General features: G+C 42.4%; 4 protein-coding genes and 1 pseudogene across 9 annotated transcripts; 2 read left to right on the top strand and 3 right to left on the bottom strand.

Annotated features, from left to right (window-relative positions):
- Window positions 1-3,908: 3,908 nt before the first annotated feature.
- On the bottom strand, window positions 3,909-16,044 carry GRXCR2 (glutaredoxin and cysteine rich domain containing 2; the record flags this gene model as incomplete). The annotated part of the gene is made up of 3 exons (XM_080803651.1): window positions 3,909-4,091; window positions 9,584-9,811; window positions 15,709-16,044. The coding sequence occupies 3 exons, from the start codon at window positions 16,042-16,044 to the stop codon at window positions 3,909-3,911; spliced, it is 747 nt and encodes a 248-aa protein (XP_080659777.1).
- Window positions 16,045-64,968: 48,924 nt separating this feature from the next.
- SH3RF2 (SH3 domain containing ring finger 2) lies at window positions 64,969-191,585 on the top strand. Of its 5 annotated transcripts, none has more exons than XM_080803648.1 (11): window positions 65,075-65,227; window positions 66,462-66,945; window positions 118,003-118,272; window positions 122,226-122,321; window positions 128,207-128,530; window positions 159,648-159,739; window positions 161,008-161,178; window positions 167,958-168,106; window positions 171,335-171,693; window positions 173,970-174,278; window positions 191,324-191,585. In XM_080803648.1, exons 2-10 carry the CDS (start codon window positions 66,568-66,570, stop codon window positions 174,243-174,245), a joined length of 2,115 nt encoding a protein of 704 aa, XP_080659774.1. In that variant the 5' UTR covers window positions 65,075-65,227; window positions 66,462-66,567; the 3' UTR covers window positions 174,246-174,278; window positions 191,324-191,585. The 5 variants fall into 5 exon arrangements, with proteins under 5 accessions (XP_080659772.1, XP_080659774.1, XP_080659773.1 ...); XM_080803647.1 differs by lacking the exon at window positions 191,324-191,585 and adding an exon at window positions 187,995-190,930 and having other exon boundaries at window positions 167,871-168,106; XM_080803646.1 differs by lacking the exon at window positions 191,324-191,585 and having other exon boundaries at window positions 64,969-65,227; window positions 167,871-168,106; window positions 173,970-175,579.
- Window positions 113,358-117,558, top strand: LOC308342608 (ATP synthase F(0) complex subunit C2, mitochondrial-like; annotated as a pseudogene). The gene is made up of 2 exons: window positions 113,358-113,412; window positions 117,068-117,558. The product of its transcript is annotated as an ATP synthase F(0) complex subunit C2, mitochondrial-like (transcript).
- Window positions 191,586-193,531: 1,946 nt separating the features above from the next.
- On the bottom strand, window positions 193,532-211,294 carry PLAC8L1 (PLAC8 like 1; the record flags this gene model as incomplete). Its single annotated transcript, XM_080804973.1, has 4 exons — window positions 193,532-193,672; window positions 194,790-194,926; window positions 206,827-206,963; window positions 211,173-211,294. 4 exons carry the CDS (start codon window positions 211,292-211,294, stop codon window positions 193,532-193,534), a joined length of 537 nt encoding a protein of 178 aa, XP_080661099.1.
- Window positions 211,295-220,233: 8,939 nt separating this feature from the next.
- Window positions 220,234-287,415, bottom strand: LARS1 (leucyl-tRNA synthetase 1). The gene is made up of 32 exons (XM_080804494.1): window positions 287,234-287,415; window positions 278,096-278,214; window positions 275,934-276,021; window positions 275,489-275,569; window positions 273,584-273,721; window positions 272,604-272,765; window positions 271,958-272,070; window positions 270,881-270,944; window positions 268,880-268,947; window positions 268,558-268,783; window positions 265,669-265,756; window positions 265,510-265,586; window positions 262,396-262,449; window positions 261,503-261,643; window positions 259,614-259,691; window positions 255,649-255,734; window positions 255,484-255,549; window positions 255,299-255,381; window positions 254,749-254,887; window positions 254,196-254,408; window positions 252,028-252,085; window positions 249,839-249,902; window positions 240,454-240,637; window positions 239,319-239,409; window positions 237,801-237,941; window positions 236,650-236,790; window positions 236,289-236,399; window positions 233,771-233,881; window positions 230,549-230,653; window positions 228,723-228,818; window positions 225,329-225,461; window positions 220,234-220,621 (listed from the first exon to the last, which is right to left on the bottom strand). The coding sequence occupies exons 1-32, from the start codon at window positions 287,237-287,239 to the stop codon at window positions 220,416-220,418; spliced, it is 3,531 nt and encodes a 1,176-aa protein (XP_080660620.1). The 5' UTR covers window positions 287,240-287,415; the 3' UTR covers window positions 220,234-220,415.
- Window positions 287,416-288,358: the final 943 nt, after the last annotated feature.

Below are 288,358 nucleotides of genomic sequence, written 5' to 3'. Positions count from 1 at the left end.
TTCAATCCAGATGATCTAGTATAAATACTTGGAACATAGCAGAAATCCAGTGAGAAATTCCTCAACAAAGAAGTAGATGGATAGATATTTTGTCTTCCTAAAACCTGTATATTAATTAAAAAAAATTAAATTGGAGTCTGGATGACAAAATTAAATATTGGGGAGCATTTAAATTATTTTAATTTATAGCATTGCTAGGATTATTTTTTTTAAAGATTTTACTTATTTTGGTGCTCCTGGGTGGCTCAGTCACTTTAAGTGTCTGCCTTCGGCTCAGATCATGATCCCAGGGCCCTGGGATTGAGTGCTGCATAGGGCTCCCTGCTTCTCGGCGGGGAGCCTGCTTCTCCCTCTGCCCCTCCCGCCTGCTCATGCACACTCTCTGTCTCTCTCTCTCACAAAAAAAAAATCTTTAAAAAAATTGTTTTTTAATTTAGAGAGAGTGTGTGCACTTGAGCAGGGGGAGTGGGGGGGAAGGGCAGAGGAAGAAGAGAGAATCTCAAGCAGAGTCCTTGCTGAGCATGGACCCCTATGCAGGGTTCAATCTCACAACCCTCAGATCATGACTTGAGCCAAAATCAAGAGTCGGACATTTAACTGACACCTAAGTCGGACTCTATCCTCGCATGACTAGGATATTTTTTAACCATCATAATTGTCTCTTGTTCCAAAGGAATTCTCATAGTCTTAGGAGTATCCATTGGCCTTGCTCATGACAGTAAACTCACCCATGGCTCTGCCCAAACCAGCCGCAATGTTTATCGCCAATCTAAAAGTGGATATTTTAATGCAAACTTATCTTCACAGATAGGGTTTGCATACGGTAGGTCATAAGCAATAGTTCTGGGTACAAAGGACAGCAGACAGACTCTATGGTTCTACCTTCAAGATAAATCCACAATCCAACCACTTATACCATTTCCACTAGCAGCACACTGGCCCAGGCCACTGTTGACTGTCATCAGAATTATTGCCATGGTTTCCTGAGTTCCCAGTTCCACTTCAGCCCCGTAGTATCTTTTCTCAATACAGCAGCCAGAGAAGCTTGTTAAAATACAATCACACTGTGACCCTCCTCTGCTTAAAATATCTGTATTAGTTGGCATTCCATCGGGAAAGCCAGAAACCACTCTTCTGGGGTATTTCAAAGAGTGGGACTATGTATCAGAGGGAACTGATTACAAAGATTAGTAACTACAGCAATCCACCACCACCGCTAGGCTGGAGGAACGTTCCACCGAACCTCCAGGCAGAGCCGCTGATGTGACTACAGCGGGAAGTGGGCTTCCCGAGCTAGCATTCCCATATGACAGCTGCTCGTGGGAACGGCTGTCAGGACCCCACTCAGAAAGAGAGGGGAGGCGCTTCCTTCCTACCGCCTTCCAGCTCTGCTGGTACCACCTGTTGGCAGAACTTAACAGGAAGCCAGCAGGCGAGATTTCTGGGAAGTGGAGTTTGCAGGTCTCTTGCCCCAGCAGTAAGGGCAGGGTATGGAAGGAGAGGGTATGCTGTTGACAGAAAACAGACCCCATCCAGGGCAGCACATGTCTCAGTAAAACCCAAGTTCTTACAAAGGCTCTGAAGGAAACCGCCCTCGCATGCCAACACAGCCACGCCTTCCTTCCTGACCTCATTTCCTGACACTTGTCATGTTGTTCACTGCGCTCCAGCCACCCTGGTTTCTTTGCTGCTCTCCAAACACGTGAGGCTCTCCTTCCTATGAGGCTAGCACTTGCTCTTTCTGCTGTCTGGAATAATCTTACCCCGCATGCTTTCACAACTCACTCCTCATCTCCTTTAGGCCTTTATTTAAAGGAAACCTCTCAGTGATGCTTCCCTGAAAACTTATCTAAGATTGCAGCCCTCCCAACTCTCTATCCCCCTTATTATTTTTCATGAAAGCCTTTATCTTCTTCTAACACTCCAAACATCTATACATTATATATGTGTATACAATTACATATTTTAATTCTCTGTTGCATACTTTCCAGTTGTCTCTGAATATATACATCATATATTAAATACATGTTTTCAGTTGTCAGCATCTCCCCACCAAAATGGAAGCTCTATGGGGGTGAGGATTTTGTCTGTTTTGTCTACTGATACATCCCCCGGGCTCAATAAATACCTGTTGTCTGAACAAACAGATGTAATTATTAGTGGTTGTATTTATTATGGGATGAAAAGGATTAAAGGTTCCAAAAAGCATGAAAGAAGGAAAAGAAGCCAACATTGCTTACACTTCTTCCTCTGGGAAGCCCCTCAAACCCCACTCAAGCTATATGAGATGTCTCTTCTCTGTGCTTTAAACGCTCCTTGTAATTCCCCTGTCCCAGAACGTGTCACACGACACTGTAATTATCCGTTCGTAGATCTGTCTCCTCCACTGAAACTGTAAGCCCCATGCCCTACCAAAGGGATGGTGCCCATATGGGCAACAGTGCACATGCAGCAGGCGGGGCTCAAATTATTTATCATTGAATGTTCCTGTCAAAAAAGAGAAGAATATACTTCGAGGTTTCCTGTCATCGTTCCTTCCTCTGGTACTCCGGAAGAAGAAAAGTGCCCAACGCTGCAAGAAAACATACACCAAGTCAGAGAACAGTTAAGTGTCGAAGCAAAGAAAGCTGGTTCTATCATTCTGCCTAAGAGAGAACAGGCAACATTTATCACGGCTTCCAAAAATATTTTAATCTTTTTATTAGAAGTGTTCATATTTCCTGAAAAGCATTCTACTGTTGAATTATTTTAACAGCTATTAGAGGATAACAAACAAATCTTGAAAAAAATTAAGTTATGAAAACCAAAATTATCATAGAAAAGCCATGTGTCTCAATAGATAACAGATTTTACAGTGTTACTCTCAAGGGATAAGGACAGTGGGTGTTAGAGCTACAAAAGTTCGTTAACAAAAGAATTTCTCTAATTTTATAACCAATCTTAAGAGGAAAGAATTACCTTTAGCACGTGTATTCACAGGCGGCAGAAAGACACTTCTTAAAAATCTGCCTTGGTAATAGTTTTTCTTTTAGTCGGTTCAAACAGAGAACTACAAAATAGCCAAGCTTTTATGAAGAGATTGTGGCTTTATCTTAGATTTAATATACATTTATTTATTTACTAAGAATTCAGGGGCTGGAAGAAGTCATATCATACACACATACTTAAGCACCAAATTTATCATAAATAGCTTTGACTTGGCTTATAACCCCAGGAGTTTAGAGGCACGCAGAAATGTCTTATCTCATCTAGTCTTAAGAAGTAACATTGCTCATTGCCTGCATGAACACTACCCAAGCACTTCACACAGGAGATAGTCAGGACATTGAAAGAAAGGCCTTCTCAGCTTGCCTATCTTCAGCATAAAGCACATACATGTTGTTTTGTTTTCAGTGGCCTGCTCATACATTCCACATAGGGGCATCCCTTTTCTCTTCTGCTTAATTAAAAACTCAATCTGATCAACAATGATTTGAAATGCACTATAAGCTACAGGAATTCAGTTCATCAGAAACCTGCCTTTTTTATTCCTTTCTCACTGCATAATTTTGCAAAATAACTCCCAACCAGAAAATGACTTCAACCTGCTGCCTGAAATGTACATTTATTTCCTCACTAGTGCAAGGGAAAAGCTGAGCTAAGTCAAGTAAGATGCACACACACATTCCTGGAAGGATAATTTTAGAGGCAAAGCAGACTCTAATTCGAAATTGCCTCTGCCACTTAGAACCACACGGAGATGCTCCTAGCCTTATGAAATGTTATCAAGCGACTGAGTTTTGCCAGTGGTGGAAGTGGTCGCAAGCCACTGTGGCTTCCTTGCTGGGCGAGGGAAGAGAAGGAGGGGGCAGTTTATTAGAAATAGCTTCAGGAAGGATGCGATCACGGCGGACATACAAAGCCACGGGCTATTGATTGCAAATCTGGCAAGGCTGCAGGCCGTTCTCATTGCAGGCAGGGCAGCGCAGGGCCCGATAGGACTCCTTAAATCTGTTGGCCAGCATGGAGAACTTGCTGCCGTGGCACAGAGAGCAGGTGGCACTGCCCGACCCTCGGCAGTGAAAACAGTTGTCCTCAGGAAGCTCCCCTTCCTGCAAGAGACAGGTCAGGGTTTAGTGACAGCAGTTCCAGACCATGGTTCCGAAACAGGGCGAAGCAGCACAGGGCTGCCCAACAGGCAGAGTACAAAATGCTTCCCAAAAATGCCAGTGCGGAAACTGGCCAGAGGCACAGAATACTCATTGGAATTTTATCAGAGAGGATTTCCCGGATGGAATCTCTAAGGCAGCAGCCCCTGCCTTGCCTTTTGTACCTTTCCCTTCCTCGTCACCCTTATCACCATCTGATCTGTGATTTCCATATGCTCTACCAGGATGAGGGCTTATTCTTCCTTGTTGCCAAATACTAACAGCGAACACTTGTAGCATGCTTAGTAGGGGCCAGGTATGGTTCTAAGAGCTTTCTCTACATCCACCTATCTAATCCATATGATATCCTGGCAAGACAGTGCAAGTATTAGCATCCTTCCTGCAGATAGGAAAATGAGAGACTGAGAAGTTCAGTTATCTGGCTGTGGTCACACAGCCTGGAAGAGAGGAGGCAGGTTTTGATCCCAGGTGATGGAGCACCAGAGTTCCTGCTCCTCGGGATTATGCACACAGCCCCTCCCTGTAGCTGTCCCAACAGCCAGCATTCTTGTGTGACTGACTGAGGGACTGAGGTCAAGAACTGTGAGAGACTCGAGGTTACAATCCTCTAAAGTTTAGCTCTGAATTCTTGCAGTACTTTCTTTCTTTTCTTTGAGAACTGTGATAAAGCCTGGGACAGCAATTAGGCACCTTGGACAGTTCCCTTGACCGCTATGAATCTTTGTTTTTCTGCAAAATGGGACTGGTAATGCTCACCACTCAGAGTAGCTGCAATATGAAATGACAGAGTATATGAAAAGACCACAATATATTATCTGCCATATTACAGATTCTCCATAAAAGTCAGTTCAATTCTAAGCCTTGCCAGTAAGTCTGGACTTACTAGTCCTTGACTCGCATCTTACAGAAAATGCCCCGTCTACTGCCATTCTCCTTCCCTAAGACATCTCAAGGAAACCGGCAGACTTTATACTCTGCAAAGACTGTGCATAGACCACGAACCTTCCAAGAAATAAGGGGTGGTACCAGATCGATAACAGGTGAATCCAGCCCCAAGGCCCGTCTATTTTACCTGCTAAACATCTCTCAAATCCACCCAGGTTTCTCCATCCCCGACCAAAATCCTAGTCCAGACATCCACCAATTCTGGCATGGATCCAGGGTGGAGCCCTGCCTCTCTTCTTGTGGGCTGTTCTCCCCAACCCAGTTGACTCCTATTTGGTTTTAGATGTCAGCTTAGCAGTACCTACACCCCTGGCCCAGGAGGCCTGACCTGTCTGTACCGCCCCAAGCATGCCAGGTCTCATAATCTACTGGAAGCTTCTGCTGACCACATGGGAAGCTCTCTGTGCTAGTCCCTGTCACCATCACACCCAAGCCTTAAACTGCAGTGCCTGGCACAGTATCTGTCATTCACATGTTTGCTGAATGAATGAACAAAAAGACAGTATCTACAGAACCCTTCCAATTCTTAAATTCTAGGAACTCACAAGATGGCTGGAGTCCACTGGGTGGCTTCACCCAGCCAATACAGCTCTCTTTTATAACTTAAGAATAAAAATAATCTTGAAAAGGGTGGCATAAATTCTGAAAGTGGTTCCATTGTGCTACAAAGTACCTAAGAAGGCATTAAATTTCATTTATTCTAGATTTAAGGAACAGAAGTGATTACCCAACTGACAAAAACCTAAATGATGTCTATGCATCCTTTCGTTAATATTTTATTGATTGTGGCCATATTTTGATATATTAACAATGGGGAAAGTTGTTTTCTTCCCTTAAAATGTTCAAAAGAGATGTATTTGCCAAAATATTCTTTGAGCAAATTGTCACGGTCCATTTTTTTCTGCCATATCCACATGTTTTTGTTTTGTACTGGATCCCAGTGAGATTTTAATGTTGCCAAAGGAAGTATAGTAAAATCCTACCATAATGCCATCCATGTCAACCAAAAATTAATTTGCATAGAATGACAGGTTCAGATATTAAAAGATTAAGGAAACAACCTGGTGACCCTGCTGCAGGGAAAAAAACAAATCATCGATCAAGTTTTCTCTACTGTCATGTGGTTATACAATGAAGTATTAGAGGTATCACTGGAGTTTCTACTCTTACCCTGGGATACCACCCTCCTTCCAACACTTGCCCTCGGCCTGCTGATTGGATCTTTTAATGAGTCATTAAATCAAGTGTTACTGAGCCTCTACTCTGTCCATGGCATGCGAGACGTAAGCTTCTGTCTTCCATTCCCGGGTTTTTAAATTCTTCTCAGAAAATAGTAAGAGGACTTAGAACATCACTGTACTGCACATCTTAGGTTCCAGAACTGACAGACCTAACCCAAACCACCTCTTACTAGCTCCACGAGCAAGGAAAGGGGTTCAGCTTCCATGGCAGACTCAAAGGCTTGGGTAAGCCTGAAGGAGCTAAGAAGCACCAATCTGGAGGCTGCTCTGCGGGCAGGTTAAGACGATATGATTGGTAGTCAGGTGGACTGGGCTTTGACCCCTGGCTCTGATGACCTCTGGCAAGTTACTTAACTTCTTTGTGCCTTGATTTCCCTAGTTACAGAAGAAGACTGCTAACAACACCTCCCTCAGAGAGTCCTCGTGAGAATGGAAGAGCCTAACGCATGGAAAGCACTGGGCATGGTGCCCAGTGGTAAGAGGCCCTCAATAAATGGCAGCTCTTATTATTATTACTTCAAAGGCAAGATCTTTATAAAGCATAAAAAAGCCCAGATGACTTACGGTCTTGGATCCACAGAACTCACAGCCAGATTTTCCCCCTTCCGTATTTCGCTGTGGCTCAATTCAATCATTCCTCTCCTTTTCTTTTACAGTTAATACAGAGGGTCAGCATGGTCTGGCTTTTAGCCTTGGCCCGCTCTTTCATCAAGGTTCTCACTGCTTCCTGTTCCATCATCTAACACAACAAAGAGTCTCCTGGTCGGAAGGGGCTCCTTGATGTTCTCCGACCCTCTTTTATACAATAAAACCTGTCTGGGCATTTATTGCACGAGGGATTTGGCAAACAAATAGCAATTTAAAACAGAGTTTAAAAGACAGGCAAGTACAGTATAACCTTTCACAGCAACTTTCTGCTGCACACTTCTGTCCTAGTTTATAGTAGTAGAGCGAAAACACATGGATCTCTCCAAACTGAATTTAAAGATAATTGTCAAAAAAAAAAAAAAAGATAATTGTCATGTCAGGCCGGTTGCTGCTTTTTTATTCAGGCCCACAGCATGACCTGCATTTTATCGTGCCTGGCTCTCTTCTGAAAATATACACTCCAACAAATTACAGAATGGTGTGAAAAAGAGTAGAATTAATGAATTTTAAAGTGGGAAGGTAATGCTTTGGATCACAATGTTTAGTAGTCTGCCTGCTGCTCTGCTAGGTTCTGAACAGCAAGAGAAGGTAGAAGCACAATACTTCCTACCAGCTGGCTCTCTGGTTCCGAATTCTAATAGTCTTTCCACAAACATTTAACTAATATTTACTGCACACCTACTCTATGCCAGGCTCTATTTTTATTTTTTTTTTTTTTTTGACATGGGAATTCCTATGCCACACCCAACATAAATACGGCACCTGCCCTCGTGGAGAAAAATTCTAGTGGGTGAAAGTTAACATTAACCAAAGATTTACACAGGGAAATCTATGACTGCAACTGAAAAGGGGGGTGAGGTGCTCTGAGGGGTCCAGTCTTGGATATTTCATCCTCCTAGAAGTGAGGGGAGGCCCCTCTAAAGAAGTGATGTCTCCACTGAGATTTCAGGTGCTAAGGGCAAAGCAGTGGGGAATATGGAGAACATTCTAGGCACAGGGAAGTTGCCTCTGGCAGGAAAGGGCAAAGACCATATGAGTGGTAGCTAGAAGGGCAGTACGTCTGACAGAATGAGAAGAGATGTTTAAGAGAAGGCTAAAGAAGTGAACAGGTTATCTACTGTTTTTCTGTTTGCTTGCTTGTTTTTTTAAAGATTTTATTTATTTATTTGACAGAGATCATAAGTAGGCAGAGAAGCAGGCAGAGAGAGAGAGGGAAGCAGGCTCCCCGCTGACCAGAGAGCCCGATGCGGGGCTCGATCCCAGGACCCTGAGATCATGACCTGAGCCGAAGGCCTAGGCTTAACCCACTGAGCCACCCAGGCGCCCGGCTATCTACTGTTTTATTCCAAGAAGTGAGAGGTCACTGAAGTTTGCAGTGGGGAAAAAGAGTGATGAAGGGGAGACGTGATCGTATTTGCATTTCAGAAATATCAAGTGTGAGATCAGGTTGCAAAGAGATATGAGTCCTTGTGAGCAGAACTTTAATAAGAATCTTCTGCTGGAGTCTGGTCATGACCTTCTGGTTTCTGCCCTCTAAACCCTACCAGGTAGAGACATCACTCACTATGAGGAAGTCCCTTGCCCATTCTGTCACACCAACCCTGAGGAGGTGAGAGTGAGTCCCACAGTAAAGCTGAAACTCCCAAGGGATAGAAACCAAAGAGAGAGAAAATCCATTTCTGCTGCTATCCAAGCTTTTACCCTCTTAGCTTAAATCCATCAAAATTGCTTTTCCCACTGCCAATCCCACACGGTGAACTAATGAATATCATCACTCTACCTCCTCATCTGAGCATGTCTGAGCAACGGTTTCCAAGGTGAGGAGTCAGCACCTCTGAGAGGTGTGGGCAGAAAATCATTCTAAGTATTTCTATTTACTTTTTATCTTAAAAAGGCAAGAAATTAAACTTCAATCATACTTTCAAAAGAAACTGGTATGCTAATTTTTAATAAATTAGTTGCTACTGGCCTCTTCAATGGGTCAGGCAGTCCGCAGACAAATATAGGACCCAAGGAGCCCTGGAGCAAGCATGATGGAAACTGACCTCATAGCACGTAAAGTGCCAGTGGTGTCCCGGCTCATTCATTCACTTCAAGCATACTGCAGCATAAAGAAGTTCCACTGTCCCTGGTCCAGTGGATGTACAGAGGATAGTGCTTAGTTTTAAGTAAACTAATCTCTACAAAATCCAGACACATGGCTTGATAAGATTCATTAAGGAAACTGGATTGAGGATAACCCCAATAACAGAAGCACAAGCAAACCCGTAAGAAAAAGAACAGAGCTGATTTTTCCCATCTCTGGAAGCTGTTCTATGCCACACTATATGCAGAGTGAAAACAGTAAATACCTAATCAGCTCTCAGAAGAAGTCACCAAAAACAACTAAAATCATGCATATTTGAAATATAGATGTAACTATTATTGCTAATCACATACCATTAAAATGTAATAAACTTAAAATTCCTTGACATTTTTAACAGTTAGACACCTAAAGTATTTATATTGACGTTTTCACTTAAGTAGTGCACAGTCAAAACCATGTGGAGACCACTGCTGTAGGGCCAATTCCAAGGAGGAGAGTGAACCACAATGACACACCTGTGGGTACTGGCTATGGGGGAAAGTGCTTTCCGCGTCTGGCAAATGCCCGTCGTTCTGGTCACGGTCTCCATAGATTTCTTCTTTGCTCACCAAAGACTCTTCCTCAGCCTCTTCTTCCTTCTGGAGAATTTTCCTCATGAAATCTCTCTTGTCCATTGGGGTTCGGATGATTTTCAAGTTATTCGTATAGATGATGATCTTTCCAAAATCTATAATAGGTGGGGACTAGAGAAATGGAGAATGAGCATGGCGACTTACCAGCAATCATGACATACAGGGCTGCAGAACCTGTTCAACATCCCGGGAAACAGGTGACAAAGAACTTGTCTAGCACTTAGAATTCCAAAAGACCCTAAAGCTACAACTCGCGCCCGGGTTTGCTGGCTCTCTCTAAAAGCCCTGAAAACCAGCTTCCTTCTCCCTGTTGATGGTAACCAACCATCGCTGAACGAATCCTATGACTGGGCTGTAAGACTCCGCAGGGCCGAAGCCGAAGCTTCTATTCCCATTACATATCACAGTAGCTGAGGCAGAGCTGGGCACAGCGGGTGTTTTATAAACACAGAAGAGTGCTTAAAAAGAAAACAGCTCTCCAAAATGTTTATATATAAATGATAATATTGGATAAAATTTACTGAATTATTATTTTACTCTAGTGGATAGCATTTTTTTGTGTGTCAGACATCATGCTAAGCGTTTTACAAACATTACCTCACTTTCCCCTCAAACATCCCTTGAGGTGGATGTTATGATTTCTACATTTTACAGATAAGGAGACTGAGTCACAGTGGGGTTAAGAGCCTCCCAAGGTTATCAGTGGCTGGGATTCGAACCCCAGTCTAACTCTAAAGCCCATATTCTTAACACCTACACTGCACTATTCACAAGCATTTCCCCTCAAAAAACCTGTAAGATCATTATGTATATAATGATCATATATATATATATACACATATATATATACAGAGAGAGAGAGAAGAGAGAGAAGTGATCTTACATATATGTAATGATCTTATATATGTAATGTTTTTATTATCTGTATAATACATTAATCTTTTTAGGTCAATAATTATATTTCTGCAGCATCATTACTAATAGCTTATGTTCCTTTACGTGGATTTTTTATGTATGACTTGGTAATTTGCTGAGGAATAATTTAGGCAATACTACAATGCAGCAGAGAAGCATGGAGGAGTAAATGTTTGGGGATTACTTAACTAAGAACCCAGAGATAAGAAAGCTTGGCAACAAACAAGACCAATCTTAATACTGCTGTTCACCAATTGTAAAATACAGGAGAGTCATCTGGCCTCTTAGAACCTCACTTTCCTCATTCCAAATGGGGTGACATCTAACTGGCAGACATCACCACAGACAAAATCATTATGAAACCAGGAATGCCTTGGGGCACCTAGGAGGCTCAGTTGGTTGAGCGTTCAAACTGCAGAGCCCTGTTCAGGTCGTGATCTCAGGGTTGAAAGATCGAACCCTGAGTCGGACTCTGTGTCCAAACTGGAGCCTGCTTAAGATCCTCTCTCCCTTTCCCTCTGCCCCTCGCCTCCTTCACGCACGTGCGCAAACTATCAGGAAAACAAAACAAAAAACAGGAATACTTGGATACTGGGTGGTAAGCAGGTGCTGTCCTGCGACTTCCGTGTGCCCTCCTGTCGCCCACAGCTCTCTTTAGGGAGCCTCTACTGTCCCCAAACCCAGTAATGTAGCCATTAACGCTTAGGAGCCCAGGTCACAGGACCCCGTCCCAAAGCTCTGCTGGCTTCTGTGCTGACAGGGCAATGTTCCTGGGGTGCAAGATTTTGATGCTCATCCCTGAGGCCAATTATATCGATCTCTAGGGGTGGAAGTGCAATGACGAATATATAAAACAGGGTTTTCAAAGCTAAAGATACTATGCAGGGTTGTTGCTATTGCTGTTGCTGGCACTTAAAACTGTTCATTAGTACTGCGTGCACAATCATGCTACACAGCTAAATACATCAGCGCCAAATACTCCGCCTGCATTTACAGAAGTGTGGAAACCAAATTCATTGGGATGCCACAATCAAGCAGTCTCCTATATAGAGCCATAACACATTCAGTCGCAACCTGGCTGAAACAGGACTTCAGTACTGGGATCCCCTTCCTTAGAACACTCAGAGAGTTTTCTATCACATTATTTATGAAGCCATGAGCTTCCTACTTGGCCCTGTCTTCTCTCCCTCTCTTCAAGGGATCGTGTGGCAGCTTCCCTTTCCTATTGTTTGATGCACACTGGGTTCCTGTTTCACACTCTGGACTATCAGTTTCTGAACATCAGAAGATAAAGATGGTGGCACTTTTAGAAGGTTCCATTTCCACTTCCACTAATAGCCAAAGAGGTTTAGTTACTAGGGAGTTTTTTTTTTTTTTTCACATGTAGAACTGGTTTTTTTCAAGGTGAAACTCTTAACCTACTGAAAAAAAAATTGTGGTCATCTGGTCCAACCTCCTGCCTCTAAGTTGGTCTGTATCTGAGACACCGAAGATAATACACTTATTTTTAATGTACTTGAAAGAAGGAGGGTCCCAAATCACCTGTAAGGTGTGTTTATGTTTCAGTCACCCCGACAGCCAAGTTCTTCCTTGTGTCTAAGGAAACCCTCAAGGTGTAACTAAAGTTCACATTATCTGGTGACATCCAGTTGCCTGTGAGGAACACACATTCTTGCATTACAGAGGGCCAGGAGGAAGCCAAGAATTTTTGTGTTTCCTTCCATAGCGCCCAGAATGGCAACTTGGGTGAGCTTCATAAGTGCTCTGACGTCCCTGGCCACGTGCCTGGAGACTCCTATTCAGGCACCATGAAACCTTTCCGCTTAAAATAACAGGGACACCTTTCTGAGTTCTAGAAATGCAAAGGGCTATGGAGGCAGGCAGGCCTGAGGTCAATTTTTCTGTGCAAGATTTGCAAGTTACCAAACCCCATGTGTTATTTTTCCAATTTGTAAAATTCTCAAAGAATTGCCTTGAAAATGCAATGACATATATACAAAAGACGTGTTCAGTAAATGCCATGTCCCTTCCTTCCCTTCCATTTTTTTTAAATGAAACTTATAAACTTCAAATGGTTTCAATTCTTTAAAATATTTATTTGTTTATAACCACTTTCTCTATCATATAAAAAAATTTTTTTAAAGACTCAGTATTTCTTTGATGAGAACCTGGTCATTATCACAAAGGTAGGGATTACTTGCTAAGCACATCCAGTGTTCCAGGCACAATGCTGAATGTTTCTTACATATAATCTTTTTTTAATCACGACAACAATCTTCATAAGTAGATACTTTTATTTACTCTCATCTCATAGAAAATGACATTGAAGCACGGCAAGATTAAGTGGTCTGTCAAGCTCCCACAGTAAGTAGGCAAGGGGACAGCAAGCCTGGATTTAAAAGACATCAGAGCCCCTGCTCTTTTTTTTTTTTTTTTAAGACTTTACTTATTTATCTGAGAAAGACCGAGAGAGAGAGAAAGAGAGAGCACAGAAAGGCAGAGGGAGCAGGAGAAGCAGGCTCCCTGCCAAGCAGGGTCCCCAAAGCAGGGCTCGATCCCAGAACCCTGAGATCGAGACCTGACCCGAAGGCAGACGCTTAACTGACTAAGCCACCCAGCTGCCCACGCCTGCTTTTTTTAAATGATTATTTTTACTGTGGTAAAATACATAGTACATGAAATTTACCACTTTAACCACTTCTCAGTGGCATTATTATGTTCACACTATTGTGTAGCCCTTACCACCAGTCACCCCCAGAACTTCTTCATCTTCTCAAACTGAAACTGTATCCCCATTAAGCTCCCACTTCTCCCTTCCCCCAGCCCCTGGCAACCACTGCTCTATTTTCTGTCTCTATAAATCTGACTATTCTAGGCACTTCACATAGATGGAATCATATAATTATCTTTTTATGACTGGTTTATTTCACTTAGCATAATGTCTTCAAGTTTCATCTGTGCTGTAGCATGTGTCAGCATAGCCTTCCTTTTTAAGGCTGAGTAATATTCAACTGTGTGTATATACATTTTATTTGTCCGTTCGTTCATCTACCGATGGACATTTGGGTTGCTTCCACTCGTGAGCAACTGTGAATAAAGCTGCTATGAACACTGATGTACAAACACCTCTTCAAATTCAGAGCCTTTACTTATAATTGTTGTGCTTAACTGCTACCCAGTGTTGCTTCATAACCAATATTTACTAGGGTTTATTTTATGGTTGAATTCGCTACTGAAAACTCATGGCTTTCCAGCTCTCATTTCCTTATGTTTCATAAATACCACGGTGACAACCGGAGCTGCAAGAATCCATCCTGAGACTCTTATCCGGAGACTGGCTAAGATTGGGTGGTAGCATTTGGATCAGGCAGCAAAGAAAACAAGGATAACTGGATCAAACAGGAAACCTGATCAAGCAGGAATCAAACTCTGAACACGGTCTCCAGAGTACTGTGTTTAAACAATGTTGTGGTGCTGCTATGAAGACTCAGTTGTCTGGTTTTATAAGTCCTTACCAAATCATACATATACATAAGTGCCAAGTTGGACACAGGACTTGTAAAGGTCAGGTGGCCAAATTATCTACCATAGCCTGCACAAGGTCTGTATAAACCACAGCTTTGTAAAGTCTAAACATACAGGTAAGATTTAGTTTAAAAGAGATACTGTAAGTACAAGATATAGCCAAGAACCTAGGATATAATAAGCAGTTGGTAAATGGTAACTATTACTATTAACATCACCATTAATATTAATGGTGAGAATAGAATTGGAATAAAAAGAATAATTTTAGAGAATAAAAAGGAACATCCCACACAACCAAAAGCATGAGGAACCAGAAGATCTGGGTCCTTATTCTGACTTTGCACCTAATGACTCTCTAATACTGAGTGGATCCCGTAATAACTTGGCACTCGGTTTTCCTCATCTGCAAAATGGGAATGACCGTAGTTTGCCTTTCTCCTCCAGGCTGCGGTAAAGACCCAAGGACAAACTATGTGAAACTGCTTTGTAATGCGTAAGTCGCTCCACTAACATGGGGGTTGTTCACTCCAGCCCCTTTTATTATCAAAAAGAAACCTGGTATTATCTCTGATCAATGTGGATTCCCATAATTACACTTTTACCAATGTCAGAAAGGCCAGTGCATTTGTCTGTATAGACGAATTATCTGTTCTCTTAGGAAACTAACAATAAAAATGATTAGAGAGTAATTATCTGAATTTCACACTTTAAAGATGAGAGCATATCTTGGTGTACTATTCATTAATAACCTGGCACATTATATAACTGTATTTAATATAAAAGAAAAAAAGGCATTCATGGTCCCAATGGCAGCCATATACACATCTCCTTTTCATTTTTAGAAATCAGTGACTATTTTCCAAGTTCTTCTAGCTTCAAAGAAAATCATGTAGGGGCTTTTCATTACCCATGGTACTGGGGAAGAGAACTGAAATTAAGAGATAAAATACACATTTCAATTGAACTATTAGCTCAAACTTCTTCCCCAAGTAACATTTCCTCTGTTTGACATGCTTTTCGCCATTTCTTCCCAGGATTCCAACCACTCAGTGTTCACACTAATGAGCAATGGAAAGGCAAAATAAACAAAGAAACAAACATTTTTTAAAAGCAGGCAGCAGGAGGGGGATAGGAAATAAAGTAAGACATAGATAAACCACAAGCTGAATAACTGGCGGGAGTGAAATGAGCACCTTCGAACACTCAGCTCTTTCAGGAAACAAAACAACCAGTTGTCACATGATTTTCTAAAACTCAGTACGGCAAGCTGAAAACCACTGCATCTCTATTTAATTTACTTACCAAGATAACTCAGCCAATGGCCCAATTACAATTTACTACCCTGGATGGAACTGAATACTGTACATGCTCATTGCACTTTCCAATAAGGAGGCAACAAGCATGCTATTCTTGTCCCAGAAATATCATTCCAATAGCGGCTTCCCAATTGGAGCACCTACAGCTCTGGTTGGTACTGGAGCATGAGCAAGATAGAAATTTGAATCAGTTAGGTGTTTTCCTATATACGTTTTAGTCCTTAAAGTTCATACACCATGCACAATACCAACCTTATGGTCATTCGCCTTGTAATCATTGAAGAAAGGCTGGCTGCCCGCCAAACTGTAGGCATTGCCCTCTCTAAACACGCTGATCCTTTGAGCAGTCAGCTTAGGGGAGTATGGTTGGGGCTTGGGGGCTTCCCCAGACCCATAAACACCATCCACTGGTTCAAGGGACTCTTGGAGAAAACTGTGAGGGTATTCCTCCTTTGGCGACTCTAATTCCTGCCCATCCTCAAAGACCTGCTTCAACACTCTGCCACTGTAGGAGGAAGAGATTTTAAATCGTACTTTCCGTGGTTTGCCATCACTCTTCTGGTTCAGCTTCTTCTCAGGGTCCTCCATCAGTAGAAATTTCACCCTGTGGTTTGCAGGCTTCAGTGTAGCCAGTAAAATTTGGGGCTCTGAGGAAAAGGCATTTTATTTTCTCTCCTCTTGCATATAATTAATTCAAGTTGGTGCTGGGGTGTGCTCAGTTTACAGCAACTGACACCCACACATTAAATATTGATAGACCCTCATGCCAACGTAGGCAATTGTGGGTTTACGGAGCGGACGGAGCACAGTGTAAGACAAGATTGGGTCCCCTTTGAATCCTAAACTCCCCCATAACTTCACCCCCAACCCTGGCTTTTCCTAACTTGAGCAGGAGTAGATTTATTTAGACTGAACAAGTATCAACTAAATAAGGCTCAGTTACTCCATCAGCTAGCAAATGTCTTATTTTTATTCTTACAACAATGACCTAGTGAGCACTTAATAGGTGCCACAGATTTTTGCATGCATCGCCTTACTTGGTCCTCACAATAAGCCTACATTGGAAGTGTACTGAGCCCTGCTTTATGGGGGGAGAGTGAGGCTCAGAGCAGTTGCTCCATTTGTCTATTTTGTTGCAGCTAGGGTAAGAAACAGAGCAGGAGTTAGAACTCAGTTCTAACCCCCAAACCCACAGCCAGTTCATTAAGCCAAAAGTTTTCAAACCGTGTTTCCCAGAGCCCTAGACAGGAGGGAACCACAGATCCTGGATTCCAGGCCTCCACCTCTGTATGAATCAGAGAGGCTACATTTCCTCTATACTTTATAGATAAGATTTTATTTGCAAGCGCAGCACTAGGCCCCGCTGCCTATTGTAGACAATACTGAGTAAAGATCTGACAGTGTGCACTAGCTGCTGGGATGAGTATCACTAAAGTATGAGATGTGGGGCTTGTCAATGACAGTCCTGCAGTCTGGTTCAGGAAACACACCTAACACATACGAAATAACAGCCTCCTGCTTGCAGCAAACTGTCCACTGCTGACTCCCAGAATATGTATTCTGGGGAGAGAATGGTCCCTAAGGGAACAAGGATGCAAAAAGTCTTGTAAAGGAATGGGCACATGAGTAAAGTCTAAAAGGAGAGATTGGATTTGAAGAGCTGAAATGGTGGGGTTGAGTCTTTCTCCCTGTTTTTGTTAATGATTTCATCATTCACTCCACTGCCCAGACTGACTTGTCTTGTACTCTTGTCACCATTGCTATGGATTCTATGACCACTGCATTCTTTCATCCACCCCCACCAACTTGACCCCAGGTCAAGCCCTCATCACTTCTGTTTTCAAGATTGCAACTATCTTCTCATGACCTCCCCATCCAACCATTCTCCACAGTGAAGCCAGAGCCATGTTTTAAAAAACTGCAGATGTCAATCTCCTTCATAAAAAGTCCTAGCCTTTCTGTGCAGCAGGCAAAGTTCCCCAAAACTAACCGTACCGTCATTTCCACCCTCATCCTCTGTCACTCTTCTAGGTGCTGCCTGAAACTGGTATTCCAGGCACAGTAACAAGCTCACCTGTTTCTTACAATCACAGGTTTCTGTCTCTTATCCAATGCTGTGTTTCCTGACAGAAATGTCAAGCCTTCACTCCTCCTCCAAGCTACACCTCAAATGTCACTGCTTCTGGGAAGTCTTCCCACTTGCCCCAAGTCAAAGGCCATAGAACTTTGGACCAACGACCATTAAGCGCTTCTTGCTTTCTCTGACCATTCCTGGGTTTCCCTCCACTAAACTTTAAACACTTTAGACTCAGAAACTGCCTTTACCATTTCTCTATCCCCATTGCTTATCAAAGTACCTGCATAAAATAACTCAGTTAATAATTGCTGAGTGAATGACTCCGGGTAAGAAAAATCAAATAAATCAAACTTTTGAAATAGGGTTGAGCATATTTTATGGAGAACAGGTAGGATCAGAAAGTGGTCAAGAAAAACATTCGTATTTCCACTAAGGAAGGGTCTCACAATTGCAAGTTCCTACATAATCAACATAAGAAATAGGTTACACACACACACACACACACACACACACACACACACATTGCATTTTTTGAAAAGAAAGACGAGCTCATCATAACATCAGAATATACATTCTTCTAGGCTTCCTAGGGTGCAGAGCTGGCCCTGATGTACCTTGAATGCATTACAGGAGGCTGACACATGGCTTCTTCTGCCCTCAGGACAACCAGGTAGGGCCCAAGCTTCCAGGTGGCCATCCCCGACTACATTAGCCTATTTCATTTACTCCAGTGTACAGAACAAATATCATTATCTTATAATATTTGAGTAAAAAATTGATTTGAATCAAGCAGCACCAAATCAGAAGTGTTCAGGAGTACTCCACCAACAGGAGCACAGGGAGAGAGACTTTTATAGAGAAAAGGCAGAAACAAAGTCAGGAAACTATTGATTGGTTATTAGTGACCGGCTGCCCTGAGTGTTTTGACTTCATAAACATGAGGTGCGTATGGGCCTAGATTTTGGGTTATACGGATTATACAGGCTGCCACAGCATTAGAGACGCATCAGTTTAAAGGCCTCCTTGTTTCATTAATTTAACAGTTCCCCCATTTTGGCCATCCTCTGATACTCAAAAGATTGACCAAACGCCTGGTATTAGTGTGATTCTCAGTCACCATCAATACTAAGTCGCTCTTGTCTCGTTATGGAACTCATAGGGAATGACATCAGATCCATGGAAGAATTGTCTGTGTGTTCCTCTCATTGTTCATCTTGTTTGTTTCTCCAAGGGCAGTGAGACCATACAAGGGAGACTATTATTAGGAGGGTAACACTAAGAAACTTAAATATACTCATTAGCCAGTTCACCCATGAACCATGCCAGCTGGTATCAAACAAATTTTAAAAATGCACCTAAAGGGCATCAACCTATTTTCCCAGGCAGCATACTTAGTTGTTTCTTATATTTGCTACAATACCAGAAGTATTGATTCAGGTACAGCGGGAGTTATTTGCTATGGCACGGACTCTTCTTTGTTCAGCCAGTAAGTAATCTAAAGCAATTCTATTATCTAAAACCACCTTCGTAGGAAAGTCAAGGGACTTTTACTGTGCAGCTATGGCCTTACTGGTACATTCAGTGAGAGTTGCCAGAATTAAGAAGCACTACCCTCCTGTACATTAACAGAAAAAACAAATAGCAAAAAAGCAAAAAGATGCTGGAGATGAAGATCTTCATCTGTGAACTTGGAAGAGCTGTCCACTCGAGATGCCATCTGCTTCTGAGGAGTAACCTCCCTAGTCAGTTTTAATTTTAGATCTCTAGCAGATGTGCAATTCCAAGAGTCTTAAGTCTCTTTAACTGGGAGATATGGATCCAAGATTCAAATTCCTGAAGTTTGACTTATGTATGGTAGCGAGGAGGACCTGGTATAGTCTCTTCCAAGAAAGGGTTAAGGCAGTCTTTCTTCTCAGTGATTCCAAATCAGAGGGATGAGAGAAAATTGGAAACTTCAGTATGGACAGTTGTAGGCACTAGAATTCAAGATCCATTTCAGCTTATAGGTATATAACAAAACCCTCAAGACAATAAACAGGATTAGAATCTGATGTCTACACGTTTGTGTACAATATCCTAAAAACAATTTTTTTCCTCCACGATCACCCTCATCTCTATCAAAGATCATCACAGTAAGACTAATTTGTTTGCAAAATAAGTCTAGTCTCATTAGATTTGGCCTGATTATTCACATAAGTGCAGCAAGCATAGTGATCAACCAGATAGGCTCTTTTTAAATCTTCTTTGCTGAACCTTTTCATAAGGACTCTTAGACTGGACTGTGAAAAGCCTCTCCAGACTAAGAAACCAAGCCAAGAACTCACCATCAGACTTCACCTGACATACCTACAGATCTGCATGAATTCTCCCTTTTGAAGGTATCCTGAGGGTTTCTGAGGAGCTGCCAGGAAGCCTCCATTACCCACTTGGTAAGTTTACAGGGAACCCTGAAGCAAGGTATCAGGCTAGTTTATCCAAGGGGCTTTTATTGGTTGCATGAAGTCAACCTTAGCTCCTTCAAACTGTCTGGTCATATTTGTTTTTCTTTTTTCTTTTTTTTTTTAAGATTTTATTTATTTATTTGAAAGGAGAGAGAGAGAGCACAAGTTGGGGGAGGGAGGGGCAGAGGGAGAGAGAGAGGGACAAGCAGATTCCCTGCTGAGCATGGAGCCCGTGTCTAGTTTTATTTGACTATATACATATTCTCAAACATGATATTCCAGTCAAAGCTTTGGTAATATGACCAATGTTTACAACTGTGTCCTGCTATAAGGAGAACAGATTCTATTGAATTTATGCAATTAACTATATTGCCATGAAAATGAGAATACTCGAAAAATTTCTGAATTCAGGAGGGATCAGATAGGAAGAAAAAGTAAATGTTTCATTTCTGTTTACAAAGGTATACTTTACAAAATTACTGTAAGTCATAGATAGCTTAAGAGAAAAGAGAAAAAGCTTTCCTTAAGTCTGGAAGAAAACAAAACTAAGGAAGTAGCAGTGTTTCAAAGAAACAGTTGTAAAAAAAATTATAATCATCTTCATCAATTCATCCAATTCCATGTTATTAATTTTCATTCCACTTGAATCCAGTTTTTCCTTTAGTTCTGGAAATTCTTTCCCAGTTCAGTTTTATGATCTTAAAGTGATCAGAAACCTATATTCAAGAGTACTTATCAAAGTCCTTTCTATGAATCTTTCTGAAGATGAAGCACCTTTACAAAAACATCAGAGTAAAGTAGTAATTGTCTGGAAATGATAAAAAGACTTAACCAAGCAGCCATGGTAATAGATCTGACGAGAGTTCATCTGATAAGGAAATGTAGTTATTTCTGTTGCACACAATAATTTAGGCTAATAGTTGGACAATATGAGAATACTGACAAATTTCTAACAACTTTAAACAATTTCTGGAATACAGATATTAGTAGCAGACATTCATATACATATAACCTAAGAAGCTTTATCATCACTTATTTGACAGTGCTTCCCACATAATTTAACAGACCAGATAACCCTAATTAGTTTAACATCTCTCTTTAACAAGATGAGAGAGCTTCTAACAATCCTCTGGGACATCTCAAAGTTACTCTAAGGTCAAAAAGGCTGCATTTGCAATTTGATTTGGGGAAACTGTCAAAATGTCAAAAGGTGTGAACATCTGACTAAACAGGATCTCAAATAGTTATGAAACACTAAATTGTCGATTTAACCACAGAAGAGTTTAAATACCAATACAGAAGGTTACATAGCTGTGAACAAAACTTAGCTTTTTAATATTGAGAAAAATGGACTTTCTTTTCTTTTTTCTTTTATTTTATTTTATTTTATTTTATTTTATTTTATTTTATTTTATTTTATTGAGAGAGAGAGAGAGTGACCTAGAGAGAGAGCACAGGAGCAGGGGCAGAAGGAGAGGGAGAAGCAGACTCCCCTGCTGCCCAGGGAGCCCAACATGGGGCTGGATCCCAGGACCCTGGTATCATGACCTGAGCTCAATCATGACTGAGCCACCCAGGCACCCCAAGAACACTGGGTTTTCTTATGTAATCGACGATCTGATAAAAACAAGTGAAGAGGGGCACCTGGGTGGCTCAGTCAGTTAACCATCTGCCTTCAGCTCAGGTCATGATCCCGGGGTCCCAGGACTGGGCTCCCTGCTCAGCAGGGAGCCTGTTTCTCCCTTACCTCCATGCTCATGCTCTCTTTTGCGATCTCTCTCTCTCAAAAAAAAAACAAACAAAAAACAAAACAAAACAACTTTAAAGAAAAGGTGACAAAACATTACATTGTTTTGATAAAACACAAATTCTTTGCTTTTCAGGTTGATTACCCAAAAGGAAAAAAAAAATGTGTGTGTATATATATATATAGCACTATACTTTTGATACAGAAACTCATTATTTAAAAACTTAAAGAAAGGGGTGCCAGGGGGGCTCAGTGATTTAAAGCCTCTGCCTTCGGCTCGAGTCATGGTCCCAGGGTCCTGGGATCGAGCCCCGCATTGGGCTCTCTGCTCAGCAGAAAGCCTGCTTCCCTTCCTCTCTCTCTCTGCCTGCCGCTCTGCCTACTTGTGATCTCTGTCAAATAAATAAATAAAATCTTAAAACAACAACAACAACAACAACAAAAAAAAAAAACTTAAAGAAATCTATTCCCATTTTAATCAGCTTAAGCACATACAAAATTCTTGTCCAAGATTCCTTTCCACAAACCTTCTAAAGAAAACTCTTTTTATATTCATTTAGGTTTTGGCCTATGTTTTTCTCTTTCTCATTCTGGAATCACTGGTCATTCTATTTCCCTACCTACTTTTCATACACAGCTGTTTCCTTTTACCCTAAAATTTCTAAGTGGTTTTAATTATATTAATTAATTAATTAATTAAATTGCATTAATTAATTAATTTAATTACATTTAAATTACATTTAATTACATTATTTAATTATAATTCTTAAACTTTAGAATCCTTTATTCCTAGTGAAAAGGAAGAAATGAGTAATTGTGGATTGTCTGTCATGCTACTACTCTGTGCATCTGCAAATTTAAAATCCTCATAATTTCTAGAAGTATATGTTTCCTCAGGCAAATTTTCAGTGCGGCACAAAACATTTTTACCAAAAGACCTAAATATCTTTAAAAGGAAGCCAAAGTGGATAACCCTATGTTCAATAATTAATGCTTCAGTCCTTTATCTTATTTGGGGATGATCTAGATATTCAATGAATAGTCATCATTTAATTTATCTCACTATATCTTTAATGTTTTAAGTTACCAAAAAGATTCTGGAAACTATTTTTAAGTGGACATACCATAAAGCATAATTGTTGTTGAAGAGTTAATAAACTTTTATCTTACTTAGACCTATTTAATTTACTTGTTCTTAACAATTATGTTTACTCAAGAAAATTTCATGAGACATTCAACAGCTAACTATCACTTTAAGTTATCTTTCTTACTGACAGATTCTATAACAAAGTTAATGTAAGTTTAGTTGACTTTTAGTAAACCTAAGTAGAATAAAATAGATTATAATTGATGCTGCTAATTCTAAAGACATTTGTTTTAATTAAACCAACCAGCTTAAACTTTTATATACCAAAGATTATCCTATACCACATGAACTTGAAAAAAAATCTGTGTTAGTTTCTAACTAATTTATATTGATTAATATAAATGTCTGTCTTTAAGCTATTTAAATAGAGTTCTTTACAAATTAGAGCAATACCATCCAGAGGTACAAAAATATCACACATCTGTAACATACATACATAAACATACACAAGCATACAGACAGATGCAGAGATCTTACAGCTTTCATTTTAAAACATTAGCCATAAGACAAATATGATCATGCAAAATTCACTAGTTTATAAAAGAACAGCTGGGTCCAAATTGTGTCTCTAGCAGATAGAATAAGTAAAGGTTTTATCTCTTGGGTGGCTAAAACTTTACTAATATTTGTGGAAAAGACTTTTAAGATTTTTTATTCACCTAATTTCCAAATTACTGTCTTTTTTTCTCCTCCTGATCAGATTTACCTCCCTGAAGTTCGCATTTCAGGAGAGGACTCTGAGTTCCTAGAGGAGACAAGTAGAACATTTACAACCCAAAGGCAAAGAAAAGGATGTAAGTTTCTTCAAGAACGGTGGGGTTTTTTCCTCCTAAATCCGTATCTTCTACAATATCTGCAAGACTTTTGAGATAAATAGGGGAGGTTCTGGTGTTAATAAAAAGGATAGGTGGGCTTTGCCTTGTTTCTAGAGCCAAATTTCTGTTCTTGTAATGACTCAATTTGTAAGATAAATACAGTTGTTCTTGACTCCTCGAAGAATTGGGTTGCAACCTGCATCACTTCAAGAAGCTGACCCAGCCTTCTGACTACCTTATCCTCAATTTGCTGCTTTTTATCAGGCAGATCTTCAACTAGGATAGAAATCAAAAGATTTCCCTGTTCTAGACTTAGAGCTGTGTTTCTTTAGAATGTTTTAGTAACTCCTTCCATAACTGCTTCAGAATGTTGTGCTTTCTCCTGGATACACAGTTTCATTTTAGCTTATGGGAGAAGGTGTTTTAAAAAGTTCCTATCAGGGGCACCTGGGTGGCTCAGTGGGTTAAAGCCTCTGCCTTCAGCTCAGGTCATGATCCCAGGGTCCGGGATCGAGCCCCATATTGGGCTCTCTACTCAGCGGGGAGCCTGCTTCCCCTCTCTCTCTCTCTCTATCTGCTTCTCTGCCTACTTGTGATCTCTGTCTATCAAATAAATAAAATCTCTAAAAAAAAAAAAAAGTTCCTATCAGGCTCTGAGTATCAGCTTCCGATTTGGCCAACCTCTGAAATTCTGACCATAGAGCTACTTAAAAACAACAAAAACAATGACAACAACAAAACATCTTTCAAATATCTTGTCAGGTTTTAGGCAAGACAAAGAGTAAAATATTCCCTGCAGTATTTAACAATTCCATTGACACAAAAGGGGTCCTTCCCCAAAAAGTGTGCAAAAGAAACTACCCTCCCGAAAAGCCAGAGCCAGTGGCAAAGATAACCAAAAGAGAGACTGAGACAGTTTCCCGGAGAGCTGGAAAAAGTCAGTAGGACTCTAGCTCTAAAAAGAGTACAACCATACTTCTGTTGACCACACCAACCATATTTCTGGGAGCTACAACCTGACAGTTGCCAAGCCAAGTTCTCAGGACACAAAATGAGAAAAACAAGAGGCAAAAGCTATCCCAGGAAGAGAAAAAAATTAATAACTTTTTTTTCTTTCCACCAATCCAAATTTGGAAAGAAAGAACAATGTGAAATTTACCTCCCTCTCTCAACCAGGCACAAAAGAGAGAGACCTGGGAGAGCGGACTTTGGTTAGGGCTCTTAAAATGCAGACGACTTTATGCAAACAGCTGGAGAAAACTAAATCTTCAACCTTCTGCCATTTTCCCTCTAGTTGAATTCAAACAATATAGAAAATCTTTTTAATAAAAAGTGTATTTCCATAACATATTAATATAAAAAGGAGTGACTTGAAGTCCAATTTAAGGTAGAATCATTTACTCAGGATTGTGCCCATTTGGCAGAAAATTTTGATTGGTTATTGAAAGGAGACATGACTTACATAATAAAATCAATCAATTTACAATCTTATAATGGGGATCATTACTTCTTAAAAGCTAAGTGATGGAGACCTAACCAAGTGATTAGACTTGGTGTCCCTACTGGCAGGGCAGACTGATATTCTGTGCCTCATAATGTGATGCTTCATTTGCCGATGAGGCATCCAAACCAGGACATTCTTGATGGTGGAAGGCACTATTTAGGATTACAATGGTACAGAAGGAAAATGGGAATAAATAATCACCCCACTGATCAGGTATAGTTAAAAGTTTACTAATCCTGGATTTCAACCTAGCTTTTAGTTTCCAAGAAGCACAGGAAATAGAAGAATGAGCTAAATGACCCCAAGAGATAACAAAGCCATGTATGTGGGACATCCTACAAGATTACTAGTCTCACCACAAAATAAATACACTGGGAAAAAATGTTGGGATGAGAGTATTCTAGATTTAAGGAGATATAACCAAATGTAATATATGAACCATGATTGTTCCTGAAGAAATCTGACTCTAGAGTTGATATCACATGGAACTAGAGAATTGTTGGCAGAATAATGCCATGTGATTATGTGAGAAAATGTCCTTTTTGTAAGAGACATATGTTAAAGTATTTAAGGACAGGTGTCACAATGTCTACAGTTTATTGTGAACAAGTTTATCCCCCAGTATATATTTATATTTAAATATACAATGCATGTATGTGAAGTAAAACAAAATTGAAAAAATGTCTACAATTCTTGGTGGTTGCTTATTGTACTACTCTAACACTGATTTAAAATAAAATTAGGGGGCAATAATGCTCTTACAAAAATATTCAAAAATATCTAGGTCTACTTCTATCCATTCTGATTTAGATCCCAGTGTATTCTGAGTCTTCCTAGGAGTATAATTTTTATCCTCTCCTGTCTGATGTCATTTACCGGACTTTATTTTTATGTGTACTTTGGGATTTGGTAGATTACATTAGATATGTGTCTTGATGAAAGACATGTGTAATTATTGCAAATTGAGTATGAGCATTATCCTTTAGCAATCTTTCCACATCTATCATTTCTAATCAGAGTAGCACTTATAAATTAAACATATCCTTTTAATCTGTTCCTACATAACTACTCAGAATGTGTGTGTGTGTTTGCGCGCGCGCGCGCGCGTGTGTGTATTTAAACCCCAGTCTGGCATTTTGAAACTCTTCTGAAATACTGTTATGGCAGAAGATTATGATAGCTATTGGTCATTTGCAGAGAACTGTGAGTGTTCATGGGACTTTATATCTAGCTTATAGTTCCCTCTGCTCCACCACCAACCAAAATAGAAATTTTCAAGGCAATGCTTCAAGCGACTATATTTCACATCACCATTTTTTCCCCCTAAGGTGGTCTAAGCTCCCTCAGGGATGGGTTTTTTCATTATGGACATAGGTGACATGGGATAGAGTCTGATGGCTTGTCCCATTTGTCCCACCCAACCCCCCATGTCGCAGGACCATCTGACAAAGATTGCATCCACATCCTGCATCCAAAGTGCAGGATCAAGAAGTTCTGATGAAGTCAGACATTTTCTCTTACACCATTATTTCCCAAAGTATGCTTCACAGAACTAATAGTTATTCCTTGGAGGGGAACAAAAAACCTAATAAAATAAGTTTAGGAGAGGCTGGGTTCAGCCAAGTTAAACTGATTGTTTTACTGCAGGACCTCTCAGAATGTTAACTATGCTAATGTACTTTATCAGTCTCCACTGAGAGATATACCATTTCCAAAATGTAGTGGCCACAAAACTCTTTCTTGTTGAAATTCTACTTCATGGGACCAGTGTTCTGAGAAATATAGTCTCGGAGATGCTGTCCTAAGATGCTTTTCTGCCTAAAAATTCTCATCTTCCACTCTCACTTCTTTATAGTGAACAACAGTTACTGCCTACTGAGTGTTTGCTATATATGAAAGAGGTATTTCAGATAGGAAAACTGGAAACTGAAGCTCAGAGAGGTTAGGTTATCTGTCCACAGTTCCACAGCCATGAAATCTGACAGTTGTTATTCTCAGCTCAGTCTGACCCTGAAGCGCAAGCTTCCCAGCATTTTGGCTTCTCTCACCTCACCAAACTGACCACTGGAGGGGAAAGAAATCAGTTCCTTAAAAGTGGAACAGAAAATTATTTTATCTAGTGTAGTCGTAATTTAAAACGCTTAACAGACTTCTGCATGTATGATAAGCGAGGTCTCCCTGTGGCTGGAATGGAATGGAGCTGCCCGTGTGGTGGCTTCTCTAGGTTTGCCTCAGAGGAGACCCCACAGTGTGCTTTGAAATTTAACCACCTGTATTATCTGTAAATCCCTGGAAGGTAGCGATAGGCCATCTTCGGTGTACTTTGAAATGCTTTTTCCTCATTGCCTCTGAGTAGAGCTGGCACCAGGCTTTGCATAGTGGGCCAAAACCCCCACGTCAGAATGTCAAGGGAAGGTTCCCAGAGGACCAAATGGAGGGTGCGTGTAGTGGAACAACATCAACCCTGCCAGAAACCACAAGCCAAAATCTGGGGCTTCATTAAAAAATAATAATCACTTGGGGTTATCCTACCACTGCAAAGACCCTGTCTCTGCAGCCCCTGGTTTGCCAGCTAGAGAATAAGGTACTAGTATTTCTAACTCCTCTCTCACTTCTGATTCATAATGCATTGCTACCGGACAAAAAGCAAGAAGGGATCTCAGAGGCAGCAAAATGGCCCTGACTTTTCTCTATCCCAACACTTTCCAACAGAAATTTAATGTGATCCTCATATGTAGTTCTAAGTTTTCCAGCAGCAACATTAAGAGTAAAAAGAAACAAACGAAATTCATTTTAATAACCTCAAATTCAAGAAATCTAAACTTCTATCATTCACACACATAATCTAATCTAAGAATGGCTGTTCATAACACAGTCTATATTCTTTTGGCTTACTAAATCTTCAGATCCTTCTAATATTTTACACTCAGAGCATCCCAATTACTCCTGTAACTTTCTATTAGAAATATTTTATCTGTATTCAGATTTCAGGAAATTTACAGTAGACAAGTAGATTCCCATACCCAACCAAGCTAGTCCAATCATACTTAAGAAGTTTCCCAGTAACTGAATCGAACATTAGTTTTAAACTGCGTAAATTAAATTAAATTAAAAGCTTCGTTCCTTAGTCGCACTAGCCCCATTTCAGGACTGAGTAGAAACGTGTGACTCGCAGCTACCCTATTAGGTAGCACAGCTAGTGCCGCAGTTTAAGGGGACCAGGAGTGCCCCCTTAGGGGCATTCTGGAAATGGATGGAAACATTTATTTCCTAGTACTGCACTCACAATGAATAAACACCACAGATATTTAGTGGGTGGGAGGCTGGGGATTCAGAACATTCTGCAATATGAAGGGCAGTCCTGGCCAAAAGAAAACTGTCCCACACCCCAGTAGCTCACATGGGTAAAACACCTGTTGATAATCATCTGAATCTAGAACCGTTTGTGTGTTTGTTGGTGTGAGCGGGGAGCTCGGCTTTAATACACAATACATTTTGGGGGATCAAAAATTCATATAAACTAAGGGAAGTTTGTACTTTATTTTAATTAGAGCTCTGCCAAGCATAGTCTACCATTTTAGAAAATCACTTCACAGACTGAAAGGCTGGTCCTCCTTCAGACAACATGCGGAGCTGTCGCATTCCCAGGGGTCCTAGGCAGAGGCAGAGTATCAGACACTTCATCACATCTCCTAGGGAAATCACACCCAAGCATTCGCTATGACAATACATAGTATTTCCTTATCAATTACTTCCCCATTCTTCCTATTTATACTCCAGGTTTTCCAAGAACAAGGGTGTTGTGTTGGTTTTTCGAAATTCTATTTCTAGGTGGATTACTTAATCGACTTGTTTCATTCCAGAACAGTAAAGGGCTGTCAGGAAACAAGTGTTAGTGAAAGCACGGGGCCTGACAGTCACTCCTCCAGAAAGCGTGGCTAGTTCCAGCCGACGAGGACTGCCACCTGCAGGAAGGGAAGCGAACTGAGGCTGCACCCGTGAACCCAGGAGGAAAGAATGTGGGTCAGGAAAGCGCTGCTTCAATTGAAGAAATAGGTATTTTGCACCGCCAAGATTGAAAGTCCTGCGCTTCTAGGAGATAAGGCTATGGAAGTGACCAAACAACCATGGCTCTGCTCCCAAGCCGTTCGCCGTCTTTATGGGAAAGTACTGGATGTGGGTCTTGGGGGTAAAAATCAGGTCAAGTGGACAAGAATGAGTGGCTGGTCAGAGACACTCCCCACCGGCTTCGGACCTCTCTGCTGATAACTTGTTCTGGTTTAGTTGTTCTAGGAAGATGTAACAAGAGTGCCATATTTTCTGCATATTTATATATTTTTTCAAAATTTACAACAACTTAGAAAATCTATATAAAAACTTAACACAGGGGATGCATGAAAACAGCCTCTTGTAGGATAAAATTTAAAAATTAGTGAGGTATAAATAATAAAACAAAGGGTCTGCTTTGCTCTTCCAAAATAAGTAACTATCACTGTTAAGTCTAGAATATGGCCTTCCCAACATTTTATGCATTTATATACATATGTGCTCAAATACAAATAGATGGCTTTGGTGTGTTTTTATTTTTTCTTTTTTAAGATTTTATTCATTATTTGACACAGAGAGAGAGAGAGAGAGTACAAGCAGGGGGAGCTGCGGGAAGAGGGAGAAGCACGCTCCCGCTGAGCAGGGAGCCCAACGCGGGGCTGGACCTCTGGACCCTCGGATGAGCTGAGTCAAAGGCAGAAGCTTAACCAAGTGAGCCACCCAGATGCCCTGCTTTGGTGTTCTTTAAACAAAATGAAATTATTATACATACAGGCACATACATACAAACACATATGTGTATATGACTCCATTTATATTAAAATATTCCTTGGAGAGACTGGATGTTCCCCCGTGATCACACAGTAAGTGATGGAACTTAGATTTTACCTGAATTGTCTGACCCTGGAGCCCACATCCTCAAGGAGCTATACTATGCATCATTTAAATATAAATAAGCTCCTATATTATTCCTGTGATTTTTTTTCCTAGCACAAGCAATTCCCTTTACAATAAAGATTATGCCTAGCCCTCAAAAAGGCAGTGCAGGATAATGCAAATGACACAGGCTTTAGAGTTAACTCCATCTCGTTATGTGATCTTGGGCAAATTGCTTAACCTCTCTGAATCTCAGACAAGTGGGTCAGGACCCTGAGAAAATGAGACATGGCCTGGCTAATTTTCTAGAGGGACTTATGAATATAAAAACCTCTTACAGATTAAACATAATACTGTATATTAAATATACTTCAATTTTTTAAAAAAGAGAAAGCAGGGGTGCCTGGGTGGCTCAGTGGTTTAAGCCTCTGCCTTCAGCTCAGGTCATGATCCCAGGGTCCTGGGATCAAGCCCCACATCAGGCTCTCTGCTCGGCAGGGAGCCTGCTTCCTCCTCTCTCTCTGCCTGCCTCTCTGCCTACTTGTGATCTCTGTCTGTCAAATAAATTTTTTAAAATCTTTTAAAAAAATAAAAATAAAAATAAAAAAGAGAAAGCAAGCTCTTAAGGATTTTAGATCCAGGTATTGTTTGTGACTAAAGACTGGCAGTAGAGTCCAGAGTCTCTACTGGTGAAATCTAGAGCCCTCTGGTCACTCCTTGAGGTCCCATCATTATAAATCAGTTTCCTTTGACATTCAGCACCCTCCCTATCTCCCTTCCTCAAAACCTCCTCTCTACCCCGTGTTAGAGCTATCCTTGAAGGCAATGAAAGATTTCAGGGCCACAGGAGGTTTGCCTTAGAGTCAAAAGATGAGAACTCTTATCCCAACTCAATCCATGGAATTACTGTGTGACTGGTACAAGCCCTTAGCACCCTCTGGTTTCCATTTCCTCATTTCTAAAAATGTCAGTTGCCTAAATAAACTCTAAATTCTCTTTCAGAATGAACATCCTACAACTCTCTCTCTAGCAGTGATGACAAGATGGGAAGGAAGAAAATGGTGGATATAGCGAACATGAAGAATCTGGTTTCCTACCCATATTTATTGATTTGTCAGAGGCTACAGTTGATTGCCTCTCTCTGGAGTAGATACGCGACTGTTGTTCATGCAGCAAAAGCCATTTTTTGCCTGAGGAAACAAAATGTCCTGGGAAATTTCACAAAAATTGCTCTTAAATTGTCTAAAGAGCTACAAATTCTCATCAAGCAGGGCATTACATGAAGCCCAAGATCTCAGATGTTGCCTGTAAGTATTCTTCCCCAATGAAAATTTCTACAACACTTCAGAGATGTGTCCTGGGCTGCTTGGTTTAACAATCAATTGTGTCAAAGGCCAAAGAGCACGTGTGGCTGGAGCTGAGTTAGGTCTGACTAACTCCAAATCCAGGGAGCTGATTTGTATGTGAACATGGGTCTCTACCCAGAGGCGTGTTAGGTGCTGAAAACAGAACTCTGGGAGGATTACATCAATCCCCCCACCCCCACCCAGCCCAAGGCCCCTCTATCCCACGCAGGTCAAACTCCCAGAAACAAACACACACACACACACACACACACACACACACACACACACACAAACCCCACAATCACCCCACTCCAAGAACCATCACTGCTGAGCAAACAGGGTAAAAGAAGGAGACCTAGAGTAGGAGCCAGGACATTGTGGGTTCTGGCCTGACAACTGATGGATCTTGACCCTGGAAATGGTCTTTGGGCCTTAACTGCACTATTTGTAAAATGAAATGGCAGGACTTGAACTTGTTAACTCTGACAATCTCTGATTCTTGCCTGACCCCCTGGGGAGCTATGTTGGCTTTTCCCAGGCTCTACCTGGTTCTGGTAGCTACAATTTTTGTCTGTTCTGCACAGTTTCCCAATGGTGGAAGGATTTTTGAGCATCTCCTCCCCCTGCTCCATGTGGTCCTTGAGGGAGGCACAAGACCCCACCACTCTGGCCACAGTGATTTGTTCAAGGTTGAGCAGGTGAACTCAAAGATACTCAAGTCATTCTGTTACCTACTGCTGAAGACCAAAATGCCCTGAAACTTAATACCTTTAAATGACAACCACTTTATTCTCTGTCATGGTTCTGTAAGTATGGCTTTCAGTCATGGGGAGGCTGGACTGAGCTGGAGCATCCAGGATCACACCTGACATGCTCACTCATGCTGGTTGCTGGTGCTGGGTCGAAGCTGAAGGCACCCCTGTGACTGCTGCCTGAGCATCTCACCCCTTCCCCATGGTCTCTCCATGTGGCCTGGGCTTCTTAGGGCATGCCAGCTGTGTTCCAAAAGGGAGCATTCCAAGCAGACAAGTTCCAACCTGCCAGCAACTAATCAAGCTTCTGTTTACATCACGCTTGCTAAAGTACCACCACACATCCAAGCCCGGTCACGGAGGGATGGCATAATACAACAACATGAATACCAAAACACATAGTTCTTTGGGGGGGCCACCAATTAACCAATAAATTTCCTATTGTAGTAACACTGGTTCGAGTTACTGCCACTTGTTGCCAAAAGACTCACGAGTCTTTCGTGATTAATACGGAGTTAAAAGATCTGAATTCATGAAAAGTGCAGCATAGGGAATATAGTCAATAATATTATAATAAACTTGTATGGTGACTGCACTTGCATTTAGCATTTCATAATGTATATAAATGTCAAATCACTATGTTGTACCCCTGAAACTAATGTCAACCATCCTTCAATTAAAAATAAACAAATCTTAGCACAATTTAAAAATTTTTTATTTAAATTCAATTTAGTTAACATATAGTATATTATTAAGTTTCAAGGGTAGAATTTAGTAATTCGTCAGTTGCATATAACACCCAGTGCTCATCACATCACATGTCCTCCTTAATGCCCATTGCCCAGCTATCCCATCCCTTAAATCCTTCCCCTCCAGCCACCCTCACTTTGCTTCCTGTGGTTAAGAGCCTCTATGGTTTGCCTACGTCTCTGTTTTTATCTTACTTTATTTTTCCTTCCCTTTATATATATATATATATATATATATATATGTGTGTGTGTGTGTGTGTGTGTGTGTATACACATATACATATATATGTGTATATATATGTGTATGTGTGTATATATATGTGTGTATATATGTATATACATACATACACATATACACACACCACATTTTCTCTACCTGTTCATCTGCCATTGGACATCTAGGTTCTTTCCATAGTTTGGCTATTGTGGACATTGCTGCTATAAACATTGGGGCGCATGTGCCCCTTCGAATCACTATTTTTGTATCCTTTGGATAAATACCTAGTAGTGCAATTGCTGGGCCATAGGGTAGCTCTATTTTTAACTTTTGGAGGAACCTCCATACTGTTTTCCAGAGTGGCTGCACCAGCTTGCATTTCCACCAGCAATTACAACAATTTTTTTAAAGCCCTACATTGAATTCTTGTCCTTACCACTGCATGACCAAAAAGTTCCCTGCCTGAGATTCACCATCTTTATTCTTAAAACAGAGATAATAACCACTTCAGAATACCATTATGAAAAGTAAGTAAGATGAAAGGCCTCAGAATATTTTATAAATCCAAACATACTCTACAAATAGATGTGCTATTCAAATAAACATATCATGGTGATGATGAAAAATGACAAACTGAAAGTTTAATTTAATTCAGTTTGTTGTTCATTCATTTCACAAACAGTTCTTAGATACTTCTTAGGTGTAGAGTACTACTATAACTGGCTAGCTGTGTAGGGGGAAAAACATGTCCAAGCTCTCAAAGATTTTAGAGTCCAATAGGGAATATAGGTATGTACAACATAACATCCACCCAAGGCAAAAAAAAAAAAAAAAATGCTGCCTCAAGAGAAGAATAAATAAAGTACTATGGAGAAGGATGAAAGGAATAAATCATTTTGAGCTACATGGGGATTAGAGAGAAAAATGAGGACATTTTAGAAAATATGGTACTTAACCTGGGCCATTAAGAATGTGTTGGCTTTTATATGCACAGAGAAGGTAGAAGGCATTCAGGAGAGTGGTCACTAAATGAACAAAGGCTGGGACATACCAAAGTATTATGTATGTGTATGTATGGATGAATGCGGGATGAACCTGACAATGATAACTGTACTTCTTTTACAGAAGAGCCCTCCCTCTCTCTCAATCTACAGAGTACTGGTGGGCCTGATACCCCTACTCTCATGTTCTACACGAGAGGTGGTTAGATGAATCAGCTTGGCCAATGGAAGCATTTCATCACCCTGGATCACAGTGACCAGTTCAGAAAGAGGCATCTGATTCAACCTGGGCCAATGAGATTGTCTCCTGGACTTGTCCCCACTGGGATTATTAATGTAGTATTATGTAGCTGAAGTTTATGTGACCAAGAAAGCCTGCCTGAGAATGAAACTAAAAGGGAAGAAAAAGAGACAATGGACAAAGGGAGTCAATGACCAATGGCTTCATTTGAGTTCCTGCATAGAGCTACCTTAAAAGTAATGCATCCCTGAACTTCCAATCACATTAGAAGTGATCCAACCACATTCAATTTGAATTGATTTTCTGTTTGTAATGAAATGATTCCTGACTTAATAGAATTGGGCACTACAGTCATCTCTTAACAGTCATTCATTCATTCATTTGAAAAATATGCTCAAGTGCCTACTTTGTGCCAGGTACTATTGTTGGCACCAGAAATAGAGTGAAAAATCAGACAAATATTCCTCCCTCATAGAACTTACATTCTGGAATGGATGAGGGGGTAGATTAGACGAGATTATAATTATAATGGGGATAGGCAGGATCCTGGAGGACTTCATAGGCCATTTTAAGGATTTAACTTTTGTTCCTTTTTTTTCTTCTTTTAAAGATTTCATTTATTTATTTGAGAGAGAGTGAATGTGAGAGAGATCTCAGAAGGAGAGGGAGAAGCAGACTCCTGGCTCAGTGGAGAGCCCAAAACAGGGCTGGATCCCAGGACCCTAGGATCATGATCTGAGTTGAAGGTAGATGCTTAACCAACTGAGCCAACCAGGAGACCATTAACTTTCCAGGAAGCCATTGGAGTGTTTCGAGCAAAGGTGGGGCATACACCAACACAGATTTAAAAGGATCCCTGTGGCTATCACACCAAGTATGAAGAAGGAGGGCATGAGTGAAATCAAAAGGCCAGTTAAGAGACCACAGAAATCAGGAAAGAGGACGGTAGCTTGGTCCCTGGTGGCAGCTGTGAAGGTAGTGAAACATGGTCAGCTTCTGAATCTATTTTGAAGGTGAAGGCCAACAGGTGTTGCTGATGAATTGGACACAGGGTCATATAAGAGAAGGAAAAATGGAGAAGACGCCAACACTTTTACTTGAGCACAGATTTGCTATTAATAGATACGGAGATACTGAGAGAAGAGCAAGTCTGGGGATGAAAGTCAGGAGTCTGTCTTCATCACATTAAATCTGAGTTGCCTGTTTGACTTCTAAGTGTAGACATGGAGAAGACGTCTCAAGTCCAAAGACAACATCTGATTTGGAGGTATATACATCAGCACCAATCTCAAAGATAGATCAGAAGAAGCTTTAGCCTCATGGATAACAAGGGGAGAGACACCCCTTCTGCCTTACTTTTCCTCTGTCATGTCCTCTTTCCATTTATAACTGTAATTGCCTGGCAAGGCAGAGAGCTCAGATGTGTTTTCTTCAAGCCTCAGAGGTAGATTCTATATTCCAACAATCCTATCCAAGAATATTTTTTTGAAGAAAATATTTCAAGTTTAAAATTCCAGTCTAAAAATCCAAGAGAATATGAATGACCACATGCCAAAAACGAGAAACAAACTTACTTACCAGGAACAAACTTTCCCAGCAGAGAAGTCCTAGGGAAACCTGAAATTCCTGGGACCGTACACAAGGAGGAGCAAGACAGGCACAGAGAGTAGTGCCTGGGCAACAGGTGGCAGAGTAGGTGTCGGTTCAGAAACCTGGTGGGTTTTATCAGCTGATGAATACTGAAATGCTCTGATGATTTTTCAGCTTAAAATAGGAACAATGAATATGGAGGGATCTTTTAAATGTTAATAGAAGCAGTATTAAAGAAGAAAATTGAACCTATTGTTTTGCAAACAGCTGGATCTACTAAAGCAAATCCAGTGTGTATTTCTGAGGGTTCCTTTCAAAATAGGCTTAATTATAATAAGCAAAAACTCCGGGGAGATACACTACAGAGAAAAGACCTAGGGATTAGGAATCAGAAGATCTGGCTTCCAGCTCCAGCTCTATGGGAAATCCCTGACTTCTGAAGGGCACGTTCTAAAATGCAGGGTCTAAAATCAATCATTCTGTTGTAAAATGGAAGAAAGACAATGTGCATAGTAACAATGGAACTAGAAGCACTGAGAGCTACCACTTGCAAACACTGGGCTAGGCACCGGATGGACACTGTTGTAAGGCTTCCACATCCGGAAGATATCCAGGGTAAGGCTGAGAGATTTGGAAGAAAAGAGCATTGGGGGCACCTGGGTGGCTCAGCGGGTTAAAGCCTCTGCCTTCTGCTCAGGTCATGATCCCAGAGTCCTGGGATCAAGCCCCACATCGGGCTCTCTGCTCAGCAGGGAGCCTGCTTCCTCCTCTCTCTCTGCCTGCTTGTCTGCCTACTTGTGATCGGTCAAATAAATAAATAAAATCTTAAAAAAAAAAAAAAAAAAAAGCATGGGTTCAAATCCCAACTCTGAATGACCGCAAGCAAACTACTCACCATTTCTGCACTCAGTTTCCTCATCTGCAAAACAGAGATTATAGCGCTTCTTATTTTATTAAGAAAGTCATCCAGAAGAGTAAATGCTATATTATAGGTGAAGCACTTAGCACAGTGCCCAGCACACAATAAGAGCTCAATAGTTACTAGCCTTTATTGCTACCATGTATGAATGTAAGAAGGCCATGCAGGTGTACAGACTTTATGACTGTCATGTAATAGCTGTCAGATTAGAGTGAATGAATAATGTGTCCAGGATTACGTTGCTATTAAGTAATAAACATCACTAATAAGTAGTTAAGAATGGGGAAGTGTAATTATTTGTATTTTAGCATTTGGAAAGGATTGTGGGGTTTTTTTCTCCCTAATGCTGAACTCATTTCAGGCACAAGGCTTCCTCCTATTCTGTTCCTTAGCAGGCATGCTATTAACTTCCATCTCTGCAGCTGCTTCCATCCAAAAATCCATTTTTCATTCCCATGTCACATTTCCAGAGAATTTTTCCCTATTAACCTAAAAGTTCCCACTACTCCCATCTGAGAGTCCTATTGACATCACCCTGATTTATTTTCTTTACAGAAGTTATGAATTAACTTTCTCATTCGGTTGTTGTCTATCTCTTCCTACCAGAATGTAAGCTCCTTGGGGGCAAGGATTTTGAATGGCTTCTTAAGGTTTCCATGCGTAGTGCCTGAAATAGTGCCAAGCACATATTAGATGCTCAGTAAATGAAAGATGAATGAATAACTGATAACAATTCTCTCCAGCTATCTGAGTCTTCTCACTACAATTTCATTTTATGTACAAATCCCTTTCAGTTAGTCTTCTGTCTTAGATTCATGAGCAAATGACCAAAGAGTTGGGAAAAATATTCCTGCTCCTTTTATTGCCCTTTCCTGTGAATTTACAAGGCTAACAGGACACTACAATCAGACAAGATTTTCTCCTCTCCTGGAGGCTGGTGCTAAATTGTGAGGATTAATGAGATTCCCACTGCTCTCACTCATTCTAAGTGTCATACCAAGGCTGAACCAATATTGAGACTCATATTGTACATAGGAGTTCATTTCATTCCTACGCTGCTGTACCTGCAAGCAGAGTCTCTGTCAAGTTTGTTTTAATAACAGGGTTCCAGAGGGAAAATGCCAACTGAATTCATTACTAAAATAAATCGAAACTACACAAGCAGACTGGAGGGCAAGAAACATCCAAGAAACTTTATCTTCTCAAACTCGGGGGCTGATGATAAATTGACAGCCACTGAAACACATGCACTCATTGGAAGGTAAGATCCTCTTGGTCAGCACCCCCAGACCACGGCTTGACCTTTGTGAATCTAGTCTCTCCATTAACCAAGCAAAGAGGATCTTGTTGCCCAGAGATGTGTATTTTCCTTCTTGGCAATAATTTCTCCACTGCCCATACAAAACAGTGGATTAATAATGACATAATAATTTGCCATCTCTATTCTAACCTCTGTTGCAAAGCCTTGCGTACAGTGCTGACGATAACTATACTTCTTATCTATACCCTAATGGGGGAAATAACCCAAAATACATATAAATCAATTCATTATAAATTTTAAGAAGTGCCATGGCTGAGACCAAGGCATCTACTTTAGAGAAAGCAGATAAGATTTAAGCTAATATTGAAAGGACAAGAAGGTAGGCCATGTGATACGTATGTGGCATGGGGGGCAGGGGGGGTTATGCATGTACACACATGTGTCCATCAACAGCCATATTCCCATTCTGTGGATGAGGAAACCAAGGCTCTGGGAGATTAAACTTCCTGCCCTAAATCACTCACTTATTACAAAATGGCTTATTTTTGTTGCTTTTTTTTAATTGAAGTATAATTAACATACAGTGTTATATTAGTTTCACATGTACAATATAATGATTCAAAATTCCAGACATTTCTGAGTGCTCATCAAGATAAGTATATGCTTACTCCCCTTTATCTGTTTCGCCTATCTGCCCACCCACCTCCCCACTGGTAATTATCACTGTGTTCTCTGTATTTAAGAGTTTGTTTTCTTCTATCCTTTTTTTTTTCTTTTTGGTTCATTTGTTTCTTAAATTCCATATATGAATGAAATCATCTGGTATTTGTCTTGTTCTGACTTACTCACTTAGCATTATATACTCTGGGTCTACCCATGCAAGTTGTTGCAAATGGCAAGATTTCGTTCTTTTTATGGCCAAATAACATTCCAGTGTGTGTGTATGTGTGTGTGTAATGTGTTTCTTATCCATCATCTGTCAGTGGACACTTAAGCTGCTATAATTTGGCTACTGTAAATAATAATGCAATAAACATAGGGGTGCAACTATCTTTTTGAATTAGTGTTTTTTGTTTTCTTTGGGTAAATACCCAGTAGTGGAATTACTGGATCACACAATAATTCCACTTGCAATTTTTTTTTAAAGGAAACTCTATACTGTTTTCCACAGTGGTTGCACCAGATTGCATTCCCACCAACAGGGCATGAGGGCTCCTTTTTCTCCACATCTTTGCCAACATCTGTTATTTCTTGTGTTTTGACTGTAGCCATTTGACAAATGTAAGATGACATCTTACTATGGTTTTGATTTGCATTTCCCTGATGATAAGCGATGTTCAGCATCTTTTCATCCATCTATTAGCCACCTATATGTCTAAGAAAGGGTTTCGAGCGCCATTCAGTCTAGCTCCAAGTTATACATTTTTTCCAAGGTTCTCTGGCATTTCTTGCTCAAATCAGAGAAAGATGAAAGGCTGACACTTCATCAGGGGAAGAGGTTGTTTCTTTCCATGGGTGTCCCCTGCACATTGTGGTGATCGCTGAGTGAGGTTGCTAGGGAAGCCAAAGTAGCCACTGTGGGTTTACAGTTTGGAAAAGACCTGGCTTAGCAACAGAAAGGAGGTAGGAGGAAAGGGAGACGGAAATGAGATGAAGACATTATGGTCAAGAAAAACTCTACCTGGAGAAAATGTGACTGACAAGAGACATAAGGAAATAGATAAGAGATAACACATAGGAAGACAGAACGAATGTTGAGACAGCCGATTCACTCCCCCCTTGAGAGTACACTCTGGGCAGTACTTAGATATTGACTAAATTTCAAAGTCCATTTCTGAACTCCCCCTCCAATCTCATAACCAGCCTATTTTGTCCCATTCTCTCCTTTATTTATTTAAAATGCATAGACTGTTATTCCAATGCAAGGTCCTGATAACACAAAGATAAATGAAGTGATCGGTGACTGGTCTTGTCTAAAAGGGTTCACTTCTGGAGTGCCTGGTTGGCTCAGTCAGTTAAGCATTTGACTCTTGATTTTAGCTCAGGTGGTGAACTCAGGGTTGTGAGATCAAGCCCCACATCAGGCTCCGTGCTGAGTGTGGAGCCTGCTCAAAATTATCTCTCTCCCAAAAATAAATAAATACATAAATCAGTAATAAAATAGGGTTCACTTCTGACTCCCAAAGTTAGCCAGCAAGTGTCCGAGCCAGGGGCCCTAATGAGTTTTACCACTGCTGGGTGTCAGTGTTGTCTCAGGTATTATGACCTCTCTAAAAGTAAGAAAGTGAGTAACATCATTCTACCCACCAGAGCTCAGGGCCTAGTAAAGGAGACAAATAGGTCAGTGGACAGTTACAACCCAGTGGGGCAAGAGCTACGGGGAAGAGAAGTGCCAGAAGCCATGGAAGCTGAACCGAGGGTTCTTACCCCTGACCAGGAGTCAGGAAGGCTTCATAGATGAAATGCCCCTTCATTTGCTCATTCGGCAAGTAATTCCAGAACTTCTGTTATGTGCCAGACATTGCTCTAGGTGACAAGATATAGTGATGAACAATAAACCTCTGCTATCCCAGGGGGAGGAGAATACAGTAAACAAATAAGCAGCAAATAAATCATTTAAATAATTTGACAGACGGTGTTAAGTGTTGTGAAGTACACAGAGCAGAGTGAAATGAAGGAGAGGATAGGCAGGGAAGCTACTTTATAGTGGGTGGGCAGCAAAGGCACCCAACTATCAAGACAAGCCAGCCATGTGAAGACCTTGAGGAAGAGCATTCAAGACAGAAGCCAGGGCAAAGGCCTAAAGCGGGGACAAGCATGGCCTCATCAAGAAACTGGAGGAAGGCCAGCATGAGTAGAATAAAGTGGTCAAAGAGTAGACAGAGAGGAGACGAGGGAGGAGAAATAAGCAGGGCCAAGTCCCAAGGACCTGGTACAGACTTGGGATTTTATCCATAGAGCAATGGGAAGCCACTGACAGAGTTTAAGACAGATACTGTTGTGCTCTGATTTACATTTTTAAAAGGTAACTCTGGTCAACTGAATAGTTCACCACCCAAGATTGTGAGCATGTCTCTCTCTCTCTCTTTTTTTTTTTAAATAAACCTGTTATTTTGGAATAATTTTAAATTCTTAGAAAAGTTACAAAAATAGTACAAAGACTTCTTATACTCTTCACCCAGTTTCTCCTGTTAACATCTTACATAACCGTGGTACAGCCAGCACAATGAAGACATTTATACTGGCGGACTGCCATCAACTAAACTACAAACTTTGTTCGAATTTTTTTTAAACATTCTTTTTTAAAGATTTTATTTATTTATTTGTCAGAGATCACAAGTAGGCAGAGAGGCAGGCATAGAGAGAGAGGGAGAAGCAGGCTCCCCACTAAGCAGAGAGCCCGACGTGGGGCTCGATCCCAGGACCCTGAGACCATGACCTGAGCTGAAAGCAGAGGCTTTACCCACTGAACCACTGAGGCGCCCCACTTTGTTCGAATTTTAACAGTTTTTCGACCAGTGCTCTTTTTCTGTTCCAGGATCCAACTGAGGAGAGTACACTGCATTTAGACCCATCATCTTTTAAATATTCTTTCTGTGTTTGAGGAAATACCTCAAGCTAGCAAAAGCCAGAATCAGCTTCCCTGGTTTGTCATGATAGATAAGGGGGAAGAGCAGGCTCAGGCAGGCTGCTTCTGGAGTTACCTGGAGTCACTTAGGCAAGTCATCTAGGCAAGGGATGTAGGAGCCTCCTCAAAAGAACTGGGTGGGAGTCAGTTTACTCAATATAGTCACATCTCTTACTGTCACCTCACAAAATAACGGTAATTTTAATACCTCCAAATTAGGAAGAACACAGGCTCAGAATAGGCATTATTTCTACACTGAATAAATTTAGCTTTATGACAAAACTAAAACAATACTTCAAATTTTCTCATTTTTATCTGAGAAGAATGTCACTTTATGTGGACATATACCTATCCAGCCCCACAGAGTCTCATCTAGGGACAGTGGCCTCAAAAAAAAAAAAACCCAAAAAACCAAAAACCTATGTGGGAATGCAAACTGGTGCAGCCACTCTGTAAAACGGTATGGAGGTTCCTCAAAAGTTAAAAATAGAACTACTCTACAATCCAGCAATTGCACTACTAGGTATTTACCCACAGGATATAAAAATACAGATTTGAAGGGGTACACGCTCCCTGATGTTTATACCACCATTACCTACAATAGCCAAACCACGGAAAGAGGCCAAATGTCCATCAACTGAGGAATGGAAAATGAAGATATGGGGTGTGTACACACACACACACACACACACACACACAGGAATATTATTCAGTTATCAAAAAGAATGAAATCTAGCTATTTGCACTGACGTGGGTGGAGCTAGAGTGTACTATGTTAAGTGAATTAAGTCAGAGAAAGAAATAAAACAGATGAACTTATGAGAAAGGGGGGGAAAAGAGAGAGGGAAGAAAACAAACCGTAAGAGACTCAACAATAAGAGAACAAACTGAAGGGTGACACAGGGAGGTGGGTGGGGGATGGGGTAGATGGTTATTAAGGAGGGCACTTGTGCTGTTGACCATTGGGTGTTATATATAAATAATGAATCACTGAATTCTAGTCCTAAATCCAACATTACATTGTAATGTTAACTAACTAGAATTTAAAAAAAATTTTTTTTGAAGGAAAAAGCATAGAAGAATAACAACCAAACCTGTGGATTTATAAAATTATAATCACTTAATCAACAAACATTCACTGAACACCCTGTGTATTTCAGGCACTATGCTAGCCTCTCGAGAGAGATATCTCCTAACCTGCTCGAGCCTATAGTCCTATGTGGACATCAGAAGAGTCCTGGTTTTAGAAGCATGCTAGGGACTGAGAAAAGCCACATAATGAATTGCAGAACCTGTTCAGAGATTTATTGCTAACCCGATGGAGATGGTGATTACAGGCAACGAGACACTGATGTGTCGGGTGCAAAATGAGCACAACAGTTGGGAGTGCCTGGCAGGAGATCATATCTGGGATGGGAAGGGTGGCCACTCCTCTTCTTGGGAAAAAAAGCCTCCTGTGAGAGGTGAGGTTTCCAGCATAATTTAATCAAAGGAAATGGGTTTTGAGGCAACTTCAGTTGTGTCCACATCTAAACAAGCAGCCGTCTTTCTTGAGTGCAGTATCTCTTCCCTACTCTTTCTTGATCATTTCAGTAGGTCTAAATGGGGATTCAAAGGTTAGAAAGGCTCCTGGTAGGAGATCTCAGACCAGAAGATAAAAATCTTGATTCCAGTCAAGATTAAAAAAATAACAACAAATACTACTGAGCTCCTGCAATAAGCACAGCAGATCAGACGAAGAGCTACTCAGCTGCCTCCTCCCCAGCAGCAGAGGTAAAGGCCAAGGGCAACAACAACCAAGTGGTGCTGGGGTCACGACGAGATGAGTTCCGCTCACAGCCATCCATGAGAGTGTGCTCAAGGCAAAGCTAGGCCGCTGAAAACTAGGCTTCTTGCTTCCTTTTCCTAATGCTGTAATCTGAGAAGCAGTGGTTACTTTAAATAGCGGCTTGGAAGCTTCTTGCATTAGGATATTCTGAGGTGCTTAAGTTAAGAATGAAAAACGGTGAGTCCCTGTCTCAGGCCTCTTGAATCAGAATGTCCAGAATCCGCACTTTAGAGAAGCTCTCCGAGTGACACCGACCTATCTGAAACTCTGAGAACTGATGTCCTGAGGGCCCACTACCAATCTCTGGATGGCCACAATGGGAGAGAAGTGAAGGGACAATGCAGATGACTAGGAGAAGGTCTTGTAGGTTGGGACAGGTAGAGGCAAGAAAGAGCAGGGGCATTTCCCACTACCATTCCTGTGCCCCGCTTTGTGTCCTTTTTCGGTAATCTCATATGGTCTGTGGCTGTTCTGTAAACCCTATAGTTTTTGTTATTGCGTACCTTGACCCTTCCAAGGTTATTGTCCACCTTGATTCTCCAGAGTCCTTTGGGCTAAAAACTTCAAAAGCCAGGTATTACTCTCAACACTGTCCAACTTTCACATAGAAGTTTCCAGACAACCTCAAGCCAATCCACTGGTTAAGAGAGGCTCTAGAACCTAGACACTTGGAGGGCTTTGTCTTTGGACATCTTGTCCCTCAGCTTCCTCCTCTGTACAGTGGGTTCACTACCAGAATGCTGTGAGCAGCAAATGAGGTCATCTGTTCAAACTCTCAGAGTGTGTCTAGAACACAGCTCACGTGTGATAAATGTTACTTCAAACATACAACCAGTCAAAAATACTGTCCCCCGCCATGGGGAAGTGCCCATAGCACACCCATAGCACACTCTGACAGAAGAGTCACTGTGGGGAGGAGGGGGAAATGAGCTTATTTACAGAGAACTGATGATGCTGTGTGGAGAATTCAAGGACCTGTGCATGGCTGGGTGGGAGTGACGGAGTAGAGGAAATGGGGGGACACTGCTCAGAGCCCCTGCTTGCACTGGGGGGAATCATGCATGATGCAAAAGGTAAAGGAGGAAAGTGAGAAATTCATTGTCTGTGCGTCTGTCATCCTGGATGCGCAATAGAGATCATAAGAATTCTCAAGACCAGGCTGCATCATTAGATGAAGAATAAAAAGGCTTATTATTAGGGGAAATTGATGCTTTGTGAAAGCAGAACTTTTAGAACAAAGAGAACCAGACTGACATTTTGTGTAGCTGGGAAAGCGCATTTCAATCATGATCCATTAGAAGCCTTGGGGTCTTTTGTTTTATTGTTCTCTTGTCCCATTTTCTCCCCCAGGCTCCAGGCTGAACCCTGGGGTAGTGAGGAGTGTATGAAAAAACTCTTGAAGGGAGGGACTGGGGAGGGGGGAGGATTTCTGGTCCAGGAAATACACACAATCTGTATTTTGAAGGGTTTCATTTGAACTGCTTGGAAAATACGTCAGAGGCGACCTTCCACTTTTTGAAGGAGGCTGTTCAGGAGAAGGGCGTGGCTGTTAGCTATCAGGATTTAAACATGGTTCAAATGAAGGTGACTGACTGCGTTACCTTGGGGTAATTACTTAACCCCTTGAACCTCAGTTTCCTCAGCTGTAAAATGGGGTGGAGGTTATAACCGACCTTATAGGGTTGTTGTGAAAAATGAGTCAAAGTAAGCATGGGGAGGTACAGAACAAGGTCTAACAGAAAGAGCACTCTCCTCATCCATGTCATTGTTGTTACCACTCCTAACAGGTTATGGGAGCAACAAAGGAGCCTGGCAAATAATTAAGCTGTTTCCTGGCTTAGAATCACTGAAGCCCTGAGAAAACACACAGATCACCCATTTCAACCCTAATAACAAGGGGAGCCATCACCAGATTTATTTTGTAAGTTCCTTGTCTTTTTTGAGAAAGCAATTATTATTCCCAGGGCTGGAAAAGTTCACATCTCTCTCTTTTGTGTGTGTGTGTGGTGTGTTATGTTAGTTACCTTTAAGTCAAGGAGCTGTACTGTTGTGTCAAGACAGACTGATTCTGCACAGATTTTGCCTGTTGCCCCCAACCCATCCCATCACCAGCAACTAATTCCTGAGTCTCCTTTCTTCCCCAAAGTTGGTCCCCAAGGCCCAAACAGCTCAGGAAGGAATAATTCATATTGTTCCTTCTCAGGTGTTCCTGGTTTTTTTAGCCCCAAGTATCGCTGTTTCCATGTTCCAGTTTGTGGACTGCTTTGAAGGTATTTTAGGAAAAGAAGAGGTGTGAGAATGAGAGTAAATGTGCAGAAAATAGTCAAGGACCATGATCCAAAAAAAAAGAAAACACATCCTCTCACTCACATACACATCAAATAATTCTGTGAACCCTCATGGAATCCCCACTGTATGGCAGGCCCCGTGCTAAGAGCCTAGAAGTTCCCAGCCTGGAAGTTAGGTAGCAATAAACAATGATAGCAGTAGAGAGGGAGGGGCACCTGTCGAGTCCTCAGGTTTGGCCCAGTGATGCCTTCTGGTAAGATTATGGGACTTGTGTCCTGTGAACCGGCCTCAGGAGTAGGTAGTGAACACCCAGGGATATCCCAAAGTGCCTCTGTGTCCCTCACCTGGCTCCATGCCTCAACTCCCTCATTAGTCTTCATGTTGGAATAAAAGACCATCCCCCTGCTGAATGCCAGTAGGTCTAGATGACTTCATCATCAGCCACACCAAAACCATTTCCTTAATTCCCTTAACAGAACTTAACAGTTCACAAAACACTTCTATGTTTATTATCTGTTGGTAAGATAGGCAGTTTTGTCCCCATTTTACAAATGAGAAAAAGTTAAATAATTAGCCTGTGACCTCACATTTCTTTTTATTAGTGTGTCAAGTTTTTATTTAAATTCTACTTACTTAACATGTAGTGTAGTATTGGATTCAGGAGTAGAATTCAGTGACTCATCACTTACATCTGAGCCCCAGTGCTCATCATCGCAACCGCCCTCCCTAAAGGCCATCCCTCATCTAGCCCATCCCCTGTCCACCTCCCTCCATCAACCCCCAGTTTATTCTCTATCATTAAGAGTCTCTTATGGCTTGTTTCCCTCCCTCTCTCTCTCTCTTTCTCTCTCTATTTCCCCTTTCCCCTATGGCCTCACATCTCAAAGGTAACTGAGCTGGGACTTGAACCCAGGTCTTCTGATTCCAATCTAGTGCTCCTCAAAGCCATCCAGGATCATCGTACTTCCTGGCACATAAGGTGAAGGTACTCTTTCCTCTCAAAAGTAGATACATCATATGAGTGCTGTGAAATGTGTAAACCAGACGATTCACAGACCTGTACCCCTGGGGATAAAAATACATTATATGTTTATTAAAAAAAAAAAAAAAAAAAAAAAAAAGTAGATACATCATACATGTGATGGAGAAAATAAACTTGAAATAGAGTTAACATCCCACACTGCATTCTTCAAAAAGCTCCAAGGAAGGAGGGGCTGAGAGCTCTCCTAACCTCTGATGCTCACAGCAGAGACTGCCCAGTCCCTTGGGCACCAGGAAGAGGTCAGATTATCGGGGAACAACTAATAATAGTGACCGGTTCCTGGAAGCTTACCATGAGGCCAGCACTGGGCAGCATGTTTCAGCTGTATCACTCCAAGTCCCCTGCCTCACCTGCTGCCACCTGTACAACCATAGTTCCTGCCACTGCCATTATTTAGGGACTTCTCCTCAAGAGGGAAAACCCCAGGAACAATCCCCTCATGTACATTACTATCTACTACCCACCCACCCTTGTCATCCCATGAACACTGTGGCCTGTATTAAAATACTGCTGTGCAGCCCAGGATGCAGCCTCTTGGGAAGGCTAACAGACCTGGGGTCCCTTAGATCCTCACTGTACCCCCTGACCCAAGCCTACATTCTGTCACCTTGGCCTCTGAGCCACTGAGTGTCCCACATCACCAGGTGAGAAGAGATCCTTCGGCTCATGGCTCTAACCCCTGCCCAAAGCTATATAAAGAAATTGGGAAAAGCTGAGAATCTAGGCCCCACAAATCAAACGAAACTTGTTGGAGAATTCTGTAAAAGAGACAGTTTGGGGAGGTCATGTAGGAGTGGTGCCAGCCCAGAACTCTTAAAAGCAAACCCCCCACCACCACAGAAACAATAGCTGTCATTCCCTGAGTCCTCACTTGCTTACCTAATTATCCCTCATAAACACCCTTTGAAATGAGTACTATTACTGCCTCCAACTTAGATAAGAAAATGGAGTTCAGATGGTCACTTGATGAGGTCATACTCCAAGCTACAAAATCAGGAGATGCGCCCCATCCACCTGACTGCAGAACCTAGACTCTGAACCCTAATTCAACACTCAGCCCCAGGCCCGGCTGTTTGTAAAGGTTTTCGGATCCAGGTAGCACTTCAAGTGCTCTGAGAAGCAATGACAAAGGAGAGTTTAAGTATTGGGTGGGTGGGTGGGAGGGAGGAGGAGAAGATGTTAATTTTAGATCTGTAATTCAGACTGCTCATTAGGTGGCAGAGGTGTCACCGTGCCCCTTATCTTTGCCATCCACCTTCTAAAATAAAAGAGTCAGGGCCTATGATTTCCTCAGTGGGAAGATCCTTCCTTGACATACTTAAAAACCCTGGGGATGATGAGACTTTCTATAAAAAAAATCTCTTTGGAGATTCTGGCATGTGGAAGTCTCCTGTCATTTTCCCCAAACATGTCCTCAACACCTAGTAGAAAGCAATAGGAGAATATCTCAGAAATTTGTTTTTTGAGCCTGTCATGCCTCAAGGGGACCAGACTGATAAAACTGCCAGTGGGATCTGGTCCGTCTGGGCCCCTCATTCCTGTGGTCTAGGTCATATAGAGGCCCTTAGCAGAAATGACTTGTAAACTCTTACCCCCTAAAACACTAAATTCCTCCTCCTCTCTACTTTTTTTTTTTTTAAGATTTTATTCATTTATTTATTGGGGGAGGAGAAGGTAGAGGGAAAGGGACAAGCAGATTCCATGCTGAGTGCCGAGCACAACACAGGGCTGATCTCACTACTCTGACCTGAGCCCAGATCAAGAGTCCCATGTTTAACCGACTGAGCCACCCAGGAGCTGCCCTCCTCGCTACTTTTAGCAGTTCTACATAAATTGAAAATTAAGTAATTATTTCACATAGTCAAAATAAGGACCCTAAAATTAGAATTCTAGCCAGCTTGCTGTGTCTATCATATTGCCCCTGCCCCACAAGACAACGGATGATAGTAGCTCACATCCATCTGGTGTTCAATGTGTGCCAGGCACTGTTCTCCAAGTGTGGCCTGGGAATTGGTTTGAAATGCAAATTTTCAGGCCCCACCCCAGACTTACTGAATCAGAACCCCTGAGGATGACAGAGGCCTGCAATCTGTTTTAACAAGTTTTAAACGAGTGATTCTGGCGCATTCTAAAGTTTGAGAACCCTGCCTTACTTTACAGAGTCCTCGCAAACACTGTAGAAGGTATGGGAATATTGAGTATTACTGTTCCCATTTTATAAAGAAGGAATCTAAGTCTCAAAAGTACTGTGCCACCTGCCCAAAGTAAGTAGTAACACAAGGACTGGAATGCAGGTCATTCTGCTACCCTAAATATGCTTCCCTACCAGTGAAAAGGAAGCATGATAGGGAGTCAAGGAGACAAATGGCTAGTCCCCTGGAAAACAATTAAAGGAAGCTTCAGTCCAGGGTTGGGAAAAAAAATTAACATCTATGGAACAGCAGTTATGTGCCAGTCACGATACAAAAATATCTCATCTCATTTAATTCTCACAAAAGCCCATGCCAGGTGAGCATCCTGAAATCAGATCAGGTCAGGTAAGCAACTGCGCCAGGCTCTCACAAAGCAAGGTGCAGAGCAGAATGTGAATCCCGCTTAGTCTGTCTCTAAAATCCTCCCAGCCTTCCGGGAGCACACATACACATTCAGCATATTCACACGTGTCCTCATGGCTAGGAGACCAGAAAACCAAGGCTGAATGCATATGCAGCAGCAAATGAGATCACCCTGCTCCAGGGGTGAAAAACCACCTTGGCAGCAATTGTGTGACTTTCACAGCGTCATCAATCATCCCGGCTGCTCCTCCCCTCCCTTCTTCTGCTCACAAAACCACAGACTTTTTCCTTTCACCTTCTGAGACAGGGAAGTCAGGTTCTCACCAAACTGAACATGTTTCTGCTCTTCCTATTAATTGCACATTCACCTACCTTTCCAGGGAAGCAAGGCCCTTCATGGGCAAGGACTCCAAGAATGAGATGAAATACCAGTTGAAACCCTAGCGATATTCAGGGAGGATTATCATAATGTTATGGATGTTTTTAACCAGCTCCCCATACAGAATACATACACACCCTCGAAACTGGCGTGGAATCTACCAGCAACCTTCTAAGCTGATGGCTTAATTAACTTGCAGGCTCTGTATGCCATGTCATGAAATGTCTCTAAAATCTAAGAGCACAGGAATGTATAAAATTTAGAAACTACAGTTTCTCAGCCATCATTCCGTAGAGGTTTGTTTGTTTGTTTGTTTTTAAGTTCATTTATCTTTAAGTAATCTCTGCACCCAACTGTGGGGCTGGAACTCACCACCCAGAGATCAAGAGTCACATGCTCTCCTAACTAAATCAGCTAGGTACCCTTAGAGGCTTTTTGTTTTTAAGAAACAGAAAGTTACTTTCCCTTTTCACTTAAATACACAGTATTTCCCCCTTGGTTCATAAAATCGAGGAAACATAAAACGAAAACTCTGGGTGAAAATATTTGACATAAATATATAAAACAGTTCCAAAATCTCCATAGCCGAAAACCTGTACATGGCTCTCAGCTGCTTTCAGGATGGAGCCCAGGCACCCCAGACTGCTTCATCAAGCCCTTGTGATCAGGGTGCTGTCCACACTCCAGCCCTGAAGCCTGACGTGCCTTGCCCCAAACACAGTGCTCAGGCTCTAGAGAATACAGATTGTTCCCGGAAGGTCCCAGGTTCTCTCCTGCCTTCAGGCCCTCACACCTGTGGGTCTCTCAGCCTGGAATTTCCCACGCAGGCCAGGTGCCACCTCTTCAGAGAAGTGTTCCCAATTTCCAGGGCCGTCTCCCACAGCTCCATGGGCTGACCCTCATCACACTACTTCTCACCCTATTTTGTGATCATCTATTTACTTTGGTATCACCTTCCAAGTCGCAAGCTCCAGTGAAGGTTCCTGTGGCCCAATACCAAGCAGGCACATAGTAAACACTCCAAACATCTTTGTTGAATGAACAAGTGAATGAGTAAATTAATGAATGATGATCCCTTACACATTTTCCCACAAGCTCCAGATACACCAGGAGAGATATGATTATTCTCTCCCTATATCTTTAAGATTATATTTCCACTCCCAGAGACTCATCTAGTCCAACATGGTCAGAAATATCTCAAGGCCCTAGTCCAAAACATCATCTAGATAAGTCCATTATCATGATCTAGATGTATCTAGATGAGCCCAGGGGTATCCACCAAATTCAAGATTCTTGAGATAGGTGACAAAACCAAAGGCAGACAACTCCTGGAACTGGTTCTTGTCTGAACTAATCTGGAAACTCACTTTGGTTCAGAACTTCTTAGCATTAACACCAGCATAAATGCGTGTTCAGTCTTTGTACCCGGGGCTGGGGGGGTGAGGGGGCTGCCCCCCACCCCACCCTGACGCCCCCGTGCGGGAAGGCCTGGGATCCTACCTGGCCTGGGAGTGGGACCAGGGCCGCACGCACTCCTCATCCTCAGGTCTTGGGCACACCGCCGGCCGCAGGGTCCCCTGCAAAAGGGCAACCCCTCCAGACCTAGGCCAAGACCGGCCCGAGACAGACGGTGCCGGCACTCTGACCCGCTGACCCGGAAGGGGAATTTCTGGTCCGCCCACCGGAAGTGAGTGTAGCGTTTAGCGGAGGACCCACCAAGGATCCCCGCGACCTGTGTGCAGCATCTACAGATTTGTCACCTTAGGAGTTGAGGACTTTCTGAGCTGAATACCTTTCCCGACAACAAAGGCAGAGCCGTACCTGATACCCGGAGCACATTCTGGAGGAGTTACTGAGTGACATGGTCTTGGCCCCATTCCCAGGTCGGGGGTCCTCAAGCCTCGCTGTGGTCCCTGAGCATCCCTCTCAGTTCTTTCTGAGCCCCTGCTTGGGCATCTCTGCTGTCTGCTCAAACTCGGAACCCGCTGAAAACCCGCTGAGGTGGCTGTTGGTGCCAGAGGAAGGTGAATGCCAGCGGGAGGCTGGGAGGGGCTAGGACCAGGGCTATGGACCCCCATACACTTCTCAGTCTCTCCCTCCAGGTCGCTGGTGCAACTGCTCAGAGTGGAAGTTCAAGGTGCCACCTTTCACCACCTTTTCCCAGGACTGCCAGGTCTTCCAGCTGATTGTCTTCTGCTTTAGGGACCCATGGCGGGTGGGGTCAGAAGCAGGGGATAGGACGTGGCCAGGGCAGCTAATAAGACTGCTAGACTAGGAGTGCCCTTGACAAAGCCATGACTAGCTACTTGAGGCTTGTAGTGAGCTGCCTGAAGGCAGGCTGGGTGGGGAGGAGAAGCTAGTTCTCTAGAGGGTAGATCAGTTCTCTAGGCCCAAAGGTTGGGGCAGTGCCAGATCTACTGGGCTGTGAGCTAGAAGCTACTTCCTGGCAGTGGTCACCTGCCAATGGCGAGGTCTCCAGTATCAGGAAAGGAGGCATGTTTGACCAGGGCCCTTTCCTGGCATATCTGGTGGTCTTTGCTGAAGGAAGTAGACATTCCCCAAGCTACAACCTCTGTTTCTTGGTGGGGGAGTCATGATCCCAGGACCATCTGTGGATCAAGAGGCTTATGATGCTCAAGGTTGTTCCCACGTGGCTCAAGGGCTCTGTTAGATACAGCCCTATTAGGGGATGCCTGCTTACTGGAGATCACTGTCGACCTGCATGTTTCCAACAGCCACCCACTCTCCCTTCCCTCCACCAGTACAAGGCCTACCTACAGAACCTGGTGGAGAAATGAATGTCCAAGTCACTGGGGAGGCCTGAGCCCTCACTCCTCATTGTATAGATCCCTTGCCCCTCACCTGGACCAATAAACTGGTTCTTGCCATGGGCAAACAAAGAAAAACACCCTCAAATATAAAGCAATGTATAGATAGTACAGGGAAGACCATACTGTGATATTGTCCCAAAATATGATTCGCCAAAGATAACCGTTGTAAGAATATTTTAGAGGTTGATAGGCAGTGAGACTGCAAGACAAATCCAGTTCACAGATGACCACTTACAATATATATATTTTTTAATATTTCTAGTGGTTGCCCCAAAGTGAAAATCAGGAGGTTCACGTAACTGAAATATTTTCATGGCGCTTTTAAGGTGGCAGAGAAGTAAATAGAGTGTCACAAAGTAGCATGAAAAGTACTGCGATTTATAGCTTATCAGGCAAAATCCAAAGATCTGCCAACTCATTAGCAAAGATTAGCTGAAGCTGATCAGTTGCTTTCATGTAGGGTGTGTTCTCAAGGTTGTCACAGTCCCTACCTGACCCATTTCTAAAACCAGTCTGGCTCCCTTATGCATCTGAGTTTGCAGTCATTGATGTCAGTCCTTACAAAGCCCTTCTGTAACATTATGAGTGTTATGAACACTGCCTTCAGTCTTCTTTTCCATTATGTCCATGTCAGTGTATACAACTCTACCTATTTATTCCACTGTGTGACTATATTATGATACATATAACCAGTCCTATCCTGCTGGATATTTCAGTTAGCTCCATTTATCTTCAGTTACAAGCAACAGAACAGTAAATACCCTTGTTTATATCTTTGCATATTTTGTGGGCATTTCTCTTGAATAAAATTCTAAGTGGGAAGTTATTAAGTAAAAGGAACACATATTTAAAATTTCTATAGATAATGCCAGAATGGGGCAGTAGGTTTAGAATCTAAGCCTTTTTTTTAGTCCCAAGCAAGGGACAAGGAGTGGTTGAACTTGGGAGACTAGCATCAAGAGATGAACTGTCTACCATACTCCATACTCCGGTACTCCTATCCCTAGCTAATGGCTACAAAGATGATATTGCAAATGGACCTAGCAGGATAAATATATTTAGAATTCTAGCTGAAAAGTTAATTCAGTCATAAACTGGGCATGAAAAACAAAATGAAGTAACAAGTTTGGTTATATTTATGACATTCTTCAATTCTTATTAAGAACCAAAGGATTTAATTACAGACCAATATCCTTGATGAACACAGATGCGAAAATTCTCACCAAAATACTGGCCAATAGGATCCAACAGTACATTAAAAGGATTATTCACCACGACCAAGTGGGATTTATTCCAGGGCTGCAAGGTTGGTTCAACATCCGCAAATCCATCAATGTGATACAATACATTAATAAAAGAAAGAGTAAGAACCATATGATACTCTCAATAGATGCTGAAAAAGCGTTTGACAAAGTGCAGCATCCCTTCCTGATTAAAACTCTTCAAAGTGTAGGGATAGAAGGCACATACCTCAATATTATCAAAGCCATCTATGAAAAACCCACCACAAATATCATTCTCAATGGAGAAAAACTGAAAGCTTTTCCGCTAAGGTCAGGAACACGGCAGGGATGTCCGTTATCACCACTGCTGTTCAACATAGTACTAGAAGTCCTAGCCTCAGCAATCAGACAACAAAAAGAAATTAAAGGCATCCAAATCGGCAAAGAAGAAGTCAAACTATCACTCTTTGCAGATGATATGATACTATATGTGGAAAACCCAAAAGGCTCCACTCCAAAACTGCTAGAACTTATACAGGAATTCAGTAAAGTGTCAGGATATAAAGTCAATGCACAGAAATCAGTCGCATTTCTTTACACTAACAACAAGACAGAAGAAAGAGAAATTGAGGAGTCAGTCCCATTTACAATCGTACCCAAAACCATAAGATACCTAGGAATAAATCTAACCAAAGAGGCAAAGAATCTATACTCAGAAAACTATAAAGTACTCATGAAAGAAATTGAGGAAGACACAAAGAAATGGAAAAATATTCCATGCTCATGGATTGGAAGAACAAATATTGTGAAAATGTCTATTCTACCTAAAGCAATCTACACATTTAATGCAATCCCTATCAAAATCCCACCCATTTTTTTTAAAGAAATAGAACAAATAATCCTAAAATTTATATGGAACCAGAAAAGACCTCGAATAGCCAAAGGAATATTGAAAAAGAAAGCCAAAGTCGGTGGCATCACAATTCCAGACTTCAAGCTCTATTACAAAGCTGTCATCATCAAGACAGTATGGTACTGGCACAAAAACAGACATATAGATCAATGGAACAGAATAGAGAGCCCAGAAATAGACCCTCAACTCTATGGTCAACTAATCTTCGACAAAGCAGGAAAGAATATCCAATGGAAAAAAGACAGCCTCTTCAACAAATGGTGCTGGGAAAATTGGACAGCCACATGCAGAAAAATGAAATTGGACTATTTCCTTACACCACACACGAAAATAGACTCAAAGTGGATGAAGGACCTCAATGTGCGAAAGGAATCTATCAAAATCCTTGAGGACAATGCAGGCAGCAACCTCTTTGACCTCAACCGCAGCAACTTCTTCCTAGGAACATCGCCAAAGGCAACAGAAGCAAGGGCAAAAATGAACTATTGGGATTTCATCAAGATCAAAAGCTTTTGCACAGCAAAGGAAACAGTAAACAAAACCAAAAGACAACTGACAGAATGGGAGAAGATATTTGCAAACGACATATCAGATAAAGGGCTCGTATCCAAAATCTATAAAGAGCTTATCAAACTCAATACCCAAAGAACAAATAATCCAGTCAAGAAATGGGCAGAGGACATGAACAGACATTTCTGCAAGGAAGACATCCAGATGGCCAACAGACACATGAAAAAATGCTCCACATCACTCGGCATCAGGGAAATACAAATCAAAACCACAATGAGATACCACCTCACACCAGTCAGAATGGCTAAAATTAACAAGTCAAGAAATGACAGATGCTGGCGAGGATGCGGAGAGAGGGGAACCCTCCTACACTGTTGGTGGGAATGCAAGCTGGTGCAACCACTCTGGAAAACAGTGTGGAGGTTCCTCAAAAAACTGAAAATAGAGCTACCCTACGACCCAGCAATTGCACTCCTGGGTATATATCCTAAAGATACAAACGTGGTGCTCCGAAGGGGCACGTGCACCCGAATGTTTATAGCAGCAATGTCCACAATAGCCAAACTGTGGAAAGCGCCTAGATGTCCATCAACAGATGAATGGATAAAGAAGATGTGGTATATATACACAATGGAATACTATGCAGCCATCAAAAGACATGAAATCTTGCCATTTGCGACGACGTGGATGGAACTAGAGGGTATCATGCTTAGCGAAATAAGTCAATCGGAGAAATATAACTATCATATGATCTCTTTGATATGAGGAAGTGGAGATGCAAGGTGGGGGGGTTTGGGGGGAGGTAGGAAAAGAAAAAATGAAAAGATGGGATTGGGAGGGAGACAAACCATAAAAGACTCAATCTCAAGAAACAGACTGAGGGTTGCGTGGGGGAAGGGGGACGGGAGAGGGTGGTGGGGAAATGGACATTGGGGAGGGTATGTGCTATGATGAGTGCTGTGAAATGTGTAAACCAGACGATTCACAGACCTGTACCCCTGGGGATAAAAATACATTATATGTTTATTAAAATAAAAAAAAAAAAAAAAAAAAGAACCAAAGGATTTTTTTTATCCAGATGTGTTAATGAGTTTTTAGTTTTTTGGCATTTTTATTGTCAAAAAAGGAACTGCCACCTATATTCCCTCCTTTTGTGTCTCAGGTTTATTTCCTTTTCTGTTTCTAATAGATTAACCTGATGTTACTCTGTGAAGGCTGCTTATGTTTCCAAGGCTTGGGCTCTCCTGTGTGGAAATAAAGATAAAAATTTCCAATCAAAAGTGCAATGAAGTATTGATTAAAGTAGCCTCTTTTTTTAATGATAAATGCAGCAAATGGGATGACTTGATGGTTAACAGTGCAGACTCCCTGGGCATAAGGCCTGACTTCCCCAAACACTGGCTGTGGCAAAGCATAACCACTGTCTACACCTCTGTCTCCTCATCTATTAAGATGAGAGTGATAATAGGGTTATAGTTCCTTGCACAGAATCTGGCACAAAATAATGTTAATTGTTATTATTTATTCCAACATAATAGCCAACCCCACCCCCTCTTAAAGTTCTCCAGGGTGCTGCAGTGCCCACGACCAAATAAGCCTCTGGGCAGCTGCTCTGTGAGTTGACAGTCATGTCATGGCCAAGTCGGAATGAATAATTCCTTCAGGGAAATACACCAGCAGTTGGGCTCAGTTTTAAACTATACTAGCAACATGCTAGATAATAAGAGGCCTGGTAAGAGACTAATAGCTGACCTTTACTGAGCACTTATTCTCTGTCACACTCTTTGAAGCATTTTATGAGCATTTTCTCACTCTATGCTCACAATAATCCTATGCAGCCAGTGGTGTTACGACCATCGCTGTTTTCCAGATGAGAAAATCAAGTATAGAGTGTTTAATCAACTTGCTGAAGGTCACACTCTTATTTAATAAGATGGCACAGACCTTCTGACTCCAGAATGTATGCTCTTAACCATTAGAATAAGTTAGAAACAATTGCAGAAAGAGATAAATCACAGGTAGAACAAAAAAGAGGAATTCAGATGCTGTGGACTGGTATCTTTCAAGCAACTTGTATGCAGCAGACACTATTCTAAGTGCTACCAACATATATTAGGAAGTTTATTCCTTGCAGCAAACCTGGGAAGTACATATTACTGATAGCACTTTATGGATAGGCTTAAGCTGTTGAGTACCCAGGGTCACAGAACTGTTAGTGATAGAGGTGAGTTCCAAAGCATTCCCAAGCTTTCTCCCTAGGAATGCATTAAGAATTCCAAACACAAGTGAGTCATCCTTCTCACTCAGCAAATATTTATTAAGCACTTACTGGTGTCAGGCACAAATGAACAATACAGGAATGGTTCCTGCACCAGGGAACAGAGATTATGTGGAAGATATAATTTATAAGGCCAAATGAGTAAATAACATAATATTATGTAATTAATGTATAATTAGCACCATTACAGGGCCCAAGAAATGTCTAATTGATTTGACAAATGTTTATAGTAAGTTATAGGAAAATAATTCTAATTCTTTAAAAAAAACGGGTGGGGGGAGACATTTGCTTCTGGTGTATTTCATACCCTAGAAGACCTACCCATTAAGAGACAGCTAGGACTAATCAGGGTATTTAGGGAGTTACTGAGTTTTGCAACTTTCCCACCTGTGATCAAAAGTATAAGATTGTGGTTACGCAACAGCCTAGGCAAACCGTCAGCTTTTGCAGAGACTTGCCCTGAGTTTAATAAGAATTAAGGTTGCATCCTGCTCATGGTTTTGAATCAAAACATTTACTGATTTCATCAGAAAGGAAACAGTAAAGGAAGAGAAGGAAGACTGGTTAGGAGTGAAGTGATCACAGCCTTTTTCTTTTGTAAGGCACAGTATCTGGTGTGGATTAACATCTATGTACAGCAGTTTCGGAGCTTTGTAATTTGTTTTTCTTCTTAAATGGCTGTCTTATCAATGGTAATGTATAGAGTCTTAGTGTTACAGGATTTAACTCCCCCATTGTAAACGTTTTAGTAAATCTATAGTGATTTAAGCCATCTTCTTTATCTTTGAAAATTTTATACCAGTAACAATTAGAAAAACACATGAGCAAAGTGAAAAAAATGAAATAAAATCAACCGAATAAGTCCAGAGGCCAGTAATTAACTGTTGCTGACATTTTGGCACATACTCTTCTAGTCTCAATAGTATTAAATACTTTGTATTATTATTAAATAACTTGGGCTCATACGCCTTGTAAGTTTCTGTATTCGGTTAATTGTGAATGTCCTTCATGTCATTAAATATACATCTCCACTATCATTTTTGATAGTTGTATAGTGTGTATGTGTGTGTGTGTGTGTGTATATGCATATATATATATATATATATAATATATCTCACTGTTTATTTACCCACTCTGTTGTTGTTGAACATTAAGAATTTTTTAACATTTTACTATTATAAGTAATTATATGACGAACATGGTCGGATATATATCTATTACATTAGTATAAATTTCTGGAAGTAATATTTCAGGGCCAGGGGGTAGGGATATATTTGCAAGGTTTTGAATATATAGTTTTTACTGGTTTTCTTTTCTGCCTTTCTTTTTTTTAACTTTTTATTTTGAAATAATTATAAACACAAGCAGTTGCAAAAATGGTACAGAGAAGTCTCTTACATCCTATAACCAGCTTCCCCCAGCATCTTGTATATATTACAGTATAAACACTAGGAAATTGGCATTGGCACAATACAATAAGTTACTACAGACTTTACTTGGATTTGACCAGCTGAATTATTTTTTAAGCTGAATTGTGTTTTTAATATTAATAGAATGGTAAGAAGCATTCTTACTTCCTACTTTCTCTTCTTGCACAACTGCCTTTAGAATTTCTTTCTAATCCTGTAAAGAATAAAACTATGTTTAGTAGATTATTGTCTTCTGTTGAAAATGAAGAGGAGGAAATCCAAGTAAGAGCCCCTCACACAGATGCACAGGTGGTGAACCACCATTTATGGCACAGGCAACGGTAGGGTTCTGCCCTTCTTTAGGTTCCTCACAGTCATTTTAATTCCTTTATGATAAACTAGAACAGGGTTTCCCAAAACCTGGGGTACCCCCAATACAAAATGGTTATCACAGACTTGTACAGTAAGAAAGTTACCACTTTTTCCTTCAGTCCTCTGATTACTTCAAGGAGAAAGCCTCCGTACATGTCTATGGCAAGTAGCATGAAGATAGGATGCAAATGACTAAAGTCAGGGATATATTGCATTAAAGCATCTTGGTCCATAAAGAACCGACCAATCATATGGTCTACTATGTTCTTCTTTGGCTTTAGTTTGGATTAGAGAAGATAGCTCTTGGTTCTCTTATGGGATCTGCTTGCAAGAAAGAAGAAACATAAGAAGAATCCTGCATCTATTAAGCATTTATTATATGCATCATTTCATTGACTCCTCAGAACAAATCAAAGGTCCTATTAGTAACCTCATTTTATACATAAGGAATTTGCCCAAGTTTTCCATCCTCTGGCAGAGCTGAGATTCAAATCAGGCCTACTGGAGTTTGAAACCATGCACTTGAGTACTGGTTTCTCATTAAACTTAAGGACCATAAGTCATTTCTAGAAAATGCGGGGTGGAGTTATCCTTGCCAGGAGTTTGGGTCACTTTACTGTGGGTCTAGTGATTGCATACCAGTACCCTAAAGTACACTCTTCACCTACAGACATCTTCCCGATTGGAGAGGAAATTTCACAGTCAACTTCATTCCGGACCTGCATCTTTCAAAGAAGGAAAGAATGTCTCGTAGCCAATCAACCCCTGCCATTCCACTTTCCTTCATTTTTCCACTATTGGAAAGTTTCCCACTTTCCTCCAATCATTCCTCTCCTTGAATATTCCAAAGGTTTTCCAGTATCATTAGAAAACCAAATCAGAGAAGCAAATTTAGCATCAGGGAAACATTAAAGTGAAGTTTCACTTAAGTATTTAAAACATTTCCAAATTTATGCTAGGTACTGAGGAAAGAGAGCAAAGGAGTATAAAACTTGGCTTCTGCCAACAAGAGTACAGTAACGGTCAAGAAAGTCTTCATGTTACAATGCTTTAGATTTCCAATTACTTTTACCCCTTTGGTGGATTTATGGATTACTTTACAAATGATCAGCTTTAGGGCAAAGATCCTGAGACCATCAAAGTGTTAAGAGCCAGTCAAAACAAATAGCACAATTCTAAAATTATAATTCCAAGATACAGGTAAATTTGATTGACAAAAGTTGCACACTTGTTTTGTGACCCAATTTTAAATTTGAAAGAAACTATGTGAGCCTGAAACAAAGGCTTGCTTGCTTGCTTGAAGGTAATTTATGTGCGAGCAAGGGTGAAGGACGGAGGAATGATTCAGAGAATAAGGAAGAAACAATACGAGGATACATTACTGCATTAGCCACTCAATAGCTAAATAGTACTCATCCCACAGAACCTTATGAAGAACCTTATGAAATCTCAGGACTGCCTACTCCAAAAGATGAAAGGAGGAAGTATATTTCCATAGATTTCCCATTAGTCAAGAATCCACAGTTGTGGGTCAGGCTCATATGACTGTGAAGCAAGCTCCCACTATTATCCCGTATTGCAACATTAGAGAAGCTATAGGGCAGGGGGCAAGAGATACATGGCAGGGTCCCGAAGAAAGATACCACCACGTAGTGTACACCTGAATCTGGCAAAGTTTCTAAGAAATTTAGCCTAGGAGATGAGGCTAAGAACATTTGAAGTAGCACCCAAGAGGTGTCCAAGGTAAAAACATTATCAACAGTTTGTTGCCCCGGGGGTGGGAGGGGTTGGGGGGGCGGGGACCTGGCTGGCTCAGTTCACAGAGCATGGGACTCTTGATCTCAGGGTTGTGAGTTCAGGTCCCACACTGGGCACGGGGTCTACTCAAAAAAACAAAAAACAGTTTGGTGTACTTATGCCCAGACACAGTTTTTTAAGAATATCATTCATTCATTAGTAAACCATTCAAAAGCATTTATTAAACATCAACCACATGCCAGTCACTGGGTTAGGTTTAAGGGAAAGAGCAGTGACAAGACACGTAAGTGCCTTGCTTTTCTTGGAGCTTGTCTGTTTGGGGAATCAGGCATTAAATCATTATAACATAATTACTGAATTATGGTTGTGATAACTGCTATGAAGGATAAGTTTAGGATGATAAACTTTTTATTCATAAGAGTCAAGGAAGGCTTCCCTGAGGAAGTGGCATTTAAATTAAAACTTGCGGGGGTGGGGGGTAAAAAAAAAAAAAAAGAAAGCAAAGGGTGGGGGAGAGTAACTAGGAAGAGAGGAGGAAAAATATAACTGGAAAATGTTGCAGGCAGAAAGAAGAGCATGAACAAATACATTCTGGTAGAAAAACAAGCTGTCCTGAGTCAAGAGAGAAAGCCAGTGGAACTGGTGTGGGTGGGTGAAGGGGTGATGTGCAGTGAGTTGAGGCAGGAGAGGTAGGTAGGAGCCAGATTATGTTGGGCCTGGTAAGTCAGAAAAGGGATTTGGGTTTTATCTAAGGTCAACAGGAACCTACTGAAGAGTTCTGAAAAGGGGAACAATATGATCAGATTTAGGGTTTTCTTGTCTTACATAAATGGAGATATACTGGTAAATACAAGCAGCAGAAACTCAAACATCACACACGTATGGAAAAAGTACAATCTGTAATCATTACGTACCAGTACGTAATATAAACAAGAGCGTTGATGAGGTGGGAGGAGTGGAGGTGGTGGACTGAGCCTGGAGTCTGGCAAGGCATGCACAGTTCAACTTTTTGTTTATTTTTGAGGACTACCTGTTCATCTGATTTGACGCCAAGGTAGCATTTGGGTAAGCCAGGATGAAATCCCCACTTAAAACTCCCCCTTTTTTTTCAAAAGCTTCAAAAGTTTCTACCAAAAACTAACTTCAGGTGTGGGTGGTGTTGGGGACCACCTACAGGGTGTGAATTAGGAGGTGTTAAAAGACCACTCCTGCTCAGTGTAAACTTTGTCTTTCACAAGTGCTTAAGATTCTAAGATTCTACCATCACATTTCTATTCTGCTGAATCTTCAACTGCCAGATACATAGTGCAGAGCAGCCTACTGGATCTATGCTGCCTTCCTGGAATGGAACTGTGGTTTTTTTGTTTGTTTGTTTTTTGTTTTTTTTAAAGATTTTATTTATTTATTTGACAGATCACAAGTAGGCAGAGAGGCAGGCAGAGAGAGAAGGGAGGAAGCAGGCTCCCTGCTGAGCAGAGAGCCCCATGTGGGGCTCGATCCCAGGATGCTGGGATCATGACCTGAGCCGAAGGCAGCGGCTTTAACCCACTGAGCCACCCAGGCGCCCCTGGAACTGGGTTTTTGAGTTTTGTCAGGGATGGGAGGTTTTGAAGCTACTTGAGACCACTGGCCGAGCTATGGCATGAAGGTGCATGAGACTGGGCAGTTTCCATCGTCTTGTTTTAGGTTGGCTCTGAGATCAACTGGTGTGTACATATGGACATTTGTATAAATGTGTATGGATTTATATAATAAAGATATATAGTATATTTGTGGCATGTACCTGACTTTATAATGTGGGAAGCAATAATGGAAAGGAACAACAGGCCCTGGGACTGGGCCAACCTGGGTTCAGATCAGAAGCTTTGTAATCCTAGGAAAGTTATGGCACCTACCTTATTGGGTGGTTGGGAGGATTTAATGAGATAATCTATTAAAATCTTAGCACTGGTCTGTGGCATACGGCAAGTGCTTCATAAATATTACTTTTTTTTTTTAAAGATTTTATTTATTTGACAGACAGAGATCACAAGTAGGCAGAGAGGCAGGCAGAGAGAGAGGGAGAAGCAGGCTCCCTGCCGAGCAGAGAGCCCGATGCAGGGCCTGAGCCGAAGGCAGAGGCTCCAACCCACTGAGCCACCCAGGCGCCCCTACTCTTAAGGTTATGTGTGTGTTGGTCTTTAGGCAAGCGTGTGTGTGTGCATGTGGTGCAGATTTGGGCATCTAAGGGAGACAGAGTGTGTTTAAGAACAAGAGAGGGGAGGAGAGAGAACGTTGCCCACCCCTGCAGCAAGAGTTCTGGCACTGGAGCAGACCTTCTAGAGGTTGAGGGGACTGCAGGGCAGCTCACAGAGGAGAGGGCTCAGCTTTACCAAACGGGAAAAAGCGTAAGGGACAGCAAAGGGCCTCAGACTACAGGAGGCTTCCTGATGAGCACAGAATTTATAAAAGTAGACATGAATTGAAGGAGACAGTCAACAGAGTGGATTTGATGTTGCTAAAGCCCCAAAAACCTTTCATAAAAGAGAGAGAAAAAAAGAGTTGAAAATGGTTTCCCAAATTGACATGTATTCAAATCAGGTCTCTGCTCAGAGGACAGATAACTTCATCTGCTCCATCCCAAAGCTCTCCCCTGTTGTGAACTCCATGCATCTTTTCTTTTTCAGGAATAACTTGGAAGAACTTTGTAAAACATGTCACCCACCACCATCTGTTCTGGGACCTCTTGGTCCCCTCTTAAGATTTTCCCATGGAGTTGCAGCGAAGTACTTTCTGCATCATAAAGAACTGTCATCCTTAAGGTGAGAGAGGAGATACAGTAAAAAGAGAACACCGATTTCTAGTCCCAGTTCTGCCCCTAACTTACTGGGAATCTCTTGATCTCTCTGAGCATAGCTGCTTCATTTGCAAAAGAAGTTGATTGGTCAGCTTGGGTCATTATCTTTTGACTTTCTGCCATCCCTGATGAGGTTTACCACCCTTCAACCGTCTCTCCTCCCCTTAAAGCTATATCACCGTAAGACACGGTAACGCAGAGCACAGAACACTTGTCTCTTGCTAGCTGTGACTCCTGGAGTAAGTTATTTGACCTCCCTGGGTCTCGGTTTCCTCAGCAACTGAGGATAAAGAAGAATACAGTGTATTACTAGCTTGCTAAAAGGATTAAATGAGTTAATATAAGTAAAGTAGAACAGTGTTTACCGCAGATAAGGGCTACTCTGGGGTTAAGTAATATTATCATGATTATTTACTTTATTGAATACCTATGTAACTTTACATGAAATGTATTATTGATAAATCCAGACATAAAAGTGTAAGCATTATTTGGGCTATAAAAAGATTCCAGTAGGCACCGGGCAGGGAGAGAGGCTGGAACCATTCCTTTCTCAAAGCCCTTCTGTGCTTTGATTTTTCAAAAATGTGTATGTGCTACCATGATATGACTTTTTTTTTAACTTAAACAGTTTGAGCAAAAAGATCACAAAACTCCACCTCAAATCTACAAATTCAAAGAATGACTATGTTTTTAAGGAGCAGTACTTTTTAGGTGGCTGGCTTATCTTTGTTATAGCTACCGTTAATATGTTTGACCTTTTCAGCAAATCCTTATAAAGGTTTAAAATAAACACAGTCACCTTGGCATGTTTATAACTGAGCATGTTTCAACTTCTGGGAAAGGAGACAAAATGAGAAAAGTGAAAATATAAACTGCAAATATTTAGCCTCAAGGGTTGGCTTACATCTTGTACCTTGTAATCTTTTCCCAGAAATCAACTCAGTTACATGAAGGGAAGATCAGTAGCAGAGAGTGAACTCAGAGAAAAGAGCTGCCGACTCCCAGGCAGCGAAAGCGTTAACAGGGCTGAGTAAGGCGATCCTTGAAATGAGTAAGACTCAGAGTTGTTAAAGTTTTTAAAGCGCAGCAGCAGCAGCGGCGGCTCCTGGGGAAAAGGCAGCGAGTTGGAGGGAGCCTGGCCAAGCAGAGGATCGCGCTGAGCTGAACTCAGCTGGGGTTACAAGCTCAAGGTTAGTGGCCCCCCGCACGTCTCCCCAGAGCTAACGTCTTTGGAGAGTTGTCTCAGGAAGGCAAGTCGCCATCTCTCATCCTGGTGTGTCATGTCCTCTTTGCTGACTGGTGGGGCCACCCGCCCTCCCGCCAAACCTTTCAGGCTGCTGTGCACAATTTTGGCACTTGTGAGGGACAAGTGACCTCTTCCCAGGAGACTTCTCTCAACTGGAGACTTCTTTCCAGATGTCTAAGAGGAAATTGTTTCCGGAATAAGGATGTTTTCAGACCACACACGTACACTCGTGAGCACGCGCAGGTACAGCAGCAGGCACAAACACACACACACCTGTATACACTGCTCTGTCTTGATTTTTGCAGGTTGTGACCACAATCCAGTATTCCTGTCTCCTTCAGGTGAAACTGAGAACACTTGTCAAAGTAACTAAACAGGCCGTGTGACTTCATCTTGTGGGAGGAATATTGTCTCAGAGGCTAGAATAATCAGGGAAGAGAAGGAAGGGGAGAGGGAGGGAGGGGAGGAGGAAGGTGAGAGGGAGGGAGGGAGAGAAGGAAGGGGAGAGGGAGGGAGGGAGAGAAGGAAGGGGAGAGGGAGGGAGGGAGAGAAGGAGGGAGGGGAAAAAGCTTCCAAGCATCCTGGCATGTAGTTAAGGCAAACAATTTTTGGAAATAGGTTTCTCATAGATATTTTTCTTGAACATTGCTAGGAACAACATAATGGGGGAGGATGTATAGTGAAGGAAATAATTCTACATCTGCATGAGATTCAGATAAACATATCAATGTAAATTTGTCTGCTTGTGCTGGAGTTAACAGACAAACCTAAGGGAAGAAGGCCTAGATAGCTTCATAGAAGTTGCATTCTGAGGAGGCCTTGATTTGAGAACCCAAACCGATCCTGTGGCGGGGAACAGGAGCTCCTTCCGAGCCCTAGGTGGGAGAGAGGCACACATATGCCACTTCAACCGGCCACTCTCGTCTCTGCTCTTGCTTGCACACAGAAAAGCAGTGAGTGAGTCGTCAGTCACTGTGCTGAATGCTCCCTCTGAGATCCAGCAGGCAGGAGTTGAGCCTTCTACCTGCTAGCACTGAATCAGAATGAGTCATTTGAAACTCGGGTGCTGGAACAAAGTAACTTGCAAACTGTCTTACGAGACACTGCCTCCTTGTAGGTGGGATATACCTCCCGGAGCGGTCACATTCTTTTCCTCACTTCCTTTCTCATTCAAACAGGCAAGAATTCTGACGCTCCCGAGAGACCGGATTTACCTCCCTGGCCCAGCTCGCCCTGCAATGCGGACTTTGCCCCTCCAGGTCAGGACTGGAGTTTTAAAATAAAATGGATGATCTGACGTTACTTGATCTTCTGGAGTGCCCCGTGTGCTTTGAAAAGCTCGATGTCACAGCCAAAGTCCTCCCGTGCCAGCACACCTTCTGCAAACCATGTCTCCAGAGGATTTTCAAGGCCCACAAGGAGCTGAGGTGCCCCGAATGCCGGACCCTGGTGTTTTGCAGCATCGAGGCACTGCCAGCCAACCTGCTGCTCGTGCGTCTTCTAGATGGTGTGCGCTCGGGGCAGAGCTTGGGAAGAGGGGGCTCCTTCCGCAGGCCCAGCGTGCTGACCCCGCAGGACAGCAGGAAAAGCAGGACTAACCCCAGAGGTCTGCAGTCCAGCCCTTTCCGCCTGGTGCCTAATATCAGAATCCACATGGATGGGGTAAGAAAGATCTTATTTGTTCACATCATGTCCATTTAGAGGTTGGATTTGTGTATACCAGCAGCTAGGGATTATCTTCCTGTAGTTAGGTTTCAAAGAGTGCCGCCACTGATTCCCCAGAGATAAGTTTCTGTGGGCAGTGATCATTTTACCAAAACCTGGTGGAATCCTGAGCCTGTCTCATCCACCCAGGAATTCTTAGAATTGTTAAAGTATCCTAGGCTCCTCCTGCTTCTTGTCTAGAAGGTAGTAGCACAAAGAAAGCCTTCGTGATTATTTTTCATCTTTCACTTCTGCTGTTTGCATCCAAAGCAATGCATGGGAAACACACGGAGGAGGGGAAAAGGAAAGAAAACCAAATCCAGCTGCCTTTTGGTTTTGAGATCTTTGAGAAGTTAAATGTCAGGTTTTGTTTTAATTATACCTAACTCCATCTTCCCACCCCAAGTCCTAAAGTGCTAGTATGACAGTGCTCATTCACGATGCATTCGGGAAGCTATCAAGATAACTTGAACGCCTGAAGACTGTGCGGGAGGAACGCGTATCTGTGGGTGGACTGCTTGATAGGAAGGCTGGGCTGTGAAGTACAACACGTGTATACAGCAGCCCTGCAGATGTCTTCCTTTACAAAATGAATCGAACGTACTTAAAATGCTCCTCCGAGGCTGCCATGACCGCAAGGGCCCAGGAGTGGCGCACGCGAGATCCTAGTTGTGTGTTTGGTGTTTGGATAGTGCGAATCGCTCTGGCCAGCCGTGCACAGGGATCCGGAGGTCTCCATCTGACGTGGCTGCGAGCCTTTTGTGGGAAACTGTGTTAAGGGCACATCTCAAGAGGAGGATGCAGTCCTTGTGAGTCCTGTGGGATTATGCACACGGTCACCCCAGGAGTCATTGTGTCAAAGTAGACACAGAAAGCCGTGACCTGGGTGGCCGGCACACTTAGAGAGTCAAGGCTGGCTTCTGTGAAGTCTTACCTAAAGTGAACCGCTTTAAAGCGAACAGCAGAGTCCCTTGGCTCCGTTGTGAAGAGTAGCAGTGGGTGGAAGGGTCATCGCCGATTCCTTCCCGCACAGGAGAATCGGCTTATGATCTCTCAGGACACTGCTAAAATGTTCCTTTCAACCGGCTCACCCCCTCCTTCTGTTCAGTGCGTCTCTAAGCTGCCCTTGCAGTAGGGGAACGTGGCAGTGGTCGAAAACGAGAGCGGGAAGAAGCGGGCATTGGTGTGATTTCTTCACTGCAGACTTTTTATTGCCATTGTGCTCCTCTGTGTGACCACATTCCAGAAAAGGGCTTGGCGTTCTTCTTTCTTTCAGGCTTCCTGTTAGCCCAGGGACTACTCATCAATCAGAATCCACAGGCCTGCAAAAGGCAGGGTGCCGGTAGGCAGCAAACTTCTCTCAAGCGCCTTGTTTGTAGGAATAGGGCTCCATCGGAGGTCAGCAAATCCTCCTTTGAATTTCTAAGACACAGCAACCACCCCCTCCCCCACCCAGCAAGGTCTGACTTGGCTCCTGGTGGAGTATCTTCACCGCTAAGACAGTGTTGCCAGACTGGGAGGAGGCAAGTCCCTAACCTCTTGGAATGTTTTTGTTCAGGTTTTTATCTTTTTTGATGTGGCTGTGTTAAGAAAAGGTAGCCACAGATGTATCCAGGGCTGCCAAGTTTTTGAACCGTAGAAGATTCCAGGCCCCTCCTGGCATAGGGAGCTGTGGGACTGAGAGGTGATGATATGTAAGAGACAGCCGGTAAGATACCGCATGTCCCTGGAACTCTTTCACAAGGACTTGTAACATCAAACAAGGGTGCCAGTGACGGGGTCGTGCCCATCATCTGAGCCGCACTGGAACAAGTCCTTGTGGGAGGCAGCAGCCCAGAAGCAGGCTGTGGGCGGCTGCTGCTTTCAGGCGGGCCCTGCCTTAGTCAAGATACTCCGCAAGAGAGCAGAGCTGGCAGGCTCCCCCAGCCACCCCCGTTGCCTTCGTTTTCTGAGCCATCCTTCCTTACTTGAAGTGGATCCTCTCATCCCTTTCGCCTCTCTCAATGGGGCTGTGAACAGCCCTGTTCCTGGATGTAAATATGGCTGTCATTCTGCAGCCTGTCTCTGCTTCCAAGAATGTAGCTGTCTTTCCTGTGAGGGCACAAGCAGGCATGCCTCCCTCAGTGAAGAGAGCTGAGTCTTGTCTGGGATGCGGCGCTGTCCTGAGAGGCAGAGGAGGCACTGGCGTCCTCAGTCAGATCCTCGCCCTCCCTGCCTCCTCAGTTTACCTAGTTCGGTCAGCCCCTAATAATACTTGCTCCCCACCTTCCTCCAGGACAGTGAAAATTATCTTTGCAACACACTCTCAGTGCCTTCGAAAACACATGCCCTGTAAATGCAGAGTATCATCATTATCATTAATTTAAACCTGCTGTATGACTTTGGACAAGCCACTTAAGTTTGCTGGGTCTCAATTTAAAATTCTATAAAATCGGAAAATATATTGTAAAAACAGAGAGCCATTGTGAGGCTTAACTAATTAGTGTTTACATAGCACGTTGAGATCCTTAGATGAAAGGCATTTGGAAGATCATTATCATAGTAAACATTATTATTGACTGTTTATTGTGCCCTGCCGTGCATGAGGAATTCCACAAGACACAGAAGGAGTGATAGCACTTGGCGGGACAGTGAAATGGGTATTATTACTGAACTTAAGTCTGGGACGAGTCCAGCCCAGGATAATACTAAGTATAAAGTACTCCCCGAAGAGGGCATAAATAACCTGTTGTCGCAGGGTACCATTTTGTAAAACACCTCTTCCAGGGGCCACGATGTTAACCTGACATTCTCTAAGAGTTCCCCTAACTCCCTGTCTGGGAGTTCGTGAAGCCCAAAGTCTGTTCTGCTCACCCAGGCTCGTCTAATAGACGAGCTCATCGGGATTTTCTGTTGGCTCAAAGAGGCCTGGTGCTTCTCGTGCCAGCCAGCATGCCAGATGGAACCAATAGTCCCACTTCCTGGTGCCAGCCAAAGAGAGAAAAAACGGTCCATTGTGCCTACCTGTCCAAAACCCTCCCAAGCCTACTGGGTAAAAAGAAAACCTGAGACATGGCTGTCGGTTCCTACAGCATGCAATTATTTCAAACCAACAGGTGACATCAACAGACCCTTGGAGAGCCCCCCACTACGCAAACCCTACCAGTTCTTACTGCTTCCCTCACAGCGGTCAGGCCGAAGGAACTTTGCATGCCTTCTAGAAGATTACAGCCTCCTGAATAGCTGATCTCTCTTCCTCCTTAGTGTGTGAATTTTTAGAAATATTTCCGAATTAAGACAGGCAGGAAAGCAGTGAAGCTTGCAAGCTTAGATTTGAAAAATATAAGAATTCAAATCCTCCTGCTGCTGCTCAACAGTTGTGTACTTCGGGTGAGTCCCTTGAACCTCAGGGCCTCAATTCCCCATCTCTGAATTGAAGATAATAGTAGCGCCTACTTCAGAGGGTTGCTGGGAGAAATAAATGAGGTGATTCATGTCAATTAGCTCTTAGCACGGGGAACCGGCTCATACTCGGCAAATGTTAGCTGGTATTGTTATTGAAGTGACTCAGGGCTTTTCGCTCTAAATTGCGCGTCCTCTTTCACCCGCTTGTTAATAGAGTGTCATCCAAGGATGTCCCTGGTATCCCGATTTCCGGCCTGTTTGATTTTTCTCTACGTGACCCATGGCTGTGATTCAGATGTGTGATTCTTCCCAACTTGCACTGGCTTGGCAGCCCACTTCCAAGACCCTAAAGGAGCTAGGAACTGATTCCAGGAGAAAACTCGCTAGCAGCCTTCTCTTCCCCAAATTACAAGCTCAAATGAACACCTCATGTAGGTGAAGAACCTTCCATTCCCAGCATCTCTGATTCTTCCGTAACTTCTCTAGTTTCCTTTCTCCTGCCTCTCCATCCCCAGCACAAATGTCTCTGCCCCAGGTCTTGCAGGGCCGGACTTTCTCTCTTCTTTGTTACACATCATGCCAACCACACACATTTCTGTCTCACTTGCCCCAGCTCAGCGAGAACACACCTGCCACCTCCAGCGCACAGACCAGGTGGCTGTGTCCCAGAAACTTCTTTAGCTGGTGTTGCAAGCACCTGAGGGGGGGAAATCAGGTCAGAAAACACACAAGGGAATTGAGGCTAAGTAAAAACCAGAAGGTATCCAGCTGCTTTTCTGGGCCTCAGCTGCTGTGTCCTATGACACAGACAGTGGTTTCTGCAAAATTGACAAGGAGACTAAAACTATCCCAAGCTCCTGAAAACAGTAAGCAGGGGCCACCTGGGTCAGCAAGGACCGCATGCGACAGGTGGAGGAAGACATAAAGGCAGGAGCTAAGGTGGAGAAGTCAGGAGACACAGATGGTTCTCTACCTTCACACACATTGGTGCATCTTTTTAAAAACCATATGGTGCCAAATTGGCTCTGCCCCCAGCCTCTCTCTGTGTACATCTTTCCTAGTTACAATCCCTTCCCTTTTATTATTTACCATAATGTTAGGGATATGTCATCAGATAGAGCTGGGTTTGTGCTGGGATTCAATTATTTGCTTTAGGCAGGTCACTTAACCTCTCTTACCCCCAGTTTCCATATTTGTATAATGGAGATAATAATGGTGTGCATCTATCATGAGCCTATTGTAAGATTAAAATGAGATAATGTATGTAAAATGAGTACAAATGCCTGGCACATCACAGATGCTGATAAATGTTAGCAGCAGAAAGTAACAAAACAGTAACAGTAGAGGAGAAAGTCTGCTGGCATGGGATTTGGAGTTCAGCCTCAAATAACCATCCAGAGACTTCCATTTAAAAATGAAGCAGAGGGGATAGGGAAAGGAAAGGGAGTTTTAAAAAGACAAGACTATAATGATGGAAAATAATGGTTCTGAGTGGTTGCTGGAGACTATGGTGTTCGAGAGGCAATGTGACCGGAAAGGGTCATGAGGGAGTTTTCTTCAGTGAGGCAACTGTTCTGTACCCTGACAATGGTGGTGGTTATAGGAGTCCGGGTATCTGTTAAAATTCACAGGCATGTATACCAGGAGGAAAAAAAAAAGTCTGTTTTACTGTCTGATGATGTTTAAAATATTTTTTAAGATGGGAAGAGAGCTCTTGTACATATCTTATAGTCTCTGCCTGATATCACCTGACCCAGTCTGATTTCCTTTCATCTCTTTGTGGACTGGATCAGTGCTGTTTTTGAGGACTTTGCCATCATTTGATTGGCCGGGGTAGTTCCTGCAGGTGCATTCCTCTCTGTTTTAGCGAGCCATTCTATTACCTGTTTCAGTTTTCTCATCAGTTAAAGCTGTCTGGCCGAAGGGTGGGACAAACACAGCACCTCCGCTCCCAGAGGGTGGCCAAGGCAGAGGGGTGGGGCCGCGGGCTCTCCCGACGCAACCTCAATTACCTACCACTCAGGGCAGGTCACCTAAGGGATTAGCCAACACGTATTTTTGTGTTGTTTTCCTTTCCTCTTAGGAAAGGTTGCCTGCCCATACAGCCCTTCGTGGGATAGAGAGATTATGCAAGCAGGAGGGAGAATGTTTGTTCAGCCATTTTACTCACAAAAAGCATCTTCATCTCTCCCATTGCAGACGCCACTGCATAACTTTGGGCTGAGCTGGGACCCGTTCAGATACAGCTCTCCTCACTTTCCTTCTCATTTTCTTTCTCATTTCTTTCTTAAATCATGCATATATATTAGAGCAGTCTTTCACAAGGTGTAATCTACGTGCTACAGATGGATGTTCTTTCAAGCTCAGGGTCAAACAAACTCAAGCTTAAAACAGAGCTAAACAGGGGTGCCTGGGTGGCTCAGTCAGTTAAGCGTCGGCCTTCGGCTCAGGTCATGATCCCAGGATTCTGGGATTGAGCTCTGCATTGGGCTCCCTGCTCAAGCGAGGAAGGGGTCTGCTTTTCCTTCTCCTGCTCTCTCCCCCACCCACAACTCATTTTCTCTCTTTCTCGCTTTCTCCCTCAAATAAATAAGTAAAACCTTCACACACACACACACAAAGAACTGAACATTTTTTTCTTTGCAGCAGCACTTGTCAGAACTTTTAGCATGCTGATGAAGTATGAATCTCTAAGTGATAAATTATAATAAGAAATATTCCCCAAATTTCTTTGACAGTGGCATGCCCCTCTCCTCCCTTTTATTAACACCTTGAATAGTATTAATTGTACATGCGACAAATTTGGGAAAATGTCTCCTACTAATGCAAAGGCAGCCCACAAAGAGAACCTGTGTTGTAATTCGAAACTATGGACTCATTCCAAGAAGAGTTTCAGGCAAGTTCTTGCTATTAGAAGATATTTTTGGAATTGAAACTCACTATCACCACCTTCTGTAGTGTTTCTTTAGCTCCTATCAGTGTCCAGCTGTGTAAGCACTAGGGGAAGATAGCAAAGTTAGGATTTTCACCTTTCCAGTGCTTACTTTCTAGTGGCAAAACCAACTAGTCAATATACATATATATATACAAAAAAAGTGTGTGATACACACACACACACACATGCAAAACCAACAAGTCAATATACATATATAGACATGTGTTTATATATATATATAAACGTGTGTGATACACACACACACACACACATACACACACACACACACACATCCCTGACTCAGAGATATTACCCATTAGACCGGGCTCCAGTGGGAAGGGAAGGCAGCATTTCAAGTAGGAACATGGCCCTGTACCTTTGGCGCTGTCAAACCATTAGAAGATGTGTTACGATTTTCTTTATATCACTTAAGGGAAAAAGGAAATAGTACCATGTTTGATATTCGCTGTAAGATACATCCAATTTTAGAAATGTTAAGATATAAAGAAAGGGGTAGCTTACTTATTGTCTGATTCCATTTATATAAAATTCTAGAAATGGCAAGCCACATAGCTATTTGGTGAGGGATAATGCAAATGTTTTATGTGATGGTGTATAGGTTTGTCTAAATTTATCAAACCGTACACTTAAGAATAGTTGCATTTTTTTCCTCTACAAATTATAACTCAGTAAGGTCAATTAAGACAGGGAAGTCTTAGACTCAAGAAATGATGATTTATTAAAATGATGATTAATAAATGACATTTACTAAAATGTCAGTGAGGTGATTCAGTTTGAGAGAAATGAAGCTTGGCCAACCAAAAGAAATTTCCTAGAAAAAAACAGGTGTTTTAATGGTCAGGAAGGACACGGTTAGGGGGTGAAAAGGCGGCATCTGTTCTGGGCACGTGGGTGCTACGTAAGACAGGACAGCAATAGCTGGAGTAGAATCAGAGTTGGAGGAGAGGGAGGAGGAAACAGATGCAGTAGAGACCAGGGGACTGGATACCTAGCCTCAGACCACCGCTGGGAAGACACATGTCGGGTACTCTGTATGGTAAAGTCTCTCCACAGCCACCCTGGTTCTGTGTCATCTCGTGGCCCATGGGCTGTATCTGCCTAATGGATTCAGTGCAGCCAAACACTGCTCCAAGTGGCTGGCTGAGCTTACTGGGCAAGTGAGGAGCCGTGTCCACCCCCTGGCAGACACAGCCATTTTCCCCCATTGAAATGGCTGGGATACCCAATAACCCTAGCACATAGGAACGGCAGCCAGTGCGTACAAAGTAAGTGGTAGAACACAGGCAGGGAAAGAAAAATCCATTTGTCATGAGCAGCTTCCTGCAACTTGGGTCTGTGTGTCAGCCCCAGGGGCATACAGCTCCAGACCCCAGCTCAGAAGCCAGGGCGTTCAACAGAAATCTTCTAAGCACCTGCTCTGTACCAGGCTCCGTCTTGAAAGCCCACACCGTTGCAACCTCATACCACAGATGCTCCTGGCCTCAGACTCGAGGACTCAATTATTAGCTGAGTTCGCCTCTGATCTCTGTCATTTCTCCAGTCTTTTATCCAAGCCCAAGGGGAACAAGCAACTTTTTTGGTGCTCAGAGCACCCAGCCCACGGCCTGGCCCATATTAGGAACCCCCAATTGTTTTATAAATGAATGAATAAATAAATGAATACCTTCATGTCTGTGGTTGACTTCATGGAATCATGGAATAACTCCTGATGATGCAAGAATGAACTCTTCATGAGTCAAGCCATTAGAGAGCTATGGGAGCAATGAGCAGCACGTTATTTTTGGTGTAAAGTCATGCAGTGACTGAACTCTTCTAGATGTGAATCACCTTATTAAATACCTTTTTGGGTGACAGCACTCTCTGAAAGACACAGTGGGCCAAGTTCAAAACCACTTAGCTCATGAATCGCTAACCCTTGGAACATAGGAAATGCCACGCCACGTATGGCTAAACTTTGCATCAGATACCAAAAATTTTGTGTGCTCCTTTGATCTTGGGAGAAACATTATCTTGAGTTAATTGACACTTAGCCACGGGGATACCAATGACAGAAAGGAAGAGGCTGTGAAAGAATTTGCTGCTAGAGTTGTTAGCTGAATTGACCTGGCCTCCAGTAGGAAGGGAAGACAGCATTTCAAGTAGGAACATGGCCCTGTCCCTTGGCACTGTCAAACCGACATCACACATATATTATAAAGTATATAGATTTACCACTTCAGTCATTTTAGGTGTGCAGTTCAGGGGCATTAATTCACTTACAGTGGTGTGCAGCCGTCACCACTGTTCATCTCCAGAACTTTTTCAGCATTCCATACTGAAACTGTACCCATTAAGTAATAACTCTCCATTGCCCTAAGTACGTGTGTGTGTGTGTGCGCGCATGTGTGTGTTTTCAAACTTCTTTCTGAATAAGAGGAAAAGGCATTTTAGTATTGTTTTTAAAATATATATTCTAATTTTCTGCGGCTTCTGAGCTTAGTCTTCCAATAAACTAAGTAAATAAGTACGTTGTGATTCAAAACAATGGCTCTCAACTCACGTACCGACTGTGCTTCTGGGTAAGTTACTAAGTGACTCTGAGCCTCATTGCTATAAAATGGAAACAGAAAGCTCACCTCCTCGGGTTATTGGGAAGATTTAACAAATTGATACCTGTAAAGTGCTTAGCCAAGGTCTGGACAAAGTAAGCTCCTAGTAAAGGTTAACTGTCTGCTTGCACTCCCTTCTAAAGTATCAGCACACTTACTGCATCTGGACTGCTGTTTCACCACGTTGTAGACCTGGAGTAACTGCGATCAGGGCCTCCTTCAGAGGATAAATCAAGATACTTCTTGTAATGTTCTTAGCATGGGACATGACACACAGTAAGCCCAGTGACAATGAATGTGAAGCATGGCTGCTGTTACTTCCCATTCATTCAACAGATATGTATAGAGTGCTTTTTATGAATAAGAACCTTTTCTCGGCTCCAGTGACGAACAAAAATAAGTAAGATGTGATCCTTGCTCTCAAAGAGCTTACGGTCTCTCGAGAGAGCCATGTGAACTAAAAATTATGATGCAGTTAATAAATCTTAAAGGACTCACTGTGGGTCAGACACTGGGTGAAGCACTTTTACTTAGCGGAGTCTCACTTAATGCTCTCTACAGGCCCCTGAGATGGATGCGTCTATTGTCTCTACCTTCATGTAAGAGATCTGTGCTCAGTTTATGTTCATATGAGATAACATGTGAGAAAACTGTTACAGATAAACATTTATAGCATCCTCTATCTGTGTTTGGGGCAGTTAGGAGGGTTGCAGATGGTCTGATTCCTAATCACCCAGGCATTCACAGAAACCTGTGATACTGAGGATTGCAATCCTCAGAATAACTGAGAGGCACATACTTTGGGTGGTGAGTCCTGACACCATAGTCCTGATGCTGCTGATTTTGGGCCCTGTACCTTTCAGCCAGCGTGCACATGTGCAGCATGGAAAGCCAAGAGAAGAGATGAGAGAACCTGGACTATTCACTGTTACTCTCCCTTGAGAGGCTCATGGGAAAACTTTAGCCTGGACAGCAGAAGAATCAAGGCATATACTCCTGGGGTGCCTCAGACAGATCACCCCAGCCCAGAACCAGGGGTTCAGCCAGGCAAGAATGAAACTCTCCACCGGTCAGGAAACTGGCCCACGTGGCCACTGCAGCCCATGCTTAGGTCTCAGTGTTACCTTCACTCCTCTGGGAAGGCAGCCCTCTTTTCAAGTCCGAATCTGGCCATGGGTTCCTCCTCAAGTTCCCAGAGGCCCCAGTTCCTCTGGTTTCCACAGCACGCACCAGCCGGTACAGCATTTCCCAGTCACGTCTCTCTCCCACTGAACTATAAGCTCCATAAGGTTAAGGAGGTATCTTGTCTCCTCTGTCCCTAGCAGACTGGCTGAAACGCAAACAGCTTTCAGTAAATATTTAATGACTGAACGCGGGCTGCTTGCCTTGTTGTAAGAAACTGCAGTTAGACTCAGCAGCTTCATGGCTCAGGAGCTCCTGATGTCTTCCCCTGAGGCTAGAGGGAAAGGGGATATACCAGCCATTTTGTTCCCAGGATCCCTTCCAGCCCCTGTCTTGTTGACAAGGGTGTTTCTGGATGTCAAGCCAGGTGTGTTAGGAATGGCACGTAGGTGCTTACAGGGGATTCGGAGGTAATTGGGAGGTGAAAAAAGAAGTCAGACCAGAATGGAGCCGGAGAGAACACCGACTGCCTGACATGCCACAACCCTCTGAGCAGGGTGCCCTGGATCTGCAGAATGAAGGATGATATCGATGCACACATAGAAGTATTTTAATTGGTTGCCAAGGCAATGCAGCAGAATCAGTGGGCATGGGGCAAGAATAGAACTCTGCAGAGCTGTGTTCAGGAGGGGTGTTGCTGATACTAACAAGCTGCATGGATCTGAGAAAGGCAAGGCTGCCCTAAATCTCATTTGGGACTTCTGCTTAGTAAACAGGCGAGAAAAGGAGGGGCAGAAGAGAAAACTCCCTTCCTGGCTCTCTGGAGAAGCAGGAAGGACCATCTTCTGAATTTCAAATTTCTCGTTGGAGTGGTAAATTCCCGTACATGAGGGAAATCCATGTGGACTGGTTCCATGCTTGAAGGCAGGGGGAATAGGGTGAGTGAAGAAAGGACGGAGATGGCCGTGTTCTCTTCCTCCTGAGAGATCATAGAAAGACCCGGGACACGGAAGCCTGCCTTTGAACAGGAAGGACATTTCCCATCTTCTTCTTTTCTGAAGATTTTGAAACACTAGGATTTCATTTTCACCGCAAAATTTTGCGGTGGAGACATGTTCTGGGTTTCCTATCTTCCCCATTCTGGTGGTTATGCCAAGGCCCAGCAAAGCAAGTAGATCTCATCCTGTGCAATGTTTGTCCCGATTGCTTGGGCAAGGAGGGAGGGACCAGGAAGAAGAGAAGCCAGACAGGACGGGGACGAGGTTATCAGTCAGCACCTTAGCCAACGGCCATTACGTAGTTCACACCGGGTGCCAGACCAGACGCTGTGCGAGATAACCATGGTTTTCCTTAAATCCTCCAAATAACCTGTGGAGGTCTGTGATATTTTCTCACTTTAGAAAAGTGGCTAGGAAGTGTCAGAACCAGGATGTGAACCAGGTCTCCCTGCTTCCAAGGACTGGGCTCTTAACCAGATCAGTCCAGGGGACCAAGACAAGCGTGGTGGTTCCCTGGGAGTTCCACGGAGCACTGCACTAACTACCATTGCTGGGTGGGAACTGTTGGCACCAAGAGTACCATTCTAATGTTACTGATAAGCTTCCAGAGTATAATGGCATCTGTGGCCAACCCAGTTCCACGTTAATGACATGCCGTGTCTTGACTGGGTGCCACTTGAAACTTAAGTTTTAAGTAGTAGCAGTGAGTTTAGATGGGAAACGAGACGGGGGGAATGGAGTCAGAGAAAAGAGGAGGTTAGAGAAGAGAAAGGCAGAAAAGTTTGCATCTGTGATCTACACCGGGGTAACAGAAACCAGGGAGGGGCAAAGAGGAAAGGGAAGCAAACTGATCAACGGGCCAAGTCCACAAGGGGCAGAATTTGGGGAGATACCGTTATCAGGAGTTATAACAAGCTCTGATCCCGAACTGCTCTCCTTTGCCTAGAAATATAAACAGAGTCAGAACAAAATATTTAGGTTCCATTCCTCTTGGAAACCCGTCATCTGGACAGGCAAAGTGGTCCATTATAGGTGGGGACAAAAAGAGCCTGAAATTCAGGAAAGTCAGCTTCTAATCCTACCTTAGCCGAAAAACCAGCCCTGTGACATGAAATGTATCTGAGTCCTTAATAGATGTTCACAGCTACTGCAGTTACAGGAAAAGTTCCAGATTCTCTGAACCTCCATATTCTAGCATCTCAAAGGTAAAACTCGTCCTTTTGGTATTTTACAGAGTATAAAAATGATGCACAAGAATTTGGGTTTACGTTTTTCAGAAATAAAGATTTCTGGAAAAATAGGTACCACCAGTTTTGGGCCCTTCGAGTCTTCAAGGGACTGTGCTAAATACTTCACCTGCAAAATTTCAAATCCACAGAGCAACACTGTTTTACAGACAAGGAAATGGAGGTTCAGGAATACTGAGTAGCTTGCCCAAAGTTACCCACGTAGACCGACTCCAAGCCCACATTCTTGACCACTCTTGACATTATGCTGGTTAACCTTGCAGCAACACTAGCTCTGCCTCTCTTATGCAAAGAGTATAAACAGCTTATACCTTCTTTAATGTATTAATGTGGCATTTGTAAATTTCTCTCAGGTCATGTTACCTTTGTAAATCTTGTCACTCCAGAACTACATAATACCAACCATCTGTGCAGGGATTGAGTGAGGCTTCTAATTCCTTTGTATTCTAGAATCACATGTCTAAACATCTTAAACGTCCTCCAAGCCAGCCACCCACCTCTCCTGCACTTCAGTCCTCTCAGACCTGCCACAGAACTGGTGCATTTAAATCTCCAGCATGGGGGAGTCTTCTGTGCCTGAACGCACTCTGTTCCCTCCACCTCTGCACAACAGTATTAGAAAAGTCTTCCTGAAACAGAGCCAACAAAACATACCTGTCCTTTCTTTCCATGAGTGACTACAGGTTGGTGAAGGCAGCTAGAAGAGGTGCATTTTATCCTTATTTCTAATCTTCTCCAGGCTGAAATACTTCACTTAGTTCATCTAGTGAGCTGGTTTTTCAATATTCTTAACCCAGGGGGTGAGATTGAAAAAAAGAGCAGGAGTGTGAAGTCGTAATAGTTGATTAGAAATCCCAGTTCTACCTCTTGTTAGCTGTGTGACCTTAAGCAAGTCATTTAATCTCCCTGAGCCCTGATCTCTCCCTCTGAGAATGGAATAACATTACCTGCCACATACATTGGCTCTGAGGATTAAATGAGATACTACACACGACACGCTCAAGGACCGGTCCGTGAATGCCTGCTGATACATGTGAATGATTTTTGTTATTCTTCCCTATTATAGTTGCCAGTCTCTCTGCATCGGTATTCATCTTATTTTACTGAGAGCACCTGGTCCATGGTCCACTTGCTTTCGGTTTAAACCATGCACAAATAAGCATAACAGAGTTTTGTCCTCTGAAAGATCTCTGAAGTATTTATACACTGGGTTTCGGGTGGCTACAGGAAGAATTGCCAGACTCCTAGAGAATCTGTCTTGGGATCGCTTCCCGGTAAAGAACCTCTAGGTATAACAAGCATTGCTAAAGCAACACTTTAACAGGAATGTTATTCTTGCCAACACCAGAGAACGTACCTTTTCTTTGGCTCTAAGTTTTGGAGGGCACATTTAACATTTCTGTGGGTGTATGGTAGGCTGCTGGCATAAACTCAATAAAAGGAAGATATTCTGCAGTAATAATACCCCTAGTATGCACTCATGACCTAAACATATATTGAGTGTTTGCTAGGTGCCAGATACTAAACAAGGCACTACAGTAGGACCATAAACAAGATAGACATATAATGTACACTCTCCCGGGATAGATGAAAAGAACCAAGAACTCCATGGTCTTAGTTGGTATCCCCAGAATCAGACCCTGTCTGATTGAGTGCTTACAGATTATTTGGGATGTATAATGACATTGGCAGGAGAGTGTGGATATACACAGGAGGGATGGTGGCTAGTAAAGGTGTGTTATGAAGCTGGTTACCACAGGGGGTGACTGGAACTTCATCCTTTAGGAAAGCTCTGGGAAGCAGCTCAGAATTATCCTGGCCAAGAGGTGAAAGATCTTGGGTATTTATATCCATATACCTGTCAGTCATTGGTTAAGAGATGCCCCAAGGAGTGAAGTAGATTCTAGAAGCTCAAGGGAGGCTTCCTCAAATTGTAGGTGCCCGCTATTGGAAGTCAGGCTGGATTGCACTGAAATGGTAAAAGTATCTGAAAAAAGGTGGGTTGAGTACCATCTGCATCACACGTACACACTGAATCACCAAAATAATGACAAATTATGATAAATTTGCTGTGTAAACTAACTCTACACAAGGGTTTGAAATAGAGGTTAGGGAAGGTTTCTGACCAGGGTAGTCCGAGAACACCTTGCTAAGAGGAGGCATTTTTGCCGAGACCTGAAGGATGAGAGGAAGCCAGTTGAGTGAAGAGCAGAGAACTGGATTGGCAGCTCTGGAGAACATCCTGAGCCCTGTGCTCAGAGGGCAGAGAGAGCTTAGAATCTAGGGAACTGACTAGAGACCCAGATGGCTGTGGGGAGTGGGGGAGAGTTGGGGGGGGCAGTAAGGTGAGCAGTATGAAAAACGGCTGCAGGGGAAGGTCTAGAGGGACCAAGGTGCCATGGTGATGAAGGAAGATTGGATCCTACTTCTAGTGAGAAAGATCCAAGATGAGAGCTGACCTGATACTCAGTTTAATATATACTTTGGCTCCTGTGTGGGAAGTTAATATCTGGGGGACAAGGATGGAAGTAGAAGATCAATTCTAGTCTTCTGTCTGGGGTGCCTGGACTAAGGTGGTGGCAGTGATAGAGACGAGTGGATGGATATGTGAGCAAATCTGGAAGCAGAAACAGGAGAACCTGCTGCAGTTTGGCCTCTGTCTGTGTCACTCACCTTCACTGTGCTAAGCACTTCCATTTAACTCTTGCAACCTCTGTGTGAGGTATTACCTTCCTCCCCATTTAACAGGTGGGAAGACTGAGGTTCGGGAAGATTAACTTGCCAAAGGTCACACCGAGAATAAGAGACAAAGATGGATTTGGCCGAAGTCAGTGCTCTTAAGAAGCTCTGTTGTAGTATTAAAACCGAGAGGTGGGGATTGGCCGCATGTCACTCGCTCTGAATGCGTACGTCACTGTTTGCTTCAACAGTATTCCGTTGTAGGATGTCCGTGAGGCAGAGAGAAAATCACAGGCATTAGGGATGCCTGGGTGGCTCAGTTGGTTGGGCATCTGCCCAGCTCAGGTCATGATCCCAGGGTCCTGGGATCAAGCCCTCTGTTGAGAATCCTGCTCATCGGGGAGTCTGTTTCTCCCTCTCCCCGTCCCCCACTCTTGCTCTCTCTTGATATCTCTCTCTCTCTCCAATAAATAAATAAAAATCTTTAAAAAGAAAAATCACAAGCATTAAAACCAAAAGCCATGGGTTTGAATCCCAGCCTTCTCACTTGTTGACTATCATTATGACTTTCTGGGCCTCAGTTTCCTTCCTAGTAAAGTCGCATAACACCTACTTCCAGTGCTTGGTCTTGAGATTAGACGGTAGGCTGTAAAGCTGGGTAAGGTGTCCCAGCATCACTCCAGCGCACCTCCCCAGGTGCCTCCGGCTGGGAGAAGAACTGGGGCCAAATCAGGCTCCCAGCCTTGGGAGCTGGTTCAGGAGACTCGACTCTGAGGACTCCGGGACAGGTTCCTTCAAAGGGGAACTCATCCAGGCAAATTCCTCCCATGACTCTGGGTACTGCGTAAAGGCACTCCTAAACCAAGTTCATCTCAGGCTTTTTTGAAAACTGCTACCTTATAAGGAATCATAAAGCATAGGTGCTGAGAGCCACAAAGGGCTATAAAAAAACATCTCACCCAATGTCTTCCACACACGTGGAGTCTAAGGCTTAGCGAGAACAGGCTTTCCAAGGCCACAGTGAATAGACAACACGGACCAAACTCCAGGTCTCGCGAATCTCAGTCCGAGCGTTTGGTGTGTCGCCAAAGAGCCTTACATCTTCCACAGAGCATTGTAATTAGTTTGCTGGGCTTCGGTCAGAGGCCTCCAAAGCAGATTTCGGCGTAAAGAATATTTTTAGAAGCATGAACACATTCAGATCACGTGTAGTGTTTTGCAACGTGGCCTCTTCAGGGCACTTTCAGACCTCCGGCGCCCAACTGCAATTTGGTCTGAGAAGCAAATAACCATTTACACAGTCTCACAGTTTATGCCAATTTTGAGCCTCAAAAGGCAGTTTCCAAAGACTCAGAGGACAGCACAGGGAGGAGCTAAACGGAGAGACATAGACTAAAACTAAGTGGCAATGAAACCGTGTTTCAAATGAAGAGCAAAAGGTCTGAAAACGCTAAGCATGGAATTAGCCACAAGTGCTTCCAACATCATGGATATTGTTATCCAAAAGCACTCTTGTAGGCAGCCATTGGCCCCACTCCAGCGATTTTGATGTTGCTTTTCAACATTTTAAATTATTTCCAAAGAACAGAAAAATGATTCCTGGGTCACAGGAGATGACTATGTTTGAGCCTCCCATATATATTAATTTGCTATCATCTGTGTTTGCAGAACTCTTTCAGTTTCAAGTCACAGAAACCCACCTCAGGTTACCCCAGACAAAAGTGGAACTTTGTCAGCTCCAAGAGCGGCAACCTCGGGGCCTCTTAAGGACCCAGATTGTCCTGTCAGATCACTTTCCCATGTCTTGACTCCACTTTTTTCTATATATTGGCATCATTGACTCCGATTGCAAATGACATTTTCCATAATGCGTGGCGAAGAAGGTGCGTCCTCCTGGGTTCTTAGTTACAAACAATAGAATCTACTGCAAAAACAAGATTGAAGAGACAGGATTCATTAAAAAAAAAAAAAAAAGGATGCAAGGTAGTTCCCAGAACTCCTAGGAGGGCTGCAGAGCCTGATTTGAGGCCACCTTGCTCTGGCCCCTCCTCCTACTGCTGCAACTGGAGGTCACCCTAGCGTTAGCAAACTCTGCCCCCTTCTCACCAAGCGGAGGCGAGTCTACCTTGGTAGACACAAAGAGTCTACCTCTTTGTGTCACTAGCTCCCAGTCTGAAATTTAAGTCAGGTCTCTCCAGTTGACAAGACCTAATCCCTGACTGCAGGCCATCCTGATAAAGCTGGCATCTGAACTTGTTAATTTTGAGGCACTTCCTGCCCCCCACCAAGATGTATAATGTAGGTGAGTTCCCAAACATGGAAAGGGGGTTCAGATGCAGGGCATTTGAAAGAATCCTGAGTATGTACAATAAGAAACACTGCAACAGCTCAGATTTACACTATTCCATCTCCACAACTCCAGGAGAGAAGGAAAGTCTTTGCACCACCTAGTTCCGTACGTACCTGTCAGACTGAAAGGACCCAGAAACTTTGAAAAGTAAGGCCTGATTCTAAATCCTAAGGCTCCTTTGTGTCTGATCCTGACAAGGCTAAGATGGAATCATGTGTCATCTTCATTTCCCTCTATCCGAAAGATTTGTTCCCTGAGCTTTTGTTTAAGATGGCCACGTTGACCTACCTCACTTGGTCTAACTTTTATGGCTGTCTAATTTCTTCCTCGGACTAGGGGGAAGGGACATAGAACTTCTGATAAATGGAAGTCTGGCAGTTTTACCAATGGAAGTCTGCTGAAACAGAAAATGAGATTCTTACCTGGGAAGAATATTAACAGGATGTAAAATTGCCATTGGCACTTAAAGGTACATAGCAGGGTCAACAAGCGGGATCAAAAGGAACCCAATAGGCAAGGCAGATGGCAAATACAATTCTCAGTTTCATTGAAAACAGGGCAGGAAGTTAAAATGCAATCCCTCAAAGAGCTTTCACAGGTAGTGTGATATTTGATAGCAGCAAGAAGCTGATGGAAATTTTTATACAGATGCTGAAATTAGCTTTGCTAACACATACTCCTAGGGTGAGCACCACCCAGCCTTGACTCTTGCAAAGTTGCCCGGGGAGATAAAATGAAGAGGGCAAACTGGTATCATTTTTGAAGATAGGAGGATTTTTCTTAGGAGCCATTGCTCTCCTGCAAACATCCTTTTCTTTTCTCTTTTAACAAAAGAGTTTGTAGTGGGGAAAAATCCTGAGGGGATCATCTTTAGATGTCATTTGTGACAGTCTCCCTAATTTGGTAGTAAAATTAAGGATGTGTTGAGTCGAAGAGTTTACTCATTTCTCTGGAAAGCACATTCTTCGACTCATCTCAAGACTACTCCTGCCTCTTTCTGGCCTGGGGGAAGGGAGAGAGTCACAGGGAGAGAATATGGCCATAGTGGATGGAGTAACATTCAGTATTCTAGGTGCAGATAGGGAACTACTGCAAGATTCTTTGGAATGAAAGGACTGAAATACGTAAAATATAGGAAATAATCGTTGTGATGAATGGTTAAAAGGATTTTTTTAAGCTGTGGTCTAAAAAAAAAAAGTCTGGGCATCCAGTTGGGGGCATGTACTGTAACCACAGTGGTGGTTATCTTCTTCTTTTTTTTTTTTTTAAGATTTTTTATTTATTTATTTGACAGAGATCACAAGTAGGCAGAGAGGCAGAGAGAGAGAGAGAAGCAGGCTCACCGCTGAGCAGAGAGCCCGATGCGGGGCTCGATCCCAGGACCCTGAGATCATGACCTGAGCCCAAGGCAGAGGCTTAACCCACTGAGCCACCCAGGCACCCCATGATGTTGATTTTTATTGATACTGTTTAGACCAGTATATCCAAGGAAATTTCCTTTGCATCAACACAGTTTATCAGCTCTATATGTGAGGACTTTTTCAGTTGTAATTTGCAAAATTGCTTGCCAAACTAACTTGGAAAAAAAAAATGGGAGAGGGTGACTGGAGGATTGGTGGTTTCATGGAGATCTGATGAGTGGATCTCAGGCATGGTGGGATATATGAGTTCACAGAGATCTGAATTCTCTCTCTCTCTCGCTCACCTCTGCCTTTCTTTATTCTCAGGGAAGTTCTTTCCAGGAGGAAAACACTGGCAGGCAAAGTCTCATCATTCTTAAAGCTCTTGATCTTAGAGAAATGGAGGGTATCTTCTTCCATGACAGCTCTACCAGGAAGACTCCAGTTAGCTTACCTTGGGTCCCATGTGTCTTTCTGAGCAATTACAGTGAAGAGGATAGAAAGAATACTCTGATTGGTCAGGACGAGGTCCCACAGCCAACCCTGAAGCTAGAGGACAGGACAGTGTCAGCTCTCTGGCAACACAGGGACTGAGCAGAATTACTAGGGAATAAAGGCGAGGTGGTTCACAAGAGGAAGAGAGTCTGTGCAGACAAATGTCTCAGTAAGAACACGTTTAAATCCTGGGTATGTTTTTAGGATTATTAACTTTCATGCACAGCAGTTAAAAGCAAAAGGGAGCTAAAATTCAAAGTACCCCCCGCAACACTTTATTATTTCCCTGAACCCCATCGTTTTCCATCTAGTCTTTTCACCACCGCACAAATCAACCTATCAAAATCCTGGTCAAACTTTTTAAGGTCCTGTTCTAATGCTGCCTCTTTGGAAAATCTTCTCAGTTGGTCTCCATGAGATTCTGTCTCCCTCTTCTGCTCCTGTATCCTGACCCAGCCGGCACTACCTTGCCCCGCCTTTATGTGTATTTATAATATGTGTATTATATACGCGTGGTTTTGCCTTAGGCCCACTGCCCCCCGCACCACCAGATTAAAACTCAGAAAATACTTTAAAAAGAAACAGACTGGGGGCAAGGGAAGGAGGAAGAAAAGAGGCTGAGTGTTCCTTGTCTCTCTCTCCTCCAGGACTCAGCTCCTAGTGGGCAGGGAGCCTGCAATGTTCAACTCTTCCTTTTTCTATGTCTTGCACAAAATAAACACTGGATGCATGGATGGATGGGTGGATGGATACATGAATGACTGTGTCATTATAGCTGAGAGTTGGTTGTAGGCTGGCAAGAACCTTCCCCTTATACCAATAAGGAAGAACTCCAAAGAATGAAGGCATTAAGATGAGCTGAGTGAGCAACCAAGAGCGTAATAATACAAGGTGTCATAACCACCCTGAGAACAGATAGTACATAATACATTTAAATTTCTGCCTAAGAGAGTTTGTTCTAATGTAATGAGAAACTACCCTCCTCTCAGGATGATTAAGTACCAGAACCCCTCCTACCATCCCTTATAACTTCTTCCTAGGTTTCCTGAAGACGGGGAGCTGGATTAAATGTTGTCAGGTGATCCTCAACCCTGTCGCTCACCCCCCAGCTCTCAGATTCCTTGGAATTCCCCCTACATGTTTTGGGGTTTGTGCTGTAGCATCTCCGTACCACCAGAACATCCAAAAAAACTGCAGTTCTAGTTAAGTTCTGCTCACAGAAAAAGAAGTAAGCAGACTGTGGAGACTTGCCCTTGTCCCTCTGGGCTGTGGATCCTTCAGTGATCTACCTCAGGGCTCTGCTTAGTTTTCATGCAAAATGCTCCCGTTGAAAAACATGCTCTTGTGTGTTCTGAGGATAGTTAACATGAAATAGTAGACTCCTTCTGGAGGACTTGTTCTTTCTGACAGAGCTGTTCAGAAAGCCAAAACTGCAAGAACCCTAGCTCAGCTATTTGTAGTTGTCAGTTTTTCTCCGAGAAATGGCACAGCCCAGTTTTGTCGGTGGTGTTTACCCTCAGGCCATGTCTGCTTCTGTAAGTAGTCATCAAGTGAAAACTGATGTGCACTCACTTGTTCATCTGGGGCTATATTAGCCCCATAGTCAATAGTCAGTTGACACGCTGTGTTAAAAATCACTGAAAAACTGTTCTGAGCAATCTTCATTTTACTATCTAGAGCCATCATCATTTTTTAAAAGATTTTATTTATTCATTTGAGAAAGAGCATGAGCAGGGCGTGGGGCAGAGGGAGAAGCAGACTCCCTGCTGAGGAGGGAGCCCGTTGTGGGGCTCGATCCCAGAACCCCAGGATCATGACCTGAGACGAAGGCAGATGTCCAACCAGCTGAGCCACCCGGAGACGCCAGGCCATCATCATTTTGGAGAATAGTGATGGCAGCCTTCTGTTAAATTAAGAGAAGAAAAAGTTGAATTTCAACTGTAATCATTTCAACAAACATTGCCTTTTGCCCAGAGAGCATTAGACTGGGCATTGTGGGGTTTTTAAAGCTGAAAAGAACTAATATCGTCAGTATTTACATGAACTACTCTAAGTATCATTCATCCTCTCAACAAATATTTATTTATCAGCCACCACCATATGGCAGACAGATTGCCAGCCTCAGGGGGAGACACAGTGGAGAAAAGTGTACATGCAGTTTCCTCTTATGGAGCATTCAGTCTAGTGTTAGGTAGTGAAACACACAAATAATTACATAATTTTAAGGTGTGACTTAAAGTGCAGTTGGTCCTAACAAGGAAAAGCCTTGAAAGCTGTGGCTTCCTCGTGAGGAGGGATATTTTGGGTGATATTTGAGGAGGGAGACATAATTAAAATGAGTATCAGAGACCAAAAAAGGTACTTCCTGAGAAAGTAAAGGGTAAGTCAGGATGAGCCAACTGAAGAGGTGGGCAAGGGTATTTGAGGAAATGGCTTGTGCAAAAGTCCTGAGGAGGGCAGAATGAACTGCTAGAGGACAAGACACGGGCCTTGGAAAAAAGGAGAAAGGAGTCACAGGGGAGGGAAGGGGGAGGCAGGGACCCAGTCAGATTTTAAGGACAATGGGAAGCCACTGGTGTTTTAGATGAAAACAGGATAATACAGTTTACATTTTCTAAAGATCGTTCTGGCTGCCTTGGTGAGAACCATTGGGTGAGGGCAAAGTGGCAACAGGAAGACCTATCAGGAGAACATGGCCAAGGGAGATGGTAGTGGAAGTGAGGTAGAGAAGTGATATATTTGAGAAACATCTTGGAGACTCGGCTTGGTATCTGTTGACTCTCTGAATTTGCCCTTTGAGGACTTATGCCCAAGTCAGTCACTGACCGGCGGCTGGGCACTGACAGCAGTCTGTTGGCTCTGTCAGAGGAATGAAGATGCCACAAGATCAAGTCATTCAGCAGAAGTGCCAAAAACAGAGTAATATTTATTTAGTACATGCCAAGTGCCAGACCCCATAGGTAGGCATTATTCCACTGCTTTGTGGAGGAAGAAGCTGACCCCCACTGAGTTCATGGAATGTTCCTGTGGTTACAGAGATTATAAGTGGTAGAGAGGGGATTTGAATTCAGGTCGGTCTAATGCCAGATGCAGAGTCTTGAGCACTATGTAGAATTATCTGCAGACAACTTTGTGGCACTGTCTCTCTCTCTCTCTCTCTCTCTCTCTCTCTCGTAGTCAACAATGAGGACATTTGGAAGCTGAATTTATGGTGGATTATTTCCCTAGAAATGTACCTTTTAACTTTGATTTCAGGGAATCCATGAATCCCTGACACTCTATAAAAAACAGTATGAGTGTTTGCCTCTGTGATATTTCCTAAAGAGAAAGCCCATAGCCTTCCTCAGATTGTCAAAAGGTCTATGACCCTCCAGAATGATAAAATTTGGCCTAATCTATCAAAATTTAAGATGCGTGTACTTACTAATTTAATAATCTCACTTGGGAAATACTAACATAGTGCTTAACAGTATTCATGCACAGATTCTTAAACACTGCATCATTGTTTATAAAAGAAAACACTTGGAGGGGTGCCTGGATGCCTCAGTCAGTTGAGTGTCCGGCTCTTGATTTTAGCTCAGGTCATGATCTCAGGTCATGGGATTGAGCCCTGTGTTGGGTTCTGTGCTCAGCACAGAGTCTGCTTGTCCCTCTCCCTCTGCTCCTCCCCCTGCTTGCTCGCTCACTCTCTCTCACACATAAGTAAACAAAATAATCTTTAAAAAAAATAAAACAATGGGAACAACACCAAACCTCATTAATTAAAGATGTATATATATATAAAGAATATTATACCCATTTTTAAAAGCAAGGAAGCTCTACATATGCTAATAAAACATGTCCATAAAGTACCGCAAAATGAAAAAAGCAACTTGCCAAACATATTTATATGTGCTTTTTTGTTAAAAATTATGTTTCGTATGTGTTTGTGCATACATGCAAGTTTGTATATGCACAGTAATAAATCTAGAACATCATTTTCCAGTATAAATGTCATGTGAGCTACATACGTAATTTAAAATTTTTAGTAGCCACATTATATACGTCAAGAGAAAGGTGAAATGTATCTTAAAAATATTTTTTTATTTGGGAGCACTTCAGTGGCACACCCCGTTAAGCATCTGACTCTTGGTTTCGGCTCAGGCCATGGTCTCAGGGTGGTGAGATCTAGCCCCATGTTGGACCCTGTACTGAGCACAGAATCTTCTTAAGACTTTTTCTCCCTCTCCCTCTGCCCCTACCCTCTGCGCATGTACACACACTCTCTCTCTCTCTAAAATAAAAAATATATATGTGTATTTTTATTTGGCCCAATATATCAAAATATTTTCATTTCAACATATAAATCAAAATAAAAGTTATTGAGATATTTTACATTCTTTTTTCATACTAAGTTTCTTAAATCCAGTGTGTATTTTTCACTTACAGCACATTATAATTTGACTAGGCACATTTTAAGTGCTTTATACTCACGTGTAGCTAGTGGCTACTGTATTGGGTAGGGAAAATCTAGAAGCTTATACATCAGACTGCAGATAGCAGTTGTCTTGACCAGGAAGTAGGAATGAGGAGAGAGAAAAAGGGGAGCTATGTTTTCTTTATACATTTTATAGTGCCTAGATTTCTTTTTTTTTTTTTTCCTAAAGATGTAACGAGAGAGAGAGAGAGAGAGAGAGTGCACACACAAGTGGGAGAGAGGGGAAGAGAGAGAGAGGGAGAGAAACCGACTCTCTGCTGAGCAGACAGCCTGATGCGGGGCTCCATCCCCACACCCGGGGATCATGACCTGAGCCGAAGATAGACACTTAACCAACTGAGCCACCCAGGAGTCCCTAGATTTGTTTATAGAGAAGATACATTTCTCTTTTACATTTTAATGACACATATTTTAAAGTACTGTTAGAAGCAATATACAGGTACCTGAATTCGCTTCTCGGGTCTAGCCAAATAACCCACCCAGGCTAGAACATACTTGATTTCAAGGATTCATTAGCAAGGGTGTGTAAATATATACATATACACATACATATTGTATACATACACATATGTATTGTATATATATACATATAAATGTAAATATTTGCACTTGTGTATATATATCTCTCTCCAGGAAAATAAATCAAGCCATCAAGTATTTATTAGAAATTTACAATGTGAAAAGAATCACAGTGAGGGCTAGACCCCATGGAGGTTATGAAGATGTAGAAGGCAGAACTCGTGCCTTTGAATTTAAAATTCTGATAGAAGAAAGGCTTATTTATGGGAACATTAGAGAAAAACACTCAGGGTTGAATGTCACCATCAAGTAGGGCTGACAGTGCGATTGGGAACTCAAAGGGGTATTGGTGGGAAGTGGGAGGAGATGAAGAAAGGGAGGGGAGAAACAAGATCTTCACTGTGGCCATATTGGGGTAGGCAGACTCCAGGTTCCCATGTGTCACTGAGTGGTGATAGAAAAGGCACAAAGAGGGGCGCCTGGGTGGCTCAGTGGGTTAAAGTCTCTGCCTTCGGCTCAGATCATGATCCCAGGGTTCTGGGATGGAGCCCCGCATCTGGCTCTCTGCTCAGCAGGGAGCCTGCTTCCTCCTCTCTCTCTGCCTGCTTCTCTGCCTACTTGTGATCTCTGTCTGTCAAATAAATAAATAAAATCTTAAAAAAAAAAAAAAAGAAAGAAAGAAAAGGCACAAAGAGCAGAATCCAGTACCTTTTGATTCTCCACCTATGGATGAAACAGCTACAGAAGTGAGAGGGCAAAGCAGGCTAGAATAAGGAAGACCCCAAGCATGAGTCAGCAAAGTAGACCAAGTATGTCAGGCTGGGGTGTCACTGTACAGTCTAACGTGGGTGTGTGTTTCCTAGAATTCTGGGTGACCAAGGTTATGCAGTGGCATTGCATGTCATGAGCACATACTCTGTTATTCTCTCCCCACCCCCTGTAATCTGAACATTTTCCACTTGACCAAGAAAGAAGAGATTTGGGTGCCCAAGAAATCTGTTCATATTGCCATATAATACTAATAATGACTCATTGTGACCACGCCCTTACTCATACTGGCTTTACATGCATTAAACCATTTAACCCTCACAGAAACCTTTGGCAGATGTACCATCATCACTGCATTTTAGATTCTAGGAAACTGAGATTTAGGAACATTCAGTGGCTTTGGTTGCCCAGATTCCTGCTGCCAGTAAGAGCTGGCACTGGTACTTGGTAAAAATCTGGATCCAAACCAGTGCTTTTGACCACAGTGCTGTATCTGCTTTCCTTTCCTACTGGGTGTTGACTGGGCCCCATATTCCTCTAGTAAACTGAAAAGATAAATATATAAAAAAGACAAATATCCTTTCAGTTTTCCCAGCCCACTGGAAACTACATGAGCTCAGAGCTTCAAGCATTTTTTTTTTTAAAGAGTGAAGTGAACTTGGGGCGCCTGGGTGGTTCAGTGGGTTAAGCCTCTGCTTTTGGCTCAGGTCATGATCTTAGGATCCTAGGATCAAGCCCCACATCAGGCTCTCTGCTCAGCAGGAAGCCTGCTTCCCCTCTCTCTCTCTCTGCCTGCCTCTCTGCCTACTTGTGATCTCTGTCAAAAAAATAAATAAAATCTTTAAAAAAAAAAAAAGAGGGAAGTGAACTTTATAGATGTGGTGTATATCAGAAGATGTTCTGATAATTAATGAACATGCAGTTTTTACTGACATGATTACAATTTTAATCTCCATACTCTTCTCAGAGTGTTTGGAAAGAAGTGGGGAAAAGCAACCTCTTTATGAAACTTTGAGTCATTTTTGAGTCATAAGGAATATTAATGGGAACACAGTTCCAAGGATTTCTAAACCTAGTCTCTACCCTTGAGGTTTCCTCTGCATTGGGCTGGTTCTCCTTACACCGGAGCTGCTTTCTCTTGTAAGATCTTAGAAATCCAGCCCTACACAATGTATGAATATTACCTGCATGGCTGCGTCTGAACTTGACAGCTCTGCAAGAAGCCATATTTGTTCCATCTACAAACCGAGCCCTTGGGCTTGGAAACTTTTCCTACCTGCCAAAAGCTGATGAGCAGGCTTTATTGGTTTGTAAGTAAATGAAGCAACAAGCCAATAAACAATAGTCTGCTTCTCTCCTTCACCCTGGATCCAGGCATTGGAAGGTGACTGCTTAGTCGCAGGAGATGGTTGAGGGAAGAGGAGAAAGGATCAGCACAGGCAGTTCTCCTCGCATATGTCATTTCACCTTCACAGTGACCGTACAAGGTGCGGGTTATTATTTCCACTTGACTGGTGTAGAAAGTCGAGCTTAGAGGAGGTAGGTTATTTTTCCCAAGTCTCTTAGCTGGCAAATGTCCCTAGAGCCTGTGCTTATTCCTCAATACTGTGTTGTTTTCTAGGGCAAGGGAAGCCAAGCAGGAATATAAGGCATCCAAGCCAAAGTCAGAAGGAAGGAAGTTCAGTCGTTCTGTCTGTCTACAAGGCCTGCTGTGGCCAGCTATGTGCTAGGTGTTAAGGTGAGCGCAAGTTGCATGGTCCTAGCTGACCCCCGCAGAGTGTTGATAACAAGACCATCAACTCTGAATGGCCAGACTAAGATCAGTCCTGAAGGTGAAGACTTAAGGTGAAACATGAGGTTTGGAATAGTCAAGAGGTAATAATGATAACACCTAACAATTTTAAATATTTACTGAGCTCTGAGCATTGTATATGGACTAGCTCATTTAGTTAGGTTGATGAGGTTGGTGTGATATCATTCTCATTTTAAAGAGGAGGAGACAGGGCCAAGGTGACCCAGCGAGGAGTGGAAAAGATCTGTCTTTACAGACTATATTATTTTGGATTTAGAACCAGATAGATTTCATTCAAGTCCTTACTGTACCGCTCATTATCTGATGACCCTGAGAATGTTTAACTTAATCTTGTATCGGTCCATCTGGAAAAAAAATAATAAACCTAATAATAAAAAAAGAAGAGGGAAGGAGGCAGAGAGAAAGAGAGAGGTGAAAGAAAGAAAAGAAAAAAGAACGGTCACGTTCTTAACTATATGTAGTAGGTGGAGAGGGCAAAGTATATTTCAGCATCCCATCAGAATAGCAGAGGCTCAGGGCCCCTGAATGGCTCAGTGGGTTGAGCCTCTGCCTTCAGCTCAGGTCATGATCTCAGGGTCCTGGGATCGAGCCCCGCATCGGGCTCTCTGCTCAGTGGGGAGGCTTCTTCCCCCTCTCTCTCTGCCTGCCTCTCTGCCTACTTGTGATCTCTCTCTCTCTCTCTAATTAAAAAAAAAAAAAAAAAAAAGAATAGCAGAGGCTCTGTTTCAACTCTTCAGGACAAACTGGTTTGCTGCCTTCTAAAGGAGAGAGTACAGAAGCAAGGCATTAGAAGGATGCAGACCCCCCCCCCCCACTGCCCACCATGATACTTGACCTGCTCCCTGTAAATTAGGCTCCCAGGTGCCATTCCCATGGCAATCAATAGTGACCATCCAGAGCCACTGGAGGGGCAATGGATTGCACATGATGTCCTCTCCCAACCAGAGCCTCAGGGAGCGAGTGTCACAGGAAGCACCAATACCTGCAGGCCACATCACCCCAGAGAAAGTCATCTTCTCTGCAGTTGCTCCTACATTCTTTGTACCTTCCCAGGATATACAGAGGCTGCATCTATCATCTTAACCACTCATGGTCTGGCATCCTGGAAGTCACTTGGTCTACTTAGTAGAGGGATGCTGAGGGTAAGTCAGGCCAAAGTAGAGTTGGGGTTGGTACTCTAGTCCTAGTTTGAGCTCCACAGGGGTGGGACTTTGTCCTGTTTGCTGCTTTATTCATATTGCCAGGCACACAGTTAGGCACGTGGGGTGTAAGAGGTACCAAGTCAGAACCCTGCCCTTAAGGATCTCATGGTCTGCTGGAGTGAGAGAGACATTGTAATAAGGGCTGCGATTTGACAAGTAAAAGGCCACATGGGGAGGCAGTTGACTTGTGCTTAGAAGTCAAGAAAGCCTTTTTGGAATGAATGACATCTCAGCTGGCACCTGAAAGATGGGTAAGAGCATGTGCAAAGGTTCTAAAGTGAGAAAAGTCAGAACATCAGAAGAAGAAAGAGGACCGATGAAGCTGAAGGAGCTAACAACAGCCTTTAAGCCATGCTAAGGAGTAACAATTCTGTCTTGGAGGCAATTGGGAGACTGCTAAAGAATTTTGAGCAAAGGGGATGCCTGGATGGCTCAGTCAGTTAAACATGTGCCTTCAGCTCAGGTCATGATCCCAGGGTCCTGGGATTAAGTCCTGCTTCAGGATCTTTGCTCAGTGAGGAGTCTGCTTCTCCCTCTCCCTGCCATACCCCCTACTTGTGCTCTCTCTCTCAAAAAAAAAAAAAAGAGAAAAGAAAGAAAGAAAAAAGAATCTGAGCAAAACAAGTGATAAGATCATTTAGGAATTGGACATTTCCAACATTATCTTCCACACCATCCAAGAAAGACAGCGGATCTGAAAGCAACTGAGATTCTCTCCAAAATAAGTCTTTTGAGTCTCTTTCAAACTTTTCATTCTGTATGTAGTAGTTGTTGAAATGTCCAAAAATAGGTGCATCATTTTAGGAAAGATGAGAAGTTGCTGAAATCTCTGCAGAGCCATATAGAAGGAAAGAGTTGCTACTTTTATTATGCCATAAAAGTTAAGTGCAGCTTCTCTAGGTCTTTCTTTAAGGATACTTGAGCCCTTTCAACCCATTTTCAATTTGTTCTTTGTTTTTGGTTTGTTTGTTTGTCTTTGCTTTTGATCTTAAGACAAAATTGTCTTATCCTAAATATTTCAGCGAGGTCCATCCATATATATGGATGTGGTTCTAGTACATTTTCTACTTAAGACGTAATACATAGCAACTATGAAGGGTGTGAAGTAGTAAAGAGAGAAGTAATTGCAGAAGAATACGTATTTCTGTGCTAACAAATTCCCACAACTTAGAGGCATAAAAATATACACTTACCTCACCATTTCAGCGAGTCAACTCCCAGCAAAACCAGCTGGATCCTTTGCAACCAACGGGTCATCCAGGCCTGGGTTCTCATCTGGAGGTTTGACTGAGGAAGGATCCACTTCCAAACTCACTGAAGTTGTCAGAATTCCTTTCCTGTGGCTCTAAGAATAAGGGCCCAGGCTTCTTGCTGGCTGTTGGCCAAATACTGCCTTCAGCTCCTAAACAGTGACTATCCCGGCTCCTTGCCGTGTGGACCTATTAACACGGCCAGCAAAAGACAGAATCTGTAACAAGATGGGAGAGTTGTGTAGTCACTTCTCATCACCTTTGCCATGTTCTCTTAACATAAGTCACTCAAGGGAAGGATATTACACAAAGGCATGAGCACCCCATTCATGTGGGGGATCGTGGGATCACCTTGGAATCTGCCACAGATGGATAAGGAAAGGAAAGAAGAGAGCAAAGAGAAGAAAAGAAAATGGGAGGATAAGAAAAATATATCTATGTTTATGTAATATTTATTACCTATGTATTATGTAACTCAGTACTGTGCCAGTTATCTTTGTGCATTTTCTAACTGAATCTTCCTCTGAACCCTGTGTGGTAGGTGTTACTATTATCCCTGTTTTACAAAAGAGAAAACCAATGTTCAGAGAAGTAAGTTTCTCGAGTTCACATACTGTAAAAAGGAGAGCCAGAATTCATACTCTTAGGTTTCACAGCCCGAGCTTGTAACTACTATGTGGTACTTAGGAGAGCAGGAGAGGAGAAAAAAAAAGAGGGGACAAGAGAGAATGGAGAAATAAGAGAAATAAGAGAGAACATAGTTTCCAAATAAATGCAAATTTGTTCCTAAAAGAGTTGGCGATCAACAAGGAAACCTGTAGGTCTACAATACAGTGCTCGGTTTCAGCAGGAAGCAGCCAATTAAAAAAATATTCTCTTGAGTTGAAGCCAGTGGGGCTATAGATGCGTCTCAAGCTTCTGCACCCTTTGCTATCCCAGCTGAGTTTTTCAGAATCTAAAGCTAAACACTACAGCCAAGCTGTACCCAGGACCTTGGAGACGCCCGGCTTATCCAGGCGGCATCTATACCCGTGTTCTGCCAAATGTCTGCGGGAGCACATCTGGGCCCAGGCGGCTGAGCGGGGCCTGGGCTTGTTTTTCACGGCTCATTTGCGATGTCCCATTCTATTCCTGGACACTCCGTCCTTCCCAACTGACACTGGAGCTCAGTTTCCCAATAGCCACTTTAACTGATGGCTCCAGAAGTGCTGCTCTGCATCCAGTCATCAAGCCCTCGGAAACTAGTGGTTTTCCAACACTGGCTCTCAGAAGAAGGGCTGAACAGGGTACGCCCCTGGCTCACCTCTTAGTGTCTTAGAGGGGCAGCAGATGCAGGCACCATGGGAACCCTACTCATGCGACATAAGATGACTCACAGCAGTGTGGGAGAAAGGAAGGGTTTAGAAATTGGATCCCTCTTGCACCAGTTCGGGGCAGGCAGATAGGTGAATCCCAGCCCCCCACCCCAGCCACCTGCACTGTTTGATTTGACAAAGCCCTCCAGCTGGTTCCCACCTGCCCGGGGCAAGAGGAGGAAAAGCACCCATCCTGCAGTTCACAGTCAACCCTGCCAGAGTCTAATCAAGCCGTATGCTTATATTAAGTTCAGCCCTTATGCAGAGCACTGGACCCTTTCAGGGCAGTCAGAGGAAACAGAGGACATGCATTCTCACCTGGGACAGTGCCTGGCCCTGCCACTTGCCAGCTGTGGGCTGAACACCAGTCCCTGCTCTGTGCCTCACATCCCTTCTCCGGAGGTGGTGAAAACAAAAGGACCAATCTCCTAGACTATTGTGAGGCTTCCATGAGATCCTGCAGTAGAACACGGGACTATTTGACCAATAAATGTAACTTACACAGGCACTCAATAAGGAATAAATGGTATTGACTTTTTTTAAATGCTGCCATGAACAGCATCCATAAATACATAATTATGCAGCTCCAGTAACATAGTAACAGATCACATATACACCAGTAAAGAGCCTTCCTTTGCACATGGTGGATTTTTAGTAAATATTTGGAACATTAATTGACCTAAAATATTAAGCAACTACAACAGGGAAGCCACTCATGTAAGGCCACATGGCAAGGGCTCATTAATACATGCAGGACGCTGCAGAGGAAAGAGGCAGGGGTTGATCCTCAGACTCCGTCACCTACTTATCAGCTGTGTGACCGCCAGCAGGTTACTCTGCCTCTCTGAATTTCACATTTCTTCGCCTATAAAATAACAGTAATACCTGCCTCATGGGCTGGTTGTAAGGATTGAACGAGATATTCAATCTAAGTATATTTCAGCCCAGTTCCTGATCCACAGCAAACATTTAATAAGTGGTGATTTTTATTAGCTGTTTTACAGACAAATAGCGTTAAGGAGGGAAAACAAAAAGGGATTTTCTGAAATGCGCTTGCAGAAGGGCCAAAATCACCAACTGCTTTAAAACCACTTTGCCTTCCCCAAATTGAGAGGAAGAATGCCTCTTTCATGTGCCTGAATGGGAATTTGAATAGTCTTGTTCTAACTGGCAAAGTCGATGAGAAATAGAAGCTATTACTCATTGACTGATAGAATATCTGAGCTGGATGGAATCTTAGACCAAATTAGCCAGAAGTGATAAAGCCACTGTCACCCAGTTGGCCCAAGCATGCCTAGAACATGAAACAGAATCTCACATGTCCAAGCCATCTGCTTTACCCCAGGCTCTCTAGCTTGTGCTCCCCATGGTTCTCTTAAGTTAAAGGTCATTTGAGGCCATCCAGAGCTGACCCCACTATGTGATCCTGGGCAAGTCCTGTCATCTCAATTAGCACTTTATAATCAAGCACGTTGGAACAGAAAGTCCCTCTAAGACTTGCTCACCCACTCACCACTTGCCCGAGTCTGGCTCATACCCCTATATGTCTATACACATACTAGGCAAAGTAAGGACTTGTTACAATGAAATACATTCATGTGATAACAACCAGCACATGACCTAGGCCAGCCCACACCCTCATCTCATTTACACTTGAGAGAAATGAGGTTTGATGAAGGCCGGCTGGGCAATTAGAGGCAAACAAGTGATGGGTAAGCTGGGGCAGAACCCAAGTCTTCTGATTGCCACCCTGGGGCTCTTTACTTTTTTTTGTTCTTTTCTTTTTTTTAAAGGTCAGATTATTTCCTGCACATGCAGAAGGAGAGACAAGGCGCTAATGGTTGCCTATCACCTACCCTTTGTTGTGTCCTATGTTTACTATTTCTCCATGGACCAAGAGGAAGGGAACTAACAGCTATTTAACATCAACTATATACTGTCTGTATCTTGCTTACGTTATATTCTCATTATGCACCTACAATAAAAAAGCTACTGTTTACTGAACACTTACTATATGCTAGGCACTGTTCTAGAGGCTTTATGTGTATTTGTCCAAGGTGCCCAGCCAAGGACGTGCACATGACTCATCTGTCCAAAGAGCTGTCCTTTCCAGAGATACACAAAGTCATGCATGGATGCGTGGTGGAAGTCTTGCCACCATCCGCACGCAGCTGGTCCTATTACCATCCATTGCTTAAATGGCATAGCTAGATAGTGGTAGAGACAAGATTTGAACCCGGGTATTCCGACTCTTATCCTATCAATGGCCTTCCTGAGAGCAGCTTGAGATAAGCTCTAAAATTACAGACACCTTGAGGACAAATTTTGACTGCCTTATTTGCTGGCATAGTCCCATTGTCTAAAACAGTGTCAGTGCACAGAGGCACTCAGTAAATTTTGTTGACTAACTGACCCCGTGAATGGCTTAAGGTCACGCTGATGGTAGATTGAGCTGGGACTTGAATGCAGATCACTCTGGTTTGAAAGCCCTTCTTTCCCCAGTTACAATCTGTCATTCTGGGTTGAGTTCATCTCTCATTATGATCTCTAATTATGATTTTATTGATCTCTAAACTGGGAAAGTGGTACTCGGGAATCGGGGGCTTCAAAGATGGGTAAGATTCAGTTCGTCCTCTCAAAAAAAAATGGGATTGTGGGGCGCCAGGGTAGCCTCAGTCAGTTAAGCGTCTGATTCTTGATTTTGGCCCAGGTCATGATCTCAGGGTTGTGAGATTGAGTCCCCTGTCAGCTTCCGTGCTGGGCCTGGAGCTTGTTTAAGATTCTCTCTCTCCTTCTCCCACTTTCCCTCCTTCCCCCCACCATTCACTCACACACTCTACCTCTCTTAAAAAAAAAAAAAAAAGGGATTGCAATTATCTGCAAGAATTCATATTCCTGAATATTCCTGGAATCATAGTCCCTTAATTCTTCAAACAAAGTAAGCCCAAATGATATAAATCCGCAGTACATTTTAAGCCAAGAGTGCCTCTCCTATCTCCCAAACGCAGGATTAGAGAAGTGGCCCACCAAATCCACTGGCCTCATTTAATTCCTTGCCTACACCATTGGCTGGGTGTGTTCCTGGAACATTGCTGTAGGGAGAATAAGCTTAATCTGTACAAACTTGGGATAGCCAGTCCCCTTCCTAGCTTCTCTAGATTCCTTTGAAGTGATGGCCATAGGTCCGTTTTTTCCCCCCTGTTTTATTTTTAAATTACTTTTATTAACATATAATGTATTATTTGTTTCAGGGGTACAGGTCTGTGATTCATCAGTCTTACACATTTCACAGCACTCACCATAGCACCTACCCTCCGCACAGGTCCATTTTTATATGGACTTCCTTTGTCTTCCTACTTTCTCACCCATCTAAGGGTTTACAATAAGTGAGAAACTTACGTTAGAAGACTAGAATGGGAAAGTGGCGCTTCTAAAAGCAGCAGTCATATTCTGATCAGGAACATTAATTCAGGGTTTACCTCATTTTCCTTCCTGGTTTTGTTTTCTATAATATTTAGGAGGCACGAGGTAGTTCGAAGAGATGAGGGGTTTAAAAAAAAATCTCTAAATTCAATAGTTGAACTCCACAGGACTGTGTGAGCAATCTCTTAATAATCCTACATCAATACGAGAGAAGTTGTAACTAGTTCACTTCATGTAATTATAGGGCAGCTTTCTGCCAGGCTTTAAAGATAGACTTTGAAATGTTTCTTTTTTCATTTGCCTCCTGCTGTGTGTGGGGAGCGGCTCAGGCTCCTGGGATACAGGCCAGAGCTAAATGGGGGCCAACTGGAGAGGGAGGCACCAAGCTTTGGTTCCTGTTTTCCTGTGCTCATAATTTGTGCTGGGAGCACAAATATCTTACCAAAACGGTCTCCTGTGGAAAGCTCAGGGCCTCGAACTCCTGTCTAAAGCCTCTCATCTTTAGATCAGAGAATTGATAAAGCCACGGTCCTAATAAGCTTCTGGCAAGATGTACAGCAGAAAGCCTCAGATTTTGTACTAGACAGTAGTTTTTCAAGTAGAGTCCCTGACCGGCAGTATGGGCCCCACCTGGAAACTGGCTGGAAATGCAAGTTATTGAAACCCACCCCCAAAAAAACCTAATTCTGGGGGTAAGGCCTAGCGACCCATGTTGCAACAAGATCGCTAAGTGAATCTCACGCACCCTAAAATTTTAGAACCACTTCTGGGGACAAGATGTTGAAGAACATTATCCTATTTAGCTTTTGTCCGGGTGAGAGTCCTAACTTTTACAGATATATTCCAACGACACCTATCTAAACATGAAGCCCTTTGGAGTTGAGCAGAGCACGGTGTAAATTCAGGCTCCAACACTCACCAGCCATGGAGCCTGAGACGAGTTATTTGACTGCTCTAAGCAGCAGCATGCTGGCAAGTGTTCAGCAAGCAGCTGTCTGTGGGAAATGTCGTGTTTGCCCATTGCCGTGGTGTGTATACTCCCATCTTGCTTAATTTCAGGCTACCCACGTGACGGCCAGCCAACTTGAAAAATTCACGAAAATCGAGCTGTTAGCTCTACCCATGTGAGCTGGTATCAGCCCACCACTGTCTCTGAGACTCAGTTTCCTCGTCTGTCATATTGGTAAATTATCGTACTTACCCCATAGGATTGTTGGAATGTTGAAGTGAAAGAATAACGAGAGTGGTTTTTCTTGAGCATTTCTATATGCCAGGCACTTAGTAAGCATTATCTCATTGAATTCTCACACCCATGAGATAGCTGCTGTTATTGCTAACATTGTGTATCTGAGGAAAGAGCTGAAGTAGCTAGTCCGCCGTCACACAGCCAGTTAGCAAGGGGGAGAGTCTGAGTGGGATTCCAGAGCCCGTGGGGGAGAGGCTTGTGCATTGACTTCTCAGCACGGTGATTGGCACAGAGTGTCACCCTGTAACCCATAGCTCTTATGACAGACATGAACTTCCTAACTGCCCCTCCACTTTGGAAAGAGGGATCAAGAGTTCATACTAAATGTAACTTCTCAGCCACAGAAGCCACATTCAATTTCTTCTGGAAGGGCCGGGGTCTCGGTCCATTTGGGCTACTATAACAAATGCCACAGACTAGGTGGCTTCTAAACAGCAGCAGTGTACTTCTCACAGTTACCAGTGCTGGGAAGTTCAAGATCAAGGCACCAGCAGGGTTGAGTTCTGGTGAGAGCCCTCTTCTCGGCTCAAAAACGGTGTCTTCTCACTGTGTCCTCACAGATGGAAGGGCAAGGCGTCTCTGTGGAGCCTCTCTCTCTCTCTCTCTCTTTTTTTTAAGATTTTTATTTATTTATTTGACAGAGAGAGATCACAGTAGACAGAGAGGCAGGCAGATAGAGAGAGAGGGAAGCAGGCTCCCTGCTGAGCAGAGAGCCCGATGCGAGACTTGATCCCAGGACCCCTGAGATCATGACCTGAGCCGAAGCGGCTTAACCCACTGAGCCACCCAGGCGCCCTGGAGTCTCTCTTGTAAAAGCCCTAATCCCATTCATAAAGCCCCCATCCCCATGACCTAAGCAGCTCCCTAAGTCCCCGCCCCCTAAGACCATTATCTTTGAGGGGTTAGGATTTGAACGTATCTATGTGGGGGACACACAGCATTCAGAGCATAACAGCCAGTTTGCCTCATGGGAGAGCTAGCTGTTGATTGCTCATGAAACAGGACGAGTGCCTATAGATAATACACAGCCACAGAGAATACAGCAACTCAGACTCCTTTTCATGGAGCTGTAAGCTTCTCCTCCCCTCCCCAGATTAATTTGGTATATGTTTTTTCCAGACTTCATCTGTACTTGTATACCAATATATGCATACATACAACATGTCGTTCCTTATTGGGTCATAGTAACGCGTTTGGTTTTTTTGGTTTTTTACAATTTGCTTTTCTTTTTAGTCTAAGAATACAGCATGGACATCTTTCTGATGGCAGTCCACACCGATAGATCTCATTCTCTTAAATATGCTTAGTGTTCCACAGTAGGAACACACTGCCATTTGCCTAAACAATCCTGCACATTACCAACTTCTACATAGACTCCTGCATATAACTGTAGGAGAAATTTCTAAAACTCTAATTCCTGAGTCCAAAAGAATACAGTTTAAATCTTGATGAATGTACCCAAATTGAATTCTCCATGTGAAATTTTAAGCTGCCAACATTCAAGAAGGGAGGTGTCTGTCCATATTCTCAGTGATACCAGCATTCTTCAGATGATTTTTTAAAACTTTTTATTATGAAAATTTCTAAACATAAAAAGTAGAGAAATCAATAGTAATGAACCACTGTGTAACCATCATGTGTCTTCCACAACCATCACCATGAGGCCAATCTTAGTTCACCTGAACCTCACCTTCTCCCCCTGCTATATTCAAGTGAGACAGAGCCAGGCTCTTTCATCTATAAACAACTCAATAGACACCTTTAAAAGGTAAAGACACAATTTTTTTTAAACATAGCCTCAATACCATTATCACATCTAAAAAGTCCTTGATACCGTCAAATATCAGGTCGGTTTTCAAATTTACCGAGGTGTTTCATTTTTTAATAATTGGTTTGCTGGAGTCAAGATCCACTAAGGTCCACATCTTGCATTTGGTTGATGTGCCTTTAAAGTCTCTTTTAATCTCTAGGTTTCAAACACACACACACACACACACACACACACACACACACACACACACTTCCTCTTTTTTTTCCTTCTCATATATAAGAGGAATTGGGTCATTTGTCTAGTAGTTTCCCATTTTGTGAATTTTTCTTATTATATCCCTGTGGCATCATTTACTATGCTCTTCAGCCCTTTGTATTTCCTGTAGTTGATAATTAGATCTAGAGCTATGCTGTCCAGTAGAGAAGCCACAAGCCACATGTGGCCATTTAACTTTAACTTTAAATGGATTAAAATTAAGTAAAACCTCAAGTCCAGTTTTCTAGTCACATTAGCCACACAGCCAGTGTTCAGTAACCACATTTAGCTAGTGGCTACTGTGTTAGTACAGAATAGCCCGTTTCCATCATCACAGAAACTTCTATTAGACAAAATGCTTCTAGTAGCATCAGTGCATCCTCTGATGACTGATAAATTATTTTTTTCTCATACAGGCTTAAGAGCAAAGATGAACACCCAGAAGTCTGCATTACTAGGCAGTCTCAGGTAATACAGGGGAAGTAGCTAACAGGTGCCAGACTCTACTCCGCCTGTTTTAAGTGGCAGCTGCCCGTGTTTTCAGAAGATGATTAGATGTTTGTAATGAGTACCTCAGGTATGTAAGTGCTTTTGTGGTGCCAAAGGTCAGCGGCTCCCCAGCACGCAGGCACCCTGATCCTGTTCTGCCTTCTCAGAGGGAAATTGAGGGAATCAATGCGAATCCATAGGACTCAGTCCTGCAATTATCGTAGGACACACTGGTTCCAGAATATTCCTAAATATTTCTCTTTTCTCAGAGGTGCAGGTGCTTCTGGCAGGAGCCTTCTTTCTGACTGTGTCTTTGTCTTGGCATGTGGCTAATGAGTATATTTCATAGGATACCAAACAGGTTCCTCAACTCGCTTCTGTGACATTTTGCAAAGTCCAGAGGGGCCATAAGGATGTAGGGGAGGTGAGCAGCTACAGCCAATAATGGAGAATTCTGGCTGGCTGGCTGGGCATTTTAGCAAGAACCTCCACAGATTCCTGATAAAACCTTAACCAAGCTATGAGGACACAGATGCTTTGCTAGGAGATAGTATAGAAAACGGAGCAGTCAGGGAGGGTAGGAGACCATCCTTCATGGATTCATTCATTCTAGAAATACTCATAGAGCCAGATACTGTGCTCAGCACTAGGATCAGTGGTGAGCTAGATTGAGGTTTCTGCCCTCACAAAATTTACAGTCTGGTCCAGAAGACAGATCAATACTTTAATACCATCTGACAGATGACAGGATGGAGATAAAAAAGCACAGGGGAGAGATCCCTGAGCCGAACATGGATGTGGAGGGACATATGTTTAAGCTGAGACCTAGGAGGCAAGTAGCAGTTGGACAGAAAGAAAGAGTGGAGTGCAGAAAGAATATTCTGGGAAGAACTTAGCAGGCGGGCCTGCATGGGGCACTGACAGTACACAAAGATGTATGGTTTGACTGCAGCAGGAAGTATGAGAAGAGAATGGCCAGAGTCAAGAGTAGAGAGATAGCCCATCGGTTGACGAATGGAAAAAAAAGAGGTGCCATATATATACACAATGGAATATTATTCAGTCATAAAAAGGAACGAAATCTTGCCATTTGCAATGTCATGGATGGAGGTAGAGTATAATGCTAAGTGACATTAAGTCAGAGAAAGACAAATACCATATGATTTCACTTATACATAGAATTAAAGAAACGTAACAATCAAGCAGAGCGAAAACATAAGAGCAAGAGAGCCAAAGCGAGAAATGGACTCTTAAGTATAGAGAACAAACTGATGGGTTAATGGCGGGGGGTGGGCGGTGGGAGGGGAGAATGGGGGATATAGGTGATGGGGATTAAGGAGTACGCTTGTCGCGATGAGCACCAGGTGATTATGAAAGTGTTCAATCACTATATTGTACACCAAAAACTAATATAACACTGTATGTTAACTATATGTAATCAAAATAAGACTTAATAAAAGAAAAGTACAGAGATAAGAACTAAGTAAATCCCATGATATAAGCTAGGGCAAGTTTTTTCTTTCTATGCCTCGGTTTCTTCTCCACCAAACAGGCATAGTACTCACTATGCAATGCTGTGAGTAGAGCCCAATGATGTAGCAGATTGCAAAAGTATTTTCCAAACTATATTCTAAAATCCCAGTTGTAGAAAGACAGTGGTTCTAGTCTGAACCAATTTTAGCTCTGGAATATGTGTGAATTAGGGAGCTGGGTAGTGGTGTTGGAACAAGCTACTTGCTGGTTCACAAAAGACCAGAGTGCACATGTCTTATGTCTTCCCAGCTTCCAAGTCAGTGATGTCAGTTTGGTAGCCAAGGTAGGAGTATTTACACCACGAAAACTGGCGAACACTGCAAATCAGAGCCATTTGTTTGTTTGTTTGTTTTTGAAAGCTGATTTATCAGCACACCACTAAGTGAGGGTGAAAGTCATGAAATGAGTAATAATTGGGCAGCAATTATCAAGGAATGTCCAGCCACAACAACAAAGATTTTTGAAGAGTGACTCTCAACCACTTTTTCTAACACGTGAAACAGGCCTACCCAAAGCCAGCCCTTAGGGAAGAGAACAGGAGAGCCTCTCTTCCATGCCAACCCACTCCCAGAGGTGCCCAAGGAGTGTCAGTGACAGCCAGGGCTCGGAAATGAGATTGGAGCCTCTCAGATCAACAGCTGCTAAGAGCTGCTTTCTTTGGCTCATGTGGCCAGCAGTAAATTGGATTTCAATGTTCTGAATAGGCGGAAAAAGATATCTCCTTGCTCCCTTATGCTCCCTTTCCTGGACCTGCCAGCTGGCATTTTTTGTCACTCATCATGGCTGCCTGCAGTGGAGATTATACACTTGGTGAAGAGGACATGTGGGAAAAACAGAGTCTTCAACAGTAGGAGTCTCTAAGGCAGGTGTCCATTGGAAAAACTGGGATATTGGAGATAGCTTAAAGCACATTTGAAATAATGGGGTTTTATAAAGGGTGACCCAGGAAAATACTATACTTATCTGTGGATATCTGTGTTTAGCATGCTTGCAGCTCCCAATCCTGGAGAAATAACCAACTGGGCATGTTAGAAATTTATGCCCGGACCAGAGAAGGCAAAATATCCAAGTCAGAGTTCAGTTCAAATGGCACGGTGTGGTGTAATATTCATTGATTGATTCATTCATTCATCCATTCATATATTCAACAAATACTTATTGAGCTTCCTAGGTGCTGCTAGAATGTAAGTCCCATAAAGACAGAGATTGTGCCTCTCTTATTATAGGAATGTACATTTTTGTTGAATGAATGCGTGGAATGGCACCACTTTGCCAACTGTTAGGGGTATAAAGATGAATAAGCCATAGGCCCTACTGCTACTGAGTTCAAGTCTGGAGGGGAGACCCAACTCAGCCTTGGGGGCTGGGAGATAGTAAAGACTTTCTGAAGACAGAGAGGCAGTGGCAAACATACTGGCGCCTATCTGGGAATGACTTATGGAAAAAAAAAAAAGAAAACTGTTCACAAAGAATTTGCAGCATCTTGTATTCCTTTTGGGGGGGGGACAGGGAGCGAGAATCTCAAGCAGGTTCCATGCCCAGTGCAGAGCCCAAAGCAGGACTCAATCTCACAACTCTGAGATCATGACCTGAGCTGAAACCAGGAGTCAGACACTCAACCAACTGAGCCACCCAGGTGCCCCAGTATCTTGTATTCCTAGGAGGATGACTGACTCTATCTTAGAGTGAAAAATGATTGCAAATAGTTTCTGGAAAACTTCTATAGCTTAATCATCAGACATTTTCCATTTCTCAGGGACTTTTAGAAGGTTTTCCTAGATTCAGGCTTTGTACTTAAGTCACCCCGTGCCCAGTGGGACAGATGGCATGTGGGTCTTTAGCATCACTCCCTCCTAACATGGGGACCAGCTGTATAGGCAGGCAGGTACTTCTTGTGTATCAACAAATTAAAGTGCAAATAGGTATAAATATGCACACATACAACACGCAAGTTTTAAAGGATTGAGAGGAGTTAAGAAGCAAACTGTTTGAAATCAAGATTAACTTTTAACAGGAGACGAGCTCAGCCACCTTCGTGTTCCTCTTCAAAGGCATTTTCCCCAAGGTTCTGGAGTCACTCACAGTTGCTTCATGCCTCACCACAATGGCCTGCTAGAGGCGCCTGTACTCCACCGGCCATTCTAAGGAGGACCACGTACACAAACACCAAGAGAACAGTAGTATCATCAATCCCCTGTTATCCAGGGCCCAGATAGCAAACCGTTACAAACATTTCATTCATTTGGTTTCGTCTCTTCCGTTATTCTTTCTGGAGATATTCTTGGACCTTCACCTCAGCCTCTGTTGTGTTTAGAGTAGGAAAGAATGGTAAGAATTCCAGTCTTTGCTTTGACACTGAAGAAACTGAGGCTCAGAGAGTCTCAGGGCATCACTCTTGGACACAGATGTGTAAGTCGTATACCCCCTCTAGGGGCTCCCTCCATCCCCCAATGGTATGGCCTGGTTATCAGAAATGTCCGCTGTTTGCCTGGATCATACTGCCCCTAGACATTCCTCCTTCAGCAGCAGAAATCTTCACGTGGGTGTGAAAGAGAGAAGAATTTTGAGGGAGAAACTCAGTGTACATGTAACCAAGCTTTTTTTCTTTTTTCCCTTAGCCAGGGAAGGTGGTGGTGGTGGTGGTGGTGGTGGTGGGAGAATCATTTGACTCATCTTTCCTCCCACTGCATGTGGGATTTGGCTCAGGCTCTCAAACCATGTGGAAAGAGATTCATTCACCAGGTGCCACACCTACTGGAAAAGCTCACTCTGGAAATGAGGATAATGGAAGGGAGCAGAGTCACCTCCTGGGATGAGTGAGCAAGTTCCTCCCCTTATCCCTCAGGCTCCCATGCTCCTCTGGCCACCTCACAGTCACAGGTGCCTTTGCCCTCCCAGCAGAAGAGATGACAATGGAAACACTTTGGTTCCCTGGGGAATTCAGTGCTATCCCATTGAACAGCTCTGGGACCTGGCACCCAGCCCATTTCAAAAGCAATCCCAGGCTATTCATTAAGAACTAGCTTATGTTAGCAGCCAGGGATATGGCTATGAACATGTCTGGAATTACCTCCTGTGATAGGGGAATGAGATCACCCCAAAGCAATATCAGAGAAATGTTTGCAAGAAAAAACGAAAGCATGCTAAGGGTGACCCTAAAAAGGGGCTGAGGTTCTTCCTCTGCTCCCCTCCCGCCCCGTATAAATCCCGCTTCTTTCACTTTTTCCCTGCTATGAGAGCCTTGATAACCAAGGAAGGAGGCAGGAGGAACCAAGGCAAAGAAGCATGCCATATCCTGGGTACTTGACTGACATTTGATTAAGAGAGGAAGGCAGGAATGCCATGCCCACTGATTAAAAGTGGCAGGAGATTGATAATTAAGTATAATGCAAAGCTGTGGTGTCTCACCTCTCTACCTAGGACTGGAAGAAGAGAAGTCTGAGACAAAAGTCTGAGGGACGGTGATACATAGACACATACATGACAAAAGTCACCAAGCAGAATAAAGTTTTAGATGTAGACATAGGGCCAGTAGTAAGAACCTTCCTTACATTGGTTTCCTTCCCAGGCTTCATCATCCTATTCTTTTCCTTCATAACACTTATTGCAAATTTTAATTTATATTTAGTTATAAGTTTAATGTTGGTTTCCACAACTAGGTAATGCCTGGCATAGCTCGCCCTCCAAGGTGTATTTATTGAAAGAATGAATGAATGACAAGTAGGGCTGGAAAAGTGAGGCCAGAAGATGGAACAGTGAATTCATCTCCTCTTGACTCCTTTGGGCAAAATCTCGAAGCATCCTTATTTTATCGAACACGTATTATTTGCCAACCATTCTACAAGTACTCTGTGATGTATCTCATTAGTCCTCCCAGCAAACCCATGAGGAAGTGTGTCCATAGGTCCCCAAAACCCCCCTCAGATTCAGTGATTCAGTGGAAAGGCTCACAGAACTCAGCAAAGCTGTTGCATTCACAGTTACAACTTATTACAGTGAAAGGACACAAATTAAAGTCAGAATCAGAAAAAGACACGTAGGGCAAAGTCCAGAAAAGACCAGTCACAAGCTTTCAGTTGTTCTCTCCCAGAGGGGTTATACAGACATTTATTTGACTCAGCAACAATGCATGACAGCACTCATGAAGTACTGCCAACCGAGGACACTCACCCGAGACCTGATGTCCAGGGTTTTTATTGGAGGTGGGTCAGGTGGGCATGTGGTTGACTTTAGTCTCCATCCAACTCCTTGAGAGGTCAAGGTTCTACTATGTGACCCAAGCTTCCCACCGTAAATCACATTGTTAGCTTAGACTCTCTGGTATGCCCCAAAGCCCCAAGTAAACCAAGTCTCTGAACAGGCAGGATATTCCAAGGACTTAGAGATTACCTCCCAGGTCAGCTGCCAAACCTTTCATTGGAATAGGGAGCATCTGAATAACCCAGACTTGCTGAGGGTAATGCACGGAGAGGTAGGATACTGGTCCCAATTTGTGGATGACCTGAACTAAGGATCATGAAAGCTAAGTAATTTGGTCAAAGTTACAAATGCCAGAATGCAAACATCCTCCTTGACACTAACATCTGTTTTCTGTAACACCCTTGTATCTCCCTTAAACAAGTAAAATTCTCTCTGAAGAAAAGAAATTCACACAGAGTATCTCATAAACCTGGCCTCAAATGTAAATGTCCAGATTAAGGGATTTCCATTGAGGAAGAGCATAATACTGTGAACCTCTGGTGATCTCAAGCCCCTAACTAGCAGATGGTCATGATCCTGTTGAACACTGGGGGGGTTCTTCCTTCTCACCAGAGAAGACAAAATGTGCGCACAAGGGCCAGCCAGCACTTTCTAATGTACACTCCATTGCCCAAAATCTGTTCCAAAAGGATTATGATGGTGAGGGAGAAAGGCAGCATGGCCCAATTGGCTAAGCAGCGAGTAGGAAGTTAGGATCTAGGACAGTTAGTTGATCCTTTGTCTCACCAGTAGGGTAAAATCCATTTATCTTAACCCAGCATTCCCCAAGCCTGTTCTGCTAATCCTGCAAAGTGGTCCACATGCAAATACAAAACCACATTGGCAGATAAAGCTCCCGAGAAGCCAGTCAGTGAAGAAACCTATGTGACTTTGTTTAACTCAACGTTTCCTGAACTTGAATATGGAACATTTTTTCGAATGTGTGTAGGACCAAATTATTAAAAATCAGGACAATTTGGAAAATATCGCCAAAACTCTTTTTTATTTTCCAGCTTATGCCAATAAACCTACTTTCAAATTACTATTATCAGTTATATTTATTAACCTTGAATGTATCCCTCTCCTCCAGGAATGGCAATTTCTGGATATTTCTCGATTCATTCATTCATTCTTTAAGCATTTATCAAACGCCGTCTGGTCTTTAGGTCTCAGAAACAGATACAGAGGAGCTTTAGATACACATCCTGAACTCTCCAAAGAGAATTCATAGCCTAGTGCATAGTAACTTGAGCCAAAGGCCAGGGTGTTTTTTTCTTGGCTCCATTCTCTAGAGATGGGCGATCTCATGATCAGCTCAGGGAGGGAAGCAGTTAGCTCAGCATGTTGATTTTGGCTCCACCTGATGCCAGGAGTAGAGAGAACCAGGCCAGATCCTTTCTAAAGCAGTGGGAAGTGTCACTAGTCATGGTGAAGAGCTCATTACGTGGTAATAAATGAAGTTCTCATCCCGGCTCGGCCTTTTCCTTTATACTGCGGTGGTTCTGTTCCACTTGGGCTCCTTTTCTCCTACGCTGTTATCAGTCCACATGCCTCCTTATTTTCAAATTGGAAATAAGCTCAGAGCTCATTGGCAGCTATACCTCCTGCTGTTTCTGGATTCTACTATTTGGAGATTTCATTGTTAGGTAGTCTTGTTGTTTCCAGGTTCTTAGTATGTGCTAGTCAGGACTTATTCAAGTGTCAGAAAATAACTCTGAAGTAGTTTAAGTAATAAACAAAACATTGCAGATATGGTCTTATTTAACGAAGTATCCTTCAAGCACATCTGGATCTCGGCATTGAAATTTTATTGTCAAGGCTTTTATCTGTCTAGTTCTCTTATCTATCTCTATCTCTTTCCTCTGCCTTCTGCAGCTTCATTCAGGAGGATGTGTCTATCAGTTGGGAAATACCACCACTAGTAGTCCAAGGCTTACCTCCTCAAGGCTTATGATCCAAGAGAGCGTTTATATATCAAACCTCAGAGAACATTACAGTTAACCCTGTAGGAAGCAGTTGACTGCAATGCACAAAGCACTATGTGAGGGGCATTTGGGTCCCCTGGCTAGCCCAGGCCACAAACCCCTGTGTGTGTGGTATGACCAGAGTGAATGACGGGCCTGTCAGAAAATGGAGAGAAAACATGTGGTTCCTCAGAGAGGGAACGCTTGCCAGAAGTTCACTACAAACGTTCATTACTACAAAATGCTATTGCTGCTAATGCCTCTGCATGACCTCGTTCCCATGTCTCTTGGTTCCATGCATTATCCCTCCATCAAAAGGATGGCCCTCGTGGCTTTCAGACCCTACTGTGGTGACAAATGAATAGACATAGAAGTCTTGAGCCTTTTGAATTATAGAAAAGGAAAGCTCTTTAGGCACATACAGGCTTTCATTGGATTCTCTGGCTTTCGGAAAAACACCAGGAAAAAGAGTTTGGGAATGACCCAGCTTTGAGACCTCCACACCCACTTTATCCCCATTCCCCCCTCGCACGTACACCTATAGAGACAGAAAACAATTGTGGGTGATAAAAGCTATTATAACAATGTCACGGGTGATAGCTGATGTGGAACTCAGAGTCGTTTTCCCTTGAGAGAACGGTTGAGAACCGGATAGAATCAACCAGCTGAGTCTCTTCAGGTGCTTAACTTTTATGTGAGGGCTCTGGAGTTCAATAATTCATGCTAATGCATCCAGCCGCAAGCAAATTGCATTCACACTCTATTCAGATTTTGATTTTGAAACAGAGCCCCAAATGAGTTTTATTATGGAAAAACATACTTGGTGACTTCAGCTGGATGAAAGAGAATGAGGGTGAAAGGAGCACCAGGCCTCGAGGTCAAAAGAGCCAAGTCAGTCTCGGGTATGCCACACATTGGCTGTGTGACCTTGCATGATAACGTTGAACATCTCAGAACTTTTGTTTATTCCTCAATATGATGGGGTGATGCCACCTACTTTAGAGGATGTTGAGATCATATGAATGACATAACATATAGAAAGTGAAGTAAAGCTATAATGTGAGACAAATTTCTGTGGCCCATCAGTACCACAATAAATGTTAATTGCCTTCCTCTCTTCAGATTCTCTCCCCCTCTCTCTGCACCTGACCCTGCCCAACCCAGTTTACAACAGGAAGCCAGTGGTTCCTGTAAGTATGAATGTAGAGCTGAGAATGCCAGGGCAGACTGAAGAGAAAGAAGGTGTTAAAAGTGGACTGACAGTATGCTTCCACAATGCTTACCTGTGCTGAGGGGAGATAGAGGAAAGACAAAGATGGTCAAGCACTTAGTACTGTCTCAGGGTTTCAGAGTTCATGCATCTGCACAGAGATTTAAGTACTGTATGCAATTTCAGTTTTAATATACTTGCTTAGTAGTCATTAAAATACACTGCCACTTGGGGCGCCTGGGTGGCTCAGTGGGTTAAGCCGCTGCCTTCGGCTCAGGTCATGATCTCAGGGTCCTGGGATCGAGCCCTGCATCGGGCTCTCTGCTCAGCGGGGAGCCTGCTTCCCTCTCTCTCTCTGTCTGCCTCTCTGCCTACTTGTGATCTCTGTCAAATAAATAAAATCTTAAAAAAAAAATATTTAAAATACACTGCCACTTGCACTGGAATGTCTTCCAGAAAAGAGAGAAAAAAGGCAGATTAGCCATTCACAAAGCTTACAGCGAAGTTCCATTGCTCCCATTTTAGTTAGAAGAAGATGTAACTCAGACTAGGGGCATCAAACTTGGATGCTGAGGGAGCTTGGTAAAAATACAACCAAGAGATTCTGGTCAAAGAGGTTTAGAGATGAGGTCCAGGAATCTGCATTTGGGACATCTAAGGATTCTGATATAGGTCAACCACAGACTTGAATTTGAAAAACACTGGCTGAGTGGTTAAGGGCTTGAGCGCCTCAGGATAGACAATCCCACCTCAAATTCTAAGCCCACCACCGTCTACTTTCACTTTTCTAATCACAGTTTGTCATGAGATTAAATAAGATCTATTGGGGGCGCCTGGGTGGCTCAGTGGGTTAAGCCGCTGCCCTCGGCTCAGGTCATGATCCCAAGGTCCTGGGATCGAGCCCCGCATCAGGCTCTCTGCTCAGTGGGGAGCCTGCTTCTCCCTCTCCCACTTCCCCTGCTTGTGTTCCCTCTCTCACTGTCTCTCTCTCTGTCAAATAAATGAAATCTTTAAAAGAGAAATGAGGAACTGAGGCTTAGAAAAATTAATTAAAAAAAAAAATAAGGTCTATTGTGGAGTACCTAGCACAATGCCTGGCATATGGGAAGGAACACTCACTAATATTAGCTATTGATACTATCATTATTATGCAAAGTTAAGGGGGCTTCAGTGTTTTTTTTTTTCCTTTATTTTTTTCATTCTTCGTTCCTTTTACAAATGCAAAATAACCATGCCTTAGGCAAGATGGATATTTATTTAGGTTCCAGACAAAAGTCTAGAAGTAAAAGTAGTCCAGGAATTGTCTGGCAGCTCTGCAATCCAAACTACTTCCTTCCCTCTTTCTCTGTGACCCTCAACCTCAGCTAAAACTCCAGCAATCATGTCTGCATTCCACATAGCAAAATGCAGGAAAGGAAAGAGAAAATCAGTCTCTCTAGGGAACGACAAGTCCTAAAAGATGCTTATACCCCACTGGCCAAAAACTTAGCTGCCTGGGGGAGGCACAATTCCAAATGTGACCAGTGTTCCACATGGCCATGTACCCCCCAAAAATGTGATTTATATTACAATGCAAAACTGGAAGAAGAGGGGACAGCTATTAAACTAGGAGTTTAACAGATTCCGGTCATTCTTCAGAAATCCTGTGCTCTCATTCTGCTTCTGCTTGCTTATTTCTCAGATAAGAAACTTCTCCAAGAAGGTAGTTGCATGGTTTGTTGATCGTACTCAGCTTGGCTTGATTTCTTCCTAAATTGCTCCCATATCTTTCACTTCTCATTCCCCAGTTTCATTCATTTTATTTCTACTGTCCACTTATTTTTTCAAAAATTTTAAAGTAGTTTTGCACACCCAACATGGGGCTCAAATTCATGACCCAGAGATCAAGAGTTGGATGGTCTACTGACTGAGCTAGCCAAGCACTCCTCTACTGTCCAATTTTAATAGAAAATATAATTATTTCATTGTAGAAGAGTTAGAAATATGGCTAAGCACTTAGGGAAACCATTTTTTTTTAATATTCAAAAGTATCAACACTTAGAAATAACCACTCTTAAAATGCTGATATAGGGGCGCCTGGGTGGCTCAGTGGGTTAAAGTGGGTTAAAGCCTCTTCGGCTCAGGTCGTGATCCCAAGGTTCTGGGATCGAGCCCCGCATCGGGCTCTGCACAGCAGGGAGTCTGCTTCTCCCTCTCCCTCTGCCTGCCTCTCTCCCTACTTGTGATCTCTGTCTGTCAAATAAATAAATAAAATCTTAAAAAAAGAAAAAAAAAGAACTTGCAGTCTGCCACTCTTGACTTCAAACAAAACCAAAGTGAGGCTGTTTCTGCGTGTAGAAACCAGTTCCAATTAGAAAAAAAAAATGCACTTTACTGAAACAATTATTTAGAGAGACAACTAATTTAACGAATGACAATTCTTTAGCTGATTTTTTTTTTTAAAGCGATGATGGATTTCTGACTAATTCTTTGTCTCAGTGCTTCCTAATGATCCAAACACTCTAATGACGTTTACACTTTTTGGAGGCGGCTGAAGACAAATTATGTTGCATCACTCCCATATAGCACTTTCTTTCTTTTTTTTTAAATTACCTTACTTATATATATATTTTATTTTGGCAACCTCTACACCCAGTGTGGGCTTGAGCTCACAACCCCGGGATCAAGAGTTGCATGCTCCTCCAACTGAGCCATCCAGATGCCCCTCCTATAGTACTTTGTATTTTTCAGGGACTTTTCACCTCAGTTTACTTCCCATCAACACTGAGGAATAGGTAGAAATGATATCATTAGCCTTTCCTTATTATAGCCATCCTGTAAGAGATGCCATTTAATGGGCCCATACTGTGTATCAAGCGATATACATACTATGTATCAAGCAATATGCTAAATGCATTATAAATATTTAGGACACCTGGGTGGCTCAGTTGGTTAAACATCTGCCTTCGGCTCGGGTCATGATCCCAGGGTCCTGAGATCAAGCCCAGCATCAGGCTCCCCACTCATCAGAGAGTTTGCTTCTCCCTCTCCCTCTGCCCCTCCTCCCTGCTTGTGTTCTCTCCTCTCTTTCTCTCTCAAATAAATAAAATCTTTAGAAAATGCATTATAAATATTTAGTCTTCATGACTACCCTAATGAAGTACATATTCTGTTATTACACCATTTTATAAGTGGATATGATTTATGACAGATTAAATGACGTGACTGCAGTCACATGAAAGGAAAGAGGTAGAGCCAGAATTCCCAATCAGTATTCAGGCCCCAAAAAGAGTCACTGACTCACTCACTCAAGTCCACATAGTTGTGGAAGTCCAAAATCCTATTCCCTGCATAGTGATTAAGAACAGGGGCTCTGGCCCCCGCCCCTCTCTGTCTTCTCTGCGCTGGGAGCAGCTCTCCTGCCAACAGCCCCTCATCCCCTGAAAATGTACACCGGTACAAAGTTCGTCTCCACCCACTTCTTGGTAAGGAGCACCTCTCAGCGTTGAGCTGGTCACCAGCTACAGTGGTGCTAAAACCCCTGGAGACACCTTATAAGACCCTCAGCAGTTTGACAGCCCCACATCCCCTGACCTCATTCCTAGCCACAGCTTCCCAACCAGCGCCATTGCAAGTGACATCAACACGGCAGCCAAGTTCATGGGGGCTGGGGCTGCCATGGTAGGGGGGGCTGGCCCTGGGGCTGACTTTGGGACTGTTTGGGAGCCTCATCATTGCTTATGGCAGGAATCCCTCTCTGAAGCAACAGCTCTTCTGCGCTGTTCTGGGCTTTGCCCTCTCGGAGGCCATAGGGCTCTTTTGCCTGCTGGTGGCCTTTCTCATCCTCCTCACCGTGTGAAGGAGCTGTCTCCACCTCCCTTAGGTTTTCCTCCAGTGTCGCATCTGCCCTGTATGTTCCTTTCCCTATACCTCCCCAGGCAGCCTGCAGAAAGTGGTTGACTCAGGGTTTGACAGAGGGAAGACAAATAAACACTGTATTAATAAGAAAAAAAAAAGAAAAGAAAAAAGAACAGGGACTCTGAAGTCCTGTAGCCTGAGTTCAGACCCCGTATCTTTCATTTGCCAGCTGGATCCCCTCAGGCAAGGTACTCGCCCACTCTGTGCCTCAGTCGCCCTACTTAGAAGAGGGGGTAATAAGAATGTCTATCTCAAAGGTTCAAGAAGATGATCCACATCCAGCACTTAGCACATGGGAAGTGCTCAGTGGTCAGTTTTACTGTTATTCCTTCTGTCCCCTCGCCTGTGAGCTAAGGATACATTTCATTGGTCTGTGCCACTGCAGGTGCCACGAGCAAAGGCCTTATGTAACTACCGAGGGCAGAATCCTGGTGACCTGAAGTTTAATAAGGGAGACGTCATCCTTCTCCGGAGGCAGCTGGATGAGAACTGGTACCAGGGGGAGATCAATGGAGTCAGTGGGATCTTCCCAGCCAGCTCCGTGGAAGTCATCAAGCAGCTGCCCCAGCCACCCCCACTCTGCCGAGCTCTCTACAACTTCGACCTACGAGACAAAGACAAGAGTGAGAACCAGGACTGCCTGACTTTCCTCAAGGTAAGATTCTGGGCACCCATGGAGATCACGAGAGACGACAGAGAGACTGTGGCAGAACCTGGAGTTGTATAATACTTGCTGATTTTTAAAAAGTATACATATTTTCACATGCATGTTTATATATAGATATGTGTGCACATGTATGTAATGTGTGTGTGTGTGTAATTCAAAACCCAATGGAAGTTGCCAGAGAAATTAAATGAGAATTTGATGGAAATCCTTAAACCTTACCTCTTGCAATGATAAAAGTAAGTATACACTCATTCACTCACTCATTCATTCTATAGTCATTCTTTTTTTTTTTTTTAAGATTTTATTTATTTATTTGACAGACAGAGATCACAAGTAGGCAGAGAGGCAGGCAGAGAGAGAGAGGAAGAAGCAGTCTCCCCGCTGAGCAGAGAGCCCGACGCGGGGCTCGATCCCAGGATGCTGGGATCGTGACCTGAGCCGGAGGCAGAGGCTTTAACCCACTGAGCCACCTAGGCGCCCCATCATTCATTCTATAGTCATTCTTGAGTACTTCTTCTTTGCAGGCACTGGGGATGCATTATGAAAAAGTACAGTTCCTGCCCTCAGGCAGAGTAGTGGGAGAGAGAGATAAGCAGACAAAAATTTACAAATACATTTTGACAATGTGCTAGGCAAAATACAGCTCTTACCTCTTTATGTATCTGTAAGGGCATTCTTGGTGGCCAACTTCTGAGGCTCTCATTCCACTCTTTACAACATTCTATTTTATTATAAATATTGTATCAAAGCCCTCCAGACACACAGTAAGATAATTATACCTTTATATATGAATAACCTCTTACGAGATAATATTTTCCAAGCACATTAATTACCCTAATATTTTCTTGCCTCTTTTTTTTTTTAAATCAGATAATTCCTCACTGTGTGCAAGTAACAACACTTTTACTAAAGTCTGGACTACTTTAATTCTCTGTATTCAGTATTTATTATTCCTTAAACATTTAAATTCCCTCACAGAGGCCAAAGCTGGGGTGATTTTCACTCTTTGCTGCTTACAATAAGTGCATCAAATACTAGAAATGGCTCTGGTAGAGTAGCTCAGGAAAGGTCTTCTATTTTGTAAAAGATTTTTATTCCACCACCATCAGAAATGAGATTTATTTCACATTGCCTCAAACTAGATAACATCACTGCCCTCCATATTTTGAAATATTGATCATTATTGTCTTGGCACCTCAGAGTGAGTCCCTTAAGGAAGGTCATTCCGTGACCCAAACTGCAATGTCTGTGCTTCAGTGACACTTAGAGGAAGGGCAGTTTAATCCCACAGATATTTACTGAGTATTTACTTTGTGTCAGGCATTAAGCACTGAGCTCTGGAGACACCACTGGAAGAAGGCAGAGGCAGGAATTATTATTTGTATTTTTGCCGCTCTCTGGGAATTTGCAAAATTTGTAAAAACTTACTCCACCTGCCCATTTCATTCACTGAGCCCATCCATGTGCCAAGCTGCCCACTGGGGATAAAATGATGTACCATTGTCCCTACCCTCACGGAGCTGGCAGACTAGTGGAAGGAACAGACAGATGAATGGGAAATTATGACAAAGGAAACAGAAGAGGGGATTTGATCTTCTGGAAGCTATGGAAGGCTGCGACTGAACTAGGAAATTTCATGGTCTTCCTAAACTCAGCAAGTCCAAATTAATCCCAAGATCTTCCCTCCCAAAAGCTGCTCTTGTCTTAGTGTTTTCTATCTCAGTAGATTGTACAGTTTTTTAAAATAAATTTTATTTATTTATTTACAGAGAGAGAGAGAGAGCACAAGTAGGCAGAGCAGCAGGTAGAGGGAAAGGGTAGGCTCCCCGCTGAGCAAGGAGCCCAACGTGGGGCTCGATCCCAGGACCCCGGGATCCCAGGATCATGACCTGAGCCGAAGGCAGTTACTAACCAACTGAGCCACCCAGGTGCCCCTAAGTTGTACAGTTTACTCACACATTCACTTATTCATGCGTGGACACATTCATTGAGAAATATTTACTGAATGATTACTAAATGGGAACCACTGTATCGGGTGCTGGGGACACAGAAATGAGCAGAGCAGACAGAGGCCCTAAACACATGGAGTTTATAGTCTGATGGGGTAGACAGGCCTTAAAAATATTATAACCTATAAGTGTGTCATTGTAAATTGTGATGGGGCAGAGAAAGCTAAGAAAAGGTATAATGCAGGGGGGCACCTGGGTGGCTCAGTTGGTTGAGCGACTGCCTTCGGCTCAGGTCATGATCCCGGACTTCCAGGATCAAGTCCCGCATCGGGCTCCCAGCTCCTTGGGGAGTCTGCTTCTCCCTCTGACCTTCTCCTCTCTCATGCTCTCTCTCACTCATTCTCTCTCAAATAATAAACAAAATCTTAAAAAAAAAAAAAAAGGTATAATGCAATAATGAACTCAGATTTGGAGTCATCTAAATTCCTGAGAGACATGAATCAGAACTTGAGAGCAATTGGTGGATAGATATTCAGATTTGGACTGACGAACAGGTATGGAAGTGGAAAGGCATTCCTGATATGGTATACAGTGAAAAATCAGTGTGTCCTCTAGGACTTCTTTTGTATGAAATATAAAGCTAGGCAAATGAGTGTATACATATGCATATACTAGGAGTCAGAACAGTGGGTACCTCTTGCTAGATGATGGGTAAGGGCACAAAGGAGGCTTGTGGGTGCTGGAAATGTTCTGTATCTCTTGATCCAGATGGGGTTTCATGGATATAGTTGGTATTAATATTCATCAACCTTTACATCCAAACTTTATGAACTTTATTGTATGTGTGTTTGTTTCCAGCAGAGTTTTTAGGAATCAGTGTATTTATATGTATATATGTTTTATCTTCATAGAGAAGAATCTGGGGGGGGGGTTAACAATGGCTGTATCTATATTGTGGTAGAATTACTTGTTTTGTTTACTATATTTTCTCATGTCTCTAGAAATCTACATGTAATCTTTTTTTTTTTTTTAAGATTTTATTTATTTTTGACAGAGATCACAAGCAGGCAGAGAGGCAGGCAGAGGGAGAGGGGGGAAGCAGGCTTTCCGCCAAGCAAAAAGCCTGACACGGGGCTCGATTCCAGGACCCTGAGATTATGACCTGAGCTGAAGGCAGAGGCTTAACCCACTGAGCCACTCAGGAGCCCCTACATGTAATCTTTTATAATAAGAAAGTTTTGAATAAAAAAGCCACCTTACATTTGATACATTAAAAACTGGGGGCGCCTGGGTGGCTCAGTGGGTTAAAGCCGCTGCCTTCGGCTCAGGTCATGATCCCAGCGTCCTGGGATCGAGCCCCACATCGGGCTCTCTGCTCAGCGGGGAGCCTGCTTCCTCCCTTCTCTCTCTGTCTGCCTCTCTGCCTACTTGTGATCTGTCTGTCAAATAAATAAATAAAATCTTTAAAAAAAAAAAACAAAAAACTGAATGGGGCACCTGGCTGGCTCAGTCCATGGAACATGCAGCTCTTGATCTCGGGGTTGTGAACCTGAGCCCTATGTTGGGTGTAGAGATTACTTAAAATAAAAAAATTTTTCTAAAGTTCAATAGGTTCTGAAAAGTCTTCAAAATGAGAATGAAATTTATTCTTCCTTTTGCTAAGCTAAAAAACTATCTCCCTATGGCTCCCATATTGATTTTTACATCAGATTAATATAAACTAAAGCGCAGATTCTGCTGGTGATTGAAAATTAGAAACATTTCCAAATTTTCTGTTGGATTCCACTGGTCCTCCAAATTATTTCTACTCCTCTTACAGTCTTGGTGATTCAAATGCTGCCCTTTATAGAGGAAGATTTTATCAATAAATTATGAAAGAGTTGCATTTCTTACACTTTATACCATCCGGGATTCCACGCTAGTCTCCAGTGAAAGCCTTCACCCTCTGAAAACCATGAGCAGATGCTGACCTTGAGACTTGTCTCTTTTCAGGACGATATCATCACTGTGATCAGCCGAGTGGATGAGAACTGGGCAGAAGGCAAGTTAGGGGATCAAGTGGGCATCTTCCCGATCTTGTTCGTAGAGGTACGTGAAGATCAAGTCTACATCAGATGCACGCTCACCAAAATACACACGTGCCACAGGGATGCCTAACAAAAATGCCTTTTTGACAGGAGGCTTATTCTAGAAGTTAACTAAGGTCTCCAAAGAAAAGATGCCAGAAGGAACACCCAGTTCAGGGGCCTTTTTATTCTGCTGATAGGAGTATAAATTGTGCGATTTCTCATGCTCACACTCAGATAAACCTGTATCAGTAACATTAAAAACCTCCATCTCCTTTGATTCAGCAATTCCACATCTGAGAGTTTATTGTAAAGAAATGTTCAAACAAGTATGCAAAGGTATATGTACAGAGTATTCACCACAGCCTTGTGTGTAATGGTGAAAAGACAGAAATCATCTAAATATCCGGCAGTAAGGATGTCATCGTTAAAAATTATGGCAGTGAAAAGATAAATACCCATGAAAAATAGTGTTAAAGAAGAATATTCAATATCATTAAGTATTTGGTATTATGGAAAGAGGCTTATGATTTCTTGGTAAGTAAACTAAGTTTAATGAGTTTTGGATTAGGAGATCAGAAAGTCCTGAAGATCTGTTTCACAACAATATGAATTATACTCAACACTACTGAATCATATACTTTAAAACGGTTGTTAGAAAAATAAAATAAAAATGAATAAAATGGTTATTAGGGTAAATTTATGTCATGTGCTTTTTATCACAATAAATAAATGGAACTGTATGAAACTAGGTTTATAAATATGTGTGTGTATATATAAGTAGAGGCCTGGAAGAATATGTACTAAAATATTAACAGTGGTGATCACCAGATAGTGAAATTCTAGATAATTTTCCTATTCTTCTGTAATTTGTATCCTATAAACCTTCTGATAGGATTATATTGATATATTCTTTCTGGGTTTTTTAAAGCTACTTTAAAAAGAAAACAAAGGAAGAGCACATGTTAGACTCCGTCTACCTACCTCTCAAATGTAATACTATAACGGGGAGTTCCTAACCTCTGTGTCCTCGAGCCTCACCCTAGCTTGAGGCAGGTCATTACAAATTTAAAAGAGGTTCCATTGTTCAACTGCATTAACTGGATGCTTACCAGGCACAAAGCATTAAAAGTGAGCAGTGGGGAGCTACAAATGCAGTAAGAGGCATGCTTTCCACCCTCTAGGAAGGTTGGGTGAAAACAGACAAAGGCATAACTGAAGATACAGGGGACCAGTTCTCTCATTCTTAAGAGCCAAAACAGATTCTGAAGCAAATGGTGTGCCCAGAACACCATCCAGCTTGCAAGGTTCTCCACAACTCTTTCCCCTCGGTTAATATCGAAGGGATGAAAAATGGAAGGGAAGGAAAGAGGATGAGTCCCGAGAGGCTGGTCTTCTTACAGTCTCTAGTAAACAATATTCTCATTATCAGTGCTTTTCGTCTTGCTGAGGCCCCTTTGAGGCATACACGCCCAATTCTCTCCACCTGTTCAAATCTCACTCGGGTTACAAGGCTCAACTAGAAGCTTGGCTTCTTCCATAAAATTTCACCACTAATTGACCACTCAGTTGTCTCTGTCTTCTCTAAATACCTAATTAATGGCTGTGTTCCTTATACTGCACTGGCTAGACTGACACAGAACGAGTACTATGTAAAAAAAATTAGCTAGTTCCCCTAGCCCCATCTGTCTTCGAGGTAGCTGAGAAGTACCGGGGAGCACAAGGACTGTCTAGTATCATAAAAAGTTTGGACTTGATCCAGAAGTCAGTAGACACCATCGAAAGATTTTAAGGGACCCAGGAACTCTATCAGACGTGGGTTTATTAGACTGCTCTTCTGGCTACAGTGGGAAGAATAATTTGAAGAGGAGAGCAGAAAAAGCAGAAATACCAGTCAGGAGGCCAGTGTGTGCATGGCCCAGTTACAAGATGACAGTGGGTTGGGCCAGGAGATGGGAAATACGTGGATGGATTCAAACACCGCTTGGGAGGTAGATCCACAGGACGTGAATGTTGACGGAAGTGAGGAACAGGGCAGAAGAACTGGTCAAGAATGCATGTGTCACTTCCTGCTTTATATCTGCTTAGGTTAGTGGTGGAGGCGTTTGCTGGGTCAAGTAGCATTTGCTAAAGAGGGACAGTTAACAGTTAACGTGGGGAGACAGTGGTTAAGTCTCCAAGGACAGAGATCAGCTACAGTTAATACCTAGCTGGATACATAGGAGGTGGTTCAATTTTTGCATTTTAGAGTTTGCACGGTCCCCTGCATTATTTCAAGATGCTTCTCCATAGCTCTGGGGGGGAAAAGGACCATTGGTTTTATTACCCATCTCTGATACCCTTTTTTCCAAAACTTCTACGTTTAATGATTATTCATTTGGACATTCTTCCCACTACTTCACCTCTAAAATTAGTGATTATAAGAACCCTCAAGATTATCATCAAACTAGCCATTGCTTCATTTGTTCTCCTAATTGCAAGGAGGGGAAAAGGATAATCAAGTGGTTGCTCTAATCTGGGAACCTGATTTTCAAAAATTACTTGAAATCTTAATTGAGCTTTTTAAAGCAGTACTTAAATTTTGACTCCAGTCATTTCATTAAGACTAGCACTTGCTGAGAACTCTTTAAATAAGTTTTGAATTACTAGTGCCAAGCAAAGCAATAGGAAAGAAGGAAAGCTTTCCTGTAAGAGTGATGTGGGTTTTGGGGTTGTTGTTTTTTTGTTTTTTTGTTTTTTTCTCCACAAACAGGATTTTTCTTGTTAATGTATCATTTGATTTATTGAATAGCACCTGGATAAAAAGGTGGTAAAACAAATGCTGAGCTTAGACCCATTCCTGTCAGGACTTCTCCAGTGAGCCCTGCCTGGGTTATGTGAACCTTGCTCAGCCCAATGAACCTCAAGGATATTGTTTCAAATGAGTGGGTACAAATTTAAGAGCTGTGCAGTCCTCCCTCAACTGAGCTATTAATCATGTTGGCAGAGCACAGGGCAGACCAAGAGTCACACTGAGCCCTTTGTCAATGTTTCTGTTGAAAACAATGAAGGTGTTGCTCACCTGGGGACAGAACAATTAGGTAGATGCAAAAAAAGAAAAGAAGAGAAAAAAAAAATCAGCCTATTTCATTGTACCTGTGAATGACCATAAAGAACTTTACTCATTCAACTCAGGGAATTATATTGTCCTCTTACCAGGTGAACAATGGAGGCATCCGTGCTCTAGGGAACATAAGACCTTGTCCCCTCTTCCAGACTGCCGTCAGAGCTTGCCTAGACAATTTCCGGAACTTCCTAGCTGGTCTCCCTACTTATGGGCTGGCACTTCCAAATAACATCCAGAATGAGCTTTTATGTGTTTCTTTTTATTTGCATATGGTAGAATTTACTCTTTTTTGGTGTCCACTTCTACAAATTTTGGTAAATACATACACCACCATCAAGATAATAGAGTAGTCCCAACACCTCCCCCCAAAATACAACAGCATGCGGACTCTCTGTAGCCAGCCCCTTCCCTGACTCCCAACTACTGGCAGTGCTGATCTCATTCCTGCTCCTGTAATTTCCCTTTTCCAGAATGTCCTATCAGTGGAATCATACGGAATGTAGCCTCTGAGTCTGGCTTTTTTCACTTAGCACAGAGCATTCTGGACTCATCCATGTTGAGTTAGGTGGATCCGCAGCTTGTCCCTCTCTACTGACAAGCCGTGATCTACTGTACGGATGTGCCAGAGTTTGTTTGTCCGTGCACCAGTTCAAAGACAATGCAGTTATTTCCAGTTGTTAGCAACTATGAGTAAAGTACTATAAACATTTGCATACCAATTTCTGAGTGGGCCTAAGTTTTCATGTCTCTTCAGTAATTACGTGGGAGTGGGCTGGCTGGGTCAGATGCTAAGTGTGGGTTTAACTTGGTAAGAAACTGCCAAACCGTAGCTTGAGCTTTTAAAAGCATAAATCAGTTCATGTCATTCCTCTACCTAATCCTGCCAGAGGCTTCCTCTTACACTTAGAATAAACTTGAGCCTCCCAGGACCTCTGGGACCCAGCCCTTGCCTGTCTCTTTGACTACCTGCTCCTCACTCTCTCTTTTCCAACTTTTGTTTCTTTCCTGACTTTTTCTCCAATAGACTGTTTTTTTCCTCCTTAGGATTTTTCCACTAGGATATGATCCCTCTGTCTGGAATATTCTTACCCCCATATTCACATGGCTAGTTCCTTCGTGTCACCTGTGTCTTGGTTAAATGTCATCTCCTCAGTGGGATTTCCTTGATACCCCAACCCAAGTAGGCACCTCCCCCTGCCACACTCTATCACTTCAAAGCCCTTCTTTCTTTTTTTTTTTTTTTTTTTTTTAAGATTTTATTTATTTATCAGAGGGAGAAGCAGGCTCCCCATGGAGCAAGGAGCCTGATGCGGGACTCGATCCTAGGACACTGGGACCATGACCTGAGCCGAAGGCAACCGCTTAACTGATCGAGCCACCCAGGCATCCCACAAAGCTCTTACTTCTATCTGATATTCTCTTGTTTTGTTGTTTACTGGCTGTGCCATTTATAGATCACCCCTTCTGGGCCACAGCTCTCTCATCTGTAAAGTAGACATAATAATGCCACTTCCCTACCTGATGATTTTCTCTTTCACAATATTACAAACTTCTTGAGGTAGGAACTACCTCCTCTTTAAAATTTTCGTTATTGGTGGGACGCCTGGGTGGCTCAGTCGGCTAAGTGGCTGCCTTCGGCTCGGATCATGATCCCAGCATCCTGGGATTGAGTCCCACATTGGGCTCCTTGCTCATTGGGGAGCCTGCTTCTCCCGCTGCCTCTGCCTGCCACTCTGCCTGCCTATGCTCCCTCTGTCTCTCTCTCTCTCTGACCAAAAAAAAAAAAATCTTTAAAATTTTCGATATTGGCCATTGTCATAAAAAGTTCTTAAATGGGCAAATTCCCTTTTACCTTTATAGTTGAATCTCTACATTAGAATGAGACTTGTGGCTTTGGAGGGCAACTTTGTCAGCGTATTTCAGCCTTCCGAAGGAACTGAGCTCAAAATACAGCACAGTTGGTGGTTGTCCCAGAGCTAGGACTAGATTGCAAGAGCTGGCTTTTTTATTTTCAGGAATTTTGCTAGCTAGTTGTAAACCATTGGTAGATATTTATACCATAGGAATTAGTAAACTCTACAAAATAGGGCTCATTCGTTTCTTTTTCTTTCCTCTTCTCTTTTCCTGATTTACCAGCATATCACGGACTAAGAGGTATGGAATAGGAAAGAATGGTGGGGAGATGAAAGTGTTCAAAGGAAGTAGTGAAAGCTGGTTTTAGCTTAAAGATTCAAAGTTCTGGACAGATTTACATTCTGGTGCAGATGCTTCTCAAATGTGTAAACCTGAGCAACTTTCACATACACATGATTGCACAAACACTCACTGTGCATCTCTGGGGAATAGAATAGAGATGGACTGCCCTCAGGTAGCTACCAGTCAGGGCATGGGGGGCGGGAATGGAAGGGAAATGATTGCAGGGCAGTGTGTAAAGTGCCCCAGTGGGAAAGCACAGGGGCCGCAGCCCACCCAGGGGCATTCAGGAGAGGCTCAAAGAGGAAAAGGGTAGGGGTGTGCCTGGGAGAAATGGGGGAAGGAAGACTGCTCCCAGTCGGTGAAGAATATCATGGCTAATTTTTAACTCCTATAGACCACAGTAAAGAATAAAAGCAATACATGCTTTGCAAGGGAGTCATTAGGATGTACTGATACAGCAAAGTAACCGGGACGTATCGCTAAAAGATGGAAGTTGACCAAAGATGACTGTGGCATCTGAACTCATGTCAGACTAACCCGGGTAGGACTTAGCTGCTCACACTAGATCAGGAAGCTAACTTGTCATGGACTTTCTGTATTTCCAGCCCAACCTCACTGCAAGACACCTCCTAGAGAAGAACAAAGGCCGGCAGTCAGCCCGCACAAAGAGCCTGTCCCTGGTGCCCTCATCCTCCCGAGGCAAAGCAGCCAACACACCCACCCTGCGAAGGGGCCCTGGGTCCAGGAGGAAGGGGCCTGGGCAGTTCTCCATCACAACAGCCTTGAATACTCTCAACAGGATGGTTCATTCTCCCTCGGGGCGCCATATGGTGGAGATCAGCACCCCAGTGCTCATCAGCTCCAGCAACCCCTCTGTGATCACCCAGCACATGGAGAAAACAGACCTTCCTCCCAGCTCTGTGGGGCAGGTAGGAAACACACCATTGGGATCAGGGCATATTGGTATTAGGCGGGTCATGCACACCATGTCACAAGCAATACAGGATATTTAGTACCTGCTAAGCATCAATAATGCATTAATAGTAACTAGTGCCATGTGTATTACGTGTCAGAGCTGCAGACGCATGATCTCCTGTTGTCCTTAAAACAGCCTCTTGAGTTAGGTGTCATTACTGTTATCCCCAATTTACAGGTGAGAAAAATGAGGCCAAGGGGAGTCAAACAACTTGCCAGATCCTCACAGATCCTTTGCTTTCCCATGCCAAAAGCCACAACATGGTTCCTGTCCCTTAAAGAACTTCCCTCCAAAAAATGGCACTGGTTTTCCCGAGAGGGTTTTGGCATCACGGTTAGAGGTTGACTTTTCCGTCCGATGGCATCATGTGGAAAGGAAGGAAAAGAGAAAGGGAAACTGTGGGTTACTAGGTGTTTTCAGGACTGGCTACATAATCTGCAGAGCCCAGTGCAAAGTGAAAACAAGATAATACGTGCAAAGTGCTTAGCACAATGCCTGGCACGTTACGAAACACCCGATGAGCACTAGCTCTTCCTACTATTATTATTAAGCCCAAACACTGAATTGCCAACTAAAGGGAGCGGAGAGTGTGGCAACCCAGAAGCAGAAGTACTTCTAACAGCATGTGGCTATTTAGGTTGAAGGGTACTTGGAAAGATGAAGGACTGGAGGTAGGAGGCAAGGCAATTAAGAACAACTACATGTTGGGGATTCTGCTGAAAACACTCTTTGGAACGATGCAGGTGGCAACTTGAAAGGACAAACTTCAACTTGCACTGATGTGTTTTTTTGAAGCTGTAAATCTTGTTTTAAAACATGAATCTCTACCTTGGGATTAAAGGACTTAATTGGACTCTAATCCCTTTTTAACAAGACAAGGAGGAGGAGAAAGTCAAGGGCTTCTCAAAGACCCGTGTGCTGGTCTGAAACAAAAACAATCTCTGTCTGTGACATTTTCTGTCGTACACCACTGTCTGGATCTCGAAGAGGCTGACTGCTCATGTGCTTCAGCCCACCAGCTGCACGATATACGCTCACTCACTCACACACGCACGCACAGTGCATGCACAAACACACACATATATCTTCCCCTCCACGTACTCTCTCCTGACGTAAAGAACCAAAAAGTTCCCTTCCTACACACACATTCCAGATGCTTTTTTACAAGTACATACATGCTTTGTGCCCAAAGTTCTCCCTCCACCACAGATACACACACGTGCACGCGTGCGTGCACGCACACACACACACACACACACACACACACACTAAAATGAGGGGCCCAGTGACTTATAATTAAGCCAAAGACTAACTGACTTTTTCTGAAACCATTTTTTATAGAGAGAGCTGGTTATAAAAAGTACAGCCCACACTCAGTAGATACAAGCAAGCTCACTCAGCTCTAAGTTGGTTTCCCAAAAGATTGACCCAAGAGTCACTTTTCATGTGCCTTTATAATTCTTCTTTCCAATCATTTACCTCATCTACAGAGAGGTTGGACCAGAGTGGAGAATCCTAGTAGGATTGAAAATAAATGGTATCCCCCCCACAAAAAAAAAAGTTTTAATAAAAAAGATAAAATAAATAGTATTTTTTTCTAGTTTTCACAGATGGTGAGACTTCCAGAGTAGGGCATTTGCATATGCTAGTCCCAGGGAATCTCTGCACAGTATTGATAGCCTTTCTCAATTCAGATGGCTGTGGATTGTAAGTATTTCTACATATTTTCCCAGGTGTTGTCAAAAACACTCTTAAAAGGCTTCACTTAATAAGCTACATCTAAAGAAGGGTAAAAAATTGAGCAAATGACAAGTTCTTTTGCTTTTTTCTCTAAATCCTTTCAAGCTTCCCCCCCCTTACCTTCCCCATCGCACCACCCTGCACAGTGCCTAGTCCCTAGTAGGCACTCCAAATCAAGGAATCAAGACATTTTACTTAAAAATCTGGGCAGATGCTAGTGACAGATACTCAGACAGGGAAGACTGGAAGAGGAATGGTTTCTTCTAGAAATCTCAGACAGGTCAGTGTAACTCTTTCAACCAATAAACATCTGTTGAGTGCTTACATTTTGCTAGTAACCATAGTCAGTACTGGGGATTCTACTACCAAAACAACAAGAACAGCAGCAATATTCCTGGCCACTTACTGAGACTAATATGATTGATGGATAGAGAAATAGATAGGATGATATCCTCTGACAGCAAAGTAGTCCTGCTCTCTATCCTAAAAGGTGATAAGAGCCTTTGTAGGGGAGATACTATCAACACTTTACAGCAAGGTAATTAAGTCCCCACCCCACCCCCCAAAATGGTATGGTCACAGTCCATGTAATTAGTAAACAGTGAGAGTCTGGATTAACCCTAGAATTGTCTGATTCTCAAACATACACTCTTGTCACTACACTATGCCATCAACAGAGATGTCATCAGGCAACGCTGTTAGAATGTCAGTGTAGTTCAGCTTGGATGTCTGTAGCCTCCCTCCTCTCAGACCCTTCACCAGACTTCCCTTAGACTCCCAGGCCCTCCAGCATTGTCTTCCCCACCCACCCCATTCTCCAGTAAAGAATTTTACTTGAGTCTTTCACACCTAAATGTTTTCATTTACTATCACTTTGTTCCTTTATGAACTGTCAACTGTGTGCAACCATTGCATATGCTGTAGGCACCACAAGTAAGCTCTTGCTGTCCAGGAATTCCCAGTCTAGTGGGGACAGAAAAAATGAATGACTGACTATAGTGGGGTTAGGACTTCCTGACATGGGACAAGAGCCTCCTGGCACCCACATTGGCTTTAGCAGTTCAGAGACACAGAGTTTAATAACATAGACCTACAGACCAAGAAAGCTATTCCCTTTCCAATTTTCCCCAAGCCCCTGGATGATATTAGGAAGGTCCCAGTTTGGTGCTGACGTTTGCTAATAATCTGCCTCTGGAAGGAGGAAAGAGCAAGGCCTGAGGACCAGGGCTTGAGGCAAAGCTGTTGCCCATCCCTGAACTGGACAACACGGAACATTTTTATCATATTGTCTGATGGGTTATCTTCCATATGTGGTAAGTGCTACCGGTTTTATGTTCACAGAAGTGTGTGAAAACAGAGGCCAGAGCAAGGAATTTTGTTTTCCTGTTGTTGTTGTTGTGTCTTCTCACCTGTGGGAAACCACCTGACACATTTGGCTAGAAGGTCGGGAAATGACCTCACAGATGAACTTTGCGCTAAATACAGCTATACTTGAAAACAATTCAGGATTAGACCTGAAGAGGCTGAGTGGGTTCTCTGGGAAACTGTGATGGAGGCGGTTAAGCGGGAGGATTGGAACCCGTGGAGTTGGCCTTTGGGGGAGTTCTGAAGATGATTTCTAAGTCTGCAATGAGAAGGGATAACTTAGAAAGAGAAAGTCAACTGCACCAGATGCCAGTTAGGAAGAAATCCTTCAGCAGCGGAAGCCACAATTGCCAGGCCCACCCTAGAGATTCTGAAATTCACTCGTTCACAATGTGGAGGCTGCTTGCGCCGTTTCTCCTGCACTCACAGAACAATGAGGCATTCTTCTTTTCTGGTCCTTCAGTATACCCTCCACGTCCTCCCCTCCCCCAAACCCCACTACCTGTCTCCCCCCCCACCCCACCCTTCAGCCTGCCACTCTTCATGTACCACACATCCAGGTTAATGGAGCTGCTGGACAACTAGAAAGCCTGCCATCATTCCAGAGTTTTCTCCTTCCCTTACCTCTTACATCCAGTCAGTCAGCAAGCTCATTTTGCCACCTGAGTAGCATAACTTCTGTCCGTTCCATCCCAGTGCCTTCGTCTGGGTCCGCAGCTCTTACCCAGACCATCACTTCAGCCTCCACGCTGGTGTCCCAGAGGTCAGGCTCAGTCACCACACCTCACCCCACCCACCCCTTCACCCCCACCCATTCTTCCAGTCACAGCCTCTATCACAACTTCTTGAAAACCCAAATCCATTTCAGCCACTTTTCTTACCCAAACTGCCCGTTTTTCCCTACAGACCACAGAAGAAGTAATTAATACCTGCCGCTTATTGAGTGGCCACTGAACGCCAGAAACCATAATGGTGATTTGCAGACATGCTGACTTGCCCCACAGCTGTTTAGAGTAGGCACTGGTATGCCCATTTTACCAAACAGGAAAATGTGGGGGACAGAAAGATGAAGTAACTTGCCTGAAGTCTCAAAGTGAGAAACAGAGCCAGGATTTGAGGGCAGACCTGTGCTCTCTCCCCTAAATAAGTTAAGGCTTTCTAGACCCTCCATGATCTGGCTACAGTCCCCCTTCCAGCACTCCCAGACCCCCACACCCACGGCGTACACACACACACCCACATGCAAATGTATGCATGTGCGTGCACATACACACACACCAGCGTGCACACACACAAAAGTTGTAGTGATTTACTTGACACTTTCAAGCACAGTATGTGTACACCAGGCCACCTCTCTGCTTTTTGTCCTTGTACCCGGCATACTGCCTACATTTTTACAGGCAAAGAACAAATGTTTGTTGATTAAATTAAAGGCTATTTCTCCAGGCATTTATTTTTGGTGCACTCACCTGTCACAATCATATCCACATCCCAAAGGCCATTACGCATTACCATTTCCTTCAAGGAACTTTTTGTCAGTTCTCCTGGCAGAATTAATATCTCCCCTGTGTTCACAGCATATTGTTTATACTCGAGTTATAACTTTCTTCTTGGCACTGTCAATACCACACATATATCTTATCACCATGCTCACCAAGAATGCATACTTCTTAAGGGCGGGGATGGTGTTTTGTTCATTTATGTTACTGTTGACTTTCCAAAACCCCAGTAAAGGTTTCTAATAACACATTTTGCTGCAAGAATTAAAAACAAAGTCAGAGACCTCTGACTTTTTAAAATCATTACTAATCCCTGTCCCTTCTTCTGATTACCCAGAAAACAGAAGAGGTAAGACAGAGAAGAAAACGGCAGGGCCCTGAAGTCAGGGTAGGAATGTGATTCCCTCCCCTATGCTGCCTCCATCCCATCTTAGGATGACAATGACAAGTCCGAGCATCCTTCCTGGGCTCCTGGGAAGATGAGCTGTCACAGACCTTGGGGAATTCTGAAGTCTGTAAGGCTGACTTTTCTTTCAATCCTATATTTGGATCCTATATCTGAATAAAGTAACTTTTAAGAGCTTGAGCTCTAAGTCCAGATCCTTTCCCTTTTTCTCTTTCATGGGAGTTTCTCAGACTGACTTTTTTTTTTTTTAAAGATTATTTATTTATTTATTTGACAGAGATCACAAGTAGGCAGAGAGCGAAGGGGGAAGCAGGCTTCCCGCTGAGCAGAGAGCCCGATGTGGGGCTCGATCCCGGGACCCCGAGATCATGACCCGAGCCGAAAGCAGAGGCCCTAACCCACTGAGCCACCCAGGCGCCCCTCAGACTGACTTTTTGGTACTCAGGACTGCCGTGAGAGATGGTTTTTACTTAGTATTAAGATAATTTTTTTCCTGGGGCACCTGGGTGGCTCAGTTGGTTGAGCCTCTGCCTTCGGCTAAGGCCGTGATCTCAGGATCCTGGGATCAAGCCCCATGTGAGGCTCCCTGCTCAGCAGGGAGTCTGCTTCCCCCTCTCCCCTCTGCTCTTGCTTGCTTTCTTGCTCTCTCTCTCTCTCTCTCAAATAATAAAATCTTCAAGGAAAAAGAAGGGTAATTTCTTTCCTTTAGAGTCTCAGTGCTAATTTATGCTTAAGATTCTAGCTAACCCTCCTTCTAAAGTAATTTACAGAAATAGATCTATCCTATGCTTATAGTCTTATGTTAATATCTTCCAGTATAAATTTTCCATCTTTCCAATTTTCACTCAGCAAATCCCTCCTCATAAATGAAGATATCAGAGCACTTTTTTTTAAATTTTCACCCCTGATTTTATTAAATTTTTTAATTAACATATAATGTATTATTTGCCCCAGGGGTGCAGGTCTGTGAATCGTCAGGCTTACACATTTCACAGCAATCACCATAGCACATACCCTCCCCAATGTCCATAACCCAACCACCCTCTCCTGACCCCCCTCCCCCTGATATCAGAGCACTCTTGAACTGACTGGGGTGGTCCCAAAGAGTTGTGGCTAGAAGAGTGGGAAGGCTCCATTCAGTGGATAGCTGTCTGCTCAAACCGTTTTGTTCCATGTCACATTCATTTGCCCCAAAGTGCCTTCTGTGGACCCTGACAGGTGCTTGAAATGTGTTTGTTAAATTTTCAAGCATGTACCCCTGGCTGGACACTGCCCCTTAAACTGTTCTCATAAATTACCAGTCAGACCTGAGCAGGAGTTCCCTGGTGGACACCTGACAGGAAGGAAGGGTGCAGGGTAGGACCACAGTGCCTCTGCCTCCCTCTGCAACACCAGATCCCCCCGAGTCGAGAACTATCACAAGCCACCTAGAGAAGGTGTTTCGTACAGGAGAAAGCCCTCTGGCCTTGGACCCACACACCCCTTCCTTATCTCAGTGGTGAGACTTCGGGTGAGTCAGTAGCCATTCTGAGCTTAGGGTTCCATTAGGCATATGAGTACCTCTACCTCAGAAGACTGTTGGGAAAATCAGAAGAGGTAAAGCAGGTACTGGAATTTCTTAGAAGTCAGTTGCTTGATTTCTCTTCAATCACTATGCTGTACATGTTATAATGGAAATTATAAACATATGTAAAAGTAGAAAGAAGAATATAATGAAGCCTCGTGTACACAACACCAAGTCTCAGCGATTATCCACTCATGGGCCAGTCTGATTTCAGTTTTAGCCCCACTCACAATGGATTATTTTGAAGCAAAGCTCAGATGTCCTATCATTTCATCCACCACGTATCTCTTTAGTATTTTTGTCTAAGAGTTTAACATCACCAGGATGTTGTTTTCACACATTAGAAAATGGGCAGTGTTTCCTTTTTTTAATTTAAATTCAATTAATTAACATACAGTGTCTTATTAGTTTCAGGGGTAGAGTTCATCTGTCTTGTATAAGACCCAGTGCTTGTTAAATCACGTGTGTGGGCAGTGATCTCTTAAAAACATTAAATATTCAGCCACTGTTCAAATGTCCATATTTGCTTTACAAGTATTTTTAAGTTGATTTGTTTAAATGGCATCCAAATGAGGTAAACACTTTGCATCGGGTTGATACGTCTCTTAGATTTCTTTTATTCCACAAGTTCCCTCTCTCTCCTTGTTTTGTCCTTAGCCGTGCATATGTTAAAGAAGCCACGTAGTTTGTCTTATTGGGTTTTTGCTTTCTGGGTATTGCCAGTGGCATCTTTGCCGCAGTGTTCAACACATTCCTCTCTCCCCCGTGCTTTCTGTAAACTGGTATTTAGGTCTAGAGGCTTAACCAGCTTCAGGCTTGACTTTGGCACGAATACCTCATAGATTGTGCTAAGTGCTTCTCCTTTTGGGGTTTTGTCTTGTTTTGTTTAAGTGCACAATTCATTGGCTTTTAATAACATATTCATAGAGTTGTGCATCTGTTAACCATAATTTAAAACATTTTCATTGTTCCAAAAAGAAACTCTACACCTCTTAGCTCTCACCCCTTATTCCCCCATTTCCCTCCACCCCCCAGCTCAGCCGTAGACAACACTCACTCACTTTCTGTCTCTACAGATTTGCCTATTCTGCTCATTTTATATCAGCAGAATCACACAGCATTTGGTCTTTCACTGGCATTATGTTTCAAAGCTCCTGTGTTGTAGCAGGTGTCAATACTTCATTCCTTTTTATGGAATGAACTTTCCATTGTGTAGAATATTGTGTGGATACACCACATTTTGTTCAGCCATTCGTCAGTTGATGGACATCTGGTTTTGTTTTGGTTTTTTTCCACTTTTTAGTATTATAGATAATCCTGCTGTGGACATTTGTGTACAGGCTTTTGTGTGGGCATGTGGTTTCATGGAATTACTAGGAGTGGAATTACTAGATCATATGGTAACTTTATATCTAACTGTTGAGGAACTGCCAACTATTTTCCCAAATGATTGCACCATTTTATATTCTCACCAGCGGTTTATGAGGGTTCCAATTTCTCCACGTCTTCACCAGCACTTGTTTTGTTTGTTTTGTTGTGTCTTTTTTATTATAGCCATCTTAATAGGTGTGAGGTGGTATCCGTTGTGGTTTTGATTTGCATTTCCTTGATGGCTAAGCATCTGTTCGTGTGTTTATTGGGTGTGCGTATTCTTCAGAGAACTGTCTATTCATATTCTTTGCTATATCTTTTAATTGGGTCATTTATCTTATTACTGAGTTTAAGAATTCTGTACTTAACATACATATATGCCAGGTGCATGTCCCTTATCAGATATAAGACTTGCAAAATTTTTTCCTGTTCGTTGGCTGCCTTTCCGTGTTCCTGGTGGCATCCTTTGAAGCACAACAGTTTTAATTAACGATGATGTCCAGTTCATCTCTTCTTTTCCTTTGTTGCTTGTACTTTTGGTGTCATTGCTAAGAATCCATTACCTAATCCAGGTTCCCTAGGATTGACCCTGCATTTTCATCTAAGAGTTTTCTAGGCTTACATTTAGATATGATGCATTTGGAGTTAATTTTTGTATATGCTGTGAGGTAGGGGTCCAAATTCATTAATTTACATGTAAAAAGAATGTCTCTCATTTTGCGTTAAAATTGATTCCCATCAGCATTTCACCTAATGATTTGATTCATGAACATTCATTTGAGGTTGCAAATGGTGACATTCCAAATCTTTCATTCTTCCTAAATTGTTTTAAGCTGCAATTCTTCTACAAGACTGACTACTTCTTTCTAAGGGCTGAATGTGTGTAAGATGCTATACTGTGAGTACCTACATTTTTTCACAGATTTCCAAACCTATACATCATAGGCGCTCAGCATATATCGAGCAATCCAAAGTTCATGCCTCAACCACTATATCCCTTCTGTCTCTCTCTATTTCTCTCTTTGTCTCTCTCTCTCTCTTCCTTGTTTGTTCCTGGGAGTTTCCATAGCTCAAAGACAGGACTCATTTCTCACACCTTCTCTCTTGGTGTGTTGCCATCACTGAACTGCTGCTACCCTTTTTCCACTGGCCACTGCCAGCTGGGCTAATCTCCCCCTGCCTGCCTGTGCCAGTCTTCTTGTTTACATCCTTATCACTGCCTTCAGGCCAGCCTCAGCAGCATGGTCTCTTCAGCCGCGGTCTCACCCTTCTGCCCCTCCTGAGGTCTGCCTCCCACCCCTGGGCTAAGACCAGGAGAAAAGACCTAGGTCTGTTCAGCCTGGAAAAGAAACGGTTAATACAGAAATGAGTGTTGATTTTATTTTCCTGCACTTGGGTTTATACTCCTGGGTCCAGAAGAGGAGCAGAACATAAATCAGAACATGAAGGATTTCATGAGGTCCAAGGAGAAGTCTCTCCCAACACATAGACTGTGAGAAAATGAATACTGAAAATGCTGAAGGAGCCTATGGAACCTGTCGCTGCTGGGTTTTGGTTTGGTTTCTATTCTTCCCTATAGAGGAAGGCAGCTTAGTATAAACAAGAAGGCTTTGAGTCAGCCAAAGCTTCATGCCATAGCTTTGCCATCTAATACCTAAGTGACATTGAACTGAGTACCTTACCCCATTGAGCCTTGGTGTCCTCATCTGCAAAATGCATAGGTCCTTCCATGCAGAGTCATTGCTGCTCCCTATAGCCATTGCTACTACCTTCTTTGCTCCAAGCAGAGCTTTGAGAATACATCATCATTTGTGTGACTGAGAACCCCTGACTTAAAGCAGTCAATGAGCCAGACGTATTCGAAAATTTAGATGGCCCTCTTGAGCTGAATTTCCTAAGGTATATTTTTCACAACTACTAGCAGATATGGGGGTGATCTTGTCTTATTTTATACATAAGAGAACTGGCAGAAAAGTATGCTTCTATGACACATTCAAGGTCTTCCAAAAAAAAAAAACTTGGGGCGCCTGGGTGGCTCAGTGGGTTAAAGCCTCTGCCTTCAGCTCGGGTCATGATCCCAGGGTCCTGGGATCGAGCCCCACATCGGGCTCTCTGCTCCGCAGGGAGCCTGCTTCCTCCTCTCTCTCTGCCTGCTTCTCTGCCTGCTTATGATCTCTGTCTGTCGAATAAATAAATAAAATCTTTAAAAAAAAAAAAAAACTTAAGTGAAATAATTGCAATTTATGACAGAATTAGGAGTCCTTATGATTTATCATTTAATGTCTCATGCTTGGGTCCTACGGTCCCAGGTGGCTGTAGCCATTATTAGCATAAGACAGGTGCCATCATTGCCGCATGAACCATCACAGACCATTAGGCCACAGAGAATCTGATCTAAGTGCTCCCACCCAGCAGCTGCGTGGCCTTGGGTAAAGCATTTTTGCCTCTCCAGACCCCAGCTTCCTCATTTTCTTGATGGAATAATAAAACTCATCTGGCAGAGTCTTATGTTGCTTAATTCGTTGAGAGTGCATTCGGAAGCTAGAAAACACCATGAAAACCTGTTCCTGTATTTAGTTCATGATGGTCATCGCTGTGATCCCGCCCTGTGCTCCAGCCCGCTGTCACACAAGAGACCCACGTCCTTTCTACCCATTGCAAAAGTTTTCTCAGCCCCAGCAGGCATCAGGTAGACTTCTGGGAGGCAGAGCTTTCTAGCAATATTTCTCGGCACAGGCACTGTGGCGAGAAAATATGGGCTTTGGGGACCTCCAGATCTGGGATGAAACTCTCACTCTGCCTCTTACTGAGCTGTGTAACATCGGGCAAGTTACATAACCTCTCTGGGCCTCAGTTGTTCCATTCGTGAAATGGAACTCATGGTAATTTTTTTCTAACCTCGCAAGACTGCTATGAGGAGAAGACAAGGCAGTACATGTAAATGAGATACTGGCCAGGGGTTGGTGGTGATACATAGCTCAATAAACGTTCACTCTGTTATTAATGCTGGGTCAAGTCAGGAAGCTCTAACCATCCCCCATCCCCAGGCCTCACTGAGAATGGCATTCACAAGCCACGTACTTCAGAGGATGATCTGTCGGAGCCTGCCTCGCAGCCCAGAGGCTTCCAGAAGGCCCTTTGCTCCCTTGATAAGCAATGACAATTTCAGAAGAAGGGAAGGGAGTGACTTTTGGCTTATATCTAGGGGGCCCCTGGGACATACTCAGTTCTGACCCTGTTATCCCAAAGGGAACCCGTGGGAGGGAAAGCAAAAATGACACCAGGAAGAAAGGCTCTGGACAAAAGAGATCAGAGTGGAGACTGAGGCAGGGCCATCTCTCTGCCATCTTCTGCACATACCTTTCAGCTTCTTCTCTGAGCCCCGTCCTCACCTGGGTTGTTGCCCAAGCTGCTCACAGCCCATCAGTGAAGCGGCCAACAAGGAATTTCTGGGTGCCTCCCGTGCACAGGCACATGCGACGCCGTGAACAAGACAGACATGGTCCCTGTTCTTATGAACCCGCAAGCTAGCAGGGAAGACAAGCGGGGAACCTAGAAGATACATACTTGATTACAAGACTGCGATGTGTGAAGCGCTGTGAGTTCAGGATGGGAAACGAAGGGGGTTTGTGAGGGAGGGCCCACCTCCTCTGTGAGGTCAGAGAAAGCCACCTGACAAAGTGACCGTCAGGGGGAGACTGAAGGATGACAGAGGCAGCCGGGTTAAAGTAGCAGGCGAAGCGGGGCGCGTGGCTGGCTCAGCCACTAGAGGGTGTGACTCTTGATCTCGGAGTTATGAGTTCAAGCCCCGTAGAGGGCATGGAGCTCACTAAAAACCAAACAGGTGAAGTGAAGCCCCACGAGCACCTCTCTGGGTGCTCGCAGCCCAGTTCCTTCTCCAGAACTCAGCGCAGCAAATGCCAGCACTCGTGGTGTGTGGCCACACCTGTACTCCTCGGCTTCCTGCCCGACCCAAGCTCCCTCAGGTCCTCTGGGGAGAAGCCTCTCTGGTTTCTGGTGACCACAGCAGGTTCTCTAATTAACCCTGCTGCTCTGCTTGCTTCTTTGATTCAGCATTTCTCCAGCGAGAACTTAAACTTGACATCATCACTTCGCCCAATTAATACTGGCAGGTGAGGCCCTCGGGAGGCCCAGCCCTGCCCAGGTGAAAGGGGGAGCAGCCAGGCTTGCACCTCAGACATCCGAGCACAGACTCTTTAGCTCTGGACACCAGAGGCAGGGGCCAACACATGTGCAGGCGTGCTCCCTCGAGCTCTCACCCCCTCATATAACCAGCAAAATACAGTAGAAGCACAAGAGAAAGAGAGGTGTGCAGGGCAGCAGTCGGACATGAGGAGGACAGTGGAGAGCAACATGGGGCACCGATATCCCTTCAGGGCACAATGACGTTGGCCATGTGGCTCAACATTGCAACACCTCAAGTTTCTTCATCTTAAAGTGGTGAAACTATTAGCTCCTTTCACATAGAACTGTTAGAGCGCTGAGTGAGGTAGTCACAGACGGGAGTTCTCGGCCTCAGCACGGTGGGCATTTGGGGCCAGGTGATTCCCTGCTGTGGGGGCACCTGTGCGTTGTCAGGTGTGGAGCAGCGTGCCTGCTCTCTACCCGCTGGGTGCCAGCAACGCCCACGGCTCAGCTGTGGCCATAAGAACATCTCCAGACATCGTCAAATGTTCCCCAGGGTTGAGATCATCCCTAGTTGGCAGCAAGTGCAGTAAAGGACACAGCCTGGGACCTGGCATAGAGTCAGTGCACAGTAAATGACAGCTAATATCAGATGTGTGTGAGGCAAATGCCCTTTCTGGGTCACCATGGCAGACCCCTCTTTCCAAACACATGCCAAGAATATAAGGGCCTTGGAGAAATCTAGAACTTGCCAAACGTGGGATGGGTAGACAAGGCCGTGTCATCGCTGGAATGTGCTAAGAGATCAAGGTGTCCCTGGCTGGAGCAATGGAAGGGATCTGTATATTGAGTAGACTGTTGGAACAGGTCCCCTTGCCAGGCTGCTCAACTGAAAAGGAGAGAAGTTAATTTTATGGTGTGGTGAGCAGGTGCCAGACATGGTGCCAGGGTCTTAACATACATCTTGGCCTCTGGGTATTGTGAAGAGATGTTATTATTTCCATTTTAGATGGAAGAACTGAGACTCAGAGAGGCTAAGGAACTAATTCGAAGTTACTCAGCAGTCACATTTCAGGGTTGGGTCAGAACCTGGGTCTGACTCTCCTCCAAACCCATGCTCTTTGCCCAGCCAGGCGGCTAGAGTGGGGCTTCTCTCATGCTGACTTAGTTTAGAAGTGATTCTGGGGCAGGAATCAGACTGAGCTGGGAAGAAAGATGGGACTGATTCGCAGTATCTGCTATGGACCCAGGAATAGGAAATGTGCCATGAGTTTGCCATCCATGTACAAGCCCATAATCCAAGAGTCAGTGATTCTCTATCTTCCTTTCTGGCATTATCTGGGGACTACGCTAGGCTAGGGGTACATCTGGTTTTATTCAGCAAATAAGCAACTGTGCTATATCCTTTCTCAAGGCATGAGTCGAAAAACAAAAACAAGTCTTCATAGGTGAAGATTTCTATAGAAGGGGCATATTTTTGGATGATTCCCATGGAAAAGCAAGGTATGGGCCCCTATTGAAAGCCTTTGTTAATGCTTCATGAATTTTATTTTTGATGAGGAACAGTGTTCTCGAAAAAAAAAAAAAGGGGGTGGGGGGAATTTACCAGGTAATAGGCCATTTTCTTTTAGAGAAAAAAAAATTATATTTCAAAGCACAGACTTTGGGGGATACAATATCCATCCTTCCTCCTCTCTTCCCACTCCAAAACAATCAAGCCCTGGTGGAAAATTGCACAACTAGATGCATAATGAAACCTGCTTACATATGCAAAGAATATTGCAAACACCAGTTTGTCTGTTTCCAGACACCTCGGCTAGGGAAGATGTGCTTTCTCATGGCTGAGTCTGGGGCAGCCCTGAGGACACAGGGACACAGGGTGCAGTGTCAAAAACTTGAACAAATCATTCCCGCCAGCTAGGCTCTGATCAGGCTCCCTAACTGAGCTCTTGGGCCCCTCCCCGCGACTTTTGTCTTGACCTGAGCTGGCACCGACTACAGAAGGCTCACTGCCTTCGTGGTCCTGTTCACAAGCATGGTGTGTCTGCCACATGGCCAGGCATTCATTCATCAAAGATTTACTGAGTCCCTCTTATGTGCCAAGTCCGAGGCAAGCACTGGGAGGCAAACCCTAAACATGTGAACTAGCACATACTGGGTCAGGGAGAGAGCTCATTGTTTCAGTGCTTCTCCTGTGTCTGTTTCAAGTGCACGGACATTAACAAGGTCAGAGAATGCCTATCCTTTATTTTCAAAGTCACATTCCCTCTACCCGGGATGACGTGCCTCCTGGGCTCTCATCGCTCTACATAAGGAGAGAAAGCAGCCATGGGGAGAAGGACTATCCACCCCAAACCATTTGCACCACCTGGAACCTAGCCATTGTTCACTCATGAGATCGGCCAACTACAGCCCGCAGTTCAAATGCACCCCATAGCCTGGTTTTGTACAGCTCATAATCTAAGAATGCTATGTATGATTTTATTTTTTTGCTAAGATTTTATTTTTTAAGTAATCTCTACACCCAACATGGGGCTCAAACCACAACCCCAAGATAAGAGTCAAACGCTCCACCAACTGAGCCAGCCAGATGCCCCGGTATTTATAGTTTTAAATGGGGGGAATCAACAGAAGAATTATGCTCCGTGACATGTAAAAATTCTGTGAAATTCCATTTTCAGTGTCCCAAACTGAAGTGTCATTGGCACACAGCAGTGCTCTTTATACTTTGTGGCAGCACTGAGCAACTATGACAGAAACCCACAAAGCCTTAAGTATTTACTGTCTGACCCTTCACTAGAGAATGTTTACCGACCCCTGGGCTAAAACACTGCTCCTACTCTCCTCCACTAAAAGGCAAATACCCACTGGTCTATCAACTTCTGAGGTCCTTAATGCCTTTGTGAGACCATGTGTATCTGGTCACCTCTGGTGCTGCAGGGAGGAAGGGTCCCTGAGAGGGCAGCACCTGAACCCCTATAGTGACTGATCTGTACCTCCAGGCACACATCTGTCACTTCACGCCTTGTTCTGGAATTTACCTAAAAGCTGCCTTATGGCCAATTACTCCATAAGGACAGGGTACCTGGTTCCCTCTAGCCCCCCCGGGTTAAGTCCAGTTGAACTTGACATGTGATGTGTTTGGTAAATGTTTGTAGAATGTGTGAGAGAGGAAGCGACTGAAACCCAGCAAATGTGTGTGTGCCAGTGCGTATGAGTCAATAAATGTAAACAAGAGACAGAATAAATAAATGTATGAATTAATGAATGATTAAGTGCTTGAGGGGCTGGAGGAAAGAAGACCTAAATGAGTGTATGACTGAGGGAATTCTTCTAAAAATGAGAGATTAAACAAAGAAATAAGAATATAAGTGAATGTAGGAAGGAGGGATCTATGAGTGAGCCAGTGAGTGCAGGCTACGGGGTCTCTACGAACCTCACATAAAGAGGATACAGGCGTCACTGCCATGTTCTGCTGATCTCGGCACTTTGCCTTGCTGGCTCACGCCCTGCCAGCCATGGGATTTTGAACTTCATCGATGCCCTTCCTTACTAAGGGTATGCCCACACTTTCGTGCTTGAGTGTCTGGGGCTTCTGTCAGAAGGACAAAAACACCTGCACCCTTGGGCTCGGAGCCAGACAGCCATGTGTCTGAGACTGTGGCTTCCCTCCCATATATGGAAAAAACGTGCTTTCCCTGATGTATCCTCAGCCCCATCTCTTCCATGTGCTACAGACGAGTAGGACCTATCCCAGAGGCACAATTCCAGGTGCAAGGGATGGGCAACATGTTGGTTCGGGGTGAAGTTCATGCCCAAGGTCATCCTAGCCAGGGAGGAAAATGTGGAATCGAAAGCAGCCTATCTAAATCAGGTCCCCACAGTTACTCTGTTTCCTCTGTAGTACATACTTCGTCGGCTTTCTTGCTTTTTGTTTCGTGTGTTTTTGTTGCTTTACCTGTTCCCCCGCTAGAGGGTAAGCTCCATGAGGACAGAGACAGGCACATGGAAATCACACGTTGTTGAAAAGAGTGAAACACCGTGTGGAAAACAAGTAAACCGACCACTTGAACCAGCTACCGAGACACGATCCCCTCTCCCAGTGGTGAGCCTGAACTAACTGTCCCACCGCCTGGCACACCATTTCCTCTCTCTGAGGCTCAGGCGATGAAAGGAGATTATCTTCATGGTCCTTTCCAGCTCCCCCATAGTAAGGTTATAAAGCCAAGGAGAGGGGCCTTCAGATTGTTCAAGAGTCACATGATTAGTATGAACCCAAGTGCCTTGCCACAGCACTTAAAAAAAAAAACCAAAGTGTAATTACTATTACATAAGGGACAGCCATTTTATCTGGCCTGTGATGGGGTAAAGTGACACTGGGTGTGGTGACATCATTGTTTTGGCCAGTGGCCATCTGAGCCTCATGTGTGACTGTCCCAGTGTGGTCAGTCCTCTTCTGTCAGAGCCGAAACCCAGCCTGGCATCCTGCTGCCTTGCGTCTCATGAAAGGCAGAAAAGTATGCCACAAAACCTCCATGGCTGGGAAATCTCTTCTCAGATGTCTTTGCAGAGTTCCCAGAAAGCACACAAAAACCCTTCCTGGCTCAGCCTGGCAGATGAGGTACAGGGAGCTAATGAGGGCTTGTCTGAGGGTTCCAGGGCTCACTGACTCCCACACCCTGAGAACTCTCCTGCCTTTACCACCAGCGCCACTTGGTCCAACCTCCAAAATACGCACACTGCTTTGTATGCTGAAGGGAGCTCTAAGAGCGCCAGCTCTCAAGTCAGGATTTTTACTTTAATTTTATTTTTATTAAGTTTATTTATTTAACTAATCTCTACACCCAACATGGGGGCCTGAACTCAAAACCCTGAGATCAAGAGTCACATGCTCTTCTGACTGAGCCAGCCGGGTGCCCCTAAGATCAGGATTTTTAGGTTTGAATCTCCGCTCAGCCTCCTTGCTGCCTCTGTGGCCTTGGCCCCTTACTTTAATACATTTTTCCCTTGACTTTCTCATCTGTAATAATAATAGAATTTAGCCTTTTGGTGTGTTGTGAGGATTGTATGACATAACAGAGTGTGTGGGAATGGGCGGCCCTAGCAAGCATTCTCTAAAGACTAGCCCTTGTGGTTGTGTGATTTCCAAAATCTGGTTGGGTACTCCCCATTTTACCTCCATGGGATTATACACCCCATAAGGGCAGGGACGGCGCCTTCTTTTTGACCTCATGCTCACGTTGCCTCACCTAGGGATCGAACACTCAGAACACTTGGGAGTGGGAGGCACCACACATTCCCAAATTGTTGCTCTCCAGTCGTGAATGGAGGCCTGCTAGTCAAAATCCACAGGCATGGCACATAGCCTCCTTTTGAGAGAAATGACCCCCCACGCTTTGTGGAAAACCACTGTTGGGAGAAGAGGCTGAGTTAGGAAACATCTAGGGAAGATCAAGAACAAGAAGGAAAACTTCTCCCAAAAATATACCTTGATGGTCTGGTGTTAGCAAATTCTTAACACAACAGGAGAGAGAACTGGGAGGATGGTTTCTTGACAGCTTCCCCGGAGGGTTTAGACACCAACCTTCTTTATTGAGTACTGAGGTATTGTTCTAAAGCCTGGGGTTACAAATAATACTTTCACAGTTGTTCTAAGGACAAGCCAAAATTAGGGATCCCATCCCGAAGGCAAGTCTGTGTCTTCATCCCTTTTTAGCAGGTATCATGACACCTGGAAAGGCTTTACTCTCTGTTTGCTGTCAAATGCCCTGCCCTGGAAGCAGAGACGCATCAGTTGTACAAACAGCCTGGGGCCCTGATGTGTGTGGTTCACTCCTCGAAGGGAGGAGACAGCAGAGTTCTCCCACAGGCTGGCCTCTCTGGGCAGGGAGGGTGGTCTGTGGTGGCAGCCAATCAAAACTATTTAAATCTAATTTGAGACAGGAGAGGACAAGCTTCTTCCAGTTTCTGGAGAATCACAAAGACAACAAGCATGCTCTCCAGAAGGGGGCCTGAAGCACTGGCTTGGGAAATGTCACAAGTGCTTCTCACTCACTGTACATCCCTGAGCCTGTCTTTAGAAAGGATTCTGCGGCCACATCCTGTCCATCCCGTGAGAAGGAAAAATTGTTACATGACCAACCACATCAGAGGACTTAGCCTCTGCCCAGGGTGTTTTCTCAAGTGTCTCCTCTGATAGCATGTGGATGAGAAAGGCAGACTTGCCACCAGAAAAAGCTATCAGTCTAAGAGGGCTCCAGATCCTACATTTTCTAAGATCCTAAATCCTTCATTTATTGAGGGGACTTACTTACTCCAAGGTAAGTAAAGGCAGCTGCTTTGATAATGTGGTAGAGCAGTTAGCAATTACCTTTTTTCTCTTTTTAAAAATGCCATTGAGGGGTGTCTGGGTGGCTCAGTTGGTTAAGCGTCTGACTCTTGATTTCAGCTCAGGTCATGATCTCAGGATCATAAGATCGAGCCCTGTGTGTGGCTCTGTGCTCAGCAGGAAGCCTGCTTAAGACTCTCTCCATCTCCCTCTCCTTCTGCCCCTCCCCCCACTCGTAAGCAAGCACTCGGTCTGTCAAATAAATCTTTAAAAATAAAAAGGAAAATTAAAATGTCCATCATGGTTGCAGTGATATCCTTTGAGAAAGTTAAAAAGATGTTAAAAGACAACAAACAAATGGCAAGAAGTGAACTTTGACCAGATGCCAAGTGAATTTGACATTGTCCAATGATTTCTGCTCACTAAATTCTTTAGAAGGGATTTTTATAATTAATTTGCAGTCCTACTTCAAGTTGCCTTCCAGCTATCTCCCCCAAATTCAGACCCATAAAAATTGCCAAGTCCTTAAAGAAAAAGCTACCAGACCTCACCTAAACCAGATGAAGGAATTCAGGAATGTGCAGGTTCAATAGCTTGCCCAGGTTTACTCTGTGAAAGAGTAACAAAGTGGGGAGACATACCTTGGAAAATCTGAATGCAGACCCCGAGTCCCTCATAATGATGCTGTCTTATCTCCTGACTGATTTTGGTCTGCTGCTCTCCCCATCCAGTTCTCTCTGTGGGTCTCTTTTCTGTAGCTCAGGAAGGAACTATAAGCCCTTCCCTCTTCACTGTAGAAAGACATTTTCTGAGAACTTCGTGCAGTCTATGAGAAGTGAGTATGGTATTTCTAAATTTCTAAATATTCCAACACTGCTCTCCTATGGGATGGTCTTGTCTGGCAAATGTGAGGGCAGGACCTTGGTATAGGATGGACAGATCTCTCTTTTTTTTTTTAAGATTTTATTTATTTATCAGACAGAGATCACAAGTAGGCAGAGAGGCAGGCAGAGAGAGAGGGGGAAGCAGGCTCCCTGCTAAGCAGAGAACCTGATGCGGGGCTCGATCCCAGGACCCTGAGATCATGACCTGAGCCGAAGGCAGAGGATTTAACCCACTGAGCCACCCAGGTGCCCCAGACAGACAGATTTCTTACACATACAGTCTACATCATCTTGCTGACCACTGGCCTTGGTCACCAAGCCTTAAGACCTAGCCTGGCACTTGGTGCTTTAGTAGATGCATAACAGAGCATCTTCTGTGAATAAATGCCATGAGAGGACCCACAGAAAACTTAAGAGGAACTTTACTTGTTCACATTTTTATGGCCTTTAATGAAGCCCAGTGAGAGGATTTAATTATAATTATTGCCACGCAGTTACTTCTCAAGTGGACTGTTATGACTAGGAGGACGAGGGTTATAATTAAGGTTTGGGTAAACCCTGGCCTCTAAACAAGCCCTAATAGTATGCACCCCATCAGATTCTGCTTTGGTACGAAAACCTGCCTGCGGGGCGCCTGGGTGGCTCAGTGGGTTAAGCGTCTGCCTTCAGCCTGGGTCATGATCTCAGGGTCCTGGGATCCAGCCCCGCATCGGACTCTCTGCTCAGAAGGAGCCTGCTTCTCCCTCTGCTTCCCCTTGTGCTCTCTCCCTCTCTGCTATCTCTGTCACTGTCTCTCTCAAATAAATAAATAGAATCTTTAAAAATAAATAAACTAATAAATAAATAAAACTTGCCTGCAAGGCAGCAGGCTGCTAGGCTCAGGAAAGCATGAGGAAGAAAATGGAAGGGGGAATGGTGGGGCCAGGGTTACTGTGCCCAACCAAGGGACCCAGCTTAAAGAAGAGGATTTTTGTCTGTAGTTTGGGGCACAGTTGCATTTTCATCTTTGTCCCAAGAAGCCAATGCAGAGCACAGCTAGAGAGAGGTGCTAGACCTTACCCTTCTCTAGAAGCCTTAGGATGCATGAGATTAGCACAATCCAGTGTCAGGAAAGAGACTCGTGAGTTACCGTCCCACACACATGGTCAGTCTCCCATTACTGCGTCTTCCTCAAAAGGAACCTGCACTAGAGAATGAATATTTCCTTTTTAAATCCAGTCCCCAGAGAAAGGCTTGTCACCATCCTCTTGTCATAAATCTGTCCTGTATGTCTCCCATCTCGTCATAGTATGACGGTAGGGTTTACTGGGTACTTTGTATCAGCCAGACATTGTGCGAAGTAGTTTGCATGCATGTTCTGATTGAATTCGCGTAAGAATTCTAGGAGGTAGCCATGACTGACTACTGCCCCCTTTTAGAGATAAGGAAACTATGACTCAGAAGAATTAAATCTAAGCTTCACACAGCCAATTGGTCACAATGCCAAAATTCAAACTCACTTCAAACAGCCCGCAGGTTCATCCTCTTAGCCGTGGCTGCATAGAGTCTCATGGAGTTACAGAAATCCAGTGACTGTCTCACAGGGCTCTTCCAGACTAAGGGAGTCGGACTCTGGAGACTAAGAGCTTGAACTGACATTATGGCATCCATGCTGGCTGGGATTTCCAAGCTTCTATGCAGATATTCCAAGCATCACTATTTCTCCCCGACAGAAGCAATCAGGAAAATAAATTAATCAGGAATGTGTTTTCAGCAAACAGGATTAATGAAAACACTTTACATCTGGTAAACTGCTGTTGGCAACCCTTTACAATAGTATTATAACCATTAAAAAAATTTAAAATCTTCCCACAAAGAGGGGCACGGGGGTGGCCCAGTCGGTTAAGCATCTGACTCTTGGTTTCAGCTCAGGTCATGATCTCAGGGTCCTGGGATCCAGCCCCTCATTGGGCTCCCTGCTCAGCACGGAGTCTGCTTAAGACTCTCTCTCTCTCTCCCTCTCTGTCCCTCCATCCTTGTGTACACACACACTCTCTCTCTCTTTCTCTCTCTCTCTCTCTCTCTCTCTCTCTCATAAATAAATAAATAGATCTTTAAAAAAAAACCTTCCCACAAAGAAAACCCAGATCCCGACAGGTTTACAGGTGAATTATTTCACCCTTTGCAAACTCTTCCAAAGAAAGGAAGAAAAGAAGACATCCCCCAACTCATTTCATGAGCTAAGATATCCTTAATATCAAAACCAGAAAACTATGTAAGAAAGGAAAATCTGAACTGCACCTCACTCTTAAACATAGATGCATATTAGCACACCAAACCAGGAATATGTGAAAATAGGATACCATGATTAATGTAGGTTTTTCCCAAGACTGAAAGGTTGGCTTAACCTTCCAAAATTAATTGATGTGATTTATCACATTAACAGATTAAAGGAGAAAAACCATGTGACCTTTTCTATACCTATAGAAAAAAAATGTTTGAAAAAATTCTATATCCATTCACTATACATATATTTTTTAAAATTTTTAGCAAACTAGGAATAAAAGGGAACTTTCTTAACAGGATAAATGGAATGTATAAAAATCTACAGCAAACATCATACCTAATGGTTCAGTGTTAAAGGCATTCCCCTTAAGCTTAGGAAAAAAGAACAGAATGAATGCTTAGTATGTTTCTGCTCAACACTATCCCTCTCAGAGTACCTGTCCAGTATAGTAAGACAAGAGAAAGAACTAAAACATTAAGTATTTGAAAGGAAGAAATGTAACTGTCATTATGGATGATATTATTGTCTATACAGAAAAGTCAGAAGAACCTGAAAAAAATATATTAGGAATAAATAGGACTTTAGCAACAGTCCTGGTAACAAATCAATACAAGAAAGTTAATTACATCTGTACTCTAAAAAGAAAACAAATAGAAAATATTTTCTTAAAAAGATACCATTTATAGGGGTGCTCGGGTGGCTCAGTCGGTTAAGCATCCAACTCTTGATCTGCTCAGGTCATGATCTCACGTGGTGGGACTGAGCCATTTGTCAGGCTCCACGCTCAGTGAGGAGTCTACTTGTCCAAACTCTCCCTCTGCTCCTCTCTCTCCCTATCTCTCTCTCAAATAAATAAATAGACTCTTTATTAAAAAAAAAAAAGATACCATTTACAGAAGCAACTAAATTTCTTAAATGTCTAGGAATAAATCCAACAAAAGATGTGCAAGCCCTTTTTGGAAACAATTTGTAATACTTTAATGAAAGACATTACACCTAAAATAAATAAAGACTTTTGCCATGCTCTTGAATAGGAAGATTCAATAATCTTAAACACAATTCCCCTCTGATTTTATAAATTCAAATCCCAGTAGATTGTTTGTTTGGAACTCAAAAGGTGATTCTAAAATTGTAGTGGAAGAAAAGACAATAGCCAAGATATTTCTAAAGAAGAAGATGGAATTTGGTTGAGGTGAGGTACCCTATCAGATATCAAATTTTGTTTCAAAGGTATAGTGATTAAGATGGCATGGATTTAGCATAGGCATTCTATTAAACCAATGGAACATACTGGAGAGCCCAGAAATAGACATAGCATGGAGACTTGATTTATGGCAGAGCAGGCTTTGCAGATGAGAAGGGAAGGATGAACTATGGCATTGGGCTAATTGGGTATCCATGTGGAAAAAGATGAAATTGGATTCCTCCCTTGTGAAAAATCAATTCCAGGTGGATTAAAGACTTAAATATGAAAGGCAAAACTATAAAACTTTCAGAAGATTATAGAGAAGTACGTCTTTATGACCTTGGGATAAAAAAAATCATATTCCAGATTTTTTATAAGTATAATCCACAAGGGAATATGTTACAAATTTGACTATGTTAAAAATAAGAACTCCAGTTTATCCTAAGACACCGTTAACATACAAGTTACAAAATATTCGTGTCCAAAATATTAGAACTCCATAACTTAAGAAAATGATAGATAACCTGAGGAGAAAAAATAGACAAAGAGCATGAACAGGCATTTCATACAAGACACAAGAACGAGGGCACCTGGGTGGCTCAGTGGGTTAAAGCCTCTGCCTTCAGCTCAGGTCATGATCCCAGGGTCCTGGGATCGAGCCCCGCATCGGGCTCTCTGCTCAGCGGGGAGCCTGCTTCCTCCTCTCTCTCTGCCTGCCTCTCTGCCTACTTGTGATCTCTCTGTCTGTGTCAAATAAATAAAAATCTTAAAAAAAAAAAAAAAGACACAAGAATGGCCCATACACATCTGAAAAGAAACTCAAGCTCATTAGTACTCAGAGAAATTAATTTGAAACCACAATGAGATACCATTTCACACCCACCATAGACAGGTATTAAAAGGCTGGGCATTACCACATGCTGGCGAGATTATGGGGTAACAGGAATTGCCATTAGCTGCTGGTGGAAGTGTACATTGTTACAGCCACACTGGGAAACAATTTGTTATTACCTAATAAAACTGAGCAGGCCCGTGCCCTATGGCCCATCAATTCTACTTGTCGGTTTGTATCATGGAGGAGCGGGGGGCGGGGCACAAGGGAACTATACAAGATTGTTCATAACAACTTCGTTCATAACAGCCGCAAACTGAAAATCACCCAAATGACACATAAATGATAGGATGGCTAAATGCTCGTATACGCATGCAGTGAAATATGCACGGGCAGTGAAAAACACGTAGTATTGAGCCAAAGGTGCAACTCTCAGAATATGCTCAGCATGAATCCCATTCATACCATGTTCAAAAACAGGCAAATTCAAACAACATGCTGTTTAGGGACGTACGCCACGGAGGTAAAATGACATAGAAAAGCCCTGGAATGATGAACACCCATTTTGGCCCTGTAGTTATGGGGGGTGGGGGGCAGGGATCTGATTATGGAGGAATATGCAGGAGGCCTCTCAGTACAGTATTCAATTTCTATTTTTATTGTCTCTTACATTGGATGGTATGTATACAGGTGTTAGTTTTATTATTCTTTCAGTGATACATAAAATTATATACACTTATTTGTATGCAGAATATATTTATCATTTAAAATTTCCCTAACAAAGGAAAGTAGCAGGGGGACGCCTGGGTGGCTCAGTGGGTTAAGCGGCTGCCTTCGGCTCAGGTCATGATCCCAGCGTCCTGGGATCGAGTCCCACATCGGGCTCCTTGCTCGGCGGGGAGCCTGCTTCTCCCTCTGCCTCTGCCTACCACTCTGTCTGCCTGTGCTTGCTCGCTCGCTCTCTCTAACAAATAAATAAATTTAAAAAAAATGTTTTCAAAGGAAAGTAGCAGAGCAGAGATTGAGGCTGAGGGGTCTGCAAAGATCAGGGGAGGCAGAAAGTGAGTGTGACCTGCTCAGAGAGCTGAGAAAAGACCCACGTCTGAAGGAGGTGAGGAAGTGAGGGGGAACATAGTAAGGTGAAGCAGGAGCCAGATCACAGGGAATATTCCAGGCTTTGATGACTACCGAGGAGACATAAACTCAGTAGTCGTCACAGGTACTTTGCTGACCTATTTGTACTTGAGAAGTTGGGGGTGTTTTTTGAGGTATGCCTAAAGGGACCTGCTGCCAACTCATAAATGAGTTCTCTTTCTCAGACAGTGTTTTTACTCACAGGACAAATAAACAGCACTGGGAGCCCACTCCTTGCTCATCAGGCTGAGCTGGCTCTGACAGAGATGGAAAGGAAGAGCAGTCTGGCAGAAGGGGCCCTGATACTGTTGGGACCTTGGTTCTGCCAGAGAAGGAAGAGGAAAAATAAAAAATAACACTATTCTGCCAGCCTTCAGATCTGTTCCACATTACATGAGGCACTGGACCGGATGGCCGGTAGTCATCACGGATGTGACGTATCTGTGAGCATATAAACAGAGCGCTGATTATGGCACGATGGTTTTTTCCTACCACCTATATAGGACACCTTTAGCCATATTGAAATATAGAAATGGTAAGTGTTGGGGCACCTGAGCGGCGCAGTTGGTGAAGTGTCCGACTCTTGGTTTCAGCTCAGGTCATGATCTCAAGATCAAGCCCCACCTTGAGCTCCACACTCAGTACAGAGTCTGCTTGAGATTTTCTCTCCCTCCCACTCATGGTCTGTCTCACTCTCTCTCTCTCTAAACTACATAAATAAATGTTTAAAAAAAAAAAAAGTGTTAACATTGGTGTCCTACAGAAAGGGCTCAGACCCTGGGGTTCTTGCTTCCAGTGTCCACCGGACCACCGATCTGACCACAGAATCATGTAAACTTCTTATCTCTGTTTCCTCATTGGAAAGGGGAATGGGGAGGATGACTGTGAGGATGGTGTAGAAGTTAGCACTGGAATTTCACAGCATGAGAGTGCGATAACCTCTTGGAGCTCAAAGCAAGGTTCTCCTGGCAGCACCCAGACCTCCTTGAACCCCACCCCACCCCAGCACACGTCATGCTCATATAATTATGGATTTCACTGCCTTGTTTGCGGCATTAACCCCAGTGCTAGGACCAAATAAGGTCCACAGGTTGCAATTGCTGAATGCAGCTCTTAAGACTCTTTTAATCCATACCAGGGAATGAGTTTTTAACTTTATAAAGTTGGATAGTCGACTCCAGATTATCCACAGTGGTGGGTACAGACACTGTCATATAATACCTAATTTTCTGTCTCTAAAAGGCAGCCTTCTCCTAACCCTGAGTGAACTCCGTGGGTTTGAAGCCCTTGTTAGCTCCTAGGCATACAGAGATGCAGGACACAACGGGCTCCAGAGTAGTTCCTGCTCTTGAGGAAGACAGTCACCCCATGCCCACTAAGTTACCGAAAGGCATGAGCCCTACAGGAAATAGCTGAGCACCGCAGTGTGGGTTGGAGGAGGACAGCAAACAGACATTTTGGAGAGCTGGGGACATGCTCCTCCAGAAGAATAGGGTTGCTTCTTCCCATCCCCCCACCACATGCCTGGGTCCTGCTTTCAGTTCAGACCTGGCAGAGCTGTCGCATAAAAGGAGATCAATGCTCCACCCATCCGATCCCCACCCCCTGCAGCCGCTAATCTCTTTCCTGATCGAAATAAGTAGCATTTATTGAGCTCTTACAGTGTGCTCAATAATGTACATGGATTACTTTTGTTAATCCTCATAACAACTCTGAGACAACAGCCATTATTGCTCCCATTTTACAGATGAGGACATGGATGACCCACAGAATTGCATCACTTGCCCCAATCACAAACCCTGGCAAGTGCTAGAATCACACGCCTGAATACTAAGCTAGACCTGCACTCCAGACTCCTGAGATGGAGCCACATTCTGCGCACCTTGTGTGGCCGCTGGTGCAGGCGCCGGGCCCACAGAATGTTGCAGGAACTCTGTGCCAGACTCTGTGCCTGCTTCCTCCCTCATATAACACCTCAAGACCCAGAAAAGCCCAGAAGCACACAGCTACGCATTCTTCTGCTACTGATAAAGGCTTCTTCTAAGTGAGTCATTTCCTTCAAAAAAGAAAAAAAAAAGGAAAAAATGTTTTTAGATTGTAGCAGAAATCTCCATCCCACCCTCAAATATGCACCCTCTGTCTGACCCTGCTCAAGCCCACAAACGCTGTGCCAGGAAGCCCCAGTTGCTGGAAGACCTCGTGTCTGGCCTCAGGTCCCCTGTGGCATAGGGACCTGAGGTAACAACTGACCCCAGGCAACTACCCCCCAGAGGCCCGTTCACTCAGTCTTGTGACAGGAACACACTTGCCTCCTTAGAAGTTGGCCATCTGCCTGGTTGTCACAATTTACCTGGTGGGACCTTCATTTCTGTCTTATTCTCTCTGTCCTCCTTCCTAGCCAGTTTCTCTCTTCTCTGTTTTTATGTTGCTCTCTTTTCCTATCACTTCATTTGTTCATTCATGTGTTCGTTCATTCGTTCATTCATTCATTCATTTTTCTTTGGGCTTTATTGAGATTGTGTCTGATCCCTAGGTTTCCATTCTTGATTTCTCTCGTATTCAGGTGGCCCTCTGCCATGAGGGTCACTTGCTAGCTGTTCATCAACAAGCTGAGCACGCCTGTCCCTTCCTCTGACCAGCCCCAGGGCTTAGGCTGGATCAAGCTCGGGCTACTTGGATTTTCCTGCCAACTAGATAATATTTGTCTTATGTTTTATCAGCTTTATCGAGCTATAGTCACATACAATAAAGTTCAACTATTTTAAGGATACAGTTCAGTGACTTTTGGCAAAGGTATAAAGGCATGTGATGATGACCAAAATCAAAATACAAAACAGTTCGATCACCCTGGAAAGTTTTCTTGTTTCCCTTTGCAGTCAGTCCTCTCCCCTCACCCCTGACCACTGGCAACGCTCCATTTTCTGTGACTATAATTTGGGCATTTTTAAGAATGTCATATGTAGTCTTATGTGTCCTGCTTCTTTTACTTAAGATGATATTAAGATTTACCCACGCCATTGCATGTGTGACCCAGGACTATTCCATTGTGATTATAACACAGTTCATTCTTTTACCTGTTGATTGGCATTTGGGTTGTTTCCAGTCCGGGGCTAAAATGAATAAAGTCACTGAGAACATTCAAGTACAAGTCTTTGGACAGACATATGTTTTCATTTTACTTTGATAACTACTTGTGAGTAGGATTGCTGAGTAGTGTGATAAGTGTATATTTAACTTTATAACAAATGGCCAACTTGTTTTCCAATGCAGTGGCGCCATTTTACATTCCCACCAGCAGTATATGAATTAAAGCTGCTCCACATTCTCACCAACACTTGGTATAGTCAGTCTTTTTAATTCTAGACATTCTCATAGGTGTGTAGTGGTATCTCATGGTAGTTTTACCTCACATTTTCCTCATAATTGCTGATGTTGAGCATCTTTTCAAGTCCTTCTTGGCCACTCCATATATCTTCTGTTGTGGCGTCTTTACACATTTTTAGATTGGGTTGTTTGCTGTCTTAATGGGTTCTAAGAGTTTTTCTGATATTTTTTCATCTGCCTTTTCTTCTTTCTTCCTTCCTTCCTCTAGCCTTCTGGCTCTACTTCTTTCTCCCACTGGGTCCCCGTCCCAGTTCTTGAGAAACACACCCCTACCCCCAGAGTTGTCCATGATCTCCCCTTCCCTCCCTCCTCCTTTGCCTCTTTCCTCCTTGTCCGCACATGTTCTCCCTTCTCTGCCAGGACACCTCAAAACCTGAGAATCTGGCCTCAGTTCCCATTCCGTATCAGAAAGCATTCCATCACAAGCCCACTGATCTCAGTCCTGCCTAGGTTTAGAGTTCCAAAAAGGGGGAAGAACCCCCCACCCCCACCAGATGAAGACTTAGGGAAGTAAAAAGTCATGGAGGGATGGCTTTGCATTCTGGCATCTTCCTCCTCCCTAAATGATTAATCATGTTTACAGATAGAAGGGCTTTTTACTCAAACACAACACTGGAAAGTCACGGGTGTGAAGTGAAGTGCATCCTGCTTATTAATCAGTGGTCCAGCCATCTCCAAGAACATAAGATTAATTGTTCGCGTAACAAGGCTCTCCCTTGGCACATCTCCCCAGCCCAGCAGGGATTTATCCTGCCTTGTCACAGGGAAGGAGCAGCCTAGCCCAAAGCTGGCAACTTGTCTTCTCTGTTTAAGAGAACTGGTGTGACAGTGTTTGATTGCAAAGCTCAGAGCACTTTACGCAGTATTAGCGCTGGATAGGAGTAACTGGAATTTTTTTTAAGAGCTTACTTAGATATACTTCACCTGCCATACAATTCACCCATTTTAAAGTGTACAATTTAGTATTTTTTAGTATATTCATGGATATGTACAACCATTACCACAACTTTACAACACTTCATCACCTCCAGAAGAAACTGTGTACTCATTAACTACCATTCCCATAACCCTTCTTGTCCCCAACCCTCATCTACTCTCTGTATCTATAGATTTTGTCTATGCTGGACATTTTATGTAAGTAGAATTATATAATATGATCTTTGGTATCTGAATTTTTTCCCTTAGCATAAAGATTTTGAGGTTTATCCATGTTCTAACATGTATCAATTCTTCATTCCTTTTATGGCTGAATAATATTCCATCGGGCATACACCACATCCATTCATTGGTCGATGGACACTTGGGATATTTCCACCTTTGGGCTATTGTGAGCGATGCTGCTCTAAACATTAATGTATAAGTTTTTATGTGGTACAGTTTCATGTCTCCTGGGTGTGTACTAGGCGTGGGCTTGCTGGGTCTAATGCTAATTCTGTTTAATCATTTGAGGAACCACCGGACTGTTTTCCAAAGGAGCAACACCATATTACATTCCTTCCCACCAACAACTATATGAGACGTTCTCTCCAACCCTTGTTCTTATCTGACTGGAATGTTTTTCTGATCCTATAACTATATCCTCAAACTGTCAAACATATATACATAGCACACATATATTTAGACAATTGTCAATAAAGAACACACATAAAACTACCAAGTCATGCATACCGGTGCATACCCCTGGAGCTCACGCACATACGCACAGACATTTATAATCACAGGCTCCTGTATAGTCACACACAGTACACATGCATATCCACCCGCAGACTCACATGTGTGAACGCAGTCAGACACGCAACAGACCAGTGCTGTCGCGCAAGTGCGTACAGTTGTCATGGGTTGTGAACAAACATCCATGCAGAACCAGAGACACGTGCACTCAATAATGCTTTCCCTCTTGCCCAAACACACATACACAAACAAGAGTTGTACCTGAAAAGCATGGTCCCAAAAAGGCACATATACATAGTTACCCTCACTCAGGGGGGCTAACCAAAGGTAGACTGAATGTATTTACTCTGGGTGACATGGAGATGGTTGAGATTACATCAGTCCTTGGTCTACTGGGTAGGAATACCTTCCCATTCATTTAGTTGTACTTTAACTACAAGTACATACTGAACACATAGAAAAGACAAGGATAAACAAGATCGAGTCCCTGCCATCGTGGAACTTACAGTCTGGTCGCGGGGGCAGTCACCTCTGTGAGAGGTGCCAAGAAGGAAGCAAGCAAGGACATAGGGCACACAGGCAGGGTGCCAAGAGGGTAGTTTCTGGGTGTGTCTAGCACTGTCGCTCCCTCTTTCATCCTGGCAAAGTGAACACTATTCATATTCACCTTCCTTAAGTCACTGGATAAACTGGTGTGTCTGTGTGTGAGTTAATACTAGCACTAGTAAGAGTGTGGGCTCAGGACCTAGATCACCCTGGTGTAAAATTTGATCTCTTACTAATTGGGTGATCTTTCCCTCACTTTCTCATCCAAAATTAGGGATGATAATAGTACCTTTAGTAAGGATTAAATTAGCTGGTACTTTTAAAGCACTTAAAAGGCCAGAGTTACGTTCTCATTAGCAGCCATCATGTCTTCTGAGAGTACATTTCCATAGAGCGGCTGAGTGTACTGGGAGGGGGTGGGAAGAAGCAGGGGGGGCGGATGGGATGGGGGAGATCAAGGAGCCTGGCAGTGCCCCATTGACTGGAAATTGGATGAGTCTTCATCTTCTGCCATATCTCAGCAGTCTTTTGGAAAGCAGCCCCGGCATGCCAGCCCGGCAGGCCATAAACCAGTCTAGCCCCACCCCGCTCTGCCCACAGCCCCAAACCACAGCAAAGATGCGTGCTGGGTGGCACTGGGCATGGCTCTTGGTTTTCAGCTGTGTCAGGCCTTTTGGCAGCAGCTCTGCTGTGGGCCTGGCTTGTGGCATTCACCGGTTCTGCTTGGCTGTCTTTTCTGTCTATGTAGGTCAGCACTTACCACCCTGTACCGGCCTCCCCGGGACATTCCACGGCCATCCTCAGTGTGCCTGGCTCCCAGCAACACCTCTCAGCGAACATGTGAGTAACAAGCTCAGCCCTCCACCTCCAGGTCCTGGCCGGAGGGGTCCTCTTGGCCATCCCCGTGCCGCCAAGCATCACCACTCCCAAACCAGCCCATCCAGAGAGACAAGAGCTCCCCTTCCTTCATATCCTTCAATGGAAATAATGCTGAAAAACCCGAACTGGCAAACTCTGTCTACCTAGCTCGTTATTTTATAAGAGTAGAAAGATACCAGAAGCGTATACACGAAAACACTGCTGGGAGGTTGGATAGTGAGCAATTTCTACTGACTTCCTTTAGATTCAGAATGTTGGGTCATAATTAGATATTGTTTTAGGATCAGCGGAAAATATAGCATTTTAGAGTGGGACAAGCTTGAGGATGAGAACACGCCCCCAGCACCTTTAATAAAGCCTTCCGGTGTCTCATACCCCTTGGAGTCTAGAAGGAATTCTTGATGTCCAGCCTGAGGCCATACTCTAGTAACCTGAATCTGGCAAGCCAACGTGGCTTCTTTTTAATGCTCTTACTCAGCAGATATTCTCACTTTCACAGCCTCGCTAGTGTCTTCACCTCCCGACTCATACCTGGGTGTTATTTAGCTGCCTGACGCCTGTGCAGACTGTAGAGTGAAAGTCACTGCTCTATCCCGGGGATGTCTTGCAATATCCTAAGCCCTATCCCCTCCAGCCCGCCATGCAGCCAGGATTCCACTGTGTGCTCACAAACAATCACCTCCTACCTTCTAATTCCCAGTGTCCATCCACGTCCCTGCCTACATTAAGCTAGCTCCTTGGGCCATTCCTGGGGGTCAAACATGTTCTCACTCTTAGGAAAGGGAGTAGATCAGAGAGGCTTGTGCCTTCTCCTTTCCCTTAATTTGTGGCTACAGCCATTTTCTTGGGTGGTAACTCTGAGCGGTATGAAAAAGCACCCTGAGCAGAGCCGTCACTTCTAGGTTTGAGACCCGGCTCTGCCACTAATTGCTGGTCACCAACTCCTGTCTCTTTCTTAGGCCGGCCTCCCTATAGTCAAAATGCTTCGGTAGCCTAGCTTAGTGATTCCCAGCTGTGTGGCACTCTGTGGAGGACGCGGGAGTCAGGGAGGGCAGGGATGTGTGTCCCTCCATGGCTGCTTCCCCACCACGTTTCCGTCCCAAAGAAGTTTGTTAGCACTGATGCAGGGGACAGGGTCCCTGAGGTTCCGTTTCCCTTTGCCCTCTCCTGGTTCCATGTCTCTCTACCAGACATGCTCGCCTTCTTCACCAGTTCCCCTGTCTCCCCAGGTTTGTAGCCCTGCACTCCTACTCAGCCCATGGCCCGGACGAGCTGGACCTGCAGAAGGGAGAAGGCATCAGGGTCCTGGGCAAGTACCCGGACGGCTGGCTCAGGGGCGTCTCCTTGGTCACTGGCAGGGTCGGCATCTTCCCCAACAACTATGTCATCCCCATTTTCAGGTGCGTCCCCTCTGTTCTCAGGCAACAGAGGTCAGATCACCAAGGCCGGGGGCCATCTGTAGGCTGCATCGCTGAAGGACTCGGTGCTCCTTCAGAGTGTGGGCCAAGAAGTAGCCCTAGTAACGCCCTAACACTTTATTTTCTTTAATAGTAACAAGTTATCTTTGTTATAGCTCTTCACATTTTACAAGCACTTTCTCAACGTTTACCTCATGGCCTGTGCCCAAGAGTCCTTCCCATACGGTAGATAGTATTTTCCAGATGAGGAAAGCAATATACATAGTTAAGCTCAAGAACGGGATTTCAGGTTTTCTACTGTACAAACCCCCCAAATCCATTCACATCCCACCCCCTGATGCTCACATCTAATCAAATAATGGGAACCTGCAACCATCAGAAGACCCTCAGAGCATCTCGGGAAACTTCCTGGGACACTAGGCCAGTAGGCAAGTTTCTGTGACTCAGTCCACCACCTGTCCATCCACACCCCAGGCCACAGGCGGGTTACCCTAGAGGTCTGAGTCCCTCACAGTCTTCCCAACCTTTTCCATTCTCCAGCACCCCTGACACTTCTGCTTTGTCTGGCTGCTCGGACCGTGACTAGAGATGCACCCAGTCCCAGCACTGCCCATGGCTCCTCCTCCCTCCACCCCACACCAGGCCAGGCACAGCGTGTCACAAGGCAGTGAGGCCATCACCACACACCAAATGCTGGCTTTATGACATACCTCCGAGCAAAGTGATAACCCATTGTACTCTCTGGGGGTCAGACCTGGAGTCATATGTCCAGTTTGGGGGACCTTCATGTAGGTGGGGCCCGGTGTCCGGAGGAGGGCAACAAGGATGGTGAGGAGATAGAAAAGTATACCACAGGAGAAACTGATAGAGAAACTAGGGTTAAGCTGTAGAAGACAAGGGTCAGAGGGACCACAACAGGCTGTGCAGATAGGAAATCTGTGTCCTGAGGGGGCAGTGAATCAGTGGATGCAACTTAGAAGGCTTTGGTGCCACAAAAGGCTACACTTTCTAAGGCATAGAATTTTTTCAATAAGGTTGGCCGGTGAGGTGGGAGACCCTTTCTAGGAAGAGTATGGGGGAAACTCTGGGTTTCCTTAGATCCAGGTTTATATAAAATGATTTCTTCACATGGCAGAAGGTTGGAGGAGAAGTCATTTTCTTCAAAGGAAGGTTCTTGGAATTTGTTAGAAAGTTACAAAATCTCCATTGGCAAACTAAGTGTGTCTTTAACTGAGGCTTTAGTTCATTCTTTCCACAAATAGTTATTGAGCACAAACTATGTGTCAGGCACCTTTCTAGGCACTGGAGAAACACCAGAGAACAAAATACACAAAATCTCTGCCCACTGGAGCGTACATTCTAGTGGGACAGACAGACAATAAACAGGATATATAAGTAACATATACGGTGTGTTAACGGCAGGGGCTAAGAGGAAAAATCAGAAAAGCAGGATAGAATTTGCGGTGGGGTTGGGGGTGGTGATTAAAATTGTAATATGTTGGTCAGGAATGGCCTTACTGAGAAGGAAGAGGGAAGAAAACGAGGCGGGTGTACTCCACGCCACAGGAATGGCAAGGATCTGAAGGCGGTAGGACTAATCAGAGCAAGTGAGGGGGACGTCAGTGGTAGATGAGGTCAGAATGGTAACAGGTGGGCCAGATCATCTAGAATTTCCAAAGTCATGATGAGGAATTCGGCTTTCATGCTATCACAGGCTTTTGAGCATCAAAGTGACACGATCTAACTTAACATTTTAACCAGAATCTCTCTAGTTGCTGGATTGAGAGTAAACTGTAGAAAGGAAACATGGAAGCCCAGAGACTAATTAAAAGGATATTATAATAATGTGGGGGAAAGGTGAGGGTGAGTTGAGCCAAGGTGTCGGCCATGGAGGCAGGGAGAAGAGGTTAAATTCTGGGTACACTTTGAAGGTAGTCATAGCAGGATTTTCTGACAAATGAAATATTGGGTGTGAAGGAATAGAAGAGTCGAGGTGAGTCCTCATTTTTTTGCCCTGAGTAACTGGAAAATGGAGTTGCCTTCTACTGAGAGATTCTGGAAAACTGAGAGGAACTGGTTCTGAGAGGTGGGGGCCGGGAGCAGAAGCTCAGCTGGCAGCAGATTACGTCTTAGATTCCTGTTAGTAATCCCAGTAGAGGTGTTGGCAGATGGCTGAGTACATAAGCCCAGCATTTTAAGGAAGAAGGTCTGGGCCTGAGATGGTATTTAAAGCCCTGGGACTAGATGAAATCATCACGGTAGGATCAGTTGCGTCGGAGAGAATGATGGTGAGCCAGAAACTAAAATCTTCATGAAATGAGGGGAGAGGTTGAGAGAGGAAAGGGTGACAAGGTAGAGTGGCAGGTGATAGAGTCTGATACTACCAAGCAAAGCTGGTGGGGTGGGGGCGGGGGGGGGATGGCCTAGAGGAGCCAATGAAGAGCAAGGAGGATACCCACCCTCACTTATGACTGTTTCCTCCATGACATGAATTCTCTAGGGACCATGTCTACTACTAGGGGGTTTGCTTATGCGTCAGGCCTTAGCCCAAAGTCCTGGTAATTCTACTGGAAAAATATCCTTTAGAATCACAGTGACCCTATAATTTGTCACCCAAACTAGGACACATTTAAGAAAAAAAAAAGAGAGACACACACACTTTTAATACACCAGGAGAGCAGGTGTAAACTGAGACTATCCTAGGAGAAGCTGAACAAATAGTTACCGTAACTAGAATGCATGTAGGATTCTATTCCAGTGGATTCCAAGACTCCAGCTTCCCTTTCCCCCCTTCTGGCTTTTCTCCTAGGTACATATATTGTGTCCTTAGGCAAGTCCTGAACATCTAGACTCGCCTGCTCCAAGATGGTGGCGGCATGTCAGACAGTGGATGAAATGTCAGCCATAGGTTGCCATTGAGTCTGTCTCCCATCTCAAGTTCATAGAATCCTGAACATGTGTGTACAGAGGTGCTACTTACATGGAAGGGTGTGTTTGCTTCTAGGGAACCAGCATTTCTAAGACGAGCAAGTCCCAGTCAGAGTATATCCTCTGGAGGGCTCTTAGGTGACAGAGGATTAGTGCTTTCTAGAGTGAAGTTCTCCTTGATGGCCCCCTGATGCAAATAAAGGTCCCATCATCACTGATCTTAGACATGGGTGACATACGCCCAATTTGTCTACCTAGAAGCAGCTCACCCTTGTCTGGGACCACCCTTTCCACTGTGGGAGGTTTAGCTCCTTCTGCCTCTCAGGGCTGAATGATGTTGTCCTTTGTCAACTTAGTCTCCACGACTTTTGGCAGGTTGTGTTAGGACTAAGGGGTTGAACTGCATGGACAAGGCCCCTTTCTGCTCCTTGGCTCTGTGTACGCGTAAGGCTTTCCCCCCACCTTTGTTTCTCTGTTTGCGGTGATGCTTCTCACCGCCGCCAGCCCCCTTGGTTAAGGTTAGGGTTAACCCTAAAGGAGCCAGGGTTCTAAAGTATGAGGTACCCCTTGTTTGCTCTTATTAGCCTTATTCCTTATGTTCATTAAAGAATATAGTTTGGGGACTAACTATAGAAAGACTAGAGCTGACCGAAATGGCAGGGTTTTCACTTCAAATTCAGCAGGTGAGCCTTTTAATTAGTGAGAGGGGAAGAGACTGCTGTGCTGTCCAGAGCTCTGGCCCTCTCCCCGCCCACCTGTCTAGCCAGGCTGGTCACAACTAAGTGTCTGCCACCATGACATACTTCCCGGGATTCTGCAGACAGCCATTGGCTCAGGCTGTGCAGAACGTCAGTCAGGTTTCCACCCAAACCCCTTCCTAATAGCACCAACATCTTTGGGGTTTCCACCTCCATGCATAGTCTTGGTGGGAGGCAGAAGTTTCCTCCCTTTTCAGAGGCTCAGGAAACCCAACTCCTCTTCCTCCTCCTCCTCCTCCTCCTCTTACTGCTCCTCTTCCTCCTTCTCCCCCCCACCCCCTTTCCTCTGTCACCCCAGCTGAGGAACAGGCTCAGCCAATCTGATGCTCCCTCTTGGGGCTTAGAACTTTGAACCAGAGAGGAAAGAACATGGGTGTGGGTGAAGACCATCCATGACAAGACCCCGAGCAGCACCATCTGATCAGAACCCCTGCCTCAGATGCCTGCTGCCGGGCTCTCGACAGCCTCCCTCGGATCTGGTTTCAGTGGACTCTCTGCCCCTCCTGTCCTCCCAACACATTCCCTTCTGCCCAGTCGCCGGGATGTTTCTTTCTTGCAGCCTTCACCAGACACATATGCCCTCCTGGTGCCTTATGGATGGAGAAAAGCAACACAGGGGCCGACCCTCATTTCTCTTACCAGTCCACACAGAACTCTACAACGATGGCCAAGGCGCAAGCTTCCGCCTTACCAGGAGGCTGCTGCCAGCGGTTAGCACAGCAGAACTGCTGTTCGGAATGCTACTCCGAATATGGGGCGAGCTCTTACAGGCTCCTATCACAGAGACGAGAGGGGACACACACCCGCACACTCAGAGCAGCACAGTGGAGCAAGTCAGAGGCAACATACACTCCTCCCTGCTAAACCCAGAGAGTCTTTCTGGGAAACAAGGATCAGAATGTTTGCAGGTCTGAGGTATCATGGGGGCTATTACTATATGTTAGCAAAGTACTTTGATATTAGAAGAAAGAGCTGGCCAAGTGCTGAGCTTTTTGCCAAAAGACAGTGTGGGATGGGGAACTTGGGATGTAGGAGTTTCTGGAATCTGGCCTAGTGCTGGGCTCAGAAAAATGAGGTCGTAGCTTGGTCTGTAAACAGTCGTTCAAAGGAGGGACTTGTGGACTAAGGCTGGCTTGGGCCTAATTAACCGTATTCTGTCCTCTTTGCTGTACCTGCTGCTGCTGCTGGGAACAGTTCTGGAAACTGTCTTTCCTGTTGCCAGCCCATTTTACAGGATCCAGCATCTTGAGGCCTCCGTTCAAAAGACAGGCAGATACAGCCCTTTGCCATGGAGGCCAGTGCTGGGGATTTTTCTCCACTGCTCAGCCCTCGGCTCCAGAATATAGTCTGAGCTCTAACTGGCGGGCAGCCCATTCCCTTCACTGACCATGTCCCCAGGGACCTGAGGCAGGGTGTCGGCTGTGGGTAGGAGGCCCCTCACTGCAAGCACCATTCCAGGGCATCTGGCTGCATCTGTTTCGTGGGCAGAGTGGCCTGCTGAAGGATGCCTCACCTATCTTCGTACAACTGGCTGGCTCATTGTTAGGCTCTGTATCGCTTTTTTAGGCAAAAGGGAGAGAGAAAAGGACTAGGAGAAATAAGGGGAAATTCCCCAAAGAGAAAGCTTTGGACATTAACAGGAAGGCCACCAGGCAGGGCGCCTCTGAGCCAGGACTGTGGGCGAGTCAGTCATTCCCGGGGAGTTCACAGGTTATTTCATCCACTGAGTGACAAGCTGATCCATGGGCTACTCGGTAGGGGCTGTGATCTTGGAGTAGGATTCGTAAAAGGGCGGGAAGGGCGTGTAAAGTGAGAGCCATTCCCCATGGGGTTCAGGGAGTAGCAAGTGGGAAACAGTTGCCAAAGATTGCTGTTCTATAACATTTTAATACTATTCTTCAAACTCAGAGCCCAAGGCTGAGAAGTTAGGCTCTTCGGAAGGCAAGTATAGGGCCTGCCCCTAGCTTTAGATTCTTGCTTTCAAGCAGCATGCAGGGTTTTCCTTGCTACCTAAACAGTGAAGGCTCCAACCAGCCAGGATGGGCCGTGCTCGGTGGTAGACAGTGGTACAGTTCAGTGGTAGAGCAGAGGGCCAGTGGGTTCGGATCTCGGGTCTAGTAGCTGCTTGGCCAAGTAACTAGAAGTCTCTGTTTTCTCACCTAGAAAATACAGTGGCACTAATAGTACCTACCTCAGATGGCTATTGTGAAGAACCATGGGCTAATGTGGGCAAAGCGCTGCCCAATGCCCCGCGTACAGTAAGTGCTCAACATGTGTCAGCCCAAATGACTGGCATCAGTGCCGAAAGCATCATGGAAGCCATTGAACAAACATTTCTTAATAAGCAATGTATGCAGAACACAGAGGACATAAAATGAGTCATATAAAATCTCTGCCTTCAAGGAGTTTAGCACCCAGTGGGAAAGTCACTGAACGAATAAGAAATCAGAACTGTAGGGCACCTGGCTGGCTCAGTTGGTTAAGCATCCAACTCTTGGTTTCTGCTCAGGTCATGACCTCAGGATCATGGGATCGAACCCCATGTTGGGTTCTTCACTCAGTGCAGAGTCTGCATATCCCTCTTCCTCTGCTCTCCAGCTACCCTCCACAAACTGTCAAGTAAATAAATCAGAAATCAGAACTACAAAGTTGAACACATACTAGATCTTGTGCTCTGAACTCATGGGGTCAGGAGTGATCAGAGCTGGAGTGGAGAAGGACAAAATTCAAGTCTTCCTGTTCCATCACGGCCTCAATGTGAGACCCTGTCCCTGGCCTCAGCACTCCCACATGGGGACCCCCTGCTGTAGGAGGTGAGGCCTAACATAGTTAAGCCTGTGTGGTTGATAAAGGGAGTATTTATGGGTCAGAAGAGAGTGGAGAGAGGCCACATTTAGTATATGGTTGAGAGCTGAGAGGTTTTTGAAGTAGGACTCTTGACTGAGCATTTTCTTTATTTCTTCTTTTTGAAATGCTTGCACCAACCAGAAAGACATCTAGTTTTCCAGATTCTCGGAGTCCTGGTCTCTACACCACATGGACATTATCCAACTCCTCTGTGTCCTCCCAAGGCAGCATTTCAGAAGGTGATCCCCGGCAGAACCGGCCCTTCAAGTCCGTCTTTGTGCCCACCGCCATAGTCAGCCCTGTGAGGAGCACGGCCAGCCCGGGGACTGTCGGACAGGGCTCTCTTCGGAAAGCCGGGCGGAGCAGCATGAGAAAGAGTAAGTGGTGGCAGAGAGGTACGTGTCTAGAGCTAAGTGAGGCGGGGGACTGGACTCTCGGGTAGGCAGAGCGCCTTTTGCAAAAGCAAGATCTTGGCTATAAAACAAGCTCTGTAAAGGGTGCTTTTCATTCCCAAACAGTGACTGGTGTTCCTGGATGAAGCCAGACCGACTTAAGGTCACTGCCCTGGGTCACTCCATATCTGTGTGCTGAATGGCTGGGATGATAGCGGCCCTGAGTGCCAACATAGAACTAGAACACAGCCAAGGTGGAGGCTGGCTCTAGTTAAGACAGAATAAGCAAAGTACTTGCTGGATCAAGCTCCTCAAACAATGTTCCAAGGAACCCCTTGGGGTGCCAAAAGGGAAACATGGGAGGGATGGGAGGGGAGGCAAAGAGGATTAAGGAGCCAATTCTCAAAGCCCCTAAATCTTGCTTTCTTATTTAACTAACATATACACAAGGTTTAAAAATATATATATATTGGATAAAAATAAGCCTTCCTATCCTTCACCCCTGTCCCAAGTGCTCTTCCATGTACATAAATAGTAGCTTCTACTCATACCTGCTGCGCTGTTCTGCACTTTCTATTTTTCCCTGTATAACATGCACATTGCTCACACGGCAATACTTTTATCTCCCGATATTTTGAACTTCTACAGAAGACTTCATTTTCAGGGATTTTAAAAAGTGTTTGAAACCCATTGTTTTACAGAACATGAAGGTTCTGTAATTTGCATATCTTTCTGGAAGATCAGGAGCCACACAAAGTAAATTTGATTTACTCTACATCCTCTGATTTAAACTGGGCTCTGTAGTCTCTCTGGCTATCTTAAAAGAAAAAGATGATTAAATATGAAAGTGCAGGATGACAAGTCAGAGCAAGAAGGTAACATGTGGGAGGGACAGTACGCCACCCAGGAGAACATGCCAGGAAAATTAAAACAAATATCTCAGCCCCACCCTCTCCCAGTGCTTTCACCTGACCACCTGCTTGACCACCATTCCCACTCTGCCACCTCTACCACATACCTCCTCCCTCTCCCTCCTCCCCTGCCTCCAGCATCTCCCCTCCCCCCCCCCACAAACCCATACTCAATAATCCCACCACAGAAGCCTTGGGCAAGTGACTGAACCTCTTCAGTCTTCAGTTTTCCCATTTGTAAAATGGAAATAAAAATAGTATCTACTTCATCAGGGTTATCGTGCGGATTTAATAAAATAATTCATGTAAGACTGATAGCACAGTCCCTGTCACATAGTGAGTCTCAGGAAATCCTGTTTGTATAAGATGATCATCTTCTCAGTACCATTATTGCTACTACGATGACACGGGTCAACTTGGGTCCATCCGTTGTGTGAACTGACACAGTGTTGACGTGTTCACACTCGGTCTAGACCACTTAGGAGGTGGACACAGGAATTGTGTCCTGCTGGCAGTTGCTCACATTTCCCTTCAGACACTCCTCCTCTGCCTTGGCAGAGATCTCAACTGGCTTGGAGTTTTGACTGCTTGCCTTGTATGCACATGTGATAAGAAAGCACTGAATCTCTTGGAAATCAGGAGCCAACAAGATAAATAGATGAGGCATAAACCCCATTTTTCACACATTTCCAGGAGCCTAAGGACTTGTCTGCCCAGGGCTGCTTTGACTTTCTCAGGTCCGGGAGGCTTTCTGTCTCCCCTTTTCCAAGGTGAGGCTGGCCAAGCTATCAATCTCCCCACAGCAAAGAGAAATGACAGGAGAATTGACTGTGCGCCTCATAGGGCTGTCAGTGGAAAAATAAATGTCTGCATTGAAAGGGCAGACTTGTGTAAATGGCGCCCGGCTTGCTCACCGCAGCTGAGAGCACTGGCTGTTTTGAGTGAGGGTTCTGTTTTTCATGTTCACATCCTGCCTGACAAAGAGTCGCAATGCGGAACATGGCCTTGGCTCAGGCCCCCTGTGCTGGACACAGATGACTCTGATTCATACACGTGTCCACAGGCTACAACAAGGACTCACATCTCTGACTGGATATCCCCTGTGGCACACTAAATGCTGGGAGACCCTTATGGAGAAGCAGATGGCAGTGCTACTCAGGGGTGTGTCTCCTGTCCCCGCACCCCCAGAGTGCACTGAAGTCCTGATTGTTCCCTGGTCACATACAGGACATAGGCCCAAGGGATGGAGGTCTCCGGTCTTCCAGAGAATATGAGGGAAAGGAATGACTTCCTGTTACTGAGGGAGGATCATCTCAGTTCATGAAACAAAACAAAATAAAACTCAAGGAAGGGATAAAATCACACTCCCGGACTTTGTATTTTTAGGGTTTCCTATCATTTACCCAACAATAACGAGAGCTAACAAACATGAGGCATTAATTATGTTCCAGACACTGTGGTGACACTCTGCACACATCATATGATGTAAGCCTCCCAGCAGCCCCATGAGACCCTGCTGTCACCTCCGGTTTACGCCTGAGGGGCTGAGATGCCAGAAGGGGATGGGGCTGACTTGTCCCAGGCTTCCTGGGAGTAAGTCTGATTCCAGAACGTCTTGTCATGGGACTTTGTAAAGCTCATCCACACACAGCCCGAACCTTTCCGAATTTGCTTCTGTGTGGTGTCAACATTTGCCTGCACACACCCTCCCTGAATTCTACTTACCCTTCCTGCCTGCACATCCCCCCCAACAGAAGCCATCCCAGTACCACAGGCCTACAGCTTCTTCAAGTAGCCGGTCAGAGCCCTCTCCCATCCTCACTGCTTCCCTGTCTCCCTCCCTCACTTTCCTCCCAATTGACTGACTCTTTTCTGTCCCTTTTTTGCTGTCACTGTCTTCCATTTCCTCTCTGGTTTGCATGCCTCTGTTGCTTCTCACTGCGAAGCTGTCTCTTTAGGTTCTTCACTTTCCAACCGCTAGGCCTAAAGTGAGAGAGTAGGAGTGCATGTGTGTACGTGTGTGTGAGGGAGAGAGGAGACAAATGGAAGTAATGTACCTTCTGACGGTGCCCCCCCCCACAGCCCAACATTGGGCTAGCCAGTTACTTCCTGCCAGCATCAGCCAACAGCACTAAAAAAAGAATAAGGTCACCTTTGAAAGACCCTGAGAGAATGTGAGCACACTCAAATGGGGAAAGCACTTAACTATTCTGGGATATCAGGACACATGGCTAACACAGCCCCAACCCAACCTGCTGTCAGCGGCCCCTGATGCTGATATCTGTGTCATATCATTCCTCAGATGGATCCCTGCAGAGACCCATCCAGTCAGGGATCCCCGCCCTCGTGGTGGGCTCCCTCAGACGCAATCCCACCATGGTCGTACGACCTCAGCAGTTCCAGTTCTACCAGCCGCAGGGGGTCCCCTCCTCCCCCTCGACAGTGGTGGCAGAAGTGGGACCTAAGCCCACTCCCACTGGGGAGCCTGCCCTCACATGCGTCAGCAGGGGCAGTGACACCAGGATCCGATCCGCAGCCAGTTCCCTCATCATGGAAGGCAAGGAAATCCCCACCAAGAGTGAGCCTCTACCTAAACCACCTGCGTCTGCGCCACCATCAATCCTGGTGAAACCAGAAAACCCAAGAAATGGCACCGAAAAGGTAGGAGTGAAGTGACATGGGGGTGGGGGGCTTATGTAACCTATATATAGGGATATATAGGGTATATCCCTAACTTTGCACAGTGTTCCAGCTCCTTAATTTTGTTTTAGCGGACAAGGAATCAAAATCGCAGCCTCAAAAACAATCTTCACACAGTAACCCCCCCACACACACAGGCACACCCCCTCAGCCCACTTGCACCCTCTGCAGATGTCCTACTGGATCTCCTTTATGTTTCCCGAATACTTCTTCCATAGTCCTTTTGAGGCCCACAGATGAGTTGGAAAAAACACGGCTTTGGCATGAGACACATCTTGATTTGAATTCCAGGTCAGCTGCTTGCTATCTGGTGACTTAGCAAAAACACGGCACCTTTCCGAGACTCTTTTTGCCTAATCTGTGAAATAGCAGTTGAGAATAGGAACAACCTCATAGGATTGGTGTGGAGATGAAACGAGAGGAGACGTGTTAAGTTACACAGGCATTCATGGTATGGAAGAGGCAACAGAGACACAGGAGAATTCAAGTGATTTATCAAGGTCACAGCAAATTATCATGACTCCCAACAACTAACTTTGACTATGACCTCTATGACAGAAGGTCAGATCTTTTAACTTCTAGTCAAGGGCTTTTCCCACTAGAGACATGAGAGTTTTTGTATTCTGTTCTCAATAGAATATCCTTGAGTCGGGAGGAACAGTGAGATACAGGAGGTGACAGTGAGAAAATTAGGTGATTGTTACCTTTTAGTTTATTGGCCATCACCACTGTCATCACTATCACCATCAACACCAGCACCATTCCCCATTCCCCTCCAAAAGGAAAGAGGATTTGGTCTCCTTCTCTTTGTTAAGCATTTACTGAATGCTAACAACCTAGTAGGCCCTGTGCTGAGGGCTTGACGTGTCTCATCTCCTTTAATCCCAATAGTAACCCTCTGTATTATTGAGATATTATTCTCAACAACCCTCTGTAGTAAGTATTATTATCGTCATCCTCATTTTAAAATGAAGATATGGAGGGTTAAGGAGTTAGAGGACATTACCCAAAGGTACACAGCTGACACATGGGGGTGTCTGGGGTAGATTCCAGATCTCATAGAAAAACTCATGCTCTTCATGCTACGCTATCAGCTTGTAAGGAAAGGCATTTGGAGAAAGTTAGTGTTGACTGATGTGAATGTTGGGAGCTCCTTTTCAGAATTTTAGTATTCAAATAATTCCATTTTCCAGGCCCCAGTTGCCCTTTACCCCAGGCTGTTTGATATGGCCCTCAAACTATCAGCATTTAAGAAGTGCTCAGACCTCTGCAAGATATGGCAAGGGTCAAAAGTATGAAGAAACGTGCATTCTCAGTGGGGGATACTAGGCCCAATTTCATGGAAAAGAAATTATTCGTAAGCAATAGCAGAGAACACTGAGAAGCCTTAAATCAGGGATGTGCTAGAGCAAATACCTGTGGGTACAAGGTAGAGACAGAGCAGGCATGCAGAGGTGAAACAGGGAGGGAGAGAAGGGGCTTGGGCCACAGGAGACCGGGGCTCCCATGGATATGGGGCCTGTTAATCAGCTCCAGGCAACTACTGTCAGAATAGGAGACAGGCCTCAGTGCACCAGATCTTTGATTTTTTAAGAGACATACGAAATTCGCACTTTTAAATGCCATGACCCCATTTTTAGGTGTTGGCCCCTAAATCAAACTCTCAAACATCCTGCAGACAAAAGTCAGCCAGCAGGTGTCCAGGTTGCGAACTCTGCTCCAAGGATATAAGGCTGTTATGAAACTTAGGAATTAGAGTCGGCGGGGGAGTGGGGGGTACCCCAAAGAAGGGGTGGGCCCTGAGGAAGGCCTTGTTGGCAGCTGGAGGGGACAGAGGAAAGGCGAACCTCTTGTGCTTTCCGAAAGGGACCACAGCTTCTTGCCTCAGCCCTTTGCTCAAGGGGTTGCCTCTCCTGTTTCTCTTAGGTAATTTCTCATCATTCTTCAGCTCTCATTTTAAACCTCTCTGCCTCCAGGAAGCCTTCCGTGGCTACCCCATCCCAGCTGCAGTGCAAGAGGGCTCCCTACCTAGCATCTCCCCTAGCATCTGCCACCTCTACCACCACAGCACGATGCAGAATAGACCCTCATAGTGAACACAAGTATTTACCGAATGAGCACAGAAATGAGGCATTTTAAGGAGGGACAAGTGTTGAGAAACAGCAGGAGCCGAGTCCCAGGGAAACCAGCACAGCTCCCCCCTCACCTGGGTCCTTTCGCTCTGCTTTCTCTTGCAGCAAGTCAAAACCGTGAGATTTCAGAACTACAGCCCTCCTCCCGCCAAACAGTACACCTCCCATCCCACCGCAGGAAAGCCTGAACAGCCCACCACCCCGAAGAGTTCCCAGCCGGAAGCAGCCCCCTCGGGCCCAGAGATGAACATCCTATTCGCCCACCGAAGCGGCTGCCATTCCGGACAGCAGACAGACCTCCGAAGGAAGTCAAGTTTGGGCAAGACCGTGACCCCGGTGTCCGCCACTTCGGCCACACAGACCGTGTTTCCCAGCAAATGAATCTACGGGTGGCTTTTCCCAGACCCCAAAGAGGTGAATTGCGTTTAAATACAGTCTGCCTCCACTGATAGCGCCCTGCCATTCTTTGGCTACTCAAGCCTGGGTCCTTGTTCTGCCCATGTTACCTCTGGGAAAGGAAAGGTGGGCACAGGGAGTCCTGCCCTGGGTGGGAAGATGAAGCATGTGGCCTTGCAAACATAACAATTTGAGGCAGCAAGGCCGCTACTCAGACCAAGGAGCGGGAGACGGACCTGCCCACCCTCTTCCCTGAATGGCGTGTGCAGCCTCATCCCCTGTGTTCTTGTAGAATTTCTACGGCGCCCTAAAAGGGACTTCGGCCAGGGGTGTCACAATGGTGGGAATGTTGGCGTTGTTTCTTTGACCTCATCACCGTGTTCTCAACAAGCATCGGAACAGCTCCCGGGGCCTGTACACTGGCCGCTAGGGGCTGCCACGTTGTTCCCTCCACTGAGTCTTAATCCTGGCAGTGAGGGGGGACTTTGGGGAAGGGTGTGAGATGGACACTCTGATCACTCTGAGAATCCTCTAAAACCAAAGGGAGTCGGCTTCCTGGATTTGGTCCGAACGAGAAGGTCAGAGAGAAAGCTATGGTCATACTTTAAACTTCTGAATCTGTTTTCCCACGTACCGTCCCTACACAATAGCTGAGCAGGAAGCACAGGGCTGTGGATAGGGTCCTGCATGGAATTCTGGCGATTTCATTCATCCTGGCTCTGGTCTGACGTCCCCAGGAAACACAGCTTGCTTCAAGACGGCTGTGTAAGGGGGTTGAGGTTAGACATCTATTGCATTTGCATTACAGCCTTCTTTACTTGCTCTCATTTCTCTTCGTTTGGGGCGCTCTAGCTGTTTCACTGGGTCATGGTATAAGGCAGCAAGGTCAGGAAGAAGATGCTAGCACAAGGCCGGAGCGGGGACGCTTCATGGGGGAAGCTGCTAGGACAGAGGTGGGGCAAAGAAGGATGGAGAGGGAAGGAAGGAGGAGGAGAAGAGGGAGGTGGAGAGAGTGTGGGGAGTGGGCGTGAAAGACAAAGAGAAAGACAAAGATGGGGGAGGCAGAGGAGAGTGTCAGGGAAGAAGAGAGGGAGAGTGGCTTTGATACTCCTGACAAGTGGAGACTGAAGGATGGAGCCTGCAAAACCAGGCGACCCCGCCGAGGTGGTGCCGAAGTCAGCGTCTCGTGAACAGGGTTGCGGGGGCACCCCCAAGAGGGAGGCATCCTCGACGTGTCAGAAGAGCACCCTCAGTGAGTTTAGCCATGAGTTTAGTCATTCTGCTCTACCCCCCAGAGTGCAGATACATGATACCACCAGCCAAGCAAATATTTAGACTCTGCCTCAGTGTTGAGAAGCAGCAGGAGTCGAGTCCCAGGGAAACCAGCACAGCTCCCACCTCAGTAGCTCCCACCCAGCAGCAGCGGGTCCAGTTAGTGTTAAGTATTGCGGCTGACAAGCGGGTTGTAGGGAGTAATGGAGACACGGTCCTTGCCTTCCACGTGGAACAGAATAGTCTTCCAGTTGTCCACTGTCTTTATGGGGTAACCTTTCTGAGAAATGTCAACAATCCGAAAGCTTGCCACCCCCATTCCAGACTCTTCACTAATGCCCAGCATCACACATACTCCCTCCCAAACCAAAGTCCATCTCTGCAGAGCCAAATGAGGCTTGGAAAGGAGAAGAGAGTGCTATTTCTGAACTCACTGGCCCTTCCAATCATTGCTTCCACCATCATGTTTCGGACAGTCCCCATGTGCTGGGCACCGCAATGAGGACAACAGATGCGTCCTCTCCTATAATGTCTGCTATTACGTCCTAAGGCAACTGTAATTGTCCCCAGAACAAAGCCAGGGAAACCGAGGTGCAAAGGGTAGCCACAGATGGCAGCAGAGTGGGTTTGACAGCTGCCCACGCCCCAAGCTCAAGCTCTCTGACTTCAAAGCCCAACGTGGGACTGTGCTTTATGAATGAAGAGAGCAACCTTGACCTAGGCCACTGATTCCCAACCACAGGGAATGGTGTAATGGATGCCGATGCAGCCTCGGCCACACGCAGACTGAGTTCAGATCCCCATTTACCACGTGCTAGCCGTGTGATGTTGGGCAAGTTACTTAATCTCTCTGAGTCAGTCTCTCTGATAACAGCGGAATGATACTAGTGCCAGTCTCATTGGGCTAGCGTGAGGATTAACTGACATAGTATTATCAAGTGACATAGTACATACCTCACACATGTCAGACTTGAATGTTTTTAAGGGAGCGGGTCACTGGAGTTCCAGGTGAGGAAGTCTAAAGCAAGGCCATGTCCGGGGCGGCGGTGCTAAAATGAAATGAGTATGGCCCTGTCACAGAGGTCAGAGCACAGGGTAGGCTGAGTCCTGAAGGGTAAATAGGAGTCGGAGAGAAAAAGGGGTGGGGGGAGGCATTCCAAGCAAAGAAAGCAGCATTTAGCACTTGCAGTAATCAAGCCAAGTTCTCCTATATAGAGAGAAATCCACTCCTTTGTGGAGCCTTCGAGGGAATCCCAGGTAGACCGAGTACCTCATGTCTGAAGACAAGTCAAGCTGCGAGAACTCCATCCCTCAGCCAAGACTCAGTCACTAGGAAGGTGCCCCCTTTGCCTCGTGATCAGACCCTGGCATCTGAGCACTAGGAAAGGTGCTGAGGGCAGGCTCTGATTGGGGCTGGGGTCAGGGGGACATCTGAGAGGTGGTGGAGGGGCACAGCATAGGGCCATATTTTTGGTTGTTTTTTTAAAGATTTGATTTATTTGAGAGAGAGAGAACATAAGCAGCAGGGGGGCAGAGGGAGAGGTTGAAGCAGACTCCCTGCCGAGCAGGGAGCCCAATGTGGGGCTCAGTCCCAGGACCCTGGGATCATGACCTGAGCCGAAAGCGGATGCTTAGCTGACCGAGCCACGCAGGCACCCAGGCTACAGCCATACTTGAGGAAATGTTCTCCTTAAGCAGCATCAGGACCCTCACCTAGGGCTTCCTTTCTTGTGTGGGACCGGCACCACCTCCTTCGCCCTCCACCACCCACAGACAGGGCTTTTGGAGCAGCAAGAGTTCAAAGCAGTGCCCCGCCTACGAGTTGGTGAGATGCAGGACTGACCCAGTAAATGCAGGGCTCCCTGACTTCCAACTTCCAGTGAAAATGCGGAAGGTCTGTCCATCCCAGGCCTGCCGTTTCAGAACAGCAGCGCTCCAGCAGGGCTGGGTCAGGGGCAAGCTGTAGCTAGGTGGACATGCGTTCTTCCGTTTGCCACACCATCCCCCCAAGCCTGCTTTGCTCACTCACATAACCACCATGTGAATTAGGCATGTTCTCCTGGAGTCTGTGTGCTGGACATCATTTCTGTCTCCAGGGATACCTTGAAAGTTAGAGCTAGACCCTGAGAGATCAGCTCGTCCAGGCACTTGGGTCTCATGAGTATAGCAAGCTTAGTCTGGGCCTAACAGGGTGTCAGTCAACAGTCTTGAGGTGGAGTCTAGGCATCTGTGTTGTCAGCATACCCCCCAAGTGATTCTGATGTCTAAGAACAAATCTACCTTTCTCGTCTCATACAGTAGGCCAGGAACGTAGCCACACTGGGTGCCGATATATGAACAATGCCGGTAGTGATAGGCGAACAGTGAGTGCTCAGAGCTCCCACTCCTCCCCCCTGGCCCTTTCTCCACATTCTCCCCATCACTCTACCCTCCAGCAGCCTGAGAGCTCAGGCCTGGTGCAGCTGAGACCTTCAGCAGTAAAGCTCTTCTTTGTTCTCACTGGCTAGTGCCTGTGCCATGGCAGTGGCTGAATATCTTGACTATTACCCTGTAATAGAGGATGAGGCCCAGAGAGGTCCCTCAGAGATGAAGACCTCTGCTATCAAGCCCAACACTCTTCCCCGTCCGTATCCCAGCCACTGTCCAGCCCTTGATAATCACTTCCATCGGGCCCTTGGCTTAGGAAAGGAGAGGACTTAGAAAGTGGGCAGTTCCTTGCTCACTGGTCTCCAAGTTTTTTAAGCAACATTTTCACAGGTTCAAGCAATGCCCTTAGCTTCCCAGCTCCTCTAGCATCAAGTAAGCAGGTATGGAAGTTGCTTGTTTCAGTAAGATGAGCAGGCATGATCCTCGCCCTCTCTCCCGCCTCTGCCCACACAGACCAGCCTCCCAGCCCCTGGACATCCTCCCTGGGATGTGCGCCACTGGGACCGGCGGCCGAGGGAAGTCCTATCAAGGCTGTCTGCTGGCAGCAAGTGCTGAGCGAGCTTGGCTAAGCTGGGGCCAGCAGCTGCTCCCACAGGCGCTTCTCTTGTTTGTGTCTGGACAGTAAAGACCCCAGGTCTGCTCTGGGCTGAGCATAAGGGAGTGTGAGCACTTCCAGCAACCTCTCAGGTGACCATGAATGACAGTCACTCGGGGAGTATGTTGGGCAGGCAAGACCAGACTGGAAGAGTTAACTCCGAAGATCCTTGCAGCAGCAGCTCGGTGTCCCTGCGAATAAATCTTGCAAGGACATATTGCTTGAAATAGAACAATGTTAAATGATCAAGCCATCTGTTTGCCAGGCCATAGTGTTGTGTCCTAGACCAGAGCAGAGACAAAATGTTCTCTGGAAGCCCTTCTGCCTGCTGACCGTCACTTCAACAAACAGAATGCAGCCAAGGTGGGATCAAAGGTGATGGGGGCAGGGGGCATGGAGGAGCCTTCCACATCCATCCATCCATCCATCCATCCATCAATCCATCCATCCATCCATTCAACACCGGTTATACCTCACCCACTCTGGATCAGGCTCCATGAGAGACTGTGGGGGCTCAGTGGTTCACAGGAGAGAGAAAACACATATGGGCCTCTCAGTGTGGTGTTTCTTAGGAATTCTACTGGACCTGGGAGCTCCTTTCTGCCTTCCTCCCTTATTTGAATTAAATTATATCATATATATATATATATATATATATATGATCGTGAAACAAATAACCATATACCTACCATCTAGCTTTTTTTTTTTTAAGATTTTTTTAAAAATTTATTTATTTGACAGAGATCACAAATAGGCAGAGAACCAGGTGGGGTGGGGGGAAGCAGGCTCCCCGCTGACCAGAGAGCCTGATGCGGGGCTCAATCCCAGGACCCTGGGATCATGACCTGAGCCGAAGGCAGAGGCTTTAACCCACTGAGCCACCCGGGTGCCCCCACCATCTAGCTTTTTAAAAAATAATCATTATCCATTCCATTGAAGCCTGCCATGTGCTTCATCCAATCTCATTCTTTCTTCCCCTCCCCCCCTTCCCTCACAACCACTATCGTGAACTCCATGCTTACCATTCCCCTGTACGTTTTCCGCACATGTACCATATGGAATTTTCAGTGCGGCTCATAGATCTGCTCAGTAAACACCAGTCAAAGCAGCTATCGCAACCTGAGGCCACAGAAACCCGCTGAATATTTGAACTCCCATCTGGCCCCTGTCACTGGGATTCTAAGGCATTGAGTCATTGCTGGGAATTGAGGTTTTGATGTACGGCATATCTGGTTTTAAGAAGTTCTAGTTTAGAGGGATTTTTGTATGCCTCCTTCCCAGTACCGCTGCTTAGAGAGACCTTGCTGCTTCCAAATAGGTAAGATACAGTTTGCGGCTGTGCCCAAACCTTTTGAGTACACGGCTCTCCAGGCGGCTCTCCTCTGGGCCTTGCCTGCCCCACCCTGGGGAGTCAACTACAGAAACCAGAAACAGCCCCTTAGAATCTGAAACCAAAACAGATCTGGCTGCCACTGCTAGAAAGTCTCCCAAGAACCTTGTGAAGTCTGCAGGCAAAAGCTATTCTTGTCCCCTGACTACAGATCAGGAAACTGAGACTCAGAATGTGTCAGTGCCTTATTTAAGGTTTCACGACCAGTTTGAGATGGTAGGGAGAATACAAAAAAAAAAAAAAAAATGTCCCTGACTCACCATCCAGTAGTAATTGTCACCATTTATTGAGCACCTACTATGTACCAAGAATTTTACTTGCATTATGCCATCTAATCCTATCCAACCCTATGAGGGGAGGATTTGCATTATCCTATTTTAGAGATTACAGTTAAGGCTCAGAGGTCAAATGACCAGCCCAAGGCAACAAGGACTAGAATCCAGAACTCTAAGCCCAGACCTTAATCTTAAATCACTGGGTCCCTCTGTTGCGACTATTAACACAAAACATGGTTGAGGCTGGAGAGGATACACAAATTGGGTATGTGCTTCTGAAATCACAGGGATGCAGGTGGGGGCAGGGGCAGAGGATGGTTTAATTCAGAGGAGCCAGCCCACCCAGATTAAAACTGTCATCAAGAAGTAGTGGTGGGTAGGAAGGTAACTGCGAGTGTTCTCTACGGAGATATCCAAAAAGCAAATGTACCCCTGCTCCAAGGGCAGCCAGACACAACCAAGCAACTTGAAAAAGAACCGAAGCTTACAGTGTGGTTCTGGATCACTGACGTCAAAGCACGATAATTATTTTGCATTCCCTAGATCTCTCCCTCTTCGTGAGTTTATTTCTGGTTTTGCCTGTCCTCACTCTAAATGATACAGAACAGAGACCCAGAAGATGGGGGGCATGATTTCCAAAATGACCCTCCACTTTCATCTTCTCTGTGGGAACAGGAGGACTCAGAGCAAGAACATCTTCCAGCCTTCCGTGCCCGTATTTATCCAAAGGTCAAAGGCGACTGCTTTCAGGGGTAAACACACACCCACAGATGCAAGCTAATTATGCAGATAGGGTCACTGCGGGATGGACAAGAGCTACTAAAGACTAAAAAGGAGGCTAGCCAAGACCTGGGGAGACAGGCAAAAGGCATCTGCAAAAGCCATTTTGTGACTCTTCAGTTAATGCTCTTAGAATCAGTGCTAGCATGACCGACAGACTGCATGAAGGGCATTCGTGACATCGGAGTTTGACTGCTGCAGGTCACGTGTATTCCAGAGGCCAGAGCCATCCTGCTGCCCTCCCCAGTGAACACAGCGACTCCCTGGACCACCCAAGAGGACTGTGAGAGCTGGTGGCATTCAGCAGACCTTCACAAAGAAAGCAAAAGCAAGTTGACCTCTGAAAGTAAGGAGGCAACAAAACCACCTGGAGGACTAAGGAGGAATTCAAATCAATAGCGCCGCCAAAGGGTGGTACCCACCCCTTCCCCACTCCCAGTTCTTTGGGAAGATGTTTCACGTCTCTGTCAAGGAAAGAGCTGGAAAAGACTTCACTCCCTGAAAAGGACATGTCAGTCATAGCTCTAGTGAGATAGCATCAGCTTCCATGACAAGGAGAACAGTCGGTCAGAAGGGGCAGCACCGGTTGGAAGGGAATTTTAGATATCAGAACCATGTTTCCAAATATCCCGTTCTGCACATTCTATTTATGAGCTCAAATCTTTTTTAAGCTTAAGCTCTTTTTAGATGTTGGCAATTCTGAGAGCCTAGGGCGTCTTCATCATGGAGACCTCCAATGAAGGACTAGACTTAAAAGTTTTGGTCAGCAAGGATTTGGGGATAGCTACACCAGCTACGTACCCAATCCACTAGAACATTGTAAGATATGGAGAGGCAATATAATAATAATAGCTCAAGTAAAGGGTTTTGGAACCAAGTCATCTGGGTTTATGTCCTACCTTTGTCACTCCCTAGTTATGTTTCCTTTGGCAAATAACTAAACAAACTTGGATAAGTTACAACACCTGCCTAAACGTTTTCCCATCAGTAAAATGGGTATCAGAACCTCCACCTCGTCGGGCTCTCGGCAGGATTAAGTGAAATCATGCATGTGCAGCTCTGATTGTTGTATGGGTACATCAAAGGGTTCAATAAATGGTAGTTATTACCAATAAATGGATATGGAGACACAATTCAAAATCGGAGAGTACTGTAAAAACGCAGCTCTATCATACAAACAGAAACAAGAAGGGGAGAGAGCAATGAGGGAGTGTTTCAGTTGTCAGGGGGCTTCAGGGAGGAGAAACATGTTCTGAAAGATGTTAACATGGAAAAACGTTGTTAGCCATGTGGAGAGAAAGCACCTGGGCTCTGGAATCACAAGTCCCTGGGTTCAAATCCTGGTCTTCTTGGCTCTCTGACCTTAGACCAACTACCCTCTCTGAGACTTTCTTGACTCCTCTGAAGAGTGGCAACAATACCTCAGCTCTTCATAGGGTCAGAGGGAATGTGAAGGGAGCAGGGAGGCCAGATGCTGGTGTGCACAAGGAGTCTAGAAGTGATAGCTGGTGGAGAAGTCTGCGGGAGTGGCAGAGGCGCTAAGGCAGGTGAGCTGCGGAAACGCTGAGTAGAACAGACACTTACTAGCTGCCATTCGTTAGCCGTGTGCTCCATGCAGATACTGCGCTAACTTACGGGGAGGGAAGAGCGCAGCCAGCCAGGCAGCCCAAATTCAAATCCAGGTTCTATGTTTCTTCCCTGTGCCACTGTGGGCAAGTCATTTATCTCCCCAGCCTTGTAGTCCCTGGCTTGTAAGATGCAGGTAGTAGTCGTCGTTCTTGGAGTGGTGTGGTGGGGAGGAAACGAGGGAATGAACGTAAAGTCACGAGCACCGTGCCCGGCACATAGAAAACACTGTGGCATCAGCTATCCTGATTACTCACAGGCATGTTTCCCAGTGAATCCTCACAACAACTCCATGAGTAAAGCGTTAGGATCCCCTAGTTACTAGATCGAACAACTGAGGCTCAGAAGACACATCATTCATCTAAGGGAACGGTAAGCAAGCAGCGGGGCTGGCTCTGTAAGACTAGAAATCTCAGATTTTTGTTCTCTTCACTTTTCACATAAGCTGGGAAACGGCCCACGGTTGAGGTACTAATGACAGTTATTTTCGATGTATCGATTATCCTAATGCCCATGAGTCTTTCCTCTTCTGATGGCCCCCACCCCGTCCCCTCCCTCACCTGTTGGAGGTATGAGGTGCAGGCTTGTCGGTGCACCAGAGCCCAGCTGCTGAGTACATGGGTGCAGCGTCTTTGGGGGCTTGCAACTTCTCAAGGCTGACGGTGCTGACAAGTCCATTCTGCCTTGCAGATAGGTCTGACACAGACATGCTTCTAGCTGGCCGGGATTTCAATGAAAATCCCTCCTCCCAGGTGCCAGGTAACAGAATTACATGCCCCTGGCTCACTTTGTAATTCAGAAAATGCATGTGCCGATGAGTCCCTCTCCTGCTGGACACGTCCTGATGACCAAGGGGCTTCAGGCCAGCGTCCTAGCTCTTACCCTGCCCCTGTTTAAAGTCACAGAATATTTTCCTCCTGAGTAGACATCAGTATCACTTCACTCATTTATCCGTTCATTTCCACCCAACAAACTGCTTGAGCACCAAGCGTGTGACGAAACTTTTCGTACCATAGACGTGGGATACAGCAGTGAACTGTGCAAGGACAGTTCCTGCCTTCGTAAAGGGAAGTAAATGATCAACACACACACAGGACGGCTTCTATATGACAGGAGTTAGGAAGGAAGCAAAGTGACCAGACAAAGAATGGCTGCGGGGGACGAGCCACATTAGGGAGAGTGAGCAGGAATGGTTTCTCCAAGGAGGTGGCGTGTGCACTGAGACTGAAGACCGAGAAGGAACCAGACAGGCAGCGTCACAGGCGAACAGAAACAAGCTCAAATGTCAAGGAGATTCATTCATTTATCCAACATTTTTGATCATACAAGAAATATGTGTTGAACCAACAATTGAAGAATAGATTCATCCTCTTTGTCTTTGCCAAGAAGGACCCTCACACAGGCAGGAGGAGCTCTGGGGAGATGCCACATACATAGAAGCAAGTGGCTGCCCTTTCTCCAGCCCCACTCCCTGTCTGGAAAACAAGCGGACTGGCCCGCACAGCTCTTTGAGAAAGGACTGTGCAACAAGCAAAAAGCAATCTGTCATTTTTTAAAAGCGGTCAGGATGGCTGTTTGGAATTGTGTAGTCAAGGCATGTCATCTGCTTAATTATCATTAGGATATACGTGCCGAATTTCCATGTGCACTCACTCACTCGCTCTGAGAACACTGTTGCTTGGGAGCCTCCCGCCTCCTCCCTCTCTCCTCCCCACCGCCAACCCCAAGCTTTCTCTGGCAGAGTAGGGAAGAGTCCAGGCTACAGAACCGAAACACTTGTAGCCCAGGGGTGACTCACTATGTGACTTTGAGCAAGTCCCTTCACTTCTCGGAGTCTCAATTTTCTCATCCACATGATGGGGAGAATAAAAGAGACCATCTCACAGCAACCATCTAAAGTTTTTTTATTTTATTTTTTTAAGATTTTATTTATTTGACAGAGTAAGCACAAGCAGGGGGAGCAGCAGAGGGAGAGGGAGAAGCAGGCTCCCCACTGATCAGGAAGCCCAACAAGGGGCTCAATCCCAGAACCCCAAGATCGTGAGCCGAGCTAAAGGCAGACGCTTGACCATCTGAGCCACCCAGCTGCCCCTAGAGTTATTATTATCCTTATTTTCAGATTAGTGTGTGAAATTGTCAGAACTCAACGGAGAGAACAGAGATTTAGGTCTTTAAGGCAAAGGAAGCTGCAGCAGTGAGTGTGACAATAAGCCCATTTAATGATCTGTCTCCACCTGTAGCATTTTCCATTCTTGGAAATAATCAAGAAGCAGGATCACAGAAACAATCTTAAAGACGTCTCTCAATTGATCATGATACTTTTGTGCCAACAATTACAGATCCCCTCTATGTGCCAGACACTGTCCCATGTCTTAACTTAACTTATTTAAACGTCTCACCACAACCAAAGTAAGTACTATTACTATCCCCCTTTTACGGATAAAGAAACTCGGACCTAGAGCAAGTAAATAACTTCCGCAGGGCCACACAGCTGGGAACTGGTGGAGTTCGGAAATAAACCCAGGCAATCTGACTCCGGTCTAGGCTGCTGACTGCTCACCACCTCATTTACGATGAAACATGAAAGCTTTCCTGCGGACGTCAGGTTTTTCTACTTCAGATAGACTTGTCTTCTGAGCAGCCAGTAAACAAAGAGTTACTACCTGCCTAATCCTAAAACCCCTGGCCTGTAGCCCCAGCACTCACAAGGGCTGCGTCCCCCAACTACAGCCGGCCAGCCATAGGTAAATTCACACCTCCCACCACGGATGGGATTTTCGGGTGCCTACTGAAATGTCCGTCGATCTTGGAGTTGAAGTTCTTTCTACATCATTTAGCACAACCCGGAAGGCCAGATTAATGTGGCAGCCAGCCTTCCCTTGGCAGTCACTTCCTTATTACTTTCCTGCCCCGGCACTCCCTCTCAGAAGTGCTACGTCGCCATAAATGCAGTTCAAAGAGCAAACAGACCAGCACCACTTCCTTGAGATCCAGACGCCATCATCTCAGATCGCCTTGCCTTTGCTCTCAGAGGGACACACTCCCAGCTGCTGACACCGGGCCCATCTGCAGATGAAAGCAGCCATTTCCTGGGCCCAAGTGGTATTAACCCAGCTCCAAAGGCACGTGCCTAGGTCTAGCAAAAACACCAGTTTCAGTAGACGGAAGAGAAGCAGGGTATATTCAACACCGGTGGCTTCCCTTTTAAGGGCTAAAAGTCATGAACAGCAGCATAGAACTCCTGCCCATGTTGGGTGGTATACAGGGAAGAGAGCTTAATTGCAAATCCTAACTTACTGACACGGTGGGACGCAGAATGCATCGCAGTAATCCCAGACGTTGTATTCACGCCTGCTTCGCCCGCTGATGGTAAACAGCCCCCTGGAGACTCGGACCGCTCTTCCCGGCTATTACGCCGAATGGAGCACGTCCGCAAATGAGTAAACGCTGCACTGCATTTGCAGGCCCTGTGAGCTCAGGGAAGCTCAGTTTTGAGTCCAAACGCAGCTGCCTGCTGGAAAACTCAAGGCTTCTTCAGGACTGACTCTCTGCCTTTGGAGAGTGGGGGTTTGGGGGAACCCCAGTGTTTCCCATAAATTGCTGGCAAGGTGGGTTCCCATGCCATCCTGCAAAGAACGAGACTGTGAACATCACTGAAGTTTACCCAGAGAAAACTGATCTGTTAAATCAGCCAGGAGTGCTCTGAGAGAAAAGAAATCAGGCTCAGGTGAAAGCAATTGGGCAACAGACGGCCCCCTCCCTCTCTGCTCACTTCCGGTTTTACTGGGTTTCCATGGGAACTTGCTCATGGACAGGCTCTGGGGCTGAGACTTTCAGAAGGCAAGTCTTGCTAAGCACTCTTGCACCAGTTTCCCATCAGCCTTTAGGCGTCCTGTCCCCCTTCAGCATGAGCAGCTGGGATTTCACTTGCACTGAGGAGGGCCCGGAGCCAAGCAGCAAAGTCATGGGAGCAGCCAGCTCTTGGGCTGGGTGTTCAGATCGCCTGCCCTCACCCGGTCAGGGGCAGCCCGAGTTGTTGCTGCCCTTCCTTCTGAACATTCTCAGCCTCGGGGAGAAAAAAGGGGCTGCAGGCCAGACAGGGCAAGAACAACACTGGTTATATACATGGGGATGGTGGGGATACACGTTGAGTTTGGTCATCCAAGTAGAGTATTTGAGGCCTTGGAGAAATTCTGGGGGCTCATGGATTTTAACTTTGTTTTTGAAAGGATTTCAGACTTACAAAAATACTGCTGAAATAGTACAAAAGAATTCCTAAATACCCTTCAAAGCAAGGTACCCTAGATACTAACATCTTACCAAGTTTTTTTTTTTCCTCATACATGGTCTTATATAATATATATTAGTTAACATTACCTAAATATTTAATGTAAATTTTATATATATATATATATATATATATATAATTTTTCTGAACCATTTGAGAATAAGCTGAAAATCAAATGCCCATCTATCACTAAACGTTTCAGCCCGTCCCCTAAGCAAGATGTGCTCTTACATAACCACAATACAACGACCAAAGCCGGGAAGGTAACACTGATAAAGAACTGTTAACTAGTCTACAGGTCTGATTTAATTACCCTGCTATGTTTTCTGTTGTCTACTCTTTTTCCTTCACAGGAAACAAAAAATGTAATGTGTTATCTAGGATCCCATCCAGGACCACATAATGCATTTAATTACCATCTCCCTTTAATTTCTTTCAATCTGGAGCAGTTCCTCAAGATTCACTGTCTTCCGTGACCTTCACATTTTGAAGAATATAGGCCTTTTATTTTGTAGACTCTCTCTCCATTGGGGTTTGTCTGATATTTCTCCATCATTAGACTCAGCCCACTCATTTTTGGCAGTAACATATAATAATCTTTAGCATCAGATAGAAGTCCCCAAGTCCATGCTATATAAATATAAGGGAAAGCTTTTCCTTATAGTAGAGTGCCAACTACTAAATGTAGAAGGAATGATGGAATTTTTTTTAATTACCATTTGGCGGCCACTAGGCTCATACTTGGTTCATACAGGAATCATCAGTAGATATTAAAATTAGTGGATGAAAGCTTGAAGAGCTCAGAGTATTTCCTCTCATGACACTGATTAATCACAAATGGGAAAATAGCAGCTTGAGAGCAGAGAAGCCCAGTAGAGAACCATCTTCACCAAAAGACCACAGTTAGCATCACCAGGAGCAGGCAGCTAGAGGCCGTGTACCTCCCAATAGGATGAACACCTCTTCTGCGAAATGAAAAGAAAGGCTTCTGTCCAAAAGGCTTGAGAATTTTAAAGAACTATAGTTCCTTCCAGGGTGCGCTCACACAGAATAGCATCTGAAATCTTTTTCACCTTCGCAGACCCTGCCTTGGTCAGCTTCTCAGAGGGAGCTCGGAACAGCTGGGATACGGAAGAGAACAAATGATCTGCTTGGATGGAAACTGCTCAGTGGGGAGCTTGTGGACCATGTGATAGTCCTCAGACATCAGGGATGGCACTGGAATACCAGCAGGCCGGGCTCTGGGACCGAAGGGCAATAGGAGAAGGAACACGTCTGTCCTCAACTAGAGCATCCGTGTCTGGTGACCCAGGATAAGGAACAGCGCGTGACTCACGGGCTGTCCCAGGCTCCAGCAAACTCCTACCCCTCCTGTTACTCTGTCCTTTTGCCAGAGCCAAACTTTATCTTGCCGGCTTCTCACACCTTGGCACCTGACAAATGAAAAGACCAGACATCACATTCCTTCTCGCTCTGTGACTGGCCAGTCTGCGCAGCTCACCTTTGGAGCCGTGGCGGCCTGATACTCTCCTCTTGGATATTCAAGCCAGAGAGGCCAGTGCCTCTTCACAAAGCCCCTAGCTTTCACCCCCTCTCCTAACTCCCACCCAAGCATCCTAAGTCCTCCCACCACATCTGTGTTCTTTCCCAATCTGATTCCATGCTATCTTTCCCCCTGAAACTGTCTGATCGAGAGGGTTTCTGTTAGGACATACTGATTAAAGAAATGAGGACTTGGTACATAAAGGATTTCAGAAGAAAAATCCATGATGTAATAAGAGAGCTACCACAGACTACAGAGAGGCTATTGTGTTCTTTTTTTGTTCAGAAACAAGTCATTTTAAAGGGCAAGTCATTAGATGATCTTCTATGCCTGGTTTTAAAAACTCGAAAATACAAATTGTACACCCAGCGTGGGGCTCAAACTCACAACCCCGAGATCAAGAGTCACATGCTCTCCCGACTGAGCCAGCCGGGCACCCCTACCCTAAAATACAAATTTTAAATTATCTGTGTCAACCAGAGAGAGCCACGGTACCGATAAATGCAAATCAGAAGTACCCTGAGACTCTTCGAGCCAATATATTTTCATCTTCTCCCCATCTTAAGACATCAGTGAGAATTTCATTTTTAAAAGCACACGCTGCCCTGGTTATTAAAGACAATGGACAAGAACACAGCAGTATTTGGATGCGTTGGTTGTTTTAAAGTTTAGGATTATAATTTTGCACTGAAATCTCCTCAGCCTTTCATGCAGTCTTGTAAGCCTTGTAAGCAGGAGCAAGCAGGAGCCGGATCACGAGCCGAGTGAGGACTATATTTTGTGTTTGCAGGAATGCTTTCTTCTAGGTGAAGCTGCCACGTGCAGGACTCAGACTAGCACCCATCTCTTGATTAAATGAATAACTGGGACTTTTTAGCCACAACCTCCTCTCAGTTAACCCCAGGGGAAAGTGATAATAAGCAACAACGACCCAAGAGTATTGGCTTTATCTGCCAGGTGGTGAGTGAGAAGCTAAGAGGTATGGAGAGACCACAGAAAGGATAATTCAGCGATGACACTGCCTCTCACACGTGGTCAGGGATGCGTTGCCAATTGTCTGTCATCCCTTTGATTCAGTGTTTGTTCCCTTTCCTCTGGGATGAGTTCAGGTTTGGTTGGCTCCTCTTTTGCCCCAGCAGCAAAGGATTCAGAGATGCTGCCTTCAGATTCCGGGGTCTCCTTGTTACTACCGTGAGGCCTTACAGCACACCTATAAATAGGTTTCGGTGACTTCATTTTCCAGAGAAAAGTCATTTGAATGTCAAAGGTGGAAGGAATTTTACTTTTACAGATGATGCTTGGAAAGGTGAGGGACAGGCAGGCTGCCCACACAAAAGTAAGTTGTATAAAATGGGGTGGTGGGTGGACCACAACATCTTTGAGTCCCCAGAACCCATCAGACCACATGAGCTAATTACAGCCTTGTGTTCAAGGGCCTCTCATTCCCCTTTGTTTCTTCTCACATTTTCTTTCTTCTTCATCTCCTGTTCACAGCAACAGGAAATCACCACTCCTAATTTGTACACTTGCTGTTTTTTAAGTCTCCGGGAATTTTCCATGCCTTATCAAGTGGAGAGTTTTGTGGAGATTTAGAATCTGCTTAGGCAATAGACCAAAATATTTTTTTAAAACATTAAATGCAGAATCTGATTTGTTGCCAGCCGAACAGAGGCTTGAGAAAAGCACCCCACTCTCCCTGTTCCCTAAAGTTTTCTGATCCATCTTTGGTCTGTCGGTTCCACCATATAGACGCCACCATAGAGATTCCAAGAAGTTATGGCCAGAAAGTGGTGGGAGAGCGGGGAAGTGGGTGAGGATAAATTAGAATGGCCAGGATGGGGTCAGCCCAGACATTTACCCTGGAATACCCTAGGATAGTTGCTAACCGCAGAGTCTGGGTTTCATCCTCTGGAATTGTTGCTGCTGCTTATTCCATGGGGCTCGGGGAGAAGGTGTCGTTTAGGGGAAAAAGCAGAAAGACAAAATGGAAGGGGAGAAAAATTCACTCCCCCATGGAAATGCAAGCAGAGAACCTATAGACTCTTGTGTCCTGTTTTTTTAAGTACAGTGTTTTTAATAGACCAAAAGAGAATCTGATGAGGTAATCTGTATGTGAGTGATGTTTATAAAATAGGGTGTAAAATCTTAATCATTATGGACTATTGTATAAATAAAACTTAGGTATATAAAATATAGAAACTTATAAAAAATTATTTTATAGAGCAGGGGACACTTAAGGACTTTGGAAGTTTTCATATCTTTGTTCCAAAAACTAGATAGTTCCAAGGCTGGCAGCGTATTTCCTTAGTATATTCCACTGTAAAGGCAAGAAGTTTGGTGGGGTTTCATGTGTTTTCTAGTTTTATAATTTATAACAATCTGTATGGATTACTTTGAAATGTCTGTTGCTTGTGTGTTTATGTTGTTTGCCCACAGGGAGACATCAGAAATTTGTTCCACACTTTGCATCTTGGAAAACCAAAAGAATTTTCTAGTGAAAAGAAAAATACATAGAACATGAAACTCTCGGATTTGTACCACTGACAGCTCTTTGCAGGTCTGAGGAAGGGGAAGTTTAATACCAGAGTTGTTGTCTCTTACATCAATATTGGGTGTTGGTTCACTTTTCTCCTGGGAAGAAAGCATGTATTTTGGGTCCCTTTTTCCTCCACCTGACATGTAGAGGAAACCAGAAGTCAGGGCCTTAAGCTGCCTTGCTTTGGGACCACTCTCCACCATCAGTCTTCAAAGAACTGTCCACATCATATTTCTGTTTTCTGTTCCATGATTCCGTGGTAGAACCACTGCTTTTTGGAGCCCAGAGTTTTGTTTGGGTTTGTGGCTCTAATGAGTTTGCTTTTTACCAGCCAGACTAAAGAGAAGAAGTCAAGGGAAACAGGAGTCCCCTTGCTGGACAGGTCCTCCTGCAGCTCCCACCAGCACAGGAGGCCCACGCCAGAGACCAGGGCCTGCAGTACCGTCGGCTCTCCACACAGGGAGGGGCCCGTCATGCCAAAGTGGGGACATTACCCAAGTCCCCTTTGTCAGAACTGCGTACTGTTCCCGGCTGGAAGCTTGTGAAGCCCGACGTGTGTTTTAGCATGGAACAATAAAACCGGTTTAGTTGTCCCTCGGGCCTGGTTTTTTCAGTAGCTGGCGTGGAGGGGGAACATGTTATCACAGATTAAATATCAACATTGAGCACTTGATTTTCCCAGAGGACGTTGGTTCCTGGCAGCTGCTCAGGACTGTCCAACAGGGAGGGCCAGGAGGAGAGGAATCATTTTGTCAGACAGGAATGGCTGAGGATCTGTGGGGATGGCTGCCACAACCTCTCAGAGTTCCCCAGGCGGGGTTCATCTCTGGAGAGCAAACTCCCAGCTTGGACGACGACCACACGGGCCCAGGAAGACCTCTCGGCCAGAAGCTGCCTCCGCTTGCTTATTAGTGTAGAGGTTAAGAGCATAGCCCCAAGCACCTAACTGCCTGTCACCTAACAGCTAGGTGGCCATGGCCAAACCACTTAGCTACTCTGTGGCTAGGGTCCTTTTCTGGGAAAAGGAGCTAAAATAGCATCTTCTTGAGGGGTGAAAGGATTAGATATCTTAAAACACGTAGAACACTTTGAACAGGGCCTGGCATACACAGGTAGCCACTAAAATGGGTTTGCCCACCTTCACAATGTTTGCCACACCTACCAACCACCCATACTGTTATTTACTTAACATTATTTGAATGGATTCCATTTTAATCTAAAATTTAATTGAAAACTTTACATCCCAGGTTTAAATGGGAAACTAACATAATTTGCTGTGAACATAAAGTAGCAGTTAAAGAGTTATAACCACTCCTATTTACTGAGTCCTTGCTACTTGCCGGGAAGTGGGCTAAGAGTTTTGACTTCTGAGAATCCTCACAGCTCTCTGAGGTCAGCATCATCCTTTTACAGATGAAGAAACAGACGCACAGAGGCATTAGAACATTCACCCACAGTTACACACTCAGTAAATGCGGGAGGTGGTCCAGGCTTCAGGACCCAGGCTCCTCAGCCCTGTTCTGTGCTGCCACCCGAACAAAATCAGGAGTGTTGCATTCCCGGGGCTGATGGCAGCTGGACCTGCTTCCCAGGACTGTGGTAACTGAGTGCTGCAAACTGGCTGGCTTGTAGCAATTAAACTCAATCTCTCCCGGTTCTGAAGGCTCCAAATCCAAAATCAAGATGTGGACAGGGCGAGGCTCCCTCTAAGACCTCTAAGACCTCCAGAGGCGGCTCCTCCCTCTTCCAGCTTCTGGTCACCCCAGGCATGCCTCGGTTTGTGGCTACATCTCTCCGATCTCTGTACCCGTCTTCACACGGCTGTCTTCCCTCTGTGTGTCTATCTTTGTGTCTCTTCTCCCCTTTTTGTGAGGACAGCAGTCACGCTGGGTTAGGGCCCACCCTAATGACTTCGTCTTAATTACGTCTGCAAGACCCTATTTCCACGTAAGGCTACATTCGCAGACGCCAGGAGTTAGGACTTCAGCGTATTGCTTCGATGCAGGCGGGGGTCGGACGCAATTCAGCTGCCCACCTAGAGCTTCAAGCTCGGGGCCGAGATCCGCCAGTGTCGGAGAGGTGTTCACGATCTGCAGCCACCCGAGACCGTCTCCTTCATGCGATGCAGACTGAAGGAGTCAGGACAAGGGAAGGACAATGCCTCTCTGATGTAGTGATACATGCCAGTCCAGGTGCTAAGATCAACCATCTCCTGCCCCACTACTGGCTCTGTGGGCAAAAGGGGGTAGGGAAGAAAGCTTCCCAGGGAAGGATGGTGGTAGGAAGATGGGGGAAATGCAACCTTCTCCAACTCTAGGCAGGTGTGGAAGGCACAAGCTCATCTCTAGAACCTGCCTTATGTGGCGAGGCTGGAATGCCAGATAGACTTCATCGGAGGTGTGTGTGAAGAACGAACGAGAGTAAAGACAATAGCGGAGAAATCATTTATTTTCATACTATTTCCATGAAAACTTAAGAACAATCTCTCTTCTAGAAGAGGCTTGGGGAGTGGGTAAGAAGGAGGAATTTTCTCGCTCTGTCAGATAAGGTTGTCCTTGGATGAAGGAGCCGTGTAGATTTCATAGAGTCGGGAGGCCCTCATCTTGAGCTCCCGGGCCACCTGACAGATGGAGAAGGGCCAACAGCAGTGCACGGCGAGCCAGTCCTCACACAGCGTGCCCTAGGGTGAGACCCACGCCTCTGTCCTGGAGCAGTGACGCAGGCTCCGTGCCATCCCCCAGGAGCCTATCCCATCCACTGCTTCCAAGTTCCACCGAGTCAATGCCCTACAGGGACACCTGGGGACACTGCTCCACCAGGACCCCCAAGGGCCACACAGCTCAACCGCTTATCAATCCTTGCAGCTCAGAGACCTGGCCTCACTTAGGGCTTCTGACACAGACTTCACACTTGAAACCACTGGTTTCTCTGTCAGCATCTTTTTTTTTTTTTTTTTTCTATTAGGACTTAATACTTCGAATTACTTTCTTTCTTTCCTTGGAGTGGGCAATAAATGCCTATGGTCCAACATTCTCGCAGTAAGGCAGCACAGGAAGTAAAAAGTACATCCCTCTTCCACGGCTGTCCCCAGCTACCCAATTAACTTATCTGGGGGCAGCTGCTGTTGGCAGGTTTTTATGTACACTTCCAGATAAATTCTATGTCTGCACAAGTACATATATAGTCCTTACATGTAAATAGTTGCATACTTCTGTGTCTTGTACCTTTTATTCACTTGAAATATATTTTAGGGATCATTCTGTATGAGTATAGAAGGAGATGTCTTTTTTATTTTTAACTGTCCACATCCTGATATGTATGACTTGTCTGTGCTCAGTCTCTCGTTGCACCTAGGCTCAGCTGCCCTGGAAAGTCACACTGGTTCTTTGAAGCATCCCCAGGGAACCCTCAAAGTGAATTCTGTGTATGCCCCATATTCTTCATTTTCACTTAGACCATCCCAAGTAAATCCTCCAAGTTTGGTGCCATTCTACCTGTCATCTTCTCTTGATGCAGTAAGAGAGAGAGAAACAGAAGCGGCCCACTGACCCATCATCAGCATTATAATAGGTACTCCCTTGGAAATACCCTTCATCCTGTTGCATTTTGGTCCATATGAATGAAGTAATGAAGTTAGAAATTTCTTCCCTTTCCTTTCCCAAACTCTTCTGCTAAGTGTGGTGTTTTTAAGCATTCTCACTCAGACTTTTTTTTTTTTTTTTTTTTAACCACAGCTTTGAAAGACATTTAGGTTCTTATATAGATCCAAGTTCACATACCGGTTCAAACACACTTACCCGTATTTTATGTCTCTCTCTGGTGCCAATTCTCAGTGCAAAGGTGGACCCGGGTAACAATGGCCAACAAAGGCACTCTCCATGATGCCTGGCGATGTCACACTCAAGGCACATTGGACAAAACAGACCACAGAAACCTGTCAATAACCACATAAAAGAAAGCAACGGTTCTTAGATGTGCTCAGAACAACTTCACGTCTCAAAGAGCATTTACAACCTAATGCCATCCATTGAATGCTGCACTGTCTCCCTGCAATCAGGGACTGAGAATGAATAACCAATTGTCAAAACTCAGTGGATGAAAATTGCCATAACTGAGCCACATCAAAATTGTCTTCTTTTGTTAAACACTGGCAAAGCTGCACCTGATACAATTCTGTTAGCGTTCACTATGGTAATTGTTTTTTCCTGTCAAGAGAAGAGCATTAAATAATTTTTTACAGTTGAATCGTAGCTGTTGCTTCTATTATGTTCATCTATTTTCAATATTTAAAATAGACCCAGTATATGATACTTGTGAATAGCAGGCGTCTTTCTCTGTAAATGTGATTGAAAGCTCTTTTATGGTGCACTGATTCTGCCTGCTATTCTCATCAGGACTGTATTCTATTTCCCTGGCCAGAAGGTTACTCTCATTTTGCTAGTTTCATGGAGCCACTGACATCTGCCAGTTTTAATCTGTAAACTATTAGAGGCTTGGTTCCTTGAACATCAACTGGAAACAGTGTGTCATTTATTTATTCATTGATCTTTAACTCCTGATACTGTTTCCTACACATTCTGCATGAACCATCTAATGCAGAGGTTCTGTTTTAAATATGTTTTGGGTCACAGACCCTTTTGAGGATATGGTGATAGCTATGAAGTCACTCCTCAAGGGAAAAGAAAAAGACACAGACATCCAAAATTTTGCGTTCAATTTTGTGGGGTCCAAGGATCCATTGAAAGCTATCAACAGACTACAGATTAAGACTTCCTCATATACAGTTAAGATGTTATGTCATATAGCATCGCAAATGAGGATGACCTTGGAGAACACAAATAATTAGGACTACAAAACAGCAAAAAAATTAAATAAATACCAAAAAGCTAACCATGACCTTTAACGCATGTATGCAATAAATGGTATTCAGACATAATTTATATACAAGAAAATGAACAGACTGTAAATGTTATGTTGGGTGGCTTGTGACAATCACGTTCTCACCCAAGTAACAAGTAGAACACTGCCCTCAGAGTTCCCTTGGGCCCCTTCCCAGACAATCCCAGCCCTACCATCCCCACTCCACAGGCAACCACTGCTCTGATTTCTCTTTCCATTGATAAGTTTCGCCTCCTCTTGGACTTCGTATACAGGGAACCATTTTTATTGTTATATCCATCTTTTTTTATTCAACGTCATGTTTCCTGAGGTTCACCTTTGCTGTTATGCGAGTCTGTAGTACGTTCTTCATTGGCACTGAGTAGTATCCAACACACGACTGTTGCACAGACCGCTGCTCCAGACTCTCGCTGGCTAGTCCATCCTCACTATTGTGAATATGTACTGAGAACACTCCTGGACAGACCTTCATGCGGACATATATTTTCATTCCCTATAGGTGGATTCCTGGAAGTGGAATTACTAGGTCATGAGGTAGATTTATGTTGAACTTGACAAGATATAGAGAGTTCTCCAAAATATTTGCACCATTGAACAATCCCACCAGCAACGGATGAGAGTTCTAGTTGCTCCTCGTCCTCACCAGCATTGGCTACTGTCGGTCCTTCTGACGTTAGCTATTTTAGTGAGTTTGAAGTAGTTATGATCCCAGCCTTTTAAGTGCACCTGACAAAAAGTCTCACATACCAGTGTCACTAGCACGAGAACTTCCTGTCGAGGGCCTGTCTCTGTTACCTGTCCTTCCCTCCCTCCCCAAACAGCGGGGTGTGCGAAGCCCCACTCCCAGATTCAATGACAAAAAAGCAAAATGTGAGGAATGCTGTTATATCTTAGAAGCTCGGAAAGATGTTCCAGGATTGTGGACTTCACCCTGGCTCTGAGGGGCTGAGGTAGCACGTGCATACAGAGAGTGAGGACTCTGAGGGGAGGAGGACAAGGAGCAGCCTATCTTTGAAGACCAGAACATCTATTCCATCCATTCAGGAGTCGTGAGATAATCCACTAAATCACGTACTGGAGGCATCCCTTGCCCCAAAGCAAATTCTGAATTCAGCCTTGAGTGAGTCTGATATGTTTTGCCCCACACTTAAAAAAAAATCATTAGTCCCAGCTGGATCAGAAGGCCACACCCTGCACTGACCACTGGGATGAACAGCTCAGAGGACACACGGCCCAGTCAACTTCCTGCGAGTTTACAGGGGTCATAGTGCAGGCAACCCTGAATTAGGAGACGTGGAAATCATGGCACAGGAAAAAACAACCAATCAACTCTCATTTAATGCATGGGTTATAACATAGTGCAAATGCCTGCAAATACAAAATTAATCAAAACTTGCATAATTATAAAGCTGACAAGCTAAGTAAATAATAAATTGTGTTTACACAATTGCCTGAGCTACACCACTATCACTGGCAAGGAGAAATGGCCACCATCCTCAGTAAGTATACTGTAAAAACGTTGCTTTGTGTATTGGAACTCCTGCATCTCAGCTTTATGGCTGGTAGGTCTTTTTAAAAAATACATGTTGTTATTTTTATTTTTAATCCTTTCCATCAGATAACCATGTTATCTAAGCATTCATTAGGATGTAGTTACTAGATGCTGAAGGCAACACACCAAAACACACATTCAGTTACCTTGGGACAGAAGTCAGATTGGATTAAAAAAAAAATCACAGGAAAGTCGAATTCTTATTAATGTAATAGTTAACATTAGAGTTCACACCAATCCCTGCTAAAAATATATTGTATTCATTAGCTCACTTAATTCTCACAACAATCCTATAATACAGATATTCTTATTGTGTCCATTTTAACAGATGATAAACTGACGGCCAGAGGGATAAGTTTATTAGGAAGAAGAAGAGGCCAGATTTGAACTCAGGTAGTCTGGCCCCAAACCCAAAGTCTTAACTTCTACACACAATCCTGTATGTTCTCATGTTTTATGTATTTATGTTACAATGGTTGTGGATCTGTGTGTTCCAAGACAGTATCCTTACTACCACTAATTTGCATTTATTCCTGTGTGACCCTCTCACATCATGCAACTTTAGGAAAGTTCCTTTTCGTCAGATGTTACAGCTCTAGACGGTGGAGTGAGTGAGATAAAAACTCCTGGATCATACCTCAAGAGGAATGGGCAAGAGTGGGACCATGGAACGCTGTCTTAAAGAATCTCTAGGAGAAATTTTTACAGCATAGTTGCTAACTCCTACAAATCAATATATAAAGGATTAAGCAAAAGAAGAAAATGGGGATAGGACATGAACAGGTAATTTACCAAAAAGGAAACACAACTGGCCAATAGCAACAGTGAAAAGCCAGTCATTAGTAATCAGGGAAATGCATATTGAGACCTTCAGAAACCCCATAAGCATGCCAAGTTTTTCAAATTTACATTGTGGGGAAACCAGAGAGAAATAGCTACACAGTCCTTTTGAAAACAACTTGGGTGAATCTAGTAAAACTTTAAGTACACTAGGATCTAGTAATTTCACGTGTGAGCATCTACCCTAGAGTAAGAGGCGGTACAGGGATGTCCACCGTAGAATTATTTGTAGCTTGAAATTTAAAACTTCAGTGCACACTAATAGATGAAAGCATAAATAAGCCATGATGGTATAAATCATACTATGGAATAATTAAGAATGCAGTGAAAGAGGGGCACCTGGGTGGCTCTGTTGGTTAAACATCTCAGCTCACATTTGCAATGACGTGGATGGAACTAGAGGGTATTATGCTAAGCGAAATAAGTCAATAAGAGAAAGACAATTATCATGTGATCTCTCCAATATGAGGAATTTGAGAGTCAGAGTGGGGGGTCGTGGGGGGAAGGGAGGGAAAAATGAAACAAAGTGGAACTGGGGAAGGATACAAACCATAAGAGACTCTTAATCTCAGGAAACAAACTGAGGGCTGCTGGGGGATGGGGGGTGAGGGATAGAGTGGCTGAGTGATGGACACTGGGGAGGGTATGTGTTATGGCGAGTGCTGTGAATAGTGTAAGACGGATGATTCACAGACCTGTACCCCTGAAGCAAATAATACATTATATGTTAATTTTAAAAAAAAAAAGGTCTTGGCTCAGGGCACAATCCCAGGGTCCTGGGTTTGAGCCCCCCATCAGACTCTCCGCTTAGTGGAGATCCTGCTTCTCCCTCTCCCTCTGCCTGCTGCTACTCCTGCTTCTGCTCTCTATCCGTCAAATAAATAAAATCCAAAAAAAAAAAAAAAAAAAAAGAATGCAGTGAAAGATTAAGTACCAAGAGAATTAAATCTCTAAGACATATTTTGAGTTTAAAAAAAAAATCAGATTGCAAGGGTGCTTAGGTGACTCAGTCAATAAAGCTTCTGACTCTTGATTTTGGCTCAGGTCATGACCTCAGGGTCATGACCTGAGCATGCAGATCGAGCCCTGCATTGGGCTCCACGTTCAGCACAGAGTCTGCTGGAGATTCTCTCCCTCGGCCCCTCCCCTGGTCCTGCCCCCATTTCTCAAATAAATAAATAAATAAAACCTTAAGGGGCACCTGGGTGGCAAAGTCAGTTGGGTGGCCAACTCTTGGCTTCTGCTCAGGTTGTGATCTCAGGCTCATGAGATCGAGCCCCACATCAGGTTCCACGCTCAGCAAGGAGTCCGCTGTAGATTCTCTTTCCCTATTCCTCTGCCCCTCCCACTCCTGCTCTCACTCTCTCAAATAAATAAATCATTTCTTTTAAATCCTTAAAAAAATCAAATTGCATAATGACACATACAGCATAATACTATTTGTGGTTTGTTTAAAGAGTTACAAAAGAATAGTATATATTTCTGATGGCTACATATATAAACAGGGAAAAAAAGATCTGGAAGGAAACCCTCCAAACTGATTTAATAAAGAACATTCATGATTTCCTTTTCGGTAATGTTTCATTTCTTACAAGGTGAACATATACATGTGTTATTTGTGTATATACATAGATGCAAATATATATTATTATATTTTATTTGTTTGTTTTTAGGGCCTCAGGCTCAAAAGGGATTTGAGCCAGAAATTCAGCCTCCTCCTCTTACATGGCACCCATAGGCCTGGCGGTTATATAAGCACCCACTCCCTCAGTGTTCCTGGCCTATCCTCTGAGATGGGCTCCACCCTCATGCATGGAAGTGATTTATTATTCATCCTTCTCACTCACAGGGGAGTTGAGAAAGAAAAAGCCTACACAGAACCAGAGTGCGAAGCCCCAGAGACCAGAAGTAGGAAAGGTGGGTGGAAACTGCAGCAAGGCACAGTTTAGATCAATTATTACAAAAAGGCAGAACTATCAAACAGTAAGAGATGGTCAAGAAAGAAATGGGGCACCCCCATACATTGTGGGTGGGCGTGTAAGTCAGTACAACTTCCAAACGGAGATCCAGTTGGCAGCGTCTACCAAGATTTAAAATGGTACCTACTATTTGACCAACAGGTTTATTCCTCAGCAATTGTCGGACAGGTAAACTCACACACATGCAAAGTGCCGTCTGTACGAAGACATTCAGGGAGTGTGAGTTTGAACAGCAAGAAGTCCGGAAACCACATTAAGGTGCTCCAATGGATTTCTGGATAAATAAATTATGGTACACTCATAAAATGGAATCTATGCAGCAATGTAAGATATTTGGTGCAGAACAGCGTGTGTTTATAGTTCTACTATTTGTGGAAATTACATAAATACACGTACGGCAAAGAATCTGGAAGGAGAGGTACTAGAATATCAACAATGATTATCTCCAACAGCTGGGATTACAGGATACTGGTTTTTGTTTTTTCATAAGTCTCCATATTTTTCTTTTTTATGATGATTCCACAATAGTGTTATAATAGAAAGAATAATCTCCTTTGCTTTAAAATTATTTTACATCTTCACAAGCATACAGACTGTATGTGGACTCAGGTGAGAGTTGTCGTCTCTGGGGAAACTGGGTGGACAGACAATAAATGTATCAAAGGGGTTGGTACTTTTAAATTTTGCATCATGTGCATGCTAAGCTTTACAAAATCTCTTTTTAAAAAAGATCTTATTTATTTATTTGACAGGGAGCTTGCACAAGCAGGGAGAGCAGCAGAGGAGAGGGAGAGACTCCCCACTAAGCAGGGAGCCCATTGCCAGGCTCCATAACCAGGATTGTGACCTGAGCTGAAGGCAGACGCTTAACTGACTGAGCCACCCAGGGACCCTTTTTTTCTTTTTCTTTTTCTTTTTTCTTTTTTTTTTTTAAAGCACAGAGCTGGCTCCCAAGGAGAAAAGCCCTCCTTCCTAGAAACGCTCAGAAAGCCAAGGCTGTGAGGTTCTTGCCAGGCACAGTGCAGAGGAGATTTTGACAAGCAGGTGAGGGGCCAGACCAGCGACCCCAGTACCCCTTCCAACTCAGTGCTCGGCACGGCAGGGGTGAGCAAGAAACAGTGGTGCCTGCTTCTAGAGAGGTACACTTTACCCACGATAGAGTTCAGGGACAAAGACCTCAATCGGAGGCCTTTTCAAACCTCCCTCTTCTAGAAAACCAAAGAGAATCCTGGCCCACTTCATTCTACACATCTTGGGCATCTGGTAAGTACTAGTCCCACCAAGCTCTTCACCCCCATGTGCTTATGGTGCCCTCCACACGGAGGCAGGTGGTCTGAGCATCGTTTCAGTATCCCAGTATCCCAGCTTTCAGTATCAGCTTTAAGTCGATTTCTCAAAGAGGCCATCTCTGACCCCACTCCCCTATAGTTTCCTTCCATAACACCCTCTTTCTTTCCTTCAGGGCACTTACCACAACTGCTGTTATTGTTTATGGATTCATTTGCTTAATGTCTATCTCCTCTATGAAACCTTCTCTCTCTTATTCACTATTACGACTGTAACACCATCACCTGTCGGCACATGCGTAGGAACTCAGTAAATATTGAATTACAAACCAATGTGCATTAAACCTGCCACATAAACCTTCTCTGGGGCAACATCACAAACATTCCCGAAGCCGGGCTATCTCGCCTCTCACCCTCGACAACATTTAGCAGCCACTCATTTCCCTGTGGCTTTATTTTCACACCTGAGCTTGCAGCAACCCCATCTCCAAAGGACTCAGAAATATCCATTTGCCAACCCTAGCGCACAGTGAATGCAGATAAAAGTGCCCAGGTGGGAAGAGGAAGGCAGGCTCAGGTCGTGATCTGAGCCCCACATTGGGCTTCCTGCTCAGCGGGGAGCCTGCTTCTCCCTCTGCCCCTCTCACTGTTTGTGCTCTCTCGCTCGCTCCCTCTCAAATAAATAAATAAAATCTTTAAAATAAATAAATAAAAATAAATGTAAAATGTAATTGCAATAAAATGACAAAGCAAAATGTCAAAAAGGAATGGAAATCACCGCTGTTCCTGACATACCCTTTGTTTAATGGATGACAAATTATAGCAGTAATTCTCAACATGTAATGGAAAGCTGTCCCAGGATGGGACTCTGGCGTGGAATAAGTCATGGAAAGCGGTTCTCCTTTTTTGTTCCCAAGTTTGTCACAACTATTTACACAGTGGTCGGCTTGAATTGAAATTCTGTGGATAAAGTAGCCCTCTTAAACAAGGAAAGAAGCCCAGGCTCCATAGCACTCATGCTCCACTAATGTCCTGGGTTGATGACAGTGCAGAGAATGAGCGTTCAAAGCGTATCACCTCGAAATTTTCTTCTGAGACAGTCAGCTTCGAGACACTATGAGCAGTCATAAAATGGAGGTCCATCCAGGGAATAACAACTGGGACACAGAACATTCCAGATCATCTTGTACTGTGTATCCATGGCCCCTTCTCCACGGATCGTGCCAAACTGTAAAGAATGTTCTGTTTCGGGGCACCTGGGTGGCTCAGTGGGTTAAGCCTCTGCCTTCGGCTCAGGTCATGATCCCAGGGTCCTGGGATCGAGCCCCACATCGGGCTCTCTGCTCTGCAGGGAGCCTGCTTCCTCCTCTCTCTCTGCCTGCCTCTCAGCCTACTTGTGATCTCTGTCTGCCAAATAAATAAATAAAATCTTTAAAAAAAAAATGTTCTATTTCTCCACACATCCTCCCTTCTCACCTTGTCCCCAGAATGGGCTCTCAAACGGACCAGCAGGGAATCCTCAGAAGGCCGAGTACGGTCGGTCTTCACATTGATGGGGCTGGGGGACAAAGCTAAGTGGTGAAGCAGCGTTTAAGGCAGGGGCGTGGTGAGGATGGTTGTTTCTTTAGCCAACTTTTTCGGTGCCCTTGGTAAAGAGTAGAAATCACTGTGCAGCACCACGTCTATACCTCCTGATTCTACTCTTGGCTCTTAATAACTTATAGTAACAATAATATATCTCAGATCACTAAGGGCATTATTCTGTATTTGTTGGGTATTTCCTGATAACAGCACCCCAACAGTAATTTGGGGAAAATATCTCTTTACTACTGGGGGCAATGCTGATAGGACTGTCCTTCGGAATGACCTACGCCTGGCAGAATGGACTCCATCTGCTCCATCAACTCTCAGAAGGAAAACCAAAATGACAAAAATGTTTGCAGCTGATCAGGGTATCAACTAGCTCCTGATAATGCAGTTTGTCCCAGGGGTGCCTGGGTGGCTCAGTGGGTTGTGCCTCTGTCTTCGGCTCAGGTCATGGTCTCAGGGTCCTGGGATCGAGTCCTGCATCGGGTGCTCTGCTCAGCAGGGAGCCTGCTTTCCTCTCTCTCTGCCTGCCTCTCTGCCTACTTGTGATATCTCTCTCTGTCAAATAAATAAATAAAATCTTTAAATAAATATGGTATAAAAATACAGCTTGTCCCTTATGAGCTTAGTTTTTAGTTGATTTTTTGATTCTCTGAGCTACCCCAACGCCTCCAAATGAAATCCAATGTTTATTTGTGTATTAGTTTCCTAGAGCTGCCATAATGAATACCACAAATTGGGCATCTTTACGTGATAGAAATTATTTTCTCACAAACTGACAATTACCAGAGGGTGGGGGGGGGGGATGGATGAAACAGGTGATGGGGATTAAGGAGGATACGTGTTGTGATGAGCACCAGGTGTTGTATGGACATGTTAAATCACTACATTGTACACCTGAAACTAATATTCCAATATATGGTGGTAACTGGAATTTAAATCAAAGCTTAAAAAAGAAAAGAAATCATTCTCTCAATGGAGAATTCCGGAGGCTCGAAGTATGAACTTAAGATGTTAGCAGGGTTCGTTCCTTCCAGAAGTTCTGAGGGAAAGTCTATTCCATGCCTCTCTCCAAGCTTGTGGTGGATGCTGGCAATCCTTAGCATTCTTTGACTTGTGGAGGTGTTATTCTAATCTCTGCCTCTGTCTTCCCATGGCTTCTTAGTGTTTGTACTTAAATTTTCTGTTTCTTGGGGCACCTGGGTGGCTCAGTTGGTTAAGCGACTGCCTTCAGCTCAGGTCATGATCCTGGAGTCCCGGGATCGAGTCCCGCATCAGGCTCCCAGCTCCACGGGGAGTCTGCTTCTCCCCCTGAACTTCTCCCCTCTCACGCTCTCTCTCTGTCTCTCTCAAGTAAATAAATAAAATTTAAAAAAAAAAAAATTTCTGTTTCTTATGAGAAACACCAGCCATTGGATTAGGATCTACCCTAATGTAGTAGAACCTCTTTTTTAACTTGACTACACAGCAGAAACCCTATTTCCAAATAAGGTCATATTCAGAACGTACAGGTGGACATGAACTTTGAAAGGACTATTCAATCCCGTAGAGCATGCAACCAAAAAAATTGATCCAGTCAAGTTCCAAGCCAGTGTTAAGAATGGGTTCTAGGTATTACGTTTTTGTTTTGGTTTTTTGTATTCTTTTTTTTAAATTAACATATAATGTATTATTAGCCCCAGGGGTACAGGTCTGTGAATCGTCAGGGTTACACATTTCACAGCACTCACCATAGCACATAACCTCCCCAGGGTCCATAACCCAACCACCCTCTCCCTAACCTCCTACCCCCGGCAACCCTCAGTGTGTTTTGTGAGATTAAGAGTCTCTTATGGTTTGTCTCTAGGTATTACGTTTTAATCTTAACAACAACCCCTGAGGTGAACACTTTTATTATCCTCCCTTTAGAGGGGGCAAAGTGAAGACCCAGAGAATTTGTTTGAGGTCAAATAGCCAGTAAGAGGCAAGCTAAGATACAAGGCGAGGTCTCATCTGATACAAACATGTTCTCCTCACCACTACACTATATTCTAGGCTTTGCCATACTTGAAAATGTACTGATGACTCCCCAACCCCCAACTACAAACTACGAAAGGAAAATGTCTACTTCCTAATTTGATGCTAGATCTCCACATCTCCACATGGCTGTTCTGCCTTCTCTGGACCTCAGTACGGGGGACAACCAAAGTCAAAGTATCTGGAAGAGAACGAGGAAGAAGCTGAGAGAATCAGAGAATGGCTGCCGTCATTATCTGATCAGAAGTCCACATGGGTAGCAGCGGCAGGAAGAAACCTGTTGAGCTCTGCGTCAGATTGGCAGATGGACAGGGGTGGAGGGTAAGGTTTTCTACGAGGCAATCTCTTCTCTATGGGGCCCAGGCAAACAGTGAGGGGCTCAAGCGTAGAGGACCAGAACACCAAAACTTGGTAGGAGAGGTTAAGCCTCAGTAAGACTGTCAGCTGAGTAGGGACTAGGACCATGTAACGGCTCAGATGGGTCTCTGATCAATTCTATGAGGCTTTAGGAATGAATCCAGATCTTTCCAAAATCCAGCAAAGGGCAGAGAAAGCCATATTCTTCAAAAATAATAAAGACCCAGGGTCTGCTGGATTTTGAATGTTAGTGACAAATGCATATCTAACAGAGAACTCCCCCCAGCCACGCAGCATCCCCCAGAAAGTCTTGTGGCCGAGATGCTCCCTAGGGCAAAGGCAGGACCTGGAAAGGGATGCTGACATGGTACCAGAGATGAGTCAGAATATCCTAAGATAAAAATGGAATCGATGTGCTTTGAACTTCATTCCCAGGGGACAATCATACAGCTAGGGGAGTGTTATTGGTACCTCTCTAGAGCTAAAATAGTATCTGAAAATATTTCAGTCAACACAGGGGGCTTTTTGTGATTATTCCTGTTCTTATAAGAGTACTGCATATTCCTCCTAGAAATACTAGAAAGATATAAGCAAAAAAGAAAATAAAATTACTCATTAGCCTACCATCTGGAATATATCATAAACATTTGTATTTGTATCCGTCCAGATATTTTTTAAATATCCCCCCCCAGAAAAATGGTGTCTAATGTGCTTAGTTTTACAGTCTGCTTCTTTAACTTAAAAATGTACCAAAACATCTTTCATCCCGTTGACTGTTATTCTACAACGTGACTTTTCATGGCTGTATAATAACTCATTGTGTGCGTGCCCCATCAAACATTTCAGGTCATTCCAGATTGTTGTCACAATTACCAATGCTGCAGAATTTAACATTGCTAAATCTTTGCACGTGATTTACCTCCTTAGACTAAATGCCTAAAAATGTAATGACTGGGCCAAAGCTATATAACACTTGAGGTTCTTGTCATACGTATTGCTAAGCCATCCGGCAGGAAGGTTATACCAACATCTCCTCCCACCAGCAGCAGATGGGGGAGCCCATTTCAATCATCTTTGCCAACAGTGGAGTTTGTCATTTAAAACATCTTTGAAGTTACCGCTTATTCTATAAAAGCATCCGCATCCCTGAAAAGCAAGATTTTTTTCCTGCCAAGGAGTGCACGTGAGCCACTAGAAGATTGGTCTGCTTATCCTAAAGCCATTATATTTCTGTCCTTGTGCCTGACATAGCTCCTGCACCCAGGGATGACTTGGGAAAGAAAATAGTCAAGGACTTGAGTGAAGAAGGAACACATACAGATTCTCCTGTCTCGGCAGACACTGAAGAGGCCGGTGCTCCAGTCTCCCCCAGTCTGGACGATGGCTGCGATGGTGGTCCTGCCAGGGCCTCCCCGGGCAGGCTGCTTCACCACAGCCTGGGCTGGCGCATGGCTCCTGGAGAGTCAAAAACAGTGATTAACTTGAAAACAAAGGGGATGGTTCAGAAGGATAACCATTAAGCCAAGACGGAGTAATAAAAAGGAGAAAGGGACACAGATGCCAAATGGCTCTTAATTCGTAGCCCAGCCTCCTCACTCTCTGCCCCCCCCCCGCCCCCGCTACTTCTGCCCTGACTTTGCCCTCTCTCTGGTAATGGCATGATTATTCCGGACCCTGTCATTCACCCTTAAGGTCCAGTCTACTTCCTTAGTATTTTGTAATCGTTAAATCCACAAATTTGGAACCAAGAGGACTCAGTTCAGACATCAGCACATCTCTTGCTGGCAGCTTGACCTCGGCTGTCGCTTAATGTCTCTGTTTCTGTTTGTTTGAATGTAAGATTAAAAAAGATGACCTCACAGGCTTATTGTGTTGAATGAAGGACAAATAATTAAGTTTGCTGTGTCTGGAGTGTATGTAACAAGGTACCCTGAGTGAGGCTGTACCCCAGGGGTTTTGAGCCTTCGTTGAAGAGACTAATAGGGCTTGGGCATGGAAATCGGGACGAGGCCGTAGAAATTGAACACGCAGTTACCATTTAAACAAACAACCAAGACTTCAGAAGATGTCTCTTTCTGTTTGTTTAAAGATTTATTTATTTATTTTGGTGGGAGAAGGGCAGAGGGAGAGGGAGAGAGAGAATCTCAAGCAGACTCCTCACTGAGTGTGGAACCTGACGGGGCTGGATCCCAGGACCCTGAGATCATGACCTGAGCTGAAACCCAGAGTCAGATACTTAACACACTGAGCCACCCAGGTGCCCCCAGAAGATGTCCTCATGTCAAAGTACTATGTGATTATCCTGGGGCCACCAAATACAACTTTGGGCTAGTTTTCCCGGAAGGGAAGAGATAGTCCACGTCACCATTCTGCAGTAGAAAATCCGGGCCGAGGGGATAGCCTTCAAAAGTGAAGTGGAAAAACTCCCTTCTCTTTCTGGGCCCCAAAGCTGGTTTTGCCCCAGCTCCTACCATGGGGATACCTGGGGTAGTCCCACAGTGAAGGGTAAGCTGTACCTAGCCTTCTGGAAGGGGCAGATCGAGAGGATGGTCGAGGGACCGCCCCAGAATGAGTGTGAGCCTGTACATGGTAGTAATTATTCTACTTCTTGCTTCCCGTTCGGCAAGCCTCATTAACAGTCTGTACCTGTCTCTGGTGGGCTGTGAAGAATGAAAGAGAGAGCCTGCCTCACACGGGAGACAAAATAAACAAGAGACAGCAGAAATTCTTCCTGTAACAGCTGCCGTTACAGGACTAGTCACCAAGGCTCAGCACCTGTGACACATGGCCTGGAGGGCAGAGAGGAACACTCCTGAGCATCCTTAAGGCAACACCCTGAGGGCATCTTGGAAACAGCAGAGGGCCCTTTGAGAACCTCTAAATCAGGGCAGTAAATCCAATGGGGGTGCATTGTTCTTGTTATTAAGATCCACATCTCTTTTTCCTTCCACTAACACTGCCCGCATCCACACCTTCCCAAACCTGATGTGCCTTTAATAAACACTTTAGCTTGTTAACAAAACAAATCCCCAAGCCTCAGCCGAAGCCAAGAGTGCAGGTCTCCAGACAAGAGGTACAGAAATCGAGATTCCTAACAACGTTGCCAGCGATACCTAAGCTGTCATCCTGACACCAGCCAGCCTGAAAGCTGGCACAGGTGGATGTGGGGGCCACAAATGACCACACCAGCGTCTGAGTCTCCCACTGGGTGGATGGGGATGTCAACGTGAGAAAGATGGCAAAGAACACAGAATAGGATGAAGGCTGGTGGGGAAGAGGATGGGTGGAAGATAGCCGGTCTTCAGTGCCAAGGAGACACGAGCTGGGAGTTGAAGGTCAGGAGCTACCTGTCTGGAAGTGCAAAGTGGAGCTATAAATAACCCCAACCCCTTCATCCTTCAGGCATTTAGAGACAAGGCCTGCAAGCTAACGAGCTTTTCAAGAGCCTGCAACACTATCTGAGGCCTGGAAAAAAGTACTGGCTCCAAAATACAAAAACTACAAGACAGAATCCAAAATTAGTTAATGCTCAACTAAACACCGAAGTCTAGCATTATGCCAACCTCATTAACTGTCAAATTCACAAATTCACAAATATTTTACTACATTTAAAAACAATTTAGAATTCTCACTTTGCAAAAAATCCCAAGTACGAATGATTGCTGAAAAACAAGAGCCAATCATAAAATGAACTAATTGTGGAGAGCCAAATAATTTCAAAAGCAAAATAATAAAAATCCTTTCACTTATTGTACAGCAGGAAAAGTATGGACATAACGTGTGGCATGGGTACACTTTAATACGTTTGTTACACTGTGGGTTGGGGCCCGTGGTACAGACTGAACTATGTTTCCCCAAAGTCTATGTTGAAGCCCCAGGCCCCAGTGTGACTGTATTTGGAGACAGTGCTTTTAGGAGGTGATTACAGTTAGGTGAGGAATAGGGGTGGGAGACTGGGCTGATAAAATTGCCATGTAAAAAGGCCATGTTAAGCACCCAGAAAGAAGGCTGCAAGCCCTTCTTGAGGTGAGAGCCCTTACCAGAACCCAACCATGCCGGCACCTTGATCTCATACTTCCAGCCTCCTGAATGGTGAGAAAATAAATTTCAGTTCACGAGACCACCCGGTCTATGACATTGTGTTATAGAAGCTCAGAGCGAACAAAGACAGCTATGAAGATTTCAAACTGGTGAAGAAACCACCTTTATGCCTGTCTTATTTCCTCTGTTCCTTGGGGTCAGTGAGCACAAGCTGCTCGCCCGCACCCCCCGACCCTGTAACCCTGGAATCCAGCACACAACCTGACACCTGGCAGGCTTGTGGTTATTTGGTGAACTAGACCAAACTGAATATCCCTATCTCTTCTGTTATCTTTGAGTCCTCCTCAAATCTAGTTATAAATTATGGGATCTTAGTGTTTCCTTCTCTAGAAAAGTTACACTTCTCAGTTGTGGAAAGAGGAAATAAAAGCAGAGAGGAGCCTCAAACTTCCTGCATCCCTCCACACCACCCATTTGCCATCAGATTCGGCAAGTTCTTCATTAAGTGGAGGACAGATTTTAGGCCCAGACACGCTAAAATTCAAATGCGGCCTGGTTGCCTTCTACTTGTCTGACCTCGGGAAACACAACTCATCACTGCCCTCAGCTCTGGTCTCTCTCCCATAAAACTGGATTGGAAACACCTTCCCTCTGCAGTGGCCTTGAAGATCAAACAGGATCACACTCCGGGCACACAGGAGGCTTGCAGTGGGTGGCGGCTGCTGTTATTCTAACTTCTAACTTCTAACCGCTCTGGGGCCTTCTGCACCCTTTCCCAAGAAACAGAGAATGGAGGCAGGTGCTCTCGGGCAGTTCCTCAGGTGTCACACAGGCTTAAAATACTTAAAGCTTCGATCCCAGGGACCCATCATCCAGCTTTCCCAGGACTAAGGGTTTTCCCAGGAGGAAGAACTTCCAGGGCTCAACTCAGGACATGCCAAGGTGAACCACGAAGTTCAGTCACCCTAAGAGATAAGCAACAGAGGGAGGCTTCAGCTGGTGGGAAGCAGGAGGCTGACTCAAAGCACAAGGCAAGAGGCCCAGTGCTGGAAGATGGAGATGCACACTCTCCCCGCTTTCTGACCTCACTCTGTTGTCCTCTCCTTGCTGCTGCTAAGTGCATTCCCCACCCTGTGTCCCCACTTGTCTGGTGCTTCGCCTTGCCGGGGGTGGGAGGGGGTTGTTCCTGACACACTCTTCCTTGATGAAACTTGCACTACTAAAAAGCATTCATTCTGCCTCCCACCCAGGCTTCCTTGATTAATTCAAACCTAACTGAAGCCAAAGCTCTGGAGTTTTGATTTCAAAGGACTAGAAATCACTGGCAGCCCCCAGTAGTCAAGTTTCACTTGGTCAGGGTTCAACGCTGAAAGTTAAGAATAAAGAGACGCCCTTTCACCCAAGCCAGCCCTTCTCTTTTCGCGGGCCAAGCAGGGCCCGGAGGAACTAATCAGTTGCCCCTTTTCAAGTACCCGTGGAAAACGATAGCAACTACTTTCTTCCCAAGCCCAGTTTTCTTCTCTTGGCTCCTCCTAAGAAGAGACTGATTTTTAGACAGAGAGACAGAAAGAGATTTGATATGCTACCCAAAAAGAAAAAGAAAAAAATCACCCAACTCTCTACCTCACACTGGAAAGAAAATGTTCGTCTTCAGAAGAGATGAGTGAAAGCAACAGGGGTGAGTGTACACTGAGTAAGGAAGCATCCTCAGGAAATTTGGAGAAGTAATTTCCAAACCAATTCATAGCAAGGCGCTTTCCTGTCTCGGAGGCTCTCCTTCTCCCTTTGACAAGAGGCTGACTGATTCTAAACTTAGATTGAATCCAAAGTGAAGCATCTCTTCTAAAGAATGTTGCGTTCATATTCTGGAACCTGAGGTCACAGCACTGTAATTGACAGACACCTTATTTCTTTAAAGATGCGTACATATCTAACTGGATGTGTCTATGTCAGGGTATTAGGAGTCTCTGAAGTACGCCTCTAGGACATGCCTTATGCAGGTGAGGACCCCAGCAATGCTGGGAAAATGTCCACAGAGGAAAAAAGCTTGAGAAAAGGATTGGAATTGAGGGAAGACATCTACAATCATAATTCAGGGTTACCTGAGAAAGACAAGAGCAGGGACCTGCCAACTCTGCTACATAGTCTTCACATCAGACCCATGGAGAGTAACTACTGAGGGTTCTGAATTTCAAAGCATTTATTTGAGCAGGTTTGTGAGGAAAAGCCTTTATAATACCTTCCAAATCAAGATTCTTCAGATACATCTTCCTAATTGCCTTCACTCACTGGGTTCTGGGCAAGTCTGTCTCCTCATCTAGAAGGATGCGTCCTACGTGAAGGACAGCCATGTTTCTTCCACATACCATTCCAACTCTAAGTGCGTAACACAGTGTCTGCAACAGGATAAGGATTTAGTAACTTGTTGAACAAATGTGCTATACATGAAAATTCAAGTTTGTAGGATAACAGAGATGAACAGGTGATTACTAAGCTTTGCAAAAAAATGATTTACAATACGGTTCCTTTAAGGGGTGGACAACCATTGTCCGTGTAAGCAGACTCCATATTTCAAAATTGCATTTGTACTTAACTTTTCTAATGAAACATCTATTGTATGAACTGACTAAGCTGTAGGCCACATAGCTTTCACCTAAAAATAAAATGAAAAAGAGAAAGAAGAAAAAGGAATGTTCTTCTTTATAGAAGAATGACAACTGTATGAAAAAGAAATAATAGCATTTAAAAATCACCATATTGAGGGGGCGCCTGGGTGGCTCAGTGGGTTAAGCCTCTGTCTTCAGCTCAGGTCATGATCTCAGGGTTCTGGGATCGAGTCCTGCATCGGGCTCTCTGCTCAGCAGGGAGCCTGCTTCCCCCTCTCTCTCTGCCTGTCTCTCTGCCTACTTGCGATCTCTCTTTCTGTCAATAAATAAATAAAATCTTTAAAAAAAAATCACCATATTGAATAGCATCCAACATAACTTATTCAGGAAGGGATCTTGAAGGGGCACTAAAACCATTAGGTAAAAAAGAAGGGAAACAGGAAGTTCCCAAGGTGCCAAAATATCACTCCACAGATTTCTCACTGCAAAAGAAAAAAATGTATCTTAACTCTGGAGAGTTCCAGAAATACTCAAAATCTATCTTTAAAATAGTAAGTTCTGAGTGTTTTGTTTTGTTTTGTTTTGTTTTTACATATCGTTACAAAAACTCTGGAAGTGATTTCAAAAATACATACCTTAAAAAATATATATATATATATATATACATACACACACACACCTTTACAATGGAAAGTTCTGAAAGTGATCAAAATGTATCCTTAAAATATAGTTTTGGAAAATGCCAAATCTAGTATCATTAAGAGTGGGACAAACTCATATTATGTACCTCTTAGGACAATGCAATATGAAATAATGTTTAATCTAAATGTCATCAAGTCTCTAACCACTGGCCAATAAAAATAAAATGCAAGCCACGGATGCAATTTTAAATTTCATGTTCTTAAAAGGTAAAAAAGGATGAAGTTAATTTTAATTATTTTGACATAATTTATTCAAAGCATTATTTCAGCATGTAATCAATAGAAGAGAGTATTATTACTGAGATATTTTATATTCTCTCTGTCATACTAAGTCTTTGAAACTGAAAGCATGTTCTATACTTTCAAACAGCACACCCCAACTCAGACTCGCCATCTCTCAAGTGCTCTAGACCCATGTGGTTAGTAGCTAAAGTACTGCACAGCTCTAGACTGAACCCCCGGATAAGGACAATGAGGGACAGAAGAACAAATAACCTCTTAGTCCTCCAGGGTGAAAATGCAGGAAGTACTCCCCTATCACACTCCTAAGCCCTTAGGAGCACAGATCATGTCCTTGCCTGTTGTTTTGCTTTCTGGAAGTGAGAGAAGGGGTTCCCATCTTATAACTGATCAGACTGTAAGCCTAACAGTGGGCAATGAGAAAACTTAATTGATCCTGCAAGTCTTGGGTGGCATCTGAGTATTTTCTCATAGAGAGATGAAGTTATGTCCAAAGACAGCAAAGACAGGAAACCGTGTAACCAAGTTCCAGCTAACACTGAGACCCTACCAGAGCCAGGCACGTTGATCTCTACGAAGTAGTCATTAGAACAACTAAATGAATGACTTTCTCAAGATAGAAAGAGATGGACACAATGACCACAAGCTAGAGAAGACACAAACCGATAGATACTACCTCATCCCCACACCAAAAATCTGCAGTGACTCTGCAGACAAATCAACTTCAAATTTCATCCTGGAATCCGAGAATCTTTTTAAGGCCTGATTTACTTAACCTGCTTCCAGTTATCCCCTCCTTTCTCCAGATCAGCATTCCATTCCTGACATTATCTCCCCAAACAAGCACACACCTGTTTTCACTTCCTAGCCCTGATCCACACCGAGTTCTAAGAGTTGGGACGGTAGACCCGTTCTGCTTCAACTGTTACTCCAGTCCTAACAATCCTCTGGGCTCTGCCTCATCTCCCCTCTCTGCTCCTTATCAACTTCTCCCTCCCTCCGAGCCCTGACAACACCGGCCTTGGTCATTCCTGTTTGGTGTGTATGCATTCTTTGTTTAGTAAGTGGGATGCTGGGGCCCCCAGGTGGTTCAGTCCATTAGGTGTCTGATGCTTGATCTCAGCTCGGGTCTTTATGTCGGGGTCGTGGGTTCAAGCCCTATGTTGGGCTCCACACAGGGCATGGAGCGTACTTAAAAAAAAAAAAAAACAAAAGCAAAAAACATTTTTTTAAAGTGTGTTGCAGGGGCGCCTGGGTGGCTCAGTGGGTTAAAGCCTCTGCCTTCGTCTCGGGTGATGATCCCGGGGTCCTGGGATGGAGCTCCACATCGGGCTCTCTGCTCGGCAGGGAGCCTACTTCCTCCTCTCTCTGTCTGCCTCTACTTGTGATCTCTGTCAAATAAATAAATAAATAAAATCTTTTAAAAAATGTTTTAAAAAAATAAAATCTTAAAAAAATAAAGAGACAACGCCACAAATATAAAACCACATACTCACGAAGTTACTCACTACATAATCCTATACTAAGTCTATAAAATAGCAAAAGCTCAGAAACAATCTAACTGCCCACCCATAGGAGACTAGTTGAAAAAACTGTGGTATACTTTTACAACAGTATGACACAAAGCAGGGAGAAAAGAAGAGACAGAAGAGGGAAGGGAGGAAAAGGAGGAGGAGAAGGAAAGATCTTTATACACTAAGGTGAAAAAATATCCAAGCTATGTTAACTTTAAAAAACAATGTGTAAAGTAATTATATATAACGTGCTACTCTTTGTATGAGAAAAAGAAAAAGTACATATACAGAAAGGACAAACTGATGGTTGCCAGAAGGCAGAGGGTGGAGCGATGGACAAATGGGTGAAGGGGAGCAGGAGATACAGGCTTCCGGTTACGGAACAAGTCACAGGGATGAAAGGTACAGCACAGGGAACATAGTTAGTGGGCCTGTAATAGCGTTGTACGGTGACTGACAGTAGCTACACTTGTGAGCACAGTGTAACATACAGACTTGCTCAATCATATGTTGTACCCCTAAAACTAGTGTAACATTGTATGTCAACTATACTTGAGTTTTTAAAAAGGACATATAGGGGCGCCTGGGTGGCTCAGTGGGTTAAAGCCGCTGCCTTCAGCTCAGGTCATGATCCCAGGGTCCTGGGATTGAGCCCCGCATCGGGCTCTCTGCTCAGCAGGGAGCCTGCTTCCTCCCTTCTCTCTGCCTGCCTCTCTGCCTACTTGTGATCTGTCAAATAAATAAATAAAATCTTTAAAAAAAAAAATAAAAAAAAATAAAAAGGACATATATGTATTTGCTTATTTGGGGGAAAAAAACACAGGAAAGTCTAGGAACACAGGTTCCTATAGTTCCTAACTATACTTGAGTTTAAAAAAAGTACATATATATATTTGCTTATTTTTGGGAAAAAAAAACACAGGAAAGAAACTAATGAGAATGTTTGCTATAGAGCAGGGAAGGGAATATGGTGCAAGAAAGTAAAAATTCTCTAGATGGATCAAGTTTTGACTTTTGAACTGTGTATTTTACTTATTCAAAAATACCTGAACTTTACTTAGTAGATCTGTTGTTAATACTACTCCTGGATTGATTATTCTGAAGTCACCAATAGACCAAATGAGTACATTTATTGACATTACAGCATGTATGACAAAAACAAAAAAGAATCCCATCGGTCCACAGTGATTTGAAAACAATGATGAAAGAAAAAAATTGAGAGCAAAAGGGAAACCTCTTCTTTACAGAACTAGATCTAATAAATGTAAAAGAAATGACAATTAAGAAATCACCTTCTTATAACTACCAATGTAATAATAAATAGCAGAAAGATGATAAATGAAGGCTGCCATTTCATAAAAGTTTAAAGGTAAACAGGATATTCATATTGTCTCAAAATAATCACCTTATTAATTATAAAAGGGAAAAAGTACCTTCCCAATGGGGAAATGTGAAGATACTACTTTAACCAGTGAGGGGAACACACTAACAATATATCAGCATCTCAATCCTGATGTGATACAATGGGAAACACCACCCATGTAGCCAGGCTTGCCAAGAATTTTTAATTTGAATCTAATAATGAGAAAATAGACAAATCCAGATTGTGAGGCAAAGTACTAACAAATGCCATGGAGTCTTCAAAAATGTTACTGTCAGGAAATATCAAAAAAAGAAAAGAAAGCTGAGAAATTGTCTTAATGTGAAGGAAGTCAAGAGACATGACCACAAAACGTAATGCTTGATCTTTGATTAGATCCTAAGAGTTAAAAAAAAAATTAATGAGTTATTGGGGAAATTTTATTACTTCATTTTTTTATTAATTCATTTTTATTAGGAAAGCTTGTTACCTAATATTATTGCATCATGTTAAATTTCTTGAGCAAAATATGTATACACACACAGATATAGTGATTATACAGGAGAATCTCCTAGATCTTAGGAATTACATGCTAAAGTATTAAAAGGTGAAGTGTCATGGTGTGTGCAACTTACTGTGAAATGGTTCAGAATTTTTTAAAAGTATATTATAAATGCAAAATGACACCAGCGCAGAAACTGGTTAAATCCAAATGAAGCCTAAAATTTAGTGAAAGTAAAATACCAATGTTAATTGTTTAGTTCTGACAACTGACCCAAGGCTATATAAGAAGTCTGTTAACATGGGGGGAAACAGGGAAGGGGGTATACAAGAACTCTCTGTACAATAAATGCAATTTTTCTATAAACCTAAAAGTATTCCAAAATAAAAATTTATTTTAAAAAATGTGTAGAGAGAGAAAGCAAAGGTGGCAAAAGTTAGCAACTGATAAATCTAGGTGATAGGTATATGGATGCTTACTGGGCAATTCTTCTAACTTTTCCACAGGTTTAAAATTTGTCAAAATGTTAAAATAAAATAAAGCTACAGAAAGTTAAAAGTAAAAGGATAGAGAAAGATATTCCACATGAACACTAATCAAAAGAAAACTGATACTGTATTAGTATTATACCCTTTAGGCAAAAACATTTCTAAAAATTGAGGAACACTTCCCAACTAGAAAAAGTTCAATTCACCGGGAAGGTAACAGAATTTAAATTTATATGCACCTAATGAAACAGCATTAAACTGTAGAAAACAAAAAGCTGTCTGAACTATAAGAATAAGTAAATCCATGATCTTGGGAGATTTTAGTAGACCTCTCAAAAACAAAGCAAGAAAACAAAATAAAACAGTAGGATACAGATTTGAACAGTTCAGTCTACAACTATGACCTAAAGGACATATACAGAACATTACAACAACAGAATAAACATTCTTTTCAGATTCACATAGAACATGTATAAAAACAGTTAGCTTAAGGAAAAAAAAAATCTGACAGTATGTTAATTGAATTTAAATAAAAAAAATTTTTTAAGAAGATGTTAGTTTAAAAAAAAGCATATATGAAAACTGTATACTGACTGGGACACAAGCTTGTCTTTATGGGAGGAGGCACAAGGTAGGCTTCTGAGGTGCTGGCATTGTGCTGTTCTTTGACCAAATGGCAATTACATAGGTTTTGCTCTGTTGATAAATTGTTTTGTTGCTGCTAATATTTTTGTTAGTTTAATTTTTTATATTTTTTTATATTTTGAGTTTATATATTTCTTGTTACTCACTTTTTGTGTGTGTACATATCTCACAACTAAAGAAGAATTAAAATCCCTTAGGAAGATACCAATCCCCTCTCAATACAGCAAGCCCAACACAGCCTGTTTTTCCTTCAGCAATTCATCAAACTGCTGTTTCTTCAGCTGAGCACCAGATGAAGCAATGGGCTTACGCTTACAGGCTTCCTTGTACAAAATTTATGTATCTTTAAACACAAGAAACATATTCAGCCCAGCAAGGGACACCAGTGAACTGAGCCTGCAAGAAGAGAGGATCTATAAATCCCAACTCACATTTAATCCAAGGCAGCAGAGGTTCATAGGCTCATCTAATAAAATAGGCATAATCATCCACAATATTAAAATTATTTTCCATCCTTGTTTTTTGTTTTTGTTTATTTTTTGCCACACACATATAGTTTAATTTACCAAAGTTAAACCTAAGTGAGTTTGTATTTAGGCACTAGAAAAGATTATCTGATTTAGGGAATAACTAAGGCTATGCAGACTGAGGGAGCAGCAGAAGAATCTAGAGGGCAAGCAACAAAATGGTGGCCCCATAGAAAAAAACACAGAAGATGTGACCATAGCTTATAATAATCTTAAGCCAATATATCCTGGGTTTACTAATTTATTATTATCATTATTATTATTAATCAGTAACACCTACTGAAGACTTACTACCTGCCAGGTACTATGTTATATATATGATTTTACTAGAATGTTTCAACTAAACATCTCGTGGTAAGCCTAGAAAGTAGATAGACACATTATTACTTCCATTTTACAGATGAAGAAACTGAGGTTAAGTAATTGGCCAAGATCACTTAAGTAGCAAGTGGAAGAAGTGGAAATCTAACCTAGCTAGTCTGACTTCAGACCATGTACCCTTACCGGCTATGCTATGCTGTCAGTCCTTACCAGATAAATGATGACTTGCACTTGACCTCTAAGGGATCTTTCAGTTCTAACATTAAATGACTTACTTCAATGAACCTATGATAAAGCATTCAGTGTGGCCCAGTAATGTCAAACTGTTGCAAAATAAAACTCAGTAAAATCTCTTGACCTAACCTGAAAATCAGAACTCAGGTTACTTATGGTTATCAGAATTGGTCTTTGCCCATATTGTCTTTTTTTTTTTTTTTTTTTTTTTAAAGATTTGTTTGCTTGAGAGAGAGTGCAAGTGCACATGTGAGTGGTGGGGAGAGACAAAGGGAGAGAATCTCAAGCAGACTCCCCTGTGAGCACAGGAGGCAATGCAGTCTCGATCTCACTACCCTGAGATCATGACCTGAGCCAAAATCGAGTCAGATCTTAACCTGAGCCACCCAGATGCCCCAGTCTTTGCCCATATTGAACCCTTAAAGAAATGGAAATGTTGGGGCACCTGGGTGGCTCGGTGGGTTAAAGCCTCTGCCTTCAGCTCAGGTCATGGTCCCGGGGTCCTGGGATCGAGCCCCGCATCGGGCTCTCTGCTCAGTGGAGAGCCTGCTTTCTCCTCTCTCTCTGCCTGCCTCTCTGCCTACTTGTGATCTCTGTCTGTCAAATAAATAAATAAAATCTTTAAAAAAAAAAAAAAAAAGAAATGGAAATGTTTTTCTCTAGTGTCAGTCAATACCTAATATTTTTCCTCATATGACGCATAATGGCACAAATAATATCAAAAGACATTCCAGCAGGAGTGAAACAATAAATCTGCAATACAGTGAACGTGATCTTTAAACACAAGTGGACTTGAGACAAATCTGACAAATGCAGATTTCTGGGGGGAAAAAATCCTCTTTTAAAATGCCTAAATTTAGCATAAATCATTATAAACTGCTTATAAACTACTGATGTTAGCCCTAAAAAAATATTATTGGTGGCTAATTGAATATATTAAAGCTAAAAGGGGGCGCCTGGGTGGCTCAGTGGGTTAAGCCTCTGCCTTCAGCTCGGGTCATGATCTCAGGGTCCTGGGATCAAGCCCCGCATCGCATCAGGCTCTCTGCTCAGCAGGGAGCCTGCTTCCCCCTCTCTCTCTGCCTGCCTCTCTGCCTACCTGTGATCTCTCTCTCTCTGTCAGATAAATAAAAAAAAAATCTTAAAAAAAAAAGGCTAAAAGAATTCTTATAAATGTAAGACCTATTTGTTCTTTATACAAAATACTTGTTATGCCAAAATATTCTCATGTATTTTCTTAAATCATCATGAGAGTTCTGTTCTTTAAAAAGTAAAACTAGCTGTCTAATTCAGTTTTTCTTTTTAAAAAAGAAATACAACCAACTCCATAATGGTATAATATAAAAAGTTGTTAGATGATCCTTAGCCTTCATAAGTAGTATAAAGTACACCTGGGAAAGAAACACAGTGACATTTTTGTGTTAATCTGAAAGATTAGAAGCTTCTGGGAAATACCACTGGTTGTAAAAAACAAACAAAACAAAAAAAACAAAACAAAACAAAAAAGAACTATGGTATAAACTACTTCTCTCAGAGGTCCCAAGAATGAAAAAAAAATTTTTTTATTAGGTTCAGGAATCCAAGATGACCTGGTGTAACTATGATTACAGACTTTGATGGTTAGAAATGAAGTCTATTCAAGTCCAGCCCACGGTTCTTACATCCAATCTGTAGACACAGAATAGTCACATCCCCAGAAACCAGGATGTATCTCCAATCTGCCTGAGGTTAATGAACCAGATAGACAATTGTATCACCAATATCTGCCCCTAGCCCATTTTCAGTGAGATGAATTTTCTTGCTCATGAGGTCCACATGGAAAACAGCATGCTCAGAAATGGGGGTCTTCCCAGTGTGCTCTTTTCCCAGGACAGGAACTCGCCGAGGCCCCAACAGTGGATCATCAAATCTCATCAGCTTCACTTTAGAAAGGTCTATAGCAAAAAAAATGATCAATATGAGCATTTAATTACAGTCACTGCCTCAAACCCATGCCTGAGCCTGACAATTCAAGCTTTAAACACACTGGTTGTTTATTAAAGATATTTTCAGGAGATTATTAAATAAGGCTCAATCTCAGAAAGCAGAGCTATATCTAGCAAATCTTCCTCCTGTGGCTTCTACCCACATCAGAGATTCAGAGACAATGGTTCTGTGTAACACATCACCTTGAATGATAAACCAAGAGGAAGGATTGAGTAAATTTTTGAACACTATCCTATATGGCTTCTCAAATCACTTTTTATACACTTCAATTAACCACTTTTCAAAATATCGGTAAATCTAAAACTTCTTTCTCTTTCTTATCTTGGTTCCTGGGATATATTAAAACTGCAAGAGTTGTAGCTCTTTCCAAAAGATACTTCTAGAGAAAGAATTACTACTCTAAGAAATAGCATTACCAGTTCCTTGTTTTGCTCCAAGGATGAAAAGTGTTTGTATTACCAAGCTGATGAGAGACAAGAAGACGGGGGGGAAAGGGCACAGCTTTCTGAGTTTTGAGCTTCTGGATGAGCTCCAACCCTGCTCTGCTTGAGATTTTCCTGATCTGCTCTTGTGCAAGCCGATAAGATGGCTCCTGGCAAAGCACTTGTCCCTTGAACAAATTTATGATCCGACAATCCTGCCAACAACTGAGCCTGAAAAAAATTTATTTATTTCGGCAATTCTGAGACACCCTGACATCAAATGCTTTTATTTTATATGGTAGAAAAACGTCGTAAATGACTACCAATGCTGATTCTGGGTTTAAATCTCATTCTGAGTGTAGCATGGCTAGTTATACATAACCAGATCCGCAGAAATAGAAGTATTTCCTGAATTAGTTCCCACCCCTTTCTAAAGCAGATTGCTAGGTGGTCCGTGAGCTACACTCCCTCATGCTGCCTTAAGAGTATAAAGCTTAGCATGAGAGGGATAAGAGATAAAAGCAGACATTAATGCAGCTGGTGGCTATGCCAGGAGTACAAGTTATCCAGGCATTATATTCTCTTTGGGAAACAAAGACCGAAAGACTGCAAGTTTAGCGTAGGGATATTGAAGCTTACAGAATAATTACTGAGACTACCAGGAAGGCAAACCCTGCTGAAGAGTCTTATTTCGGGGAGAGAATACAATTCATTTTAACAGCTATTACATTTCAACATGCACACTGGTGATACTAAATATTTTGCTATGGAAGCAGTGAGAAGTTCTGCCAGCAGATTTTATGCATGAGGCCTTTACTGCAGATCTGCACCCCCCACCCCTCCCTCTCTCGCTCTCCTTCTCTATCCTTCTCTCTCTCTCTCTCTCTCCCCCTTCCTCTCTGAAACAGACCTCTCTTATCATTCCCAGCAATTCTGAATCGAACTATTTCAAAGAAGACTTAATACTCAATCAGCCATCTAAGTGACAAAACATATTTGCTTTGATGTTTCACCATGTAGCTCATTACTGCCAATAATTCTTAGAGCTTTCTTAGTATTTTACTCTCTTTTCTTACGGCAGACCTCTCTCATCACTGGAAATGTAGAAATTTAAGACTGCAACTACACAAGAATTAAGGCACTTAGAGAAAAGATGAGAGTGACTGAAAGTCCCTGGGGATTGATACTGTGAAATGCAGCCTTTCACCTCCATGTTATCAGTTCATATGTGGCACAGGCTGGGAGAGATTTAATGTCATTATCATCAAATAGTTGCTCAGTGGCCTTTGTGGAGAGAAATGATGGTTTCACTCCAGTTCCTCCTGGACCTAGATCATAATCACCTTCAATGCAGTTGGCACTAATTGGACGACTCACTGGCTATTGCAGCAAATAGACTGAGAAATATGTTATTGAATTTCACTCTCTTCCCATCTCATACACTCAATATACTTAGCCCCCTTAGATATCAAAGCATCCTGAGGGCTTTGGAGAAGTCTCAAGGTTAGAGCTCTTCTGCAGATACTTGAAGGAATATCAATTTCAAATCCCATCCTAACATTTCTATCCGTTTTTGAAAATTCACAGCAGCTATGAACATCAAACTTAAAGTACTTTACGATAATATTATTCACAGCTAGTATGACAAAGGATGTAAGAATTATGCCAGAGGCTCAGTGAAAAAAGACAAGATACAGAAAACACATTTCAGTACAATTCCGAAGAAACTCGTCGGTCCTGGATCTCAGCATATTTAAGAGGGAGGCAGTTGTAACATTACAAAATACAATTTCCAATCTAGGAAAACATCCTCTCACATGCTATAACTTCATAATAATCCTACCCAGTGAGTCCACAGAACTATCTATTTTCTTTAAAAGCCACTATAAGGGGCGCCTGGGTGGCTCAGAGGGTTAAGTCTCTGCCTTTGGCTCAGGTCATGATGTCAGGGTCCTGGGACTGAGCCCCACACTGGGCTCTCTGCTGGGTGGGGAGCCTGCTTCCCCCTCTCTCTCTGCCTACTTGTGATCTCTCTCTGTGTCAAATAAATAAATAAAATCTTTAAAATAAATAAATAAATAAAAGCCACCATAATGTTCTTCAAAGATAAGAGTTCTTCCTATTACAAAATCTTCTCAGGACCGAACACATGCAGTATAAAACAGCCAAATGGAAGGCCACAAAACGGCTTCCTGTACATTCATATTTCAAAGTTTCCAAGTTCTGCTTTTTGTGGCCTCTTAAGTTCTAAGGATGGCATATGATATAGGTCTATAACAATGTGGATGAACCTCGACATTTTGCTAAGCAAAATAAGCCACTTATTCACTATTTCATGATTCTACTTATACAAGGTACTTAAAATAGTCAAATATAAAGAGACAGAAAGTAGAACACGCAGTGGCTACCAGGACTAGAGGAAGGGAGAATGGGGAGGTGTTATTTAATGGGCATAGGGTTTCAGTGTGGGATGGTGAATAATTGTGATGGCTGTACAACAATGTAAATGTACTTGATGCCAGTGTACTGTACCCTTAAGAAGGACTAAAATGGTTAATTTCATGTTATATGTATTTTACCACAATTTTAAAAAATGTAAATTAACATTAAAATAATGTAAACATTAAAAAATGTTTACAAATGAAAAATCCCTAGCCCTAATATGCAGCAGCTCCCCGAGGCCTTAGTACTTAGTACTTACACAGAAGTCCCTACATATATACAAAATATGCCATACTGAGAGTCTCTCAAGAAATGTCCACAGAAGATGCATGAATGACCTCAAGAGAGCAAAAATTACCTGTAGAATAAATTCCAAAGGGCTATGTTAAATCTTCTGTTGATGTAATACTGCTGACCTGAATATAGTTCCATAAATTAGGTCACTGTCTTAGGTTTCTAAATCTTTTCAGAAAATTTCTATACTGATAGAATGGGACCCAATCAACTCATGATTGCCATCAAGAAGAGAGAGAGAATGCAAAACAGAGAATCTCAAGATTAATTTGTCTTTATAATTTGGAAGAAATATAATACAGAGATACACTAACTCCCTTCACACCCTGCTCAGCCACAGACCTGGCTCAGTGATTTAAAAAAAAAAAAAAGAAGCTATAAATTATTATACTAAATCAAATCATGGAAGATCTACACTTAATCTTGATAAGAAATTAAGATTATTTACATATTTGAGCTGGAAGCACTTTTTTTTTGTTTGTTTTTAAAAGATTTATTTATTTGACAGAGAGAGACAGCAAGAGAGGGAATACAAGCAGGGGGAATGGGAGAGGGAGAAGCGGGCTCCCCGCTGAGCAGGGAGCCCGATTCGGGGCTCGATCCCAGGACCCTGGGATCACGACCTGAGCTGAAGGCAGGTGTTTAACAACTGAGCCACCCAGGCGCCCCTGGAAACACATTATTCAGAAGAAAGAATACAAGCTTTGGAGTCAAAAAGACCTGAATTTGAACTCCAGCTCCAGGATTTACTACCTGAATGAAATCTCCTAGTCATTTAGTCTTTCTGAGCTCTGTGTCATCATCTGTAAAAGGGAATGATAAGGGGCGCCTGGGTGACTCAGTGGGTTAAAGCCACTGCTTTCGGCTCAGGTCATGATCCCAGAGTCCTGGGATCGAGTCCCGCTTCAGGCTCTCTGCTTCAGCAGGAAGCCTGCTTCCCCCGCTCTCTCTCTTTCTCTGCCTACTTGTGATCTCCATCTGTCAAATAAATAAATAAAATCTTAAAAAAAAAAAAAAAAGGGAATGATAATACCCTCTGCATTCTAGGGCAGTTAAAGGATTAAATGGCTAATACATGGCAGACACTCAACAAGTTTTTACTGTTTCTCTTCCTTCCCCAGGAACAGACATAGTAGGCAGGTTAGTTTAAAATATTAAGTATATGTGTGCCTTCAGTATAAAAACTGCTAAGAGATAGGAATTGCTTGTTACGATTTGAAAGCTAGATGGAGACTTGGAAAAATATCTAATCTACCATCCTCATTTTACTGAAAGAGAGATCAGTTTAGAGTTTAAGAGACATGGCCAAATCACCAACCTACACACCCACAATGTCCCAAAGAAAATACAGGCTTCCCGAGTCTGAGTCCAATATTCTTTGCACAACATGACACTGCTGTCCCTAAGCAGACCAGTTATTCTTCTTTCTTCCCTCTGCTTAGAACTCATCGTATCCACAAACTACTGCCAATTGTGCATTTCAGGGAAACCATTTACCTTTGATTCCTCGGTCCATTTTCATTAAACGCCTGATGATAGAATCGCGGTTATCTCCTTGCCTGATTTCAATTTTGGTTGAGAAGTGGCCATTGGATGGCTGGGGATTCACTAGGGAAACTGCCACACCAGGCTAGGAAAATAAAGAGAAAATGACTGTTATACGAAATCAAACTTGAATACTGCTGAGGGAGAGAAAATCTCTGCTAAATTTTTAATGCCCAATGAAAAATTTAATTCTGGTATTCTAAAATCAAGATCAAGGGATACTCAAGTATAAAAGAAAAAAAATGTACAAAAACTCATGCTTACAACAAATGCTAGATAAAAACAACTCTGAGGGGCGCCTGTGTGGCTCAGTGGGTTAAAGCCTCTGCCTTCGGCCCAGGTCATGATCCCAGGGTCCTGGGATTGAGCCCCACATCGGGCTCTCTGCTCAACAGGGAGCCTGCTTCCTCCTCTCTCTCTCTCTCTGCTTGCCTCTCTGCCTACTTGTGATCTCTGTCTGTCAAATAAATAAATAAAAATCTTAAAAAAAAAAAAAAAAAAACTCTGAGTCCATATATCAATAATAATGATGGAGAACAACAGTATTTATATTTTCTCTTCTTCAACTCCCATCACTTATTGAATTTCTACTATGTACCAGGCACTGTACTAACCATTTTATAGACATTATTCCTATATCCTGCAAGGTAGCTCTTTAAAACCCCTTTCACAGATGAGAACCTGAGAACCAGAAACATTTTAAAAAGTACTTCAAGGTCACATAGTCAGTAAGAGGCTGGGGCAGGATTAAACTCAGTTATATGAGGGGTTGGAGGGGAGGGATAAGGTGGCTGGGTTATGGACAATGGGGAGGGTATGTGCTATGGTGAGTGCTGTGAATTGTGTAAATCTGATGATTCACAGACCTGTACCCATGAAGCAAATAATACATTATATGTTAATTAAAAAAAAAAACTCAGTTATATGTCATACTACATCCTACATTATATAAGCTACACAGTCAAAGACCCTACTCATCATTTTAAGTGGAAAAAGTCAACTAAGTCTTATGGAAGATTTGAAGACACAGTAGCTTAATAGAACATTTGAATATGTAGTTCAAAAGAAACATATCTGTGGGGCACCTCGGTGGCTCATCCAGTTAAGCACCTGACTCTTGATTTCAACTCAGGTTGTGATCTCGGGGTCATGGGATGGAGATCCAGGTCAGGCTCTGTGCTCAGCGGAGAGTCCACTTCTCTTCCTCTGACCCTACCTTCTCTCCCTCTGTCCCTACTCCACTTGCACATGCATGTATGCACCTACTCCCTAAAATAAATCAATCTTAAAAAAAGAGAGACATTTGTATAGGGAACTCTATTTCATGTACCTATCCATGAGTCAAAGGCCTGTACTTTAAAAAGCCACCATATTCTAATGTAATGAGTGTATTCATAACACAATGATAAATTCAGCAGATATTCATGACTATGATTACCTTATTCTTTAAAAATAGGCTTTTCCTCTTTGTTGCATTTTCAATTAAATATGGCAAAAGTAATAGGATACTTATAAGTCCTCCACTTCTCAAGAAAAGTAGGGCATTTTATGGAGTCTTATAATTGTACTCTATTGGGCAACGGATCCTTTGAGACTAAATAAAGAGAATCTCCCAAAACTCCAAAACCTGCTTATCTTCACCAATACTGGCCAAAAAAATTAGGGGAAAAAAAGTATTTCTAGTATACTGTAAAATGATTCATCAATCTTGCCTATGCCAGGAGCCAAAAAGTCTTGAATAACATTATCAAACCAAGACTCATCTGAAGTATGAAAGTTCCTCTTCACTGTTTAAAAAAGAGTCTTACATTTCATTCTATTTTTTAATAAAAGTCAGGTTTTGACACAAAAATAAACTCAAAATGGATTAAGGACCTAAATGTGAGACCTGAAACCATAAAAATCCTTGAAAAGAGTAGAAGCAGTAATTTCTCTGACATCAGCTGTAACAATATTTTTCTAGGTATGTCTCCTGAGGCAAGGGAAACAAAAGCAAAAAGAAACTACTGGGTCTACATCAAAATAAAAAGCTTCTACAGAGAGGGAAACAGTCAGCCAAACTAAAAGGCAACCTATGGAATGAGAGAAGTAATTTGCAAATGACATATCTGATAAAGAGTTAGTACCTAAAATAGATAAAGAACTGATATGACTCAATAGAAATAATTACCACAATTAAAAACACAAATAATCCGATTAAAAATGGGTGGAAGACATGAATAGACATTTTTCCAAAGAAAACATCCAGATGGCCAACAGACACATGAGAAGATGCTCACCATCACTTATCATCAGGGAAATGCAAACCAAAACCACAAAAAGAAACTATCTCACACCTGTGAGAATGGCTAAAATCAACAACAGAAGAAACGAGTACTGGTGAGGATATGGACAAAAAAGGAACCCTTGTACACTGTTGGTGGGAATGCAAACTATTGCAGCCATTCTAGAAAATAGTACGGAAGTTCCTCAAAAAGTTTAAAATCAAATTACCACATGATCCAGTGATTCCACTACTGGATATTTACCCAAAGGAAATGAAAACACTAATTCCAAAGGATATACACACTCCTGTGTTCATTGCAGCATTATTTACAACAGCCAAATTATGGAAGCAGCCCAAGTGTCCATCAACTGATGAATGGATAAAGAAGATGTGGTATACATACAAAACAGAACATTACTCAGCCTTAAAAAATGTCATCTTGCCATTTGCAACAACATGGATGGATCTAGAGAGTATAACTAAGTGAAGTCAGTCAGTTAAAAAAAAAAAAAGACAAATACCATATGATTTTGCTCATGTGTGGAATTTGAGAAATGAATGAACAAATTAAAAGAGACAAACCAAAAAAGAGACTCTTAACTGTAGAGAACAAACTGATGGTTGCCAGAGGGGACATGGTGAGGGGATGGGTGAAAGAGGTGAAGGGGACTAAGAGTACATTTATCACGATGAACCGTGAGTAATGTATAGCATTGTTGAACCACTATACTGTATACCTGAAACTAATACAACGCTATGTATTAACTGCACTGGAATTAAAATTCAAAAAGAAAAAACAGGCTAAAAAAATCAGGTTTTGACAATCATTATTTTTCTTTTTAAACCCACAAATAACATCCAATGCCACCCATAAGAGCAAAGTAAAGTGAGCAGAGGGCCAACCAGGGAAGAGCTCAAACCCAGCTTCATTCTTACAAATTATGTGGCCTAGACCAAAGCAATGACTTCACGTCTCTGCACCTCACTTCCTTCCATCTTTAAATGATGGGCTTGGATATAACATTTAAGGTCTCTTCTAGCTGTAAAGTGCAATGATTCAGTGAGATTCTTTCAACTTACTTCTGTTCTAAAAACATTAAGTGGTTTCCCAGGACAGCAGTCTTCCCTGATTTTATCTTCTGCTTCGGAGGCAAATTTGACTTCTATGTGTTCTAGCTAAATAGAAGGAGGGAAAATGAAAGTCATTAGTATCACTTAATATGATTGAAATTAATCATCACCTCATTTCCCCAAAGAGCAAAACTAGGGTCTCCACTTAACACGAAATGGTCTACGCATTCTTCAGAAAGCCAGCCAAGCACAGGACATGAGTGAGAGAGCACTCTGAAACTCAGGATCAAATGCTCCCACAGCAAATGTTTGAAGAGCAGGAGACTAAATCATTTAAATGTCCACCAAAAACTAAATTCTTTAATTAAAAGTTTTAAGAAAATGGCTTGTGCCATTTTATTATTTTCAATACAAACATAAAATGAAATCCATAATTATTTAACATTGATCTTAAATGTCTCATAGTATTATTCACATCGCCATGTTTACCACTTTCTATAATGAAATCTGGCATCTATCGGTATAAGAGAAAATGAGAATTAGCATAAAAGCCTTCTGCTTGAATAAATAAAGTTCGGAAATTTAGCATTTGAGGATAAAAGACTTCTGCTTAATTTTTTTTTTAATAAAAGACTTTCACTTGAATAAATGAAAAAACTCAGAAATGTAGCACATTGTATATGCCTGATTATAAGATGACGCTCAATATAAGGGGTGCCCATTGTCCCAGTTAAAAAATCTGAAAACTTTTTTGACCTCTAGGAGTATATATGAACATTTAGAAATATAAACAAAATAAATATCTGGGGCGCCTGGGTGGCTCAGTGGGTTAAAGCCTCTGCCTTCGGCTCAGGTCATGATCTCAGGGTCCTGGGATCGAACCCCGCATAGGGATCTCTGCTCCGCAGGGATCCTGCTTCCTCCCCTCTCTCTCTGTCTGCTTCTCTGCCTACTTGTGATCTCTGTCAAATAAATAAATAAAATCTTTAAAAAAAAAAAAACTTAAAAAAAAAATAAATATCTACCAATATCTAGTAATTTATTTAACTCATTTATAATTATATGATATAAAATGCTTATTTAGAAATAACTTTCTTCCACTACCGTATTTCATGGAACAACTTTATCCAAAATCTAAACCTGCATTTTTTAAGTTAAGTGTCTTTATTACAACAAGAACCAGTTTTTTGAGTCCTCTAACAGTTTCCTAGGGCAAATTATCTTTCCTTCTCCCTAAGTTGTCTGAGAGATAGCATTTTTAGAATCTATATATGAAGTGATTGGTGCAGAAAAATGGAATGGGGAGAAACTCCCCAGATAAGTCAAAGCTATTGGTAATGTTTTTAGTTCTTGAGTTGAGTAGAAGATTCATGGGTGTTCATTACATTACTAACTTTAAAACAAAACAAAACAGCGTCAGGCATGGACCTATGATAAGATATGAAGAAAGGATTCTAATTAAGTGAGTTCTGTAAATCTGAGGTATAAACGGGAAGGGAGAAAAAAGAAGCAATTCTTCCATAACATGAGAGGTTTCTAATGCATTTGAATATAAGGTCTCCCCTCATATTTTTAAAAGAGAATTCTGGGAGGAAATATAGACACATACAGTTAGTATTTTATGTATAAAATAATTGATAAATGGAATAAGATAACACTATTTTTTCTTCCTGAAACTTCTATACCCACCTGTTCTGTTTCCCTCCAAAAATATTTTTGATAAGTGTATTTAGCAAAGGTACTAAACACAGACGATGTTTACGAAAAGCTTTATTATAAAATGAAAGAACTGGATTATATTCACTATAGTTAACTAAGTCTTTGGCCCGTCTTACCTCAAGGGAATTGGTCAGGTAGACTATATTCTCCATCAGCACTGCCTGCTCATCAAATTCTAACTGCAAATCCAGAACACGAGGTCCCATCTTCTCCAGATTTTCCTAATAGCCAAAAGTTTTGAAAAACAAAAATCACATTAATGATATGTTGAAAAGAATCCACTTCCTCCAAAGCAATCATTCTTCTCTCAATTGATAAAATCTTCAAATTTGAACAGCTAAAGAAAAGGCCTTGGACTCATGGTTTCCTTATCTGTGTTTGCTTATTAATGAAATTATTGGCTCAGAATAATTATCACTTCAAGTATGATACGATTAAGGCAACACTGAAAAGACTGGAAGGACAAGGTTTTCATTTATAAAAGAAATACGATTTTATCACTGTTTATTTAGAATGAATTAATATGCAAACCCAAAAAATTCACTTTGACAAGGAATTAAACAAATGTACAGAAGTATCTCTTCAGGTAATTAAAAAGAAAAAAATTTTTTTTTAATTTTCTAAGATAACACATCCTAAAGCTAGTTCAGAGAAGAATGAATTAATAATAAACAAAAAAATTTCTACAAATAAAAAAAAATTCTAAGTCTTATGGGTACTGAGATAATCCTGTGGCATATGAAAAACTTCTTTTTTTTTTTTAAGATTTTATTTATTTATTTGACAGACAGAGATCACAAGTAGGCAGAGAGGCAGGCAGAGAGAGAGGAGAAAGCAGGCTCTCCACTGAGCAGAGAGCCCGATGCGGGGCTCGATCCCAGGACCCTGGGATCATGACCTGAGCCGAAGGCAGAGGCTTTTACCCACTGAGGTACCCAGGCGCCCCTGAAAAACAATTTCTAATCTTAATTTTCTTGAACATGAAACAAAATATTTGCCAAACAAAACGTGACCTTCTAGATCCAAGTTCACATGCACAAGTATTGCTAATTACATAGAATGTGCTGCACTTATATGAAAGTGACCTCACATGATTCCTAATATTCCCCCTTCTCATTTACTGTCCAAGTTGTTTCTTTTTCTTTGAAAAAGTCCTAGAAGCCATTTTCTTATTCTCAGATTTAAAAAACACTTTGCAAAGTTTCAAACCATTAATACACCTAGCACGTCCCCAATATTACACAAAAAAAATATTATTGATGAACCAGTTCTAACACTGGTTTTCTTTCTTTTTTTTAAGATTTTATTTATTTGACAGACAGAGACCACAAGTAGGCAGAGAGGCAGGCAGAGAGAAAGGAAGGGAAGCAGGCTGCCCACTGAGCAGAGAGCCCAGGAGACCTCGATCCCAGGACCCTGGGATCATGACCTGAGTCGAAGGCAGAGGCTTTAACCCACTGAGCTACCCAGGCGCCCCCTAACACTAGTTTTCTAAAAGCAGATTCTTGAATCCTGTGTCATTTAACTACAGAACTTTTCAAATCAGTTTCACTGGAATCTGTAAAGTACATCATCAAACTGAATTACCTTTGCAATAAAAAATGAAATATTTTGGGACACCTGGGTGGCTCAGTGGGTTAAGCGTCTGCCTTCGGCTCAGGTCATGATCCAGGGTCCTAGGATCAAGTCCCACATCAGGCTCCTTGTTCAGTGGGGAGCCTGCTTCTCCTTCTCCCTCTGCCCCTCATCGCTGCTTGTGAGCGCTCTTGCTCTCTCTCTCTCTCTCTGACAAATTAATAAGATCTTGGGGGAAAAAACCACAATGAAATATTTTGTTGAATCCACATACTGACAATGGATCTGGCATTCTGACCAATGGCACTAGCTAAAGTAGGGAAGCAATGAATTACGAGGATATCGGCAGATGTGTTATAACTTGATTGGTGTAGGTCAATCCAAGATTCTAAATTATTTCTGAAACTTCAAAGACCATAAGGCTCAGAGAGTTGATTCTGATCTAGGAGAACAAAAAAGCTTTCCTAAGAATACAATTTGCCCTGATATAGGACAAGCTAAAAGTTTTGGTCATCATCAGGCAGGCATCTGTAGACCAGAAGATTCAAGAATGAATCTAAACTACAAGAATAACCACTAACGGGGCGACTGGGCGGCTGAGTTGTCAAGCATCTGCCTTCAGCTCAGGTCTTGATCCCAGGGTCCTGGGATGGAGTGCGGCTTCAGGCTCCCTGCTCAGAGGGAAGCCTGCTTCTCCCTCTCCCACTCCCCTTGCTTGTGTTCCTTCTCTCGTCTCTCTCTGTGTCAAATAAATAAAATCTTAAAAAAAAACCAAAACACTATGTCCCTAGCAGCCTAAAAGACACTAATTTACATTTAAAAAAAAAATTTACTGAGCCTATTTTTTGATGGAAACTATTAAAGTGTGTTAAATATATTATTTAATTTACTTCTCACAGCACTCCTAAAATGTAGGTTCTATTAATTTCCTCATATAGATGAAAAACCACGTGACCCAGAGAATTTAAGAGATTTGTTGAGGGTCTAAAAACTAAGAAGTGACAGACAAAAAGGATTTAGACCAAGATTTGTCTGACCCCAGAGCCTGAGCTCTTACGCAACATATAGCCTTCTTTCTGTTTCTCTAAGAAATCAAATAAATCTGTTTTTTCTATGAAGAAAGCTGAGTCTAATGCAATGATTCTCAATGGGAGAGGTGGGGGTGGGAGCAGATTACGTCCCCAGAGAAATTTAAGAATGACTGAAGAAGTTCTGGTGGTCACAACTTGAGGGGATGAGGAGGACATTCTATGGGCATCTAGTGGGTAGAAGACAAAAACACTGCTAAACATCCTATAATGCACAGGGAGGCCTCCCACCACAGAGAACTACTGGCCCACAATATCAAGAGAACCACTGCTGAGAAACTCTGGTCCAACCACGATAAACAATGTTTATCCTGTTAAGCTGAACCTATACAATGTAGTATCTTCGTTCCAGTACCAGGATCTAATAAAAACACCCCAGTGTAAGCCAAAAGAATATGCCTCCCTGCCGAACAGAAAAGAAGGTAGAACATGAAGAGACTCATTTAGTGAACAATTCTAAATCAGTTTTTCTTCCATAATGCATATTTCCAAATACTCAGCAATTTTACAGATAAGCCCCCCAAATGATCACTCATTTCTCACAACTAGTGATCGAAAAGTACTGTTTTTAGCAGATTTCCTGGGGGAGACTATATCCAAAGTTTTCCCCTCCCGCCCACTATGCTATCTAATCATTACTCGCAGAGTAACAGCCGCACGAAGTCCATAGCTTACCTTAATCATGGCAACAAACGGCATCACTTTCTTCATGTATTTCTTCAACTCTGGCAAATTGCCCAGTTCACTAGCAATGACTTTGTTATCAGGCAATTTTCCACTGTTGGCCTAAAAAAAAAAATATTGGGGAAGAACGTGGAGAAAAATATTTTAAAGATAACGCACAATAGTAGATGTGCCCTTAGGAAGTTAGCCAGACACAGAATGGTGGCCTCGACCAGTCCGATAGAAAACAGTAGAAAAGGGAGCAGCCCCATGCATCCTAGGGAAGTGAAAGGTGAACGTGTAATACAGAAGGGAGTCTCCCATTTCCTCTAAAGTTAAAATATAAATGTTCTTTATGGCAAAGGAGGAAATGGGGCATCCTGTTGAATATTTAATTTTTTCTTACACTAAGAACACATCTAGGATTGTAACATTAGATCTTATCGGGTAAGAAAACAAAATAGTCTTATAGAGATCTTGTTTGTCTCCAAACTTGTAAAAACACTCACTAGTCATATCAAAATGGCAACTGTGTAACTATCATACAAGATTTATAGAATGTCTGCTTTTGAATACTCTTCCTTATAAAACTGTTACCACAAATGTGGGGGAAAAAAAAGTCTCTGGCTGGCTATCTACCTGTTAAAAATAGTATCACTTCTATCTAGCCACAAATAAATGCCTGTATCATGTATCATTAATATGCACAGAGTCCCAAATGTGCTGCCTGAATTTAAATTCATTTCTGCAAACACAACTGTCCCCTTCGACAGAGTGAAAAATGAAGCAAGTGACCTTCTCAGAATTTTGGGTGACTTATTTTCTCCCTATAAAAGCGTGGCATCGAAGCCAAAGGTTGGGAATGAATCTAAATGAAAAGTAATGTATAGTAAGATTTCCAGTCAACGTTTACTTTTAATTCTTTTACTAAAGTACACTGGGAAAATATTTTCTCCACTTACCAATGTGCTGCTTTAAAATATATATGAAAGAGAGAAGAACATAGGAAACACTCCTTCCCCTTATATCACCAAAAAGGTGCCACATACAACTTAAGAATATCCTCCTTGATCACAAACTAACATTCTTTCTGTTCTTTTGGATGAAAGCAAACAAAAATTTAAAAGAACGCTGATCATTCCAAATAATGCCAGAAGATGATATTACTTTGAAACCATTATCTAGTAAATAAATACTAAAAAAAAACTATAACTTCTAAAAGAACAGCAGTTTTTAATAAAAGATGCATTTTTAAATATCTGGGACATACATTCTATATTTGGTTCTCCTACTGTTTCCTTGAAAATGCTGTTACAAATATGTAACCCACAAAGGCATGATATCATTTTTCTACCCACAAAAGCGGCTTTTACTTTTTCACTTGCCATAAGTCAAAATCTGTAAGCAATTCTAAGGACTAAATTCTATTTCTTTCTTTCTTTTTTTTAAAATTTACTTATTTGAGAGAGAGAGAGCATGAGAAGGGGGAGCTGAGAGGGAGGGAGAAGCAGGCTCCCACTGAGCAGGGAGCCTGATACAGGGCTCAATCCCAGGACCCTGGGATCACGACCTGAGTCGAAGGCAGACACTTAACCAACTGAGCATGCAAGTGCCTCTAAATTCTATTTCTATTATATACAATCAAATGAGGAGGTAGCTTTCCATAAAAATAAGCTCACAAGGAATACAAAAACACTTACTCTTCTCTTTCCATTAAATTTCCAAGTGTAAAAGTTTTTGAGTATTTTTTAATTAACTATGAAAACTTCTGAAAGAAAATTTAAATAAAGTTCTCAAAAATCAAAGCTAAGGATTTTCCCTTCAGTTATCACTTTATGCTTTGCCCATAATTTCTGTTTTTTCTCTCTCTCCTCTTCTTTCAGTGCACCTTAACAATTTGTGTCTATCAGTAACTCTTAAAAACCTGAGCAAAAATTTCACAACATATACTTTGTTTCCATATTTTGAATGTGGAAAAAAAGGTAGATGGATTTTTTTCTTCAGGAAAACTTAGAACTATGCTTAAGTATTGTGTTTCCTTTAAACACAACAATCATATTTAACAGCTACTTACCTGACAGAGCCAAAAACATTGAGCTCTCCATTTCTATGGGTAATTATTAAACTGACCATTTTGTTTTAAATTACTCAAAAGCCAAGTTTCAATTTTTTGAAATATAATGAGGTGAAGGCTTCATGAATCCCAGTGTTCAAGTCAGAACAAACCCAAAGGCAAACTCAGTTCTCTTGCTTCACGATTTCGACCACATATGAGAAAGTCCCACACCTTTTAATTACATGGGACTAGATCCACTATATTTTTGTATGGAAGTTTCAGAAATGATAAAAAAGACGGCAACTTTTACAGTAACCATTTCACAGCCAGCACAGCTAACAAAAAAACAGTCCATGTCTAAGAGTAATTCTACAAAGTTGCCCGTGTCCTCTAAGACATTGACAACATCCTAAAAACAACAACAGCACAGGCAGCACACAACAACATGGGCGGAACGGCTGCTGTGAGCATCACCTCAAAGTGATTCCGCAGCACAGACAGGGTGGTATGTTGCCAAGAAGGATAGTTCTTTGCCACGTAGATGGTGCAATGTGAAGGTTTCTGAGGTGGCTGCTTGTCAGTCTTCTACAGGGCAAAAGAAAGGGAAAAAACATTTTATCACTCTTGTATACACCAAAAATGAAAGATCCCTCTCCTGGCATAAACCACTATTGTCTTTAACATTAAAAAGCATACACATCCTACAAAAGTGCATTAGCAGTGAAGAGAGCCCGACACATGTGAATGACAGTTGTCTTAATTTTCATTACTAGTAAGTGTTACCTGACTAATCACTTTAAAGCAACAACCTTTAAAAAAAAAAAAATGCCTTCACCTTCCCCTTAGCTGGCATCATATAGTTCTTGAGTCGTAATCTAAGGTCATGTGCTACTTCCATGAGATACTGTGAGGAACGTATCAAGGCTTCATCCACGGGACCTGCCAGAGGCCATGAAGCATTCATAATGGAGTCAGGCTTTAAGGGGAAAAGAAAAAAAAAGTTCAGTGGGCTCAAAGCCACGCAACTATTTTATGGTTCATGATTACAGTTCCATACCAAGTCTACCATCTGTAATTGTGCTCAGAGTTCAAACCTGACTACCCATAACACACTTCCACAGCCCCTGATCTAATGTTCCCTAGAATTCAAGCTGTGAAGTCTGACTCTACATTCCTAATTAGCATCCATTTGTACAAGCATATTAATACCCACACACATATGCTCACTTTCAAAGAAAATTATGTAATGCTAATTTGCCTAAATTTAATCATTATTACATAAATTATATACACTCAGTTTTTATCCTATTAATACATCCAGTATTGAAAGTATAGCTATTCGGTATATGCATCACAAGCACATTTTTACAGTGTTCATGTGTTAAAAAATACAAAAGAGCCTGGCTAATAAAGATGAAAAGAAATTATTAAACCAGCCAATCTGTTTATCTGCAACCCTAGGAAAAATAATTGCATTTATCCTCACAGTAAGGATGCTAATATAATATCCCTGAATATGCAGCCCTACATATGCCAAAAATTTTATATAAAACAAAAATATATGCAAATATACACTTCCATCTTTGCTTATAAGCTGCTCCTAACAGTCGTTTATATCTCTCTCAATATTTTCACCTTTATAACAGTTGGAAAACAGTTATATAGTATTCAAATCAAATGTATTTTTTAAATATATTCAAATGTATTTTAACATTTTCTAACAAAAATTAGGTGATAAACAAAATGCAGTCATGTGGTTTTAAAATACTTCCACCGTGTGTATATAAATAAAGACACACACTCGATATGTCCATCTAAACAGGAGGTAGCTTCAGTGCAACCTGTTATAATAATTAGGAGATGATGGATCCAACATTACTCCTGAAATATCTTTTTCAGTCTTTTCCCCTTAAGTAACATTATTACTGTATTTATTTAATAATGCCAAATCAAACAGCCCACAATATCTCAACCACATATAGGTACCTTTCCTAGGAGTGTCCAGATGTGCTCACACAAGTGTGGGCAGAACGGAGCCAAGAGAAGTGTCTGAACTTCAATAAAGCGGAACACAAGGTCTCTGTGCATCCCTTCTATGGCCAATTCACGGTATTTATCTTTCGCAGCCTACAAGATTTGAAATTATTTGCCATTTTTTCTCCCCATACTTCTTTAAAATAAAATTAAAAGAAAAAAATCCAGTGCCTCTATTTTAATGCATTTTTAAGCTTTTAGTCTTTCAAAATTCCATAATGAATTCTCATAAAGGTTTTACTTCATTTTTTTTAAGTAATCTCTACACCCAATGTGGGGCTCAAATCTACAACCTCAAGATCAAGAGTCAAAAGCTCTACCAACTGGGCTAGCCAGGTCCCCGGTTTTTCATTTTTAACAACTTGCAATTAAATGCATCTCAATCCTTGTCAACGGATATTATGGTTTTATATTAATGACTCTCAAGAAAAATTTTTTAAGAAGACATTTTCTTTTCTTTTTTTTTTTTTTAAGATTATATTTATTTATTTGACAGAGAGATCACAAATAGGCAGAGAGGCAGGCGGGGGGAAGGGGGGAGGGAAGCAGTCCCCCTGCTGAGTGGAGAGCCCCATGTGGGGCTCTATCCCAGGACCCTGAGATCATGACCGAAGCCAGAAGCAGAGGCTCAACCCACTGAGCCACCCAGGTGCCCCAAGAAGACATTTTCTAACAGACATAAAAGTTGTGTATTAAGGGCTGACGATACCCTCAACAGCCTATAAGAAAAATATTAAGTATCGAAAAAGGCTATAAATAGGACAATTGCTATGTTCAGCACTTATCCTTATTTAACCACATCTATGAAAACCAAGTTACATAAATCCCAATGTGATATTTTACAAAACTGATTGAGGAAACCTACATTTTTAAGCCCTTGAACTGCCAAACTAGAGGAAACACTGACACCTTGTGGAAAACATCAGAAAATGCTTGATTTCAAACTAGGGGTAATCAATTACAATTTTGCCTTATGTTTTTTCAATTTAAAAATGTTCTCCTGGGGGCACCTGGGTGGCTCAGTCCATTAGGCGTCTGCCTTCAGCTCAGTCATGATCCCAGGGTCCTTGGATAGAGCCCCGTGTCTGGCTCCCTGCTCAGGAGGGAGCCCCTGCTTCTCGCTCTTCCTTCTCCCACTCCCCATTTGGGTTCTCTCTGTCAAATGAATGGATAAAATCTTTGAAAAATAAAAAAATAAAAATGTTCTCCTGCAAAATGCGGCTGACTTTTAGATTTAACCTCTTTACTGACTCACAGCTGAACTAGAAACCGAAATATTTATATTAAATAAATACAACAGAGAATCAAAGAAAATTATTTAAAATCACAATTCACTGAATAATTTAAAAACCGCTTGGCAATATTTTCAGTCTCCACTTTAGATGAATTAACATTATAGCAGAGGGAAAAAGGGTGAAATACATCATAGCCACACTGATGTACTTTATAGCCACTAAAAGAAGAGCCTACCTGAAACTCAAAAAACCCTGTTTTCAAAGCTTCTTTAAACATCATCTTTTCATAATTTTGATCTGTTTTTATAATTCCTGCATTCATCTCACTATAGAATAGGGAAAAAAAGGTTACTGAGTTTAAATGCAAGTACACAAAGATATAAAAAACTGCCACATATACTAGTCAACAGTAAAAGAGGAACTCCTGAAACATTTAAGACTGCTCAACCACAAAACCACTTAACCACAACACAGTTAACAATGTTCTTGCCTAAAAATTTCTGGATGGAAACTTTATTAGGAAGCCCAAAATGCAAAATGAAAACAGCTTAACAAAGGTGGTCAAGTTTACTTGCTGCATTTAAATAAGTGACATTGAATATTAAAAAAATCTTCTCTTGCTACCAAAGGCCCTTCATAATTTAGCCTAATTTGGCCCCAAATGTGTCTGACCTACTCTACCCTCCATATACTGTACCCCAAATAAATATCACCTCTTTCCACGGCTTTCTCCTCTCCCTGTAAAAATCCATTCTTCAAGAAAACCAGAATGCACATGCCATCTCCTGTGAATTCCCTCCATCCCTATAACTACACTTGCATTGGGTTCAATGAGTGATTTCTTCTGCTGAACTAGAGTGAAGGATCAAGTCCCATTCATTGTTGTAACAGTTCTTAAGATGGCTCCTGATACAAAGATGATGATAAGTGTTTTTTAAAAGAAAAAAATTGGCATTTCTCTTTTTCTTCGAATCTATTTTTCAATTAACCATTCTATCCTTCTCTAATGCAGGAGAGCATGGTAAAGTAGTTATGAGCAAGGGCTTTGGAGAAAGAAGCAAATTCATAACCCCCAACTGAAATTACTAGCTTTGAGGCATTTAATAAAATATTTAATTTTTCTAAGCTTCAATTTCTTTAACTATAAAATAGGGCGAATAATAGCTTTATCATATAAGCTGTGAAGCTAAAAATCAGATAATGGGTGCAAAGTGCTTAGCAGAGCACCTAGAACAAATAAAATGAATGGTAATGAATAGCAGCTATTATTAACATCTAATTTATTTTAGGAGGAAAGGAAAAAAGAAAACTTAAAAATGCAGGAGGACTAGGCAACTCTAAAGAACCATGGGCTGGAGTCGACAGACTACCTGGCAAAAACTCTGTCATTGAAGGTGCTGGCAGGCCCACTTCTCAGGCTGTCCCAGTTGGCCACCATTTCTTTTACCCACTCCACCCAGGTGTACAGACGGAGGATCCCTGCATCGGCCATGGCCTCCACAAAGTTAGCATCTTCAACAGTGTCACCAGCATCAGCCAGAGCCAAACGCATTCCTGGAGGAGGAGGAGGAGGAGGACAACGAAGCAGAAGAAGAACAAGAAGAGGGTGATCAAGTACTGATTTTAAAATGTGGTTAGTGACTATCAACGATGTGTCCAACCAGGTATACTGCAAAACCTACATCGAAATTAAGAAATAGCAGATGCTTTACAGGACTGCCATGGATCAACAACAAAAATAAGAGCCACCAAAAGTAGGATCCACAGAGTTGTTCAAATCTGGGAATCACCTACATACTGATTTGCATACACTTAGCATCAAAATGTGTTTCTTCCAGGCAACTGGTTGAGTTAATGAGATAAAGTGGTCCTGAATGAAGGAGAGTAAGAAAATGATAAACTGGAAATACAGACCCTATCAACATCTCAGCCTCATTTAGAGGCAGCAAAATATTTTAATGCATGAGAGAACATACTGGTGCCTTACATATACAAAAATATATTTAATTTCTTCTTTCTAAAAGCAGGTACTGCTAAGTGTTCTAACAAAACTGTACTTTTGTAACCAAAATCTTCCATTCTAAAATATTGAAAAAGAAAACATTAATAAGAGCCTTATTAAATTACAAGACACCCTTACAAAGGGACACTATATTAGGGCAAAGGAGTGTGGAAAACTCTTTACATTTCAATATGGAGTGATCTCAAATATGAACTGTTAAGTGATAAAGGAAAAGTTCAGAAGAGTGTATTGTTTTCTACCATCTGCGCCTAAAGGGGGGAGATGAGAACATGTAACATTAAGTTATGGATGGATTAAATATGCTTTACGCAAGAAGCTCAAAACATTTCATATGTTTTTACTTGAAATAATTTTATACTTAAAGAAAAGGTCCAAAGACAGGAAGAAAGCAGACATAAATGATTTAACAGTCTTCTCTAATGTTAACAACTTACATAACCATGGTTTCAAAACCAGAAACTAACATTAGTACAATACTATTAACTAAACTATAGACCTTATTCAAATTTCACCAGTTTCTCTTCTAATTCCTATTTCTTTTTTTTTTTTTTTTTTAAGATTTTGTTTATTTGACAGAGATCACAAGTAGGCAGAGAGGCAGGCAGAGAGAGAGGAAGGGAAGCAGGCTCCCTGCTGAGCAGAGAGCCCGATGCGGGGCTCGATCCCAGGACCCTGAGATCATGACCTGAGCCGAAGGCAGAGGCTTAACCCACTGAGCCACCCAGGCGCCCCTAATTCCTATTTCTGTTGCAAGATCCAATCCAGAAAACTACACTGCATTTAATCATTTTATCTTCTTGGTCTCCTCAAATCTGTGACAGTTCCTCAGTCTTTGTCTTTCAGGACCTTGACATTTTTGAGGAGTACTAGTCAGTTATTTAACAGAATTTCTCCAAACTTGGTTTGTCTCATGTTTTCTCATGATTAGACTTGAGCCTATGAACCTCCGGCAAGAATATCACTAAAGTGATGCTGTGTGTCCTCTCAGGACATCACTATCAGGGAGGTGCATGACATTCATATGACTTATTACTGGTGTTGCAAGCTTTCGTCACTTGGGTAGTCTGTCAAGTTTTCTCAACTGTAAACAGTTTTTCCTTTTGTGATTAAAAAAAATCTTGGCAGAAATACTCTGAGAATATACAAACATCTTGTTTCTTCCAGAAATATACACCCATTGATTTTGGCAACCATTGACAGATCTCGCCTGTAACAATTATTTGTGATTTCTGCCTAATGGTGATTTTGTATTTCAGTCAATCTTCATACATTTATTAATATGAATTCTTCTGAAAGGAAAAGCTGTCCCTACACCCCCACTTATTCATTTATTCAACTATTATTTAGATCAGTATGAACTCACAAATATTCAACCTATTCACTGGGTTACAATCCAACACTACCATTTATTCCTTAAATTGTTCTAGCTTGGAAAATTGAGAGCTCCTTCCAGTTAGCTCCTGTACCTTTTTTTTTTTTTTTTTAATCACTGAGTGCTCATCACAACAAGTACATTCCTTAATCCACATCATCTATTTTGCCCATCCCCTCACCCACTCCCCTCTGGTAACCATCAGTTTGTTCTCTATTGTTAAGAGTCTCTTATGTCTTCTTTTCCCCTGTCATTTTCCACAGCCCCCTCCCCTGTCATATAGTCATCTGTTTTTTTTTTTTTAATTGACAGTTTTTCCCCCTCATTTTTTTTTTAAGATTTTATTTATTTATTTATTTGACAGACAGAGATCACAAGTAGGCAGAGAGGCAGGCAGAGACAGAGAGAGGGGGAAGCAGGCTCCCTGCTGAGCAGAGAACCCGATGTGGGGCTTGATCCCAGGACTCTGGGATCATGACCTGAGCCGAAGGCAGAGGCTTTAACCCACTGAGCCACCCAGGCGCCCCTGTTTTGTTTCTTAAATTCCACATGAATAAAATCATATGGTAATTGTCTTTCTCTGACTTACTTCACTTAGTATTATACTCTCTAGCTCTATCCACGCAGTTGCAAAAGGCAAGATTTCATTCTTTTTATGGCTGAAAAATATTCCAGTGTGCATGTGTATATACATACATCTTCTTTATCCGTTCATCAATCAATGGACACCTGGACTGCTACCATATCTTGGCTATTGTAAACAATGCTGCTATAAATATAGGGGTGCATGTATCCCTTCGAATTTAGTGTTTTTATGTTTTGGGGGTAAATACCCAGTAACATGATTACTGGATCATATGGTAGTTTGATTTTTAACTTTTGAGGACCCTCCATACTGTCTTCCACAGTGGGTGCACCACTTTCCATTCCCACCAACAGTAATACGAGAGTTCCTTTTTCTCCACATCCTCACCAACACCTGTTGTTCCTTGTGTTTTCGATTTTAGCCATTCTGACAGGTGTAGGTGGTATCTCATTGTTTTGATTTGCATTTCCCTGATGATGAGTGATGGTGAGCATCTCTTCATGTGTCTGTTGGCCATCTGGATGTTTTCTTTGAAGCAATGTGTGTTCATATTTTTTGCCCATTTTCTAATTGGATTATTTGTTTCTTGGTGTTGAGTTCTATAGGTTCTTTATGTATTTTGAATATTAACCCTTTATTAGGTATATGATTAGCAAGTATCTTGTCCCATTCTGTAGGTTACCATTTAGTTTTCTGGGTTGTTTCCTTCTTTGTGCAGAAACTTTTTATTTTTATTTTGATGTAGTCCCAATAGTTTATTTTTGTTTCTCTTGCTTTGGGGAATCTCTCTAGAAAAAATTTGCTATGGCCAATGTCAGAGAAATTACTGCCTATGCTCTTTTCTAAGATCTTTATGATTCAAGATCTCACGTTTAGGTCTTTAATCCATTTTTTTATTAAATCCATTTTTTATTAAATCCATTAATTTATTTTTGTGTATGGTGTAAGAAAGTGGTCCAGTTTCATTCTTTTGCATGCTGCTATTCAATTTTCCCAACACCATTTGTTTAAGAGGCTATCTTTTTCCCACTGGATAGTCTTTCTTGCCTTTAGAAAATTAAATGACCATATAATGTTGCATTCATTTCTGGGTTTCCTATTCTTTTCCATCGATCTATATACTTATTTTTGTGCCAGTACCATGATCTTTTGATTACTCTGTAAGCTCTGTAATAGAACTTGAAGTCCAGAATTGTGATGCCTCCACCTTTGCTTTTTTCAAGGTTGTTTTGGCTACTGGGGGGTCTTTTGTGGCTCTAGAAACTTTAGGATTGTTTGTTCTAGCTCTGTGAAAAATGCCGTTGGTGTTTTGATAGGGAACGCACTAAATGTGTAGATTTCCAATCTATGAGCATGGAATATCTTTCCATTTCCTCCTGCAATCTTCAATTTCCTTCATCAGTTTTCAGAGTACAGGTCTCCTACTTCTTTGGTTAGGTTTATTCCTAGGTATCTTATTATTTTGGGTGCAATTGTAAATGAGATTGTTTTTTTAACTTCTCTTCCCGCTGGTTCATTACTCATATATAGAAACACAACAGACTTCTGTACATATCTTTTGTATCCTGAGACTTTACTTTGTGTATCAGTTCTAGCAATTTCTTGGTGGAGTCTTTCAGGTTATCTATATGCAGTACCACGTCATCTACAAGTTGTGTGACTGCTGTGGCTAGGACTTCCAGTACTCTATTGAATAAAAGTGGTGAGAGTGGACATCCTTGCATAATTTCTGACCTTACAGGGAAAGGCTCTCAGCTTTTCACCATTAAGGATGACGTCAGCTGTGGATTTTTAATTTAAGACCTTTATTATGTGGAGGTATGTTCCCTCTAAACCTACTTTGTTCAAAGTTTTTATCATGAATGGATGTTGTACTTGTCAAATGCTTTTTCTGCATCTACTGAAACAATCATATGGTTCTTACCCTTTCTCTTACTGATATATCATGTTGATTGATTTGTGAATACTGAACCAATCTTGCAACCCAGGAATAAATCCCGCTTGATCATGGTGAATATTTTTTTGTTTTTGTTTTTACTATATTGTTGGAATCAGTTTGCTAATATTTTGTTGAGGACTTTTGCATCTATATTCATCAAGAGATACTAGCCTTTCGTTCTCTTTTTTGTGGTGTTTTTATCTGGTTTTGGTATCAGACTAATGTTGGCCTTATAGAATAAATTTGGAAGATGTTCTGCCTTCTCTGTTTTTCAGAATAGTGTAAGAAGAATAGGTATTAACTCTTCTTTAAATGTTTGGTAGAGGGGCGCCTGGCTGGCTCAGCCAGTGGACCATGTGCCTCTTGATCTCAGGATTCTGAGTTTGAGCTCCACACTGGGTACAGAAATCACTTAAAAATAAAATCGATCAGTCAATCAATCAACATTTGGTAGAATTCACCCATGAAGACATCTGGTTCTGGACTTAAAGCTTGTTGGGAGTTTTTTGATTACTGATTCAATTTCTTTGCTCGTAATCAAATATTCTATTTCTTCCTGTTTCAGTTTGGGGGGGTTATATGTTTGTAGGAATTTATCCATTTCTTTTAGGTTATCCAATTTGTTGGCATACAGTTTTTCATAATATTCTAATTGTTTCTGGTGTTTGTTCTTATTTTTCCTCTCTCATTTGTGATTTTATTTGGGCCTTTTCTCTTTTTTTGATGAGTATGACAGAGGTTTATCAATTTTATTGATTTTTTTTTTCAAAGAACCAGCTCCTGGTTTCATTATCTGTTCTACTGTTTTTTTAGTTTCTATATCATTAATTTCTGTTCTAATATTTATTTTTTCCTTTCTTTTGCTGGTTTTAGGTTTTTTCTTTTTCTAGCTCCTTTGGGTGTAAGGTCAAGTTGGTTATGGGAGATTTTTCTTGCTGCTTTTTTCTTTTTAAGATTTTATTTATTTGACAGAGAGATACAGAGAGAGAGGCCAAGTACGTAGAATAGCAGGCAGAGAGAGTGGGAGAAGCAGGCTCTCTGCTGAGCAGGGAGCCCAACATGGGGCTCAATACCAGGGCTCTGGGATCATGATCTGAGCTGAAAGCAGCCACTTTTAACTGACTGAGCCACCCAGGCGCCCCAGATTTTTCTTGCTTTTTTTTTTTTTTTTTAAAGACTTTATTTATTTATTTGACAGAGAGAGATCACAAGTAGGTAGAGAGGCAGGCAGAATGAGAAGGAGGAAGCAGGCTCGCCACTGAGCAGAGAGCCCGATGTGGGGCTCGATCCCAGGACCCCAGGATCATGACCTGAGCTGAAGGCAGAGGCTTTAACCCACTGAGCCACCCAGGCACCCCTTTTTCTTGCTTCTTGAGGTAGGCCTGTATTGCTATAAATTTCCCTCTTAGAACCACTTTTGCTGTGTCCCAAAGGTTCTGAACCATTGTTTTCATGTACTTTTTAACTTTTTTTTAAAAAGATTTTATTTATTTATTTGACAGAGAAAGAATGTGTGATGAGGGGCGCCTGGGTGGCTCAGTGGGTTAAGCCTCTGCCTTCGGCTCAGGTCATGATCCCAGAGTCCTGGGATCGAGCCCCGCATCAGGCTCTCTGCTCAGCAGGGAGCCTCCTTCCTCCTCTCTCTCTGCCTGCCTCTCTGCCTACTTGTGATCTGTCTGTCAAATAAATAAATGGAATCTTTAAAAAAAAAAAAAAACCTATTAAAAAAATAATAAAATCTATTTTGTCCGCTATAAGAATTGCTACTCTGGCTTTCTTTTGACATCCATTTGCATGACATACGTTTCTGCATCCTCTCACTTTCAATCTGCAGGTGTCTTTAGGTCTAAAATGAGTCTCTTGTAAGAGCACCTGGCTGGCTCTGCTGGTAGAGTATGCAACTCTTGATCTCAGGGTTGTGAGTTCAAGCCCCATGCCATTCTTATTTAAAAATAAGCCCCATGCCATTCTTATTTAAAAATACAAATGTTATTGGGTGCCTGGGTGGCTCAGTGGGTTACGCTGCTGCCTTCGGCTCAGGTCATGATCTCAGGGTCCTGGGATCGAGTCCTGCATCAGGCTCTCTGTTCAGCGGGGAGCCTGCTTCCCCCACCTCTCTCTGCCTGCCTCTCTGCCTTTTTGTGATCTCTGTCTGTCAAATAAATAAATAAAATCTTTTAAAAAAAATACAAATGTTATTAACGTTTGATGGAGCCACGGAGTTTCCTAAGTCTATTCTCATTTTGTATAATTCTTTTTTTCTCTTTTTCAGTTTAATTACTTTACATTACTGTCTTCTAGGCCATTAACTCATTTTTCTGCTTCTTCCAACCTGCTGTTCATTCCATCAAGCACCTTTCTCATTTTGTCTATTAAGCCCTTTTTCTCTGTTATGTTATTCCTTATCTCTGTGTTAATGGTCTCAGGAAGATCCTCCACTCTTTTCTCAAGTCCAGTGAGTATCCTTATGACCACTGCTTCAAATTCTCTATCACGCATGTGACTTATATCTGTTTCACTTAGACCTCCAGCCATGGCATTGTCCTGTTCTTTCATTTGAGACAAATTTCTCTGTCTTCTCATGTTGTCTAAATCTCTATGCCTACGTTAGGAAAGTCAGCTATGTCCCCGGTTCTTGAGGGTGATGGCCTTATGATGAGGAGGTTCTATAGTGCCCTACTGTGTAGTATCCCATTCCCCAGGGCCTGGCACTCCTAGGACGGTCTCCAATGTGCTACATATGCTATTTTCTCCTGGCCACTTTATCCTTCAGACCAGTGGTTTGCAAAGGCTCTCTTCGCTTGTTATGAGCAATTTGGTCCCTGGCCTGAAAGTGGTGCCATTTTAAATAGGTGTGCTCTGGCCACTTGTGAAATGAGATCTGTCACTGCCAGAACCAAGGCCACATCAAACTCTTAGGTTGAGAAACACAGTGTGGGCAGGGGTTTGAGCTGGTCTTCTGGGAATGGGAGCCCACCAAGCTGGGACTGAGGCAAGCACAACTGGGAGGAGTGGTTTTACTAGAGCATGGAGGAGTGGGACTTGGTGTAAGCAAGTTAGATGGCAAGTGTTAGCACTGTGCTGCTTCCGCAGGGGCCCCTATGCATATGTTAAAGGATGGGGAAGGGAAATGGCACCTGCCAATTCCTTTGTTCCTAAAGGGGTCTCTCCGTGAACACAGCCTCTCTGTGACATACTCTGAGATGAGCAACTAACCTCCCTACTGTGTGCTCCAGGCACTCTTCAGATCACCTTCCATGCTGTATGTCTACACCATGTTTGCCCGCCTTCTCTCCAAGAGCAGCCCCAATGTCCTTCAAGCTCTCCCAGAACCAACCACAGTGACCTTTAAAACTCCAGGCTTTAAGTGCCACTGGTTTCAAGAACTCATAAAATTCAGGCCCTCTCACTTTCCAAGCCAATTGCTATGGGGATTTGTTTTCCCCATGCACTCCCCTGTGAAGTAGTTTGTCATATGCCCTTCTCTGCGACTGCTCCTACCTCCACCCCTGCCCCCCCACCCTCACCCCTGCACGGTTCAGTGGCCATGACCTGTTTCTCTCTCAAACCATATCTCGGCACTTCCTACCTTCTTCAGTATAGCCTCTTCTCTGTCTTTAGTTGTGGAGTTGGTTCTGCTAGCCTTCAGACAGATTTCTGGGTTATTTAGGATGATTTGATAGTGCCACGATCTTCTGTCTTAAATAAATCTGTGTCCTTGAAAATGTCCTCATCCTTACTGAAACACTTCCTTATTTTCTGGCACCTTAAGATGTTTCATGCTCATCTTGTACTTTTTCCTATTCCAGCCCGCCAATCAATCACTTCTCTCAGGCACCTGAGTTCCATTTATTGGAGACCAAGATCCAAATGCCAGGTGTATCCCTGTTACTAGTGTGTCACTGCTCATAAGCCTTCTTGGCAGACATGGCTAGGGATATGTATGCATGTATACTAACCAACCACACATATCTATATCTATTTTTACATCACTCTGTCTATATATAAAATTAAAACCTCTGGAAATTGCCAATTCCAATCCAACACCATAGGGTACAGTCTCGCATTCCCCCTTTATTATCTGTATCTTTTTAACAGTGAGCTCTCATCTACAATAGATTTATTTTTTCAATCCCAGTAAAAACATAAAGTTAGTTTCAGAATTGCTAACCTACACTTCATGTAAGAAACAGTTTTACTAATTACAGTATTTGTGTGTAGTTCTTTTTGGCTTACAGCATCCAGTCAAAACACTGTTTTTAAAGTTAGTTAGGTTAGTTCTTTCCCAATCCCTTCAGCATGGCCTAAAACTGTGCTAGCCAGGATCAGTAAAAAGACATGCCATGAGGACCAAAACAATCAAGGGTTCCTACAGGTCAGACGGTACATCTCCTCCCTTGAAAAAGTAATGATGAAATGGAATAGTACTAAGGCCAAGGAGAAAATATTTCTTGAAAAAAACGAATGCTCCAGGTTCAAGTCACCTATATGTATATCATGTATGAAGGAAATACTTTGCAAAAGCTTCATAATCAACATCTCTACAAACCAACTCTTTAACCTTGTAAGTAGTAAATTAGAAACAAGCCAGATAGCAATTACAGTGAGTTTCTTTTTTAAAAAGACTCTAATAATCTTAGCTTGAATGTGTTCCTAAACAGATCACATCAGCAATTCTTACGTTGCTTATACACAAAGAAAACATGAGTATTTTAAAGTACTGGAAAAAGCAAAAGAAAAGAGCAATAAAACTGAAATAATAATTTTAATTTGCCTTCTATAATCTGGAAAGAATCAGACCCTATATAAGAGCAATAATAAAAAAGTATACTCACCATCGGCTGAAAATTTGTCGATTGCTTGGGTCAAAGTAAGGAAGTTGCCTGTGGACTTGGACATCTGAAATAGAAAGTCAATGATCAGGTATTATTAAGAATATATATGAATAAAATAAACCAAATCAGCCAAATCAAAGTAAGTAGGTTAGCCACAATCAGATAAACACAAAAAAAAATTAGAGAGAAAAAGGAAAAGATATCTTGCACTAATTTTACAGAGGTGGACACTGAAATCCAGTTAACATAGTGACTTGTCTGGGTCACTCAGCTAGGCAGGGACGGAGCTATGACAGGGTCTCCAGGCTGGTATTAAATGCACTACTCTTTCCAGTGGATTATACTGCCCCCTAGGAATCGGTTTAGACATGTATAATGATTCCACTATATCTCTGGAACATTTCAGGGGTCATAAAGAAGAGCTTTAGAGCAATTAGAATCATTCAGAAACAAATGGACTGGCATATGACATCAGAGTTAGGGTTTTAGGGAACTTCGCTAGTGTCATTTAAAACAAGTGGTTGTTTCAAGTCGTGCTCTACCTGAGGGCACCACATTTAAGGACACACTGTGCACAGCCTGCCAATCTTTACTATTTAAGAATTTGTTGTCTTTGGGGTATCTGGTGGCTCAGGCAGTTAAGTATCTTCCTTCAGGTCAGGTCATAATCCCAGAGACCTGGGATTAAGTCCCACATGGGGCTCCCTCTCTCCCTCTGCCTTTCTCCCTGCTTGTGCTCTCTTGCTCCCTCTAGCTCTCTCTCTTGGCATCGCTCTCTCAAATAAATAAAATCTTAAGAAAAAAAAAAAAGCATTTGTTGTCTTTTAACAGAACTTTGCTGATACCAAAGAGAGGTTATAATCTAGTCTTCTACCACATCACAATGAATTATCTAGTTCTAATAAAATCAGTACAATGTATAGTATGACAACTTTGAGACCAAAGAAAATATAACACAATTTATATTTATACACATATATACATACATGTAAATACATATACAGTTCCACTTCACCTTACAAAGTAAAAAATGAATTTGATAATCAAAAGTCCTCGTGGATCTAACATGCTTCTACTCAAAGAGCTGTTTTTCAGTCTAATACAGAGATTATTTTAAATGAACTTCTATATTCCCTTTCAATATTAGGGCACCAGTTAAAAATGATGTTTCATTTTGCAATTCATACCATCTGCTATTTGTTTAAATCGACACCTATTTTCATTATGACAGACATTTACAGCAAAGAATACTCTTTTCCAATTAATATTCCATCAGTTGTAGCAAAATGCAGATTGTAACAAAATCAACTTGCTACAAATATTCTCACTAAGAAATAAATAACATGGCAATTTTTAGTTTATGTGAGGAGGGGTACCCTTTTCAGATGTGCACAAAAGCATCATAGGGGCAAGCAAGGGCTTTGTCACGGGGTTTGAAGACACTGATTAATGAGATAAAGTCTTATATAGCCTATAAAAAATCATATATATTAGTAGTTTTAACAATAGCAGAAGCAGTAGTAGTATAGAGAGCTATATGTTATACTGCCTGGAAGAAGCATTACATAACAGTTAAGAATCCTACAAATTCCAAAATTCTATTATTTTAATTCAATGGCTGATCACAGTAGAAAACAAATCCCACCAAGTATTTTCTCAACTTAATGAGAAAGATATTCTAGGGTCACAACGTAGGATTTTTATATTTCTTTTCTTTCTTTTTTTAAAGATTTTTTTTAAAAGATTTTATTTATTTATTTGACACACAGAGATCACAAGTAGGCAGAGAGGCAGGCAGAGAGATGGGGAAAGCAGGCTCCCCGCTGAGCAGAGAGCCCGACACAGGACACAATCCCAGGATCCTGAGATCATGACCTGAGCCAAAGGCAGAGGCCTACCCCACTGAGTCACCGAGGAGTCCGAATTTTTATATTTCTTATATCTCTCTCTGTCTCCTCCAGTCACAATTTGTATCACCTTCTACCATTCTAACTACAAATGTTAAAATAGATAAGTTTTCCCAGTTCCTCCCCTCCGTTAATACTATTTACTCCACTTACTCCCTAATTTATGCTGGTAGTCCTAAACATTTTAAAATGGAAGATTAACACTGATTTTTACACTATTTCTTTAAAATGTACAACTTCCTACATCTGCAAAGTTCTCGGCATAATTTTAAACTTTCTTACCTTCTCAGAGTTGAGGAGGAGATGTCCATTTGCTCTCACAGCAGCGGGCCATTTGTCACTTTAGAGGTAAATGTTTAAAGATAGAAAATAAAACTTTAAGGTTCGAGTCTAAGCTTAAGAAGTTGAGGTAAATGCTGAAAGCTTTTTTTTTTTTTTTTTTATTTGTTAGAGAGAGAGCGAGCGAGCACAGGCAGACAGAGTGGTAGGCAGAGGCAGAGGGAGAAGCAGGCTCCCCGCGGAGCAAGGAGCCCGATGTGGGACTCGATCCCAGGACGCTGGGATCATGACCTGAGCCGAAGGCAGCTGCTTAACCAACTGAGCCACCCAGGCGTCCCGGTGCTGAAAGCTTTATAACAGTTTGCTAAGACACATGTACAAATGTACTGAGTCCTGCTCTTAATAGGAAACAAATGAAAACAAGAAGTGCCCATTAGTAAAGGACTGGTTACATAAACTATGGCACAGGCATACACTGAAATACTATGTAATAGGTATTTTAAAAATATAGGAAAGGGCTAGATATGTGGATATAAATAGATCTTAGAAGCATACTATTACATGGGGGGAAAAAGTGTCCACAGTGTGGTATCTTTGTATAATTAAAAAATAAATAAGCATGGGGTGACTGGCTAGCTCAGTCCGAAGAGCAAGTGACTCTTGGTCTTTGGATTTTGAGTTCAAGGCCCATGCTGGGTGTAGAGATTCCTTAAATAAATAAATAATCTGATGCTAGTTTATTCATTAAACATGTCATTCAGAAGAAATCATAAGAAAGCAGTGGCAGGGATTACCTATGGGAAGTAGAGTGATGTGGGGGCAAGGGTAAAAGTTCCCTTTTTTCTTTTATTTTTTTAATGAACTGTTTGAATTTTTGAACTATGTAAGTACCACTCATTCATTCTAGCAATGAGATTATGCGAGGATAGTGGTTGAGAACAAGAGTCCTGGAGGCAGGCTGTAGGGTTTGCATCCTCATTCTGCCATTGCTGGGTAACTCAGGGTGAATTATTTGAGCTCTCTAGGCCTCAATAAGGTTCCTTGTCTGTAAAATGAGGATATTATAGGACTTCCTGGAAAAGTTGTAATAAAAATGAAATGAGTTGTTATAAGTTATTAGAACAGTGCCGGGTGTTACTGATAATTATTACTTACAAGCACTTGACATTATTACTTACCTATAATTTATAAAATCTAATACATGTTCAAAAACTTGATGCAAAGGGATGAACACTCAACTATATTCCCAACAAGTACTTCTGAGACATCCAATTTCTCCAAAAATACATTTTAAACAATAATAACAAAATAATTGGATAACATAGATTTATTTTATTCCTCTACTTCAAAATCTTCCTCTTATTCTTGAGAAAGAAAATGCAATCTCATTCTAAATATAGGAAGTCACATGAGATTGTTCTGGTGATATGAAACAAAAGTTAAACAGAGGGAGGGGTCTGTTTCCTCAGCTGCTTGAAAGACTAAAGGAAAGGCACAGAGACATATTTGGATCAAGAGGGAAGATGATAGAAGTATTACTTTTCAGCACACAGGATTAAAAATGACACTTAGATTCAGACTCTACTCAAAATACCACTACCAGGGACACCTGGATGGCTCAGTCAATTAAGCGTTTGACTCTTGGTTTTGGCTCAGGTCATAATTTCAGGATCATTGGACTGAACCTTGTGTCAGTCTCTGTGCTGAGTGTGGAGCCTGTTGAACATTCTCTCACTTCCTCTCCCTCTGCCCCTCCCCTCCATACTCTCTCTCAAAGGAAAAAAAAAAAAAGAACATCACTACCAACTAATGCTGTAACCTTGCGGCTCTCAGCTCTAGAGGGATGTTTCCTTCCAATTCTAACATTCTAGCTCTGTCTTGAACCAACTTTATTTCTGCATGTAAGAGGTCAAAAAGTCACAAAACAGGTCAAGTAAAGTACTGAAAGGCTGTCAAGGTACCTGAAATGTGATGTGCTTTGGTGAGCCCAAGGTAAATATGAGGATTTCTGGATGTAACAGAGAGGAGAAGACGTGCTTTCTGCTTCATTTATACGTTCAACAGAAGAAAAAGATGGCAACTGGCAAACCTAACTATGCCTTGCAGAGTAACTTCTTAAATATTTGACATCACAAGGCATAAATTTAGTCTGCAACCTTTTTAGCACTCACCTTTGTTCTGGCCACATAGCCACATGATTATAAAGGTAATATGAAAGATGATTAGGAACAAGATCCTTGCCAGACACTCGGAGATCCACAGGATACCAGAACTCAAATTCCTGCTTTAACTGATCTAATTTTTCCTTTGGAATCTGAGTCTTGGGAAATGGAGCCTCCTTGAAGAAAACATAATCCCAAACCTCCTTGGTCATCTGTTGCGGTCTGTATTAAAAATAAAACAAACAACAAAATATACAAATAATTTCTTTGAAGGAATCAAAATATTCATCTAATCATGAAGTAGGAATCTCTTAATATAGCTACACTAACAAATGATGACAAAAGACTTCGATAAGAATAAAGAATGGTAACGATAACAGAGGAGCTATTTATTACTTTTTCTCAGTGCAGCAGCAAAAAAACAAAAACATCGTAACAAAACTTTGCTAAAGGAATTCTGATGAAAACTAAATTAAAAAAAAAAAGAACTTTCAATGCGTATATCAAAAGATCATATCTCTTGCTAACAAACTACGCTACTTTGCCTCATCCATTTACCAACCTGATGCCCAGCGGAGACTCTGCCTGTCCACGCAAGTTTCCCCCTTGCAGCAGGTGCGCAACTGTGTAAAATGCCATATAAATAGTGGAATCAGAGAGCGATTCGATCAGCCACTGCTCATCCCAGGGCAGACGGGTACCTGCAAGATAAAAAGAAAAAAAATTAATGCATGAGGAACTCAAGAGACACGTCATCTAGAGAATCCACATTTTTAAGGCATATAGCATTTACAAAGCTCTTTATTTTAAGAAGGTCTTAAATTTGCTTGAATAATTAATAAAATAAACCGGTACATAAAAAACCAAACGGCTGAAGCACTGGAAACTTTCTTTAAAAAAAAATCCATAAAGCTATCTGGGTTAGAGAGGTCATATTTCTACCACCAGCTAGATGGTAGGGCACCGTATTCTAGTTTTCCTCACCCTCTAACTGAAACCTCTCACTTCCAATTCAGAAAAAATAATATAAAAGAGGGAGACAAGGTAAAAGTGTTAATTTGCCGTGTAATTGGCAAAGTCATTCAAACAGAAGAATTTGAAGTATGCGTTACCTAAACCGTAAGTTCTCGAGCAAGCATGCTCTTGTAGCCAACCTAAGGTAGCTTCAAAATTCCTCCTGGTCTCCTCACAGAATCTGGAGAGAGTAAAAGATAAAGCGCCCTTCTTCACTTTCACTGTCTTCCATGTTTCTCATCTCCTCTCCCTTCCCTCATCACTTTTCCCCTTTCTTTCTTACGTTTCCAGGCCCTTCAAGCACTGAGATGTCTGTTTTTTCCAGGTCTCTTCTCCATAATCCAAGTACCTTGGGAGAGGAAAGATTGATTAAAAAAATAATAATAATAAAAGTCAAAAGGATAAATAAAGTGACTCGAGGAAATTTCTTGCTATGAGAGAGACTAACCACTGATCACACAGGGCCACGACACATTCATCTGAGGATCTGGACATAACTTGTTTCTCCGGTTCCATGTAAATAAATGCATCTCCCTACACAAAAGCAAACAAAAATATATCAGGTGTTATGTCAAGTCAATCTCTATTCCTCAGCGATAATAAAAACAACTTCAAAAAAAAAATGTTATACCAATAACCAAACCCCACATTTTCATTATGTCTTCCCTCTTCCCAGCAGAAGTTATCCGCCTTTCTTTTTACACATTTGCTTTTGAAAAGGTGAGCATCTTTGTCAACAGATCATCTTTCCTATAGATTATTAGATTATTCCTTTTCAGTGGAATGTGAAAGATGTTCAATAGTTTCTAATTCTATGGTTTGAAGGTCAGATTGCCTATGGAAGCCTTTTACCCTTGTTAGAATAAAAATGTAAAAAAAAAAAATGAAATTAAATGCATGGAACCACTGCTTTAAAAAAAAAGATGCACAAAAATTAAACATGGAAAATATTGTTGCTAAAGATTTATAGTGTCATGAAAAATGCTCACTAGTAAACTAACCATGAATTTAATTATTTACCGAATATAAGTACCTCTTAACATATTATGTTCTCAAACTTTTAAGCCTATTTTTAAAAATAAATCCAACATTATTATTCATAAAATGATTAGTTTTTCTGTGTTTTGAATTTAATTCTTCATACTGTTAAATAGCGAGGACTTTTTAAAGATGATAAATTAAAATTGAATTAAAATTAAAAATTAAAGATGATAAATTAAAAACAGACATTTAACTCTACTACCTCTCAAAATAAGAAGGGTTTTTCTTTTTTCCAATGGCATGAATTTACAGATACAAAAGAACAGAAGAAGAAATAATATCAACCAACTTTTGGAAACTAAAAACCAGGATGAACGACAACTGCATTAGCAGGTTGAGGAAAGCTAGCTGAATCCTAAGCCAGCACTAGAGAAGGTGAAAAGCAATCCAATTTGCATTGCAGAACCTCCAAAAAACTCAACAATTTGTGGTATAAGATGGTTCTGGAAGTGGAGGCAATATGAGGCTGAAAATAAGGGAACTAACTGAAGTTTTTAAAGAAGAGGTTAGAGCCCCAGACACCCTAATCCCACACCACACAGACTCGCAACTGCTCTTCCCTATGCCAGCAGAACAATGAAGGTTTCTTCTCTGGAGAGGAGGAGAGAATGACTCAACCAAAAACAAAGTTGAGGGCACAGGTATCACAGTGGGAATAGATGAACTAAATGGAAAGTCAGTACATTGGGAATTGGTATTCCCCCCAGCAACCTTTTCAACTCCCAGAATGCTCAGTTAGCTCAGACCTTTTAAGCCAGAAACTGAAGAATCTTTTGGGAGGAATCCAACATATGCAAGAAGCTCTAACTAACATCAAGGCTAACAAAGCCTTCCCCAAAAGCCAAACAGCCCTTCTATATTTTTTCCCCAAACAGCCCTTCTAGATCTTCTCCAGTAAAGTCCTACTCACATGCAAAATGCTTCTGATCATACCCACTTCTGATCATACCCACTTCTTTTCACACCCACTCATAAATATCAACAACTTTTCTCAGAGAAATAAGAGATTAAGATTTCACATCCACGAAACAGGAACAGCATCCTCTAAAAAAGGATCAATCAGATAGCAAGAACCAGCTCTTATACTGGCCCTGAGTTGGTAATCTCAAAGATGGATAATAGTATATAGGAATTCATCATACTACTCTCCACTTTTTATACATTTGAAATTTTCCATACTAAGAAAAAAAATTTTCTACATGCTCACAAATAGCAGATAAAAAAACCCCACAGTTAACAAACAAAATCTTATAGGAAGAAAAAGCTGAGGGACTCTGCCAGAAAGAAAAGGACTTCCAAAATCTAAGAGAACCAATATCTGAATAAAAAGAATTCAGAAAGTGAAAATAAAGAACAGGAAGAGATGAAACAAAGAAAAGGTCAAGAAATTTTCCCAAAATTAAACCACAAAAGTCTCCAAACTGAAGGAATCCACCAAGCACTCAGAAAAAGTAATAAAAATTGACTTATACCAAGGTAAATCATGAAATTTTAGAATACCCAGAAGAAAAAGAAGATTCCACAAGCTTCCAGAGAAGGGAAAAAAACAGGTCATTCACAAAAAAATCAGTTATTACCAAAATGATCTTGGACTTCTCAGCAGCATTACCGAAAAAGAACACCTGGGGTAATGCCCATTAAATTTTAAAGCAAAATTATTTTCAATCTAAAGTCCTGTCCCCAAGCAATCAAATATGAAGACAGACTAAAGCTATTTCAGATATGGAAGCTCACAAAAATTTACCTTCCAGGTATGCTTTTTCAGGAAAGCCACTAGAAGAAGCAGAGCTTCACAAAATGAGAAAGTAAATAATAAAGCAGCAGTGATGGGATCAAGGTAGAAGACCTCCAACTTAAAAAAAAAAAAAAAAGTAAATTCTTAGTAATAGTGGAGAAATCTCCTAGATGACATTTGTCCACCAAGACAGTAAGCAACCAGTCCTGACTAAAACAGGCAAGGCAGCTCTGAAAGAACTTTCTCTAAGATAGAACCAACAGCATACTGATGTGTGAAAGTATTATGAGCAGAAATAAACAGGCCAGAGTTTGGGGATGGAGTATTGATCATTACATTTTAAATGAAGGAAATAAAATAAAATTAAAAAAAAAAAAAGACAACTACTAATGCCAGGGGAAAACAAAAGCTGGGGAAGAAAAGTTCTCATTGACACTTCACTGTGGATCAGTGATGCCTCAAAAATGTACACAATCACGACTGCTCTCATGAAAGTTATAATACACCCAGGCTAGGAAGACAGGAGGTAGAAGAGTATATACAAATAGTGAGGTTAGAAAGACCCAAGGTAGAAGGAAGAGTTAAATCTTGATTTTCCACAACAGGAAGTCAATGGCTAATGCCTAAAACTGAAAAAACAAAATTAAAAAATGACTGTACTAGCACTAAGATTAAAGATCTTTAAGAGAGACAGAACTTCTTTTAAAAGAAACAACTGAGGGGCGCCTGGGTGGCTCAGTGGGTTGGGCCTCTGCCTTCAGCTCAGATCATGATCTCAGGGTCCTGGGATCGAGCCCCGCATGGGGCTCTCTGCTCAGTGGGGAGCCTGCTTCCCCCTCTCTCTGTCTGCCTCTCTGCCTACTTGTAATCTCTGTCAAATAAATAAAAATCTTTAAAAAAAAAAAAAGAAAGAAACAACTGAAACACTTGAAAGTAAGCCTGTTCAAAGAAGAGAAATTTTTTATATTTTTTTATTTTAATAAGCTTTTTATTTTAATAAGCTTTACAGGCCTATGTACTAAGGCCATATACAACTGTCAGAAATCAAAATTTAATTTAAAAATTAAGTAACTAGAGGCGCCTGGGTGGCTCAGTGGTTAAGCCCCTGCCTTCGGCTCGGGTCATGATCTCAGGGTCCTGGGATCGAGCCCCACATCGGGCTCTCTGCTCGGCGGGGAGCCTGCTTCCTCCTCTCACTCTCTATGCCTGCCTCTCTGTCTACTTGTGATCTCTGTCAAATAAATAAAAAAATCTTTAAAAAATAATTAAGTAGCTAAACAGAAAAAAACATTTCAAAAAAATGAAGACAGAGGGGAAGAAAAAGGATGAAGTTAAAAGTAAAGCACTACACCAAAAGAACTACCAGTATTTCAAATGGCCGCTGCCAGGAAACATCATTAAGTTCTCTGTGCTTTGCACGTGCCAACTTTATAGGTCTACATGCCATCAACATTACAGGTGGGATGTTCAAGTTAAACGAACTGCTAAATAAGTCTCCTATTTCCTGCCATAAAATTATTTATCTTTAATACAGCTCCAGGCTTTATTATAGAACTCAGTACTAATTAACACCATGAAGTCTATTAACTGAAAGGTTTTCTCCTAAAGCAGCCTTCAGAGGATAGCCTATCACATACAGTGTCAATCATGTTTTTCTGAATAGTCTTCTTTACATCTTGGACCTTCTGTCCTTTAAATCCATCCACCAACATTACCTAAAAGGATGAGAAGTGGGGGAAAAAAACCAGACAAAATGATTAAAATTTGCTTTGTGTTTCCTCCAAACTTTTCCTAACTAAATTTACTTCCATCCACACTTCCATCCATATCACACTTATAATCTTAAGTTTTTATTCTGCCATAGCTTAGATAACTAATATTTATAATATGCTTGTTTTTCTTTTGGTGTAACTAGGATAGCTATCAGGAACACGATTAGGAAGGAGTCCTCACTTCTTTCCCACTTCTCAGATTTCCATTTGGAGCTAATTTCAATATGCTCACTCATCTCATTCCTGAAGGCTTTGGGAAAATGAATTGAGTACATGCAGCTCAGCCCCATCTAGACTTGTTTTCATCTATGCCTGCTGCCAGCAAGCATTTTCCTTTGCTTGGTCATATGATAAATCTGGCCCTTGGGACACCTGGGTGGCTCAGTCGTTAAGCTCCTGCTTTAGACTCAGGTCATGGTCTCGATGGATCGAGCCCCACATTGGCTTGATCCTGCTTAGCAGGAAGCCTGCTTCTCCCTCTCACACTCCTCCTGCTTCTGTTCCCTCTCTCACTGTGTCTCTCTCTGTCAAATAAATAAATAAAATCTTAAAAAAACAAACAAAAACAAACCCTGGCCCTTACGGAAGGCCTGTTTTTCAACTCCGCCTTTTATGTAGTGAGGAAATTTAATTCTAGGGCTAAGTATTAGCTTGCCCATTGTTGTCACAGATCTAAGCCACACAATCCCCTTCTAGGTGGCATTCTGATCTCCAGCTATGTGACTCCTGTTTCTCTCTGAAATAGCTTCTATCTTAAATGGAAAAGACACAAGTTCTTTTTTTGACCTTCCAACCCTCTAACATGCCAAAATGCTTTTTATCTATTTAATCCATCATTATGAAATTATACTTATTGATCAATATGGTACAGTGGTTAAGAGCCCAAATCCCAGGGGCACCTGGGTGGCTAAGTCAATTGAGTGTCTGACTCTTGATTTCAGCTCAGGTCATGATCTCAGGGTTTTATGACTGAGCCCTGCCTCAGGCGCTGTGCTGCGCGTGGAGCTTGCTTAAGATTCACTCTTTCCCTCTTCCTCTTTTCCTCCACTGACCCCGTTTGCATACACCCAAGCTCACTCTCTCTCAAATAAATAAATAAATAAATAAGCAAGCAGGCACAAATCCTAGAGCCAAGCTGACCAGTGTTGAGTACCAGTTCTGCCACTGGCTACCTATCTGGTTGATCTCAGGTAAATTACTTAATATCGGGGTGCATGGGTGGCTCAGTGGGTTAAAGCCTCTGCCTTCAGCTCAGGTCATGATCCCAGGGTCCTGGGATCGAGCCCCGAGTTGGGCTCTCTGCTCAGCAGGGAGCTTGCCTCCTCCTTTCTCTCTCTGCCTGCGTCTCTGCCTACTTGTGATCTCTGTCTGTCAAATAAATAAATAAAATAAAATTAAAAAAAAAAGGAATCTGGAGGGACACCTGGGTGGCTCAGTCATTAAATGTCTGCCTTTGGCTTAGGTCATGATCCCAGGGTTCTGGGATCGATCCCCGTGCTGGGCTCCCTGCTCAGAAGCGTGCTTCTCCTCCCTCTGCCCCTCTCCCTGCCTGTGCTCTTTTTCTCTCTCATTAAATAAATAAAATCTTTAAATAAATAAATTAAATAATTAAAAAATAAATCTGGAAACGGAAGAACACAGTCTAATATAAATCTCTCTCAAATCAGTATATAGTTGAAACCATATTGAATTTTTCTATTTTTTTCTAAATCACTGAAAAAATTACAGAGCAAAACGTAAAAATTATTACTTACACCATCATAAAACCCTTTCAGATATAACTTCTCCTTTGCTTCTGCAAGTTTTTCTCGGTCATTCTGGCTTTGAACTTTCAAAGCATCACAAATGGTTACAGCAGAAAGATTTCCAAAACCTGGAATTTCAATGATTGGCACCTGCAAAGAACAGCATGTCAGGAACTTATTCACACTGAATGAACACAAAAACAGCCCCATGGGGCATAATCCTTTTGCCTCTACGGTCTAATGAAGTCATTTCAGATTTTATATATCATTACAGTAGCATCACACATCAGGTAATCACAGGTACTCTCCTCCCCAGGAACTACCCAAATTCTCTGCACCAAGCCCCAAATTGTCCTTCCTGCACTACAGAACACACCTTCTCCAGCTCACAATCCTACACTGGCATATAATTAACTAAATAATAAATTCTGAAACTAGGAAAATGATGTAAACAACTAAATTTAAGGATGGTCTTATTCCTGGTTTATGATGTCTTCCAGATTCTTCATGAAAGTTATTTGCTAGTGATTAAAATGTTTTTGTTCTCCAGGCATTAATATGAAAACATAGCCATTCATGACTAATATGACAAAAATTTTGTCTTTAGAAGCTTGAAAATTGGCCATACTAGCAAAATAAGTGATTATAAAATTGGTGATGCTAAGAAAGTCATTTATTCCAGAATTACAGGTGCTAGGTGCTAAGAAAGTGCTTATGGTTGGTCTTTTTCTCACTCCTAACTGCCACAGCAGATATCAAATTAAAATAAGTAAACTCTTACGCAAACTCCCTCTCATTTTTATATTCACCAACTATAAAATTTTGTTACAAGGAAAATGTTAGCTCTTTTTTCCACTGATAAAGAGAGGGGTATAACTCTTCTGAATCTTCTATGTACTCACCGGCTCAAATGGCAAGACCATGTCATCTCTAATTCCATACTTTGTTCGTAAGGCCTACAAAAAAAGTTTGCAAATTAACACAATGATCAGCACTTTACTGGCAGAATCATTGAGAGAACCAACACCAAAACTTCTTTAAATTATTTGTTCTCCTCTCCATACAGAGAATTTTTAAAATTTTACCAAATATCTCAAGAACAGACCTATGACTTTCAAAAACTCAACCGTTTAAGTTAGAACAAATGGCTTAAATGAAAAAATAGTGAATCAAAAGCAAAAATTCACACACACACACACACACACACACACGAAATTGAGGTTCATACCCTAGGTTGCAATGAAAATGTGAACATCAGAAAACTTTTTTTGAAGTTTTATGAAACCCATCAAAACAGATTAAAGGGGGCTCCTGGGTGGCTCAGTGGGTTAAAGCCTCTGCCTTCGGCTCAGGTCATGATCCCAGGATCCTGGGATCGAGCCCCGCATCGGGGTCTCTGCTCAGCAGGGAGCCTGCTTCCCTTCCTCTCTCTCTGCCTGCCTCTCCACCTACTTGTGATCTCTGTCAAATAAATAAATAAAACCTTAAAAAAAAAAACAAAACAGGTTAAAGAAGAAAAATCACATGATCCGGGGCGCCTGGGTGGCTCAGTGGGTTAAAGCCTCTGCCTTCAGCTCAGGTCATGATCCTGGGGTCCTGGGATCGAGCCCCGCATCGGGCTCTCTGCTCAGCGGGAAGCCTGCTTCTCCCTCTCTCTCTGCCTGCCTCTCTGCCTACTTGTGATCTCTGTCTGTCAAATAAATGAATAAAATCTTAAAAAAAAAAGAAGTAAATAAAATCTTAAAAAAAAAAAAAAATCACATGATCCTACCAAGAGATGCAAGAAGAGCTTTCGATAAAATCTAATACCCACTCATGCTAAAAACTCCTAATAAACAGGAACAGATGCAGACCTTCTGAACTTCATAAAGACTATCTACAAAAAATCTACAACTCATATCATACTTAATGATGAGAAACTCAAAGCTTTCCCACTAAGATCAGGTATGAGGCAAAGATGTCCCCTCTCGCCGCTTCTTTTCAATATCATTCCGAATGTCCTTGCCAAAAGAAATCAAGAGAAGAAACTCCTGGAACTAATACACAATTATAGCAAGGTTGCAGGATACACAGTTAATTATACAAAAGTTTACTAAGAATGTATTAAGAATGAACAAGTGGAATTCAAAATTAAAAACATAGTATCATTAATATTAGCACCCCCCAAAATTAAATACTTAGGTACAAAAGTAACAACACATACATAAGATCTATGTAAGAAAAACTATGAAACTCTGTGAACAGAATAAAAAAACTGACTAAATGGACAGATACGTCATATTCACGGACTGGAAGATTCAGTATTGTCAAGATGTCAATTCTTCCCAACTTACCTACAGATTCAACGCAATCTCAACCAAAATCCCATCAAGTTACTTTATGAATATCAACAAACTCACTGCAAAATTTGCAAAAGGCCAAAAATTATCAAATCGATACTGAAGAATACAGTTGGCTTCTGGCTTCAAGACTTCCTATAAAGTTACAGTAATGAATACAGTGTGGTACTAACAAAAGAAGAGAAAATTGTTCAGTGGAACAACACAGAGAGGACAGAAACAGACCCCAAAAATATAAGCAACTGATCTTTGACAAATGAGCAAAGGCAATACAATAATTCAAAGACAGTCTTTTCAACAAATGTTACTGAAGAACTGGACATTCACATGCAAAAAAAAAAAAAAAAAGAATCTAGACACAGACCTTACACTGTCATAAAAACTAACTCAAAATGGATCACAGACCTAGACGTAAAACCAAAACTGTAAAATTCCTGAGATAACGTAGGTGAAAACTTAAATGACCACAGGTACAGTAGTGCCTTTTCAGATACATCAAAGACACAATCCATGAAAGAAATAATAAGCTGCACATTATTAAAATCAAAAACTGCTCTGCAAAAGACAGGTTCAGAAATTAAAAGACAAGTCAAAGATCAGGAAAAAATATTTACAAAAGACACATCTGATTAAGGACTATTATCCAAAATATACGAAGAATTCTCAAAACTGAATAATAAGAAACAATCCGGGTCGCCTGGGTGACTCAGCTGGTTAAGCACCTGTCTGCCTTTGGCTCAGGTCATGATCTCAGAGTTCTGGGAGGGAGGCCCACATCAGGCTCCCTGCTCAGTGGAGAATGTGGTTCTCCCTCACCCTCTGCCCCTCCCGCCTCCACTCGTGTGTGCACACCCACGTGCATATTTGCTCTCTCTCAAAGAAATAAATAAAATCTTAAAAAAGAAATCTGATTTTTGAATGAGCCAAAGACTTTGACACACCTCAACAAAAGAAGATACATAGCTGGCAAATAAGCATATGAAAAGACCACATCATGTCATCAGGAAAATGCAGATTAAAAGACACAGAGAAACCTCAGATGCACATGAGTAGTTGAAAGAAGCCAATCTGAGAAGGCTACATAGTGTATGATTCTAACTATATGACATTCCAGAATAGGTAAAACTGTGGAGACACTAAAAAGATCAGTGATTGCCAAGGGTCGCAGGGAAGAAAGATGAACAGAAAGAAAGAGCACACGGGATTTTTAGGGCAATGAAAATACTCTATGATATTAAAATGATGAATCTGTGTCATTATGCAGTTGGTTGTCCAAACCCAAAGAATATACACCACCAAGAGTGATCCCGAAGGTAAACTATGGACTTTGGTGTATTATGATGTGTCAATGCAGGTTCATCATGGTAACAAATGTACCTCTCTTGTGGAAATTTTGACAATGGAGGAGCCTGTGCATGTGCGGGGGCAGGGAGTAAATGGGAAATCTCTACACCTTCCTCTCATTTACTGCAAACCTAAAAGTGCTCTAAAAGTCTTTTAAAACAAGATTCTATGAAATATTATACTTAAAATTAAAACAAAGGAAAATACATAAACATCAAGAAGCAAGGCAGAGATAAGAGTTCAAAGATACATGATAATTTTTTAGCCTAATTTCATAGTTCAGTGGTACTTAATTAGATGACTTAAGAAGAAATAAGAACATAAGATACTCACTTGCTTTTTCTTCAGATCTCTGAGGGCAGCAAAATCATCAGGGGAATCAGAAGGAACACTTGTGACCACACCAGTACCTTACATAAGAAAGCATGGAATTAGTTAGTACAACCAGAATGCAATTTCCAAAGTACATCTAGAAAGAAAGAAACTCTTTACCTTTATCTTCCTTGATGGTGAGCATTGGAAGAACATAGATCACCTTATTAGATGCTAAAGGTGCAGAAAGTGATGCACCAAGAATTTCCTATGGAACAAAAAAATCAACATAAAGGTGAAAAAATTTACTTTAACCATTAAAATTTCAAACAGTGTTAATATTTTTAAGCCCTGAGAAGCTAGTATTCGAAAATAAATGAAGTAGAACAAAACACATTTTTTATACATACTAGACTACAAATCATTATAAATAATTATGATACCCAAATGTGGTGTGGTAAGGTTGTCAAGAAATTAGTACACTAATATATTGTTTGTGACAGTGTATTCCTTGAGGAAAACAATACAAGAACCATAGCAAGAGACACAAAATGTTCACACAACTTGGACCCAGCAATCCAATCCTAGGAATTTACCTCAGAGGAAAAAAATAACTTTTTTTCTTTGAGCCTGCCCAATGCTGTGTTAACTATAACAGCAAACCTGGAGACAGCTACAACTTTGAAGAAGAGAAAAATCATTTAACAAAATGAGATAGCAACAAAATAAAATACTGTATATCCATTTAAAACAATGATTACGAAGACCAACTTAATAAAAAGAATATAACCAGTTTCTCTTAAAAAAAAAAAAAATCCAAAGATTCAACAATACTGAGCCCATACTCTCAGAATGGCAACAAAGAGCTTGCAGCTGCTTGTTGAGCCAAGGAATGCACTGTCTCAGTTTCACACAGTTCCCACCCATCCCCTGTATTCATAAAGCAGCTACTTAGAGTCACATGGGTGAAGGCTAAATGTCATGAGATTTATAAGGGCTGAAAACTATTTTTTAATTATACCACACACTCCAGAATCTGCTCAAGTTTACATGCAAAGAAACTGTGTTAGGAACAGAAAAAAATCTGTGTTATTCACACAATTCCAAAAAACGTCTCAGACAGAACTCAAACATCAGGAACTAATGAGATGCAGCAGCACTGCTTATACAGAAAAAGACAGGAACCTATTGCAATATCCATTATAGAGAATGGCTAGATAAACTGTGATAGAGCCAAATAATGGAATACCATGCAACTGTGAAACAGAAGATACAAGGAAGCTCTGTGCTGTTAAGGCAAATACCAAGACATAATTAAGTAAAAAAGAAAGCAAGACGAAGAACAATGTGATGAAGTATACTACCTTTTGTATACAAAAAAGAGGGCAGGGTGCCCGGGTGTCTCAATTGGTTAAGCATCTGTCTTTTGATTTTGACTCAGATCATGATGTCAGGGTAGTGGGATTGAGCCCTGAGTCAGGCTCTGCACTCAGTGGGGTATCTGCCTGAGATTCTCTCTCTCTCCCTCTCCCTCTGCCCCCTGCTTGTGCCCGTGCACTCTTTCTCAATCTCAAGTGAATAAGTAAAATCTTTTTAAAAATAAATAAATCGGGGTGCCTGGGTGGCTCAGTCATTAAGCATCTGCCTTCGGCTCAGGTTGTGATCCCAGGGTCCTGGGATCAAGCCCCACATCGGGCTCCCTGCTCAGTGGGAAGCCTGCTTCTCCCTCTCCCACTTGCCCTGCTTGTGTTCCCTCTCTCACTGTGTCTCTCTCTGTCAAATAAATAAATAAAATCTTAATAAATAAATAAATAATAAGAGGAAGAAAGAATATATACATAAGCATTTGCTTGTAGCTAAGTGAAATATTTCTGGAAGGATATGTAAAACAGTGATTTTAGTGACTGCCTATGGAAGGGGAAACTGAGTGACCAGTGATGTACTTTGTTTTGTCTTTTGAATTTTGAGTCCTGCTAATGTGTAACAATCCAGTCCAAAAGTAAGTTGGTTTACAAAATATGCAAGAAATAAAAGGTCAATTCAAAAAAGAACTAAGATAGTATTCTACTCATCTTTTTCTTTTAAAATGTTATTTATTGGGCTGCCTGGGTGGCTCACTTGGTTAAGCATCTGACTCTTGGGTTTTGGTTCAGGTCATGATCTCAGGGTTATGAGATCGAGCCCCACACTGGGCTGTGCTCAGCACAGAGTCTGCTCGGGATTCTCTGTCCCTCCTCCCTCTGCCTCTCCTGCTCATGATCTCTTTAATAAATAAATAAAATCTTTAAAAATAAATAGATAAATGTTAATTATTAAGACACCTAAGATCAGCATTTACCAAAGGGAATAAAATACACTCTGAAGTACTGATAAGTAAGTAAACTGTAAAGATAAAAGCTACATAATCATCCAGATTTAGTTACTATCAACCAAGATTCTTCAGGAAAAAAATGGCTGCAAATCTATACCAGGAATGCAGGTAGTCATCTTCTACTGCAGCCATTAAATCTCTTGGGGGAGGACAGTCTGTGTTTTTCAACCAGGTACTTACTGAACTGAAACATAAGACTCGAAAATGCTATGGTGATATAGTAATGCAATGAATACTCCACTGCAGTAAGAAAGAACAAAACCACTCCTACATACAACATGTATGAATCTCAAAGACCTAATTCGAGCAAAAGAAGCCAGACACAAAAGAGTACAGATTATATAAGTCTGTATATGTATGCCATACTTGAACGAAAAGTTCAAGAACAGCAACTAATCTTTGGTCTTAAATCAGAGCAGTGGTTACCTTTGCAGGAGAGGGGTGAGTGCTGACTCAAGAAGGCCAAGAGTGCACTTTCTAGACTACTAGAACTGTTCTATATCTTGACTTGGGTGGTGCTTGCATGAGTGTATGCACATATAAAAATGCACCAAGATACAAAATTTAGAATTTACATACTGCATTGTATATGTACCTTAATTTAAAAGATTTTTTTCAATGTCCTTTCCTCAAGTGTTACGGTTGTAATTTTCCTCTAAGTTTAAGCACTAAATTAAAAAATCTCCTACCCAACTCACCTCTCCCATTAATTCCTTAACAACAGGCACCACCCCATTGTGTTTGGTAAAGCCCTGGTATGACATATTCCTGGCAGCTCTTTGGGTGCAGATGAATATATCACCATTCACCGTCTCAAACCCAATGTACTTCATATCAGGGCGAACCCAACAGTTGGTCTGTCCAAACATGGTCTCAGGTCTGAGAGTAGCAGCGACCAAGAAAATATTTTTCCCTTTCAGGCCACTAAGGAGAAAAAAATATATGTTTATGCAAAAAAATGTGGATTCTATCACATTTATCTGTTATTTCAAAAAGAGCAATAACTCTTTGGTAACCTACCTTAATTTGTATGGGTATGGATCAAGCACTTTTAACTTGATTAAAGTATATTCCTGAGGTCCCACACCCTAAACAAATAAACAAAACAAAAATTTGAGAGGAAAAAAAGACTTGGGTTAAACCCACTAATCTACATGAGAGATCTGAGTCAATTTTTTTAGATGGATTCTCACATTGTTAGAATAATTCTTTCTTCCAATGAGGAGACTGCCAGTGGGGAGATAACTACATTCACACAGAAGTCTAATGTGGGGGCGCCTGGGTGGTTCAGATCATTAAGCGTCTGCCTTCGGCTTAGGTCATAAACTCCGGATCCTGGGATAAAGTCCCATCGGTAGGGTTCCCAGCTCAGTGGAAGTCTGCTTGTCCCTCTGCCTCTCCCCCGACTCGTGCCCTCTCTCTCTCAAATGAATAAATAAATCTTTAAAATGTAATAAAAAATAAAGGTCTAATGTGAAAGAAGTAACTTGAAAGAGGTGCCTGGGTGGCTCAGTCAGTTAAGCGACTACCTTCAGCTCAGCCTCTTTCTCTCAAATAAATAAATAAAAATCTTTGGGGAAAAAAAGTGACTTGAAAGACCACCTTCCCACCCCACACCAGCTTAGAACCCATAAAGGAAGCCCAGACACTACTAAGTAAAAACACAGTTGGCTAAGAGCTCACTTAAGAATGGAAGACAGGGGAAAAATTTAGAGTAATCACCCAAAATGGTGTTTACCAAAATGGGAGTCAGAATATGTAATCGAACAATCCCAAAGAGCAGGCATCAAAGAAATACCCTGGACCTGAGGTTCAGATGATGTGCATTCAAAACCTAACCGGGGCTATTACTAATGGCTTCACCCAAGGGAGTCACAATCTTTCTGAGCCTTCATTTCTTCATCTGTAAAATAACTGTCCTGTAACTCACATGGGATTGTCCTGAGGAACACATAAGACAATGAACAAGAAAATGCTTTGAAAAACTATGACATACTATTGGAATTTAGGATACTGCTGTGGTGTTGACTACATTAAAACTTAACAGAGTCAGTAAACTGGGTTTTCCAAATTCAAAATTTTGATCAACTCTCACTTCTATTAGACAAGTTACATCATAATTGAAAGCTGTTTTTGAAAAGTAGTCACTAGACTATAAATGCATTCAGAGATGGCAATAGAGGAAGATGCAGCATAGGGAATCCTAAGGTCAGATTCCATCACTGTTACTGATTCACTGTGCTAGGGCTTTAGGTAAATCACCCTGGCTTCTCTCAAGTATTACAAGGAATAATGCTACTAATGTTTCTCACAGGAATGTAGAGTGACCTGATGTCATGCATGGCTACAAGTACTTTGGAAAGAGGCAAGTAGGCACATGATCAGAACAAGTATAAATGGAATCTGTGTACATCAGTCAGCCACATATCTCATTACCTTGCCCACGCTCTCTTATTTTAGAACAGCGTATTCTCCAAGCAGTGCTTCGCAAACATTAGTCTGCACGTGAATCTTACTGAGAGCTTATTAGAGACAGATTTCTGGGCTCCACCCCAGACCTTCTGAAACAGCAGTTTGGGGGAAAGGCTCAAGAATGTGCTCCTGTATCACAAGCATATGCAGCTGGTCATTAGCACTGCTCTTGGAGTAACAAGGTGGTACACAAGACGCAGACACCTACCGTGTCATTGTGCCTCCCTCTTCACAGTCATTTTAAAATTATTTTTGGGTTTCTGGGGCACCTGGGTGGCTCAATGGGTTAAGCCTCTGCCTTTGGCTCAGGTCATGATCTCAGGGGCCTAGGATCGAGCCCCGCGTCGGGCTCTCTGCACAGCGGGGAGCCTGCTTCCCCCTCCCTCTCTGTCTGCCTCTCTGACTACTTGTGACCTCTCTCTGTCTGCCAAATAAATAAATAAATAAAATCTTTAAAAAAAATTATTTTTAGGTTTCTGATCTACTCTGTTAACTCTACGGCTATATTATGAATTATTATAATAGCTACTCTATGTCACAAATAATTACCTCTCCAGTTTGTCTGTCGTGATCCATGCAAGGCTGTCCGTCTTTTGGAGAATAAATGGTATACCTAAAAAATAAACAATAAGTGACAAATATTATTATAATATACAAGTTTTACCCTAACATATTTGCCTTTGTTGCTAATATCTTTCAGTACTACTTCTAACTAAAACTTCTAACTGAACAAATGTCTACATCAATTATTTATGCTTTTATGAGTAAATAACTAAGCCAGCCTAATTATTTAATGAAACTTTTCTGCCTTCAACAAAGGTACCCCTGAAAAGTATGCACTAAACTTGGCTTTGTGGTACGAAACAAGATTATGAAATATAATTTCAGTTATGAAATACAAGTAGCTTTTAATTAGTCCACAGAATCAAGGAAGAATTTTTTTTTAAAGATTTATTTATTTATTTGTCAGAGAGAGAGAGCGAGTGAGCGAGCAGAGGCAGAGTGGCAGGTAGAGACAGAGAGAGAAGCAGGCTCCCCGCCAAGCAAGAAGCCCGATGCGGAACTCGATCCCAGGACGCTGGGATCATGACCTGAGCCGAAGGCAGCCGCTTAACCAACTGAGCCACCCAGGCATCCCAGAATCAAGGAAGAATCTTAAACAATTTATAGAAAAAAAAGGATAAACACATAAATAAAATTATTTTTGAACTTGGCTGGAAATACTGAACAGTATCTTTAGGGAGATCGTAAAAGCTAACACTCTGAGAGGGAGACAAACCATAGGAGACTCTTAATCACAGGAAAAAAACAGGGTTGCTGGCGGGGAGAGGGGTATAAGGATGGGTTAACTACGTAATGAACATTAAGGAGCATGTGATATAATGAACACTGGGTATTATATTTTTTAAAAAAAGCCAAAACTTCCATTCTCCCTGTTTTTATTTGTCATAACAGTATGCAGCTCAAAAGCATTAAAATACTGTTAAGACAAAAAGGGAAACAACTGAGACATGAGAACAAAAAGGAAAAATTTATAATGGGAAAAAGAAGGCTATCTATCAAGCAGTGAAATACAATGCAAGAAGATGATTCTTGCTTTATTATATCAAAAGATAACAAACTTACCGCTTCCCAAATTTTATTTTGCTTCTTTCTCTTAATGTTAAAAACTGCCACTTGACAAATGAATCATAGTAAGGATTAACATCAGTGGTGATGAAGGAACGACGCCAATCTACCTATAGAAAAGAAAAAAGGTAATTTTTGAGAAATTTATATAATCTCTATGAATAAGAATTCCCATGAACCAATTATTTACTCTTTCACTCTTTATGTTCCAACCTATAATTATGTCAAACATTAAAAAGAAAACAACTTTCAGGTTCTATTAAATATATAATTATATTAACTTGTGTTTAATTTGTCAATTTTGAAACACACATAGTCACATAATAAGCATATAGGGATTACAACAAATTAAGAAAGAACACTTAAATAATACCTTTATGTATTCCTAAATATATGAGCTAAACTTTGGCTTCTTCATATTCTTTGAATGGAATTCCCTTCTACTAATTGCTATTAACAAATATTCCAATACAACAATTATTAAAGTACTTCACTGCTTACATCAAGTTACATAACAATAATGGTACCAACTCAATACAGGTGAAATATATTATTCTAAATTAAAAGGTGGTCCAAGTCTCATATAATCATAAACATAACGTGTTCTTCACATTTTCTTAAACTATGGGGGTGATGGACATACCTTCAAACCCATTCTCTTCAGATCCTGAATAGCCAGTGGTGGGAAATAATCAAGCCAATGTTCTGCTTCAGAAAATTTGACTATCTCTTCATCAGACAAACCAAGGGATTTCATAATGCCCCACTGATATTTAGAAGATCCAGCTTTAGCAGCAGCTTTACTCTGAAAATAACCAAGCAAACTCCATCAAGCAAACTCCATCAAGATCAACCAACAATTGGTTAGTAAATTCTAGGACTGCAATAATTTTAAGTCAATAATTTGATTTGGCAATTTTCTACATTCCAAAACATGCTGTTGGTATGTCAGAATACTAATGAATTTAGATGTACAGTTTTTACAAATTTTACAGTCCAAAACTAAGACTATATGAGAACTAAATCACTGGAACCATAAAGAATTATCATCAAAGATAAGATGTCAGCACCAATCTCTATTTCCTTTTTCTAATACCACATGTATCATTTTTTAGTTACAAATAAGCTACTAACAAAGAGTTTTGTCTTTTTTTAACATTTACCAGTATCAAAAAGGCAACCAAAGATGGAAGAGATTAAGGGGACATACAAAGGAGACATGACAAGTAAATGCAATATGGAAGCTTGGATTGGACCTGCAAACAGAATAAGGATGTCAATGAAAATCTGTTGTAAGTCAAATAAAGTTTGTAGTTTAGTGAATAGTATTGTTCAAATGTTAATATCTCAGTTCTGAGGACTATACATGGTTAAATAAGGGGAACTGGGTGAAGATTATGAGGGAACTCTGCTCTATCTTGCAATCCTTCTCTAAATCTAAATTACTTCAAAATAAAGTAAAAAGGGGGAAAAGGCCATCAAAAAACCAGATCATTTTTGGCTTTGTTACTTTTTTAAAATTACTGAGTACTTTTTATGTGTCAGGTACTGGGAATACAAATATAAATTAAACAAATGTAAGTTTGAAATTTCAACCAAAATAAATACTATTAACCACCAAACCTTTTTTCCTTTAGCTTTATCCTTAATTATTACATCTTCTATTTTAACATTGATTTCTTCCTCCTCTTCTTCTTCATCTGGAAAATCAGGGGGGCAACCATAAAGCTCTATTTCTCTTTTCAGCTTATCAGCACATGCCTATAACAAACACAACATTAGAGTGAAGTTCAACATTCAAGGTAGAAACAATTTTTTTGGTATTTCTTTGGCTAACTACAATTGACAGATTTTCTACAACACATCTATACACATGTGATTCATTACAGAAAACTCAAATGATATAATTTATATATGTCAAAATTCACTAATTAATAAATTAGTATTTTTACTTCATTTATTCAGCAAATATTTATTCAGCATTCAAAGTACTCAATGTAGTATACTGTATGTTAGGCATCAGAGGCACCAAGATATATAAGATATAGTGTTATCATTTTGAATAACATGAATAATAGTATTTCTCAATTTAAAGATGACTGTCTTATATCTTCTATCATCATCTCAAGCCTCCAAGGTAGACAGGAGGCATTAAGTTAGAAAACACACGGAACGCTTGGGTAGCTCAGTCGGTTACGTCTCTGCCTTCAGTTCAGGTCATGATTCCAGGGTCCTGAGATCGAGTCCCGAGTGGGGCTCCCTGCTCAGCAGAGAGCCCGCTTCTCTCTCCCTCTGCCCTTTCCCCTGCTCATGCTCCCTCTCTCTCTCTCTGACAAATAAACAAAATCTTATAAAAAATTAAAAAATAAATAAGTTAGAAAACGCACACTGAGAGATGAAGGGGTTTATCCGAGGTTATACGAACTGCCAAAATATGCCTTTCGATATGGTATAGCGGAAGATTTATACCTCACCAATATAGTATTCTTGTCAGAATATTTCATTCAAATCTCATCATGAAGAAACAATCGGAAAACTCAGATGATGGGGCATTCTACAAAATAACTGGCCTAAACCCTCAAACAATATCAATGTCATGACAAACTAAAAGAAACCATGAAGAACTGATAACAAAATCCAACGTGTGATCCACAGCACACGAAGTAAAAAACCGCCAGAAAGAACATTCTGGAACAACTAGAAACATCTGACTAGAGATTAGATGAAGATAGTAGTATTATATGAATGTTAAATTTCTGGGATGGGACAATGAGACAAAGATACATACTAAAGTACTTGGAGGTGGCACAACATGATGGGTGCAACTTACTTTCAGTGAGTTCATAGAGAAAAAAGTGTGCACGTATTACGTGTGTGAACTAAAGCAGTTATGGCCAATGGTAACAGTTGGTAATGACATGTGAAAAGTATATGGTGCTCATTCTCCCAACATTTGCATCTTTTCTGCAGGTGTGACATTTTTCAAATAGAAGGATGGAGAAGCAAAAGAAATGGCAGTTACATTTCCGAACCCTCTTGCATTTCAGAAATCCTTTCAACTCTAATTGTCTGGCCCCATCTTTATTTAGAATTATTTCTAATACACATTTATGACAAATGAAGACCTTTGTAAACATGATGAAAATATGATATGACAAAAACCAAAAGCTGATATACATTAAAAAAACTATTACTTAATGCTGATATGCTATACATCACAAGTGCATAAAATATCATGCTATTTTACATGTTAATAGTTAAAATCTAACTTGAAATATCAATACATAAGGTCACCAACAGAGATATCAAAATTACTTAGCAATCACTTAGACCTTAATGTGTGTCTTCTATGCACTTCTTCAAGTATCTTCTAAAAATTATTTTTCAGAATAGTAAATTCAACTAATTTCAAAAAACACTGCAATATAATATATAAGTATTTAAAAATCCTATTTCAAGCTCTTAAATTGGACATTACATTTGCTTTAAGCTAAAAAGAGTAGAAACCAATCCCAAAAGCAATCTTACCTTAATAGGCATTCCAGTACAGTGTAAACCAAAGGGAAACAAACAAGTTTTTCCTTTCAGTCTCTGGTATCCTACTGCAAACTACAGAAAGCAAACTAAATTTAAATTACAAATTCAAATACTAGACAAATACATAATGTTGACATTTCACAAAGATTATCAGCTTAGTTTTCCTCTTCCTCTCCTTCTTTAGAAGGAAGTCATTCCGAAATTCTGCCCACTATTCCTTTTTTCTGTCTTCTCACCATCCTAGGAATTACTTATTACACACCACATATGCAAATTAAAGAATATTTAATAGAAGTAAAATATTAAAATTATGTTTAAAATTAAGGAATTCTAAGTTCTCTTAACAGGAAATAAATTCTACATATGCCATTTTCTTCAAAATAGTATTTATCAAAGACCTTCCACCCCATTATATTAAACACAGAGGAAACTTTACCTCACATTTGGATAAAGAAAATGTGTGTCCCAAATGAAGGCGCCCATTCATATACGGATATGGGAAGGTTACAAAGTACTTGTCCTTGCTGGAAAACAATCATGTAAAAAACAAAGTACAGAGAAAAAAATGTTAAGCTCCTTTTACAGTGAAGGGGTGGGGTGAAGGGAATGCAAACTACGAACAACCTGTTTAAGTTTTATTATTTAAGAGGCATGTGGTGGTTATGCATCTGCCCTGGAATCTGGTCATGATCCTGGGATCCTGGGATGGATCAAGCCCCTCATGGGGCCCCCTGCTCAGCGAGGAGTCTGGTCCTCCCTCTCCTTCTGCCCCTCTCCCCTGATCTTGCTCTTTCTCTTTCTTTCTCAAATAAATAAATACAATCTTCAAAAATAAAGAATAATTAAAAATTAAATAAAATTAAATGTATAAGTCTGGAAATTAAAAGCCCTCTTAAATTGAAACTTACTTTTGATTTAGAAAGAATAATATATTTATAGGTAGATATTAAAGAAATAAATATCCTAGCAGCAAATAATGGAGGTTTAACTTAAGCCAAAATGCTGAGTAAAGATAATTTACTGAAGATAATCTTAAAACTCTTAGGAAACTAGATTAATTTAATGTTTTAGTGACTGAACAAGATTTGCCTTCATTAGACATATATATAAAGCAAGTCAAAGTCCGTCAGGTAAAATAAAATACCCTCTTGGGGCGCCTGGGTGTCTCAGTGGGTTAAAGCCTCTGCTTTCGGCTCAGGTCATGATCCCGAAGTCCTGGGATTGAGCCCCACATCAGGTTTCCTGCTCGACGGGGAGCCTGCTTCCCCTCCACCCTTCTCTCTGCCTGCCTCTCTGCCTACTTGTGATCTCTGTCAAACAAATACAATCTTTTAATAAAATAAAAATAAAAAAAATAATAAAATACCCTCAGTATTACAAGGTACATATGTATCTTACCTAAAATCGTCCAAAATTCTAAAACCAACAAAAGCTTCAAACAATAGCTTAAATAATATCAGAGACTTTACATTACAACAACACTCTTAATTTCCTTTAACCAAAAAAAGGGAAAAGAAAAGAAAAAGAAAAAATTCACTAGAGCGTTGCTGCGTAGCAAGGAGGATACGCTTTAAAATTAGAAAGTCCTGAAAAGTAGTCCAGACCCTGTCAATGCCCACCTATGCAACCCTGAATTGGTTACTTAGCCTCCCTGTACCTCAGTCTCCTCATCTACAACGTAAGGGTAAAGTATTGCTAATCTTAATATTTTAATTAATATTAAAAATATTAAATGATATATATTAAAAATGGCATATTTCCTACTTCCTTTGCATACTAAACAATAATTTTTCAAGATTAGCTACTACTATAATTGTTGTCAATGTATTTTCTCATTATAAGAAGACATTTTTCTACATCTCAACATACCTGAAATTGAGATGCATCTTATAAAAGATGCATATATTTATTACAGTACTGTTTTGCAGCAGTTATTTTTGTTTTTCCCAATATCATAATCATTATCTGTGGACTATCTTGCAACTGATGCTTATCATCAAAGCAAATATAGTATTTTTGAACTAAGACCTTCAAATACAGAAACCCTTCAAAATTTATACTTTGTGTCTCTGGAGATAATCATCACTAGCATATGAATCTCTAATAGAATGATTTCATCAGTCATCAAAGACAAAACTTCAAAACATTCTCCTTTGTCTAAATACAAAAAATATAAGTTAAAAAAAAAAACTTTATGTAGAAAAAGTTCTTTAAGAATTCTGTGGGAGGGGCGCCTGGTGGCTCAGTGGGTTAAGCCTCTGCCTTCAGCTCAGGTCATGATCTCAGGGTCCTGGGATCAAGCCCCGCATCAGGCTCTCTGCTCAGCGGGGAGCCTGTTTCCTCCCCTCTCTCTCTCTCTGCCTGCTTGTGATCTCTGTCTGTCAAATAAATAAATAAAATATTTTTTAAAAAATAAATAAATAAATAAATAATTCCAAAGGAAAGAGGATCCTCATTTCAAATGCAGAAGTAGAAGTTACCTCCTTCAGCCTGTTTCAGACATTATAAATACAATCTGCCTTATCCTTTCCACAAAGTGGTTTCTGCAGCCAATGGTTTTGGAAACACAAAGTGCAGAACTTCACAAATATTACTCACCTAGTCTGGTTCTCTACATTAGATGCATTGACCTCAAACACTTTCTCAGTATCCCATTTCTGTTGGATTTCTTTCTCAATCTTCTTCAAAAAGTCTACTTTCGCTGTTCCTTTTCTTTCCTGTTGGACACAAAAAAGAAAGAATTATTCACTCTATACTTTGACAGGCTTGCTTTAAAAAAAAGTGGGTTCACACAGAACTGAGCTGTTTACTGAGAGGCAATTCTTCCATGGTTATCTTGAATTTTAAACATGATTAAAAATTAGGGTTATCACTGTCCACTTTAAACCACAAAGGGCTGATTAATGAATTACTTAAATATATAAAAAGCTCTGAAACACTTTTTAAAAATCAGATTACTAAAACAGAGTCGAAAAATCAGATGCTAAAACAGAGTCCGTTGTCAAACAGATACTGCTCCTATTTAGTTAAAATGTATAAATACTTAGAAAAGTACAGGATGGAGCAGTACACACTGACAAGCTGCAATTATGCCCACCAAAGAAGGATGCTGAGACCCAGTGGGAAGACGCTAAGGGAGGATTAGTCATCTACATGTTGTTGTTGTTTTTTTTTCTCAAGGAAACTGATGAAGAACTTCTCTCCAAATGGTTAATAGACTATTAATATGAAGTTAAAATGAAACAGAGAATAGCAAGCATGTCTCTACTAATATCAGATCCACACAGCAACACTGGTATCATCATCCCAGTTTCAACGGAAACCGAAAGCAAAGCACATGCATGATCATCCTATCTCTGAAAAAAAGGAAGGTTAGAGCTTCTTTCTCAGTTTTGATTTTGGGGGCAAAAAATTAGCTGGTAAAAGCAAGTACGCCAAAGCTGGAGCGGAATGAACAATCACAGAACAGAATACCAATGGACCATCCACAAATCTAATTCTGCTTTGAAACTTACTTTCAGTTTCTAAAATTTTATTTTCTGGCATAAAGTTACTTTAAGTGAAATCAGATTTTCTTCCCCTTCTTATATGCTAACATTTCCAGATTCTACAGCATTTTCAAATGAGAAAATATCTGGGTTCTACTCGTACTTTTTTTTAGAGGTTTTATTTATCTATTTGATAGAGGCAGCGAGAGAGGGAACACAAACAGGGGTAGTAGGAGAGGGAGAAGCAGGCTTCCCGCAGAGCAGGGAGCCTTATGTGGGGCTCAATCCCAGAACCCTGGGATCACGACCTGACCCAAAGGCAGCCGCTTAATGACTGAGACAGCCGGGCGCCCCTACTCATATATTTTTTTTAAGTTTGTTTTTTTTGTTTGTTTTTCTTTTTGAAAAATCTCTACACCCAACATGGAGTTCAAACTTACAACCCCGAGATAAGAGTCGCATGCTCCACTCACTGGGCCAGCCAGGCACCCCTGGACTCTACTCATACTTTTACAACCTACTCAACAGGTGACCCTGCCAAGTCCCTTAACACCTACAACTCAGTCTCCTTTAATTGTGCCTCCCTCTCTCCTTTCAAACAACAATTTAAAAAATGCTTCCCAATGGGGTGCCTGGCTGGCTCAATCAGTAGAGCATGCAACTCTTGATCTTAGAGTTGTGAGTTCAAGCCCCATACTGGACAGAAAGCTTACTTAAATATATATTTATACATATATTTTAATTACTTAAAAAAAAGTGGGGCATCTGGCTGGCTCAGTCAGTAGAGCATGTGACTCTTGATCTGGGGGTCATGCATTCAAGCCCCACACTGGATGTAGCGTTTCTTAAAAAACAAAATGCTTTCTAGTCATATCACAGATATACTGGATTCCTGGTTGTTTTCTAAATGGTTACACTATTTGAGCACTTTGCAAAGAGGAATTCTGTGCAGTCAAAAAAAAAACCCCAACCTTAACACTATTTCTCCAATAACAATCTTAAATATACTTTGTGTACTATGTAATAAAAATAATAATACTAAAATTAAAATTTAGTAGAAATCTACTATAAAGTTATCAGCTGTTTTACTATTTTCAGTGCCCTACATTTTTTTAAAAGCTGTTGAATTTTTCTTAAAGATTTTATTTATTTATTTGACACAGAGAGAGAGTACATACCCAAATAGGGAGCAGAAGAGGGAGAGGAGGAAGCAGGCTCCCCGCTGAGCAGGGAGCCCCACAGGGGGGCTCTATCCCAGGATCCCAGAATCATGAACTGAGCCAAAGGCAGACACTTAACCAACTGAGCCACCCAGGTGCCCCAGGTCCCTGCATTTTAAACCAAAGAATGATTTACTATTTTTTAAGCATGTTTAAGATAGAGGACAAGGACAAGCAACAGAAAAATGAAAAGTCAGCTTACAAGGAGGTGAAGGACGCTGCTACAAAGGTAGAAAAGAAATGAGAAAGAATTCCATACTTGCAAAGTCGTGGGGGTACCTGGCTGGCTCAGTTAGTGGCGCATGCAACTCTTGATCTTAGAGTTGTGAGTTCAAGCCCTCCACTGGGTGTAGAGTTTAATTAAAAAAAAAAATCTTAAAAAAAAAAAATATCAGGGACATAACAAGTTTCTCCAGTAACCAAAGGAAAATGAAAGTGACAAGGAAATTTTTTGTTTCTATAAATCCTGACCGGATCGTAATTGCTCTAAGTGGAAATGTTACCAAAACACAAATCTGATCAAGTCAATTCCCTTTCAGAGATTCTCTGCAGCTGTCAGGATAAAGTCTATTCTGTAAAATCTGGCACTCCAGGCCCTTCTCCTCTAATCTCTGCCAGATCCCACCCTCCTCCCCTTTCTTTTATTCCCCCACTGCAGGACCATCAAGGCATCTGCATTTTCCCAAAAGTGCCAAGCTCCTTCCTTCACCTGAAGCCTCTCTGTTCATAGTATTTTCTCTGCCCTCATGCCTCACCAATCATTTTAGCTTGCTCTCTCATCCTTCAGGTCTCAGCTCATCACCTGCACTGGTCACCAAGAGGTCATGATATGCCCTTTTTAATATGTTCCTACCTACCAATATTTCCCCTATGCCAGCACCAATCACACAGTGGTGCTGGTATCTATCTGTCTTCCTCACAGGACTACTGAAGCTTGGTCATGGTGGGGACTAGTAACTTGTATCTCATTATATCCTCAAGATCTAGCTTATAGTAGGTTCTCAACAAATATCTGTTGAATATTTAAATTTTAAATTTTAAATTTTAAAAGATAAGTGAATAATAATACAGTGCCCACTTTTACATATTGTGGCCATAAAAAAAATCACAGACTAGGAACTAGGTGCACATGTGAATCAAGGTTCTAAGCAATTTGGACTCTTTCCCAAGAATTTCCACAGAAGTAAGTGTGGTTGCATATGGTTTCCAGAAAATAAGGGCCTTCATCTATTCACTCCTTTCAATTTTTGTGGCTAGCCACCTTCATTCAGACCTCAGCTCCTTTGCTCCTTCTTACTACAAAACCCTCCTCCTAATAAGTAACCTGTAAGTTACAAGCCTCTCTTCTTCTATACATGCAAACCGGTTTTCAGTAATAATATACAAAGACTACCATTTGAAAAGAAGCCATGGCAGAGACAGCAGATCACCTACCCAATACCTGTTCCTTCTCTTTCTTCCTCAACAACAAATGCCCAGTCTTATTTAAGGTAGTACATTAGAGGTGGTTAAATGTACTCTTCTGTTTCCAGATGAATTACCAGGTAGATTGGACCTATGTTCCAGCAAAGGAGTTTTGGGCAGAAGATTCCACCTAGCCCTTAAAACTGCCTGCTAACTCCAGGGTGGTGGGCTGGCTCAGCCTGTAGGACATGTGACTCTTGACCACGGGGTCGGGAGTTCAAGCCCTATGTTGGGTGTAAAGATTACTTAAAAATAAAATCTTAAAATAAAAAATTTAAAAAAAAAATAAAAAACAGCCTGTACAACTCCTAACAGTTGACTTAACCTGTAAGTAGAGTAAAGTGCCTAGGTTGCCTATAGAACCCTTTGTCTATAGGTTTCCCATAGAACCCTAGACAAATTCCTTAAACTCTCTAGACTATAGGGACTCACAAAAATATTTTAATTTATTTTAAAATCGGAAATAAAAAACAAACTTTAAGGTTGAAGAAACTTTAATACATTTAATATTATTTTTATTATTTCAGATTAATGTTAATATTAATATAATATTAATAAAACTTTAACATATTTAATATATGTATTTAGCAAATACATATACTATTATAAATATAATATTAACATACTTGCCAACGCAGCCTAGCTTGCGAAGCCTAGTTGTACCTTCTACCCTACGGTCATGAGTGACAAGAAATCCTACTATATCATTACTAAATTCCTCTTTAACCAACTTGAGTTGGCTTCCACTGCATGCAACCAAATGATTCCTAAGACATTTACCCAGTTGACAGCAGACAGCAGCTTCCAGAACTTTCATGGTCACCTCAGCACCAAGTATAATGCCACAGACAAAGAAGTTACAGGACAAATATTTTCTGCTTAAAAATGACCATGTTACTCACTTTAAAGAAGAACATGAAAGCAACAGTCTTCACAAATTTTACTTAGAACTACATGTTTCTGGGGCGCCTGGATGGCTCAGTGGGTTAAAGCCTCTGCCTTCAGCTCAGGTCATGATCCCCGGGTCCTGGGATCGAGCCCCACATCGGGCTCTCTGCTCAGCAGGGAGCCTGCTTCCCTCTCTCTCTCTCTGCCTTCCTCTCTGCCTACTTGTGATCTCTGTCTAATAAATAAATAAAATCTTAAAAAAAAAAAGAACTACATGTTTCTTTTCATTGTTTTGAGCACACTAAATACACAAAAACTCTTCTTTGAGGTTTCTTTTTCTCCGAAAAAAAATTGCTCCTCAAAACATCAAAGTCAATTGTAATGAAATCTGATTTTGGCCCCAGCACCAATTTGCTGTATAACCTTGGGAAATCCCTTGATCAATCTGAGCCTTAATTTCTTCAGTGGCTCTTTAACTAAACAATTAGTTATAATAATTAGTTAAAAGGTTATTTGCCAAGATCAGTTTCTAAACATTGGCACTATTGACAGCTTAAGCTAAATAATTTTTTGTGTTTTTGTCTTGTGCACTGTAAGATTCTTAGAAGCACTCCTGGCTTCTAGCCACTAGATGCCAGCAGCACACCCACCACTTGTGACAATCCAAAGAGTCTCCAGACCAAACTTTCTCAGGGGGACAAAATCACCTCCCGTAAAGAATCTCTAAACTAGGTAACAACTCTTTCCTATATTAATAGTATCCTGCAGCTTAAAACTTCAATGAACATTAACTCTTTTTATCTTAACAACAACCCTAAGAATTGGGCAGACCAATAGCTATCATTTCAAAGATAATAAATCGGAAGCTCTGAGATAGTGGTGTCAGCAATTGATCAAGCTGGACAAAAACCCTCATCTTCTGACTTCTGTTTCTGCTTTCTCCTGGGACTCTGACCATCTTCTAGCTCCACCATTTACTATCTATACAATCTTAGACAAATTCATTTAAATCTCTAAATCTCCACTTTTCTACTTATCTATAAAATGAGAATAAAAATTATGCCTACTTTGTAGTGTTAGTATGAGGATTAAAAGAGTTAACATGCATGAGAACTTAGCATAGTGCTGGACCCAGAATAAATGCACAATGTCAACCAATACCACAAAGAGACATCTGGAGGGCTGCCTGGGTGGCTCAGTGGGTTAAAGCCTCTGCCATCGGCTCAGGTCATGATCTCAGGGTCCTGGGATCGAGTCCCACATCGGGCTCTCTGCTCAGCAGGGAGCCTGCTTCTCCTCTCTCTGACTGCTTCTCTGCCTACTTGTAATCTCTGTCTGTCAAATAAATAAACAAAATCTTTTAAAAAAAATGGCATTGGGGTTATGTTTTAAGGAAAGTTATCATTACATTAAAAAAACTAACTAAACTATGTATTGATGTAAAAACGTTATACTAAAATATGTCAAACATGTACATATGATGCCTGGAACTCGCCTAAAATGAATCCTGAGGGGTGCAGGGACAGGACACAAGGGAGGGATATATGAAACAAGATGGCCCTGAACTGCCAATTATTGAAGTTGGGTGATGGGTATATGGAGTACTTAGTACCATTATTATCTCTGTTTTGTTCACTATTTAAACTTTGCAGATCCAAGTTTAAAAACAGTATTTTTTTTAAGTTGGCTATTATGTTTATTATATCGCAATACCAGACCCCCCTAGAAGTCTGTTATATATTAGAGGAGATTAAAACTGTCAAAAGCTCTAAAAAATAAATACTATTCTGATATAAAGAAAATTATAGTTTGGTGTTTATATACTCAATTCTAAAATAAAAACTAATATTCTATCCATGCTATCACATGCTCTTTGTCTTACACACTTCAGTACTGGTAAGATTTCCACTGCAAAGAGAAAACTTTCTTTACGGGAGGGTTTGCAAAAGAAATTTTCCAATTAGCTTACAACTGGGGGTAGCACGATAGCACAATGATTAAGAGAATGGGCTCCAGAATGGGATCAAATGAATTCTAATTCCTCCTCTGAGTAGATTTGATGCCTTATTTTCCACACCAGTAAAATGGGGATAACAATAGCACATATTTTACAGGGTTGTTTTGTTGAAAGATTATGTAAAACACTAATGCATGACACAGAATAAGCAATCAGTACATTTTATTATTTTTATTATTACTTATTCTTTCTAAAGGGAGTTCTTACTGGATTCTTCCAATAAAACAAACTTTAATGTCAGTCCCGTATCATGACAGTGCAAAACCTGAATATTTTCAGAGGACAAGAAGTGAATAAAGTCAGGGCGCCCGGGTGGCTCAAGGGGTTAAGCCTCTGCCTTTGGCTCGAGTCATGATCTCGAATCTCTAGGATCGAGCCCCGCGTCAGGCTCTCTGTTCAGTGGGGAGCCTGCCTCCCCCTCTCTCTCTCCCTGCCTCTCTGCCTACTTGTGATCTCTGTCAAATAAGTAAATAAAAATCTTTAAGAAAAAAAAAAAGTGAATAAAATAAAACAATCATATCTACCAGAAATGTTGCCAGCTTCCATATACAAAACTTAAAAAGAAGAAAAGAGTGTTATTAAAATCTTTCAAACTGAAAAGCCATTCCCATTAACACCAAAAAAAGAGAAAAACCTGCAAATTCCACATTAGCTAAGTATATCACCATGGGGGAGTGAAGCTGGTGGGGAGTCATCAAGCAACACATAACAGAAGAAAAAGCCCTGGACCAGGACTCAGAAGGCACATATTTCCCTGAAAAGCAGGGTAACACAGTGACTGAGAAGTGAGTCAATCTCTCTGAGTTCTAATCCACTTTCATCATGCCCTAGTTATGAGAAATTGGACCTGTTCATTAAGCAATCTAAGCCCGGGTTTCTTCATTTGAAAACTGCAAAAAAGAATGCCTAACTCAAGTAGATTAGTGTGAAGACTCAATGAGACAATTCCAAAAAAATGCTAAACACAAAGCATGACACATAAGAAATGTTACTTACTGATATTATTGGTCTTAACTCTGCTAGAATTCCAACACCAATAATTCTTCAACCCCAACAGGACCTACTGATCATGACCTTTTTTCACTAATCCTTAGGTCCCTCCCACCCCAAATCCTTATTTCCATCCCTTAAATCCATCTACATAATCACTCCTTCACTATTCTCTTTACCATTCTTGCCTGGCAAAATCCCAACCCTCCTAGGCACCTGTTCTTTTCCTTCAAGCAGGCAGCTGAAAGGGGCAGGAGATAAGAATTCAACCATGCTGACTGGCCTCAATTTAAATTCATGTCCACTAATGTCAAGTGATGCCCAGCAATACTACTCTCTGAAATCAACTTACTAACTCCTTCTAGACTAGTGCTTCTCAAACTTTAATGTGTATACTGTCCAATACAGTAGCCACTAGTCACATGTAACTTTTTAATTTTAAAGTTATATTAAAATTCAGTCCTTCCATTGCACCAGCCACATTTCAAGTGCTCAAGAGCCATGTGGCTAGTGGCTACCAAATTAGTGCAGATACAGAACTTTTCATCACAGAAAGTTCTACTGACAGCAATGTCCTAAATAAGCCTCTCTCTCAAGCCTCCAACATTTCCTCCCCCATCTTTACTTGTAGCCGGTAATCTTTCCTCTTAATTCAATGAGAAAACAGAAGCGAACAGAAAATTTTCAGTCTTCCCCATCACATCTGCTTACCCACATGCATGTGTACCCATACAATCTGTCTTCTTTTCTGTTACATAGATGAGTGTAGTCCTGCTTAACCCCTCCAATGATGCATCTGATCTCAACCCCTCTATTCTGGAACAGCACATCAATTTTTCCTTTCTACAGCGTAATTCCCATAAACATACAAGCATTGTGTAATTTCTTCCACCTTTAAAAAAGAGGGGAAAAGTCCCCTTTTGACCTTCACCTATTACCCCACTCCTCTGCTCTCCTTCATAAAATTCCTCAAGAGTTGTCCATATTCCAGGAACCCAGGTGGCACAGTCCATTAGCTTTTCACTTATACTGTTGCTTCTGCCTGTGAATCTTTTCCTCCATATAGCTTCCTGACTTGCTCCCTTACCTCCTTTATGCCACAATGCCACCTTCTTAGCAAAGCCTTTTTTGATCACTTTTTAAAAACTACAACCCTATCCCACCTCACACTCAATGGTCTCCCCCTTCCTGTTCTGTTTTTTTTTTTCTTTCTTTTTTTCTATAGCACTTGCAGGCACCTGACATATTTTACAGTGTATTTTAGTACGTAACTCTCACACACACATGAAAACACCATGAATGTAGAGATCTGTGACTCTTTTACGGGGAAGAGCTCAATAATTTTTTGTTAAAAGGAGGAACAAGGTTACCTACTCCTCTCTCTCCAAATAGGTTTTAGACACTTCGGTGAAATCAACACACATAAAATTAAGTAGGATGTAAAGTTGAAGACATCAGTCCTGGCTCAACAGCTAGGAAGAAAAGGCACATCCGCACAACATCCACATCTGTAGCGTGGGGTCAAGGCATTCCCGCTCTTTAGAGAAGGATTTTTCCCTTCAGGACAACGGCTACCACATGGAGCCCCTAGATTCTGGAAAAAGGCGACAGACAGCTCAGCCAGGTTCCACCGCCGGGCTGAGCCGACTCTCTTCCCGCCAGAACTCACCGCCATGGCACCGCCCAGTCAACTCTGCAAGCCCACGACAGTGACCTCGGTGATCCTGTCAAAGCAGAGATTACCACCTTTCCCTTCCGTTTGGGGGCCAGAAAGGCCTCCCACGACACTGAAGCACACACTTAACACCTGATGAGGCAATCGCCCACTCACTGAGAACTACTGCGTCGTGCATCTCGGAGGCCGCCGGGAATTGTAGTTTCCAGACCGCTAGACTCCAAGTCCCCCAGACATCTATTGACTACAATTCCCAGAGAGCAACAGGCTACCGGAAATTGACGCAATAGGCCGCGCTATGGTGACACACAGGTAGTGATGTCACTGGCATGCTGAACTACAAAGTCCATGAGGCTGTTCGGGATCGCAGGCTGCCGAGAGCGCGCCCTGGCTAAGGTTGAGCTCCCCGACCTTCAACCTTTTCACCCTGCGGCGCTAGGTTGGCTGTCTGTCGGGATGCCAGGATGCAAGGTTTATTAGTCTTCAGTGACTGAGATGCTAATTATGGCTTGCCACTGTGCACAGATATTTACTACTGTCGGTGGCATTCAACAGCCCGGAATCCAGACATTTTATAACCATTTATTAACAATCTCTGTTTTTAAGCGCGGAAGCTTGAAACCTACCCAGTTCCAGTGCCAAGCTCACACTATTCAACTGTACTAGCATCTAAGACTGAGGGGTCCAATACGATATTCACGAGTCACATGTGGTTATTCACGTTTAAATTAAAATCCAGTAAAATTTAAAACTGAGTTCTTTAATCGCACTAGCCACTTTTCACGTGCTCGAAAGTCCGTGTGGCTAGTGGTTACGGTATCATCGGACAGCGCAGATGTAGAACATTTCCACCATAGGAAGAAAGAGGAATTGACAAGCAATGATCCAAAATTTTTACTTTCTGAGGTCAGATTAGGTACTCTCACGTGCATTTATTTATTAAATCAATAAACATTTATAAAACATTTACAAAGCCGTTACAGGGGGCAGGTGCAGCGCCAAGCCCAGAAATGTATCTTCCTAAAGGACTAAGGGAAAGAGAAAGAAAATTTAAATAAAAACTTTAATAAATGTAATTACTTTAAAATTATATGTGTATATGTATATTTATATTTTTCA

Source organism: Martes martes (genome assembly GCF_963455335.1).
Source record: "Martes martes genome assembly, chromosome: 5".
Classification (NCBI taxonomy): Eukaryota; Metazoa; Chordata; class Mammalia; order Carnivora; family Mustelidae; genus Martes; species Martes martes.
The sequence above is the reverse complement of the archived record's forward strand: the minus strand, read 5'-3'. Positions and strand labels throughout refer to the sequence as shown.

Bases quoted from the DNA above. Each gene is read 5' to 3' on its own strand.
- SH3RF2 (XM_080803647.1), top strand. From the start codon at position 66,568: ATGGATGATCTGACGTTACTTGATCTTCTGGAGTGCCCCGTGTGCTTT. The intron at 161,179-167,870 runs GTGCGTCCCCTC...TGCACCAACCAG, and splicing joins TATGTCATCCCCATTTTCAG to AAAGACATCTAGTTTTCCAG. The intron at 168,107-171,334 runs GTAAGTGGTGGC...ATCATTCCTCAG, and splicing joins GCGGAGCAGCATGAGAAAGA to ATGGATCCCTGCAGAGACCC.
- LARS1 (XM_080804494.1), bottom strand. The intron at 249,903-252,027 runs GTAAGAAAGTTT...TTTCTATTTCAG, and splicing joins TCCTCCTCAACTCTGAGAAG to ATGTCCAAGTCCACAGGCAA. The intron at 236,791-237,800 runs GTACCTATATGT...TTCCCCTTAAAG, and splicing joins TCTGGACACTCCTAGGAAAG to CCTGACTCCATTATGAATGC.